This window comes from Lonchura striata, chromosome 2 (assembly GCF_050655825.1).
Source record: "Lonchura striata isolate lonStrDom1 chromosome 2, ASM5065582v1, whole genome shotgun sequence".
NCBI lineage: Eukaryota > Metazoa > Chordata > Aves > Passeriformes > Estrildidae > Lonchura > Lonchura striata.
The window spans coordinates 82452917-82668504 of NC_140704.1; the positions used below are offsets into that span (position 1 = coordinate 82452917).

The window sequence follows — 215588 nt, forward strand, 5'->3', positions numbered from 1 at the left end:
AAAATTTGAATCTTCAAAACCTTTGAATCTCAAAAAAAAATTCTTAATTGTTGCAAATATTCAGCAAATATTGGACCATGATTAATTTTTAATTTTTCTATTGATATAAATGGGATTGTTCATGTGTTCAACACTGAATCTATGTTTATTCTGAAAAATCAAAGATTAAAAATTAATATGGCTTTTTTGTATTGATTTATTTTGCCCTGACCAATTACACTTCAAAGAAACTAATAGACTGAAATTAGGTTGCATACTCCTGCCAGTTTATGTTCTTGCTTCTAAAAAATCATCTGCAGATAAGCTGGTGGTGAAGAAGGTGCACTATCAATCAGTATGGGGAAATTATCTAAGCTTTGTTAATACACTTTGACCAAGGTGATACATCCAACAAGCCATTTATTTTATTACTATTTATAGTCTCCATAAGTGCTTACTATGAAAGGTGAAAATTAGGTAGATGTAGCTTTCATTTTAAAATGGAAATCTGCAGGTTTTTAAAATACTTTTCCACATCAGACTTCAAAATGGGGTCCTTCTGGTCTGCAGGGACTTTCCCCACTGCCTAATTACTGCTAATGACACCAAAACATACCAGTGTCATGAGCATTATTTCACTCTGTGAAATCCTGGACTCACAAGCACAGACTTCGATAATGTGCAATGTCCCTGCACTAATTACAAGGGAATTTCAATAACAATCTCAATTCGGTCCTTAGCAACAATCACACAGAGCCATCATATTTCTGCACCTGTACAATCTGCTTTCTACTGCCAAATTCTGAAAGTCCTGGCTTTTTGCAGCTCTGAATTCTGGGTCTTATTTGCTAGCTAGTAGGTTTATTTAACCCTTGCTAGCAATTGGATTTATTTTACCTTTCCAATATCAGCTGATCTGCAACGTTTTCAGAAAGCTACAATACCTTAAACTGTGAGCACTAGGGTGTCGGAACTCAAAATGTCCCTCAGATATTTTTGGATGTTCCAGGTCCAGGTCAGAAGCATTTGAGATCCTGGCAGGCAGCTGGAAACAGCTGTGATTTTGGATTTGAGCCATGGAATGATTTACCAACCTTGTAGGAAGAAGAAGAAGTCACAAAAATTTAGATATTATAGTAGAAGCAGTCACAAAGTAATAAAGGGAAGAATTTTTGAGCACTGTATAAGGGTTTTAATGCTTGTACAGGGGGGTTTTGGTTTTGTACATGGGGGTCAGAAGTTTTAAGATGGAGGGATTTGGGCCTGTCCTGTCCTCCCTCTTTCTTCTTCCTTACCTCCATGTTATTGGTGGTGTTGGCACTCAAAGATTGGTTTAGAGTAGAAAAGCAGCATTTAATATAGGTAATAAGCATTGGGGAAAAACTGTAAACATTTAACATGTAATGTATCATATAAAAGATAGCAGCAGCCCTGGGCAGGGGGAGAGAAGAAGAAGACGGGAGTCAGAAAGGATGTCAGGGTGTGTGTGTGCCTTTGCCTGAGCTGCTAAGCAAACCACAGCAGCCTGAGAAGACAATCTTTTAGCTAGCTTGCAAAAAACTACCTTGAGACTGAACAACAGAAGACTTCTGAGCTTTTTTTTGAAAGCACGGGTTGGAAAAGAGATTTTCCCATCACACGGAGGCACCTAGGGTGAGCTCTGACATTAGGGAAGATAAGGAGAGATGTAGCTCATCCAGGTGTAAATTGTGTAAACCATATATTTTTATTTGTTGACATTTCAATAAAGTTTGGGCAGGCATTAGGTGACATGACTGAGTTCCAGTGACAAGGGTGCATTGCGCTTTGAAACCATTTGGGTGGCTGGCAATGTGGGTCATGGAGCCCTGGTGACTCGCTGACACCTGGCTGCACCTACCAGTGCACTGGCTGGGCAAATGGAAGAGGTACTTCCTCTGGTTGCCAGGTCCCCTGACTTTGCTGTTAAATATGTTTTCATTAGGTGTTAGAACTGGAATGAACCATAGGTCTGCATTTGTGAAACATAAGAGATTGAGTCCTGGACAGACTGGATGTGAATGTCACAGGCATATGTATCTGATATATCCTCACAGGAGAGGTAAAATTCCCTTCTGTACTGTGCCAGACAGTACAAACAGGGTAGGAAAACGCACAGTGGATCATCAAAAGAGCTACAATTAAAAATGCCTTGCTTTGCCTGCTCCTTTAAAGAAGGTGGAAATCCTTTCTCCCTGGGTTGTGGTGACCAAGGTGGTGGCACAGACTGACAGCGCATCCCAAGGATCTGCATCAGGACAGGGATTATACTACACCCCAGATACACCATTCTTCCACCAGGAGGTTAGGACAGACACTTTCATTGATGGATTACTGGCCTATAGACTTGTGTACATCATGTATTGTCCCGTATTTGCTTTTGCTGACTTTTCTGCAGAGGCAGTCCAGTGTTGATGCACAGTAGAACAAACAGACATTAGGACTCATGAGCCTTAAAATTGCAGCTGAGACAGTGACTGGATCTGTCACCCAAAGCAACATGCCCATGGATGTGAGGAGTCACATAAACGTGGGAAAGATGAAGAAGGAGGAGTTGAGGGAAGTAAATCTAGGTGAGGACGTGTATATGCATCAGTATTTCCTCACAAAGAGTTCATGTAAAATTGTAAATAAGATGAAGTTACAGATCTGTATTTCCATTGGAATTTTAGTGAATCAAGCTCCTCTCCCGTGGTTTATGACATTCCCTGATGCTTTTGGTTGAACTGCAGTCTAGTAATTCACAACTAGTTGTAATTCATGCATTGTATAAATCTGTCAAGGGCTTTCAATGATCCCATAAAAAATGATATTATAAATTTAAAATTTAAAGTAAAAATCTTTATACTGCTTATGATTGGACAAGGTGCTGGAATCCATTAATTTTAATAATATATGAGGAAGATGAAAACTTGTATTTAGGTGTTAACCATAACATATGCATTCCAGCAACTAGAATATTTATATACAACAAACATAAAGCTAGCTGTCATCTAGCAATAAGGAAAAGCAGTAAATATCTGATCTGGGAATAGGTCAATGGGTATTTCATTGTCCTCGAGACAGATCAATAATAGCTTGTTTGCTGTATCTCTTGTCATCTTCCCTGGACTCGATGGTGTGCTTTATTGACCTTAATAACTACTATAATACATCCAGAACAAATTAAAAAAACCTCTTCTCTGTAATGAAAATCTGATAGTTTATCTGCCAAGCTGTCCTATGCAAAGAGCTATGTCTATTCTACCCCATCCCCCAGGAAAATTGCCATTAGATATGTTACAAGATTGTGAACTACTGCATTTTATATGAGGTTCATTTTGCAGCTTCTCTGTACAGGGGTATTTCTCCCAATCTCAGTTTTATCTTCAATAAATTGAATCCTGTTTCCTTCTGTCTTTTATTTTTAAGAATTCTTTAACTGAAGGGATGTTTCATCAGGGAAAAGGAGAGTAAGTGAAAGAAAACTAGGCCCAAAATGTACCTCATCCCCATTCTGTTAAAAAAAAATTACATTATTATATGTATTCAAAATTCCCCATTCTCATTGCACAACTTTCAACCCAGGAAGCAGCTCTGAAGTTCAGAATTTCCATCGCTGTATAACTAAGTTTCCTAAAACTAGTGATTTTCTAAGATCTTTCAAAACACCGTTTACCTTCAAAATTACTTGGATTCCAAACCATTAGGTAAGAGTATGGTGGTACCAGATTTGAGATGTGAATGTTTAAAGGCTGTTTCAGAATTTCCATGTTGTGAGTATTTTCTTCATTTCACTCTACTTCTGCAGAAACAGAGACTGCTTGCTGGTTTTATATGAAGTCTTTACTTGCAGACTTTAAAGATCTGATATTATTTGACTGTCACTAATTGGGTGACCTATTCATACCTCACTTTCATTGCCATCTCTGTGGACTGTGATGTTCCTGACCAAGCACAGCTTTAGCACAGCTAAAGAGACACCAGCTGTTTCACAAGCTACCTATGTGTTTATGTGCTGCTATCAGGAATTTTCAGTACTGGTGCTTACCCTACGTGGCAGGCTTCCAGGCAAAAACAGGATTATATTTAGAAGCTGGATTGCACCCTGGTTAACTGAAAAAGCCTCAAAAATACTTCTATTTTAAAAGATTTCAAAAGCTGGAAACTGCCAGCAGTTGAGTCAAGAAAACATTTGCTGATTTTTATTTGTCCATTGCATAGCATCCAAGTTTGAGTGTGGGTAATTAGACATAATGTGTCCTTTTTGGCTGCTGTTTTATCATGGTGAGTGTAAAGACTGATCGCAAAAGATGTCATGAGATTACTCTACCAGGAGCACTGATGCTGTTCTGTCTATATTTCAAATTTTGCTACTGAGAAACATATAGATAAGTCTAAAGCTGAGGTCAAAGCAATTTGACAATAAACTTCTACAAAATGAAGACAATATTCTCTTTGTTGGCCTGTTTCTCTAGATGGGAATGCTTCAGTCTCCATTCTGTTTCCTGCAGGCATTATTTTTGGAATCTCAATTCTGCATTTGTGAATTGTTTAGGAATAGTGTAAGACTGGAAGAAGAAAACCTCATGAATGGATCTGATGTATTTTGGACAAAATATGTTGGGGGAGGACTACAGAGCAAGAAGTGGTCACTGTGACTGTCCTGATCATGCCACCCATTGTATAGTCTGGGTAAGTTAAGGTCACTCAGAAAAAAATCTTCCATTCCCCTATAGCCAAAAAGAAACCCATTTGACTGACAGTTTTAAAGCAGTAGAGACATTTTAATTAGAAACCATCTTGATGTGTATGGACTGGAAAGTCTCACATCAAATTTGTGCTCTTACAGACTGACCCAGTCGTTTGCTGTGCCAGCACTAATTCACGCTTTGCAGTAGCACTGCACTGCCAAATTGCATAGGTGAGGCACAGCTCTCAGAACCCAGACAAGTGCAGAAGAACATCAGAATACCCACAAGACCCCAAGGTGCAGCACAAAGCTTTCCTCTTCAGGGGTTATAGTTTCCAGCACAGAGTTCTGGCATGGCTTAGCCACAGGTGGGAGAAATACATATTTGTCCTGTTCATGCAGCAGCATGTGGTAATGGGCAGCTGCAGATTGAGGCCTGAGCAGCATTTACTCCACTGAAACTGGAGCTGCTTTCCCACTGCATCACTGTTCAAACTGCAGTCCAACTACTTGAATGCTATTTGTTGGTAAATCCCAGCGCATTTCCAATAGACCATAGGAGTAATTTACAATTAGATAAAAATAACGCTGGGCGTATTTCATAAACGTTGTTATCAAGTTTAAATGTTTAAATCAGAAGGATCTAAAAATTAACATTTAAAATATCTCACACAACTTAATGTTCTCGGGTTTTATTGCTGAGCAGTAGCTGTGTGTTTTAAGGACCCCTTTATGAAGAGTGCTGTCACTTGGTGCAGTTCAGTGACAGCTGAGGCACAAGCTCATCTTCAGGCAGCTGAGCTATCGTGGCAACCTTAACATGTAGTGTGAAGGGAGTCTGTGAACTGCTCACTGTTGCCACTCATGCACAGGACTCTGTGCCTCAGACAGAGCTCCAGGCAGTTCCAAAAGCCCATTCACATGGCAATAATGTGGAAACAAAAGGTACCTGATAGCAACAGAAAGCAACAGGCAGAGGTGAATAAGAGAGGAATGAGAAGTAAACTCTAGGAGTGCTTCAACAGGTTCCTAGCTTTGTGAGCATCCTGAGGGTATCTTTTCAGTGTGTGCATAACTAATTTGCACAACAGAATCCTGCCCAGACTTTTCAAACTGCATTAGCACTTTACATCTAAGTATGGAATCTTGTTGGTTTTAAAATTTCCCAAGCTTGGGTGCTTCTATAAAACACATAGACTACTAAAAATAATTAACTGTAAAATCAAAAATACATACATTTTCTGTAGGAATAGTTATGGATTGCTACCTTGCTGCAGTCAGGCCAAGTGTTAGGAAAACATACAATGACAATTCTGCAATTCTGACTGAAAGATACTGATAATGATAATTCTTTATCATCTTACCACTGGGAAGGTCCATTTCTTAAATGCCACATTTAGTACAGCATGAAGGCAAAACAGGCCTTACAATTGCTAGTCTCTTCAACAGTGCATCTTCAACATCACAGAATAGAGACACCACAATGATTATGACTGCTAGAAGGTCCTGGTAAACATCTAGTACAGTGGTAAAAGAAGGTGACTTCCAGTATGATGTTTGATGTCTTTTCCCTAAAATCAGATGTTTTCCACAGTAGTAATCTCGATACCTGAGTAATAGGAAGAGTTGAATTTCTAATCAGGCTAAAACACCTAAGTATAAACACAGTGCTGAGTCAGACATGTGCAGCCCTTTAATCTATCACTTCCTAGGAACAATAGGAAAACAACTGAAAGTGTGTTAGAGTTGTGCAAACAGAAGACACAGGAATTTTCATCCGGGAGAGGCTCTGAAGGCAGCCAAAATGGATGAGAACAAATCAACCCAGCTGGCTCCTTTAACTCTCCTCCTCTGACCACAGTTGTGGTCTGTCTGTGTCAATAGATGGCAAAGCCCTCCTTGCTGGGAGAGGGTGAATGGGTGACTTGCAAAACCAATCATTGGTCTGACTGAGTGGAAAAAGAACAGTACTTAAAGGCTGATGAAATCCTGATCGTTCCCTGTTAGAAAACCTCACCAGTAGCTGGATAACCTCACAAGATAACTTGTTCCATTTTAGAGAGCTCTACTTAAGTGCTTTGCTGCTCCTATTTCTTAGTATTGAAGCACATTGTTATAAATTGTGACACGGCAATTTGAAGTGTCTTAATTCAATAAAGCAATTTTATTTAAAATTAGCAAGCAAGTAAGGCAGGCAAAATCCAGCGCTGGGCGGCCGGGGAGTCTCCTGCTCCACCAACGGCGCGCAAAAATGTTCTGTCCCAACCTTCCTTTTATCCCCCCCTTTCTCCTTGCAGACGTGACTCTCTAAATGTAGTCTGAGTCTGGTCGTTGTGATAGTTTTTAAGTCTCTTCTTTTGAGATACAGCAAGCAGACCAGATACACACACACCCAGGACTGTAATCTCAACTTCCTTATCACCTTGTAAGCAAATAAGCATTTTAAAGACACACCAGTACATTCTTAGCTACTATCTTATGCAAAACAAATTAGGTTAATATACTACAGTATATTCTTATGCAAACTAAAGTAAGCAAGCATACTACAGTGAACAAATTATTTTTTACTTATCTCAATTTCCCCCTTTTCTTGTTTATCTTTATTTTGTTCACTGAATTTTTGTAACTCTTGGTGACTTAGTATTAGGGTCTCATCTACATTGTGTATGGGTTTATATTTTGCTCTAATGAGCATTAAATGTGCTGCCTCTAATCGTCTTTTTACTATTTTTATTGCCTTATTGAAGATGCATGGCCTAAAGGTTAGTCTCAATATTATCAGTATCAGAGGTCTTGCAAGGGTGGATAGCAAGGTAGTTAACCAAGGAGATTGATTGAACCATGATTCATATTAACTTTGCTGTGCCTTTCTTTCCCTCTTTCTCTGCTCTAATCTTCTTTTTAATTCTGCTATGGTGTTTGTAACAATTCTAGTATGATCAGCGTATGCACAGCATTCCTCTTTTAGGGCTACACACAATCTCTCTTGTTGTAATAATAGCAAGTCTAAACCCCTTCTGTTCTGTAACACTACCTCAGATAGGGACTTTAATGATTTTACCAATCCATCGATGGCCTGCTCAATTTTACTCAGATTTTCATTTACTGAAATTCTTAATGCTTTAAATTCCTTTTGTTGATTTACTAGGGATGCCACCCCAATTCCAGCTCCTATTCCCCCGATGGTAAGGAGAGTTGCAATAGTTAAGGCAGTGAGGGGTTCCCTTTTCATTAGATGGTGTTCTGGCACAGTTTGTTGTTCATATATGTAGTCACTTGTATGGTAGGTAATTCTGGGCATAATCGTTACCTGGATGCAGTAGTCTTGGCTTGGATTAAACAGTTTCAGTGAGATGCACGGTGTGACACCCAGAGTGTTACATACCCACTTAGTGTTAGCTGCTGGCAATAGCCAGTCAGCCGGTTTCTTTCTGCCTGTTTTTATTACTCTACAAAGGTATTATCTTTGTGTTGGGATTTTTCTTATGCATCTCCCTTTCCCTGTTACCTGAGCCAAGGTAAGCCCCGGTGTTGTCTCTTTACCCTTTTTCTACAAACACTGATTCGGATTAGTTCCATTCACTCTTCTGGGCTTTGCAGTGACCCCTATGGCTTCATAAAATGGGGGTCTTAAATTATAGCACAGCCAACAGTCTTCTGTTAGTTTTGGGTTGGTTTTATTTAGGACACTATAACTTGCTTTCATAACCTTCCAGAGTATATTACCCTCCTGGGTTTTTTCCTGTTCGTCTCCTGAAGTGTTTTCATTCTGAATTTTATTCTGGGTCTGATCCTTTTCTTTTGTTTGGTTGGCTAAAACAACCTTCTTTTTTTAATAACATTGGGTTTGGCCCTACAGGTTTAGGATCAGGGGGCACAAGTTCTTTCTTTATAAATATTAAGCTACCAAAATTGCCAAAATCAGCCGAATATAAGCGAACGCCCTAAGTTTTTCCAATTAACCATATACTATCCTCTGGCCTTAATGCAGTAATTTGTATATTTCTGTAAATATTTTCTGGGGGTTTATGACCTGTCTAGTAGCCGGGAGGAATATAACCATCTGGCTTCTAGACTATTTTAATGTATGGATCAGGAGTGGGGGGTCCCATGTACTAGCTATTGTTTTACAACTCTAATATGCACAGTAATATTGTCTAGGACTATTGCAATACCTTTTACTAGGATTTGAAGCAGGACATATATAAAACGATGAAACTCAATGGGAACCCTAACCAGTACTTAAGGATGCCACAGGTAACTGGAAAGTGGGAGCTCTAGCTGTAGTATTGCTCCTTATAACTCGTGAATCTTCTTATTTTCTTAAAGTTTACTTGAAAGGTTCATGAGTTGTTACTTCTGCAGTATTACAATATATACAAAGGAAAATCACAAGCAGTAAGCAAATGGCATGTGGGGTCTGGTTTCTCACACTGCAACAATTATACTCTTGAGCCCAAAAACTATTTCTGCCTTTGTTACTCCTAGTCCTGGGGTAGTTCCGCAAATATTGTTTGCGTATTCCATTCTGAGGGCTCCTTCCTCCACAGCTGTTTACTCCTCTGCCTCGCCTGTCAACTCGGGTGCTTTGAGCCACAGGGGTACCATCTTCTTGGCAGCAAGAGTATTCTTCAGGAGGGGATTTATGCCCTCTAGTGCCTTGCCGCGTGCAATAAGAACGCCAATTTTGATCTTTTACCTCTGATGCGGTACAACTGACCCCTTTTAGGTCTTTCTTACAAAGGCCTTCTATGATCTCTGCCACAAATGGGCTCGGCTCGTTTGTATGGTAGCAGTAATTTGAGAAAATTTCCTACCACTCTTTAGATTCTAATTGGATTTCCCTTCTAGTCACTTTACAGGTCAGTACCCAAGCTGTAATCTCTCTTTGTACGTTCTAACAGGAATTGCAAGTTCCTCGTGGAGGATACCCTCTGTTGCAATGTGACCACCACCGTTCTCCACACACCTTACAGATATAGCATACAAAAGGATAGCAATTACAATTTTGATTTTTACACTTTAACACTTGAATTACTAATTAGTCCACTATCTAAGTAATATAAGTCTGATGTGTATTCAATCTGATAAGAGTCCATTAGTTTCTCTGTAACTTCAATTTCAGGTTCCCGGGAGGACTGGTTACTTCCCACACAGTGTTGTTAACTGGTCCTTTTACTCGACTGGCATGTGTCCATCTTCTTTCTGCAGTCCGAATTGCAGTTTCTGTAGTGTGTAACACAAGATAAGGACCTTCCCATTGTGGGGTTAGAGTAGATTCTTTCCAGGATTTTATTAACACATAGTCTCCTGGGTATATTTTATGTATTTTTAAATCTAAAGGGGTTCTTTGCGTAATGATTCTTTTTTCCTAAAGTTCATTGCGGCGTTTCATTAAGGCAATAATATATGAGGTTATTTTATAGTCTTTTAACCGGGGGTGGTCTCGGGGTTCCTCTAAATTATATGGCATCCCGTATAGCATTTCAAAAGAGGAAATCTCAACATCTGCTCTGGGTCTTGTTCTTATGTACAATAGGGCTAAAGGGAGACACTTGACCCATGTCAATTTTGTTTCTATTATTAATTTGGTTAATTGCTTTTTTAGTTCCCCATTCATTCTTTCCACTCTTCCCGAACTCTGGGGATGCCATGGGGTATGGTATTCCCACTTAATTCCCAGAGCATGTGAGATATCTTCAGTTATTTTGGACACAAAGTGAGGTCCCCTATCAGAATCTATTGTTTCTACTATCTCATATGCATATTTAGAGTCTGTGTATATTGTTCCAATTTTTCTTTTTAATAACCTTAAAGCCCTGAGTACTGCATATAATTCACAAGCTTGTGCAGACCAGGAGTTACTTAGTGGTCTGGATTCAATTATCTTTAAATCTTTTTATGGATTTGCAACTACTGGAAACCGGGCCAAAGTCCTCTTATTTATTTCTCTTAAATCGTGCACCAAACTGTAGGACCCATCTGACTTCTTTACAGGCAGGATGGGAGTATTGAAGGGAGACATACAGGGCTCTAAAAAGCCCTTTTTCCAATAACCTATCTATTTCAGGTTTTAGTCATAATTTTTCCTCCCTAGGGATAGGGTATTGTTTTATTCTTACGGGTTTGCCAGGATTACTTATTTCTACTGAGAAAGGCTTAATCTGCAATTTCTTCACCGTTTCTGGGGTATACCAGACCTCAGGATTAATTTTCTTTTCATCCTCCACCTTTAAAGGGCAGAGCTTTATCTGTAATTCTTTATTTACAACTTCTAAATTAATACCCAATTCTATTATCAGATCTCTCCCTAATAAATTGTAATCTGCTTCAGGTACCAGTAGTAAAGAACCTATACCACATTTGGAATCAGTTTCTACCATCACATCCTTGATAACAGATACCTCAAAGGGGTCTCCTTTTGCCCCAATTACATGTACAGTGTCAGATGACTTTTTACATCTAAGCGGCAAGGCTTGCACTGTGGATCTTTCAGCCCTGGTATCCACTAAAAATTCCATCTCTTGTTGTTGGGGTCCTACTTTTAAGCTTTACCAAGGGCTCCTTATGATGTTTCTTTACATACGTAAATAACTCACTTATTTTAAAATATCATAGCTTAAATAATATTGTGTACACAATGATTTCAAATTACTTCTACAGAAATGCAAGGGGGAAGAATAGTTTTTGTAGTAGACATTTCATAAAATGACTGCACACCAAGCTGAATTTGTATAAGCTGAGGCAGGAATTCACTCTTCTGAGTTTAGATTGTCCTGGCATTATTCCAGCTTAGGGGGAGAGGATGGAGTCCACAACATCATTGATGTGGCTGCTGTCATTTTTAAATGCACGAGGTTTCACAGCATACAGCAGGAAAGCAGAGACTGCATTTGAAGATCATACAAAGGATCAACCAGTTTCTGATTAAGAACACTTTTTTTTTTTTTTTTTTTTTTAGTGTCTTCCCTTAAATGTAGAAAATAAGTATCAAACGAATGAACAGCCTTACTAAGAAATTGTTACAAGCTCATTAACTGTGTTTACATCTAAAATGCATTGAAAGGAAAGGGCTTTTTGCCTTTTAGAAGCAAATGAGCTGAAATACTCAGGTCATGTTTTGCACTCCGGCTGATTTTACTAGTGCAGGCACTAAGGCTTCAACACATGCAGTTCTGACAATGTCTGCAATTACTTGTGAAAACTATTCTTGCACACATTGTTTCCCTGAATCTCAGACCTACTTAAAATAGACATAATGCTCTGGCTGATAGCAATTTCAGTATTTTGAAAGTAATAAGGAAGAACTGCTTAGAAGAAGTTATTTGTGCTGTAACTAACAGTTGTTTACAATGTCTCTAGGCACAAAACCCCATCATCTGTCATTAGCAGACAGTGATTTCCAGTGATGATATTAAAGTACTGGTTATTGAAAGGGAGCTCTTTCTATAGTACACTTCCCTGGACTATGCTCCCTGCTAGGGAGACTTACCTCAATACTTACTTCACTGTGTACCTAAGAAAACAAGTTAAGCAGAGCTCAGAATGAATTGACTAATCTAAGAACTTTAAAAAGCGGCTTCCCAACCTCAATTTCTGTTCCCCCAGACAGTAGCAGCAGCAGTGTGGGAAGTGTCCTGAAAGGGTGGAGGTAGGACCATGTTTGAACAGTAAGTTATGTGACAACTGTACAATTAAATGACAATAACAATATATTAATACTTTTGCATTTAAGAATTGAAGCTGCAGAAGCAAAAGGCTTCTTAAGGAGGGCAAGATAATGTGGTCCATTATAAAAAGTAAGTAAAAGCACTGCCAGCATCTCACCCCATACAGGCTCCACAGCATGTCCCAAAATCTTGAAAAGGCTGAGCAGCTACACTGCAGTGTGGGTGGAAGCAGAAATTTTGGCACTGGAGAGTAATGCAAGAGTGCAGCTGTCCAAACAAGGGTGGTTTACACTATAAGCTCCATCAGGTTGACATTTCTAACCCCACTGCCACCTCTGGGGCTGGCAGTGAAGGGACTTTGCTTCTTCTCTGCTGGCCTGGGGCTTCACACCCTTAATCTTCCTTAAAGGCATTCTCATCCACTATCTGTTGTCTGCATCCCCTCTTCATATGTCCTTTCTTTCCACAGTAGAAGCAGACAATTTCACGACCTCTTCCTTTTCTTTCCCTAGAAATATAACTCTGCTCCCGATTCTCCCTTTGTTCTACATTCCTTGCATGGGAATTAGGGTTAGGCCCTTCCCGCACACTTCCATACAATAATGTATCATTTTAACTTTGTCTTTCCCTTTTCTAGATGGGAAAGCATCCCAATTAATTATCATTAAACCCAAGGGGCTATCTCTGGGAATCTGGGGAAGCTTAGCATGGGTCCCCTCTCCCATGGGACTAGAGGGCTTGCTTTTCCTCTGTCCCATCTTCCGGAGTGCACTCAATTTCTCACACACGTGCTCCCCTGGTTCGTGGCCCAGCCCCTCGCGGGGAATGGAAAACGCACTAATACAGAGTCCGCACTCACTTGGTCTCCACGAGACCTCTCACACACAGCACTCCGGGAAAACCACCCCAAACCGAGCGGGAAACTGGCCTATACTCACGCGTCCTGCGTCTTCGCTGGTTCTTCGTGCACAAAGATTACAGGGGTAACCGGTTCTCCTTTGCCTGTTACTCAATTTAGGTTCGTCGGTGGAGAGTGATCAGAAAGCCTGGGGCAGCCGGGCCGCCATAAGGGCGGGGCGCCTCCCGATCGTCCCGTAGCGACTGATCTACTTCTCCATCCGAGTCACAGCACCAAATTGTTATAAATTGTGACACGGCAATTTGAAGTGTCTTAATTCAATAAAGCAATTTTATTTAAAATTAGCAAGCGAGTAAGGCAGGCAAAATCCAGCGCTGGGCGGCCGGGGAGTCTCCTGCTCCACCAACGGCGCACAAAAATGTTCTGTCCCAACCTTCCTTTTATCCCCCCCTTTCTCCTTGCAGACGTGACTCTCCAAATGTAGTCTGAGTCTGGTCGTTGTGATAGTTTCTAAGTCTCTTCTTTTGAGATACAGCAAGCAGACCAGATACACACACACCCAGGACTGTAATCTCAACCTCCTTATCACCTTGTAAGCAAATAAGCATTTTAAAGACACACCAGTACATTCTTAGCTACTATCTTATGCAAAACAAATTAGGTTAACATACTACAGTATATTCTTATGCAAACTAAAGTAAGCAAGCATACTACAGTGAACAAATTATCTTTTACTTATCTCACACATGACAATTGAATTTGGAAGCTTCCTTATATTAAGAGAAGAGCTTCCCTAGTTCTAGGATGAGTGACTCAGGATGGGTCCCAAACCACAAGCACTTCCATCATCCAGTGAGTCAGTATCCTCTGAGGATGCCATTAATAAAAAGCAAAACATACAACCTTAATTTAGCACACATTTGGTTCTTAACAAAACTCACTCAATCTCTTGATGTTTGTTTTTTAATGTTGACTTTTTCCCTGAGAAGAGATTCACCTATTTTTCTGAAGATAAGAGGAAATCTTCTCCCAGTGATTCTAGGCAAAAGTTGATTCACTGAATGTATACCTACAAAGTTGATCTATTTGTCTCTTTCAACTAGTAAAGCTTATTCAATTCAGTCAGTAGCAAAGGCTGCCTTGAATTCAGCCAGGCATTCTTATTTTTAGTCAGTACAAAATGTCCTTCAGATTTGTTCCCACCAAGAAAATTAGTCTAGATTAGAATTTAAAGATTCTCTCTCCAGCCTAGGCATAGTCCTTCTGCCAGATTAGTCTTCAGTAGATGAACATTGGCTGCACAGTTTTACCTGTGCACAGAGCAAGGGCTTGATCTGCACTTTTTACACTGTGATTGGGAGGAATAGCACCATCTGCTCACCCTCCAGACAATTTCCCTCCATCTGAGTTGATTCTGCTGGGATTGCCCCACAAATACATTGGTCTTGGCTTCCTCTCTGAAAATATTTATGTTTGCTTTTGAAGTCTTTACACTTGAAGGAGAATTTGTGTGAGATGCAGAAGAGGTTAGCTGTGTTGCAGGGCTTCCAAAAGGGTTTAGAATGCTTTTGAGCAAAAAAACTCTCTAGCGAATATCCAGTAGCTTTCCAACGGAAAAAATTATCATTATAACTGAAGGGCAGATCCCACATACACCACACTCTTGTACTCAAACTTCTGCCCACAAATACAAAGAAAAGAAATATTTCTGGTTGTGGAGTTCTGAACCAGTTGGTGGGGGGGGGGGGGGGGGGATAGTGGGGAAAAGCGTTCACTGCTCAATATATTCCAGTGTATCCTATTTGTAGCAACTGTGCAGAAAAGGCAAAAAGAACAAATTTCTGGTAGTGCAAACACACAGGTGTTTGCTGTTTCAAGAAAGAATATGCAAAGATCCAAAGACAAGTTATTTCCCAGTTTCTGTTTGAAAGCCCATTGGAATTAGAAGGTTTGATACTGTCATGTTATTGAAAAATACCACATTTGCTACCATGTTTGTTACTCAAATGTTAACAACTGTATTTATGGAATTGTTTTCTACTTCATTTTTTTGTTTACAGCTTGCTGCTGCATCCTGTGCAAATCCTGTAAATCATTGACTAAGAAAAGAATTGCATTGCTACAGTTTTATGGGTGTTAGGGGACTGGTAAATGGTAAAACAGTTGGGATAAGAATCAAGGGAAACAGAAGATGAAATCTCACATATCCTTTAACCAGCCTTGTACTAAAGGCTGACTACCATGTCTTTTCAGTCTACTAATTCTCATATGAGGCAAGTAAATAGAAACACCAAATACTGCTACAGGCAGACTGCATGCGAAGAATACAGCACTGGGCTTGCTAACCCCCATCTTCCCCTAACATCTCGCACTGGAGTGCTCAGTGTCTGTGTACACAAAACAAAGGTTTTCCTATCTCTAAATAGGGACCTAAGCTACCTCAGCAGCCTTTGATTCTGTTCTGGGACAAAATACTGATGTAAGCCAGGAACTTTGCTTTTGTTTATAACAAAGAAATGGCATGTTTATTTACTTGAATGCTTTCAGTAAATAGGCAAACCTACATAGTTATAGTTTGACTGAGACCTAAACACATCCTAAAATTATGCACAATAACATACTAAAGAAAAACAATTGTATTTGGGCAACAATATAGCTATCAAAATTGAACATACCACATTAGTCCAAAACCAGAGAAGGTTTTAAGATAGTTTCAGACAAGATTCATTAAGTTGTTAATGTGATTATGAAAGATGCAATCATTACATTTCATTTTCATGTTACAAAATACTATTTTCAAAAAACTTCTGAATAACATTCTCCTCTAAAATGTGTAAATTCCCAGTATTCTGAGTGTCTCACTGAGACTGTGTGGTTGTCATTTAAGCCCTCACAGACTCTGTGGGAAACTCTGTCTCCTTTGAAATGAATATGTAGCTCTCCTGGGCTATGATGGTATTTCTTGATTTCAAACACAGGAAGGAATCTAGGGGCAAAGGGAAAGAATATTCCTTACCATAGCAGACACATGGAAAGAAACTTTTTAACAGAAGAGGACTGATGGAAAATATCAATTACCCCTCAGGTTGATAAAGCCTTATATATGCGAAACAGATAAACTTTCTCTGAAGTACAATAGAGTGTGAAGGTTGTTCCTCCTGGCTCTTTGAAACTGTGACCTGCTTCAAGGAACAAATGCTAGCAGCAGTGCAGAGTACTCTTGTTCCGGTACTTTTCCATGTTGCAACAGTATTTGTTTGAGAGGTATTTCTATGAACCTGCTCAGGTAATTGATCAGAATCAAAACTTTTTCTGACGAGTTTTTGTTTTAAGAAAACAAACATAAAACCAGAACCCAAACCAAAATAAAAGTTTAGATCGGTTGTTACAGCCCCCATTTGCTGCATCAACCCACAGAGATAAAACAGCTATGCTATACAAGTAAGGAGTACAAGAAAATAAGAGCACCTCTGTGGAGTGAAATATCACACTGGGGGCCCGTTGTTCATCCTAGGTGCACTTCAGAAGCTGCATTTCAGACAAGCATTAATCTGGTCCTATATCCCGATGCTTATTTACCAAGACTGTTTCTGGAGCATATCTTTTAGCTTAATTTTCACAGAGGGCATTCAATTTGCATATTCTGGAACTGCTCCCCAACAGGAATCCAAGCACGAGAAGTGGGAGATATCTGGAAAATAATTTGTAAGGTGCCAAGCTACAGGACTCAGGTAGGTTTACCCTTCACACATCACAGCTGACGAAGTAATAAATGGCGGGGAGAGAGCATGGGCATGGTTTAAACTGGCCTGACAACACAAGTGAGAAGGTAGCCTTTGATTTATATTTGCTGGCTGAACAGTGCCAATTACTTAAGATATGATTGGCCCTTGCTGGGTTTTGATGCCCTTTTACTGAAGATTTTTCCTTCCGTAGCACTGACAGTGGCAAGGAAATTGTGGGTGTTGCTTTTTTTCTTCAGCAGAACAAGGATGACCTAGTTTAAACTGCTAGGAGAAGTGTTTTGAACTAACCTGGCAGCAAAAGGTGCCCTCATGGGCTCCCCTCTGGGCCCTGCTCCATGGGTGGTGACCTTCAGAGAGGTGCTGAGATGTTTTGCACAGGTCTGACTACCTGATAAATGAATATGTCATAAACTGTGACTTCAGGGTTTGCAACTACAAGTTGCCTTCACACCCTTGTCTTCATACAGGCTTCCTGGGTGAAAGCAAGGAAAATGTGTTCACAGACTGATTCAGAAGAAGAGAAAAGCTTTAATTTATTTTTATGTTTTTTTTCTATGTTTTACTATTGTCTTTATCCCTTAAATGATTCTAAGCTTTTTGATAGCTTTTGTCTGTCACTTCACTGTTTTTCTTCCAGTGAGTATCTTTATGTGATAAACCAATACTCTTGTAAAATACAACTCTCTCTCAGTTGGCATCTTCTGTAAAAACTATATTCCAAGTTGATAAAGAGAATTTAAATTAATAGGTTGCAAGTAAAATTATAGAGAAGACCAACTGGATTAAATTATGTTAGTGACAACTAAGTGCAGCATCAATCTTAAGTGAGATTGAAGGGTCAGTGAAGCTCAGAACACCAGGACTGAGCTGCACACAGGGAATAAGCTGACACCATGAACAGTAGTTCTGCCTGAGGGGCACAGAAGGAAGCAGGTCACTTCATGATATAAAGCATGGAGGGAAGAGGCAGACAAAGGATTGTAAGCACTGAAGAGAAAGGCTCTGCAGGGCTGAGTAGAATTCAGGAAATGGGTAAAAACATACAGAGTCAGACAGACAGCCATATGTGCTGCCAGATGTTGAATGAGGAGGTGGCTCTGTGACATTGGGAAAAAAGCCTGGAGTCTGCAAAAATATATATTGAAATCTTGTAATAGAGAATATTTTCTTATGTGGAAATTAAAATTAGATCTCCCAGGTAGAGGTTCTGCTCAGAAACTGAGTATAACCACACATACTTAATGTCCTTCATCACACCCTAACCTGGTAGTGCTAAATGTGCTGTCATATGGCAATCCACCTCTATGGTAACAGCTTTGTATCTGTGCATTCCAAATAAGATATGGTCATTCCTCAAAACTGGTGTGGTAGAAAACTGTGGTCTGTGCCAGCAGTCTGCCTGTACATTGTCACCCACTGCTCAAACTTTTGTCAATGCCCAACATCTTTTCTACAAAGAGTTGGTTAGCTAACACCTGACAGGAGCTGACAAGTGCAACAGCAACCCCAGAGTGGGGGCAAAACTCTTCTTTTGGAGTAAGTTTAAAGAAACAGAAATTTGCATCAGAAATATAGACCATAAGCAAGCCTGCTCAAAAATTATGTGTGCTGTGAACAAAGAAACCAAGGGGAACAGTCTGAGAGCAGATTTTACAGATATTACTGGATGAAATGAGGCCTTGAGCCATGAACAAAGAAACACACTGCCTCATTTTGGTGAGTAGACAATGTTAATTTAGGCTTCTTTTAGTCAATAAGATTAAATTAACTGAATGTATCATTTAATTCTTTGACTGAAATTAATCCACATGCCTTAGAGAAGGGACAGTAGTGCTGTTGCTAAGGCAGATAACCTACTTCAGTGCCACCAGTAGGGAAAAGAAAACTCCTCCAGATGGTGAAAAAAGCTTTTGTGCAATAAACCTGTAAGGCATGCAAAAGCTAAAATCACTCACTTCAATTATACCACTGTGGAAAAAATGGCAACTAAAAATAAGGTAATCTAAGGAAGAGCAAGACATCATATGCATGCAATGAAAATTCATCAGCCTTTCTAAAAAAATCATTCAATATAAAGCCTTTAGCATAAAGATGCCCCCCACAGATCTTCTGTTAAGGTTTGGGCAACAAATCTTTTTTTATTGAAAGAGAGCAGGATTTGTGAAATGTATAGAAACCATCACCATGGATAATCAGATGCAGTGAAGACAGCCCAATCTGTTTGGTTTCAAACATATTCACTTTTACAACCCTGAGGGCACTTCCAGCCTACTCCTAAGGGCTCCCCCTACCTCCCCATGGCCCAGTGCCCTTGGCTGGGGGTGTGGGATGGGTCCTGAATGCCAGGCTCTGCCATAACCTACCCAGAGTGCCTCCAACTCTCCCAGCCCTGGGACCCACTAAGCCTCATACAGCCCTGATAGGTTTTGTAGATGAAAATTAGGGGGAAAGTTACTTTTAAAACGGGGCGTCTAGAATTTGACCAAGTGTCCTCCAAGTACCGAATGAGTTAATGGTTTGTTGGGATGTAATCATGTCTACAAACTTTGTAATATATGCAATAAATCTTTAAAAGGGATCCTACAAATCTGGTCTGTGGAAATTTCCTGTGAAGAAACACAGCTCAGGTGAAACATATGATTTACAGATAACTGGGCTGTAGTCAGTAAGTTGGTTTTGCCTCTGGAGCAGAAATGGAAATCTGCATGCAATGGGATAGAGTTGTTAATAGAGACAGGAGTAATTTAAATCTGTTTTAAAAGTCCAGGGTCTTACAAAGGCCCCAGCTGCTAAGAATTCTTTGAGATCCAAGGAAGGAAGGGGTGTCTGTTTTTGTCAGACACTTTGGTCAGATACAGACTTTAGCAACTACTGGGGGAGGGGGAAAAGGATCAGAAAGACTGGATGAAGATGAGTCCTGGCCCATGTAATGCAGCAAATGTAACTGAGGGATACTGAAATAACCTAACAGACCAGCTGAGAGCAAAGCCAACCTAGCAAATGCCAAAGCTCTGCTTCATGGAGCAAGAGAGAGGCTGGAGCAAGAAAAGGTGATCAAGGACCAGACACCTCACCACCAACCACCCACACAAGGGGGTAGGATCTTCACAGCCTGGGAGGTGTCTCATCAGAGAAGTGGAATGGAGCATTTGGTCCACTCCTGGTCCTCACCCGAGCTGAAAGCTGAGTAAGCATGCATGTGAGCAGCTTCAAAAGGAAGTAATTTACCTTAGGCACACAATCAGTGAAGGAATTTCTACCGATTAAAAGAAAATTGGAGCTGTGCAGAACTGGCCAAGTCTCCAGATGTTCATGGAGCTTTGTAACTGTGTCTGTGGGGGGTTTTCCAAATTCCAGAACAATTGCATGAAATGAGTAAGAGAGTAGCTTGGGGTCATTTTCAGAGCAGGGAAAAGGAAACATCACGTTTCAAACCCCTTTTCCTATGAAACACAGATGCTGGTGCTTACAAACTGTGAGCTGAACTGACACAAAGAGACATAGAAGGAGAAGAGGAAGAAGCTTGGAGTGACTCTTCTCCTCTACCCCTGCAATCTTGTTCTACTCTACTTCTGCAATCCTTCCTGCAACTTTTCAGTCATTCTAAGTCTAACAAAGTCCTAGAAGTTTAACAACTCTTTTGAAATGCCTCCACACCACAAGAGAATACTCATTCTTTCTGCAGTGTATTTTTAGACTGCATAAAACTGTTCTATTGGTAATGCTTTCTTTTAATTTACCGAAATTCTCATTTACAAAAACACAGGCCGCTTTTATTGGTTGTCTGGTTCAAGATTTTAATGAATTCCTATGCCAGTTGTGTTTCACAGACCTGAGTACAATGCAGTCAATGCAGTAGCCACACATGCACGCTACATTCCAAGAACATGGTGTTAAGCAAAGTTTTCAATTAGAAGTCAAAATAATTTAACAAACACCTCTAATCTGACTCAGGCCTTGCCAAACTAGGGCTTGTACGAGAGGGGAAGCTTTCTGGCAGAGTGATTCCCTGGAGTAACTTTGGAAGTGCAGTAGTTTTGGAATAGAGTTACAGAGCTCCCACACTGGAGTTTATACCTTAGAATCTACAGAAGCATAATGATTTAGGCTAACATTTGTGTGAGCTGGTACTATGCAGACAGGTGAATTCAGGTGAAATCCTTTGCAAATCTTGAGTTTCAGAGCAACTGTAGGAAGGTACAACATGTTTACCTGGGAGTAGATGTTAGGAGCGGCGACAAGAGGAGTGATCCTCCAACAGTCCCCAGGATGCTGCAGGGTGTCTGGCAGGATATCTCCCAGCTGGGTTTGGCAAGCTGCAACAGGGATGCTGCCCAAGGGACTCTGCTGTGCTACAAGCAAACTGGGAAGTGTTTCTGCTTTTTCTGCTCCAAGTCACTGTCACTGGCCATGGGAAGGTGAGCTGGGGAGAGCTGCTGGTCTCTAGGAGCTAGCTATGTCCAAGGCAATTGCTCTCTGTGTGAAAACTTCCCCCCACCTTGTTTCTGTGTGATGGGACAGGAAGCCACAGCCTCCATGTAGGCTCTACCAGGTACTTGTTTGGCAGAAAGTCCCTCTTCTGTTGGGGAAGTCCAGTGCTTCTCAGTGCTGGAAGTTCCAGTGCTAACCTTGACAGCACATCAGTTTCCATAAATGCCACTGTGTGAATCTCCAAGACCAGCACAACCCCATTTTGAACATGACCTATCTCAAAGCCAAACATCTTTTACCTGCTCTCTTCCTTATTCAGATAAAAACGGTTTTTTGACACAAAGGTGAAACTAGAACGTTTTTCCTTGTGTTGTGTATCTAATCTTAAACTTGCCTTTTTTTTTTTTTTTTTTTTTTTCATGGTACTTGTGCTTTATGTGTTGGCCATGACACCTTAAAAAATGAGAGTTGCAGACTCATGATTATTTCTACTATTAAGGGCTGGTCTCCCATATCTCTGCCCACACGCTTAAGCTCCCAAACCATTATTAGTGACATAAAAGCAGAATACTGCATTTGCTTTCTTTATGGCTGTGACTTATTTTTTGGCACATTTCTTTCTGCAGTGTGAAAGAAATAGGACAGTATCCACAAGATTTGATTCTCCTTTACTGTGTTTCTTGGGCTGTTAGTTACTACAGGGTCAGCATAAAATTATTAACAAGATATGTATCTAAAACCTGAACACTTTAAATGTGCTTTGCAGAAATATAAAGGACTAGAAAACTTTATAAAGGAGGGATATTTTCATTTGCAGTGATGTCTCAGTGAGTGGCTGCTGCGAGATGTGTTTAGCAAAGGAACACAGATAAGGCTGAGGAGAGCTCCTACACAAGTTTGCTACACATTTACCTATGGGCTGCCTGTCCGCAGCAGAACCCTGCAGGTACGTATTCTTTAACCATCTCGGGCAGCACCTCTCTCCGGATGGCGGAGCTTTGCACTGCTGTGCGCTGTCGGGCACGGGAGTGGAGCCGCCCCCAGGCCGGAGCGAGCCTCCGCTCCCCTTCCAGCCGCCGCGCTCCTTTCATTCCGCATTCCAAAGCGTGTTTTCGCGCCCCGAGCAGACGGGCACGCGGCCCCAGGGCCGACGTACCGGGGGCAGCAGTGGGACGGGAGGGGAAGGCAGGGGACGGGACGAGCGCGGAGCCCGGGGGGCGCTGCCCTCACTTTGGCGAGGGCGGGGCGGGGCGGGGGCGCGGCTGAGTGCGGCGCAGGGAGCGGCGCGGCCCCGGCTCCGCCTCTGCTCCTGCCCCGCCTGGACGGGACGGGGGTGGCCCCGGGCAGGAGCGTGAGGCGGCGGGAGGTTTCCTTGTCCTCTTCCTCCGCGTCACCCCCGCTGCCGGCTGCCCGCGGCTGCTATGCGCTGCCGGGACCGCCCGGCCGAGCGGCACTGAGGGGGCGGGCGGACAAAGGCTGCGGGCTGGTGCCGGCGCTGGGGCGCGATGGAGCGGCGCGGCGGCTGAGGCGGCTCGGTGGGGCGAGCCGAGCCGAGCCGGGCCGGGCCGGGCCGGGCCGGGCCGGACCGGACGAGAGCGGCACATGGTGCGCGGCTGGTGCCCGGCGCTGCGCACCCGCGGGCGGTTCGAGGGGCCACCATGGACAGCTTCTTGGCGGAGGTGAGCGCGGGCCGGTGGGATTCTCCTCCTATTCCTCCAATGTCGGGTCGCTTTGTGGGGCAGGATACCAGCAAAGCGGCGGGAGGCTCACGCAAAGTGTTCGTTCCCTCGAGCAGTTCGGTTTACAGGGTGTTCCCAGGAGCAGCGCCCGGAGAGCGGGAGGCAGGCGGAGAGGGAGGGAGGGAAGGAGCTGCGCCCCCTAAATTCCCGGCCTCTGTGGCTGTGGCCGAGGCGGAACTCGGAGCCGCCGAACTGCAGCGGTGCTGCCGCGGGCTGTCCGCAGCCGGGCAGGCTTTCGGCGCTAACTGGGGCTCATCAGAGCGGCGGGGATGGAGGCTTCGGTGCCGCGGCGCTGCCCCCAGCCCCGCGCCCACCGGCGGCACCTCCCCCGCGGCCGGGACCCCGCGGGACGCGCGCAGCGGGGCGCCGGTGCGGACCCTGCCCCGCTGCCTGGTGCCTGCGGTGGTGCAGCCTCTGAAGCCGTGCCGAGGTGGGAGTGGGGAGTTCCTCCTTGGGGGTTTCCTGTGTGAAAGCCGGGGAGCGCTCTTTGTCCGCCTTGCACGGGCACCAGAGGCTTCAAACGGCGAAGGTTTCAGAGGCAGGGCTGCTGCTGGGCACCCTTTTTTAAAGGTTTGTTTATTGAGTGTGTGTCATTAAGTACCGACGAAACCTTTTATACAAAATGAAAAGGAGGCAGGCTGAATTTCTGAAAGTCGTTTGAGCTTTACCGTGGACTTGTGAATCTTGACAACTTCAGTGTGTCGGGTGAGGAAATCAAATCAAAGGTGCTTTGCTGCTGACTCAGGATATTTGATAAAACTCAGAACCTGGGTCCTCTTCTGGTCCAAGCTAGCTGAATTTTGTGCAACAATGTTTTTTACTGGATTGGTTTATCCCGCCTGGTATAGAGACAGCCTTAGGAACATAAAGTGTGCAAGATCAATGTCTTCTGTGTGTGTGTGTGTTGTGTCTGTGTTTTGCTGGCAAAGCCCGTGACTGGGTTGTGACTTCTGGTGACTGCCTGCGCACTTGCTTTAATTGCACCTCTCGCCAAAGCAGTTGCACTGTCAGGGTTGTAAATACAGGCCAGGCATCTGTTTTACAGGGTTGTGATTAATCTGCAAAACTGTCCTTTGCCCTCATGAAACAACATCCCTCGTGTTCTTGGTGCTGCTGTTTATGCTTTCACAAGAAAAATAGGTGATCTGTTTACCGAAATAGTAATTAGTCAAATAAAAGAAGGTCATACACTTTTATTGCTTGTTGGCTTTTCATTTGTCAGAGAACAAAAGTTCTGTCAACTGCAATAAAAAGGAAGCAATGCAGGATTAGCTTTGATGAAGTCTGAGTTAAATAGTAATACTGCCCTTTTTTTCCTTTTTTTTTTTTTTTTTTTATGTTTAGAGGATGTAGCCCTCACCTTTCAAAAGCTTGTAAGCCATGAGCAATATAGTAGTATTAACCTAACCTTGCAAAATTAGTCTGAAGAGTCATTCGCCCCAACACAAAGTACTGCAGTGTGCCCTACATAAAGAGTTTTCATGGTTTTGACTCCCCTATTAGGCAAAATTACGTGCTCGAGGGAAAATACAAGTAAATTTTGCCAGTGTGTATTAGCATTTCAGCATATATTTATGTTAATCTATGGTTGCTTCATGTGGACTTTGATCTTTCTTAAGAACTTTGACTTCCTTTCAACATGCAGATATTACTTTAAAAGATCAGTAAATATAGCACCTTGACTTTAATCTGCATCCAAAGTCCCACCCACAAGTATAAATATTTTCCTTCCCTTACTTGGGAGTGGAGCATATGTAAATGGAAAATAGAGAGGATGAGGCACAATAGCAGAAATGCACTGAGTCTGACCCAGCTACCACAGAAGAATATCTGTTGAAGGCACTGGATTGAGACACTAGGTAATTTAATTTGTGCAAGGCAGACATCCTGCAGCTGCTCTTTAAAAAAATATTTGCTGACTTATCTAAGGGAATGACTGTTCTTATTAAAATAAGTTATAGTGTGAGGAAGAAGGAGGAGGCACAGGTGAAAAGCCCAATGTGCTCAGATCTTCTTCGTCAGTGATGTAAGCTTGCTGATATGATTATATTTTCGGAGAAAAGCTGATAGTGGGACGGCTAAATACTGGCACTTCAGAGGGCTTGTTATTCAGCATTACCAAGGAGCTCCTGTTTGCCACACTGGATGCAGAAGTGTCTTCAGTGTGGGTTTTGCAGAAAATATTGTACAGCTTAAAGATTAATAGGAAAAAAACCAAAACACTGCATTTTTATATCTCCCTAGCTACATGCTAAATATAACATGCCTTAGTATAGGATGATACTTACTGGAACAAAATGAGGCAACTGAGTGAGACACCTCTGGAGAGCAGGAGGTGCATCACAAGGGATGTACTCCTGTTGGGACTTGCTGCCTTAAGTGAGGTGTGGGTTAACACCAGGCTTATGCCAATCATCTCACACTGCCTTCATTTGTGACTTAGCAGCTCTTTGACTTCTCCCTCTTGCTGCTCAATTTCCTTTCTTTACTCTTTCTTAGTATACATAGCTTTTATTGTTAAAGGACAAGTGGTTACACTTGTCTCCTGGGAAGCCTTGATTTCCATCCCTGTCCCAATTTTCTAGCTCCACCAAAAAAACCAACAAAACAAAAGATGGCTCTAAGAATTAGGCTAAAAAAGTTTGTCCTGTAACTTACTACCCAACATGCTCTAATTACTGGAAGATAATAACAATGTTGCATTCTAAATACAGAGCAAAAGTATTTTCTGATGCTTTTTTAAAGGCTGTTGTTTGGTCTATGCTACCTTACAGTCTTTGAAAGAAAGTTGGAGGTAGAATTTTAAATTTTTTTGGTTTGTTTTTGTAGTCACATTTGCTTATCTAAAATATTAAAACTGTAAAGTATTAATCTTGTATGGGTATGTGCCATAAAGCCATTTGGCTGTGTTGCTTAAAACGGCGTGAAAAAATTGTTCCCATATGTTTTACCAACAGCCAGAGTGCTTTCAGGGGAACAGGCTCCTGTGGTAGCTGAGGTCAGATTTTTTTCCACTGAGAATGCACCCGTGCTGAGAAGGGATGTGTACCATGAGGGAAGGAAGAAAGAAATTTCCAGATGAGGCAGAAGACAAGGAGAGTGTTGCAGTATTTCTGAGAGAGAGAGAGCATGATTTATGTTTGGAATGAGATTTGAGCTACTCCAGTCTAGGCCTCAGATTTGGGCCTTGTGAGGCCTTCCAGCCTCTGACGCAGTTAGAAATTAAGAGTTTGTGGCGCAATTAGAAATTGTATTAAGGTGTGATGGGAAGCACTGGGCTGTCTGGGTGTGAAGTAGTATAGGTTTATAGTGTAAGGTTTAGGCCACCTTAAGACAAAGCTAAACAATGTTAGCTTGCCAATCAGAGTGCCTTTGTAAGCTGTAAACTATATAGAAGTGTATATAAACTGCCATCTTCTCTCGAATAAATGGAGAACGTTGCATTAATCATATTGGTTGGATGTGCGTTCTGTCCTGTCCAGCTTTCCCATTTTATGAGGTCCCTGGCTTTGGGAGAGGGGAGCTCAAACTGCCCCTTCAGCATCTAAAGTTCCCAAGCAGTGGTTATCAAAGGCAACAGGGGAAGAGGATGCAGAAGCCAGGTTTATCTTCTTCCTCTTACATGGCAGTCACTTTGGCCAGTATGTATGGCACGTTGCACTGAACTGTGGTTGCTGTCCTTGTCACAGAACTGTGGCATTTGCTGACCCAGCAGAGGTCAGAAAGGGCTTGAGGTTGGGAGAAACTTCCTTAGTACATCTTGTCCAAACCTGTCTTCCAAGCTGGTGCTCAGCTTCTGGGGAACTAACTTGTAGCATGGTAATAGTGGTGGCTGTAGGGATTGTTTGGATTTAGCTGTTGCCAACCTTAAAGGAATCTCCCCACCCTTGCAACTGTGAAAATTGAATAAAAGGGAGGAAGGAGAGCAACTGTGTGTCATGTAGCCTGTCTGGGTAGATGATGCTGAAGGAGATCACTATAGAGGCATCACTGTCATAGAAGTCCTGCTGATGTTTATCCAACACTGCATAGAAATTTCTTTGGAACTGCGAGGTACCCTCCCTGTGTCCTTTGAGGCACAGCAGATACTCTATGCCTGCCATGCTTTTATTTTTAGCATTACCATTGGTACCTGGAGTTCAGAATGGTTTCCTTAACTTCTGCTCTCCACAGTTGCCCATACTTGCCTGTGTACCCTATTTTAAGGAGAGGGCTCCCAGCATGTATTCTGAGGGAGCAAGTGTTGAACCTCCCTGTGTGGGAAGGATATGGGACAAAAATTTAGCTTCAGGAAGCTGTCAGAGGAGGTATCTGCTTGAACCTAGAAGCTCTTAATTCAGCAGCTTGTAGCAAGCTCTTTCTTGATGCTCTCTTGTTGCAACATTTGGCAGATCACAGCCTCAGCACTGAGTCCCTTGAGGGATTCATCATCTCCTGTGGACAGGTGGCCTTGGCACCACCAAGGTTATTCACCTAATGAGAAAACCTGGTGATGCATATAAATACTTGCATTGATACATGGATTCTGGCTGTGCTGTGCAGCACAGTATATGTGTTTTGGATGACCTTTGAAGTCTCCCCTGTTTTCATTTACAAGTGTTTTGATGGTAACATAAAGCATAGGTCTGATGTTCCAGCTTTTAGTATTGCTGTAAGGTGTGTAGCTTACATCAGCAAAGTTGTCCTTTAGTCTGGTGGGGCAAAACCCGTGAGTGATGACATAAAGGTGTTTCAGGAGACCTTCTGCGTGCCAAAGCCATGCCAAGCAGAAACGGTGTCTCCTTTGGCAGTTGACACTGGCTGTGTTCTCTGAATTTTCTGAGCTCTGACTTCTCATATTTAGGTTTTTTTGAAAGCTGATGGTTGTTTTGTCTACAGTTATTTTTAGGTTAATTAGAGAGCACTGTGTTTTGAATAGATATTTCAAGGGGGCTTAGTTCTACCTTATCAAGTCAGAAAGATGAAGTTTTTTTCTGGTTTATTGCTCCAAGTTGGAAATCACATTCAGCTCATCTGTATCATGTAATGGTTATTGACCACCACTGATATTCATATGTGCCTTTCATAAGACAAATTAGTGCAACTGAAACATTGTCATGGCTGGGCTGGACCTAGCAACCCTGTTGGCACTGCACATATTGTAAAATGACACAAACATTCTCTTAAAGCTGCAAAATACGTAAGTTTTGAAGTTGGCAATAGAGGCACTACATTCTGCGGGGTCTGCTTTTGTTTCTTTTGGTATGTTCAGTCAGTCTCCAACCAAATAAAAGCTGTGAAACCCACTATTACAGGAGACTTGGCTGTTTCTGAGTCTGGGATTTTTTTTTACATTCTGGTGACACCTCACTGAAATGTTAACTTTTTTTTTGGTCTTTTCCCAAATTGTATACTTGTGTTAGCATTTTGTCTGTAAGCTCTTTTACTCTAAGAAGATGTTCTTTATACATGTTTTCATTTGGTGAGTATGGGTTTGTGTATAGGTGATATTGACCATTGTGACCTCTTCAGTGGGTTTTTTTTTTAGGGTTTGGGTTTTTTTTGTTTGTTTGTTTTTGTTTTTGTTTCAGGGCTGTGACACAGTTTGCTGGTTGGTAAAAGGGAATAGTGCTTGAAAGCATGGCTAGTCTCAACTTACTTTTGAGGCCAAATGGAACGGGCTTTTATCAGAAATGTTCCACATTTTTTCCATTATTTTGTAATGGCAGGAGAGGACCACTTTGGAGGAGAGAGGGAAGCAAAAAGGAAGGTAGCTTGAGCTTTTGGTGTCATGTGGGGAGTTTAGTGCACTGGTCCAATGACTAACCTGAGATACCTTACAACCTTTCAGTGCTCTTTTTGCCCCAGTGTGCCTCAAAAGATAAAAGGAAAAGTTTGGGGTCCCTTAACAATAATTATGTATGGTGATACCACAATAGGCTTCAGCTCTGGTAATTTCAGCTGAATCTTTGTTTTCAGCGTGATAAGACCAATATAGTCTCATGAACCTGTTTTTTGACTTTAGAAAATAGTTGGTAGAAGGAAAACTGGTAGGTCCATGGCTCTGTGTGCTTGAGCGTATGTGGGAATATCTATATACATTGTCACTGTGCTAATCAACCCATAACAAGTGAATAATGTGCCTCCTTCTTTTTTTCTTTCAATATGGATTGTTAATATTGGTGGCACTTCTGAAAAAATTTCTAGCAAGACAAATGCCTTTTTGTGTCTCTTGGACGGGTGCAGACCCTGTGGGAGGTACAGCAGCCTCCAGCCAAGAGCAGGAGAAGCAGCTCCGCCCCCGGAACATGCAGCAGGTTGACTCCAGTGCAATGGCAGCTCTGAAGGGAAGTGTGTCCTCTGGGCAGTTTGATCTCACCAACCTTTTTGGCTGCAGGGCCAGTATTTTTCCTTCGTGAATCACTGTCTCCAGATGTGGTCAGAGCCAGGAACATAGTTTTGGGTGGAGTATGGGTAGAAGGGCAGGAGGTAAAAGTCACTCTGAATTCAGACTTTTGCTGAGGGGGCAAAAAAAAAGAATTATCAGCCTTAAATCACTAATTGTGACAACTTTACAAGTTTTGGGATGTGACCTCAAAACTTGCTTGATTAATTATGACTTCAGGCTTGTATCAGAGGGTCATGGCTTAGGCGTTCCTGTTTCTTTTGGTTTTTCCTGACATTTATCATTATGTGACATTTTAAACCATTAGTGAGACATAAATGAGGATGATTTGGTGTTGGGACCATAGCTAGTAGTAAATTACTGGATTTAGATATTATTGGTTCAAATTTTGCATGGTGGCTTTTTTTTTTGTCTCCAATTATTTAGGATTTTCTAAGATGTCCTGTGTCTGAAATATGACCATATCCACTGGCCATATTTACTGTAATGCAACTTTGTTCTGGACAGCACCCTGATTAAGAAAGGTTAAGTGGATTATCCTTTCCTTAAGAAGTCTCTTAAGTAGCTCAAACCCTCCATTCTTATAAAGGCAGAACTTTTCAGGTTTGGATTCAGAATGGGAACCGATATTGACTATACTCCAGATCTGCCTTGTGAAGTAAACTGTAGCTATGCTGAAGAAGAAATTACACCTTTGCTATGTGGAAAATAAGAGCATTATATTAGGAAAATATACTGGGAAAGATTCATTAGGAGAGAAGGAATGAGTAAAGATTGTTTGTATTTCTAAATGTTCCTGTAAGAAAAAGGGGGATGTCTGGGGAGAATATACTGTCCAGTTCTAGGCTCATTTCTGCAAAACTGGTGATTAATATTGTAATATCAGGTAGGTTCAAATATAATTTATGCTTGTTCCTGATATCATGAGCCAGGACAGCCAATGTAGGGATGTCTGGCAGCTTTTCTGCAAGGTCTTGTTCTGTAGGCATTGTGACTGGATGGACACTTTACTGTTGCAGACCAGTGACTGACTGGGGAAGGCTGCCGAGTTGATTCAGCTGTAAATGCTCATACCTATGCATGTTTTATTCATAAATGTAAATACTTGCTCTCTATTTAGCTGCTGTTTTCCTTTGGGCCAAGTGACTTTTTTTCAGTCCAGCCTGTTAAAGCCTTCTTATTTTTCTTACTTGGTATTAAGTTCAGGGAGTTGGGTTTGTTTTTTTTTTTTTTTTCCTTTCACTGAAATTGTAAGCATGAGTGATGTTGGAGTAACTTAATAATACATAGGGTTTTCTGTTGAATAGCTTACTAGGAACAGACACAGTTTTGGTTAACATTGAAAGCATGGCAGAAATTGGGGTGTGTTCAATTTTGCTGGCCAAAGTTAACATTTCTGTTTTCTCTAGGCTCTTCTGTAGAAGGGTTTAAAATTTCTATATGAGATCTTGTAGTTTTTCCTAATGTGCAGTTGTGCTTAGGTACTTTTTCCACCAAGGGGTATCAGTCAGTAACTGGGAAAAAAAAACCAAGGCACACTTCAGCCCTTTTAATGCTTTGAGGAAAACTGCAGTTTACCATGGTGTGTGGAAGGAAGTCTTCAAAAGTGAAAGGTACTGGTAACTTGTATGGTTTGCTAAGCTTGCATGGAAAATTCAGATGAAATATACCTTAAGCTGGATTTCTTGTGTGTTCCAATGATGCTGTCCCCAGTAAGTAAATGTAAGCATATTGGAGCAGAGCCTAAATATGGGAGTCAGTTTAAAACCTTTTACTCCTTCTAGGATTAGTGGCAAACTGCAGGAAAACTTCGTAGAGGATAGACTTTACTCATGTACAATCCAGTGTCCTGCCAGACTTTAGAGTTGAATAGGCTTCCCGTATTTGTATTTTAATACCTTATAGCAGATACATACATACATTGTTTCATTGTGGCATGTTGTCTGGTTTATGGTATCAGACTTCCTTTTCTTTGAGCATATGTTGTCTTCATCTTGCAGCAAGCCTCGCTAGGCTTTTGGCTTAATACTAAGCTAAGGTGAATGTTCAAGAAATCAATGCTTGTTTTAATCCAGCTCTTGGATTAAATGTGTCTATGACATTTTTGGTGGGTTTTGTTCTGGTTTGTTCCAAATGAGGGAAGGAGGAAGAAAGAGAGGGTAGCTCAGCAGCAGATTTCAGGGACCAAGCTGTGCCTTCACACGGGGTTGTGGCTGGTGGCATGCACAGGGTGAAGGGCTGTATTGGAGGACTCAGGAAATAAAAGATAAACTGCTCTTTGATGTATTAGTGTTGCCTTTTCCTATATATTTATTAATATTTTATTATAGGTCAGTAATAAAAGAGTGTGTTAATACAAGTCTCTTTTGTTTTGGAGAATTCCCTAAAGGGTGTTGCTGTAAGGACACCTTAGCAGAGGAAAATATTTGTTGTTTTTTCCCCTGGGGTACAAAACTATATTTCCACTCTGAGCAGGTTTACCTGAGGGCATTTTATCATGGCATATCTTGCTCCATATTGGGGTTGTCATTAAAAGTATTGAGGGTCTTCTGGGTTGTGTTCTCTGCTCTTAATTTCTTGGCATGGTAATGCTGATAGACTGGCACCCAGCTTCCCGAGTCTGCAATCATGGTTTCAAAGTCAGAATTGATTGTGATGCCTGTAGCACAACCTCAGGTAGAGACCTGAGGCCCAAGGTTTAAGTACCAGCTGTCAGCTGGAATTACAAAGCAGAGTATTACTGAAAGTTGTCATCGGAGTTAACACCCCAAATCCCTTGGCCCTCTTTCTCTTACAGACTTTCAGAAGGCTTTAGAAAACTACTTTTGATGAACTTTCCAGCATCTGGAGAAAACATTTCTGTAGTTCTTGAAATTACTGTGAACTGTGAAAGTGGTGCTACTGGCAAAGCCTTGTGTGGTTTTGGTGTTGTACGCTGCATGTGCCTGTTGATCTTGCCAAGAGAAGTGCAGGATTTCTCTGAAAGGTTCTCAGACTTTCTCTTTTGCATTCAGCCAAACTGGCCCTGGGTTTGGGGACAGGAGATAAGAGAAGTTTATCCGTTGTTTTAAAAAAGTATTGATGTTTATTATGTTATCGGAAATGGAATATTTGTTCTTATTTTAGTTGCTGTTGTTTAGAATGACATTGAAATGTTTTCTCAGATTAAGTTAAATATATTTGTTAAGAGAATGGGATTGTTTTTCTTATGAAGTTGTTTATCTTGAGAAGAAGTCAAATCCTTTTGTTTAATGTATGCATCTGATTACAGAGCCAATGGACATCATTTCTATTTGGCCATTTCAGTGGGTCTTCAGCTTTGTGTCTTGGTTAGATTATATTTTTATTTGCTTCAGAAAGGAAACAACTTGGCTGACACGAGTCACATCAGGAGTCACACTGGAGTTCATGTCAGGACAAGGAGTAGATGCTCATTCTGTAGGTCAGACTTCTTTGTTGGTCATCTTCTTGGACTTCTTCCCCTTATTAAATATGGACTGGGTTTGTGATTAGAGTTTATCCCCCCCTCATTACAGCTTTCTGGTGATGGGTACGATGAATATATTTGTTTGGTGTGTCCAATCAATTAGTATATTCCCCACAAGAAAATAAGAGCAGTGTTTACAGCAGGGCTTTGAAGGGTGGCATTTCCTGCTGCCTTTCAGACCGTGTACCAGGAGGAGTGTCCCATGAAGTGAGCTCTTTGTTCTTGAAACTCCACTCACATTCTGCCATGTGATACTTGATAAGCTCTTTCAAGGAATAAACATACCCAGCAAATCTATGCTAGAAAATGTAATTTGTGCAGCGCACCCTTTTTTTCCTCCTTGCAATAACATTTCTAGTAACTTGCACACTAAATATGAGAAGTTTTAACAGATGATAAATAGGACTTTGGCATTTTCACAGCACTTAAGGCAAAAGGCTGATTCTCTGTTTTGTGTTAGTTTTAAGAGTCTTCCAATTTCTGTTTCTATCACACCATCATTTTGCCTTGGTGATCCAGTACCTTAAATGACTGGGACTCCGGTGATACCCCAGATTTTTTTTGTACATAGGCCCATGAATAAACTTAATTGCAATGTAATGCAATACTTGTATTAAACTTTTACTGTGTAATTACACCTTGTTGCATGCCTTTGTGCCATACAGTTAAGGTGGAGATGGCATCATAGCTGGTGGAAGACAGAAAGTGGTACAGAAATCTGTGCATTTTCTTATGAGCATCCAGTGATCCTTTGCTGGTGGCTTGTTCTCAGCAGTCCTTACTGAATGAAAAAGGAAAACACTGAGTCATGGAATCCTTTTACTTCAGATAGGGAATCAGCAGTTGCTGTGTTCCAGGTGCTTCTGGACTCAGGCAAATAAAAGCTGTCATTCTGAATTTTGATTTCTTGAACTTGTGTGTCATTTGCAGAAACACTTTATATTGCTTGGAAACATTTGATCTGAAAAATGCACAGTTGCTTTATGCAGTCAGAGAGGCCACAAAAGCGTTGCTGTTTTCCTGGGAAGTTTTTTTTTCTTTTCCTGCTGGAAGGCATCAGAGGTTTTGGTAGGCAATACAAGCTGTGACTGTCCAAGAGCACAGGCATGTGCCTCCCACTCTGCATGTAGGCATTAGGCAAGAAGAGTGGCTGCACATAAATTAGTGGCTAAATTGAAGGGAGAAGAAAGGCTTAAGGCAGCCAAGGCCCAGACACCAGCAGCAATAATGGGTCTGCTGGGATGGCTCGAGGTGCTCCTGGGGAGGTAAAGGAGATGAGCTAGCATCAGGCTCTAAACCATCTGAGCAGGAGCAGATGGTTTAGCAGGATGGCTCCTCAAAGGGGGCTCCTTGTTGGATACAGTGTCTGATAGCAACTGCTTTAAAATGCATTAATTAAGCTTTTTTTTTTTTTTTTTCCTTTGTAGTTTCTTTCAACTTTGTAGAATAATCTTCTGTTGATGTCCTCTAACCAGCTGGAGTTTTCCTAGCTGTAGGTTCTGAGTGTGTATTTGCTGGTTGGGTCTTTGGTATTACAGAATATCCTAAGTTGGAAAAGACCCACAAGAATCATTGAAGTCCAACTCGTAGCCATGCACAAGACACCCCAAGAATCACACACCACATGCCTGAAAGCATTGTCCAGTGCTTCTTGATCAGTGTCAGGCTTGGTGCTGTGACCATTTCCCTGGGGAGCCTGTTCCAGTGCCCAGTAATCCTCTGGGTGAAGAACCTCTTCCTGGTATCCAGCCTAAACTCCCCTGACACAGTTCCACGTCATTCCCTTGGGTCCTGTAACTGGGCACCAGAGAAAAGAGTCTGCCCCTCTGTCTTCCCTCAGAAGGAAGTTGTAGACAGTGATGACAGCTCCCCTTACTCTTCTCTTCTCTAGGCTGAACCTCAGCTGCTTCTTGTATGGCTTCCCCTCCAGATTCTTCACCATCTTTGTAGCCTTCCTTTGGATGCTCCTTAATGGCTTTATGCCTTTCTTACATTGTGGCACTCAAAACTGCACACAGGACTCAAGACTGAGGCTGCCCCAGTGCAGAGCAGACCAGGACAATCCCTTCCCTTGCCTGGCTGGTGATGATCCCCCCCCCAGGACATGGCTGGCCCTCCTGGCTGCCAGAGCACTGCAGACTCATATCCAACTTTCCATGAACCAGGGAACCCAGCCCCAGTCTCTCCATCCCCAGCCTGCACATAAATTCTGGGCTGCCCCATCCCAGGTGCAGAATCCGGCACTTTTCCCTTTTCGAACTTCGTATGGTTGGTGATTGCCCAGCCCTCTTATTTGTCTAGGTCTCTCTGCAGGGCCTCTCTTCCTGTGAAGGAGTCAACAGCTCCTTTCCATTATAAATGCCAAAATTTTGGAAATTCTTGCATTTTATAGTAGTCTTTTTAAATATCTTTTTTTAGTGGCATTGAGCAATGATGTGCTTCTAGATAGTTTGGTATAGGCATATTGGAGAAACCTGTGGTTTTTCTCAAGAAAGCTGCTGTAATATATGTCGCAAAAAATGGAACTTTGGCATTTGTTTGTAGTGCTTCATTGGTGGCAAAAGTTATTGTAATAAAATCTTCCCTTTTGTGGTTTCCCTACTTTTTGTTACTGTGTGATCATCTTTTCCACTCATTTTGTTCCATACACTCTACCAGAGGAACAAATAGTCAGCAAGTGGGTCTTTCTCTCCAGAAGTCCAGCTGTGGTATTACCACTTGTTTTTCAGGAAAGAGCTGGATTTTTATCAGATCTTTGTAACTGTTAGAAAAGGGAAGAATTTCAAGAGTTCTGTACTTGGCAAATGTTTTGTTGCTGGAGGTAGTCTGTACCTGCGGCCATTAGGATGTTTGCGCTTTACATCTTCACTTGTGGAAGGGTCTCAGACCACTGGGAAGTAAGGATGTTTCTTGTGTGTGCTTTGCAAAAGAAAAGGTTGCGTCCGTGAGCTCAAAAGAATGACTCTATAAGGTGCTTGTTCCTTTGTGGGTGTGCATATTTATTTAGTGTGTTGATATTTTATTGTAGTCCAGCTGCAATCCTGTGCTGTTCCTTCCTTTCCTTATGTACGAATGAAGAGGAAAGGCATGGGGGAAGAGAATACCTTGTATTGTTTGCTGGTGTAGATCTAAACAGGATATTTGTGCCTTCTGTTAACTTGTTGTTCCTTGCTAATATTGATGTTACCTATGATTCTTGTATATTGCATGTATTTTTTTTTCCATTTCTTAAATTTAAATAAATTATTAGGTACAGCTGCTGTGTCTTCAGAGGAGAAAATTTAAGGCAAGGAATTGTTTCAAGGTTATTTAGAAATCAAAAAGTTTGGTTAGTTAGTGTACCTTCTCCCTCTTTCTTTGTAGTTTGAATTAACTGAAGCAGAAAAAAAAAATAATGTGTTTATTTGTTTATTTTTAACAGTGACCTGGGAAGCTTGTTCACAGCTCAAAAGCCATACTGAGAAAGAATAACATAAATGTCTGAATTGCTGAAAGCTTAAATTCCCTGATTTAAAGGTGGCAGAATAACATAAATGTCTGAATTGCTGAAAGTTTAAATTCCCTGATTTAAAGGTGGCTTGTTGAGGAGAAAAAATAAGGTCAGAACTAGTAGCCATTAGTGGCTATAAATAAAGTTACTCATTTAGGCCCTCAGATGGATAAAAGACAGAAGTTGTTCCAGTTTTTCATCTTTACCATGTGGTAAAAAATAAGGTATGTCATGCCTTGCTGTTTTTTAGGTGGTTTTAAAAATAGCTCCACTTGTGCTGTTTTCTGCTCAAAGGAAGGTTTTCAAGCGTACTTGGATAAGTGATGAAAGCTGTTTGGCCTTAATCTGAAATAAATACATGAGCTTATGAATCATTTCACTTCTAGTAAGTTGTGTTCCCTGCAGGGCAGTGTCTATTCTGTCAGTATGTTTACAGTTTTGATAAAACTCTGAAATTTGTTTTAAACCTGTATCTGGGATCATGTGAGCAATATGGAAATAGTGCAGGGAATAGCTAATGTGTACCCATGGGTCAATTGGCCTCCTCTTTTATAAAATAAAACATGGTTTGTGACCTCATAAAGGAACAGACTGATTTTCTTCCTGGGGACAGCAGCCATGGAAGTGAGGAGGATGCAACAAACCAGCCTTAAGTGGCAATGCACTGTGACTGCCTTGGGAACCCTGGCAGAGTTTTGAAGACTCCAGGGGCTCCCTGCTGAGTTTAGGAACCACTTCAGACAGACAGCTGGTTTTCTTAGCCTCCAGGTGTTGGGATTAACTTTATTCAGAAGGGCATCGAGTGCAGGCTGGATCTTTCTATGTCTTTATTGCACTGTGTACAGTGCTGAACCCACAAATTACACTTTCAGTTTAAAAGACTTTGTTTAAGAAGCAACTTTCTTCTATGCTTAGCTGTGTTTTCACCCAATTAAGAGAAGGATTTTGGGGCTTGCCTGAATAGCTGAATAATAATTAACCTCTCTTTGACTTAGTGGTGCAGAACTGGAATGTTCATCTTCATAGCTAGATTTCTTCTGCCTTGGTGTTGACTGACTGAGCAGTGACACGTGTCATGTCCTCTTTCCCCTTCAAAGCCAAGTGTATGTATTTGTGGACATGTTACATTTGTCAGGCTTCTTTGGAAAGTAATAATAAGCTTGCAGTGCTCTTGGGCTTATCCTGAGTACTTTATTAGGACACTGAGTGTCCTACTCATTGTGGCTCCCAGCTCCCTGTGTGCATTTTGCCCAGCAGCTCTTCTGAGGCTGAGTGGGCTGCTATAAATGTCTCTCCTGATCCTTGGGGGATGCAGGTGAACAGACTGTTCCCAGTCTGTGAGTTTTGCTTCTCTTATCAGCAGATGTTGGCAGTTCCCAATTAGTGGCTGCAATTGTGGTTTCTGACTGGGCAGGAGCGGGAAGTTGCTGGGTAAGCAAAGGCTTGTGGGTGGGTAGGTTTAAAGGCCCAGAAGAGTTTTAAGGTTTTGGTGATCTATAGCTAAGCTATGTGATCATGTCTAAAGATAATGAACCCAAAACAAGCAGTGGGAGTGAGTTTCTAAAATTTGGTGCCTTGACCTGCATAGTACTGGGCTGTGTAATACTTTCCATGGAAATTTAGCTCCTCATGTTGCTCTACTTAAAATAAGTAAAGACATGGTAATCCCGAGACGAATATGGGACACAACTCCACCAGAGTCATAATGTGTTAAAGCATTTTCTGAAATACCTCCTATTTTCCATTTCTAGCTGCGTGCATGTCACTTTGGCTTCTTACATGTCACAATCCAAGCTTGCTGTGGGAGAATTAATGAACATTTAGGGAAAGATGTCCCTTACTCTGACAGGAAAGGTCGAACTAGATGATCTTTAAAGATCTCTTCCAACATTAACCAGTCTATGCATCTACTGGGACTCAGGAAACTCACAAAAATCCACTTAACACTAACCAGGTAAAAATGATTGAAATCCAGAAGATAACTACTGCTGGTCTTGGTACAAGTTACATTCAAGTAGCAGCGATCAAGCACAGCTTCTGCAGATCTGCTGTCACATTCACTGCAGTGCACACTGCAGGGCCCCACTGGATTGCTACCATAGCTCCCAGGTGGGCAGCAGTGGGTGGCACATCATGGCATGGCCTCTGCAGCCATGTCAGTCCTGTCAGCGACAAGGGCAGGAAGCCTCAGCCACAATCATGTCTCTGTGCTCTTCACACAGACATGGCTTTGTTAGCAGGTGACTTGTCTAACTTACCACTGCTTTTTAACCCATCTCAGGATCATTGTTGCATTGATTTGTACATTGGCTGTAGAGCTGCATTTATTGCAGACGTGTCCTTGGAAAGGTAGAAAACAGTTTTTTATTTCTACTTAATTTCTTTTAATGAAGCCACCAAGCTGTCTCCTTACCTATACAGGGCATGGAATGTATTGAGGAAAGAACATTTACCCCAGTGCCTTTTGTAGGGAAGATGTTCAAATCTGATCCACAAGATCCATAGGATTTTTTTTTTGTTTTTTTTTAGGAAACTGTCCTTAAGGGACTACTGTCTTTGAAAGACTACAAATACTGCTGCCACATTGGCACACCAAAGGTCAAGTTCAATTTGAACTTAAATTAAAGTTTCCTTTAAATTATCAGAAAGGATAAGCAGTTATCAGCAGGATAAGCATCAAAGCAGTGTATGAAGTTGAGAGGAAAAAGCAGGTGCCCTTTTTACCTCTGCCAGTGCAACAGAATTGCCTCAGGGCTGGATAGCGGTAATTACACATTAGCCTTTGTCTTTCAGGCACCAGATGGTGCCATGAGAGCTGCTGTTAGGAGCTCAAAGTCCCAAGCTGGAAAAATGGTGAAGCAAATAGACTGAAAGAAGAATTGGACATTACTTTTTCCTCCAAATGAACAGGAAGAAGTTGCATGTGACATTATACGTTATTGCGTAAAGGAATAATTGTGTTTGACGGGGCAGGCAGTGCTCCACACCTGTGGCGCAGCATGGTTCATGTTACTCATGTGGCTGCCTCGGGAACAGCAGGTGTGGATGTGTGTGCACTCGGGGTGATCCATCAGCAGCCCATGCTCAGTCTTGAGTATTCAAGAATCAACTTGCTGGGGAAAATTTCTGCTGAAAGTTTTGGGGTTTTTTTGCAAGAGAAGAACACCTGAATGATTCACATCCTTTATTTCTGTAAACATGTCCATAAATCATTTTTAGACAAAAAATAAATGGATACAGTTTTATCTGAGGGAAAGCCTTGTACAGCATATTAGGCTGAAAAACCCCAAACAAGCTTCTTGCAAGTTGGCTGAAGTTGTGATATACCTCAGGAAATTGTGTATGTTTGAGATGGGTCTTAATGTGATCTGGAGGAATGAAAATGGAGTAAGTGTCTCTTCATTCTAGCTATGGACCTATATTCTGTAGTTCTCCTGTACAAATGGGATCTTCCTTATGTGAACATGAGGTGTGGATGTAACTCCTACAAGAAGAGACTATCATGGAATCATGTGTATATCTGAAAATATACACAGAAGTTCTGAAGGTCACATTGTGTCTCTCTGGAGATGAAAGGGAGCTGAAAATGTGACCAAAACAATGCCATGCTGGTGCTCTCTTAACAAGATCTATGTTCAGAGATAAACACGTTGCCAGAATTGAGCTGTGCTCATTTTATAAGTAAGCAGCTAGAATTATGACGAAATTACAGTAATGTCTTCAAAATAAAGACAAGTTGGTATGTGAAACAACAATGAAATTGTAGGAAGAGTGGTTCATGAGCAATGGGAGAAAAGTGACGTCATGTGAATGCTGTCCTGGGATTTGAATGGTTTTAACTGCATTGCTGCATGTGCCAAAGTGCTGCAGCCCTCAATAAGCGCTTTTGTCATGGTCATCCAGTTACTACAGCATTTTCCCTTTCTAATATGTTTTTCCCTGGGTGAAGAGATGTAGTGTATAAATAAGAGTCTTGCCCTCCCTTAGAGTTTACACCCATACAAATAAAACCAGATCTACTGCCTGTGCTAAGCAGGGGGGCAAGTTCTGGGTAACTTGCTTGGAGGAGGAGCAGAAGCACATAGCTCCTGCAGCTTGCAATATTTTCCACTGCACACATGAAAATGATATGGAGCTCTGAGGACTCAAAATTAATTTCCTTAGAGGTGTAGAAATCTTTGTTCCTGCCTGCAGAATGAAGTATTTGCTGCATCGTGGGTTAGAGGTAGTATGTGTGGCAAGCAGAAAGTGCTGCAGCCCTCAACGAGATGGTGATTTATGACTTCTTTGAAGAGAAATTTGCTTATTTTTAAGGCCAAGTCTTTTTGACCAGCCAAGTAAAAGCTTGGAGGAAGCTAATACAGAGCTGCCAGTGTAGGAAGGCATTTCTACTGCAACATTTATTTGGAGTAAAGCCTAAGTAACTTTTTGTGTTTTCTACTTCCTAGTGTTCAGGAGTGTTGAAGAGCCACCAGCTTCAGCAAAACTGTCTTGTAAGGCTGGGTGTTTTGGTAGTCATGAACGAGATGCTTCTCAGTTGTTTTGCCACTGAGATTAGTGATAATGGACTGTTGTGTTTGTTTTTTGGAGAGTAAAAATACAATTTTGGCTAAAGCAGTATGAATAATTAGTAACATGCTTGAAAACATTCACCTTTTTTGAAATGACATTTCTGAGAGTAATTCAGTAGGGATGAGCACCCCTCCAGGTGGCCATGTTGGAGCATTTTTCCTAGAGGAGGTCTGTGCTGAAGAAGCAATCATTCATTCTTGTGTTTTTGTCACATTCATATCAGCTGAAATATAGCACGTGCTCTTTCTTACTGATGAGGCTTTCCCAAATTCTCTTCTAATTGTTCTACACTAAGTAGCCAAAAATGCTTCTTCTTGCACAATTCCATACTTCAGCCTTTGTGGGAAAGGGGTTTTTTTTCCAGTCAGTTTATTTTACCTAAGAGTTCTTAAAAAATCCCAAGAAAGCAAGACAAAAACCACCACCCAAACAGAACAAATAGCTGGTTTGTTTGTTTGTTGTTTATTGCCAGCATAATAATATGAGGAGTGACTTTATTACTAGTGTGAAAAGTAGTAAAAGATACTGTGTGGGTATAGGCAGTGGAAGGTATTTATATTTCTTTTATACCTGCATTCTTTTGTGCCATAAAAATCTGATTATGAGCATGTGCAATTAAATCTGTTTTAAAAGAACTGTGTGAAGCAGTCATGGAAAATTCCCAGTTTGAGCTTCTGCAGGCCTGCTATGAAGCCCATTTGCTTTGAGTTTTGTTTGGCTTATTACTTCTGCTTTTAGGGATTTGGGTTTTTGTTTATTTGAGGTGTTTTGGTTTTGTTTTGTTTTTAATTTAAGAATAAGCACGGTTCTGGGCAGGGAAGAATCAGTAATACTGCATTTTGAGTACTTACTTACTTTTTAATTTAGGCACTTTTTAACTTAGGCACACTGACAATTTGACTTGAAATTATTGCACAGTCAGCTTCTTTATAGATAATTTAAAGCATCATCCTTGTGATGGAAAGCTTGCAAAGCCCTCCGAGGTCTCACAGACTGGGGAACTGCACTGCACTGTGGGAAGCAGGTGTTGATGGAATTGTCTGGGCTGACGATTACATAGTAGTTGCTGATCTAATTCAAAAGTTTATAGAGTAGTTGGTTGGTGTAATTCATTGCAAAGTAAAATGAATTTCCATGTAAACATTCATGCTGCTGAGTAGACACACTTTTAGAGGTAACTGAAGAGAAAAGTCATGTTTCCCTGGGCTTTAGGGTCAATGAAGGTTGCTTGTGAGGACCTTCTGTCCGGTGTGTTGTTGGCTCATAGCTTCCAGCATACCTTTTGGGTGGCAGGGTGAGGGAGGAAGCTGGGACATGCAGAGCAGGGATGCATAAATCTACTTGAGCAGTTACCTTGTAGGAGAAAATAGTGGTTTTTTCAAGCTTAAAGTTGCTTCATGATCTATGTGTGTTGTCTATCTGTTGCCTGATAGCAGTGTCTCTCTACAAATATCTGTAAGGAGGAAGGCCTAGACTGGATATGAGCAAAAATTTTTCCACCAAGAGTGTTGTCAAGCTTTGGATCAGGATGCCAAGGGAGGTGATGGAATCACCATACCTGGAGGTATTTGAAATATGTGCAGACATTGATAAGAATGGGCCAGGAGACCAGCTCCTTTTAAACGCCTTTATTTAAGTGACCAGCTCTGGGTGGGGGCTGGAGGGGTCGCGCACACCGCCTCTGCTCCCTTTGGCGACGCAGAGGAGGAGGTAGTCAGTTTTGCTGTGCAGCAGAACTGGGTCTTCCGTCCTCATGGGCGTGCCTGGGAAGACACCTCTTGGCTCGTTGGCTAGGGTTTTTGCTCTCAGTTGGTTCTACTTAAGTTATGTTGACGTTTTAAATGTTGCTTGTAGGGCTGGTAGGATAGAGGGACTCCTCGTTGATCATTAGAGTCGATTAGTTGTTCAAATTTTAGGTTGGCTCGTCGTCTTCAGGGCTTTTCTCAGAGTTTTTGAGCACTGTTCTTAATTTGCATATTCCCGGAGGTGCCCTGGTCACCATTTTGTGGAGCAGCGGAGGCAATACCCGGTGGTCACAACAGGGAGGGCAGGTACAGTGAAGGGGCACAACATGGAGAGATATAAGGGAGACATCAGTGGGGTTTAACAAGTAATAACAGTTTGATTAACATATTTAACTTTAAATTCCTTAACTTCCTTAAGTTAATGAACTTACTCATAACAGACATGACACTTAGGGATGTGCTTGAGTGATCAATGATCTTAGACATCTTTCCCAACCTAAATGATTCTGTGATTTTATGTTGGTCTGTGGGTAGTCTGAGGTATTGGATGATGTGTACTGAAATATGACTACTTCATGAAGACAAGATGTGTAGAATGGAAAAAGGAGCTTGCTCTTGGCTATGGTCTTTCCAAGTCTGGCTAGCAGCTCGATCCCCCTGCCTGTTTGGTTCATGCTGAGCTCACCACAAAGATACTTCTGTTTCATATGCAAATAGTGTGTCACACCTACATCTCTGCTGTCATTTCATTACTTTCACCAGTCTAAAACTCTACTGAATTTCAGTTTTGAATATCATAGATTCATAGAATATTTTGGTCTGGAATGCACCTTTAAAAACCATTTAGTTCCAATCCTCCTCTGTATGGGCCCTCTCATTCCCTGGGCAGAGAGACCTTCCCCTAGACCAGGTTGTTCAAAGTTCCATCCAGGCTGTACTTTGAACACTTCCAGGCGGGGAGTGTCCACAGGTTCTCTGGGCAACCTCACAGTAAAGAGCTTTTTCTGTATATTTAATGTAAACTTACCCTCTCTCAGTTTAGAGCCGTTTTTCCTTGTGCTTATGCTACATGCTCTTCCAAAAAGTCTTCCTCCAGCTTTCTTCTAGGCCTGCTTTAGGTACTGAAAAAACATAATAAGGTCTCCCTGGAGCCTTCTCCTCTCTAGCCTAACAACCCCAACTCTGTCTTTGTAGGAGAGGTGCTCCACATCCCCAGGCATCCTCATGGCCTTTCTTTGTCTCACATATCTCTGTCTCAAACCAGCTGTGTTCTTGCCAGCTTGTTCCTCTGGTCTCATATCAGTTTTTCTAATATTGGGAAGCACAGCTTTCCACAGCTTGCACTTGCAGGCTCTTCCAGGCTGGGAAAAATGTGACTGTCAGTGACAGCAAGCAGGTATTTGTGTAAAGGAAATGGGATCTCCTTCCTGGTTGAGTTTGGCATCTCAACCCAAGTAGGTCACATCAGTTAGTAAAGAGTGTGATCTTTTTCAGACCTGATCCTGGAGAAAGGGGGTGGGGGGGAAAATTCTGTCTCTCTGCTGCAACAATGCTTCACTGCTTGCTTGAGCTAATGCCCTTGGCTAATGGGAAGGGTTTAGTTGTAAGGGGTTCCCACTTTGATAGATGATTGGTGTGTCGCTGGGAGATTACAGTGTATAGTCAAAATTACTTGACTGAGGAGGTACTTTGCTAACTGACAAGCATGTAGCTGTTCAACCCTGGTTTAATAATGCTTTTGCACACTGGATGTAGTAAACTAGAAGAGAGTCTGAACCCAGATGTATTTCCTTACTCCTGGTTATCTCTGAGATGAATGCCTATTTTGTCAGGGGATAATGCTTTAAATCACTTCTCTTTGGTTAAGCTCTTCTAATGCTTTGTGTTTTAGTTTTGGATTAAATCTTCAACAACCTGTTGTACAGTAAAACATGCATGTGTGCAAAAAGATAATTACAGAAGCAACTTCTTTGTGTTTCTGCTTCTCCTGCTCCTGCTATAAGTACTAGGTTGAGGTAGTAATTTTTCCTTTTGACAATTACCAGCTCTTTTAAACATGCATTGAAGAAAGAAAAAAAAAAACACCAGAGTCATACAGTAGGTGTCTGTGCTTGTCATGGAAACAAGGATGCAGAATGGGAATGCATCAAATCTCTAGGTGTGCCTGCAAATGAGGAAACGTGACACACCTTTCTGCTGAAAGGTGGAATGCAGATTTTAAGCTTCTTTGGAAAAGATACTACAAGCCATGAGGAAGGGTGTGTCACTGCACATCCAAGGAAGCTGTGAGCTGCCTTGGGGGTTTGTCCATAGATGTGAGATGGAACAACATGCAATTACATGTTCTGTCCAGTGTATGATGTACAAGTGTCTATGACAGGAGGAGAGAAGGTTTGCTCATATAAAATACATAAAATACTCTATTTCTAGGTTTCCTGCTAAAGGTGTTCCCTTCTGACAATTCAGTAGTGAATGAACTGCAAAGGATTTTTTTTTTAATGTAATATGTAGGAAAAATGCCAGTGAAAGCAATAATGACTTGCCATAATGACTCCTCTGACTTGCCCTGTAGATGTTTCATTTTCTAGTTGCACAAGTGCAGAAGAATCTAAACAGATACCCTAATAAGGGTAGCAGTACTGCAGGGAAATGTATCTGGTCAGGGAGAAGTGGAGTAAGCAAAAAAAAAAATATTGCTTTTCAGAGGGTTGTGACCCTGGGCAGCTGAATATAATGAAAGCAGTGTTTCAGGCTGCCTTTTTACCTTGCAACTGCTGCATACCATTGGTATTCATCAGCAGTGGCTAGGCTCTGCAGTGGGGAGCATTGCAAAGCATCACCTTGTTTCTGAGAAGTTTAAAGTTGATAAAATGCAAAAGTGTTCAAAGTACATGCAGGAAATGCTGTCTTTTATTTGAACTTCATGGATTTCTAACTTTACCCACTATATATACATTATTGCTAAATGTTCCTTCAACATGGATCCCAAACTCTTTTATACACCTTCTGCCTGTGTTACAGTGGTGTGAAATGCCACCTGTGCAGCCTGCTTTGGTGTCAGGTGTCCTCTGGGAAAGCAGAGATTAGCCCTGATTGACAGTCTTCTGCTTATACTGTGCAACAGCTGAGGAGACTGGGCTAGGAATAAATTTCTCTTCCACTGTTGCCAACTAATTTTCCTTGTGCTGTGTGTTGGCAAAGTGAATTAGGTGTTTTCAACTCCCTGCTGCAATTTATTTTTCTTTAAAAACATATCAATATAGGTTTGAGAAGTAACTCATAATCAGTTATTTCATATTTACTGACACCTTTGTGTTTGTTTTATGGTTGGTAGGTTAGATCCTGTTTATAAACTATTTACAAACAATGAGTTTTGAATAGAATAACAAGTTATTTAAGTTTTAGACTTCTATCCTTTGCAGTTTGTCACATTGTCTTCATATTTCATGAGAAAATTGAAAAACATCAAAAGACAACAGTGATCAAATCTTATGTTTTACATCTTTGTTCATGGCTGAGTTCTAAAATTTGTTGGGAGTCTTTTCTGAGTTCCTGACCTGGGAAACAGGAGAAGAAGGTAATCATTGGAGAAGGAGGTAATGGGAAGAGCTAGCAGTTCTCGTGTCTACTCCAGGCCCAAGAGAAGTGTCCACCAAAGTCTCAGGGAGTGTTTTCTCCTAGGCATCTCAAAATACTTATCAAGGTACACAGGACAAAAAAAAAAAAAAAGATTATATAGGAAAGTGAAAGTAAGGACACTCTTCAGGATTGTAGACAGGTGCAATAATTTCAGAGAGTCCTCTTAGTATCCTTTTTTTCAGATGCTGGGAATGTGAATTAATTCTTAAATAACTGGAAAGTGGAATAAACTTTTTCTTTTTAATGTGTGTGTAGACTTGTGTGTCTCTTCACAGGTGTGCTGGGGAGTCTAGCCGAGGGTCACCCTCCAGCTCTTTTCCACCACTCCCTCTCTTCTGAAAATAGAGAAAACCTAATTAAACAGTGTTACCCAGACTACTCTTTTGCTTAGGTACTTAGTTCTGTTCTGTTGACTAAAGTTCCCATAACTCTCCAGCAAAGAGTCGTTTCCTTTTCTGTGTAGAAGTACAATACCCATTAGTTAGTGTGTTGTGAATGCTTTCGTATACTACTGGGATTTAATTAAAGCACTGTTGCCTGCTTGCTTTTTTTTTTTTAAGATGTGCATTCATTGCTACATGCAAGGCAGTGAGCTTCAGAAAATCAGAGGGCAAAAGGCATCAGATACTATGCACCATAAGAAGTGCACATGTCCTGAGCTGCAAAATCTTTCCCCCAGTGAGACTGGTCATGTTCTGTGTGAGGAGCCAGGCTGAGCTCGGGCAGTGCTCAGCAAGCCAAGCAATGTACCTCTGCATCCCCCAGGCTCCCAGTAAGCATACAGTGTGCTTGCCAGCCCTTCTGCCTCGGGTGCGTGGGAACCAGCCAGTGCTCTGCCCTCTAATGATGAAGTGTGCCATTACGTTTTGCTTAATTGGTTATGTTTTCATCAGGTGATCTCCAAACAAGCAATCTGGAATTGCTCAGTGATTATTGTGGTTGGCAGTGTAGAAATTAGTGTGGGAAGTTGCTAATATTAGCCTTCCAACTTATTAGGACTTTAGTGGTGGTGTTGTCTCTTTCAGTGTTTATCCAAATTGCAAAGGCAAGGAGGGAGAGCATGGAAGGACACCATGTTGCCTGCCATTCACTGGGACACCCATGCTCTGGCAAAGGTGTCATACCATTTTCCAAATCTGCTTCTAGAAGCAAGGTATCACAGGTGGGCTTCAGGCATAGAGGAGTATGATTCCTTTCCTCCTTACTACCTGGATTTTTAGTATTTTTTAGATTTAATTTTTAAGGATTATTAGGTCCTGGGAATGTAGTACTGGCTCCCCAGCACCTCAAGTTGTTTAATAACGCATGTTGGACCCATTCTGTATGATGCTGAAAGCTTGATAACGTCTGCCCAAGCTTCCCAAATGCGCCTCAGTGCTGCTGCTACCCACTTGCTGCAGGCCAGAAATCCATGTTTTTCCAGCTAGATGTAGCCATGATGTGTTTAATCTTCAGCAGGCTTCCCTGGGCTCCAGTTCCAGCCTTTGAGCTGTGGTGTGCTGCCTTGTGCCCACCCTGAGGGACCGCACATGTATGGGGCAGGCTGCTGGGCTGCCCAAGTGTCTCATCTGTTGAAGCTGGTGTTGTGAAGACGTGCTTGTCCTGAATCCAGGATAGTGGCCCTGAGTTCTAACAGAGCATATATACAGCATGGAGCAGGGGCTGCTGGTGAAAACTGCTCTGTGAGTCACTATGGCTTGTAGCAATGGAGGACCTGAGCTCCAACTAAGGGCTGAGCAGCCCAAACCTCTCAACTGCTTGTGGTCAAAGTGTAGCTGGGATTTGTTCCTCAGTGAGGGGTCAGACAGGCTTGAGAAAAGCAAGGCTGGAATGCTTGTTGAAAAGGCTATTGTACTGGTGCAACAATACATCCTAATTTACCTACTGTTTTTCATCTGTTTCTCCTTATTCTATAGATGTTTACCAATATACAGGATCCTATGGACATCTGAAGGACATCATAGGTGGGCAAAATTAGCAAAGAGCTCTGGAGTTTGTGAGGCAAACCCCATATAGCTTGCCAAAATTTGATTTAAAAAACAGAAAAAAGCCCCAAAAAACAAACACCCCCCCCAAAAAAAAACCCCAAAAACAAAAACAAAAACCCCAAAAACCCCACCAAACAACAACAAAAAACACTCCCAAAAAAACCAAACAAAATAACATAAACAATTAAAAATCAATATAAAACCCACCCAGAAAATCTCCAAACTGAAGCATGAGCTAGCCAAGTAAAAAAATAATTAAGTATAAAATACCTACTTCTAATACTTGTGATGTAGCAATCATATTGTGAGAGCAAAGTTGCCAAGTGAAATGCAGCATACTAAATCATCAATTGTAATTGATTCCCTCAATGTGAGGGGATCAATGCAACTTAGCAAAAGAACTTATGACCTGACATTTAAAATTCTCCAATTTTCAGTAATCAGTGTTTCTATTAATAAAAGAATGAAAGAACTGTGGTCCATTATTCTCTTTTCTCACTCCTTTTCACACTTACTTTCTTAGCCTTGGAATGAAGTCTTGCTAAGTCTTATGGCACCAAAGTGTGATCTCTGTCTCTACAAAATCCTGAGTTTTAATTTCAAGCAAATATGGACCTTTGAAGAAGAAAGGGGGGAAAGTACCCCAAACTACTTACAAAGAATGTGGGCTGGGTGGGTCAGTTTCTTTTTGTCTTATGGCTCTGATCTTACAGGCTTTTTTTTTACAACAGTTAAGTCTGGAAATACTTTCCTTGCTAGCCCATCCCTCCTGGAATGCATAAAAATTGTTCACGTGTAAACTGATATTTTTGACTTTCAGAGAGACATAAACAAAATATAAAAAAATTACGTTAATGTTTTCAGACCTCTAAAAGGATAATGAAAACTGACAATATGGAATATAAAACTAAATTGTAACCTTTTGTACTTTGATGATAGTAAATTGAAAAGTGAAAGTGGTAGTGTTAGTCTTGGGAATAATTTGTAAGTATGCTTGTTACCTTGCACAGTCTGCTGTTTAGTATGGATTCATTTTTTCACACCAGAATCCCACTTGATTCTTTGATAAACGTATGCTTTCCTGGAATTGCCTGCTTCTTTGGCATGAGAAGAGAAAAAAAGAAAAAGGCAACACTGAGCTTCCTAGAAGCCAGGAATAATCCTTACCTTGCTAAATGCAATTCCTCCTGCTTGCTTTTAGGTGCAACACTGGCATTGTATCAGTGATGCTTCTTGATGTAAGAAGACTTTGACTAATACTACCAGAATAAAAAGAGATAGCTGACAAAGACTATTCAAAGGTAGGAGATGTATATAGATCAGAAATTTCATCTGCTTTGCCAATTCAAATCAGGCTGAATCGTTATAATGCCCTTCTAGACAAGGCATATCCATGCTTGTGTAGCACAACTAGCATCTGTAGAAAAGCTAGTACTACTGTGGAGTTGTTTTGTACTGGATTATCTTCAAAAATTTCCATATCTAGGTACACAGAAATCAGTGTTAAGAACTGAACAGTGCTTGATTAATGAACCATAGGAAAAGTCTAATGTCTAATGAAAATAAATGGTAAGTGCTTCTCTTTGGAACAAATGTGCCAAAATGAATGTTTTTTCTTTTCCAACTTAATAATTTTTGAAGTACTCAATTAAGATGTTCCTCCTCAACAGGATGTTTTGAAATAAGACTGAACATGTATATTTGCAAGCAGAAGTTTGCATTTTGGAAACAAGAGTCTCCTTGGGCTTTATAGACAGTCAATGAGAAGCATTTCTCAAGTTCACTCTAGAACTAAACCTTGATTCAGAATGGTTGGTCCCTCCCATGACCTGTGGCTGGTGCTCATGAGTTGGCTTGCCTGGCCTTTGCTTTGTGTCCAGACAGGAGAGGCAAGAGGAAGGTGAAAAAATTGCTTGGTGTTTTGCAAAACTTAAGAAAAGTGGTTTTGAGACCACCTGTGCAGATGACTTTTGTGTTTTTAAGGGCAAAGTTTCTGAAGAAGAGCAAAGCTGTGTGACTGAGCCCCAGCAAAGAAGGCAAAGAAGAAATTTCTACTATTGCTTTGCCATTGGTTTTTGAAACCCCAGTCCCAAGAGAGCAAGCTTAAGCAAGGAATGAGAAGAGAGTGCTAGCATGACTTCTTACATGTGTGGATTTAAAAATCCTCCCCCTTGATGTGCATTTATAAGCATGTCATGTAGCATAAGCAAAACTTATTCCAAGCTGGCAGCTTTTTGACTGGAGACTGCCAGGCCCAAGCAGGCATGGTGGATTAGCTACAGGCATTTTGGCAGGCTGTTCTCCTTTTCCCTGAGTCACTGGTAGAGCTGCACAGAAGTGTAAGAGCTGACTAGATGATGTGGCAAAGAGTATGTAAGCAGAAGCTAGTGGTGATTGAAATTGTGTTGTTTGGGCAGTCATGCCGGGACAACTACTCCTTCTGGATGCATTGCTGTAGGCTTGGGTGAATGATTCTTAGTGGAGTCTCTCTTCCCCTGATGCTTTCTTGTGCACTGCCCTTCCTTGGTTCTGCATTCCTGAAAATACCTGTTGGAATTTTTGTGTTTGTCTTTGTTGTTAGTTGTTTTGTTCATGTTTTCACATTTGTGGTCATGACTGCAATTAATTTAAAAAATGAGTTTCTGAAAAAAAATATGAATGTTTGACAAAACTGTGCCATCATCAAAGACAGAACCGTAACTTATATTGAATTTTTTTGACAGAGTTAGGTCTTGTTTGGTTCTCAGGATAAATTTTAAGGGGGTTTTTAAGTGTATTGTATATTCCTCTTCAAGAACTCAAATCAGGGGAGAGAATACATGCTACTTCTAAGATGACCATGAATATACCAGGATGTCTGTCACTTGCCTGGCCATTGCTACCCCCTGCCCCCATGTAGACCTGGAGAGAAAGATGTGCAGTCACCCTGAGCTCCTTTGCCCATGTGTGCCCTACATCTCATTGCTGTCATCAGTAGCTGTCTCCTCTTCCTTCTCCGCACCCACGTGCTTTCTTTTTGGATTACTTATCTTCCTTACTGAGTTTTAACAGATCAAAATCCTGTATCCTCATTCCAAGCTAAGGTAGAGGGGTGAGAGTGGTGGAGGCAGTGCCATAAGCCAGGCAAGTCTGTGATACATGATCCTGATGATGTAAAGTGGGACTTGAAATTGTAGATCCAGTAGGTAGAGAAAAGTTGCTGTATGTGTTTCCCTGTTTCATTTTTGCAGTTCTGTTCATGGTCAGTTGCCAGGTAGTACTTAGAGCAATGATTTTTAATTTCAGAATTAACCAATTATGCCATTGTCTTGACTGCCCAGAAACTGTTATTTCTTTACTTTACATTTGCAGGCATGAGAACAAGCTGTTGCCTGCTAGCAGCCAGTCTAACTTGACCAAAATCGATAATGGCAGTAGGCTTTCCAAACTCCTGCAATGTCATGTTTTTGCAGCCGTGATGCTGGGGTGTCAGTTAGGCAGTCTTAAAAGTGAAAAACTTGTCAAAGCAAGTTTGCTGAATCTCTCATGAAAGTCATAACTCAGACTGTACCAATGCCAGTAACTCTTCCAAAGAGACTTGATAGTGTCTTCCTGCTGGATTTGCTTTTGATAAAGTTGCTGCTTCCTAGCCATGCAGAAATCTGTTGTCCTTAAGAGCTGACAACCTTGAGCTTCAGAAGCTCTAGCATAGAAGTTCAATTGCTTTTTGATGGAGTTGTCTTTTGGCTTTTGAGTGAGGTCTATTAGTGATGGGTGTCTTCACACTCAGCAGCAGAAGATGAGGAGGAACATGTTTGTCCACTTGTATATATTGAGAGTAATGTCTGTGTGCTGTTTGTGTTGGGCATAATTGAAAGATAAAATTTTTTTTGCAGTTATTTTTTGGGATTTTTAAATGTATATAGAAAATACTATCTTATATGAAGCGGTGGGCTTTTAAGAAGTGCTGGTGCCTTCAAAGGACTGAGGAAGGTACAAATTTATTCTGGTTTCCTTTCAAGTCAGTAATAATATATGTTTTAATCCAGTTTCTTGTTTTTAAAGTAGTATACCATCACTAGCTCTGTGCTATCTCCAGTTACTGAAACAGGAGGAGATGGAGCCTTTTCAAGGTTAGTCAGCAGCTGTTGCACAGACCTCAGGAGCAGGAGAGTTGGTGCTTTGATCTGATGTGGGGGACTGACAGGCAACAGAAACATTTCATTTTCAAGGATGTTTTGCTCTGCAGGAAACTAACCCTCCTGAACTGGCCTTATATCCCATAGAAACATCTTCATGGCTTTGTTCTGCTTTAAAACAGGAAAGAAAATAGTATTGTATAAGAGACAGAACAAAATTTGTTGAGGGGAAGGTGTTAGTATTTTACCCTGTAGTGTTTTCTGAGGAAATTGTGAATACTACTGTAAGGATTTAAAAGTAATTTTACCCTATTAAGCTGGATTAAGTATATGCCTGGATTTATGTAAATAATCAGTTCATGAAGTTGAGTTTAAAGAACTGCATTTTAGATTGCCTTTTCAAATAAATTTAAAAAGTTGTACTTTCTCTCACTATGTACAGGGTTCAACTAGTCCTGCTCTGTAACTCTGTCCATCCCTTTCCACCCTGTCATCCTTGAATAAATACTGATGATTCCTTACTGTTGGCAGAGAGGGGTAGCTTGGCTGTTGATTGGTGGCACTGTCCTGGAGCAATTTCTGGAGTGTTCATTTATTTCCCTTTTGTACATTGTGTGACAGTAGTAGCCACAGACCTTTATAGTAGGTCCCACATCCAGATACCACTGATGACCAGCTCTTTTGGAAGCCTTTTGTTGATGGAAAGCAGCACCAGGGAAGCCAGGCAGTGCAAAGGAGGGCATCTAGACCAACATTCTGAATTAAAGAGCAATACATCAGACAAATGGCCATTACTACTTGTTTCCCTGACTTAGATACGGAAGAACAGGTCCGGTTTTCTACTCAAGAAGCTGAATGGTTCATATGTGAATTGAAGTCAGTGAAGGATATTCAGCTTCCAGTGAACTTTCCACTGAGTAATCTGGCCAGGCACTTCATGTGTTTTTGGGTACCTAAATGTAACTGTTTTCAGTAGCCAAAACCAACAGGGAAGGGTGAGTTTTCAGCACAATAACTGACTATTTATTTGAAATTAGGAAAGTTGTGGTCTTTTTCTTGATGACTTCTTTATTTTTGTGTTCACTCCTTAATTGTCACCAGTTTGTGATTTAGGAAAGAAAGGAATTAAGATAAATGTGGTTGTGGTTATCTTTTGCATTAAAAAGCTATGAGCTGATTGACCCAGTTAATAACATCTCTTCCTGTCTCTCAGACTTTGTATTTGGAGCCAAGCTACTGAGGTGAATAAACAAAAAGTTCTCTAAATACATATTGACTATTGTTCCTTTCATTTTGCCAAGCCTCAATAGTGACATGCTTTTTGAATGCAGATGCAGCATTACCTACATTCATAGCTTTTAATTTAAAGCAATTTTAATGGTTTTGAATCTACTGCCTTGATGTATTGACTGGATTTCACATTATAAGGTATGAATGAGTAGCATTTTGAGATGAGAACACAGTTGTTATACAGTATCTGCTTTTTCATATGTAGACATATATATTATATATATGCATATAAAATGTAATTAAGGTGCAGTAATTGTATTCAGCAGACAGCATGGATGCATATAAAATCTAACTTGTTAATTAGAGTCTTGCAATGAATGCTCCACCATTTTACTTGATTGAGATAAAGTACTTTATTAATTTTGTTATTTTAACCATATATATCCAACAGAAAGTAAAAAAAAGAGTGTATTTTTGTCATCTCCAAGTACAGAATACTGAGAAAGACAAGAAGTAGTGTTTGCATTTTCACCATCAAAATCTGTGAGGTTGAAGGACCCAGGGCTTCTCCAGGTGGTCTTGCAGCTGTGAGATTTGCAAAGCTGTTTCCTTTCAGTTTTGCCGTCAGGAGAAATTTATTTGCTATGGAAATGATGGCATATGGCTGTTCTTGTACAAACACTATTCCAAGTATTTTTGCAACCTTACTTCATTGAAATAAAAACCACTGGGCTGTAGTTAGTGTGCCATGGCTTTCTTTGCCCTCTTACCACAGAAGGCTGGCTGTCAGGGAGCTCTGGAATAACCCAAGACACCCTGCGAAAGAGGCTGAGGTCAATGTAGTCATGATGTGCATTGAGAGGATTCCTTCCTCAGATGGGTCCTGTCTGCCAAATCTTGTCCATAAATTAAGCACTGGTGATGATTTTGTCACCAGTGCATGGGTAATGCACTGCAGAGGGATGGCAGCTGGATCATTGTCTGTAGTTTTCATAGTTAGTGAGGTATCTCTTGCCAAGATCTTTTTGTTTTGCCCCCACCCAGAGGGGAAGGCCCATGGACAGACACTCCATTGTAGAGCTACCTTGCCAGGGAACACATTTTATTTGCATTCCAGATGTCTGGCTTTGTGAACTGCATTGCTCCAGCCTCCTTTGAATAGCAGCTTGTCATGGTCTGACACTGGCACTAATGCCAACGCCCCCATGAAAATGCAATCTCTCAATTGAATGCTGTGAAATGCGATTGAGAACAGAGCAAAGCAAGCCCAAGCTTAATAACAGGGGAAAAAAACTTTATTAAGCTACTACTACTAGACTACTATAAAAGGAAAAAGAAGGAAAAGAAAACCCACACAAAATTCAAAATGAAAACCTTCCAAAGCATTCTTCCTCCCTCCCACCACCCAACTGCAACAAACAGTGAGACACAACCTGGATCCCAATATGGTTTCCACCCTCCAGACAATTGATACTCAGTCCATTGAGGGAGAGAGGAGCCCCTCCTGTGCCACAGACCCCCAAGAAACACAGCTGTCACATTCTGTGTTTCCATGTCACACATGGCACCGCCCGGAGAAGAAAGTTTGCCATGGTGACCCTCTCCTTTCCATGCACAGTGCTCTCACCACCAATGCATGGATGGACAGACTGCTTTTAGGATTTTTCCTTTCAAGGATGCCTTGCCAAGAGGGGAAAAAAACAACAGTTTTTCATTGTTTGGGACCACAGTCCCCCCCATTTTCCCCTGGGGCCGAGGGTCCAAGAACAGAGATCTTCTCTTCTTCTTCTCTGAAGACGGGGGGCACCACCACAAACCTCCCTAACTTTTGTCTGTTTGCTCCACTTCTGTCTTTTCCCAGCTGAAGCATGGGCTCTTTGGCTCACCGGCATCCTCCTAAAATACAGTCTCTCTTGGAGGAAAAGATCAGTTCAGTCTGTGCCTACCAAGAAAAAAAAAAAGCCACTTCATCATCTCCTCCCACCTAGAATTTATTCTTCCAGCATCCCAGGGTCCAAGCTGTCTCTTCCTCTCTTTCAAACCAAAGAGGAGAAAAATTTCACAAAGCTTTAATTTCTCAAGGAAGGGTTAAAAGTCCCGTCTCCCAAGGATGGCTTTCTGCCCGGATTTCTCCGGCTCTCAGGGGCAGCTGGGTACCTTGCAGCACCCCCTGCCCCCCGCTCTTCTCCTTCTCCATGGTGAAACTGCTGACAAAACTGCTGCTGTCTCTTTCTCTTTCTCTTTCTCTTTCTCTTTCTCTGTCTCTGTCTCTGTCTCTGTCTCTTTCTCTGTCTCTGTCTCTGTTTCTCTCTCTCTCTCTCTCTCTCTCTCTCTCTCTCTCTCTCTCTAAATAGACTCGGGGGTGGGGGGGTGCAGGGGGGGGAGACGGAGACATCCCAGATTTTCTCCACCCTTCCATCTGCAGGGGGGTTCCAGTCCCCTCCACCCTTGGGCCTACCTCAGTCAGGCCATGGGCCTTCCCCTCCCCCACCCAGCCACGGGCCGGGCAGGGGAGAGGCTGCACTGCACGCTGACCGGAACCAAAGAGAGTGAGTTCTCCTGGAAATTCTGCTTTTAACCCCTTTGTGTTCTCAGAGGCGTGTCCACCTTCAATTGGTCAATATCCAAATTGACCTCTTCCTTCCGAGAAAAATTCTTTTTCTGTGTCAAACCACGACACAACTATTCACCCCTAACAATGTACATATGTTTAAATCAACCCCTTTCCCTGCTTTAAAAAGCTGTAGCCCAACAAAGTGCAGGTCCCTTCTTTTCCCCTTCATAGCCAGAAAAAAAAAATTGTAGCATTAGCTATTTAATTTCAACGTGGAAAACATTCTCCTCCTTCTGCGAGGCTATTTTGAATGCTGAGGTTTTTGCAAATTTTGTTGTGGCTTAATGTTTACAAGCTTTGCATTGCTCTTGAAAGCATGAACTTCACATTATTTGAGCTTCTGAGATGCTGGTAAATAATAAACCAGTGGAATAACAGGGTTTTGATTGAAGAACATTTGAAGAACTTGACTGCATTTTGGCATATAGGTTTTTTTGCTCTTTATGTGTGCATTTTGGTGGATTGAGTTTACGTAGAAGGTGATGGTGGAGACTGACCAGGACAGACCTTTAGTGCCCAGCAGCAGGCTGGCAAAAGTATTTCTGGGATGGGAGGTTAGGCTGGGACCAAATTCTCTTTGCTGCTTGGAATGACAGTAGTACATGCATCTGCTTCTCAAGCCATCAAGCCTCTTGAGCCTGATGGTGACACCATCATTAAATCCCTTGAAATCTGTGAACCAAACTGTGACTGTTTGCTGTGGGCAAAAGCTTTGCTGTGCCTTGCTCCTGTGGAGTTACTAGGTCAAGGCAGAAAAGACCAGTGAAGTAAAAATTTTCTAAGTGCTGGACAACTTTTAGCCCTTTCATTTTATGCCACAGTAATCCCACTAATAATAAAAAATCATCCAAATGTGGAACAGTGGTTGTTTGATTGAGTGGGATAGTTTAAAGAGTTGAGGATTCTTTCTTCTGGTGCCCTGTGTTAAGTGAGGAGTATATAATCTCATGAGGTTTCTATAGACATTTCTGTTGAACATTTCAGTAAAGTTGCCTGCAAGTTGGTGGAGGTGATCCTACCTCTCTTCCCAGCCCTGGTGAGTTGTGAGCTGGTGTAGAAAATTGCTGCCTCTCCAGGACAGTTTGGGTGAATGTAGACAGAGATCTCTCAAGGCTGCTCTTGGATAATGAGGTTTATTGGGGATGCAGGAAGGTCCTGCTTCGTGCTCCCAGACGCAGCACGTGGCAGGGCTTGAGAGGGTGGGGGAGGGGAGAGACAAAAGGATGCTCAAGGAGAGGGGAAGTTCCAAGAGAAGGGAGGGAATTCCAAGAGACCGTGTGGCCCCTCGAAGCCCCTTTTTCAAAGAGCTTCAAGGTGGGCTGGAACAAGGCTCGGGCCAATGGGGTTACAGGCACTTGATGTTTTAGGGGAGGGACAGAGGTGTGGGGTGAACCATACATTTTTGGGGGGTGAGATGGAACAGTCCACTTGACCCCAGGACCCATCCGTAGGCAGGGGCGTTGTCTGGCTAGCTGGGAGAACTGTTCTCATCCTAGCTGTATTATTTATGGATAATAATATTTATCTATCTTCCGCCACAAGCTGGAGTGCTGTGTCCAGCTGTGTTCTTCCCAGTGCTGGAGGAACATGGATATAGTGGATGGGGTCCAACAAAGGACCAGAAAGATCATGAAGGGTCTCTCTCCTAGGACTACAGGCTGAGAGAGCTGGGATTCTTAAGTCTGGATAAGGTTCAGGGGGAGTTTCACCAGTGTATGTAAATACCTGGAGGGAAGATAAAAGAGGAGGGGCCTCTTCTTGGTGATGCTCAGTGACAGGCTCAGAGGCAGTGGGCACAGGCTGAAACACAGGAGGCTCACACTGAACTTCAGAAAACACTTTGTTCTGTGGGAGTGACTGAATGGTTTCACAGCCAGTTCTGTGTGAGCCTACTTGAGCCCTTGGGCTAGAGGCTCACCAGGGGTCCCTGTCAGTTTCAGCCTTCCCTGATGCAGGAATGAAGTGAAGTGGCTGAGGACATGCAGGAATCCCAGTGAAAGCTCAGCTCACCTTGCTTTCATTGTATGGCATGGTGTAGCATTGGGTGCATCATGACATCATCTGTCTTGCTGTGCACTCATGCTTACGGCTTTTAGACCTATTTCATGGTGAATTAAGTGGGCTCTGCATCACCCAGCCCCACAGGGCAGCTGCAAGCCTCAGGTTTTCACTCTCAGGCATTCCTGGGGACAGTGAGCTGATGGCAGCACCTGCATTAATGTGAAAAAAACCTCTTTGTCTCTACATGGTGGTTATGGTCCTAGTACCAAATATGTGGCCTTCAAGTTATTATCGCTCCTGTGTCTGTACCTGAGGGACACAGGACATTTCTGTTTGCTGGCTCTGGTGCAGAGGTAGCAGAGGAAGTGCAGGAGCAAAGCCCTCACATCAGCCTTCCTTCCTCTGGGAAGTGCAGGGTGAGAGGTACCCTTGAACCAGTCAGCATTGGGATGTTTGTGGTGTTCAAGAGAATAAAAACAGAGCAGTGCCCTCAGTTTTCTGAAGACCAGAGTCTGATGCAGACTGAGAAAAGTGGGTGGAAGTGTTCCAACTGCTGTTGCTGGATTTTGAATTTAATGTTGAAGTCTTATCTGTTGCTTTTACCACTTCTGGGGAGGTGTCTCCCCACTGTTTCCCTGTGTCCTGCTCCCCCCCTACCCACCCCAGGAACTGGTGCTCTCCTTTCTGCTTCCATCTGCCTTAACCCTGCACTTCAGAGTTTATGAACATTGCATTTGAACTGATTCAGAATTGCTGTGTATCTAGAAACCATCTGACTTGAGGTTTTGGAAATAAAAGGGCAAATGCCCCACAAGCATTAGCAGCACTGAAAATGAAAAGCAGTTTGTGAAAAGATGCAGTGATAAAAAATAAAGAGGGATGCTCTTGCCTCGTCCTCTGTGTCCAGGTGAGCTCTTCCCATTTAGGGAAACCAAGCAGCAAGAGTTTTTAAATTCTCCATTTTGTCTCAGTGCTGCCATTGTCCCATCATAGAAAGAAGAATAACATTGATTCAACATTGTCTAAAAGCATATGTAACATATGTAATGTGGCTGAAGTCCATGGTAAGCTCATGGGCCACTCATCTTAAATAGGCAGCAGAATAAAAATCTGTATTTGTCTTGATTATTAGTCAGGGCTGCACCCCCTCCACCTTAAAAAGACTTTATGTCTGGTGTCTCTATGAAAACTCAGGAAAGCCTTTGGATGCTAGCAGGCAAAATTATATTAATTGGTTTTTTCTATGATTGTACACACAAACCTTATGATTATTAGTGTATATCCCAGCACTTTCCTATCACTCCTTTACTTTTTCTTTAGGAGGATATTTGATTGTTCTGGTGAAAAAAAAATCTCTGTTCTCTGAAAGCTACTAAAATACTGTTGCCCTGATATGGAGCCAGATGTTTGAAGAGAACAGGAGTGTAGTTTTGGTTGGAAGTCAGGCCATGGGTCACTGCTGCTAAGTGTTTTAATGCCAGCTAAAGTCTTCTATGCAGGAGCAACTTGAGTGGCTATTGCTTATGGGATAGCTTTTACTTCAGCTGCAGCATCAGCTGTGGTCCTCCTCCCTTGTTTTCAGTGTTAGATATTTCTGTTTTCTAAATGATGAACCTGCACTACCAGACAGGTGGTAGATGGAGCATTAAGCTCTACCTGCTCTACTAGACTGGCTTAGGTGTCTTGCTCATAGCATCTCCAATGCCTCCATAGCAAATATCAGTTCTTTGTAACCTTGCTTGCTACTAGTTGGTCTTTTTTTTTTTTAATTCTTGCATTGTTGTGCAGCCAAAGAGGAGAACCATATAAAGGGAAGTAGTTTAGAAAAAGGTGAAATATGGAAGTGCTGGGAGTGTCTGAGTGAGGTTGAAAATAAACAGGTGGGGAACCAGCTGGCTTTGGGGCGGATCTTCTAAACTGTGTGTAAATTCAAACACTGTTCTGTAATTTTACATGTGCTAGCATGAGGCACATGACTCAGAGAATCAGAGGATTGGCTCCAGCTGCTCTTGCCGGCATTTAGGAACTTGTGAAATAAAAAAAGCACTTCAGTGCAGTTCTCCCATGATTACTGATCAAGTAGAAACCAACATATAATTGCTAAGAGATTATTTTACTTTCTTTCACTTGCTTATTTGGATTTTTCTTTCTTTTTCTCTCCTATTCCTTGAGAAGTATTTCCAGAGAAAAATAGTGAGTAGAATTAGTTTTTCAGTTTTTCTGTTATGTCATCTATAACTCTGTTTGTTTGGTTTTTTTTTTTTTGTTGCAGGGGTCTCGGGTCTGGCTGCGAGAAAATAATCAGCATTATCCCAGCACTGTTCATTCCTGTGCAGAAGGAGTTGTTGTATTCAAGACAGACTATGGTCAGGTATGGACATTGCTCCTCTGTGTTTTATCTTTCTCACAACTCTGTAAAAAATAAGCTTTCACAGAATCACAGAGTGGGTCAGGTTGGAAGGGACCACAGTGGGTTGTCTTGTTCAACCTCCCTGCTCAAGCAGGGTCATCCTAGAGCATGTGGCACAGGATTGTCTCCAGGTGGTTCTTGAATATCTCCAGTGAGGGAGACTCTACAACCTCTCTGGGCAGTCTGTTCCAGTGCTTAGTCACTCTTTACCTGCAGTAAAACGTTTTAACTTCTGTTTAGGTGGAACTTCCTGTGCATCAGTTTCTGCTGGTGACTTATATTCCTGTTGTTTAGCACTATCAAGCAGAGCCTAGCTCCATCCTCCTGACATCCTCCCTTCAGATATTTATACATATTAATGAGGTCATTTCATAGTTACCTCTTCTTGAGGTTGAATAGGCCCAACTTCCTCAGCCTTTCTTAAGACTGTGAATAAAAGAGATTGTCCAGACTCTTTACCAAGAAGTCTCAGCTGGATCTGCTCCAGAAGCTCCTTATCTCTTGTACTCTGAACTCCAGAACTGTACACAATACTCCAGATGTGGCCTCACAAGGGCCTCACCAGGGCAGGATCACCTCCCTTGACCTGCTGGCAATGTTCTTCTTAATATATCCCAAGATACCATTGGCCTTCTTAGCCATAAGGATGCACTGTTGGCCACTAGGATCCACAGGTTCTTCTATGCAGCACCCTGCAGTTGCCTTTGTTGAATTTCAGAAGGTTCTTCTCTGCCCAGCTCTCCAGTGTGTCCAGGTTCCTCTGAAAAGCTGCACAACCTGAAGTATCGACCTCTCCTCTCAGCTTTGTGTCAGGAGTGAACTTGATGAGAAGGGACTCTATTCCCTCATCCAATCCACCAATGAACAAATTATATAACACTGGGCACAGTATAGAACCCTCGGGGACACCATGAGTGACAGACAGACCTCCAACCTGACTATGTACCACTGATCACAATCTTCTGGGATCTGCCACTCAACCAGTTCCAAACCCATTCTGCTGTCCACTCAACCAACATAACACTTCTTGAGTTTGCCTATGAGGATTTAGTGAGAGACAGTGTCAGAAGCCTTTCTCATGTCAAGGCAGAAAATATCCACTGCCCTCCCTTCATCCAGCCAGGTAGTTGTTTCAGCACAGAAGGCAATCAGTCTGGTCAAGCATGAGTTACTTTTAGTGAACCCATGCTGACTACTCCTGATCATCTTCCTGTCTCCTTTGTGGGTCAAGATGGCCTACAGAATGAGGCTCTCCATCACCTATCCAGGGACTGAGGTGAGTCTGCCTGGCTGGTAGTTTCCTGTGTCCTCCTTCTTGCTCGTTTTGAAGACTGGGGTGATGTTTGCTTTCTTCCAGCCCTCAGGCAGCTCTCCTGATCTCCATAAACTTCCAAAGGTGGTTGTGAGCAGCCTTGCTGTGGTGTTGACCAGCTCTCTCAGCAGTCCACGGATGCATCCTGTTGGGGCCCATGGACTTGTGAATGTCAAGTTTGCTTAGGTGTTCTCTGACCAAATCCTCCTTGGCTAAGGGTAGGTCTTCCTCCTGATGTTCATTTACCCTTGTCTCCAGAGGTCCCTGAGGGCTGATCTTGTCAGTGAAGATTGATGCAAAGAAGGCATTCAGCAACTCTGGCTTCTCTGTGTCCTCTGTTACAAGGGTCCCCCCTCCATTTATTAATGGGCCCACATTATCTTTTGGTTTCTTCTAGTTACTGATGTTTTTGAATAAGTTCTTTTTATTATCTTTTACATGCTTGGCTACATTTAATTCTAGGTGGTCTTGGCCTTTCTAGTCTCATTTCTGCTTATCCTGATCACTTTTCTAAATTTGCTCTAAGGGGCTTGACCTTACTTTCATATCCTGTGAACTTTTTTTGCTTACACTTGAGCAATGACAGTTCTTTATTTGTTCACAGAGGTTTCTTGTGCCCTTGGCCTGACCTGTTTTTCACTGGTTTGTATTTTTCTTGAGCCTGAAGGAAGTGAGCCTTGATTATTGATGAACTACCCTGGATCCCTCTTCCCTGCAAGGCCTGCTCTCATGGAATTCTTCCAAGAATATCCCTAAAGAGGCCAAAGTTAGCTATCTGAAGTCCGTGGTGATAATCTTGCTCACGGCACTGCCATCTCTTTGTTCAATACTGAGCCCTTCAATTTCAAGGCCACTCTAGCCAAGACTGCACCCAACCTTCATCTCCAGTAAGGCCTTCCTTGTTGGTTACTGTGAGGTCAAGCAGCACAACATTTCTTGTAGGATCCTCCAGTATCTCTGGCAGGAAGTTGTCATTAGTGATTTCCAGGAACCTTCTGGCTTGTTTGCTGTATAGCTTTCCAGCAGATGTCAGGGTAGTTAAAGCTCCTGCCATGTGACTTTGAGGCTGCTGTAATGGCTCACCCACCTCCTCCTCCCAGTCAAGCAGCCTGGAGCAAACACTTGGTGTGTCACTTGCCCTTTTATCCTGAACCATAAGCTCCTGACTTGTTCATCATCCACCCCGAGACAGAGCTCAATACATTCCAACTATTGCATCACTGAGAGGGCAACCCCACTACCATGCCTTCCTGGTCTGTCTCTCCTTAACATTCTCTGAACATTCCTTCGTAGGAATGTTCTGCTGTTGGAACTATCCCACCACATCTCCATAATCACAATAAGATTTGAAGTCTTGCTGACAAAGGTGAGTCACATCTTTGCCAGCTGTGCATTTTCTCCTTGTGTGGAGGGCATAGTGGAAAGCTAAAAGGTTTGTGAATAAAATATTTGTTTTGTATGACCTGAATGTGCAACTTTCGGAAAGAACTTAATAGTTCTTTCTGTTACCTCTCCAGTAAGTTGCTATGATTGTATCTGACAAAGCTGAAGTAATGCTGCTGAGTGTGAGAGCCTTGTTCCACATAGGTTGGTGATTATGTAGTTTACTGGAGAAAGGTTATATTCCCTTACGGTAACAGAAAGTTGGGGCTGGCACATGGCCAAAAATTAAAAGCATGTCTTTCAGAGACAGAGAACCCTTGCTTTTATACATGCCTTTTTCCAGGCAGGAAAGGAACCAGACAGAATTGCAGAGTGGCTTTTGATGGGCAAAATGTAATTACTGATGATTAAATTGCTGCTGTGCTGGCACTGTGGGATGAAAATGATGGAGAAACCACATCAGTGAAGAATGGAAGAGCTGTGCATGTCATCTGTCTGGATTTTTGTAAAGCCTTTGACACAGAACCCTGCAACATCCTTCCCTCTAAACTGGAGAGATAGGGATTGGATGGAGGAACTGTTTGGTGGATGAGGAATTGGTTGGATGTTTGCATCCAGACAGTGGTGGTCAAGAGCTGAATTGGTGACAAGGGTGTCCCTTGGAGTTCTGGACTGGGACCAGAACTGTTTAATGCCTTTGTTAACAGCATTGGCAGTTTGATAGAGCACAGCCTCAGCAAGTTTGCAGATGACACCAATCTGAGTGCTGCAGCTGACAAGCCTGAAGGATGGAATGCCATCCAGAGGGACCTGGACAAGCTTGAGAAGTGGGCACATGCACATACTTCATGAAGTTCTATGAGGCCAAGTAGAAGGTCTATGCATTTGGGTTAGGGCATTCCCTGGTATCCATACCAGGGGGAGATTGAGAACAGCCCTGTCAAGAGGGATTTCAGGGTACTGGTGCATGAAAAGCTAGACAGAAGCTGGCAGTATGTTGACAGCCCAGGAGACAAACTGTATCTTGGGTTGTATCAAAAACAGTGTTGCCAGTAGGTCAAGGGAGGGAATTCTGCCCCTCCACTCTCGTGAAACCTCACCTGAAGTGCCATATCCAACTCTGAGACCCCTAGCAATGTAAGGTCATCGACCTGTTAGAGCCACGGAGGAAGGCCACGGACATGATCATAGGGGTGGAACACCTCTCTTATGAGGTCAGGCTGAGAAACTTGAGGTTGTTCAGCATGGAGAAGAGAAGGCTCCAGGGGGACCTTATAGCACCTTCCAGTACCAGAAGGGGGCCTATGAGAAAGCTGGGGACAAACCTTGTAGCAGGGCCTTTTGCAGCAGGACAAGGGGTAGTTGTTTTAAATTAAAAGAGGGTAGATTTAGATAAGATTACAAAATTTTTTGTTTTAAGGGTTGTGAGACTCTAGAACATATTGCCCAGAGAAGCTGTGGATACCTAGAAGTCTTAAAGGTCAGGTTGAATGGGGTTTTGAGCAACATGGTCTAGCGGAAGGTATTCTCCCTTGCAGCAGGGACGTTGGATTAGATGACCTTTACAGATCTCTTCCAATCCAAGACATTCTATGATTCTGTCATCCTTTTCTCTTGTACCAAGTTATTGGTGACCCAGACACCAGGTGGGGGAAGACATGCACAAAATTAGACTGAGAAGAACAACTACCTCTGGGTACAAAGCCTCCTCTCAGAGAAAGAAGAAAGCCACCTATGTGCTGGTGTGTTCCCTGTGGGCTGCATGTAAAACCTTTAAGGTTCTCAGATTTGGGACGTTTCATATTTTGACTTCTTATTGAAATTTGAAGTCCAGTTAAGTGGAAAGACTGAAACTGTCTCCTCTGTTGGCTTTCTCAAGCTAAAATAAGAAGGCACCATCACATTAAAGCATCACCATTACAATTAAGCTGCAGTGTAGAAAGGCTGCTGTGTGTGTTGTTATGCTAACATCCTCCAGGAAATGCCATCTTAAACACAAGCCCTCTCCAGCTGCCAGTATGAGTGACCCACATGTTTACATGGGAGACTACCTGTAATTTTCACAGGATTTTGTAATTGGTTGTGTAGCCATAAAGAGCCTGACTTTTAAGAAGTCTTTTGAGCTGCAAAATCTTTATACTTAAGGGAGCCACAGATGTCACTGTAAAAGGGACAGCTTGCTTTGGTGCCCTAGAAAAGAAAGGCAGAGCTACTCCTGACATCCGCTGGCAGATATATTGCTTGTTAATGGTGTTCTATGTGCGTGTTGTGTGTGATGTTACTGCCTTTCCATGGTGTCCATAACGTGAGCTGAAACTTAAGGTAATATGGAAAAAGTCTCAAGTCTTAACCATGATGTCATCCAATTGACTAAGTTTGCTTAGAAAACCCTGGTGTTATAAACATCACTGGGCAAAAAATGCCTCTTTTGTTTGGGTTTGCCTGTGTTAAAATCAGGTGGTGCAAAATGGGAAGGACATAGGGATCGGCCTTCAGACCTGTAATGTGGCATTCCACCTCCTCAGCAGGTCTGAGCTGGCTGCTGCACAGCCAAAGACATAGTAACAATTCACTGCATTTGATAACTTCAGTCATTTTCAGGGCTCATGGTTTCAGGAGTGACTTCGTGTGTAACAGGACTGTGCCAGCTGACATTGGTCAATTATTATCTTTTCTCCCATTGCTTTTCCTGATGTACTTTTAGACAATCCCGCCCTTGCTGTTTGGTTACCTATGGGATGCAGAAGGTTGCAAGCAGGTGAAATGGAACTGAGATAATGCTTGACTATTACTTCTGACTGTTTGGCAATTCCTGCAATGCTTAGTATCACTTTGAAGAACCAGAGAGGGAAAGCAAGGGGTGAGGCTGCAGAAATATTGGGTGATGATGCTTTTTGAAGCATGTCTGGTGTATTGATTCCCAGATCATTTTGACAGCTGAAGCTCATGTTCAAGTCTAATGAAAAACGGATGAAAACACTGGGACCTTATCAAAGCACAGCATTGTTATTCATCTTCTCTGATTCAGTAGCTTCTACTAGATTTTGCGCTTCTCACCTTTCCACTGAGCATTATGCATGTCTTAAAATGACATGATTGGTGGGGCAGTGGGAATGGGAAGGTCTGTTGCTGGAGTTGGCTTTGGATTTTACTTTTGAGTCTGGACTTCAAGTCTTTGCCAATGTCAGTTTGCAGAATTATTAAATTTTCATATCACAGTACATTACTTCTTAGTTTCTTCTTTTTGTTCTGTTGTGAATTGGGGAAATTAATTTGCCACGAAAACCTGTAGTGGCATACAGTTGTATGCTGAAGGGGTAGCTGTAGGGAATTCTACCCAGTGTAAAGGTAGGATTATATAATACTATTTTAACAAGCCGCATCGCAATTTCTTGATTATTACATGGTGATATAATTCCTCCTCAAGTGTTCTTATATGTATTACCTGAGTGTTACAGTTAAACAGTTCATTTGCTAATTATCATTTTAGACAGCTGTGATACTTCTTCCTGCTGTTGTCATCCTTTGTGTGAGATGACTGTAAAACTAACTGATTTGATGGTCTATGGGAAATATCGAATACATGAGATATGGTGTACTAAAATGGGAATATCACATTGTAAGTTTGGATTTCCCTGAGCAAATAGCAATGAAAAATTCATAGCTCTTTATGAAAAGAAGAAAAATGTGGCACTGTATGGGTGTAGATGAAAGCCTCATTAAACACAAGGAGGGGAAGAGTATGTCAGGCCTGTGTTTCAGCACCCTGGCCCAAGATAAGGGAATGGGAGATGAAAGGTGTGATCTCCCTCTTAGCACACGTTCATGATGCTGGGCTGCAGCTGGCTCTAGAGTAGCTCTCCAAAGCTTCCTGCAGGTTGGCCTTGAAAACAGAGAGTCTGCAGTGGCTGGAAAGCCTACCATGTGTGGACAATTTATATTGTAAATATGTGTCCCTTTAAAAGCACAAATCTCATGCTTTCCAGAAGAAAAGATGCTGTACTCATTTGCTAGCTGGTGGGTGGGTCAGTTGTTATTTTTTTATGTTCCATTAGTGCAGAGAGCTGGTGAAGGGCTCTGTCCTGGATGTTTTGAAAACATCAAGTCTACAACTCTACTGTATTAATACAGTAAATTAATACTTAGTAGGAATATATTAAGTATGTCAATGAAGTCTATGAACATTTAGAATTTAAAAAGTAGGTCCTAATCTTTCATTCTATGTTTAAATACACATTTATATATAAGATGACATTACAGTTTCTGAATTTTTTTTTCATGTTTGAGGGTTATTTTTTGCTGCATTTAGTTTTGGCGTTAAAATTATTTGTTCCTTGAAGGTTTTATTTACAGTAAAGCAGACATTTCCTCATGGTCTTACTGTATTTTTAATGAAGTTGTGTGAACTTACAAAGTAGTCAAGTGAATGTTTAAATTAAATGCTAAAGGCCCTGCTGTCATTCTATGCCTTGTTTGAAATTACTTTTGTGTATTCAGTAATCAATGGTTCCATTAAGGAAAAAACCTCTTTCCAGTTTCTATCCTTTTTCTTTTCTTTTCTTTTCTTTTCTTTTCTTTTCTTTTCTTTTCTTTTCTTTTCTTTTCTTTTCTTTTCTTTTCTTTTCTTTTCTTTTCTTTTCTTTTCTTTTCTTCTCTTCTCTTCTCTTCTCTTCTCTTCTCTTCTCTTCTCTTCTCTTCTCTTCTCTTCTCTTCTCTTCTCTTCTCTTCTCTTCTCTTCTCTTCTCTTCTCTTCTCTTCTCTTCTCTTCTCTTCTCTTCTCTTTTCCCTTCCCTTTCCTTTCCTTCCCTTTCCTTTCCTTTCCTTTCCTTTCCTTTCCTTTCCTTTCCTTTCCTTTCCTTTCCTTTCCTTTCCTTTCCTTTCCTTTCCTTTCCTTTCCTTTCCTTTCCTTTCCTTTCCTTTCCTTTCCTTTCCTTTCCTTTCCTTTCCTTTCCTTTCCTTTCCTTTCCTTCCCTTCCCTTCCCTTCCCTTCCCTTCCCTTCCCTTCCCTTCCCTTCCCTTCCCTTCCCTTCCCTTCCCTTCCCTTCCCTTCCCTTCCCTTCCCTTCCCTTCCCTTCCCTTCCCTTCCCTTCCCTTCCCTTCCCTTCCCTTCCCTTCCCTTCCCTTCCCTTCCCTTCCCTTCCCTTCCCTTCCCTTCCCTTCCCTTCCCTTCCCTTCCCTTCCCTTCCCTTCCCTTCCCTTCCCTTCCCTTCCCTTCCCTTCCCTTCCCTTCCCTTCCCTTCCCTTCCCTTCCCTTCCCTTCCCTTCCCTTCTCTCCTTTTTTTTTCTGAATACTGTGAACTTTATTTCAGATCAAAGAGGACTGCATTGTGCTTCTGACTTGTACAGACACATGTGAAGCTGTCTGCAGTAAAGGCATAGATAGCAAATACAAAAATCTTGGCAGGGGAGTAAAGTCTTTCAGAAGAGCTGTGTTGTTTTGCATGGCATTGATTTCAGGAACATTTTTCTAGTCACCGAAATAGGACTCTCTACTTTTTCTTCCATTTATACACCCAAGTATGCATAGAAGTAATACCAATAACGATGTAGTCAGCCCTTGTCTTGGTTTGACAAGACAGGAGTCTGTGAAGCCTCCTGTGCAATGGAGAAGGTAAACCCCCTCCCTCCGAATTACCAGGATTTTTAAATTAAAAGGCTCTCAGGCAAAGATATGGGAATGGGAGTAACAATTCTTTACTAGGAGAAAACTAGATAACAATTTAAAAAGGCAAATGCAATCTGTTATAAATTGTGACACGACAATTTGAAGTGTCTTAATTCAATAAAGCAATTTTATTTAAAATAGCAAGCGAGTAAGGCAGGCAAAGCACAGCGCTGGGCGGCCGGGAGTCTCCTGCTCCACCAACGGCGCGCAAAAATGTTCTGTCCCAACCTTCCTTTTATCCCCCCCCTTCTCCTTGCAGGCGTGACTCTCCAGATGTAGTCTGAGTCTGGTCGTTGTGATAGCTTCTAAGTCTCTTCTTTTGAGATACAGCAAGCAGACCAGATACACACACCCAGGACTCTAATCTCAACCTCCTTATCACCTTGTAAGCAAATAAGCATTTCAAAGACACACCAGTACATTCTTATGCAAACCAAGGTAAGCGAGTATATCACAGTGAACAAATGATTTTCCACTTATCTCACAATCGGTACAAACAAAACTAGTGTTAAAGTCCACAACCTGAGGATTCGGGGTGTTGGTAGCAGTCCGTTGAAATGATAGCTGCTCCTCTTGCGGTGGCTGATGAATTGCAGCTGCAGTGGTGATCTTTAGAAAGGTATAGTTTTCTCTGAAGATCTGGTGGCAGTGGGGCCGGTCTTCCTCTGCGCCGGGGCTGCCTCTGAGCTCCGCCGCCGCTGCCTCACCGCGCTCCAGCCGCTTCTCTGGGAATCCTGCCGAAGGAGCTGCTTCTCTGGGAAATCCCGCCGAATGAGCTGCTTCTCTGGGAAATCCCGCAAAGAGAGAGCTGCTGTGTCCCCCAAAAGGTACCCCTTTATCCCATAAAAGAGTGCTTGGCTTCCCCGTCTGGGTGGAGCATCTCACAATGGGATGGTGTTACATTACCAGCCCTGCATTGAGTCAGTCAATGGCCCATTAACAAACCATTACCTCTTTGGAGCAAACCATTGTTCTTGGAAGAGATAACAAACCTGCCCAACCTCCAACAGATGTCAAATAGAATACAAGCTTATCTTACAACCCAGGACAGCCCTATAAATATAGTCTGCAGACTAAGGACTCTTTTTTTTTTTTTTAATGCAAATATTGATGTTGGTGTAAGTAGCACTGTGTTTAAACCTTTGAGAATTGAGGACTTCCAGAACAGCACCTGAGAACACACATTTTTAATAACATCCATTATCTTGCAAGGGAAGAATTGTTTATATGTAAAACATAACTAATATATATCTTTGTAGGGGAAATCTTATCTGAACAAACTTATCCAAGAAGAAGTCAAAGTTGAATCAATTGCTGCAACTGCCCTCAGTCTGATACTAAAATGTCAGGATACTTAATTGCATACTGTTTTAGCTGACTGAGAGAAACTTTTCCATCAAATATTATAAATAGAAGCAGCTGAGTGATAATATGCAAAAAATGTAGGCTCTTTAAAAACAGATGTCATATTTCACCAGTAAAGACTTCGTCAGTTAAACCAGCTTTCAGTGAGTTTTCTTCACAAAGAACTCCTTCACAGCATGGTGTTATGTCAGCAAACAGAGTAGAGCTTGGTATCCTTAGTTTCAAATCAGAGGCACCTGTAAATGGTTTGGGCAGCAAAAAAAGTATTTTTTCCTGCGTGTTTAACTTATTGTGGCTCTTCTGCGGTATTTCTGAATCTCAGGAATTGGAAAGCTACAGATGTTCCTTGTTAAACACAGCTCAAATATATTTTCTGTGGAGGTTTTCACTTTTTTTTTCTTTCTGGTTTGAAGGCTGGGAGAGTTTCTCATTGTGACCTCATTCAGAAGTTGTAGACCTGGGCTTTGTTTGAGGTTTGGGGTTTGTTCTGTCTGTTTAGGTTAGTTTGGGGAGGGGAGGGGGGTCCTTTTGTTTGACTTTTGAGTTAGCAATAGGATTATGTTGATGTTACTGTGTGGTTATACCAGCAGAGCTCATGTTTTCCTCACTTTTAGTTTAAAAATAAAGTCTCAATTGCAGGTAATGGCTAAGCATTTCTCATAAGGACTCCTTTCTTTGCCTTGTGTCCTTTCTCACCCTCACTTGGGGCTCTCTTGTGCTAGCCTTTGCTGTTGTGAGGAGCCCTTTTAAACAAGAGTTTTCCATTCATATTCACAGGGCATGAATAACGCCACTGAAGTTACTTGGCTTAAGTTACTGAAGTCAGTAAGACTGTTTATCAGTAAATGCTGTATTTGGCTGCATCCACAGCTCATAGGATCAGGCATCAGAGAAGTAAATCCTTCTGGACAAGGATTTTCTTAGCTAGCATTGAAAAGCATCATGATTGTTTCTAGCTGTTCCACATGAAGGCCTAAAAATATTTCCAAACAGTAATTTTTTTTTTTACATTTCCCTGAATTCAATATCTATTACCCTTCAAATGCATATTTACAAGGGAGGATTTTAAAGAAGCCCTTTGTGTGATCCCTTGTACACACACCCTCTTAAGAAAATACACAAATATATGCAATGGGCTTTGGTCTTGGCTGCTCTTTGAGTTGAATGAATCAATTTCTTTTTACAAACATTATTTATGAAGACTTTCATGCTTTTTAATTTAATGGTGCATATGAAGGGTAAGTGACTACTGATTCCAGACATTGGGTAGCTCGTGTGTGTTTTGGGCAGCAGATCCCCTGCCTTTGGGGATCAGTGTCAATGCCAAATTCAGCAGCTTTACAGCAGTAAATCAGATTCTATCTGTCTAAACACTGTAAAGTTCATTTTATTCTCTTGTTAGTTATATTTGGCTTCCTATTTGGCTTACTTGTAATAATTCTACTGATTAGCATACTTTAAAAACCTTGGTGCTGTGGCTATTAGTATGTTAATTTCTTGGGATTTTTTTTTTTTTTGTGCTTTGCGCCTTTCTTACTGTTGTTGTTTTTAAGGGATATGTGTGGGAGTTTTGGGTTTGGCGGATGGTGTGGGGTCAAGGAGGGCCAGAAGTCAGCCAGCGCGCCTTATAGTATCTTCTACGGAGAAGTGTTTACATCTTTATGTTGGATGTCAAAGTTCAGCGACTCTCGCTGCAATAATCTGTTGGTGTGCCTGTAAACAGAGTTCATGACAGGTGTGAGCCGGCAGCTTCCTCCAAGAGAATCCGCAGGGAGTCTGGCCTCCCTGCCTTGCACAATTGCACTTGGCTGTCCCAGGGGCCCTTTGGTGCCCCAGCCTGTGGGGCATCTCCTAGAAGGAGCTGCGAGGAGGTATGGCTGTGCCCTGCTCACCCGTGCTTGCTCCATCCCGCACTCTTTGCAGAAAGGTGCAAAGCGATGTGGTGAAGCAAGCGACGCGGCAGAAGCTGCACGTGCCCTGCAAGCCCATGTGTCCCACGGGCCCACCAAGCCATGCCACCCCAGCCCTCCTGTGAAGGTTTTAATGGAGGGAAACTACAATGCACAAAAGCCTCCTTGTGCCTGGTAAGGATTTAATGCAACTGCTGCAAACGTTTTCCTTAATGGAAATGCTGCTTCTAAACCTGAAGTGTTACTTATCAGTACCGTGTTTGAACACTGGTTCAAATGGAAGCACTCAGAGATTGGACAAGCGTTTTGGATTTTTTCCATGTGTCCCATCTTCTTTTACTTCTTAAATACTTGCTTATTGGAAAAATCATTAATTTGGGTCTTTTAAATTCTCCAACATGGAAATATTAAAAAGTTATTTAATTATGCTGAAAGAAGCAGTATCTGTATCAGAGAACATTTTTCTGCCTGTAATTCACGATCTAATCAACTTGTCTTTTTATCCCTTTATATCAAGGGTGACATTTTTACATGACTGCCATTCTCTGAATATTTGTTAAAGGGCAATAGGGAAAGCCTCTTTTTGTGTGTACTTTTCCCTGAACTTTGTATCTATTACATAAAAAATACAGAGCAAGTTATGAATTACTTCTTGGATATGTTGCACATGTTCTGTCCGTACTTTTTTCCTGTTACTTCCCTTTCTGCCAAAACCACTATCAGCTTGATTGATTTAAGGAAGGGGAAGGTTTTAAACCTGAAGTGAGATATTTTAAAAGAAAGTCAGAATTGTAAGAAAAAAAAAAAACCACCAATGCAAAACAAAACAAAAACCTAAATAAACAAACCCCAAAACCTAACCAAGTGCCAGACCAGGGTGCTTGTATTATCCCTGCAAAATGAAATTTCAGTCTATCAGTGTGTGGCCAATATTGGTCAGAAGTCACGGAGTTTGCAAGTGATCAGTCAGGAGATTTCTGATGCACAAATGATGGGGGCAGGAGGGCTGAGCAATAACCATAAATAACTCGTTTAATGTTGGATTTTCAAGGGTTTTGTTCTGTGCTGCCTAAACAGAATGGTAGTGTTTGCTCTAGCTTTACTGAAATTAATTGGTTTGGCATTAGTGTGGCCGTTGTTAAGTGTTTTCCTACCCATATAAATTAAATCTTTATGAACAAAAGGATTTATCTGTGAGCAGAGTTGTTTTATGCTTTTTATAAGACCTGACTGAAACAGTCGGCATCTAAGATGCTGACAAAGAGGTACATTCTGCATCCCACCCTGGTTTGCTGTGGCCACATAATGGGTTGTGGCTACGTAAACAGTTAAGATGTCAGTCTTCTCTCTTGCTTTCTGTAAAGAAAATCCAAACCATCTGTCTTTTTTTGGTGCCTTTATTATGCTTGTACTAAAGATAGCAAAACTGCTTTGTTTTAAGATTAAAGCAGATGTACACAGGCTGCCATATTAATTTCTTTTGTAAGGGAACACAGTTCAGCTGTTCGTAAAACATGGGAAGGAATTCAGGCAGCATCATGCCAAAAAACTGCGACAACAATGAATCTGTAGCTCCATGATGAACAAGCTTGTAATTTCAGCTGTTCCTAAATTCCCTTGGATGTGAGGTTGGTCTCATTGTTCAGCACTGTTGGTGTTTTCAGGAACATGTGGTTTAATTGTGCTTAACCTAAATACTTCACTCTGCAACAGGGCATTGCTAAGTTTTGCTCTGGCAAGGCTTTGTACCTTACAGTGCAGACAAATGGTGGATGGCCCCTGAGATTTTTACTCGGAGAGGATGAGTTGAGCAAAACACAAGTGGCCTAGAGCACCCTATTTTTTTGTTATATGGATTTTTTAATTTAATATTTTTTTTTATTCTTTTAAATTAAAAAGTCAAATGACTGGATAATTCTGGACAGGATTTTACACAATGATGGCTTCTGAGAAATTGCTAATGCATGTGAAAGAACAATTTTAAAAAGTTGGTAGTGGTGATCAGAGGCCACTGTCTCCCCTTTACAGTCAGCCCCCTGGGAACCACTGTTTGGAAGAACCATGTCTCATCCCTACCCCACTTCTCCATCAGGGACTGAAGACTGCACTTATGGGTGTGAACTATGAAAAATCTTTTTTTTTTTTTTTAATTGCTATTTCAAAACATTAGAATAATTTTAAGACTGTAACCATTGGACAGGTGTGTGGGGTACTGCATTAGGTGTGCTGGTGATCCCAGCCCATGGGCTGGACAGCAGATATGGCGAGGTGGAGTGATGAATCTGTAGGAGAGGAGACTGTGTCTACTGGCAGCTCCTCTGGGGAAGGCTGCATGGTGCTGGTTCTGTAGATGGAAAACTCATTTGATCTTTCCCCTATCCTGTGGTCACTCAAGTAGTTCCTGAAATCTGTTACCTCTGTGTACCAGAGAAATAAAGAAACAAAGGGGAATCTTCTGCAGCTCCGGGTACCCTTCACTGTACAAGCTAACTTTAAACAAATTAAATCTGAGCAGCCAGACTGGTGTTTCAATGCCAGATCACTTTCAAAGCTTGGTGTTTGAAATACTGTTTGAAAGATAAGGTACTTCTTGCAGAGCTTCAGGTTCTTTAAACAAGCAACACAGGAGCTTCCCTTTGTGATGTGTCATTGCACCTTTGGGAGCTTCAAGACATTTGTATTCTTGAACATTTCAAAGTGACTTCTTTGAAAACGTCAAGTGTCCTCATGAGAACACTATCAGAGCAAGACTTCGCCTAAAGCATTTCTGCAGTGTTATAATAAACTCTTTCAATGTTAGCTGCGAAAGGAACTTCAAGTGCTCTTTCATAGTGGAGCTTTTATTTATGCTAAACCAGGGGAAGAAATTGTTAGTGTAGGTCATGTGCCTCCTTCTCATCCAGCACTCTTTATTTTGTAAAACAAGCCAGGTCCTGTTTAGCATACACATGGTGAAGCTGAGAGGTAATTTAAGGAGATTTATCTTCCCAAGCTGACTTTACCAAGAACAGTCACAAAATGTACATGGAAAAAGCTCCTCTGTCTTGCAAAGTCATATCCTGGAGGGTTCAGAAATGCTGCAGGGCCCCTTTTTGCACTGTAGCAAAAACAGCATGCTGCCCCTTTGCAGTTAGGTGGTGGCACACACACGGGAGAGAAGAGGGATCTGTATCACGGGAAGCAGTATCAGTCATCTCTATGCAGCTTCTGGATGTTCTGAAGTTACAAGGGTGTGTACAGATGGGGGTAGAAGTAAGGGGTACTTCCTCAAAGCACCCTAGTAGTCTTCCTTGTTAATTTTTTTTTGTTTGTTTGAAGGGTTTTTTTTTTTTTGTACCTCCTACCTGCCCATTGTTCTGTCTTCCATGCATGGACTCCTGTGCTTTTATTTGTTTGGTCTCTCCAAGTTTCTGCTTCAGATTCAGTTCTCATTCATCATTCATCCTGCTCCTTTATCCCTGCAGCCTTACTCCCTGCTTTTCTCTCTGACACCTGAGTACACATGCGCACACATCAGGGCATGGGGCAGGCTGGCAGTCCTGGGGCTGGGAGCACAGGATCTGCCTGGGTGGGTGATGGCCGTGCCGACTGTGCTCCCCAGGCAGCAGCAGGGCAGTGGAGAAGGAAAGGCAGCAAACCGTAAAGGCAGCAAACCGCAACAAAGCAGCAAGACTCATGTAGCCTCCTTTGGCTCACGAGGAGCACGAGGGTCAGAATACCTTCTCATCCTCCATTCCAGGCTTTGGCCAAGGACAGCATGAACAGCAAGCGACATGTTGGACCTGCCAAGGGAACCTTCAGGAGCTCCTGCTCAGCAGTATGTAGAGTGTGCCATGGGCAGGAGGCCTTTCCCAAGGTGTTTGGCTGCTAAATGTTTGGGTCTCTACTGAAGGCTTGCTGCAGGATTTTTCTCCAGTGATTTGTAACTTTGTAGAGCTGATGACTTTTACAGGAAAGATAAAATCTTGCCTCTCGGAAACAATTGTTCCATTTTTAAATTAAATGTGCCTCTCCAAAGAACTGCCTCGGAGAATGTTCATGTATCAAATCACCAGAGTTATTGTAGGCCTGAATGACGCAAAAGTATTGTTTCGTCTATGATAATAAAATAATCTACTTTGAAAAACCATGCATTTCTAGTAAGATATGTACCTGCCAATGAATACTTTGTCCAAAGCTTACCATATATAGCAGAATTGGGAAACAGATTTGGGACAGGAGCAATCTTAATAGGTAGAAGTGACACAAGCCTATAATGAAAATAATTACATGTATTTTATGGCTGATTATTTATCTCTTGAAAGTGTGGTTTTTTCACTAGCATCAGCAAGGAGTTCTAATTAGAAAAAAATACTAAATCCATTCCATTATTAATGCTGCTTTCAGGCAGGCATTCAATATACATTGAAATCTGATGGTCAGACTTTATTGGTATTATCAGTGCATCATTAATGGCTTAAATGCAATTACAGAGAGCTCCTGTCACCACAAGATTTGCCCAGGAAGTGTGAAGTTCTCACAAGGATACTTCAGGGTCTGCTAGGTATTTGAGATATGTTAATGTTTTTCACATTCCCCTCAGTGGTGGGGGAAGAGAGGGCAGTATTGCTGCTTGGTCAGGAAAGCAAAGAGCGTGACAAAGGCTCGGTAAGTCCAGCACAGGGGCATGTATTTCTAAGAAGAATGGGTTTACTCACTGAGTTTGTACATGAACAAAACCCTTGATGTGGGTATGGGCTGCAGCCAGCAAAGACTGTGCGGAAGGTGAACAGGAGGCCAAGAAGTATAAGGCTGCTGGGGGTCTGTTTTTTCTTAACCAGTACCCTTGGTTTTCTTCTGGGTTGATTTTCTGGGCATTTTTAAAAATGCTTGGCCTACATTGACTTTGTGTGACTGTGTTAATAGATGAGACCAGACGCTGCTGTGAATATTCAATTACTCCAAATTGGTTGCTGATCTATGTTAATCCCAAGCATGCTGGCAATGATATCAAATGCATTTGTCCACATTTCAGAAATGAGCAGAGCTATTGCAATGCAGTGCAGTGTCTTAATGCCCATAATATGCAGATAGAGCTCTCCTGGAAAGTATTGTCATGTGTACGTATGATGAAATGGGGAAATGTGTGTGTAGGTGCTCACACAGATATATATATATGTGTACTGTTTCTTAAAATCAATGGACTTAGATTGTGTTTACTCTGCCTTGCATGCAGGTCCATATCTGTAGAAGAAATGGCAGACAACAGTAGCCTACAGAAGTTTTCTAAGTGAAGGCTTAGATTTTTCAGATATAGCTTCACGCTGATGCTAAATTAAAGCAAAATCCGAGGTCTTGGCTAAAGAAAACACAGTCAGGTAGAGTAGTATTCAACTTGTGGTATTGATAAGCTCCACAGATGCACTTTGAAAAGTCCTTGAACATTGCTACTTGAGTCAGTGCTGTTTGAGTCAGTGCTGTTTGAATATGGACTCCTTAAATCTGACTGTCTGCAAGCTGAACAAACAGCATACTGTACATTATGTCCTTAGAGCAGATTAGGCAGCTTGAAGTTGACAAAGATTCAGACACTACCGAGATTCAGAGCCACGGCAGCTGCTCTCGAGTCATTTTTTTATATAACTTCTAACTTGTGTACAGTGTAATGCACTTATCAGTTTTAGTGTAGATGCTATGTAAATATTAAGCACCTTATCACATGTGGTTCAAGGTTGCAGTTACAAGCAGTGCTTCCTCTGTTTAGGTATGAAAATGGAAACAAATGTCTTATTAGAAGAGTGCAATTGAATAGCAAACCAGGGACAAGTATTGCACACTGACACTTGTAAAGCAAACTCATCTTTGAAGGGATAGCAGTGGAAAACAGTAGCCAATTGTCTTTTGTTGAGAAATTTCTAAAGGGACAGACTAATTTTAATAATGGCAGATGAAATTAACTGATAAGGAAGCTGTTGGAACCTGGTTTCAGGTTTTTTCAACTCTGATAAGTGGTATCTTGAGCTGTTAAGACTCATGAATTAATGGTGCCAGACTTGGCCATGTGAAAGGGAATCCAGTCAGCCTCTTTCCCTTCCAGGTTTTACCTCTGTTTTTAGTTTCCATTTGGAAGTGTGTGTCAGTAACAAAATACACTAGTAGAAGTGTTACTGTGAAGACAGTGTCCTGTCACTTCCATAGAAGCTCAAGTATGGAGGGATGTAAAGTAGCAGGTCCTGCATTTGCAGGAGGACACAACAGAAGCAGCTGAGTTACTGGCTGATGTGACCCTCTCCCAGTCTTAGCATTAACTTTTCATGGCAGACATAAGGAGCAATTGAGCACAAGTTGCATAAGGAGAAATAGCTGTCCTCTGTATTTCCAGACTTACTTGCCAGTCCAAAATATTCTTGCCTTTTGGAAGAGTTTGTGAGATGATGGACAAGTGCAACAAAACTCTGGATGCTAAGATAGTAGTTTAATTTACTCCTATAATTAAGCTCTGAGCACTTGTAGCTTTGTTGAATCTCTGTTTTATTTGAAGCGAATGTGATTTCCAATCTGGCAGGAACTGTCTCCTTAATGTCAGTTTTTTCCTTACGCTCCTTGGCACAGTGCATGCTTTCGAGAGACCAGTGTGTTATTTCTGTCTGATGAAGGCACCCCCACTATGCTGATCTAGCTCTTGAATCATACATCTACCAGCATGCACATCCCTAGAATGAGTAACAGCTCTTTGCAGTACATGTGTAAATATTTACATCCATTTCCCCCCACACTTGGTAAAGCACTCAATTTTTCTACAGTATAAAGTGCTTTGTATACAGAAAAAAGCACATTGTTTAGTTGGTCGGGTTTGTTTTGAGGGGGCATTATGTTTATTTAACAGAAGGCCAAACGAGTTGCAGCATGCATTTTGAAGGGAAATCCTGCTTTCATCCAGTTTCACAGCTGGCCTGGAAGATCTATGATGAGGTGAGGGACTTCTTTAAGGTCAGACAGTGAATCAGTGGTTGAGTAGAACCTCTGGTCCTGCTGACTCCAGCACTTTGTTTAAAAGTTCCAGCACCCAGCTCTGGCTTTGCAAATTAATGCAGAAAATAAACCAAACATCCTCAGCCCCACAGTAAATTTCAATAAACAAATTTTGTGGGGGCTGTTATGCTTGTTTAAAATGAGCTTGATTGGTACTGGAAAGCTCAGACCTGTCCTTGCAGTAGCAAGGAATTCTTTAAATTATTGTAGTTCTTCTTTTTCACTCTTTGAAAAGGTTTGAGTGCTTAAAGCCACAAATTCAATACAAGTAGATTTGTGCATCAGCTACTGCTGTTTTATCTTTGTTGCAGAGCAGTAACATATGAAGACCCTTACCCACTTGTTACACCACTGTACCAAGTAGGAAATAAAAGCAAAAGTGACAAACTTGTAGTGCCAAAATCATTGGGAAACTCATGGACGGTTTAGGTTGGCATCTCGCTTTGTTGCAGTCACATGTGGGGTGAGCTGCAGCTGTGAGGATGGCTGGGGCTCCTGCAGCTAGCCCTGGCAGCTTCTGTACTTGTAAAGAGCAAGTGCATCCCTGGTATTTTCATTTACAGGATCATGCAGTATGGCCATTCATGTCATCAGAGGGACCAGCTCTTGCTGCCCTGGACTTGAAATAGAGAGGTTCCTTAGGTTGAGAGCTCTCTCCAGCATGTTTTTTGTGCTTGTGATTTTAATCTTTATGCAGAATTTATATAGATGGCAGGTTCTGGCTGTTGCCTTCAGCCAAGGGGACCACAGGATGGCTGGTGACTGAGGTGAGTTTATGAATGCTATTTGCTAATTTTATGAAACTTAAGAAGTGATCTGCATTTCTGTTAGACAAAAAAATTATGAAACTACCGCTGGAAAAACAATTAGTGTCTGTTTCAGCATGGGTTTGCCAACAGCAGAGCATCTTGCTACGTTGTCCTGACATGTCTGCTGAGTTTGGACTCACCCAGAGTGGTGGGACTTACATGATTTGTCAGCAATAATTCCAACTTCCCTTCCTTTATGCTGCTTCATCTGAATTCACACTCGCCTATCCATATTTGAATGTGCAAAGCCTTGTGAATAAAGTCTGGAAAATGTAGCAATTAAATTATTTCTTTAACCATCTTGGTTTAGATTATTTTATTTGCTTTCTCAGTAAGCTGTATTTTGAACATATTTAAACCATTAAATATGGTTTAATTTAATTTTCTCATCAAATTGTGCTGTTGCCAAGTTCAGATCTTAAAACTTTCTTTTGTTTTGTACTGACTGCACTATTCCTGAGGCACTTCTTTGTGCTTTTATTTTTTGTCTTCTACATATGGATGCAAATGGATATATTAAATTCAGTTCTTTTATGATAACTGAGTTCTGGCCTTGATTTTAATTCCTCTTATCATTTGTGATTGCATGCAAAAGTTAGAGCATGTCAGAGAAGTAAGGTATACTCTCACTATCTGTCAGATGCAAGGCAAAAATAAAATCTCCAGCTTTATGCATTTAATAGTAAATTAATAGAGATCTTATAATTTGTTAGAGATGTATGTTACTAACCTCAGCTGATATCTCTCCACTGGTTCAAAACATATTTTAGGATCAGTGAGTTGTTAAGGCTTTGCATGCTAACTCACATTTTGCACCACTGTTTAGAAATGCGTTGTCTTTCACCCCTCCTTTTCTTCACACCACTTTTTCTTTCTAGGAAGTCTATTGTGCAAAGTCAAAATAAAAATCTCTGTGTGGGCACTGCTACCACTGTAATTTCAGCTGATGTAGCAGAGTGGTTTCACTGTAGTGGCGTAGAGTGGTGCAGTAGTATGAGAGGAAGGAGGGACATGCTTGCAGTTAGGTGCTGATTTTCTGAGAGCAGAGCTGTTAGTTTCTTCTCAGCTGGGCAAAAGAATTTCCTTTATTTCCAAGGACCCCAGGCCACTCAGCATGGTTGTTGTCTCAAATGGTCATGGAAAAGGGTCAAGTGATTTCAGAAATGGCTGATACAACTCTGTTGGAAGGGGTTTGACTTCAAGTTGGCTCTGTAGTAGAGGGAAGGACCTTTGGACTGCTGTAGCCCACAGCACCAAGGGAATAATTTTTGAGCTTTATTGCTTTTTGTGTGTGTTTTAATTGGATTGAGCTGTGCCCCAAGAGGCCTGGAAAAACATTTTGGCAGATGTGCTATCACTTCCCCAACTGTGTGGACAGCCTGCTAACCCTCAAACAAGCAACCTCAGTAGCCCCATGAGCAAAAGAAAATCCACTGAAAAAGTACCATCACTGTAATCATGGTGAGGTCAAGGGCCTCTGCTGGGAAAACCTTATATCTGTGATTCATAGGATGCATCAGCAAGCTCTGGTGTAGACCTGTCTTAGCGGGAGAAGCCTCTGGTGATGAGAAGTGAATTTGTGTGGAGACCAGCGGTTGCTTTCTCTCTGTTGGCAGCCCTGCGTATCTGGGTGCTTGAGTTACCTTGCAGGAGCAGACAGAGGGGATCAAAAAGAGTGCTGCTTAAATTTCATTATTGACTTAATTACTTTGATGAGTTCTGTGCCTGTCATGTACTCTCTCTGGCTCGTCCTCTCCAGAAGTGCATCCTGATCGTCCAGGTTAAACCTTCCCTTCACCAGCAGCCTTCCTCTGCCAGTAGCTGGGCTGCAAGTACTGCTTCCCTGCCTGGGAACATGAAGCTGTGTTTATGGACAGTCTTGTGGTAGGGTGGAGGTTCTGTCTTTTTGTGCAACATCTGATAAGGGGACGTATTTTGGTCTTGATCAGATCAGTTAAGTCAAACCCTATAAATAATGATAATTGAAATCAGGTGCTCTAATTTAGATGGTAGTAGGAACCTGTATAGCTTGCTTTTAGTGTTGCTAAGTTTCTTCCCAGCAGTTGTTGAATATTAGATATTAAGATTCTGTGCTCAACTTCCAGCACCTGAGTTGCAGCCTTTTTGAGCCATTTCCTTATCTGAAAATCTCAGCTACAAAGAAACTTAATTTGGTGCTTTGGAAACTTGCATTTATCCCTATGCTTTTGCAAGTTGTCATTCTCTAGGTTTGCTCCTGTGGCATGTTTTGTTCTTCCCACAGCATAGTAGTATTTTTGCAGAGATGCACAAGATTGTATATTTTCTGTTGAATCTGCAAAGCATGTAAAGCCTTGTAAGGGTAGTATCAGCAAATTTGTTGGTTTGATTGAACTTTTTTCAGATGAGTCAAGCCCAGAATTGAGAACATCCAATATAGCAGTAGTTTTATATTCTTTGCAACAGAGGGATCTCATAAGAATAATTTAATTTTAAAACTTTAATTTAAGACTAATTTTAAAGCCATACTCATTTTTTTTCTTTTACCTACCTGTCTTGAACTAAATGAAGTGTTGGGTAATTCCTCACTGGTGCCTCTGGGTATAACTCATTGTTGGAGGTCTTTGCGGGCTTTGCCTTGTTAGTTGTGTCTTGTTTCTCAAAGCATATGCTAACAGAAAGTGTATGAAGATACCAGTATAAAGATTTCTACTTGAAGTTGTACTAATGGCATGCACTTTTTTTTCCCTCCCTCTGTGTTCTAACTGTGGCAAGTGTAAACAGTTACTCAAAAGCCCAAGTCTGACCTTCAGTCCAGAGCACTTGACTTTCAACTAGACATAGTGTCTTTTTTAGAATCCAGCTGTGCTGCACATGGTGGTGCAGTGGGGATCAGTCTTGCCCCTTAGTGCAATTTGCTCTTTCGTTGCTTCATGAAACATCTTTCTTTATTGCTGAGGCTGTGTTCCCATGATTGCCTTGATATTAACCAGAACTACAGCCACACTTGAACTTGGATATTAGGTAATGCCTCTGTCCCACCTTTATGTAACTGCCCAGATGTGTCCTTCCTATGGTCTTTACTTTCCACACCACTGAGAGTAGTTTTGCCTGCATGATGTAAAATGTGATGGTACATGATTGGAGCCATGGGCATCATGGCTCTTGGATGAGGACAAGCGAAGATTGGTAACACACAGAACATCACTAAACTCTGGCTTTAAAAATCAGATGAGCAAGAGTTGGGAGCTATTAATCTTTCACAAGAAGTGCCCATAGAGAAGTTTCCTCTAATAGTTTAAGTTAATGTTATGAATAGCAAAAACCAATATCCAAATGGATGGTAGTGAATGCAAGATACTTTGGGGGGAAGGAAAGAGATTTGCAGTATTTCAGAGCTCAGACTTTGCTAAACAGAATTTAGGTATTTCTGGGTTTTCCTGTGTTACCCAGCTGCTCACATCAAAGGATCATAATGGTTTCTTTAGTGTCGTGGTTTGACACGGAAAGAGAATTTTTTCCGGAAGGAAGAGGTCAATTTGGATATTGACCAATTGAAGGTGGACACACCTCTGAGAACACAGAGGGGTTAAAAGCAGAATTCCCAGGGGAACTCACTCTCTTTGGTTCTGGTCAGCGTGCAGTGCAGCCTCTCCCCTGCCCAGTGACAAGCTGGGTGGGGGAGGGGAAGGCCCATGGCCTGATAAAGGTAGGCCCAAGGGTGGAGGGACTGGAACCGGGCTGGCCCCTGCAGATGGAAGGGTGGAAGAAATCTGGGATGTCTCCATATCCCCCCCCCCAGAGTTTCTCTCCCGAGAGGGAGAGAGAAAGAGACATCGGCAGTTTTGTCAGCAATTCCACCGCGAGGAAGGAGGAGCGGGGGGAACTGCAAGGTGCCCAGTGCGTGGGAGTTGCTGGATGTCCGGGCATCGAGCCAGCCCTGGGAGTTCGGACTTTTAACCCTTCCTTGAGAAAATGAAAGCTTTGTGAATTTTCCTTTCCCCTCCTTGGTTTGAAAGAGAGGAAGAGTGACACCTTGGACCCTGGGATGTTAGAAGGAGGAATTCTAGATGGGAGGGGGACAAGGAGTGGCTTTTGGCTGGACTTTTCCGTGTTAGCCACAACCTGAACCAATCTTCTCCTCCAAGAGAGACTGTGTTTTGGGAGGATGCCAGTGAGTCAAGAGACCTGCTTCAGCTGGGAAAAAGACAAAAATGGAGTGAACGGAGAAAAGGTTAGGGGGTTTGTGGTGGCGTCCCCCTGTCCTGGAAAGGAAAGAGAAGAGAAGAAGATCTCTGTTCTTGAACCCTCGGCCCCAGGGGAAATGGAAAAATGGGGGGGACTGTGGTCCCAAACAATGAAAAACTGAACTGTTGTTTTCTCCCCTCTTGGCAGGGCATCTTTGAAAGGAAAAATCCTAAAAGCAGTCTGTCCATCTATGCATTGGTGGTGAGAGCACTGTGCATGGAAAGGAGAAGGGTCACCATGGCAAACTTTTCTCTGGGCAGTGCCATGTGTGACATGGAAACACATGATGTGGAGCTGTGTTTTCTTGGAGGGTCTGTGGCATAGGAGAGACTCTGTTCCCTCGATGAACTGAGTATCGATTGTCTGGAGGGTGCAAACCTGATTGGTGTCCAGATTGTGTCTCACTGTGGTTTGTTGGAGTTGGGTGGTGGGGGGAGGAATGCTTTGCAAGGTTTTCATTTGATCTCTGTGTGGGTTTTTTTTCTTTTTTCCTTTCTTTTTCCTTTTTGTAGTAGTAGCTTAATAAAGTTTTTTTTCCCTGTTATTAAGCTTGGGCCTGCTTTGCTCTGTTCTAGATTCCACTTCACAGCATTCAAGGGAGGGATCACATTTTCATGGGGGCACTGGCATTGTGCCAGTGTCAAACCATGACATTTAGCTTCATAATCTTGGGCTGTAGGATTGAAACATGCTCTTGTTTCTAGAAACTTCTGATTTAATCTGCCAGGCTGAAGCTATTTGCAAAAAAATCATGGCACTGTCAGAGCAGGAGAGAGCTTATGTGTGGAACTAAGTCACTGGATTTAATCAGAGAACATAAGCCTAGGATTCAGTTCATAAGTATACACAGGTAAGATGGAACAGGTGAGAAAAAGAATAAAATAATAGAATATTATTTGTGGTTAGAAAAGACCACAAAGGTCGTTGAGTGCAACTGTTAATCCAGCACTGCCATTGCTTGAATCACATTAGGTCCCAGAGAGAAGTGGCATTTAGCTCAGGCTTTGGGTAGCTAAATTAAATGATTCTTTAATGCATCACTTATCTCCTAATCTGATGCTGTTTGTTCTGCAGGAAAATTTTTTTTCAGTGTTATAGCTTGTATGCTGTACTGCAGTAGGTTCAGGCAAGTATACCCATCGGCCTGTATGTTACATAGAAAAATACACTCAGACCAACTTCTACATACCTTGCATTAGAACCTGCCCTCTTTCTAATGAGAAGGAGAAAAAAAAGAGAAAATGGGAAAAATTAAAGGCCTTGCTCATCTTGCATTCCACAGAAATCATAACAACATAAGGAACTTTGTAGACTATTGGAAATTTATGGTGAATAATTCCTGCATTTAGAGGGAAAGGGACTGGGATTTAAAAAGCCAGACAACCCATACAATTCCCAGTGTCCTTCGGTGCGGGGCATTAGGACTCACACCTGCCTGGGCTTATCTGCCATCAGGTCAGCTCTGTCCTGGGTGTACATGCAGCTTCATTCCCTGTTCTCCAAGCCTGTTTCATGTTCAGCCTTATGCACTGAAAGTGTCTGTTACAAAAAGAGCAACTGGTTGGTGTCATAACAGCAAGATTGTACCCTCAACGAGATTGTGTATTTATAAGCTGAACCTGTCTTGGGAGGTGAGGAGTTACATCTTTAGGGGAAGAGAACATTGAAAAGTCAGGCTTTTGTTGCTAGCAGGGTTCTCTAAAGCTGAATTCTAAGATGTATATTTATCAGAAAACACAGTAAAATAAACTTCTTTGAGTAGTGAGAGTAGCCTGGGAAGGTAAGTAGAGAGCAACACTATTCACTAATCTATAAGATTGCCATGTCCGTATATCTCTCGCACAACCTTTCCTCCAATGCAAGACATCAGAAAAGGTGATCCAATTTTAATCTGTCTGTTCTAATCGGTTTTTAGTAACTTGTTAAGGTAATCTCACAGTATTTCATGTCAGACTTCTGGCTAACCCTCATTTTAAAGAATATAAACTGGAACTTTTACAGCTTCATGTGCTTGGGGTTTGTAGAAATAAATTCAAAAACAAACAACAGTATCCTTACAAAGACAGAAAAGTACTGGTGTACTTTTCTTTGCAGCAATAGTTTGGGTTTTTCTTTCCAGAGCTATAAACATTATGGTTATGTATAAATCTACCAAGTAATTCTTTGAATATAAGACATCTTTGTTGTCTGTCTCCATAATTTTGACACAATTACTGAAGTAGGACTGTCCTTATTTGGGGTGGAAAAAGTAGTGCTGTGAATTACTCTTTGCTGGTATCAAGGGAACAGTTGTAATTGAGCTTCTCCAGCATACACATACATGCTATCTGGTATGTGACTCAATGGTGGTTTTCAAATGTAAGTACAGGCAAGCTGTGGAAAATAAAATTGCACACATACCTTTTAATACGGAGAGCCACCTTCATGTGTGTTCAGTTTGCCCTTTTGCTTCTTGCAGGGCAGGAGTTTTATAGTTCAAATGCAAACCAGCCAGTTGATATGCAGATTTTACGGGAGTAACATATAGAACAGTCTCTCAAACTTTTACAGCCAAGAGCAGCTTCTTTCCCTTACCTGTATATAGTGCACATTCTCACACATAAAGCAATATCTGTGCTGTGCAGTAAGACTTATGACATGGCTTTGAAAAGTGTTGCATCTCTCCACCACCCCATCTGCCCATATCTATGGATTCATGCCCTGCAGTGCTCCTGTCTCCACACCAAGTTCTAGCAGTGCCACATGTCCTTTTCTACAAGGAAGCCTACCACAGGAATATGACCAAGACAATTGATAGTCAAACCTTCTATCATTGCTTTTTTTAAAAAAAAAAAAGATTTTGTATTTAACAACCACAAGCTTTTCCCAAGTGCAATGAAAGGAAATTCTTACTTGCATGATAACATAAAATGAACAGTATTATATGCAATATTTTCTCTAAGGATGTAAGAAAGGGGAACTTGTAGAGACTCTTAAGACAGAAAGAAGAAAAGGTCTTTTAAGATGTTCTGTGAATTTTTGGGCTCCTAAGCCTGGTATATTTGTTCATGCTACTTGTAATATTAAAAAGCAGAAGAATGTAATATTGTTTTTCCCAAACTAGACATATTAAAATTAGAAGTGTTTTCATATTTGTACTTTAAAAATCTCAAAGATGTCTTTGTACTAGACACTGTAAAATTTTATAGCAAAGAGGTAGGGTTTTTTCCTAAAAAGGTTTCAGTCAAAGAAAGAGCGCATTCTGGCATTCCTAACAATGTGTTCTTTATTTCAGTAATAATCAAATTTACTAGTATGCATTTGATAGAGCCTAAGGAATTGGTACCTGATTGTGCAGTCTGAGTAATGTTCCGGCTGCAGCCCAGGAGTGCACTGTACAACTTCAGTGCAAGTTAGAAGGTGACTGTGCTGCTTGTAAATGAGCAATTTCTCATTTCCACATCTTTTTTTTTAAATAAAGACTTTGAACTAGACGATAAATATGCATTTATGCCCTTTCCCTTATTTCTGCACATTTTTAAAACAAGATACGATAGAGTTTGTTTATTATTATTTACAAATACGTCGCCTTGTTTGTTTTTTTTTTTGTCTTTTATTTACTCCACTGCTTCCATCTCTCTCCACTATAGTATCATGACTGAACCATTGGGCAATATTCAGCTGGTTTTATTGATCTTTAATCAGAGAAGTTGTTGCGCAGGGGAGGCCTGGAAAACTTAGTCAGGTGGTGTTCCCCAATAAATGTAAATGAAAATATCATAAACGACCTGCCAGGGGCATTCTGACCCCTCTGACTCCATGAGGGCTGGCATGGCTGCAGAAACCCTCCAACTCCAGCTGCACGTGGCTCTGAGGGACCTCAGCTGACAGGGCCCAGTTGGGCTCTTGGGGTGTGGATCTCGGTTTCACGTTTATAATGAAAAAGGCTTAATCACCTTGGCTGCTATCTTGAGATACGTGCAGCTTGGTTTTATGCTTGTCCAAACCTGTTTTGTTCTTCCTGGCAGCAGACTCTCCACTTTCTGCAGCTAACAGCGCTGGGAAGGGTGGGGGGATGGAGAGCCAGTCCCCATTATGTGGGCTTGGGAGGTTTCAGATTTCCTTGCTGAACACTCTTGGGGCTCTCTAGGACAGTTCAGCCTCATGTTGGTGGGCACCTTGTTGTGAGAGTAACATGTAAATAAGAGAGCTCTGAGAGTCTTGAAGCTTTAAGCTTTGCTGTGTGACACAGCTAGCAAAGGGCCTGGGTAACTTTTTAGGAAGAATTCATGGTTGAAGAGAGTGAAACACAGCCCTACTGCAACATGCTGGCTGACCAGTAGCAAATGCTCACTGACCCACAGTGCTTCTCCAGGAGCTGTCAGTGGTCATCTGCTGGAGACTGCCACTCTTGTCTAAGCACACTGGTCCTGGAGAAAAGTAAGATTCCAGCTGCAGAATATACTCCGTAGAACTGTAAATAAAGATGGCTTCACGCTTTTTGAAAATAATGTTTGTGATAATTTTTGTTGCTGAAATCTCCTTGATTAGGTAACCTATCAGAATATATTATTAGGAAGAGCCCAGGTTTTTGCATACTGTATGGAAATTCATAATTATTACAGCTTTTTCCTCCTTTCTCCCACCTTTCACCTGTCACTTACTATTTTTGCCAAGTCACCTTAGCAGCAGTAGGAGCAGAGGGATGCCCTGCCCTCTGCAGTGACCTGTGGTTGTCTGCTGGTAGGGAGGCAAGATCCCTTGCTCCTTCCCTCTGCAGACACTGAGTCTTTTGTCACAGTCCTGCTAGCAGGTCATGTGAGAGCAGTGCCTCTCAGGAGGGATTATTATATATTATTATTGCACACTTGTGCAGCCAACCCTGCAGTAATCAGACACTGACTAGCAGGTTGCTAGCCACAGAAACAGCACTGTGGACCTGTCTATTGAGGTTCAGTGTTTGAGCTTCCGAGAAGAGGGGTTCACTGGGGTGCAGAGCAGAAGCTCATCTTCTCTTTATGTCTGGCAAAGCCAGTAAATCCATGCCCACTGCATGAAGCTTTCTGCCATGGCCTGTTGCCCCTTTTGGCACTGCCATGCTTACTATGGGGCCCAGGGAGATCAGCAGAAAAGCTGAGTGAATGATCAGTCTTTTCCTAGACCCAGGCTAGTTCTATACCATGGACTTTCATGTGCCTCTGAACCACATGTGCTGGGATCCTGGTTAACACACATGGGTAGGAGGAAGCTGTACTCATGCTGTATGAAGCCAGCTGAGATTCAGTTCTAGCCTAGACTGTGAAATAGGGCCAAAGCCTTTTCTGTCCCAACATGGTGCTGCCCCTGGCAATGTTTATGAATGGCACTGGCTGATTCTGAGTGTGGATAAACTACCTGCACTTATTTTTTTTATTTGACAATGCTTCCATGCTAACAAAAAATAATTTGTTGATATTTAGGATACCTTCTCAGGCAGGAGAAACCATGCTGTTGTGAGACCCAGTGCTAACTTGGGTAGATTAAAAGGCAGCTTTGGACACCTACTGAGAGCTGGTCTGTTGCCACCTACAGTATAATTACAATTACTTCTGCATGGTCAGAACCATGCACATAAGTAAGAAGTCACATCTATCTGCACTTGTTTAAGGGCACCTTCTATTATCTTAGGTCAGAACTGGAAAAAAAATCCCAGTTGCTGTTCAGCTGATTGAGTGGCTGTAGTGACAGAGGCATTTGCCTTCTGTTCCTCCTCAGACAGCATTTTCCTGAAAGCCTGATGAATTGTTTTCAGATCAGCACACATGGTAAAAGTCAACTTAGAAACAGCAGAGCCTTGTTGACTAGACTGCTATAGAAGCTGTACTATGTGCTTAGATTTGGGGAAAACACCCGATGTTTCAAGTTCACCTGCCCATAATTCTGCTTTGAGTATTCTCCTTTGTGTGTTATGGCTCATCATGTCCATATTTGTTTTCCTGGATGGACGTTCTTGGGAGCTTACTGTATTTAAGGCTTCAGTTCCTCCCTTTTCCGCTTCTTGCCCTCTCTCTCCTCCCTTACCATTGTATACCTGCAAGTTTTGGGGGAAGGGAAGTTGAGTACACTGTTACCTTGTTTAATGGACTGCTTTGAGCTGTAGATAAAATATGCCCTTGGTTGTCTTCGTAGCAGCATAGCTGTGTCAAAACCTCTCACCGCAGGCAAACTGCAGGAACAGCAGGTAGTAAATGCTGGCTTAATGAAAAGCCCCTCTGATCCTTTAAAGATGAGAAAAGAGTGAGTGAGGGGCTGATGTTCATGCCAGGGTTGTACCCAGTTCTATTTTCTGGGCTTGAGCAACAGTGTGTAGTGCCAGGGTGTGGGTGGGAGTGTGGCATGCTGGTAAAGGGAAGAGGTTGGTTTGTCTTTACAAGGCAATTACGGATGCTGTAGAAGTGCCATTTTGTAATATAGTAAAAAAAAAAAGATTAAAAGTTAACTTTAACAAGAAATATAAAAGGGCTTTTTCTTCATGGTTCAATTTGGACTTAAGCTTTCACAAGTGGGAATTACATGAAATGTGTGTGTGAGGTTAGGTCAGATATTAGGGGCAGAATCTTCACCCAGAGGGTGGTTGGGCACTTGAACAGGCTTCCTAGGGAAATGGTCATGACACCAAGCCTGACAGAGTTCAAGGAGCATCTGGACAATGCTGTTAGTCACATGGTTTAGTTTTAGGTAGTTCTGCAAGGATCAGGGAGCTGGACTCCATGAACCTTAAGGCTCCCTCTCAACTTGAGATAGTCTATGATCTGTGATCTCTGCAAACTCATACAGAGCTTTGTACTGTCTGTAATTTAGATTTTTTAATTCTTGTAACATAAAGGCAAAAAAGCCCTAAAACTATATATTTTTAACAAGCAAATATGAGAGTAGACCCTTATCTAAATTTCACTGGAGTGGGTTCAAAAGAACTTGAAAAGGAATCCAATCCCTCAAAGATAATATCAAGCTCCACCAGTTTACTCTGATGTCAATCTTTTGCCTATTCTGCTTCTCTGGAAACATGTCAATACATAAAGATCTAAAAGGTGTTTTCTTTAAATTAAGGCAGTAAGGTCCTATAGGAATAGGCACATTGCTGTTGTGAGCAAAAGGTTGTTTGATTAAAAAGCTGAGTACAATAAAATATTGTTGCTGTGAAGCATACAGTACTTACACTAGCAAAAATCAAGCCAAGCTTTGGAGAAATTAAAAAAAAATAACTGAGGAAAAATTAAGAGTTTTATAGTTAAAGCTTGTCATGAGATCTGAAGGCTGAGATTATGTGTTTATAGACTTCCTCTAGACATATGCAAGTTGTCATGTTTTTAATTCACAAACAGCTTTAAAAATAGTCAGTGCAGAGGGTTTTTTTGGCCTCAGCACTGGATTCCTGATTAATGCCTGCCAATATACTATTCTTGCTCTATATTATTTTATTGTCCCAATGTATTTAGGGCATCTCACATAACATTTACACTCCTGTTTCAAGTAGAGTATTAATTTGATGTCTGACAACCCTTTTGTGTTTCCTGTGACATTTAGGTCCTCCCTTGGGTGTGGGTAGAACAGACAGGGAACCAGTTGACTGACAGTTGGTCTGAGGTGCACCTCTGCCAGATTTCAGGGACTGGACACTTTAAATTCAAAATGAAATGAACATGTGGGTTGGAAAGTAAGTTTTTGCCTTGACAGCTGGACAGGGTGGTTCCAAAGGGACAGATCTCCCTGTGGGGAGGTGATGGGCAGGAGAGGGCACCAGGAGGGAAACTGGGACCACAATGGCAAGGGGCAGAGGTGTGTGGTGGGGAGGAGAGATGACTGGAAATAGGGGAGGTTTTACAAGAGGAACACAGAGGTGGAGTTGGTGGTGGAAAGCCCTGGAGGAGAAGCATGCTTTGCTCTGTTGCCAGTGGTATAAGACCTGCAGGAGAAGATGGGGCGAGCAAATTGGGTCTGGGGGGTTACTGCTCGAGCCTTTGTGGGTGGTGCCTTTCAGTATGGAGGTAGTTGAGGGTTGTAAGACCTTGCAGTTCTCCCTGACTGGTGCATTGCTGTGGGAGTTCACTGGATCATGCTGCCAGCAGCCAAGTGCAGTCTGTGCTGGCTCTTCTCCAGCCTGGCTCCTGGCTATGTTGGTTGTTTCATGGATGGCATGAGGGTGGTCCTGGCACTGGAGCCTGTTGGGGTGCTCCTGCAGGTCTGCTTGCTCCTGACAGCCAGCCAGTACCTGGTGAATGAACCATGAGCTGCAGCAGAACTTTTGGTGTCTGGCTGCATCTGACCAGAGCTGAGGGATTGGTTGCTGCCTGGTAGGAGGGCTGAAGGAAACCTAAGACATAAATTGTGTCAGCACATGGAAATTTGCCATGAAGACCATCCATTTCTATGCAAAAACCTTTCTTCTGGGTCTTTTTTCTTTTTATTCCCTCCCAGCCCTCTGCAGCAGCAACCTTGCTGCTTTAATCCCAGCCCAGTGGCTGTGGTCCTCCTGTTCAGGGGGACCAGCTTGCACTGGGTTGATGGAAGGACCTTTCATCTATTACAGCTGGTGTTGTGGCACAGCCTCCTTGGTTTTGGCAATAATACAGAAGTGATAAGGGCCAGAAACCTTCCTGGTGGGAAATTCCTACCAGGCAGCTGTGCCTGGCAGCAGCTTCCCAGGTAGCTCCTGGTCCCCCTGTGCATGACTTCATGCAGGTGGGACAATTCCTCCAGGGTTTGGGCACCATCAGCACCCACAGGCCCTGGGGGCTGCACCAGCAACCCAGGCAGGGTCAGTTCAATGTGAAGTGTTGGGCTGAGAAGGATGTAGAGGGATGAGGCCAAAAGGCTCACAGTGACATTGCTTGGGTTTTATTTGGAATCCTGGAGAGCCCCGCTGGAGTATCACCTTCTCTGGCAAGCTTTCATATAGGCTTGCTCTATAGGGATGCTTCTTTAGAGCTCCAGCTCCCACAGAAACATTGCCTCTGGTTTCACTGCTGTGGAGTTGCACAGAGGCTGCTCCTATTCTAGTATTGGAGACAGTCGAGTCAACTATCTGTCAGCTATCTATTTTACCTTTTTTATTTTGTTTTTAGAAAAAAGACCTATTGAAAGTAATTGCTGTGTGTCTCAAAAAAAGCTGGTATAATCTGTAGGCTGCTTATTGACCATAGTTGTTCCACTTCTTGATAGTGAGGCATATTATTCAAATGCAGCTTTGTTCATTCAATTGCAGATAGTCATTGTTTATTTCTGTGAATCACAGAATAAAAATTTGAAACTGAAATTTTCACTTGAGCAGTAAGTAACATTGAGAGGAAAGCTAATGCTTTCAGTGCCTGGCATTGTATGTAGATGCACTTTTCAATTGTGTGGAAAATGATGAATAAAGGGTGATTTTAGTGTTCTGGTCTTCCTCCTGCAGAGACCAAGAGTTTTCACCTCCTTATCCTTTGAGCCAGTTAAGGTGATGTGCACTGAAAGCAAAAGGCATGATTGTCATTACAACTGTTTGATAGTTGCTCCTTACAGTAGCACTGATTTGGGAGTGCCTATGGTGGGGTGTCCCAAGACAGATGGAGATTGAACCCATGGGGAACATGGGCCCAGACCTTCTGTTTCTCTGCTACAAGACGGGGTCTGCTCTCTGTCTCATCTCTCAGGGACGTGCCTCAGAGACCCCTCCCTGGGTTTCTGACAGATGGAGATTGAACCCATGGGGAACATGGGCCCAGACCTTCTGTTTCTCTGCTACAAGACGGGGTCTGCTCTCTGTCTCATCTCTCAGGGACGTGCCTCAGAGACCCCTCCCTGGGTTTCTGCATGGCCAGAGCTGGTCCGACCTTGCTGCTGCCTGGCTGCCTATCAGGGAGCTGGAGATATGTGATGGGGTACATGTCCTGTGTCCTGCCCTTGGACTGCTCCACTTGTTCCAGCATTATGGGAAAGCTTTGGCAGCTGCAATTCTCTCACTTCTTTGTTCACAAACAGAAAGGAGCACTTTTGCATTATGAAGAAGGTGCAGGTGACATGCGAGGGGCATTGCACATTTTCTGTAGTACTGCAGTTACAGTATTCATAGGTGGCTTCTTAAATTTTGAGCTTTGTGGTGTCTGCAGGTGCTGTAAGTTATACAAGATAACTTGGAAAGGAGGTGAAAGATGCACTTCTGTTTATTCCTTGTAAGAATTATATGGACTGCCTTGAGGTTTAGCTTACAGTAGTGCAATCTAGGTAAAATCTATGCGTTTAGTTCCAATTAAATTTCTTAATTGTCTGTGTAGGGAAGCCCAATTGAAGGGTCATAAGTTCTGAACCTGTAATTAGAAACTTGTTCATACTTGATGGCAGAGCTTGTCTATGAATGAAAATGGTCCAGAGGGTGAAGTAAACTTTAAAACCTCTTGTGGAATGGGTGTTAGGTGGGAAGTGTTGATCAGACAAGATTGTTGACAGTGGTCAGCATGTAAAGGAACAGCAAAGAGACACAATTTAGTGGGTTGATGAGCTCTGCTGCGGCACTGACCAGGGCTATCATCCTGACAGCATACTTCCTGTCACTGTGGAGCTTGGGAGCAGAAAGGGATATTCTGTGTGGGTGTGAGAACCTGAAAGTTGTAGTAGGAAAGCCATTTGGGGAGGTGCTGCAAGTCACTGCTGGTGATGTCACTGCTGGAAGCTGGGGAGAAGATGAGGAAGGCTTCAGGGCAGGCTCCCAGCACTTGAACCTGGGAGCAGGTACTGACACAGGTGTCTGAAGTCCCAACGAGTGTGAGAAGAGATATGAAACGGGGACTGAGAGGAAGGGTTTGGAAGGGGGCTGATTGATAGGACAAAGAACAAAGACTGAAAATGGCAGGAACCAAAGTGAGCAGAGGGTAAGCATAAAGTGTAGGATTGCCACAACTTACACGCTGTGTATTACTCAACTGATGGGGTAAGTACAGTTATGTGCAAAGTGGTCATTTAGACATTTTCCATTAGAGATCAAGATTAACATCTAACAGGTAAGGGAGGCCAGAGACTGCAGTGGTTCCCAGCACACAAGGGGGAGAATTTTAAAAAACAGATGGAAAATAGGCTGATTCTCAGTAGATGTGTGTATGGGATAGCTGCTTGAAGACAGGACCAGAAGGTCACAGATAGCAGATTGGTGGTTATTTTTTCCTGATATCAATAAATGTTTTACATAATTTTTTTCATTTTCCTTCATAGTGTCAAGGGTAAGAAACTTCATTGTGGAATTTTCTGGTTACTTTGATAGAGATTAAGTTACTTTACATCAAAGCAAACCTTAGGCCCTAGTACATCTTGTTATCTGAAAGATTATTTTGGAACAACACAGTGGGTGTCTAAGATCAACTGATACAGAAAAATAGTATTACTGAACAAAAACATAACTTAGGTTGCACTCTTGTCACAATTAACTGTAGAATTTTACAATGTCAATAGTTCTTCTGCTTTACATTTGATCTTAAATTACTTTAGATTTATAAGGGAACATCCTTGTCCTGTATTTTAAGTTTCTAATTAGACAGTAGATCACTCCAGGAAAAAAGGGTAAAATACTATATTTTTGTTTTTGTTACGAATTTCTGGGTCCTTGGACTTGTCATGATTTTTTTTTTCCCCTGGAATGCTGCATTCCACAGCTTGTAATGACCTCCTTTTTCTGCTTGGACTAATCCATAAAGACATTTTTTAAGATTTATTGCCTTCTTTTAACTTCTAAACATGAGGGAAACACAAATGATGATCCTCCGTTCAGACCAACAGCAGAGAATGAAAAAAGAATTAATATTTTTAACTGGATATTTCTCTGTACAGTCCTGTGTGTTTTGTTGGGCTGTGCTCATCTCTGTTCTGGGGTCAGTGACAATAGGCAAAAAGATGCCTCAGATAACAGAGGGCACTGATGTTGTGGATGTATGAGCCAAGTCCTCTGGAGCTGCTCTTGAGTCATGCATTTTTATGGACATCACAGTAGCCATTGGGATTAACCCTGTGAAGAGTTCACATAGGGCAGTCCATGGGAAAGCAACAGGAAGGCTGTAGGGTTTACTTTTTGGGTCAGTTAGTTTTGCTTTCTGGTGCTTGTGGGTTGCCCAGATGCTGTAGCAGCTGGTTTTCTAATATCACAGGAATTACTGAAAAAATTGTGGTTGTTTGCTTGTATATTTTTACTTTGTAAACCTGTCTCTCAGGTGACTTCTATACAGTAGCTCTTTGTTTTCACTTTTACCTGTCCTATTAAATTTTATGTTTACCATATTTTACCTTCTACTTCTGGTTATATGGATTTGAGCAACTTAATTTAAATTGAGTGTGTGACAAAACTTTAGTATTTCTGATTTATGTGTTTGGGTATCAGGATTATTTTCCGTAAAGCTCTGCAGTTTACAGAGTACACCTAGGGTTGGTAAAAAACATTCTTGTGCAGGAAAGAGCAGCCTACAGAGATTGGTTGCTCCATGTCTGTTACCCCTACCAATAGACCCTCTTGATTTATTGGAACAAGACTAACAACAGGGACATATTAAGCTGCATAACCATAACCAAGCAGGCAGTACTTGGCACCAGTCAGGCAGTAGCATGTGTTATTAATGGCGAGGCTATGGCAGGTGACCAACTGATGCAGTTGCTGCCCACGTGGTGGATAATGGGTCAGTGTGTAGAAGGGGTTGTTCTAAAATGCTTGCAGTATGTGAACTCTTCAGTAGGTGACTGCACATTTTCAGGGAACAGTTTTAATAATGATCCAGCTTGTGTCAGGGCTTCCATGGTGCATATGAGGCTACTTCTGCCTTTAAATAAGAATCTCACAGAAACCTCACTAAAACAATGTAGGTTATAATTCAAATACCAACTTGTTAACCAGGAAACTTTTGGAGTACCTTCTGCCTCCCTCCCATCCAATGTGGATCATCAGCACCAAACCAAGACCTCATCTACTTGTGAAAACTTTCTGAATGGTTCAGTTGTGTATTGGCTCCATGTAGGCTGGAAATCCCGAGTGTGACTTGTAGCTTTTGCAAAATGTGAGGATTGTGGGGTTTTTGATGTACATAAGCACTTAATTCAGCATTCTCTTAAACTCATTTGACTCAGCTGTTGTGAAATCTCTTGATGCCATTTCATGATCATTTTAAAATTTGACATCATGTCACAAAATGGTGCCATAAGAGAGAAAAAATGTGTACTTCTGTCACTGAGAGCCTATTTTGATGTACTTTGCTCATTTTAATAAATTGTATTACAAATTACATCTTTTGTTAAAACACAATTTCCAATAAATCTTGAGTTTAGGGATATTTTTTCAATGCAGAAAATTAATTTTACATTGTTTGTGGAATTTCCCTTAAATGGAAGGCTTGAAAGACAACTTTTTTTTTCCTTAACATGCCAGATTAATTGTGCAGGGTAGCTTTTGTCCTCAGGCTTTTTAGGCCACTTCTTCACTTCAGTCACATTTTGGCATGTTCATCACAGCACTAGTAAGCTGTGGTAAGGACAGCAGGGCGGTTTTGAAGGGTTCTCCTTTCTCAGTAAAATGTACTTGACTGTTGTTAGGCTGAGTTTGCTGTTTTGTTTTACATTTCTTAAGCTTGTTCTTTTTGTTGTTGCTCTTTGCATTGGTCCATCCTATCTCAACCTCTAATTTTCATTTCCAGAATAACACTGAGAGTTCTTATTTTGCATGCTGCCTCTTTAAGGTTTATTTTAGAGTTTTCCATGTATTCAGCATGTTTGTTATCTTGAACCATTTATATCTAAAAAGGAAAGAAGTTTTTGCTGAATTCTCATTTAGGCTTGTCTTAAATCTTATTCTAGTTTCCTGCATGTCGCACTTGACCTTCCAGAAATGCTGGGAGGGTCCTTGAGGATGGATGTTCCTGCACTCTGCCAACTGGGTCCTCTTGAAGTTCGGGAGCCAACTTGGTCATCTTCTGTTCTTTGGGCTGACCCTGCAGAGTCACTCTGGGTTCCTATTTCCTGAGGATTTCAAGTGCTGTAATATTTCATAACATGATCTTCTAGTTAGTAATGATAAAATTCAAGGTAGTTTTTCCAAGTCCTTATCCTAATAAAGGCCTGATTCAAGATGAAATAAAACAAAGCAGGCTTTTCAGAGTTTGAGCAGCAGGACTACAAAAAGCTTGTTTTAAGGGGGTGAGGTCTGTACATGTGAACCTGCAGTCGTCTCTCAAGACTTTGGTCTTGTTAGATGATTTTGATAAAGTGTTAATGGTGGTTTTAAGAAATATGAGGGATGCATGGTTCCGGCAAAAATTAAAAATAAAGGAAAAGTAGCTACTCAGTTTTCAAGAAGAGTTCCTCCTTCTTTCTTATTTGTGTGGCAGCTTTCTATTAGAAGTTGGTGTGTTTTCTAGCTGAGTGATGCTAGAGTACTATCTCTGAATCAGCTCACAGAACAATTTCTTCACCCAAACAAGGAAGCAGTGTGTGACAGAGATGGAAGTATTAGAACAACTGGACTGAAGAAGAGAAAATAGTGAGTTTGAGTGGGAAAGGATGAATCTGCAGAAACCAAATTCTGTAGTGCTGCCACATGCAACTCATTTGGCATGTTGTTTTTCTTGGTGTTTGTGAATTCTTTACATTGATAAATGTGCTAAGTAATGTATGGTGTGCTCTGCCTATCCTACTAACCTGTGCCTCACTCATTGAAGACTAGAAATCACAAATATGAGGGCTGTCCTCCTAGAAGTGATATTTTGTTTCCTTTCCATGTTCACATGAGATGCACTCACAGGATATGTGTCGTCTCCTTTTGATTTCCTAATTCTTTCACTGAGTCTGTTTTTCTGTATCCAGGATGATACGTAGACTCTATTAAGTTGCTTTCCTTCTACTATTTACTCTCCTTATATCCCTTTTATTTCCAAATCTTTCAGCTTGTGGTATTTTTGTTCTACAGTATGACCTTTGAGTTTTACTTTATGGTTCTTATGACTAGGAAGTGCAGTTAATAACTTTTGAGATGTAATTATCTCTAATTCCATTTACAGTTTGTATGGTTAGTCTTAGGACAGCTAACACATTTTTCAGCCCCAAAAGTCTTGCAATCAGTTGATGCTCTTCACATTCGTTCTGTCTATTAGATGTTCTAGACCATGTGCTCCTACAAGTGGCTGCTTTTTCCGTCTTGGCAGGGTCCCACTGCCCTGTACAAGTCTTGGTCCTGTCATCTTTATGGGTCTTACAGCAAAATAAGGCTCTGATCTCTCCATATTTGTCTTTTTCCCTCAGCCAGGGATTATACCTAGGATGTTCTGAACCTTTTGTAACTTTCTGATGGTTTACTCACATAGCCTGTTGATGTCTGTGATACCTCCCAGCTCCTGTCAGAAATGTCTTTCCCACATCTCCTTTATTTCCCCAGCTTTCCTTTGGTATGCTTTTTGCTGGTGCAAGTGACATCTGTAACAGTGTGATGGCCTATGCCAGCATTTGCTATGTTTAGGATACTATTTTAATGAAGAAATATCTTCAGGCTATACTCCTCTGTCAGCTGTTAGGATATCCAAGTATAGAGCTTTGGTGTTTCATCTAATCTGCCTTCAGCCTCCGGCTTCTTCAGCCTCTCTTTTCTCACTTGTCTCAGCAGGACAGATAACATCACTGTTTGTCTGGATGGCCTCCTACAATGTCACTTGTTCAGTCTTTCATTGCCAGGAACATACATAAGGTTTTATGGTAAAAAACCTCTGAGGGGTTTCTTCCTCCTGTGCAGAGGTGGCCCCTCAGGCGCAGCATGACCCCCAGCCCGCAGCAACATTCCCACAGTGCTTGCCGGTGCTTGGCTGACAGTTATGGCTCTGCTTCTGTTGGCTTCATAAATATTATTTTAAAGGTTTCTGGAAGGGTTTGGGTTTTTTCCTAATGTTCTAATGTGGAAGTACATTAGTATTGCCACAAAGTAGCTGCATTAGTTCCATGCTTTGACTTTCCAACACCAAAATGGCAGCATTAGCAGAGACAGGTACTGGCTGAGGAGCATTGGCTATGCGAATGTGGGCATATGTCTATAAGGATGAGGTGCCAAGAAGGAAATTTGCAGGAAATGGGGTGCTGAATTCGAAATCAATTGTTTTGTAGTCTTTATTGATTATTACTAGTATTCATAAAAGTTTAACTATATTGAGACTGTGTACATCTTCTTGCATATTTGTGATAGTTTTACAGAAGATATATGGAAGTATTTTCTAACAAAGTATTTAAATTCTTTTTTAGAGCTTTTACTGTTTGTTAAGAACTGGCTTCAGAAACTAGTTGCAAAAAACAATTAAGAAACCTGTTGGCTTATTAATTTCTAAATATCTGCTGCACACAGAATGTAAAATGCTACTTGCATTAGGTATAATGACTGTTTCCTGACTGGAGAGTTGAATGGAAACATTTAAGTGGATTTCAGATCAAACATATGAACACTTGCAGACTATTAGAGCATTCATTTTAATTTGCTGTTTTGCACAGTCAAACGTTTCCTCCCAGAGCAATTTGAGTGTACATGGGTTTTATTGTAAGAGGGGGTTTATTACTTGGTTTGTTTTGTATTTTTGGGAATGGTTATTGCTTGGTTTATTATTCTCTTGGTAAAGTCTAGCACTAATACAGTGTGAAAAAATATTGCATTTGCCCTTTAACAGGAAAAGCCCTTACAGTCCTCAGTGCACTGTCAGTGTGTTCTTATGTCAGTGTTTCTTATGACCCATGTAGTTATTTGGGGCTTCAACCAGTGTCAGAGAAGCTTTAGAGAAAGGTATACCCTGCCAGGCTATTATATTTTCCAAGTCTGCACACTGATAAGCTGGATAGGGGATAGGAATGGGTATGAAAGCTCCATTCTCAGACAGGAGTTTTTGAATGTGTGCTCTGACTAATATTGTTTTTGTTTCCGCTCTTTCAGGTATTCACTTATAAACAGAGCACGATCACTCACCAAAAAGTAACGTCTATGCATCAAACAAGCACAGAGAGTGTGGAAGACATGGCAGCACTTGTAGATCTTCATGAAGGCTCCATTATGCACAACTTATTCCAGCGATATCAGCAAGATAAAATCTATGTAAGTTTTTTCTAAAATTAATAAAACTATCCAGTGGGAATGTTCTTGAAGTTAAGTCCTGTGTGTGTTTTGCTGTTCTGTGCTATCTCCTCTACTAATGCTTTCCAGTTTCTTGTGTATCCACATAGAGCTGAAGCATGCCTTATATAGTAAGGTAACTTCTCACCTACAGGGATGGAAGAAGAAGGTAGCTCAGACTGGACACGCAATCCCTTGGAAATCTTGAAAAACTGGCATGCTACGTACACTTCTACACTTTTCAGTGACAGGGTTGTGTAAAGGATGCTCATTTTCCTCTTCTCCTTTAGACTCTCTGCCCCAACAACATGTGCTGTGTATGTCACCAAAGAGGATGTGGTGGAACTTTGTCACTGCCATTTGAGATCCTGTTAGGAGGCCAAGATCCAATTCTGATCAGCTTCTCCTCTTGCATTGTAGTAGAAAGGTTATTATGAAAGAAGCATACAATTGTCAAGCTGAGCATTTGTGTCATAAAATAAAGATAGTTGGAGTTTGGGGTCTATGGGAACAGACAGCTTTTTATCAGTTTCCAAAACTAGGAATTAGTCCAGACAAAATTTTTTTCCTTAACTCTGTAAGGAAGATTTTTATTATTAAATTTACCTGGTCCTTCAATATTTTCATTAATCTTAAGCTAGATACAAATCTTTCCTGAGTCTGGAACTTCACTAAACATGAGAAAGATACAAGAAATATTAGCAGATACTACAGGTTGCAAAATTGCACTTCTCAGTGCTTCAGTGGTTGGCAATTTTGGTTTGGATTTTTTTACTAATAATTACAGAACACAGTTTTTGTTTCATCATATGTCTGGGCCCTTGATTTGACCATATACATGCTTTATTTCAAGCTTCATATTCTGAGTTTGGCTTCTGATTTTTAAATATTAACATATCTAAGTGAAAAAATAATCTTTCTCTGTATTTAAGATTTGATAAAAAGCAAAAAAGGGCACAATTAAATGATATTCCTTTACACATTACCCTAAAAGTGGCTAGCATGGAGAATCCTTAATATTGAGGTGGTTCTCGTTACATAAGTCTTTATGTATATTTTTTTCTTCTCAAACCAAATGAACTGTTTTACCATTCAGAAAAATCAGCAAACAAAAGATGAATAGCATAAATGAACAGCCCTGCATGTGCGAGTAAAAAACATATATTTGATAGAAGTTTAGTTTTCCATCAGTGTTTTTAGATGAGCTTATGGTACTCAGTGTGAGTCAAAGTTTTAAAAAATTGTTTTGTGATCTGTACTCACATAGAGAACACACCCCTTTTTAAAAAACCATGAGAGTATGAGTGTGATTTTTTTTGATGAGGCATAGAACAGTTGTTCTGAAGAGACATGTACTAGCTTCTTTCTTAGCTTGTCAAGGCAAGTTTAGGGTGTTCTGATCCTTGGTGCTTAGTGTGGTGCACTTTTCTGGACAAACAGGTTTGTGTGCTGTTAATGATGACAGATCTACAGTTGCTACTGACTATGCATTGTGCCTTCAATTTTGCTAATTTAACTGCTTACTCTTGTGAATCCACCTGAAAGATTACTGAAAAGGTAGTTGGAAAAAATGTGTGTTTTGAAACGGATATGAAAGCCTTTCTCTTGTCCTGTATATGTAACCAGGACCAGACCATAGAAGCATCTTCTTTTTCCAACCTCATTGGTACCTACAGTTGCTACTGACTATGCATTGTGCCTTCAATTTTGCTAATTTAACTGCTTACTCTTGTGAATCCACCTGAAAGATTACTGAAAAGGTAGTTGGAAAAAATGTGTGTTTTGAAACGGATATGAAAGCCTTTCTCTTGCCCTGTATATGTAACCAGGACCAGACCATAGAAGCATCTTCTTTTTCCAACCTCATTGGTACCTCACTCCTACTGCAGCAATAGTATTGTTTTAGCAGGAAAGGGCTTCAGGAACAAAAATATCCCAAAAAAATGATTGAATGTCTTGAATAATTTCATGAAAGTTTATAAATATACGAGCATGAATTTTAGAAAGGGGTGTTGTCATTGCAAAAAGAGGTCTGTCATTTTGAGCCAAAATTGCTTCACTTATATATTGAGCATATTATATATTGAGAAATTCAATCATATTTTAATGTTAAAAAAAAAAAAACCTGAAGATGCATTAAGCTTACCTTTGTTGAAGGTTACTTTGCAGTTGATCATTCAAACTTGCTTGATGATTCTGCTTTGGGACCAAACCAGCTCTAGTACAGGACAGTAAAAGCCATTGGAATTTATGCCAGGAGCAATAAAAACTTTACAGATTATACATTTGCCTTCTCCCTTGACCAGGAAAGGCTTCATCATTGTAGTTCACACATTGTCTCTTGGATCTGCCTCATCACCTTGGCTGTATCTGCCCCTGGAGCATTAGGGATAAATTGGGAAGGCATGTACCACTCTCCGCTGTGGGCGTAGGGGCTGATCATCCCATTGAAAGACTTCTTGCCATCGCAAGATACAAACCACCTTATAATTGCCATGTTCTGTCTTTTAGCTTACAGATCCCTTTTATCTTGGTTCTGTGCACCTTCTTATTCGCATCCTGTGTAAGAGGAAGAGATATGCAAATGTATATGCTGTCACTTTTTGAGTTCTATGCTTGTAATATTACAAATATATTTGTGTGGTTGTTGAGCATGGCAGCTTTTTGTTCCTTTTCTCAATGGCATTGAGACCAGGAAGCGCCTTTTTACCTGAACAAGGTACACTTAGTTGAGATTTAAGTTTTGGAGCTTGCTTGTTCACACACATAAAAATTATATCAAGTGCAATATACATAATTGTAATGTAAAGTGTATGTAATTTCAAATGTACAGAAGAAACAATTACATGGAAATTTAAACAGTTTCTCAGCAAGACAAATATTTATGCAGCTCTTCCACTGTTAAGTTAATACAGAACAAGTGTATGTTGTTCTGTATTGGAAGAGCTGTTTCTCTGGCAATGAGAATATAAACTAATATCTTCAGATGTTTGAGTTCAGTTTAATCTTTTGTTACTTATTAACATTTTTGTCTCACATACTCATACCTGTGTTCCTAAACTTTTCACTACTTCCTAATTCATACTACGGATTTATTTGCTGTTGATGCCAAGTTTTGTCAAACATGTCAGTAACTTTATTTGCTGTGGCCAACAACTGCAGCTTTAAAGGGTCAGCAGAGGATTTTCTATATTTCCTGATATCTCCTGGGGAGGGAAGAATATTGACTTAGATTACAGATTATGTTCATAGTGTGAATGATGCCTGGCTCTGAACATAATTGAGGCTCTCAGCTGAATCTTGGCTGTTTGCAAAAAGGTGAACGACAAAACGTTCATGTCTATGTGCAACCATCTTTTTGTATCAGTGTCAAGTCTGTTAATTTTTTGTGATACCTTTTGTGTGAATTTCCATTAAAGAGTGTGTGCTTTCCCTTTTTGGCCTGTGAGAAGCATAGGACATACAAGTCCTTTCTTAATTTTTCCCGGCAGGCTGGTACTGTCTGGTATTTTTTTCAGGCTTTGTGATTAATACTGCATTTATTTGAAAGCTTCGTTCCATGCTGTCACCACATTTGTTGTTCAGGAAAGGACAAAATTTAGGATGGCAGTGATCATACAGTGCACAAGCTTTCATTGCTACTTCATCTCCCATTTTGTTTCTACTAGGAACAACAGTGGGTTATCCAGCTGTGGACATCAGCATAAAAGATTTAATGCTCATCTTTGAATGCTCAGATTAGCTTGCATGCTAGACTGGTATGTGGCAAAATATGGAAAGATAAACACTAGTGCTAAAAATGAAGGATGCCCACATTTGAAAACTGAGCCTTTTGTGAAGCATTTGGGGGATGTGGTCACCTCTGAAATGAGGCCATCACAGAGCAGGTGGTATGGAGAAGGCAAGTGCTGTGGCAGCCACTCTTGTCAACATTCAAAGACAAATTGTTCCCTAGCTGTTGATTCTGGTTTACTTTTAGTTAAGTACACACTGCAGAGCAGACTGGCTCAGCCTTGGAGAGAATGCCATAAGCCACACAGCGTGGATTGTGCTGTGAGTCGCACAAATTATGGTGTTTGGGCTGGCTCTGGGATGAGTTGCAGTTGTCTTGTCTCTGCCAGTGGTTGGTTATTGATGCAGGTGAGCATATTTTGGAAAAGCAGAGCGCAGGATAAGAGAGCAGCTTTTGCTGAGGTGAGAGGCTGGAAATAACTGCAGTATATATTGTGCAGGTCAGTGCAGAGCCTTTCAGTGTCATGTCCACCATCATTTGCATGAGCTCAAGCAATAAACAAATTTCAAACCCCTTTTGACTAGCTTTTTCTTTTTGAATTAAGTTAAGAAATGCTAGGTGGGCACATCCGCACATCCACCTTTGAAGTGGTGATGATGATTTGACACGTGCCTGTCTTGTTTAGATGGAGGATGTGCACCATGCCCAGATTAGTGTTCTGCTTGGGCTGCAGTGTGGCGGTCCCTCAGTCACCCTCCCCTGATGGGGGGAAAAAGTGACTTCCAGGTTGTCCAACAGTTGGGTGTGGTGTTCAGGAAGGGTGACGGACAACACAACCTATTTTTGCTCACTCTCAAATTAGGACTACAGCTTGCTCGCCAATAATTATAACCACCTGTTATGTTTGCATGCATATGTATGAAAAGTTCTGTACCAGCCACGTTGACATGTAATGCTGTACCAGCCACATCCACATCAGAGGGAAGATGATGGTAATTAGGAGCTCAGTTTTCATGGCTAGCTTCCCTTCTCTCTTCAGCTGAAGCAACAAACATTTAATAACTTGGATGAAAAAGCAACATTTATCCAATTTTTGAATAAGGTGTTAAACTTGAGACAACTGGGAAAAGTTGTCTCTTCCCTGACAAGGTTGTTGCACAGCTCCTAGCCACTTCATTGTACAGAATGCTCATTCCTATCTGTTCTTAAAAGGGATTTTCAGTTATTTATGCATTGATTTTTAAATATATTAGTGTTTATTTACTTAAGCAGCATGTTCAGTTGTAATTTGTTAAGCTTGCAGTAATTAGATAATTTATCTCCCTTGAAGTCATGAGGGCTCCCAGAGGCAACTAGCTGATGTTTGTGCAGTATTAATCAATAGTCACTACAGGGTTTTTTTCAAATTCTGTTTGCAGACACAGACACTTTAGTATCTAGGTCAGTTGCTCTATGTGACTTGTTTTTCTGGGGTTTTGTATATTTATTTTTTTCTGAGTACAGTAAAACTCCTTTTGGATCCAGTGCTGTTGCTCTGTACTGTGCTGTGATGGTCAGCAGGAAGTAAATACTGCGGCATGTTACAGTGAGAAAATAGCGGGGCACACTAAAGTCATATTTGATGTAATGCAGACAGACATAATTCAGACACTTCAATAGCATTACTGCTCAGGTGTCCTCTAACATGGACACAAGTTGTAGGTGAAGGCAGAGAAACAAAGAAGATCAGCAGAAGCTACTAGAATCATAGAATCACTGCGGTTGGAAAAGACCTCCAATGCCTTCAAGGCCAACCTTTGACCATAAATACCACTAAACTATAGCCTTAAAGTGTTTACTAATAAAGACAAAACCTCATGTCTGGTTTCTTAAATGTTGGACACACTTTGTGCAGAAACTGAACCTAAAAAGAAAGTATGCCATGTACCCCTACAATGTTCTGGACAGCTCAACAGCTTTGGTCTTTGGCCTGTTGTGTGTCTTGTTATAAATATTGTGGGGCATGGACTAAAAAATCCACAGACAATGGTACCCAGAAACCGTGTCATTAATTAGTACCATATAACATGTATATAAATACAGTACATGCCCCTAGAACAATTACACTAGCCCCTAGAACTGCATTTATCCTGGTCTTGTCTGCAATCCAGCTGTGGTTACATAGTTCCTCTCCAGAGGCATCCAGTGCAGTAGAGCAGTCCCAGGTAACTGGTTTGCAGGATCTGCTCTGTGGTCACTGGGGAAGGTGCTGTTTATTTAATTGCTCTGGTTTTACGGTAAAGAAATTTTAAAAGTGTGCTGATGAATCACAGTGTGTTGTAAATGCAGGTGAACCCAATGGGAAGAAATGATGATGTCTGGCTCAATTCAGAAGGCTAAATGATTTCTTTATTATAATTATGCTAAAATACATTAATATACTATATAAAGGAAGATACTAAAACTACATCCTACTTTCTCTAACTCTATATCTCTAACACAACTCAAGACCGTCTCTTGAGAGTCCAGACACAGGTGGATTGGACTGGCCATCAGGCTCAAACAATCCTCACCAGTATCCAATCAAGCAATTACTCCATGTAAACAATTCTCCAAACACATTCCACATAGGAAAAACAAGGAGCAGAAATAGAAATTGTTTTCTCTTTCTTTCTCTCTGTGCACCTCTATGAAAAATCATGAGAGAGGGAGAAATGTGCTGCCACAACAGTGTTTTTCACACCTTCCTGAGCTAATGAGAAGACGGGGAAAATTCTTGCCACCAGCTCTTTCCAAAGAAGTGTGGAAGCAGAGAACGCTGTTGCTAAGAATGCATGACAAATGTCTATACATAGCTGCTTACCTCCCTAATTAGAATGTTATGCTTGCACACATGAGATAATGTTTTCAAAATGCAGTTCAAAGCAAGTTCCTGTCTCCAAGCATTAATTACAGCTTCCATTTCACATCTGTTACTAGAGAGCAGCAGACAAAGATCTATAAAAACACAGCAGGGTTTTAATTAGGACTCTAGTGAAATTTATTACTGGTGATTGTTATTTCTAAAGGCTGGTCAGTTTTATAGATCAACAATTGTCTACAACAGGCAAATTATCATTATTTTTTATTTGTGTTTTTTTAAAATATCTGTTAATGGAAAAAACATAGCTGTAATGATATGAGAAGTAAACAAATGCTATCAGTTGGTTAACCAACCTTGCTTCTGACTTCCTCCATTCTGCATGACTTGTGGAACTGCTAATAGTTATATTAAGAACAACAATAAAGAGTGTTTGTCTGAACTTTGTCCTCACAAAGTCCTCAACTGAAAATACCAGGGATTTTAAAGGTGCCTACTTTCAGATCCAAGGAAGTATTTCAGCCTGAGGTGTTGTGATCAATGTGATACCATTAAAAGAAAGGCAAGGTGTGTGTCGCTGTGTACACTGCCATGTATGCCACAGCTCCACAAACACTTTGCAGCGTGTGCAGTGGCTACATGTGCACAACATATACATTTATATTGTGGTTTGCAGTGCATTACGTGGTGTTGGTAACCTGCTGGGTGCACACATGGCAGTAAGGACTTTGCCTGCTAGCATCGGTAGGCTGCTTTAGTGAGGTGGAGAGGGTGAAGAGGTCAAAGTTTTATTAAAACATGAAAGCTTGCTCTTTCTATTCTGCTCTGTAGCAGTATTTTTTTCCTCGGTTAGTTGGTTGGTTGGGGAATAAATAATAGATGGACTGGCAACAGGGTCAGTTTCTGTTTACTTCCACGAGTTTTCTATTTGTAATACAAAAGCTCTATGCTATCTTTGATGGTAACTTCATGTAGAAAACTGTCATCATGTGCAGATTTTGTCATTGGTGATGGTATTGCTAAATCTTCCCAGATTTGAAGGTTAGTATTCATTTATTGCATGTCACTGCTAACTCTGTGAGCCAACAGAAAGCAGACCAACATGCAGAATCAAAAGAAAAATTATAAGGCATTTGCACAAATGCCAACAGTAGCTTAGTGCTGTTCAGTCAAAGCTTTTGCAAACAATGTCATTGCCTCACTTGGAGGTAAGCTTTGGCTCCTTTCTGTAATGTCTATTGTTCCCAGTCCAGCAAAGTCACTGAAAGGAGGGCAGGAATTTGGGCTCCAAAACTTAGGGTGCTTACCTATCGACAGCACGTTTTACATGAGTTAGGCTTTTACTGTAAAGTGAGCTGTGCAAAATTTCCTGCCTGTGCTGCACCACCCAACTGTCTTATATGCATATTCCAGCAGTTTAATACTAGAAAGGCTGCAAACAACCCATTTAATGTGGGAATGAATTAATTTTTATAGCTATTGTTTATCTGTGTAAATGTATTATTGATTCATAGCCAGCCTGTTATTTTTATTTGAAAATAGGTGGTCCCTTTCTCACAGGCAGTTTCAGCTTTTTCTCTTTGATGTTTATCAGTCTCTCCTTTTAAAAGCAAACGGAATCCAAAACTTCCATTTAGCAGATTTTTGACAGTTAATTCCATTTTCCATCTCAGTCCTGATTTCTTGACTGATGGCTATTTGGCTGCAGTTCAGTCCCATCCAGCTAACTACCTGGCATGGAGATAGATTTCAGTTATGCTGGCTTTTGATTTCTCTTTTTGTTATTTTAAAGAGTAATTCCTGCTCTTCCTGCTTTCCTCCTTAAAAATCCATTTTTATAGAAGAGGTATTCAAATATTAAAGAGCCATGGAAGTTATGGAAATCTGCATATCAGTATGTAAAATACTTTCAGGAAGAATTAAACAGATCTGTGAAGCTTTATATAAAAATATTTCACCAGTGTTATAGAGACACTGTTCTTTGGTTCATTGTCTTACCAGCATTTTGGTTTTCCTTTGGGTGTATTTTCTCTGAAAAGCCCCTTCATCTCTCCAGTATGAATGTATAGGAAGGAAGAAGACCATTTTTTTCTTTTCCTTGCTGGAGGGTAAATTAGACCTTCAGACAGTTTTGAAAGGCTCATTTGATCATTGTGCAATAACAGAGCAGGAGGAAGAACTAGTTTGTGCCATAGGCCATTTGAAATGAAGTGATAAGCCATGGGGTCTCTGCTTTTTGTGAGGCCTTTTTTGATTTGAGGCCTTTTTTGATTTGAGTCTGGTTAAAACTGCTCCCAGATTGCTACAGTCTCATGTGGAAACTTAACTTTCACATGCTCTATTGCAGTACATGAAAATAACAAAAATCAATGTCTTGTTCTAATCAATTGTATTTGTGTTCAGGAGGTCACTGCCTGTATCCCCTTGGCAATGGTGAAGAGAGAAATTCTTCAGTAATTGTTTATATGAAAACTGTACAAAAGATCATTATTCTGACCCAGTAGATAGAACTGCTGCATTGCATTGTATTAGTCAGCAAAAAAGTACAGTAAAAACAAGGAGACTTGGTGCTTTTTATACAGGAGAAAAACTGCCAGAGACCTATGAATATCTTAAAGAAGAAATAATGTCTGTCTGACATCTGTATTATATTATTTGCTAGTTTGGTTTTTACCTTTGGCTGTAACAGTGCTCTGTTATCAACCTTTTTTTAAATTGGTTTCATGCTTCCTAAACTGGATTGCTTTTTGTGTGGATTCAGGATAACACTTGTAGTGTTTCCTTGAGTAATCCCCATCGACATGATACAACCTGTCCAGAAGGAGAAAATGAAGAGAAAAAGAAGATGAGATTAAGCTGTGAGCATATCTCTTAACCAGGTGGAGAGGTTTTACCATCTCTGAGCCTTCTGTGGAAGCAGAAAGGTATCTGCCTCCATGCAGTTTTGGGTATTTACATTGGCAAGTAAGGAGACCAAATCACAGTCTTTTACCCTTAAGAAACAGACCTAGACAGTTTAATTTAACTTCCTAGGACAAGGACTTAATAAATATGCAAGATTGAAGCTGTAGGGAGTGGAAGGATTTTCTTAGTGTAGAAATTAAGGTAGCTGGGTTACAAAGTACAACTTTTTTCCTGAAGAGATAGCTCAGCCTCTGCCCTCAGGAGAGTTTCAGAACAAGGAGGGTGTTGCTTAATACTGTTGGACCTAGGGAAGCTTAAGGTCACATTAGCTGAATTGAAGGGTCAACATAAGAGACAAGGCTGCATCTAGGAGAGTGTCCTGTTGCCCAACAGTTGCCTGTGATCATCTGAAATCACGTTTTAAAATAGTCCAAAACTGTTCCAAAATCTTCTTGTGAACTGTGCTGGTGGAATCAAGCATAAAGCCTGGCTTTGAAGAGACCTCGGTCTGTTATTCCTTGGATCTATTCTGTGCTCCACAGGAGAAAAGGCCAGCAGGGAAAGGAGGTGATTGGTTGAAGAAGCTGCTGCAGTTTCCATCAGGAACTGAAGAACATGGTTTGAAAGTACAGCTGAGCAGTGTGAGAAGACACTTTTCAAAAACAGTGACAGGGAGAAATGTAGAAGGTGGGTCTTGGCTGTAGGTAGCTGATCTTTCTAGTGACATTCCCTATCATGTTCTGGTTCCCTTCTAAAGGTCCTCTCCTGTGGGTGGTAACTGCTGTATTTGTAGTGTGGCCTGTGTATTTACAAGCAGCTTATTTTACAATCAATCCTACAGCTGACCTTAAGAAGAAAAAAAGGACAGTTTAGGGTTCATAATGTCGAGTGCAATGACAAGGAACACAGATACAGAGAAAAGCAAAGCTGATGTAAATTTGGGTGGTTGGAAGTTCACTGTGAGTCGCCAGACATGGTGAGGCCTGCAGTAGCCCAAGTATGTAAAGATGATTATAGAGTATGCCATTTCCATCTTAGAAATGGCTTGATTGGTTGAAAACATTTAAAACATGTACTTTTAAAAAACATTGAATTGCAGCTTCACTTTGATTATATACTTCACTTCTAAGAAAGAAGCTTTGCTTCAGACATGAGACAACTGGATTCTGTCCCACTGAAATTAGCATGGGACTAGCTGAAAGACAGGGTATACTTACCACAGTGAGGATAAATCAAAGTCCTACCATGAATGAGGGCATTAATTAACATCCTCTTTATGGCATACCATTGCCCCTTCTTCTGTGTCCCCTAAAAGGCACACCAAAATGTGGCCCAGCCATCTTTCTCCTTTTTCTGCTGATGTGTAAGTGGTAGACATTTGGTTGTCTTTGCTGCAGAATAAACTCAACACTGATAACCATCAATCCTTTCACCTGAGAGAACTCTGAACCACAAAAGCCATAGCTGCAGTGTGGAGCAAACTCTTATATTCCCAGGTTTTTCATCCTGATACCCTAAAATTTGGTGTTGAAAACGTAATGAAGTGTGATGGCTATTTTGTGGTCTTTTAAAAGTTGCCTGCCACTGCATGTTCTGTGAAAACAATGGTTTTGTTCTTTGGTAATGTTCCTGTAGCTGTGATGATTTAAAGGTATGTGAGATGCCAAGGTTGTGTGGAATGGTGATAAAAATCTTTTCCCATGCCTTTTGCAAAACTAACATAGAAGTAGCTTTGAGATGAGCCTGCAGTTTAATTTGAAGTTTCCCATATGTTAAGGATAAGCCCAGAAGGTAATGTTTGTGGAATAAATTGGCAGGTTAATACCAATACCCAATTAAAAAAAAAAAAAAAAAAAAAAAAAAAAAAAAAGCAAAACAAAACAAAACTTTTACTTTTCAGACAAGGAATCAGTTCCTTAAGAGACTCCAGGAAATTCTGAAGTTGTTAAAAAATGGTCTAGAAACATATTTTTTGAGGCATCAGTAAGCATGCTTTTCTTTTTGTAATAACGTAGAGTTTTCATGCTCTAAAGAAGAAAGGCTTGAAAGTGCTCTTAAGAGAGTAGAACAAAGTCCTGTTTCTTGATATTAGTGCCGCGCTCCCACCCCAGATCCCTGTTCTCAGCCCTGGCTAGCTCTCGTCCTGGGGCGAGGGCGGGCGATTGAGGCACCCTCCGCTGGTCCCAGCTGGGGTTTGGAGAGTGTCTTTGTGGGTTCCGGGCAGCGCTGGCAAGCCTCGTGGTGGTAAATGAAGAGCGGATCCTGTTGGAGGCTAAGTCCAAGTTTATTGTAGCCCAACGGGGCCAAATATTCCAGAACGGTGCCTGCCAACAGGAACGAGCACAAGGTGCTTGCACCGGCTTATAAACTGTAAGGGAGGGGAAGACCGGTAACCAATGGGGATAGAGGTAGGGAGTGGCCCCGGGATGGGGTGATACAACGTGGTCTAATGGGGGAAGGATATGAGAGGGGCCCCAGGCCCTCGCCCAATCACCCGGTGCCCAAGGTGGAAGCTTCTGGATGGATGGGAAGGGACACCGAGTGACAGACAAGGCACCCGGGGGGGGTAAAGTGCCTCTTCCAGGGTGATGGATAGATACTGGAAAGGCGGGAAGGGAGGACAAGGCGGGAAAACTGGGGATAAACCAAGTTGTACATGGGGGTACAAAGGAATAAACCAATACATAATACAGGGATAATAAAACATACAAATAACGCAACTCCACATATTAGTATATGTATCTATAACAAAACATGTTAATTTCTGTATTTGATCTATTCCAGCAGCTCTAGTTCCAAGCTGTGAAGAATATTTTGATTTTTGGTGGTAGTAAAGAAACAAAATTATAGAAAGAAATAGAGTAATTCAGTCTTCTTATGCCTGTTTTAATAATGCAAGCAGTTTTAGTTTGTGTTGAGATTGTTGATCAAAGATTTAGTTCAGGAGCAGCACACAATGTGCTTCAACAGAGTCCTCCAGTCTGCTTCTGCCTTCTCTCTCCCACTCTCCCTGTAGCATGGGATATGGAAAGCCTAAGTGTGTGTCCTTCCCTTTTTATTTATTTATTTGTGAAAGCAGGAAGACTGGGATGTCTCAGATGCTAGAGGTCTGTGAAGTACAGAGGGACACCTAGATGTAGAGAGTGAAAGGTCATGAGAAAAGCTGTGTAGAATAAATTTAATGACCTTACATGGGAAAAGCGAGCTTGGGTAGAACACAGATATCATAAAGGATACTCAGAAACAGAAAGTTATTATTAAGAAGTTTTGATATAACAGGGAAGAAGTGCAAGGTGTATGGTTGCTGGATATGGAACAAACCTGAAAATATATAACCCAGAATTCTAAAAAGCATCTGTGAAGGGGAAATGATGAAAAGCAGAGTGGCTCTGGTGTATTCGGTATGTTTGATTTACAGGAATAATGAAGTGAGCTTCCATCAGGGCAATTTTCTTTTTCATTGCTTTTTCATTATAGAGAATCTGAAAAAAAAAAAGAGGGGGAAATTTCTTACTCTACTTTTTTGTCTTTTAATCTGAAAGCCTTTTCTACATGGGAAAGTAAGATATTTCAAGCTGTATTTTGTTGCTACATTGCAAACTTTTTTTCTTGCAGTTTTAAGTGTAAAATACACTAAAGTGTATTTAGATCAATAAAACCTTGTACATAATTCAGATTTGTTTGGCATCAAACTAAAATAAATTTATTGTGTCTTTATTAAAAAATCCCCACCCTCCCATGTTAGACAGGAGTACTCTGACTATGTTAAGTTTTGCTAGATTACTTCTGCCGGTATCAGCAGACTTTGTCAGCTCTTCTTAAAAAACAAATTGTTTTTCAGTGTTTGAAGAGCTGTGGGATGATTTCAAGACAGAAGCTCAAACCTAATTGCTATCAGAAGTCAACAAACAAAACAAAAAGCATTCAAAGAACTGATAAAAATAAATTATTTTCTCATGTACATCTTTCATTTTGTCTTGCCTTACTCAATGTCTAGCTGAAAAGATAGGATTGGAACTTCTAATGTTGAAAGTCCTTGTAGAGGATCAGCAAACAATCTTGTTTTTCCTTTTTGCTGAAAGAGGGGAGCAGGAGTGTGTGGTTTGTGAGTAAAAGCATTTTAGGAGATGAATTAACAATGTAAAATTCCAGTAAAAAGTTTGAAAGTGCAAAAGGAACCCAACCTTTAATACAGAAATTAAAGTGCTGCATTGGGAGTAACTCAACTTCCATTTATTCTTTGGTTTAAATAAATATATTAGCCCTGATCTGATAACAAGTTGTTGCTGGTTTAGTCTGTACCAAACTAGTTCAAGAGTTTGTGTTTGGTTCTGTGTGAAACCTTGAATCAGTCATATATCAGGGAATAGTAAACTGCCCTGTTTTTTGCCATGGATTTAAGAGGTCAGGCTTCTAACAGGAGTTCTCACAATATATCACTGAAAAAACTCTCAAACTATTTAAACTGTAAGTCTTCAGAACTCTCCTGTCTGTTTGCTAGTGCTCTAGCAGCATTTCTCCCATTCATAATTGCTTTGGAATGCTTTCATTAAAATAAGTAGTTATTGGCTTTCAGAATCAGATTAGAAAATGCAAAGAACAAAAAGAAAATTTAGATTACTATCTTACAAGTGAAGTGGAAGTGTCATTCTGTGTGAAAATACCTTTTCTAAAATTTCACCTGCTTTGTGATGTTGTCATAACACATAATTTAGAGATCCTGCTTCTTGTTGCTAACCCATTTAATTTGCCATGTGCTGATGTTTGGTGCAGAAATAGTGCTCAGGATATAACACACATCCACTGAGCAGTCCTGCAATTTTTGTGTATTTTTACACCATTTTGACCTGCTGCTAAGATCTTGAATTTGCCAAACCAGAAGGTCTGCCCTGCAAGAAAGGGGCTGTGTGGTGTGGCTGCTCAGGGTCTCCAAGGGAGGGAAAGTGGAGGAGCCTAAAAGAAATATTGAGAGGGAGTTTTTACAGGGGCATGTAATGACAGGACAAGGGGGAATGACTTCAAAATGAAAGAGAGAATGTTAGCTATTAGGAAGAAATTCTTCACTGTGAGAGTGGGGACACTGGAACTGTTTGCCCAGAGAAGCTGTGGATGTTCCATCTCTGGAAGTGTTAAAAGCCACATTGGATGGGGCATTGAGCAATCTCTCTAGTTGAAGGTGTCCCTGCCCATGACAGGGGTGTTGGAACTACATGATCTTGGCTCTCCTTCCAGCACAGGCCATTCTGTGATTCTATAAAACTGGGAGATGGTAGCATTCTTCATGGGAGTACATGTATCCTTTCCTCCTCCAGGTTCCTAACTTTGGGGCTCTTAGAGCTGCCAGTCTAGGATCTACTGCTTATAAAATACTGCCACTAGTAATACCTTGTGATAGGTACTGGATGGGATAAGTAGTAAGCCTGGAAGTGATGTAGGAAATTATTCTTGCAGCAGCAGATCTTGCTGCATTGGAGTATCCCAGAGGCAATTTACAAAGATTTCTGGAAGATTTGTCTTTTAATGTGACCTGTTAAAATAATTGGAACAGTTTTTAATAACAGTGCTGCTTCAGCCCAGTGATACTTTGCTGAACTACCTTGGGTGAAGGCAAAACTTTTGCTTGGGCCAGCTAACTCCTTAGTCCATGCAAACTAAGATGATGGTGGCTACCGCTGGGTCGGACTGTGACACGTGGTAGGTGATAAATGTGATACACTGCATCTGTGAAGAATATACTTTTTTCATAATCTTGCCTTGGGATGAGGAAGTTGTTTTTTGAAGTCCTGAGTTTGTTCTGTCATGTGCTGTTATAATTTGGTGGCAGTCTGTGCATGCATTTAACTTGTCCTGCAAAGAGGTAGTACATACTTAAAGCACCAGAAGACTAGAAGCACAAAACTGCACCTTTGTCAGTAGAGACTATGGTTCTTCACATTTTTGCTGAAAGAAAAATATAGAGAGAAGGGATTTTTAAAATAGTGACATGTCCTAAGCATTACTCAATGAGGTGGTTTTTTTCACCAGTATGATTTGTGCTGTTCACTGGGTTTCTTTTATTGCCATAATACACCACCCATTTCTCTATTATACCTTATTGAATTACAAGGCAATGAAGCCAGTTCATTCTATTTAATAAACTTTTATAATTCACAGTAATAACTAGTATTCTGGAAGTCTTTCTGTCACTTTAAAAAAAATGTGCTTAAGTCATGTGGAAGACTGTCCCATTTTAGATGAGTGTATGCAGAAGTGGACGGCTGTCACCTCTTCTGATATTCACTGTTTTGAAGAGAAGCAAGAAATGTCACAACATGTAGCCAGTGGTGATGCAGTTTTGCCAGTGCTTTATCATGGAGGTATTGTTCTGTTGGCTATTTACTCTTGCAGAAGCTATAGAGTGATTATTTACTTATGAAGCTAGATGATACCATGTTTCATCAAGATTTTTTTATTTATGTGTGGCTTTCGGGGGTCACTTGCTGCTGTCCCCCGGCCCCCTGGAACCCCTCCGGCTAGCTGTCCCCTCCGGAGGCTGGGGTTTTCCGCGGTCCCACTGCCCTGGGCTTACCAGGCAGCGGCTGGGTTAGCACGGTCCGAGCTGCGGCGTTGCCTTGGTCACCGCTAGGAGTCGAGATTAAGAGACCAAGAGAGACCAATGGTATGCTTGTCCAGAGAGATTGTATTGCCTGAACCATTGCAGGGACCAAAGGCCCTGGGCTACTGCCCAAATACAGTTTTATACAGCAAAATTAAGAGATAAGGTCTAAACAATGGGGAGATACTGTCCAGCTAAGGCACATCAGAACCGCCCCAGGGGCCGGGTCCAATGGGAATTGCTGAGGGGTGGGGAGAAGGGGGTTTACAGGGGAATGCCAAAGCAGAACTTTCCCAAAACAATGGAGCATACATAAATGTATCTTTTCCCTCAGTTTCTCATTCCCAAGGCCTTTCTAAAACCCTTCCTCCACACTACCATGCCAGCATGATAGCAACATTTATGTCTTTGCCATGGCATCTGTTGTGATAATGTGCCTCAAGTTACTCTTTTCCAAAGACTTCAGCCAGGCTTTAATAAGGGAAAGAGGAAGATCTGTAGCAGTCTCTTTTATTGGTCATTCTTGTACTACAGTCATGTAATTAAAAAAAGAAGCCTCTTAAAATTTTGCCCTGTGCAATCTGTGCTAAAATATGTATCAAACAGAGGGAAGTTTGTTTTCAGATCCTTCCTTGTTACTTATTACTTATTTAAGAATTCAAGAGGGGATGATCCCAGGAAATCAAGCTGATGTCTCAGTGCTGTAATTGCCCTGTGATGCAATCTCATGTTGAAATGGTATCTCTAGATGAAATCTTCTGAGCTGTTGCACAGCATGGGAGGGTGGGGGATGGTGTTATAAAATACACAGATTGCAAATTCACCACTCTGTAAAAGGTGCTAGAGTTACAGTGAGGAGGGATATTCCCCTTACTGCTAATAAAACTGTCATGATTTCAAGGACACTGCTGCAGTCCCCTTAGCAAAAGCTCAAAGCTGCAATTTGACTCAGGCCTGATGGAGGGTGAACAGGTGGATAATGGGGACTGTAACAGCAGGGTAACAGTGAGAAAGGAGAGCCTATACACAGTGATAATTGCATGTTAATTAAGGAGAAAAAGAGGGAGGCAGGTAGATGTGGGCTGTAAATGCTGCAAGAGACTGATAGAGGGGAAAGGAGAGTATGGGGGAACTGATGGTCCCTTTGTCTTAGTGAATGCCCTGTGGTGGCTTAGAAGAGGCTGCAGGGGGAGCACATGGGGCTGCCTTTCAGTGGTTTTCAAGATGCTGCTCCCTTTATCCAGCCGTCTCTGGTTAGGGTGCTGTGGAGATGAAGAAAGCCCTAGTCCTCCTGTCAGCTTCACAGCTGGTTCCTGTCAGCGAGGAGACTGGTGAGGCATCTGTCTGTACATGGGGGCTGTGCTGCAGGGCTGGAGGCTGTCCAGCCTGGCTCTTCACCAGTCCAACAGGGCTGTTGAAGCCAGGTATCAGTTTCCTGCCTGTAACCGCAAGAAAGGGTGTTTAACAAAATGAAACTGGTACCACAGAAGTAGCACTGCACATGTCACACAGTATATCAATTAATTTCACATGCTCCAGAAGCTCTGGAGATAGTATACTTAATGTTATCTCCTACCTCACTTAATGGGATTTTATTAGAAAAATATATTGAAGTGGATAGAGGGTGAGGGAGAAATTGAACAGCATTGTGAACAGACTGTTCCAAATGATCAGGTTACCACAGCCTAATAAGATAAGGCAATGGGAATGGGCATAAGCTGCTACCTGGGTGGTTTTGACTGATGTGGTCTCTAATTGCAGTGGGATAGAAATTAATTGACTTGCCAGCTGCTGTTCTGCATCCAACTAATATTAAAAATGTTGTGGAAACCCAGTGGTTGTGGAGCATCTGCCACTTCACATACTTTTCTTAGAGCCTCCTATTCTAAATATAATGGTCCTAGTGTCTACCATAATGCCTGATACTTCTGTTTTAAAAGTGAGTAGCAGAGAAGGACTTGGATACTCTACATGGAAATACAGACTTTTCCACCATTACTTTGGGCTCAGTCAGGTATTTAGTAAGTTCAGCAAATCCCTAAGGACACATGAGAAGCAGTTGTAGGCCAGTGCTGGTAGGCACTACCATGCAGCTGTAAGCAGCATTAAGGCAAGGATTTGTAGAGTCAATAAGCTCAGTGTTATAGGTGGGGTAAGCCTGAGAGCATGACAGAGGTGGGAGCAACTTTTGCCCTTTTGTTGCTCTTCTTGAAAGAAAGAAACCAGGGAAAATTGCTGTCCACCTTTATCCAAAGGGTTATTACAGTTTTGCAATGTGTATTTCTTGTCTGTCATTAGAGACCAGTGTTTATCTGTTCCGCCACGTGTGTGCTAACAGCTCTGGGGGTGCTGTGTGCTTGCAGACCTACATTGGTTCAATAGTCATCTCTGTGAACCCCTACAAGAGCATCCCAGGGCTGTACGACTGCGCCGCCGTGGAGTGGTATAGCAAGCACCACATGGGAGAGATCTCGCCTCACATCTTCGCTGTGGCCAACGAGTGCTACCGCTGCCTCTGGAAGTGCCGTGACAACCAGTGTATCCTCATCAGGTGAGTGGTGGCTGCTGCTGCTCTGGGTATCCCTGATGGTGAGCCTGGCTGTGGGCTACGTGGGGAGAACTCCCAAAAATAAATGCAGGCTATTAAAGCAGCACTGTTTCAAGAGAGTTCTGAACTTGTTTTTTGTCATTCTGTGCACCTCTATCAAAATGTTAATTTTATTTACACATCTTACATCTAGTGAAAAAATCTATTGTAGTTTTGTGCATTTTTTTGTCTTCACAACATCAAATGTTACCCTAAGTGTTTTCCCTCCCGTTTAAAGACCTCTGTGCAGCTCAGTACTTTGTTACCACTAGATCCTGATTCCTGTATGGAGAGGAAAAGAAAAAATTAACCTACCAGTTCTTGAGATATGCAAATAAGTAAATAAGAACAGCAAAAGAGAAACCCCTCCATATTTCAGCCACTTAATTCTGCCTGATTAATCTTCCTTGCTTAATCTTGTTGTGCTTTAATTTAATGGTGCTTTAATAGCTTCCCGTTTGGGCCACTGTGTAGCTAGTATTCAGAATCTGGCTGGGGCCGAGTGTGCGTTAAGGAGCAGTTGGCAATTCAATACCTTTTCTCTGCTTTCAGCTCCTTCCTTCTGGCTCCAGAAGAGCTGAAAATGCAGCCAGCTCTTTTCCTGTTCCCTAGCCTGCCAGCTCAGCTGTGTTGGCTCACACACAGGCAGGGAGACGAAAGTCGGGCCTGCTGGATAGGGAGGAGCAGGTCACTGCAGCATGGCCTTGGCCACCCAGCTCTGGACAGGGGGTGATGCTCAGCAGGGTAGGAGACCTTGTGTTTCCCCTCCCTTTCCTCTCTTGCCTTCACAGCATTTTTGTGATTAGGCCTACTTGCTGTCGTCTTCCTGCACCGCAAAGTTACACATGTAGAGCTCTTCAGGCACAAGTTGACATGATTTTGGCTTGTCTCCTGACCTCCCCAGGAATCCTTGTGGTGGCTGTAGGACTGACTGCAGCATGGGGCAGATGGTGGGACAGAGGGGGGGATGAGGCAAAGTGAGAGCAGCACCTTTGGCAATAGCCAGTTTCTACTGACATTTCAGATTGTGGGGCAGGTTGCAAGGCTTCATGGATAAGAGGGGGATTTAGTGGATGTAGATCAGCACCCAAGCTGTTAGAAATGTGGATTAGCTGCAACACAGCCAGGCCTGCGTGCAACTTTCTGCAGGCTCACAGGTCACTGTGCCCACCTGCCCTCACCTCTAGGCAGGTTCTGCTTTACATTTACACAACTCTGAAGAGTGTCATGCGTTCTTTAACTGTTTTTCTCCTTCCTATTACTTAATACCTAGTTCTGTACATATAAAGATGAGCTCAGGTAAGGGTCCAAGCAAAAATAAAGTTCACAGAGATCTTTGTCATGTGACAATAGCTAGCTTGGAGTCATGATTTTGTCTTTTATTGCCAGGCAGTTACTTGTGAACAGCCTGTGTACACAAATTTAGGGACCAAACCAATTTCTGGTGGCCATTGGTATTTTTGCCATTCTGTACTAGTCTAGTATTTTACCTTTCATTGCAGTTTCTTACGAGCTGCCAAGAGGAAAGGACATTATGCACTAAAATGGACATAAGCAGAAGTTTGTGATGTTCCGGGGGAGTTTTCAGCACTTTCTGCTCTGTAAACCATGTACTTTGGTTTACATAAAGCTTTACATGTGCTTTGATTTACATAAGCTATAATATGGAGAAGTTTTGTATTAAGAATCTCTTTTAAAATTGTTTACTGTGGTCATAGTTTGAAACAGTGATTTGTGTAAGTTCTGTGTTTCAGATAAGTGCCACAATACAACCATATAAGGGTATCTTGCTACTGCAGAAATTGAGGTAACATGCAATTCAAATTAAAAAAAAATGAATGCCAAATCTTCTTTCCTAAAAGAGCATTATCTGCTCTGTCTGTGAAGGACTCAGAATAGGATTTTTAAAAATCTCTTCAGGTTTCCATGGCCCTCCTACAGCTTAGGAAAGTCCCTGTTGTCACATGCCTAGTTTAGGGCATAGAAAGTGGAGGTATAACAGTGTGTTTGGCAAATTCAGCATCCTGGTATTCCTGCATCTTTTACTTGTTTAGAATTAGACATTGAAACAAGTCACTGTACTTTCACTGTAACCTTCTTGGTTATTCCTGGCATTTGGAAAAGAAAGTAACCAAGTGGAGCTCTTTAGTGTTTGAACTCAGACAAATATTCTGGTCTTATATTTAATGTAAGAGATGATGAAGAGAAAAATTCTGTTGCATCTCGAAAACACGGTAGTTGAAATAAGGGAAATATTCACATTCTGGCAGGCAGTTTGAGCTACTCCTGACCTTGGGATCTCAGCACTCAGTAGCAAATTATAACAGCCCCACAAAGGAAGGTGCTTGGAATGTTTTCTGATGATCCTCTGGACTTGAAGTGCCCCCTGCTGGCCCCCAGAGTTAACTCAGCTTTGGTTTGGAGCTTTGGGTTTAAAAACCTGTGAAAAAACTTATAGTGTTTTGAAATATTAATATTGGGATATTTTTCTGGCTGGGGTAGGGTGAGAGGGTGAATTGCAGAACACGAATTAGAAAAACTCAGAATATCATTAAAACGTGTGACCATTTTTCCAGTCTAACAATCCAGATCAGAGGTGAAAAGGAAGGAAATACAGAAGAGATGATAAATTGAATGACCCAAAGATGTTTATTTATTGTTGTGTGTAACAGGCATTAATTCATGATAATGCTGTCAACATTTAGCAGCCTAAAATGTCAACAAAACAGCACACTGAAGAAGCTGTACACAACTAATGTATTACAATATATACATAGTTATGAAATTATGTTTTAACTCTCCCAGGCTAAAAAAATAGTTTTTCTGTAGACAAAAACATCTACATCAATGAATTTTCAGTTTCATGTTGGTCTGAACCATTACTGTAGAGTTCAGTTTAACTTAAAACAAGGGGGGGAAAACCCACCATGTTAAAAACATCTTCTGATTTTTCAGCTGCGTACCTCAGGAACCTGAAAAAAGTCCAGAAGTCCATCTAATTTGAGCAATAGCCAAACAGGAAAGGGGCTGAGCTCCCCTATGATTAGCTGAAGTTCACAAGTTGAGACCAAATTCAAACCTCCACACCTTTATTACAAGAATAGGAAAATGTCTTTTGGTTTGGGCTTTTTTTTCTGCTCTGTTTAAGGTGATCTAGTCTGTGCAGAAGAAAACACGTGCTCTTCTTTCAGATAAAATTGCAATTGATCCACGTCAGAGCACTCCCAAAGAAGTGTAAAGGGAGCCACAACCATTGCTCTCTGTGATATTCAAGTCAGTGTTATGAGTGGGAAATTGCTGTCTGATACCAATTAGTTCTCTCTCTTATTATTATCTCATGGCCTGAAAGTTTTTGTTACTGTTTTTCAGCTTGAAAATCAATATGAACCAAATCTTTTATATGGGACCCAGACCTGTGATGGGTGTCATGTCCTTGTCAGACTGATGCACCAAAGTTCAGATATGCATTTGATGAAGTATATTTGCTGAAGGGGCCTCTTTTATTTGTATGTATCATCTGTCTTGGGGTTTTAAAGGAAGCAGACTGTTAAGGCCCCAAAAACCTCACTTGACAAGGCTCTTAGAAGGATTTCTGGTTGTTCATGTACTCAGATGCATGGGAGAAATACTGAGAAGATATTCTCAAGGGGTCAAAACAACAAAAAACTTTACTGACAGCTTTGGAAAATCAGAAGACTTTTGCAAGGGTTTAGAGCAGCATTCCATTAACATGAAACACTTCTCAAAGCATTAACTTAGCCCTTTAACTTTGCAAACTTTAAGCTCATCCAGTTTTAGGTTACACAAAACTCTGAGAAGAGGTAATTGGAGGGAGAAAGAGAGAAAGGCAGAAAAGATACAAAAAAGAACAAGTGTAGCTATCACTCCTGGTTCCAGCAGTGTTCAGCTCATAGAAATTCCAAGAGGAGGTAGGGTCAAGACATGTGTTGGCCTCCTGTCTCAGTCAAGAACCCTTTGGCCTTCCTGGGCCCTTCCTTAATTTGGGGTGTCTGGTCATATGGCTCTCAGGAGCTGGGTTAGGGGTTCCAAAGGTGCTCATGGAGCAGTGCCTTTGATGTGTCAGTGATTAGCAGCCACTATGGACTGTTCTTCTGTCTCTTACAGACAGAACAGGGAAGTGATTTAGTGTTATGTCCTTCAGAAGGAGGAGTCTCTCTCAGTCACCCCTTTTTATGCTGTGGCAGTCATGAGTCCACGCTGCTGTGCCCTTAGCTCTGCATAGAACAAGTAATGGAGAAAGTCTAAAGATCTACGTGGGGGCCTTCTGGCCTGCTGTCAGACTTAATATGTTCGCAGTCCTGAATGTAGTGATGTGGAACAAGCTGGGCACTTAAACTCATGGGCTGGAAAGGTTATTGGAAAGGTTGCACTAAAAAATTCATCCTTTTACTGACCTTGTAGGCAAAAGCTTTCTAAGGACTCTGAAAGATTGATCCCATGTAACTGTAAAAATGAATAGAATGGAGTGGTTACTAAATGAGTAGAGAACATTGCATAAATCCATCCTTTGGACTTCATGGAACTGAAGGTGGTTCAGAGGAAAATTTTAAAAGTAATAAAAAGTATGACATGGGAAATGGCTAATGGAGATAGGTACCTTCAATTTGAGGCAATAACCATCAAGTCATGCACAGCAGAAAGAGTGCCAGGATGAATTGTTGGTTTCTCCTTCCACCATGAGAGCTGAGAGGTATTAAATGAAGCTAATAGGAAGTGGATCTGGAAAAACAAGACTATTTGCTTTTCAAGGGAGTATGGCTAGAAACTCATAGATGATAAATATATTGAGGTTTACAGGACATGTAAAAACCAGATTTATATCAGGAAGCCTCTGAACAGCGAATAACTGGAAGCTGGAATAACACACAAGGGAAATAATCTCCAACTGGCAACTGTCAAAACAGGACACTGGTCAGGTTCAGAATCTAACCAGTTCTGAGTCTCTCCTGTTCTAAGAAAAAAACAAGAACATGTCATTGTGCATAATGCCAGCTGTACCAGTGAGAGGTGCAGGAGATATATTTCCATCAGCTTTGAATAACTCACTTGCAGAATGGCTCTCAATTATAGTGGGGTGACTTTCAGCTTCCATAGAACTACAGATTCTCCTGATCAGGGGACAGTGGGTGGGGGAAGAGGAAGGACAGTATCAATGAAAGGGGTGATGTCCTCAATGTCACCCTGTGCCTGCTGTTGAGCTATAAGCATGGCTCAGAGGGAGAGAATTAGGCAGGAAGAGGTGTGTATCACCTGATGCTTTATTGCACTAAACAAGAATAATGCAAGGGTTTGTGAAGCTCTCTCAAAACTACTAGTAAAAATGAGGGGTTTTATGGCAAGTATTAAATGCAGGAATATTAATTATTTCTTCTTGGGCAGAAGAGGCGAGTGAGTGAGGACCTGCAAAGAAAAAGGGAAGGAATACTGGAAAGGCCAGACATCAAGGGTGAAATTACATAAAAAACATCACAGAATTTGTTTGATGTGATACAAATATAACGGATGAATCACATTTGCTGGAACATATTTGCAGTTATGAAGATGTCTTATTATGTTTCGTGAATGTCTCTTCCCTAATTTTATTGTTGACATTCATTTGCAGGAAAATGTCATGCTGTATTTATGGGTGGTAGCTTTCTTCCTTGCATTTTACTACAAAACATCATTTATACTTTGCTGTAATCTAAAATCAGTGGGGTCATTACTCAGCAATGGCACAACAAAAGACTTTCAAATTATCTAGGCTTGCTCCACATGCCCAGTTGTGCTCCATCAAAGTCAAAATTCCCACTTGCTACAATGGAAAAGGTGAAGTAAGACCAAAATGTACCCTCTTTCTTTGGGAATAAACTGGAATTAGCTACAGCTTAATTAGGGCCTAGGTCATAGCTTAGGATACAATGCTATTATTGTCGATGAAGAGTGAGAAAACTAGACAAACTTTCCCTACAAGTTATATTTCTTAATGTCTCACTAGGGAGGGAAAGGTTATTGGGGAAATGAGCCAAATCTAAACTTTCCCTTTTTAGAGTGCTGGTTTTGAAGAGAAACTGAGTATATTGCTTTCTCTTTCTAATAAGCAGGGTTGCTTATTAACAATTTGGTTTTAAAATGTCAATTTAGCGTTATCAAATACCTTTGTTCTCCTGTGGGTGGTGATGAGAGGTTTTATATCTCTGATGGTAATAAGAGGCAGAAATTGGATGTTTTGAACTCGCAAAAATCTGGTTTCTTTCAAAAGGTATATAAAAAGTTTATTTGAACAGTATGTAGCTCACTAAAAATTTCAGTATTAATTATATGAGTAGTCTTTATGTGTTAGAATGTTCAACTGGTGTCTCTAACTTCCTCCTCCTCCCAGCAGGGCTCCTTCATTAGCTAGATTGCTGCAATGTATCCCAGACTTTCCATATCCTAATTCTTAGTTTGGTCTTTATCCCTGACCATTGTCATGTCTTTGTTGTGAGTTTGTTTTAACGTGATGGTGGGAAGTGCTGGATAATTGTTTGCATTCAGAGAGCTCTTTGTTGCCTCCTAGGTGTGTGTACATACACAGTCAGTGCCTTGAAATTCTGTCTGGGCACTTATAAAACTTAAAGACAGCTTGTGTTTTTCCCTGGATATCATATTCAAGAAGTTTAATGGGGTTTTCTAGCTTCATTTGACCATCACTTCTAATCACCCCAGTCTTCCTGACCTCCAGTAATGTAGAGATTGGGTGGCTAGCCAGAAGGCTTCTTTGCTGACCACTGGGACTGTGCAAACTATTTCCTCCTCTTCTTTCAGTGGTGAAAGTGGTGCTGGTAAGACGGAGAGCACTAAGCTGATTCTCAAGTTCTTGTCTGCAATGAGCCAACATTCACTGGAGCTGTCCTCCAGAGAGAAGACCTCCTCTGTGGAGCAAGCTATTCTTGAGAGCAGGTACAGGATCTTTCAATACATTGGTGTTTTCTTCAGAAGACACAAGCCTTGACATTGAAATGAGAGCTTGCAGTGTAATCAAATATGTGTGTGTGTTTACTGAACAGTAAAATGTATACTGGAGAAAGGGAAATACTCCATAAAACAAAATTACCTGGCTGCCTTAGAGAATTGTGAGCACGATTGTATCTCTTAGTGAAGCAAAATGGATGAAGCTTTAATGGTGGCTTTCATTTTTGTTTGGGGCTGAATTCAGATAATCTGGGTAAGTAAAATGGGTGATGGGAGAGGGAAATCTTTGGTTCAGTTTGTGTAGCCTGAGGATAGGGTAGAACAAGATACAACATGGTGAGGATAAAGTGCTCAAGCAGTAAAAGCATGCTGAGGAAAGGGAGGATAAGGAGAACTGATAAGACAGATGAGTAAATGCATCAGATAAATTTGACACAATCTATGCAAGCAAAAAAGAAGTCTTGGTGTTGACGTGAAATGACACGGTTCTAAACTAGTTAAAAACAAAGGCAATTTGAGATGCTATTACTTTAGTTTATCTTGCTTCATCTCTGCTGTACATGCTGTATCTTGATGTGGTTATTTTGTTTAATTTCCCTAGGACAAGGACTCTTTGCATCCATCTAGCAATTTGCATGTGCTGAGATTTTTTATTTCTATGTTTTAAGTACTGGGGTGAGAATTGTGTGCATCTTTTTGAGTGATTATAAAAGAAATAGCAAGTAGCAGTTACTACTCTGAAGCTGCAGAGTAGTTCAGTATGATTTATCTTCCTGTTGCATGAATACTTGCATCTTCTGCTAGGAAACTGAGATGCCCATTGCTAAATGGAGGGTAATGCTAGGATGTAGGCTGCTGCTAAGGAGAGTGTCAGAGGGGAGCTTGTCAGAGTGCTGTTCCTTTCATCAGCCCCGTGTGAAGTTGTTGGCATGCTGGTCACATGTTAACACTCCTGTCGTTCTCTATCTTCACAGTCCAATTATGGAAGCTTTTGGCAATGCAAAGACTGTTTACAACAACAACTCAAGTCGCTTTGGGAAGTTTATTCAGCTGAACATCTGTCAGAAAGGAAACATTCAGGGAGGAAGAATTATGGATTGTATCCTTGTTTGGTGTTTCTTTCCCCTGTTTGTGGGAAACGCCCAGGTACCTCCTTGATGGAGAACTGAGGGAGAACTGGCTTCCTTTTGTCTGTCCTTTCACCCCATCCTGAAATATGTGCAGTTAAATTGAGCTGGTGTAGGTGGGAAGGGGAAGCAGCAACACCAAATTCACACATGCACTCATGTTTTTGTGGCGGCATGGGGGGGTCTGTACTCTTGGAGGAACAGCACTTTGGATTGCTGCTGCTAGCATGACAGAACTTGTGTGCATTTCCCATGTAATGAGCTAAAACAGGCTAAGTCCTTGGGAATAACTTGAGTTGTTGGCCATTTCCCTCATTACTGTATCCTAAGATAAGCTGCTTAGTTCTCTAGAAAATTACTTGAAAGAACAGAGCTGCTCAATTTCTGCAGTGTGAGTCTGGGTGGGTTAAATCCTCAGATTTATCCTGCATTTGGCAAAATCAGTCTATGAGCCAGCTCCACCAGAGCAACAGAGGTGTGGGGATAAGGAATATTCCAAAGAGATCCTATTTGCTGTTTTAAACATAAACTGCATTTTCAGTGGGAAAAATTTAACTCTTAAGGTTGTTTCCAAGCTTTAGGGAAAAAGGCAAAAGAAAAGAGATGTCATTTAAAATGCAGACTCTGCCAAGTCCAGTTTTGATGAGATGGAAGAGAAGGTGTTGATATACTGGTTTTAGAAGTACTACAATATTATTATTCTTGCTCCTTTATTTATCTTGTTGGAAGTATGAAACGGGCTTAGCATTTTTTAAGAGAAAACCATGATAGTCTTCCTATTGTCTTAAATGAAAGAAGGAAAATTATAAAAAGCTTCTGCATTAATTGATTATTACTTTATTCCTTGACTGAAGCTTTTCTTGTTGGCTCCAGATTTATTGGAAAAAGTAAGTGGATGTTTTCTTTTGCTTAGCAAATTGTGTTTGATCAAATTTTTGTCTGAGACTGTAGGTAAAAAATTTGTCTTCATAAATGATCACCTAAGTGGAAACTATTTTTTACTTCAACAGAATCGTGTAGTAAGACAAAACCCTGGGGAAAGAAATTATCATATATTCTATGCTCTGCTGGCAGGGATAGAAGAGAGAGAGAAAGGTGAGTAGCAAAGCGCAAGTCATACAGCTGTAGTGGTTTTCTGCTAGCAGTCAGCAGTGGTGACAGCAGTGGAGAATTTAACTGCAGAAACCCAGTAACTCAAGCTGAGAAATAGGTTATTTATTCAGTGAGTGTGAATTTGAGCTCAACTTGAGAAAGGAAGCCGCTTAGCTGAAGAATGTCACTGAGCTGACAGTAGTTTTCCTCCCAGCTTCTGCTGTGGCCTTGGGAAAATTACTTGGGGACAAACATGCCTCATTGTGTTCAAACTGAATATTTTTGCTGGTACTAAATAACTCCAGTGCAACAAAGATAAATAATTATGTTTTTTCTAATCCTTTCTCATAAAGAGTAAATCCACTGAACAAAAGAAATGACATTTTTATATGTGCAAAATTGCCTAAAGCTGTTTCAGCATCTCCTTGTGGGCCTGCTGTCTTTGTATACTAAAATAATAATAGAGTTAACTCTATTATGCAGCTAAAGCAAAATAACACCCCATCTGATTTTAATACAAAACCTTGTCTTGTGCATTGTCATAATTTCTGAGCAAATGAATTTTGAACTGTTTAAGTCTGACATAGTAACTTGTGGAGTACTTCTGTTTTGGTATTCCTTTTCACTCCCCCTGTTTTCTCTCATTTAGATGCTTTTTACTTATCTGTACCCGAGAACTACCACTACCTGAACCAGTCTGGATGTATAGTGGATAAGACAATCAGTGATAAAGATTCTTTCAAGGAAGTCATTGTGAGTTACTTTCCTAGCTGTTTTGCTTTAAAAGTGCTGGAAGTTCAGTTGTGTGCTGCCCATTGACAGAGCAGTGTAGAAAGCCTTCCTGTGCTTTCCTCTGTGTGCAACTCTCTCATTAAGGCATTTATCTTACAGGGACTTATATTTTCTCAAAATGCTTCACTGTCATTTTGACTATGTCTTTATCTTTCCTGCAGTATGTCATTTTTACTCTGTTGTTTCAAAACATTAGCAAAATGCTTATGTTTTGAAATGAAAACAATATCTGTTGGGAAGTCAGTAAGACTTTTACATGCCATTGTCTTTCCCTGCATTGTTTTGTATTACAGATATGTATGCATATATGTGTATATATATATATTTAACCATTTTTTAATCTGAAAGCTTTGCCCAAATCATGTGGCATCTACTGCGTGGAGTCTGCAGTACAGCACACCGGGAGCAAAGCGCCTGTGACTCTTCAAGTTGCAGCTGGGAAATCCAGTTGTGTGGAGTAACTTATACAATAGAGTTTGAAAACAGAAGCACAGATTAAAAATCCAGGTCCTGATGGAATCTCTCTGAATGGCTTTTTGTCTAACCTCCACAGCAATTAGTCCATACTAAACACACTAATTGGGTATTGTAGTACTGAGGTGATGTGTGTTAGATTTTAAAAATCATATAAAACATTTGGTTTTATGCCCTTCACGAAACTTTTGTTGTTTAGCTATGTTAATCTTTTTGCCAAACTGATGAATTAATGTCTCGTGGATGCAGCAGTTTCTCAGTGTGAAAATCTCTAACCTTGTATGGCAGAAGGAAATGTTGGAAACATTGGTAACTTACCTATATTGTAGTCACATGCTGAAGTTATCATGACATTTACAGGCTAGGCAGACCATGAAGTCGGTTGGGCAGGTCATATTTACCTGCTGCCTGCAGCATGGGCAGGCTGGGAGCAGGGCTGCCAGGCTGCACTCCTAGAGCAGGATGTGGGCAGAAACCCCCACAGCTCATCCTCACCTGTCTTTTCCTGTTACAGTTATCTCCTTTAGCTGCTTTTATTGCAGTGTAAGTCTTGGAAATGTTACTGAAGGGAAATGTTTTTATAGGAGACAGGAAGGAACAGCAAAGTGTGCAGGGAGATGAACTTGTAATGCTGCCTTCCTTTTGTTGTGAGAGGTCTTCTTTACAAAATAAACCTTCAACCATTATCTCTGCTTTGAATTGTGGGATGAGTCTGAGGCTTTTCCATTTGTAATGGATGATCTATGAAAGACAAAGTGTGTCATCTGTCAAACACCTGCAGTGATTATAACATGATGAGTCTGATTGTAAGGGTACAAAACAATGATCTGGTCTCAAACAGGCTCATATTACACCAAAATTTGGAAGATTTGGTCATTTCAAGAGGCATACAATTACCCCTTCTGTGTCAAAGGAACGTATGTGTTCCTCTTGTTTTAGCATTTTACTATTTGCTTTTCTCCTCATTTATGTAGTTGAGCCTTGATTGTTACCATGCCGTTAATTCATAAATTCAGCGCTTTTTATATAGATACCTTTCTTCCTCAGTTTGACTGGAAGTTGTCAGACCACATTGGGTAAGGTGCATGTTTGGGCACAAAAATGATCAAATCTTAAATGCTGCTGTGTTTTCTCCCCCATGCCTTGTTACCTACAGGCCAATAAGCAAATTTTGATAAAAACATGCAGAAGGTAATCACTTAATAATTGAAATTTTAGTAATTGCATTTGATGCACAACTCAGTGGGTCACTCCAATATTTATACAATTTTAATGATGAATTTGAAAGCAAATTACAACATCATTACGGCATCAAAATGAAATTTCTTAAAAGCAGAGTGATACTTACATGTTCCAAGATGTCCCAGTGATGCCTTAGAGTGTATTCAGTTTGGGATGAAACCAAAGGAATGAACTCAAGCCATTTTAGTCCTGACTTGCTCTCCTAAGGCCTCCCATTTTTGAGTCTGTGCATGTTATTGAAGAAGCTCACATGTCATTCCAGACTGCAATGGAAGTGATGGAGTTCAGCAGGGAGGAAGTACGAGAAATTCTGAGGCTTTTGGCTGGCATTTTGCATCTGGGAAATGTTGAGTTCATCACTGCTGGTGGGGCTCAAGTGTCCTTTAAAACAGGTGAGAAGGCTGTGCATACAAATCTAAATATTTCTTGGGGTTCTGAAAGCCTTATTTGTTGCTAGTGTATCTGAACATAGCACAGACAAGGAGTGAAGGGGTTTTACTGTTTTTTAACATCTGTAAATATTGATTAAAATGTTACTTTGGGAGGATGGAGTTTTGACAGATAAGGCAAAGTAGTCTGCTGCTGGATGCTAGGTCTTAACTTGGGAAGACCTTGGGCACATACTTATTCCATTAACAGTAATGAAATTCTAATTGAATCTAATTCCTTTTGAAATATTCTCAAGCTGATAAAACATAAGTGCTCAAGTACATTCTCTAACCAAGATCTCCACTGAAAGTATCTTTTTTTAGAGCTTTCAGTATTTCAAGTACATATCTGAAAGAATGTGTTGGTATGTATAAAGATTGAGCTGATGGGCATTTAAAATGTTTGTTTAAGTATGGCATTAGAGAGTAGCATTATGCTTTATATGCCACATTATAGCAAAACTGAAGATTAAAGTAAGCATGGAAGAAAAATTTCATTGGTTTATCCTCATCATCCCAAGCAAAACAGAAACACATTCATGTGGACAAAGAGTCAATTACTGTTTGTGTCTGGAAAAATGTGTTAGTAGATTGTTTTGAGTTCTTGACATGTAGCTTTAAGAGGAAAATAAATATTTGTGACTTTCTTGTGATGTACTTCTGCTACTAATTTCTTTCAGTTGTGCATATTTATGCCTTTTCATGAGCATCAAAACAGTATCCTGGAATTTCTCATTGTGTTTCTATCTCTAATCCCTGTCATTTCAGGAGTGTCTTAAATGGTTGTGGTGGTTGTAGTACTACTAATAATAATAGTAGTAAAAAACCAAATTGGTTTCATAGCTTTGTATATTTAGGGACATATTTTTATTTGTCTTTCTCTTCTACCAGCCTTGGGTCGATCTGCTGAGTTACTGGGATTGGACTCCACACAGCTAACAGAAGCATTGACTCAGAGGTCGATGATTCTCAGGGGAGAAGAAATCCTAACACCTCTTAGTATACAACAGGTAAAGGCATCTCAATTTTGACATGTTTTTAGGGTCTTTGAAAGATGTCTTAATCTTCAAGTCCAGAGAAATCATTGATCACTCAAGAACAGAAGCTTAGCTCATACATCAGAATTTTAATCAAAAGTACTACATCATTTTTTTGGGAAGAATCTAATCTCTTTAGATCCCATCCTATTATTCTGGCCAGGGCTTATAGGTTGTCCCTTGTTATTCCTATGAAGACCGATTACTTCCCATTTTTTTCAAATTCTAAGCATGTAGGCTGCTGGTTTTTTCACTGTGGACACCTGTGTCAGGGGAGTGTTTTTTCAAAAATTTCAGGATAAATATTTTTGTAATTTACAATAAAAGAATTAGAAATAGGTACACATAACATTTCCCTCTCAAAAAGGGTGAATTAAGGTATTGTTTCCTACACTTCTCTTTCCTTCCTACACACCTGAAGTTTATAATTTCCTATTGTTTGAATGCTTTAGCTCTGAAATGTAATTTTAAAGCCATATTTTAAAGTCAGCTGTTTTAAGTTAGACTGTTAAAGCTCAAATTTTGATGCTTTGTAAATACTACTACAATTGCTGCCAAGCTACATAGGAATAGGAAGCTGCTGGCATTATGCATTGTTTTGTGCTGTGCTAAGGACACTGACCAGCAGAATATTGTCAGTTCTCAGTCATGGGGTGATTGATGTGTTGTGTATTCCCTCTTTACTGCAGGCAATAGACAGCAGAGATTCTGTGGCTATGGCACTTTATTCTCAGTGTTTTGCATGGGTCATTAAGAAAATCAATAGCAGAATCAGGAGCAAGGAAGACTTCAAGACTATTGGAATTTTGGACATATTTGGGTTTGAAAACTTTGAGGTAAGTTTCAAAAGCTTATTCAAATGGATTGTCTGATATTTATGCTTTGTTGCTTTACATATTTTTGTCATCTTCTCTGGAACTTGATTTTTAAACATGTTATTATCTAACCCATTCCCGTTTGCAAAGTAAAATACCTAAAGTGTATGCATTTTTGAAAATTTCTTGTCTCATTAGATAAACCGTTTTGAGCAGTTCAATATTAACTATGCAAATGAGAAGCTTCAGGAGTATTTCAACAAGCACATTTTTTCCTTGGAGCAACTGGAATACAGCAGGTAAGAGAGAGAGGACAAATTGGAAAGAATTTTGACAATATCATGTTCACCTGAAGTCTTAGTTCACAGCTACCTTAGCTTCCTTTGAAAGTCTCTGTCTGGAGCTGTGTATTTTATAAAAGCAAGCTGATTTTGCTGCAATTTACAAGATAAATACACCAACCTCTCCTATTTCCACAAGTAAAATAATTTCAATGGAAAGGCCTGCTTTATTTTCCTTAGGGAAGGACTAATTTGGGAAGATATTGACTGGACAGACAATGGAGAGTGCTTGGATCTTATTGAAAAGGTAAGAAGGAATTTGATACTGTTACCTATTTTTAGTTTTTTGTTCTGAGGTAATATGTCTTTAAAACATTTGTCAATGCAAAGAACAAGTGAAGAAAATGGTGGATCTTGCATGTTTAAATATAAACCTTTAATCAGATCATTTTTGTGTAAGGCTATGTTAAGGATTATATTGTGAGCGCTTTTCCTTGCAGCAAATTTTCTCTATCTGTGATTACATGCAAAAGCAATATTTGGAGGTGATTAAAAAGAACCATTTGATCCATGCTCTCTCTTGCCATCAGTACAAGGTGGGCTGTGTGAGTTTATCTCAGTGGCAGGTGTGTGACTGCAAGAGTTCAGAAGGGCACAGAAGCGAGTGGCAGCAGGCAGGGCATCCAGCACGCAAGACGTGACTGCAGTCAGGGCAGTGCTGTTTTTCAGGAGCTGCTCTGAGCCCTTGAGAAGTGGCTTATTAAAATGTGCACCTGGACAACTGTGTTTTCCTGAGAGGCTGTTATCAACCTGGAGCTTGCTGGATACATTAATTAAGTGTGGGGTAGCTTGCTTTGTTTACCACCTTTTCTAGCATGAGAAGTGGAGAACATCAAAGGAAATCACACAGAGGTATATGTAAAGCAAAGGGAGGTTATACTTCACACAGGGTGAAGTTAAACTGTGTATTTTTTGCTCTGCCCCTGGACACTGTGGGTGCTAAAAGTTTACATTGTACAGTTCAACAACTGAGTGAATATTTATATGAAGGAAACGTTTTTGAAAGGCTGCTTTTGCACAAACTCCTCAGACCTCAGATCACTGGAGATCTTGGAGGCTGGGGATATATTCTGGGGCAATGTCACTGTATGCATCTAAAAACTTCCTACGTCAGGAGTACTGATTCTTCCAGTAGCTTTTATTTTATTTTAGTAGTTTTTATTTATTTTACCCACAGATCATATGCTCTATATTTCAAAAGGAGCGTTGCCAGAAAAACAGGATTACAGTCACCTTCAATAGTGGGATTTTAGTTGTGTATGAGTGGTTTTGTGCCTCTCTGCACACAGCAACTTCAAGGACTGTGATTTTTCCAAACTGGGGGCAACAGCTGTGTCCATCTGTGCACTAATTCATCTTCTGCCTCTTCTTGCTGTTCTAGAAACTGGGACTACTAGCACTCATCAATGAGGAGAGCCATTTTCCTCAAGCTACTGACTGCACCTTACTGGAGAAGTTGAATGCCCAGCATGCTGTATGTGATGTTTCGTTGATATTTGCTGTGCAAATTATGTAGGATCTCTTTTCTTTGGTAGAATTTCATGGTTCAAACATATGGGTGCATAGTTCTAGAGGCTTTTTTGGATGTGATCATACTTCCATGGCAAGCCATATATTTTGTTGTCAAGGCTGAGTTGGTTACTAGAAGAACATATCCTTGTTGCTGATCACATAAAGGTGTCTACTGTGGTAAATAAGTTAAATTCTTCTCTTAATGAGAGCTCTGTCAACCTGCAGTAGCTCAGATTATTTAGATCTTCAATTTCCTTTGATATAATAAAGCATTTACCTTCATTTACTGAAAGTTTGCAGTTTCTTTTGTCCAGATTAATGTTACCTTTATTTGTGATACTGAAATTATTTTTCATATTTTCTGGGAGGCAAGCATATCCACCAATCTTCCTAACTGCCAGTTTAAGACAGAGCCTTCTATTTCAAAGTGCTTTTTATAGATGGTTTTCCAGGTGGGGTTCAGGTTTATTATAATGCCTTTTTATGTGCTATAAATCTGTTATTACTGCATTTGAAGCAGCCCAGACTAACAAATTCTATTATCATGAGTTGCTTGTTTGCTTTTGGAGCACTAATCTTGCAGAGAGTTTACTGGAAGATAATGGTCTGTTTAGGTATGGGTTGAGAGGATTATGTGACAACCCCCTCCAAATATTTTTCTCTTTTTTTCCCCCCTCCAATTAGAACAATCCTTTTTATGTAAAACCAAGGGTTGCTGTTCACAACTTTGGAGTGATGCACTACGCTGGGGAGGTAATTTCTTTATTTGCTGAAATTATTCCAAGCAGAATTTTCATTACCTTAATTTTCCCCCAAGGCTGCTCAAAATTAACTAAAGCACTCTGTTCCCTCAGCACTTTTTACAGCGCCACTCTTGTGAGAGGTGCCTGACTTTGTGGCTTGTTTTTTGAACCAGCTCTGTTTCCTTCTAGGTCCAATATGATGTCAGGGGCATCTTGGAGAAGAACAGGGATACTTTTAGAGATGATCTCCTGAACTTGTTACGTGAAAGCAGGTAAGTTTCTGCGATTTTTGTTAAGGACATATGCTAAAGGGTGTTCTATCAACTAATTCTGGCAGGATTAAACACCTAATTCTTCTGGGGTTTGAGTACATCAGATGTTGCATAGCAGCAGACCTTGATAGACCTGAAAAGAGCACAGAATGAAATAGAGATGAGCATATCATATCACAGAAATGAGCATATCAGAGTTGCCTGTAAGCAGGTCTGACTGTAATCGGTTCTCACAAAGTTTGGTTTGCCTACATTGTACTATTGTTGCTGTTCAGTCCAGGGGCTTCCTAGAGAACTAATGTGCTGCTCTGTAATGAATAAGGATGCTGGAAGGTGGTTGTGGTTTTTAACTGTTTGAGTGCCTCATAGGCAGCGTGCATGTGTGGGTTTTTACTTCATGTTTGCGTTTCTGGCATTCCCTAATTGGTTAAACATTGGAAACTACCACAGTGCAAACTGCCATATAGCAGTTGCTTTAAGGGGAGAGCTTCTATTAAGATTTATCTGACTGAAAGTCTGTGCTTGGATGCCTGTGGTACCTGCATGTCTCATGTCAGTCTGCTGTGTAAGGTCTTAGGGTCCTTATGGTGGTACCCTGTGAGCTGTGGTGGTACCACATCCCTTTCTGTAGGTGTTTGGTTGAAACTTAAGGACACACAGAGGATTGGCAGAAAAAGAGGGAGCTGAGCCTGAATGTTGCTGACTCATCGGGTGCTCTCCCCTATCCCCTCCAGTCATCCTGCCTTGCTGTACAAGTTGCTTGTTTGTAAATTCTTGAAGCCCTTCTGTGCTGGGGAAACTGTTAATAAGCAATTCCCTTTCTGTTGCTTGTTCTGGATTTAGGACATTTCTGATATAACATCAGCTGAAGTATCTAGGTAAAAATATTAAATGAGTTAAACTGTGCTGGGCCTGGTTTTGCTTTTACACCAAAATCTCTGTGGAGTTTGAGTTAAAATGTCTGAGTTGCTGTAGAAATGCTAAGAGGAGAGTATCCAGCCAATAGGGTAGAAAACAGCTGTTATCTGAAAGTGAGGCTTGCATGGATGGCTGTTTTGTGTTATGTCCCTAACCAAGCTGGAAGTCTTGTTTTTTGGTCTGTCAGGTACAATTCTGGTTGCAGTCAGCTGCGGTTTTGGTTGAGTGAAATGCAGTAAAGCCTCTAAGACTTAACACTTCATTTCCCTAATGAGGTGTTTGGAATTGAGAAGAAAGAAACCTTGTTTTGTTGGATTTTTTGTTTTGTTTTGTTTTTTCTCACCTGGATATATTCTGCAAAGGCAAAATCTAGTGTTTATTAAAGATTGTGGAGAAAATCAATGAGCATGTTTTTGATGGTGGAGCTTCTTGCTAAGGGACAGTGCTTTCTTTGCATTCCACAGGGGTGAACCTCATAGTCTGTTAAGATACACTTTAGAAATACTATTTTTCTTTTCCATTTCAGTATTGATTTCATCTATGATCTGTTTGAACATGTTTCAAGTCGTAACAATCAGGACACTCTTAAATGTGGAAGCAAGCACCGAAAGCCTACTGTCAGTCTCCAGTTCAAGGTTAGTTAATATCTCGTCTCTGCTCTGTAGCTAATCAGTGACAGAAAGACCCTGGTCAGTAAGGAACAAAGGCGCAAAACTTGAGCATGAAAATGCTGCTGTGTCTTCTATGACACTGCCCTTGCTGTGCCTTGCTGCCCTTGATTGACTGTCCTAACTAGCTTCAAGTAGACACTAACCTTTCCATCACACCATCCCCACAAAACTCCTGTTGCATTCTCCCCTTGCCTATTCATTCTTATTTTTAAAACTCAACTGTGAAGTTGGTTTCTCTTGTCCTGATTTGTCTTTAAATCCAGCCACAAAATCCCACAAAGCCTTACAGCAGTACCTGTATGCTGAGAAAAATAAATGCTGAATAAATACCTCATTAAGGTGTTGCCTTGCTTTAACTTAAAGTTTGGAAGGCATTTTTGTTAAACACCTTTTTATGAGGCTTTATAGCCTCTCATCAAAAATGGCACCAAATTGAAATCTAGCATAAAGTCTAAACTGCAAATTATTTAAAAGGGAAAGATTGGTATGAAACATCTCCTAAATTGCATGAGTACAAGTCTGGATTAGTTGCCTTTCATTTTGTTTGAATTAATATACATTTACAGAGTTCATTCACTTTTTTTAAAGAAGAGCAGACTCAAACCCCTTAAGGGCAGATTTTATCCTAATAGACTATTGTTAAGTGTTGGACAAGGAGTGTATGCTGGGGCACACACAATGTCTTTTATTAAACAATACTGACGTATTTTCGAGACAGCTTGCTTTGTGCTATCATAACTCATCTCAGAAGTATCATTTTTGTGTCATGAGATGGTGTTATTTGCTGGTTTTCTGGGATAGCTGGAGGTACTATTTCCACTTGGTTATTTCTATATGTGCAAAGTAGACCTTTAAAATGTTAACCTTACAAAAATAGACCACATTTTTTCACTAATTTTGTGAGGTAGAACAAAGTGTAGTAGTCCTTCTGTTCTCTGTCAAGGACCCTGGAAAACATAAGGATGATAAAACATGAAATCAAAACAATATTGCATCTTATCTAATGCTGCAGTAACTGACCATTAACCAGCTGGACTGCTTTACAAAATGTTGACCTTCACCCTTCCCCAGAGAATTAGGCTGGGTATTTTTTACATGTTTTAAAGACTTACAGGGATTAGTCCATTTTATTTCAACTGAAGATAAGAACTTTGCCTTCACAGTTTTATTCTCATGATAAATTGGTTGACTCTTCTTTTCATTTGATGACCTGCCTAATGCAGGCCTGGGGGTGCACACAGAATAGCAGAGTTTAGATACTATCTGTTTCAGCCTATTGATTAACCAGGGCAAGCTCCAGATTAGCTCATCGCCTGACAGTGACTTAGAGGCTTGCAGCACTGTGGAGAATCTGGCTGTACTGCAGGTGAAAGTGAAAATAGTTTGAATCATTTTTGTTTAGACTAACCAACTTTTCCAATCTGCAAGTGGGAGCCTGGGATGAGAGAATTGTGCACAGATGTAATGTTCACACAGGTTTAATATGAATGAAAACTTTATTTTTCAAAGCTGTAAATATTTGTCTTTACACAAAGACTTTTGTCTTTGTATGTTCTTTTTAATATTTGCTGCCCAGCTCCCTGGTCCATAGGCTGACAAAGGCAAGCAAACCAAGAATACAATTCATGTTCCCAGTTATTTTGCTGTTTCCTCACTTTGCCCTGCACCAGTGTGTGCACAACCATAACTCTGCCTGCTGCCTTTTCCACTGCATTTCAATCGCCAAGTAAGTGCTTGGTCTGCAGATTAAAGCAAGAATTTGTTATAACAGACTGCCACTGACAGTTTTGCTCCAAGACATATGGCAGGACACACAGTGTTGCTCCTTTAAAATGTGCACTTTTCTGCCTCATTGGCAGCCTTCTCTATATTCTCTCTGCTGCCTGGCACAAAGTGCCACCTTTGAGGGGTGTAATTTTATCATTGCTAACTTTCTGGGCTCTTCAGAGCCTGAGCTCCTCTCCTGTAGAATCATTTGTATCTCTGCAAAGTACATGGAAGAATTCAGTTTAAAAAGGTTCATCATACATAATGATATGGAATGAGGCAAGTTGGAATAAGATACGGAATGATGGCTCAGGCGGGAAAGGGGTGGATGTGTAATTAAAGTAATAATCATAAAAGGACTGAGGGATTTTGTGATTTTTATCTCCAGGCTGAGGTTCCGACAACTGATAATCTAATGTGTATTGGATCATTCAGAGTTCTAAAGCTAGGAAAAAACCTCTTGTCTTCAGGGAAGATTGAAAATGAGTGGGTCTGGGGTGGTTGAAATGAAAAGAGGAAATCTGAGTTGGTGGATTTTGCCATAGACCCCTTATCCTTCCTTTTCACTTACTCTAGCTGTTTGGGAATGTGGATCCAAAGTTTTAAGCAGTCATTTGAAAGATGCCTGAAACAAAAATTTTGTGTTTACTTATGAACAGATTTCTTTATATACATCTGCGAGTCTTGTTCATTGTTAAATGATGATGCCAGTTTTGATCAGAAGAGCCAGTGGAAGAAGGAACACACATATATTGACCCCATCTGTTTGGAAGCGAGAGCTTCCACAGTGCAGAAATTTCTGGTGTGCACCACTAGGTGCTGCAGTTAGATGCTATCTGCAGTGCTGAGCTGCAGGAGCCCTTGTCTGGGGTTATGTTGCTTGTACAAAAATCCAGCTTGTGAACTACTGTCTTCTCTCTACCTGTGTTTCAGGAATCACTTCATTCCTTAATGGCAACACTGAGTTCTTCAAACCCTTTCTTTGTTCGGTGCATCAAACCCAACGTGCAGAAGGTAAGATTTTAAATGGTATCCATCTTTTCTGTGCATCTCAGGGCTAAACTTTTGCTGCCTGCCTGGTCATTTACCATTGTGTGAAGCAGAGGGTAGCATTCTTCACTGATTTTGTAGAAGGCTTTCAAGGGGAAGGCACTGGGAAGGGCTTTTGAAATGTTTTTTTTTTTTGCACATGGCCTATGCACCTCTTTAATAGTCATTGCTCACAAGTCTGATAAATGACTGTCTCTAAGGAAGGTTATAAACAGAAGGTAGAAGGCTGCACTTCTTGTGTGACAGCTCTGTGAGAGCCTTTTTAGAGAGAAAATTTCAAAATCGCAAAGTTTGTTTTAAGTCACTAGAGACAGTGATTCAGATGTGTATAGAAAAACTGGTGTGAATTACTCTGTTGTCAGACTCTTGGTCTTTCAATTTATGAAAATACCTAGAATTGTACATGCTGGATGTTTTGTTCAGTTTCAGATTTATGTTCTTAAAACAGGCTTGGAGACTAAGGCTTAAAATATCAATTTGTCTTTTGAGTTACAGATAATGAAAAGCAGTGTCAAGATTTGCCTAAATATGTTGGAGGACTCTCTAGAAATGAAGTTGTAGTGGTACAGTACTGGTTCTGGTATCCTGAGATTTTTCACATCTGTTTTGGGCATAATAGACTATTATTCAGGCATGGTCTACTTTTGTCAAAAATACAACAGCCAGAGATGCTGGTGAATCTGATTTATGGCTTTCACATGGCAAGTCAGAGATTGGTGACTTTACTATAAATCCATTTGTAGGTGTTCCATTTTCTGGGCTGCCTAGTTAATCAGGATACCAACAAAAAACAGATGTATGGGTTTAATTGTAGGTTTTAGTGCCACCTGGACAGTGGGCATCCTTTACTTTATATGTTTTCATTTGCCACCTGTTCTGCTATTTGTGATGTACCAAATAAAATGCAGATTTTGGGCACATTAGCAAGAGGAAGCAGCCTGGAAGCAAATAAAAACAACTTTCTGTGTCTTGTGGTGTTTGGTGCTCAGAGGTATGAAGCCACGCAGGTGGCTGAACCCACATGGATGACAGAGCCCTGGCAAGTAGCTGGGATTTGTGAGTTTGCTTGTTTAGCAGAATCAAAAGGCAATTTTGAAAAGCTTGTTGGCTTCCCTGCTCCTGTTTCTGTCTGGAAGCCCCATGACCCTTAAATAGAAGGATTTTGGTAACAAACTCACAGGTTTTCCTTATCTGTCCTTAACTGACTTATAAGGCATATCTCCACAGTAGCAAAGGTACAAGGATTTGCTGTGATTGATGCAAGGATCAGGCATTTCTTGCATTTCCATAGCAAGGAAAACACTGAGTTCCTGTTCCTATGTTCCTTGTTCTTCCAGTCTTTTCCTACTAAAATGCTTCATCTCTGACAGTTTTGGCGTGTGTTACTGTATTTGCACATATATTTTACTACCACTAAAACACAGTTCTTACAGAATTACCAGCTGTGTAAGGAGAAGAAGCTTGAGACAGTCTCTGGGGACCACCTCTAACTCCAGGAGTGCATGCAGGAACAGATTGTGAAAATTCTGTAGACAATCCATTTCAATGTGTAAAATCTCACTGAAATCTTATGCAAAAAATGGTTGTACTTGTTTTCCATTTGCCTTTATTTGATTGCAAATTTAACTTAAATGAATGACTTTACTAAAATAAGAAATACTGTTTGAAGAACAAGAGTCAGGTGTCACAGGGCTTCCCTTTAGTAGCTGACTCAGTAGAAGACTTGACTGAAAATGAGAAGGAAAGCCATATATAATGCTTGTCAATGGCATTCTTCATTCAGAGAAGTGTTACCAAAATGCACCTTTGGGACTCACTGTTGGAATTTTTGCCTTCTATATGCTGCTCTCTATCTCCCACTCCCCGTTGAACAGACGCAGTAATTTTCAGTGCTGACCTTGTGACATCAGTGGTGTCTCTCCTGCAGTAGTGGAGGTATTGGAGCAGGCACAAAACCGGTGTTTTGGCTGCTTTGTATCCTCCTCTAGGTGCACATCCCATTGAGTGGTTTGCAGTTTATCCTCTCATGCAACATGTCACTTCTTTCCAATTAGACAAAAGAAAATAAGGTGACTCAGTTTGCTGTGAGCCAGTATGGCTCAGAGACACAGGAGCTTTGCATGGACTACCAGGGATCACCACATACATGACTCACTCTGCAGGGATGGTTAGAAAAAAACAAACTGCTTGAAAGATTTGGATGAGCTACTGAAGTGGAGTAAACTTGGATCAAAAGAATGCAAAGATCTTCACTGAGTATTTTCCTCTGTGTTTTCCATTTACAGTCATGGTGATAAGGAATGATAAATGTTACTCGGAAGGTACTTAACAGTGCTTGTCAAATACCTAAGTATGTGGAAGAAAGGGGTGTTTTACTGCTTTTTTGAAATCCACAGCATTAAAGGAGTGCTGGATGAGAGAGATTTGTCAAGGAGAGAGCTGAAGTTGTGTTATTGGGAGCAAAGCCTTTCCATCTACTTGTTCCTCTCTGGATTGGATACAAATAGGGGATACACCTGTTGGTAAACATCCTTTGTAACTGGAGGGGAGGAGTTGGGGGAACTCAAAAAGTATGTTTGAATTCTGTAGGTGAATGAAGTTAAGCAAATAGAAGTCAAATTCAAGCCTTTGAAAAGCAGAATGTATAGCAAGATACTTTCTCTGATGTTCTAGATATTGAAGCATATTCATGTTGGTAGCAGATGTGATAATTTACAGTAATTATTTCATTGTTTTAATTTTTCTAGAGTTCAATTTCTAAATATGTTGCAGTGGCAAGCAAAAACAATTCAGCTTAAGCAGTAAACCACTGAACATTTACATATGAAAGCAGGTTCTACACTCATTAGTGCAATTTCCTAAAGGGAGCACATGGAGTGTGACCTTTTGTCACAAGACATTTCGGCAGGCAGGCCCCAGACAGAAGGACAGAGGACCGATTAATCTTTGGGAGACCCCAGAGCAATTAGGGTATCTGTTTTCACAATTTCCAATCTGTTCTGAACTATCCATAACATGGAAACTTTTCCACTTGGTATGCTTAATGAGTGTTTTCTGCTAATGAAGTGTCTTTCTCCTCAGCTCCCCTTATCTTCACTGCAGCTGGCCGAATTTCGTATCATTTCATCCCTTTGAACTTTAGCACATCTTTCTCTGTTTCTTGGTTTCATGGGTTTTTTTCTGTCTCCTGTTTTATTTTATATTGATTCCTCCCTGCAACCTTCCGTTTTCTGATCTCTGTCTTCTTTCTTTGTGTACCTTAAATTAAAAAACAAATACCACAAAAAAACCCCAACAACAAAGCCAAACCAACAACAAAAAATAATGTCTTTTTAAAAGAAGGTGCAGCTATTGCTAAAATCATCAGCTGAATCTTCTTCCAGCTTGCTGCTATTAATAAAGTTGCTAAGCTTTGGTGCTATTCAGGAGACAGATCTGAGTAGATTTAAGATCGAAACATCCTATTCAAGCTGTTTCAGAGGCGGAAGTTTTCCTGTTGCCCAGAAGCAGCCAGCCTTTGGCAGCTTGGCTCAAGTGCTTTCTCAGGTTCCTGTTTCCATTTAGGCTATTTCTTGAAAATACATTGGCATAATCTCCAGTGGCACAATACTGGTATAATCATAGTGAGTGGCCCCACCTCCAGCATCTGCAGGGCCTCAGCTGTTCTGGTCTCTCAAAACCTCAGTTAATACGGCTTGGTTTTATAATCCCCTGTTCTCAAGACCAAGAGATTCAGATATGGCCATTCTCTACTGCACATAAATAGATGCATGCGCATCTCTTTGGTTACAGATCTAAAGCCAGTTTGGTCCTGATAGACAGAATTCTGGCTCAATTATAGTTCACGTGAAATATTTGATGTAGACAAAAATTTAACTTTTTAAATTGTTTTTATAGGAAATTTGTATAAATAACACCAGGCAACAGGATTCCAGGGACCCCACTCACATCTGTCTGGTCATTTATTGTCTGTCTCATTCTTCTGTTGTAATGATGACCCTGTCACTGTCAAGATAAAAGCTGCCTCGTCTCAGACTTTGTGATCTCTAAAGGAACAATTCTGTTTCTCTTCAGGTTTTTACATTACTTCTTTTTAAATCTTGAAGTTTAATTAGGTTTGGTAAATAAGTGAGACAAAATTAAACTGTATTGTAAAGCTACTGCAGGATAGGGGCTACAGGGAGCAACAGGAAAAATGAAAGTGGTAATACCATAGCAGTTCAAAGGAAGATGGTAGAAAAAAGTCTGTAATAAATCCTATGAAGTCTACTGCTCCTAGAGTGCTATCATCCTCCATATTCATTCTGGGAAAATTAGTATCATGGCAATATGATTGTTAACATCGCTTCTGGGGACAGAGCCATTTGAAGGGATCAAGGTATGGCTATTGGCAGCTGCAGTGTACTTTGAGGCATAGGTCATTAATGACCATGAGACACCCTGGAATAGCAAGAAGTTTGTCCTCTAATATGAAATAAGATACAAACCTATTTTGCTTGGCGCCTGAATTAAAGTTGTGTTCTTAAAATAGCTCTGAATCATTACAAATGTAAGTTTAGCATGATACCAGCGTAAACACCAGGTAGAAGTACACCTCAGGAATGCAGTGTAAAGGAGCAGTGATAGCAGAGCTTGACCCCATCTGCAAGGGTGATTGTGTCCAGGGTGTGGAGCAGGTACAAGTGCAGGGAAGGCAGTAGGCGAGGTGGTTGTCAAGCTGGAATTGCAGTATTGTCATATTGAGATACAGTATGAATTACTGAGTTTGCCTTCTAGGGAGATTTTTTTTTTTTTTTTTGCACAAATATGGATGAGAAGAGTGCAAGTCTAATGGTATTGTGTTGGAAGAGCACTAACACATAACCTTGAAAGATTCAGGCAGAGAAATTCTGAACTTCAAGGGTATTCTACTGTACCTGAAGCACAGTGTTGCTAAGCATCTGGATAACTCTACTTTCAGAAGTCCTTTTTAAAAAAAATTACCCTTAATAAGGTGGTCTAGTTCCAAACTTCTATGGCCACCCTGTTGGAGTTATATATCAAGCATTTACTTTATACAGTAAAATTCATCAGATTCTGGGTCTCCTTAGAGGGGAGCAGATACCTTTGTGGGTTTTTGAAAATGCTGAGCCCAGCAGTTAAAAGCTAAAAAGTGTTAGGCCCTCAATGGAGGTGTCTCTATGGTTTAGTCAGTTGCCAAGCCCTGGGGTATCTCTGCAGCAAAGCTGCAGTGGTGTCTGGTACTGGGAGCTAGCAGATCACAGGGTAAATTTGACTTGTTGTCCATAAGGGAAAGGTAATAGATAGTCTGACATGTTAATAGTTATTCTGTCATACTTTGAAAGTAGAGAAAATAGATAATATAGCCCAGGTGGAGCTGCTGGGTGTGTGTCTGGCTGTCTGTAGAAAGTTAAGGTCTAGCAGTATTCATTTACAGCTGTATAAGCAGCTCATATATTAAGAGATCCTTATTGCCTTTTTTAAAAATCTCTCTTTAATCTCAGTTGTTCTCAATAAATACTTGGTTTAAGAAAGCTTTCTGGCTGCCAATTGCTGCTATCATTGCTTCTGGAGACAGCAGAGCCACAGTCTGTGAGCACAGATTGTTCTTGCTTGGGCAGCTTGGGTCAGACTCAGGGAGCTGCTGCTCAGACTCATCATTTGAGAAAAAAACAATTGTTTCCCAAAAACACAGCATGTTGGCCTGATCTCGCAGGTCAACAGTTGCAAACGATTTATCCTCCTTACCCTTTAACTACCTAAGAAGGCTTTATTATTCATAACCAGGAAGGTGCAGTCAGAAGGTGTGGTGTTGTGCCTAGCCAACACCACTTAATTCAGCTACCTGGATCTTGTCGCCTTGGGTTTTGCAGAATTGCATAGCTTCAAATCAAGACCTGTAGAGTATGTCCCAGCTGCATCATTTTCTGACACGTCACTGGAGTAATTAGGTCAGGCACTAAAGGACTCATTCCTTAGGTAAAAGTGGTAAGGAGAGTGGGTGAGGAAAGCAATTGCTTCTGCTCACAGAGTGCTGGCAGTAATATTATGTGTGAACCTGAATCCTTGTCTGAAAGAACAAGGTGTTTCGTGCTATATGTAAGCCACACTTCAGTGCCCTCTCTGAAAGATCACCCCCATCACTGCCGTGGTGCAGTGGTGCAGCCTCTTGGTTATGCTGCCTGAGAGCCACTGGGTTGTCCCTTTGTCCCCATCTCAGAGTATCCCCTCTTGCCGGTCTGAAGTAGGTCATTCCACTCTCCGGGCAGTCACCCAGACAAGGCATGTTCTTCTTCTTCATCAAGGTTTGTTGTTTGCTAAGCAGGGCTGACAAGGCATTCCTTTGCTAAGTGTATTAGGGTTTGTCTTTCAGTGACCGTGGTAAAGGGGTTTAAAATTGAGCTGTTTAAGGCTAGGGACATAGAGCTGAGATGGGATGCTGCAGGCGAGGCAGAAGACACTCTGCTGTAAAGGTTGCATTCAACTCCAGGCAGAGCAGGCCAACAAGAGTTTTGCATGTTTTGCAACACGTACCATTTGGTAGGACTCTGTCCACAAGTGGTAGGAGCAATTTCTGGATCTTGGATAGTAACTGTGGCAGTATGTAAGCAGGATGGAGGGACACATGAGGAACAATTAATTGCTGCCAAAGTATCAGAACAATTCTGTGGAAAAATCAAATGCCCGGGGATGGAATATTTTTAATGTGCAATGTTTGCTGTGCAGTTCAGTGTAATATTTAGGAGTGAGAAAGACTTTGACTGCTTCAGCAATTGATCTACCAGCAGCAGAGGATCTTACTGCCTACAGCTGTCTTCAGGCACTACAATAATTCTTGCATGTTGTGCCACCTGATTGATTTTTTTTTGTGGCTTATGAATTCCTTTATATGTGGCTATGTGGCATAGATAGGCAATTGAGGAACTGCAACTACTGATCCCAAGTCTGAAGTATTTGCTTTTTATAAATACCAGCAAAGAACTTGGCTTTTCTTCCTTCTTCTGCACTCTACCAAGCTTTTGAATTGCAAAAATTGTCATGCAAATGTATGCATTGAAAAACTGTGTACTTCATCAAGCTCTGAAAGTTTTCTTTTTTACCTACTACTACAAAAAAAAAAAAAAAATCCCCCCATCTCTACATGGCAATTTACATTCAAATCCTGTTTGCTGTGTTCTCATGGTAATTACTCCAACGGAACATGCACAGTCCATGACAAATAGATATCTCTAGAGCTCCAAAAGCATCACTGGGGTACAGAGCATTGTTCTTTAGCAAATACTTTAAAGTTTACAGATCTCTTCCTTGCTAAGCTATGTCATGGGGCATTTTGTGCATTTTATCTCTTAATGTTTAGGAATTTGTTGGCTGTGAAACATATTTACATTCTTGCTGCTTATAAGGTGAGATTAGCCCTCATGTCCTGTTAGTCAGGAATATCTTCAGTGATTGCTGTAGAGCCAGCCCTCGCTAGGCTTGACTTCCTTTGAGTAGCAGCAGGAATGAATTAAGCAAGTACAGCCAAGATATCACATGAAAGACTTGAAATACCAGAGCTGAAGAAAGCTCTGTTCTGTGTATGTCTGTGTGTGTGTGTGTGTGTGTGTGTGTGTGTGTGTGTGTGTGTGTGTGCATAGCTGCAAGAAAAAAAAAAACCTGCTGAAGATTCGGTTTTTCACAATGGATGAACGCTGAAGAGGGAAAACGTCTTGAAGGGTAAGGGGTTTAATTCATGCAGGTTTTTAAATTATTTTAATTTTGCGTACTTGAAGCTGCAGTGGACTTGTAGAAAAAGTATAGAAAGTACCTGGAATTTGTCTGAGCAAGCTGTACTGGAAATGTTTTTGCACTTGTATTTTCTTTTAAAGGGGGTAAATGCATGCAGATCAAGTTTATGAAAAAAGAACTAAATTTACTGGTCTAATCATATTTTAGAACTGCTGAAGAGCTTTGTTGCCAAGCAGTCTGCTTTAATAAATCACACTTTGTTTGAAAGTAAAAGGGGTGATTGTTTGCAGAGCTGGGAAAAAGTCGAGAGAAGTAGAGCTATGTGTGCAGATGACTTTCTTTGCTGTGTCAACTGTGCCTTCTGCCCCCAGTGAAATAGCCCTCTAACACAGCAGGTAAAATACTGCTGTTCACCACTAATTGCCTTTGTTTCTGGAATCTGCACTTTGTGCCTTGCTTTCCCACTTAAAGTGCTTGTCTCTGCAAACATTAGAATTCAGCCACAGGGTAGAAAATTAGGATAAAATTGCTTGAGAGAACCTGTTATGAAGGGAATGGGTTTGATCCTGTATCATTGAAGTCTATGGGAATTTTATTCTGGTCTCAAGAAGTGCAGCCCTAGATTTGCCTTGCAAATCTAGACGGAGGGTACATGATCTGATAAAGTGCCTATGGGACCAGGAAACAGTGTTGCCATAACTTGTAGTTGTTCTTCTTTCACTGATGTTAAAATATGTTCTTTTAAACCCCAAGTGGTAGCAGAAGTGGTATGTCAAAATGCATCTGCTTTTGTTGTATGCACATTGATGATCTGTATCCAGTATTTCTGTTGTTAAATCTGCTTCATTTTAAAAAAGATAAAATGTATTATGTTTCTCATTTGTTGGCTTATTAAAAAAAGAAACATATTTACAACTGTAGCCTAAATGAAAGCTTAACAACAGAGGTTATAACATAAAAATCATATTACTGAAAGTTAGAGTGCTGTCACAGCTATTGACAGATCTTTGTCAAAGCTACCCTCAGAAGACAAAATCTGTGTGAAGAGCAGAAATTAATGTTAAGAGTAGAATTTGGATCAGTTACTAAACCTCTGTCTCTTTGACTGTGTCTATCTGTTTATATACATACATGTATATGAGTTTTTTTAGTTTATTCTTAACAGGATGCAGCAAAGACTTGGGGGTGAACATCACTATGATCCATTTGTAAGGATTCAGTACACTTCAGAACATCTGGTGCCCTCTCATCAGATGAAATATTAAACACAAAATGCTTACTTAAAGCACATCAAAGTGTTTTGTCTTTGTTGTTTTATACTAAGAATTTACTGTTTCCGGTAGGTTTAGGCAGTTTATAAACTTCAGTAGCAAGACAGGTCCATTCCTATCACTGTCCATAGCAGTCAGGTTGTGGTTGCAGTCTTATGAAGTGGAATGTAGTAGCTGTAAAGTCTGTGTTTGAGGACATCATCAGAGCTGGAAGGGTGGTCAGTCTAACCTACAGGAAGTTTTTGGCTGATGAATAATGAGGTTTGAGGTTGCACTCATTGGTTTGTCTCCTCTCCACATTCCTAATGTGTATTTCCCCTTTAGGAAACAGGGAGCTGGGCAGCTGGTGCTGCTTACAGGAGTTTTGCTGGGGAGGTGATAGCAGCACAATTCCTCAGGCTTTGTGGGCAGTATTTGCTTTGTTGCTTGCTCCCAAGCACCAGGTAAGGGCACACAGTTCAGGTCTGTGAAGTTGCTGGTTGCCAAGAAGCCCATTGCACCATGTAAATAATCTGGGACACTGGCAAGTTTTTGTTTTGGCAGGCACCTTGGATTGTGGCACACACCCATGAGTATTGTACAATGTCTAATGTAGAGAAGGCAAGTTTGTCACCAAACTCATAGTGCTATGTTCTATTTCCACTGTTTACATCATGTAATCAGTCATGGCATTTTTGAAGTTCACTCTTAGTAGATCTAGAAATCTCCTAAGTATGTGGCAAGTAGGTGCTTCGGAGGGGTCTCCAAACCTTTATTAGTGAAGCAGAGATAATGCATATGGGTTGAGAGAAGACATCCACTTTCAGAAAGCCAGATAAATGCCAGATCATCTGTGACACTGGCTTTCTCAAACGAATGGCTGCCCCAGTTTCAGCATGATGAAGATGATTATGTCCATCTGCAGCTCGCCAAACACATCATTTTTGCATGCTTCAAACTTAGCCAAAAAGAAACAGTGACCAGCCTCATCAATTAAAAGTAGTATTTCAAAGGGAGAAATTATGATTTTTGTTAGAAGTGGTGCAACACTTAAATTAGCTTCAAGGAAGTTTTTAATGTGGGCATATAATTCACATGTCAAACAAAATTGCTTTTAGGAAAGCTGATTTTATCTCAAGTGTTCCCTTCTGAGTCAAACATTAAGGGTTATGTTGGGTTGTATACTTAAGCCAGCCTAGGAATTTTTCAGGGAAGAAATGGCTGTTCAGCCATCTAAAATTGCATTTCCTTGTGACCCCTGGCATGCACAACATGGCGCATCTTAAATCAGCCTGGTTCTTACAAGACATGTACATCTCATTGGCCTCAATGAGCTCCAAGCACATATGTAAAAGCTTTGCTTAAGTTATTACTGGTTTGATGCTGCTTTGGCCAGCATGTAACAGAGCACCTGGAGCCACAATACCTCTTGTCACACAGCTGTGAATGGGAGAGACATTTGTGCACCTCCCTTATAGTGCATGCCCAGGCTAAAGGCACAATCATCTGCGCAGAGAAGACAAGACTTGTTACATCCATTGCTTCCGGTTGTGTGTGTTCCATGCAGCTGGCCAGTTCCCCGGGAAAGAATGCTGGTAAAGCAGCAGTGAAAATACACTTAACCACTCACAGAGTCTTAACACTGTTTTCACCATTACCAGAAAATATGGAAGAGGGATAGTAAAAAAATCCACTTCTAGGACAAGAAGAGGCATATTCTTATTTGAATATGACACAGCAGATTATAAGGCCATAAATAAGGGCAGGAGTTTTCTCCACAATAGCAGGAGTTTTCTCCACAATATCATCTTAAAAATTGATAGAGTCAACCAAATGTGTGGTCATATAACTAAGTGAAGATGGAGCTAAACCTTACTGAAACAAAGGGCTGTTGACCAGCATCCATGGCTGTGAATTCTCAAGGCTTGGAGGAGATGAGCAGTGGCATCACAATTAAGTCACTCAGAAGGCAGTTGAATGGTAAATTAGTTAGATCCTGATGTACTGTTACCATTTATTATAATTCATTCTTTCTCTCGCTCTTTAGATATGGATGTGTAGATAAATCAGTTAATAGTTACTTAGATGACCATATTGATGTTAAGGGGGTTTATTGCTGCTCATTTTGGATAAACCTGCACCATGCTAGTAAAGCAAAGTGAATTTACAGTTAACTCTTACTTCACAGTTGTATAGGAATTGGAACAAAAAAGTCATATTAATGTTAGTCAATGCAGAACCTGTTACAGTGATGTGACAGTGGTGGGATTTTTTTTCTCTACTGAATGCAATTAGTATCAATGCAAAAGACAGAGGAGGTTCCTGCTGTTCTGGCCCAAGGTGATGTTGACTAACCTGTGTGTGGCCTCTGTGGCAGCACAGAGAGCTGCGATCCACAGCTTTTCCATCTCATGTTTATATAAAGTATGAAGAAATCAGTAAAGGGGCTTGTCTTTGACTTACACTGGAAATTTCAGAATTACCAGAAATAGCTATTTTGATGCAGTTCTCAGAAACATTAAAGAACTGAAGGAGGAGATTCTCCAACTCTCAGTGGGAGGATGGGCTAGGACTGTTGTGTCATAACAAAACTGTCCAAGGAAAACATATTTATTGCCTTTTTCTGTGAAATTAATGTACACAATAACTAACAGCTCCCTTCTTTTTCTGCCCCTGCCCTGCAAACACACAGATACACACATTTCACTGGTCTTGTCTCTGGTCTAGTCGGTTGCAGATCTGCAAAGCAAGTCCTGAGTATATAATTTAAAAATGTATAGGAATACGAGAACAGCAGCTCAGAGGACCAAATTCTAAGAAAAATGCCAAAATTAGACTGATACTTTCTGAGATGTACTAAGATATAAGATGCAGTAGTAATTAACACACCAATTACATGGGATTGAGCTGGGCCATTCATGTGGACCATCACACTGTTCTTGCTCTCAGCTAGGTAGACATCTGTGCTGGTCACAGGGATCTCCATCATATCTTTAAACATGAATTTCCCCTCTCTAGACTTAAAAATACTCTTAAATGCCATGTTACAGGGTCCCTGATACTTAAAGCAGATCTCCAGACCACACACTGCAAGTCTGCTGGATCCCCACTCTGGAACACCACCCTGGTACTCTGGGCTCCCTCAAGTTGAAGAGAGCCTTTGGAAATGATCCAAATCAGCCAGAGCCAAGTGCAGCCCACTGGGGCACTTTTGGTGCAGAGGGGCTTGTGTGCTGGGCACTGTGACAAGGGCCAGCGCAGGGAGTTGGAGGCAGGGATGCTTCGGGAGGGCTGGGTAGCAAAGCCCAGAGGCAGCTGTGAATGGAGCCCTGTGCTGGGGTGGGAATAATCTGCCCTTTCAGTGCTGCCCGACCTCGGGTGTCCTAGCAACACAAAGCTGCTCGGCTGAATATTTCGTGGCGTTCATTTGCACATAGCAGATATTGGCTGTGATTTAAGCCTGGCTGATTTCCCATTATGGCTTTCGAACAACAGGCTCAGTACAGGAAGGAGAGGAGAAAGGGCTGCTTACAAGAAAATTTTATAAAACCACATACTTTTTCTTGGCAGAGGAATGGCTCTGAAACATTTCCTTGCTTGAGAAGGCACAGAGTAGCAGGTTTGATCATTACGTCAGCCATTTGCTTTGTAGGCATCTTACATGGAAAGAATGAACTGTGTGCAGGGGCAAAATGTATTGCAGAAACTGCTAGCGGCCTCTGTATTGAAAAGGGAGTGTGATCAAGTGCTGACTTTTTAACGTTTCTTGAATTTGATTTTAATTTTTTTAGCTATGAAGTTGCAGGCCTTTGGGGCCTTGCAACAAGCAGGAACACTCCACATTTAAATCAACTAAAGCCAACCAACACTTCTGTTATTCTAAATCTTGTCGTTTGCAGAGCTGCGATTCATGATTGTTGTGTCTGACAGCTGTGCAGCACAAGTTTGCTCACAAATCACTGAACTGACTTCTGAAATGGAAGCAAATTTTAAGTATTCTCTTTAAAGCAATCCATCAAAATAGAAGAATATCAAGAAGTAAATGACATTTGGGCATGGGATCCTAAAAGTGTGTGCCCAAGACTGAAGATGGGAATAAAGACAGATTTGGATTCAGAATCCTCTTCTATTCTTCTTGTGCTCTAGGAATTGATGTCTCTTGTCCCTCTGTGGAATGCAATGTTAGGGCCCTCCACCCATGAGCTGGAAGTGATGCTCTTCCACCTCAGCCTTTTCACTTAACCTGCAGTAAAGGAGGCAATAACCCTGTACCCTCTTTTCCCTTGAAAGCAGATGTAGTCTGAAAAGAGGTTGCTCACTTTTGTGTCACCAGGGAGAGCAAAGAAAATTATGACAATGTGGATCAAAGTTATTTGCAACACCATTTGAGTATGTACTGCTGAAGTGATCCTGTGTTAGCATATCAGTGAGAACTGGCTTCTTGGAGGGTTTCAAAGGTGAGATTACTTGTCGTAACAGTGCACCAGGTACTAGAAATGCACAGGATTATGCACAGGTTCGTACATAGATTGCTACAAGATTTTACAGTCATGTCAGGCTTTGGCTGTGCAAGAGGAAATTCATCTTAAACATGTTCTCTCAAGTATTTCCATCTTAGTTTTCTATTCTCTGATGACACTTTGTATCTTCTAGGAATAAATGCTTGATACCAAGTACCATTATCTGAAGAAATCATGTTAGAGGGACCATGGTAAAACATGTTTTACTGCTTTTAAGCATCTAGTCATGTATTTATGTGCCCAGCCTGCCAGTAAATTGTCAAATAACAAAATGTCTTGTAAGCTATTGATAAAAAGTCTGTCATGGAGGAGTGGTGGTACAGTGGAAAAATTTAAAAAACCCCACAAAGCCCCTGCCCCCCCCCCCCAAAAAAAAAAAAAAAGCCACAACCAAAAGAAAAGGGTGAGGTCTCAGTCTGTATAAGTTATTAGATAACATGGAGGGTCAGGGTTTTTCCTTGCAGCTAGTCTGTGTGCAGCCTCAGCAGATGTGGAGCAGTGTGTGCACAAATCTTCTTAACCCACAATGAACAATGGACATTTTGGTGTTGGTTGTTTTGACATGGGATTGGTAAGGAAGGATAGCTCTGCCTGCAGTTAGTACCTCACAGCATGTTTCTTCATGTTAGGTCTGGGGCTCAGGCAGCCTGATTACTTTTCTTCAGAAGCCTGCTGATTACTCACAGTGTGAGGAGAACGAGGCCAGATTGGGGTTTAGTCTGCAGGGACCAGAGGCTTTAGTAAGGATGACTTCAGATTAAATGGCAGCAGATTACACACAGGTGGAAAGGAGGGTCCATGAAAAGTTCCATCTGGGGTCTGTGCTGTGAGTCACACTTTCTGTCATTGTGATGAGACCCTGCCAGCAAGGCTTCAAGCCTTAAATCCCTGTTTCCCAAATGCTTTTAATTGCCTGTCTCACATGGATAGTCCTGCAGTTCTGGGACAGCCTTGAGACTTGCTGTGCATTTCAATGGGGTTCCCATATAATGTATTCAAGTAAGAAGGGTTCACTTCAGCTGAAAGTTTAGGCAATTACTTACTGAGCTCTAAATATGCCCTTAGAAAAGTTTGGTATCTCGGGCATTTAAGCTTGTGCCTTTAACAATCCATTCCTATTCCATGAAATTCCATGAAACCAGGGTGTAAGAAATAAGTCATTCTGAGTAGCTAGCATTCCTCTGGGCCCATATGAGAGAGGTAGCAAATCCTGGCTTCCTTTAGAAGACATTATGGATCCCTTTAAAAAGGAAGGTTTGCAAAGAGGATGTTGTATATTTACTCAGGAGTAGTTTTGGTCCATACAAACCAAACAGAAAGATTGAAATGCAAGTGTACAGGGACAACGACGAATAAAAAGTATATTAAATAGCTCTGCAATTGTGATTTTACTGTTGTTGATGAAAGCACTGAAATCTCAGCAAGCCAGTCAGAATCATTTGAGCATCTTTTCCCCAACAAAGCAGCTACTTCCAGCTCTTCTCTTGCTGAATATAGTCAGGCAGGACCTAAAAAACAACCACAGCATTTTTGTGGATGGATCTTTTTCAACAGTGAGTTGAAATCTTTAAACACTAGAGCAAATAGTCAGTGTAGCAATGCACTGCCTCATATCTCTTAAATGGGTTGCAGTCTTAAAAACGTCCTTGGGATGCCCTTACTTGTAAAGTAAGCTGGGTGACAGGCTGAATATAAATACAAAAGCATTTTCACATTCATTTATTGAGGCTACTGCTTTGACTTTTTTGGTAGAGTAGAAGACCTCTAAAATTACAGTGTTCCTTCCATGCAATACTATTTTTAGCACAGGAAACTCTAACCTGTGGCATGAGAGTGGCTAATTTTGCAGTCTGTCTCTTATCTGAAATACTCAGGGCTGCAAGATGAGTGATGCAGGTCAGATGCAGTAGTAGGAGTTGAAATGATCAGCTAATGGTGTAAATGATTGCTGCTGATAATTGCAGTGCTTTCAGGTTCAGACCTGTAGAGACTGTAAAATGTGCCAGAATGTCATTACTGAGCTTGCTGTGAAATCTGGCATGGAGTTTGCAGTGGAACTTTCTTGAGGCACCAGAATTGTTGCAATATACCCATGTTCTTTTTCTAGCAAGTTACACCACCAGCAGTGTTAGTCACTTTTAAAGGGTGTTCATGGATTTTTGGGGTGGGTGTATGGAAAAAGGCCAGGAGAACTTTAGACATGTGAAACACTTACTGTTATTTCAGGTTTATTCAAATATTCCTTGACTTGCCAGTGCTATACAATAGAAGCCCCAAATAAATAATAGCTGTGGCATGTTCTTTGGTTTTATTGTCCTGCATTTTTATGGTGTTTATCTGGACACAAGTACTCTAGGACAGTAAGGGAATGCCTTCCAAAAAACTAACTGTGTTTCAACCCAAACTCTTCTAGTTAGAGCTGGCTGCATGCTAGAGAAAAATGTAGATAGAGGGTAAGATAAGTGGAAAATAATTTGTTCACTGTGATATACTCGCTTACCTTGGTTTGCATAAGAATGTACTAGTGTGTCTTTGAAATGCTTATTTGCTTACAAGGTGATAAGGAGGTTGAGATTAGAGCCCTGGGTGTGTGTATCTGGTCTGCTCGCTGTATCTCAAAAGAAGAGACTTAGAAGCTATCACAACGACCAGACTCAGACTACATCTGGAGAGTCACGCCTGCAAGGAGAAGGGGGGGGATAAAAGGAAGGTTGGGACAGAACATTTTTGCGCGCCGTTGGTGGAGCAGGAGACTCCCCGGCCGCCCAGCGCTGTGCTTTGCCTGCCTTACTCGCTTGCTATTTTAAATAAAATTGCTTTATTGGATTAAGACACTTCAAATTGCCGTGTCACAATTTATAACAATTTGGTGCCATGACTCGGATGGAGAAGTAGATCAGTCGCTACGGGACGATCGGGAGGCGCCCCGCCCTTATGGTGGCCCGGCTGCCCCAGGCTTTCTGATCACTCTCCACCGACGAACCTAAATTGAGTAACGGGCAAAGGAGAACCGGTTACCCCTGTAATCTTTGTGCACGAAGAACCAGCGAAGACGCAGGACGCGTGAGTATAGGCCGGTTTCCCGCTCGGTTTGGGGTGGTTTTCCCGGAGTGCTGTGTGTGAGAGGTCTCGTGGAGACCAAGTGAGTGCGGACTCTGTATTAGTGCGTTTTCCATTCCCCGCAAGGGGCTGGGCCACGAACCAGGGGAGCACGTGTGTGAGAAATTGAGTGCACTCCGGAAGATGGGACAGAGGAAAAGCAAGCCCTCTGGTCCCATGGGAGAGGGGACCCATGCTAAACTTCCCCAGATTCCCAAGCCCCTTGGGTTTGATGATAATTAATTGGGATGCTTTCCCATCTAGAAAAGGGAAAGACAAAGTTAAAATGATACATTATTGTATGGAAGTGTGCGGGAAGGGCCTAACCCTAATTCCCATGCAAGGAATGTAGAACAAAGGGAGAATCGGGAGCAGAGTTATATTTCTAGGGAAGGAAAAGGAAGAGGTCGTGAAATTGTCTGCTTCTACTGTGGAAAGAAAGGACATATGAAGAGGGGATGCAGACAACAGATAGCGGATGAGAAGGCCTTTAAGGAAGATTAGGGGTGTCAAGGGCTTTATTTGTTGGGGAAGAAACATCATAAGGAGCCCTTGGTAAAGCTTAAAGTGGGACCCCAACAACAAGAGATGGAATTTTTAGTGGATACCGGGGCTGAAAGATCCACGGTGCAAGCCTTGCCGCTTGGATGTAAAAAGTCATCTGACACTGTACATGTAATTGGGGCAAAAGGAGAGCCCTTTGAGGTATCTGTTATCAAGGATGTGATGGTAGAAACTGATTCCAAATGTGGTATAGGTTCTTTACTACTGGTACCTGAAGCAGATTACAATTTATTAGGGAGAGATCTGATAATAGAATTGGGTATTAATTTAGAAGTTGTAAATAAAGAATTACAGATAAAGCTCTGCCCTTTAAGGGTGGAGGATGAAAAGAAAATTAATCCTGAGGTGTGGTATACCCCAGAAACGGTGGGGAAATTGCAGATTAAGCCTTTCTCAGTGGAAATGAGTGATCCTGGCAAACCCGTAAGAATAAAACAATACCCTATCCATAGGGAGGGAAAAATTAAGACTAAAACCTGAAATAGATAGGTTATTGGAAAAAGGGCTTTTAGAGACCTGTATGTCTCCCTTCAATACTCCCATCCTGCCTGTAAAGAAGTCAGATGGGTCCTACAGATTGGTGCACGATTTAAGAGAAATAAATAAGAGGACTTTGGCCCGGTTTCCAGTAGTTGCAAATCCATAAAAAGATTTAAAGATAATTGAATCCGGACCACTAAGTAACTCCTGGTCTGCACAAGCTTGTGAATTATATGCAGTACTCAGGGCTTTAAGGTTATTAAAAGGAAAAATTGGAACAATATACACAGACTCTAAATATGCATATGGGATAGTGCACACATTTGGAAAATTTGGGAAGAGAGGGGACTTATAAACTCACAGGGAAAAGATCTAATTCATCAAGAGCTAATTGTCCAAGTTTTAAATGCCTTAAGGGGCCCGGCTCAAATTGCTGTGGTCCACTTAAGGGGACACCAGAGAGGATTGGACTTTAGAAACAGGGGAAATAATTTAGCTGACCAAGAAGCCAAGAAAGCAGCCCTACGAACTCGGGGGGACATGGGGCAGAGCGACACTGTATCTGTGGACTCCCCCAAAGAAAAATGGCAAATATATAGTTTTACCACTCAAGAAAAGGAAAAATTACAAAAGATGGGAATTGAGGAGGGGTCTGAAGGGCAATGGAAGCTCCCAGATGGGAGAACTGTTTTACCTAAAAGCAAGGCCTCAGAAATTTTGCAAAGATTGCATGACCAGACTCATTAGGGAACTCAGGCATTAGTAGATCAATTTGCCACTAAATATATGAGTATTGGAATCTATGATTTGGCTAAAAGAGTAGTGGGAGATTGTCTGATCTGTCAAAAAGTAAACAGAAAACATCTTAGGGAAAGGCCCATGGGAGGAAGGGAATTAGCTCACAGGCCTTTTGCCAAAATACAAATAGACTTCACTGAATTGCCTAAAGTGGGTAGATATAAATATTAATAGACTTCACTGAATTGCCTAAAGTGGGTAGATATAAATATTTGTTAGTAATAGTAGATCATCTCACCCATTTTGTAGAAGCTTACCCCACTACTCGGACTACTGCTCAGACAGTGGTCAGAATATTATTAGAAGAAATAATCCCTAGATATGGGATAGTAAAAACAATAGATTCTGATAGGGGACCACACATGCCATATGATTTGGAGGAACCCCGAGACCACCCCCAGTTGAAGGACTATAAAATAACCTCATATATTATTGCCTTAATGAAACGCCGCAATGAACTTTGGGAAAAAGGAATCATTACGCAAAGACCCCCTTTAGATTTAAAAATACATAAAATATACCCAGGAGACTATGTGTTAATAAAATCCTGGAAAGAATCTACACTAACCCCACAATGGGAAGGTCCTTATCTTGTGTTACACACTACAGAAACTGCAATTCGGACTGCAGAAAGAGGATGGACACATGCCAGTCGAGTAAAAGGACCAGTTAACAACACTGTGTGGCAAGTAACCAGTCCTCCCGGGAACCTGAAATTGAAGTTACAGAGAAACTAATGGACTCTTATCAGATTGAATACACATCAGACTTATATTACTTAGATAGTGGACTAATTAGTAATTCAACTGTTAGAGTAAAGTGTAAAAATCAAAATTGTAATTGCTATCCTTTTGTATGCTATATCTGTAAGGTGTGTGGGGAACGGTGGTGGTCACATTGCAACAGAGGGTATCCTCCACGAGGAACTTGCAATTCCTGTTGGAACGTACAAAGAGAGATTACAGCTTGGGTACTGACCTGTAAAGTGACTAGAGGGGAAATCCGATTGAAATCTAAAGAGTGGTGGGAAATTTTCTCAAAGGGCATTCACCCAGACTATTACTGCTACCATACAAACGAGCCGAGCCCATTTGTGGCAGAGATCATAGAAGGCCTTTGTAGGAAAGACCTAAAACGGGTCAGTTGTACCGCACCAGAGGTAAAAGATCAGAATTGGCGTTCTTATTGCATGCGGCAAGGCACCAGAGGGCATAAATCCCCTCCTGAAGAATACTCTTGCTGCCGAGAAGATGGTACACCCTGTGGCTCGAAGCACCCGAGTCGACAGGCGAGGCAGAGGAGTAAACAGCTGTGGAGGAAGGAGCCCTCAGGATGGAATACGCAAGCAATATTTTGCAGAACTACCCCGAGACTGGGAGTAACAAAGGCAAAAATAGTGTTTGGGCTCAAGGGTATTTTGGTGATAACCAGCTAATAGAGGGAAAGAAGTCACAAGGGTATAATTGTTGCAGTGTGAGAAACCAGACCCCACATGCCATTTGCTTACTGCTTGTGATTTTCCTTTGTATATCTTGTAATACTGCGGAAATAACAACTCATGAACCTTTCAAGTGGACTTTAGGAAGATGGGAGGATTCACGAGTTATAAGGAGCAATACTACAGCTGGAGCTCCCATTTTCCAGTTACCTGTGGCATCCTTAGGTACTCGTTGGGGTTCCCATTGGGTTTCATCGTTTTATATGTGTCCTGCTTCAAATCCTGGTAAAGGATATTGCAATAGTCCTGGACAATATTACTGTGCATATTGGGGTTGTGAAACAATAGCTGGTACATGGGACCCCCCCACTCCTGATCCATATATTAAGGTGGTCTGGAAGCCAGATGGTTGTATTCCTCCCGGCTACTGGACAGGTAATAAACCCCCAGAAAATATTTGCAGGAATATACAAAATTACTGCATTAAGGCCAGAGGATAGTATATGGTTAATTGGAAAAACTTGGGGCGTTCGTTTATATTCGGCTGATTTTGGCAATTTTGGTAGCTTAATATTTATAAAGAAGGAAATTGTGCCCCCTGATCCTGAACCTGTAGGGCCAAACCCAGTGTTATTAGAAAAGGAGGTTGTTTTAGCCAACCAAACAAAAGAAAGGGATCAGACCCAGAATAAAATTCAGAATGAAAACACTTCAGGAGACAAACAGGAAAAAACCCAGGAGGGTAATATACTCTGGAAGGTTATGAAAGCGAGTTATGGTGTCCTAAATAGAACCAACCCAAGACTGACGGAAGACTGTTGGCTGTGCTATAATTTAAGACCCCCATTTTATGAAGCCATAGGGGTCACTGCAAAGCCCAGAAGAGTGAATGGAACTAATCCGAATCAGTGTTTGTGGAAAAAGGGTAAAGAGACAACACCGGGGCTTACCTTGGCTCAGGTAACAGGGAAAGGGAGATGCATAGGAAAAATCCCAACACAAAGAGAATACCTTTGTGGAGTAATAGAAACAGGTGGAAAGAAACCGGCTGACTGGCTATTGCCAGCAGCTAACACTAAGTGGGTATGTAACACTCTGGGTGTCACACCGTGCATCTCACTGAAACTGTTTAATCCAAGCCAAGACTACTGCTTCCAGGTAACGATTATGCCCAGAATTACCTACCATACAAGTGACTACATATATGAACAACAAACTGTGCCAGAACACCATCTAATGAAAAGGGAACCCCTCACTGCCTTAACTATTGCAACTCTCCTTACCATCGGGGGAATAGGAGCTGGAACTGGGGTGGCATCCCTAGTAAATCAACAAAAGGAATTTAAAGCATTAAGAATTTCAGTAGATGAAGATCTGAGTAAAATTGAGCAGGCCATCGATGGATTGGTAAAATCATTAAGGTCCCTATCTGAGGTGGTGTTGCAGAACAGAAGGGGTTTAGACTTGCTATTATTACAACAAGGGGGATTGTGTGTAGCCCTGAAGGAGGAATGCTGTGCATACACTGATCATACTGGAGTTGTTACAGACACCATGGCAGAATTAAGGAGAAGATTAGAGCAGAGAAAGAGGGAAAGAGAGGCACAGCAAAGTTAATATGAATCATGGTTCAATCAATCTCCTTGGTTAACTACCTTGTTATCCACCCTTGCAGGACCTCTGATACTGATAATATTGGGACTGACCTTCGGGCCATGCATCTTCAATAAGGCAATAAAAATAGTGAAGGGACGATTAGAGGCAGCACATTTAATGCTCATTAGGGCAAAATATGAACCCATACACAATGTAGATGAGACCCTAATACTAAGTCACCAAGAGTTACAAAGATTCAGTGAACAAAATAAAGATGAACAAGAAAAAGGGGGGAATTAAGATAAGTGGAAAATAATTTGTTCACTGTGATATACTCGCTTACCTTGGTTTGCATAAGAATGTACTAGTGTGTCTTTGAAATGCTTATTTGTTTACAAGGTGATAAGGAGGTTGAGATTAGAGCCCTGGGTGTGTGTATCTGGTCTGCTCGCTGTATCTCAAAAGAAGATACTTAGAAGCTATCACAACGACCAGACTCAGACTACATCTGGAGAGTCACGCCTGCAAGGAGAAGGGGGGGGATAAAAGGAAGGTTGGGACAGAACATTTTTGCGCGCCGTTGGTGGAGCAGGAGACTCCCCGGCCGCCCAGCGCTGTGCTTTGCCTGCCTTACTCGCTTGCTATTTTAAATAAAATTGCTTTATTGGATTAAGACACTTCAAATTGCCGTGTCACAATTTATAACAGAGGGTTTCTTCCTTGGAAATAGGCGTTTAAGTGAGTGGGGTCAGATGCTCCAGGTCCTTGGGCAGGACATGCACAGGTTTTAATGCTCCTTACTTTATGTGCTGAAAGCACATAAATTCTGAGGTTTTCATCAAAGCTGATGATGTAAATGACTGAAGAAATGATGGCCAGAAAAGCAGAGGGTGAAATGATTTGTTGGAGGTAGGGGGATGACACACACAGCTGTGCAGCTGCAGTCTCCAGGTTTGACAGGCCTTATCCCTGCCTGTCCTGGTGTCCTAGAGCATTTTCCTATTGCAGGTGAGGGCATTTGCCTTTCATTTCTTTCAGATTACTGGCTTCAATCTTTGACACCAGTAAAGGCTGCCAAGCAGTACATTCGGATAAGAATCACTGAACGTAATTTGGTTTAAAAAAGGCAAGCCATAGGCATGCAGAATTCTTCATATCAGTTCAGCTAGATTATAAATATTAGAAATTAAATTAGTCACATTTTTCAAATTTGTCTGTGAGGAAAGCTTGGCATTTGTTTTGACTCATGGAGCTGCTGACTGAAATCAGGAGACCCTGACGACCATTTCAGAAACATCTAGCTTAGTAAGTCTTGCTATTTCTGACAAAATATACATATTTGTATGTGAAAACTAGTTCCAAAATTGCTATAAAGCAGAGAAAGACTGACCTCTTCTTAATTTCTGGGGTTTTCTCCAGAGTAAAACTGCCAGGATTTCATTTTAGGAGGGAAAGAGCAGATTTAAAGAAAGTAAGACATTGAAAAAAAAAAAAAAAAAAGGTTACTAATGTTTAAATTTAGAAAATTAGTTTTTTACATCTTATTTGTTTCATCTTTTCTTTCTCTGCATGTATCTTCCATGGAAGATTTTTCTAAGCTGGAAAATCAACATTTTAAAGACGCAGTAGCAAAGCTGACATAGTTCTGTTTAAGTTCTTACAGAGAAATCCAGAAAAAAGGGAGTGGGATTTTTTCCTTCTCTCCTCTCACCCCTATCCCTCTTGCCAGTCTCTTTGTTAACTCCCTCCTGCCTACCTAAAATCTGTGAGGGTGCTGTAATTTGTCATTATTGTGCCTGTACTCTGGTGAGGCAGCCAGAAGTTCAGGGAGGAAGGATTTCTACAGTGTGAAGTCAGGTATCCTCCGTGTTTCAGCAGATGATTGATTCCTGTGCAAATGATGCACAGAATGAAAAAATGTTGTGTTCTCTGTGTTATTCAGACCTTGGGGTCTTCACTGAAGGTACTATCCAAGGAAGGGGGAAGAAAAAGAAAAGTTTTTTCATTAAGCTCAGTCAAACTGTAATCTGAAGAACTATTTTATTATTAAAATTATGCATAGATGTTAAATGTCGTTCCTAATGGCTGCTTCTAATTGTGATTTCAGGCAGAAGCTTTGCCCTTTGGGAGACTCACTGTAGATCAGAGCAAGCATTTACCAGCTTAAGGAACCACAGTCTCACCAGTTGAGACTCCAGGTCATGCTAAAGTCTTGGCTTTGGTGCTGTCTGGGGCAAATTCGGTGGAGACTTTTGGATACAGGAAATAATAAATTACAAGTTATGTCTGCAACACAAAAAAAAAAAAAAAAAAAAACAAAACAAACAAAACAAAAAAAAACCAACAACACCCTTATCATGTGGAACAGACCTAGCTTGTAGTTATTAATTTCACATTGATATTGCTTAGTCCCTTAACATGACTTGACTGATGTGATTCTAGCTGTTGTCCAGTGATTTTTGTGTTCTGGAGTGGTTCAGCACTGTCATTCCATTATAAAAGTGAAATATCTATTGAAAATTTAGTTGGTTGCATCTCAGAGACAATTTTGAAAACTTTCTGTTGCTTTCTCTTTTGTAAATTTGATCTTACTTTGCAGGAGTCTTAGTTTTAAGAATGACTTCAAATTTTTACTATAAATATGTACTGTTTTAAAATCAGTTATGGTTCTGTTGTCTATCTGAAGTTTTCCTAGAGAATACAATTGCTTCTCTAGTGTTCATTTGTGAGCCCAGTCAAGCTTTAACAGCAATACTGGTAGAAATTCAGCAGACCCCAGAGCTGAGTCCTGTCCTGTATTACTTTGGTATCAATCAGAAGGTTAGCTTGCTTACCACAGAAGTCCAAAGGAGCACCAGTAAAGAGGGAAAGGTGATCACCAGCTGCACAGGTAACCCTTTGCATGGAGATTTGATACTATTGCAAGTTGAACTCATTGCTGCACCAAGCAGTGTTCAAATGGCGATGGTTGTCACTCTGTCTGAGAAGTGTCTGCAATACAGCAGTGGGATATGTGCAGTTCCTGCACTCTAGTTCAATAAAGGCACATGCAATTGATTTCTTTAATTGTGAAGAGTTCTGCTAGAAGTTTTGCTTAAGGTTATCCCCTGCTACGGGGGTGGGGAATCTTTTTAGTATTTCATATTGAAAAGCATAAGAGATAAGTCCAGCATATCTCTTATCACCAGCCCTCTTTTTTCTCAAAGCAGCCATACTTGTTGCAGGTATAATTCCAATTATATGCCAGGAGGATTGGACTCTTCAATTTAATGTCTCATGTGTCTGTGAGTTATTAAAAATAGCGAGTAATGTAAAGTGATGGAGTAGGCATTTAAAGTGGTTGATTAAAGTTGCAATAGTCTCCATGTTACCCTGTGTTGATAGTATGCTAACATCTCTTGCAATGTTTAATGCTTTTTTTAAAAACTGCAGGTGTTTTTGAAGTTAGGTATCTGTGCGACATTTCCACCTTCTGGTGATAGAGCAGGGCTTTTTCAAACTTGTGTAGTTGTAGGGAAAATGTTACCAAAATGTTTCTTCTTCCTTTGTGACTGAAGATTTTTTAAAACAGTAACATGAGCTTTCAAGCCAGGTGTGGTGTCTGACTTTTGTCAAGTGCCTGGAGGTGGCAATAAAAGGGTTAGGTGATACATCAGCCATCTGTCTCTCAAAGCAGGAGCTGCTCCCTTGCCTAGTGAGAGACATCTGTTATGTTACCAGCATTTCCAGCATTTTGCCTGGCTGTGGTGTATCCCCACCCCCATCCATGCATCTTCCTCCCCACCTCAGCACACCGAAAATACTGTTGTGTTTGCAAGTCTTGAGAAAAATATCACCTTTTGAGCCAGCAAGTTTGGGGGGGGGGGGGGGGTGGAGAGAGGGTAAAAGGACTAGAAGTAGTTTTAATGTTAAAGGAAAAAAAAGAGCTGAGTCTGCTTGTGGAAGCATCAGCCTTGAGTTACACAAGGTGAAAAGTGAAAGCTTTTCCTTACAATTTCTGGGTGTACATCTGTGCCCATTCCCTGCCTTTCCCATCTGGCATCATCAGCCACCTGCACAGCAAGAGGCAGGCATGGACATGCAAAAGGCAGCTGTGCCAGGCTCGTTCCCTGACACTGGGATGCCGTACAGTGGGCACATACAGGAGACCCTGCTAGCAATACCAGCCATGACAGTATCGATACCCTCATTGGAAGCATTCATGCTGCATGTTCACTGAAATACAGAGATTTTATTCACCATGGCAAAATCCAGATGAAACATATTTTTGAGGAAGATGGGTTTGTTCCCATCTTTCATTGAGAATTTTTCTCCCTCTGGTGTCGCCACCAGCACACAGCATTTTGTTTCATGAATAAAGGCACTGATGGAAAAGGTTATACTGGATAGTTAAAATGAACTTTTGAGACTGCTTTCCTGAAGGTACATTTCATAAAAAGTTAAAATTTCAGAGTGTAATTTATTTTTTTAAGTTGAATTTATTTGTCACATTAAAATTTGCTTGCTAAATTGAACAAAAGGCATGATAAAAGCCAGTTAATAAATACCAAGACAGTCCTCTGGTTGATGGTTTCCCAGGGCTTAATCTTGCTGTCACTTTTGTCAGCTGAAGAACTTCAGATCTTTATGTGAACCATTGACTGTATCTGTGAGACCTCACCTCCTGAATTTGCAAAATACTGAACACTGTGCTCCAGCTCTGCAAGTGGCTGTGGAGAAGGGTCAGCTGATGGGTTAAAGTGGATGATGGTAATTCGTGCTGATGAATTAAATGGCGTGTTTACTGTGATGGCATTTCCACATGGGGGTTGCCTGTGTTTTGCCAGGCAGCAATTAGCACTGTCTTGAGCAGCTTTGCGGGGCTCTGTCTGGGTTACCTCAAACCATGGTGAAAACACAGGTGACTCAGATGGGATGAGAGTGTTCCTGGGGCTCCCAGTGGCAGAACCATACTGACCAGTATTCGCAGGATTGCATAACTGAATGGATATAGGGTTTTCTGTCTTCTGAGTGGAAAACTGCTGACAGAACTGCAGGAAAACCAAAGGAAAATTACTTCAGATGAGCAGGGTTCAGACACCCATTTACACAAGAGAGTATTTCTACTGTTCAGAATAGCAATAAATAGAAACTCTTTTAAATACAGCTTATTTAATATTTGAGATACCACTGGCAAACTTTCCTTCCTATCCATAGCAGATAATTGTCAGTACACCAAAATTTAAATATTTTCTGTACTTCTGATTTTGTTTTTTATTAAATCCATATGGCTTGTATTTGTGTATCTTCAACATTTGTAATCCTCTACAGGGACTTTAAATTGCTGTATAAGCAAAATAATCAAGCTTATAGCTGTTGACCTGTTAACTGCCTATGCTTCTTTCTGTTGTTTCTGCCTGCACAGCAATAGCCTACAAATACCCGTGAAATGGAAAGAGACAGTTGATGAGATTAAATGGCTGTAAATGCCCTTTCTATGGAAATTATATTCTGTAATTACCCCATGATTTCCATTATGTAGATATTTTTATATGCTCAGGACTGCTAATATCCTTAAAGACATTATGTAGCCAGTTATTAGGCTTTGTGAGTTTCAGATTCATACAATTTTCCCTTCTTTATTTCCCCTGACATCTCTTAACCATTGCTATTAAAACTGTTGTTTTGAACCTGCTTGTTTCAGATGCCAGACCAGTTTGATCAGACAGTGGTGCTTAACCAGCTGCGCTATTCTGGGATGTTGGAGACAGTCAGGATTCGGAGGGCTGGGTTCCCGGTCCGGAGGCCCTTTCAAGACTTTTATAAAAGGTAAACACACTGACATGTGGACTTCAAGTGTAAGTCAATATTCCCATGTTGAGGAATAAAAGTAAAAAGAATCATATGGCAAAAATATAACTTAATCACTTAAATGAAGCAATAAAAACTTTTTGGTTGCCAGGTATAAAGTCCTCATGAGAAACTTAAATCTCCCTGAAGATTTAAATGAGAAATGTGCCGTCCTACTTCATCTGTATGACAACACAAGCACTGAATGGCAGCTTGGAAAAAATAAGGTAAAATAAGCTGACTGTGCATATTATGGTGCTGCTGCATATACAAAACCAAGGGGACAGGGTTTAGACTGCACAGCTGCAGAGATGTAGTTCTAATGGTAATTACTTCTGGCCTTTAAAGAAGCTGTGCATGCCTGTTGGTGCTCTTGAAACTCTTAAAGCAATAATTGATGGTTGTGCTGAGGAATTTGCCGTCTAAGGCACTTAGAAACTGACTGGTGATTCCAGTCACAGAGAAAGAGTCCACCTGAATTTTCTGTCACTGCTCACAAATGACCTCACAAGCTCTGGTGAGGATCAGAACTTAAAATGTGGAATTTGGATTTTTGATTTTTAGAAGTATGGAACATGTGGAGAAACACTTTCATTCTGCAGGGAGCTCTATTCATACTAGTAAACTGACCTAACCAATACCAATTCAGTGGCAGAAATCAGGGGGAAGAACTTTAGCCAGTCTTCACATGGCAGAATTGAGCTCCAAGTGTGTTTGCCATCCAAGTCTGAGAGTCTTTTCCAGAGGTACATTAGACCTTGATATGTTTTACCAGACAACCTGACCATTGCCCATTTATTTTTCTTTAAAGAAAAAGAAATTAAATTGTTTTAGAATAAATTAAACAATGAAATTTTAATTTGAGAAATAAAACAATCCATGTGTTTTTACATGCTCATTTTGCAACTTGGATTGTAGACAACAGCTTGACTTGTGCTCCTGGATTTCAGCAAATTATATTAAAGCATTGCAGACTCAGGAGAATATTCCCTATTTCAGGATTTGAGATCTAAATATTAAAAACTTTTAAAAAACACTTTTTAGTGACATAAGGTAGCAAATATATTTTGTAAAATCTGATTTATTTCTGTAGGAAATGCTCTTCCCCCTCTTCTCTGCACAGTTGGATGGTTTGGAAAGGTTTCCTCTCTTCCTCTGTATGCTTAAGATTGTATGCTTAAGGACTCTTAGACTTGCACTGAGAAAGTTGTTTTAATCATCTTACAGTTGCTGTAAGAAAGAAGAAAGAGTCTGAAATATTCTGATAGCAATTAATGTAATCTTCCATCCCATTTTTGTAGCCAATGGCTCTCAAATAGCACAGTGGTAGCATTGGGCTGCAGAGCCAGGCTGTGCATCCCATTCTCTTTCAGATGTTGCATATTAACAGTATTTATGCATGGACCCTGGAGAATGCTTTGACATCTTAGGGAAACATGTTTATCAGAAATTGGTTTTTATCAACTGCTCATAAGGACCTTGGCAGGAGCCAGAGCTCTGTTGTAACTTCCCTTACTGTGGCCTGGGCTCATCCTCCCCCAGGAACTGCCTGCCCATTTCTAAGACTGCATAAACAGGAGAAGAGCACATAAGAACACTGTTTTCAGACTGAACATGGGATGAGGCACTGTCCTGCCCCTATATTATTTTAGAGGGATAATAATGACATTGCAATGATTTAGCTTCAGTGTGATTTTTTTTTTCCTTGTCTTTTATATCTCAAGCTGCAATGCACCTGGTCAGGAAAAGGCATTAGTCTGGGGTTAACATCTGCTTGTCATCCATTTTTGTTCCAGAAATAGCCAAATGCTTTTCTGAAGAGTTTTGTTGTGTTTTTGAAAGCCTGTGTGTAGAGCAAAGAAAGATTGCCTATTGAGTGAAAGAAAAGGCTTTTTCCATGAGGGAAAGCTTCATATAGAAAGAGCTGACCAGTGCAGCTCTGACACTGGGACATTGGGACTTCAAGACTTTCTGTGGAACTTTTTCTGTTCTTGTTTCTTGGGTAACTTGTGCTAGAAAGTCCCTTCCTAGCTTTGTTCAAAACTCACAACTATGCATCTCCTCAAGAGTGCTGCTTTGGCTTTGATGATGGGCTTTTTTTCATGTAATCACAGAGGGAAAACCAGCTTATTTTTCATGTGAACACCCCCAAAAGTCCATTGGGTTTGTTGTTTCAGGTTGTTTTTTTTTTTTGGGGGGGGAGCGGGGGGGATGTTGTGGGGGAGTATGAGATTTTTTTGCTTGGATTTTTAGGGGTGTTTTTACATCAAGAGTAAACACCCACCACTTCAAAGATGCATTCCTCCTTTTAGATGTCTTTGCAGCCCTCCTCCCATAGCAGAGCCCACCCTGTCCATGAGCTTTCCTCATCCCCACACTGTGTTGTGCAGCCTGGCTCTCATCCCGCATTATCAAAGGGTCATGAACCTGGCTATTTCCAGCTGCCCATGTGTGAGGCAGCAGCATGCCAGGCTGTTGTCACCCATAGCTGATACCAGCATACCTGGCCTTTAAAAAATAAAAGTTGAGAAGAGCTGGAAAAAGCGCTGACAGCAGATAGCTCACCACTATGTGAGTGTGTGGTAAAGAGCAGATGTTAAGGCAGGTGGAAGAGGGAAGCTGCCTCCCCCATGCCCCTGCTTGATTGGAGAAGCAGTTTTACTCATTTAAGGAGAAACAGGCTGTGTTAGCTCAGTTTGTGTCAATGCCATGTGTTAAAGCTCCTCTGAGAGGCACTAGGCAGTGCAGGTGAATGGTCCAGGTTAGTGCTTGGAAGAGAGCCTAGGAAGCATTCTGTCTGTGGGAGGGCGGCTGGCTCTGCTGGGGTGTCTGGCCCTTGCAGCTCTCTCCATGTAATGTCAGGAAAACATAGTCGAGTCCACATGAACACAAAGGCACTCTCATTTCTGCCTACTTCTGCAGTTCTGTAGTAATGTCTTTGGAAGCAGCAAGCCTTGTAAGGGGTTGTGGGGCTTGATGTGCCTGTGAAAAAAGTAAATTATCAGGGTGGTATTTCTGCCCCTCTGATTAGAAAGTTCATGCTAAGCCCTGCAACTTCTTTGGCTTGTGTTACTCTGGTGGGAAAGACTGTTTAATGAAGCCAGTAATTATGTTACATTTGGAAAAACCCTGCTACTAATTAAAACTACAGTAGAGTAATCTGACCCTTCCCATTGAAATCCAAAGTTACAGGATCGTCTGTAGCTGCTTTCTTTTAAGAGGACTTCCTTTTTTTTTTCTTTTTTCTTCTGAGAAAATATTACATTTTTCTCTGAATTCAAAGCTGAGGCTTGCTGCTTAGACTGATCTGGCTCTCCCTTAAATATGACACTCACCAAAATTTCTTAAGTCAGAAGTTTTCTTATGTAGGTGTTTCTCCGGGAGTCGTTAGAACACAAGTTGGAGAAGCAGAGAGAAGTGGAAGTCACCAAGGCAGCAATGATCATCCATGCACACATCTTAGGTTATGCAGCCCGGTAAGTGACTACATGAGAATATTAATAGTAAGGATTTGAAATAAATAGGTGAGTTGTCAAGAAGTTAAATCTTTCTGACACTGTTCTCAACTTTTGTAGGGGCCAGGCATTCAAATTCTGTAAGTGGCTTTTGAAAATTGCAGCTGAAAATACTCTTGAATAATGCAAAGTTTGAATTGTTTTAATGTAATGAATAGGACAATACAGAAATTTGGAAAGCAGCCAGTATCTATCTGATTGTATCATGTCATGCCATGGTAGGAACTCTAGTTGGATGGCACTTAGTGGGGCTGCCCCAAGTCACCAGCTGAGATCCTGATTTATCTTTGCTTCTTCATGGTAAGAAAACAGAAGAAAATAAAACTAATCCATTTGGTTCTTGGAGATGAAGAGTGTACGTTACGATTAATGTTTGACTTGATTACCTGGCTTCGTGCATTATGTGTTAAGTGGAGTTGTTCATCGCATCTGTTTATTTCTATGCTTTTTCTGTAAGTCAGTTGAGGATAGTTTAAGGAAGCTTGTTTGCATAATAAGGTAATTTCATGTGTTTATTAGTCCTGTTCTTATATTCTGACCAGTATGTTACTTAAAAACAATAGCCCTTTTTTAATGCCAGCTATCCTGCTATGCATGGGCTTTCTTTTCAGAGATGTGGGATGACTGTATATGTTCTTTTTCTGCCTGTGTGCATACACACAGAGCTGTCTTTTTAGCAGCTCCTTGGCAGGGGCATAAGAACATGTAAGACGTGCATTTCTGTAATGAAGACACACTCGGTGCTGTCAAGAGATGAGAGAATCTTGCTTCTCAAAGGGAGAAGAATGTGAACAGTGGGGGAGCTATCACAGAGCTAGAACTATCATGGGCTCACTATTGCAGGTCACCGTGGCAAGATCCCTCACAACTGTTTCATTACAAATTTGCTTTTTTTTCTCCCCACAGAAAGCAGTATAGAAAGGTTCTCTACTATGTGGTTGTGATACAGAAGAACTACAGGGCATTCAGTGGTAGGAAGAAGTTCCTGTGCCTGAAGAAAGCAGCCACTGTCCTTCAGAAGCAGCGGCGAGGCCAGCTTGCTCGGCGTCTTTACAGGGAGCGACTGGAGGAGAAGCGGAGACAAGAGGAGGAAAGAAGAAAAGAGGAGGAAGAAAGGTGCAGTCTCTGGCTCACATCACTCTCCTGCCTGTGCCGTATTAGGTGTTGGTCTGAAAGCCTTTATTTCAGTCTATTCTTGAGCAAGTGATTGTGAAAACCTTTGCTACTTTTGCTAAAAGACCTATATAGCTATCATTGTGGTTTTGTAGTCACAGACATATTCCTTCTGATCTTATTTTTGGCTGTCTTTTCCAGGTGGCAGATGATCTCTGTAAGCTGAGCTATTGCCATAGCAAAGGAATGCAATGAGCTTATGTTGAACTTGATTGACTGACTTTTTCTTCACTCACTTTTAGGGAAAGACAAAGGCAAGAAGCAGAACGTCTTGCCCAGCAGGTGAATTACATTCTTAATGCTTTCAGCCACCCTGTTTATTTGAGTATCTCAACCCAGCAATTAAAAATAGAAAAGGTACCTGTAGCATTAAAACTAAACTAATTACAGGAGCTGTCAGATAAAGCCAAAGGAAAGTCAATATAGTTTGCATGGAAATTTCTTTCACCTAATGCTTCATTTAATTTCTGGCAAAGACTGAATTTTCTGCACATACTTGGACTTCCTCTGCTCAGCTATCTCTGAGCAAATGTAATCACGCTTTAGTTTGTTTCTTTTTCTTTCCTTGTCATTTCTTGCTGATATGAAGATAGAGCTCCTTTTAAATGAATGAGCATGGTGGAGCATAGAGCTTTAGAAATAAATTTTTAAAAAGAAGCTTGCATTTAGGGGTCGAACTTGATTTTATTTTGTTTAATTTTATTTTTATGCAGGCTGAAGAAGAGAGAAAGAAGCAGGAACTGGCTGCCATTCAGAAAGCTCAGAAGGAGGCAGAACTGAAGCAGGAAGTGGAGAAGCAGAAAGAAAGCAGGCAGGTGGAAGAAATCCTGCGTCTGGAAAAAGAAATCGAAGACCTGCAGCGTGTGAAGAAGCAGCAGGAGCTGTCCTTGACAGAGGCTTCATTACAGAGGCTGCAGCAGCGTAGAGATGAGGAGCTCCAGCGGCTTGAGGATGAAGCATGTCGAGCAGCCCAGGAATTCCTGGAATCTCTGAACTTTGATGAGATTGATGAATGTGTCCGAAACATTGACAGGTCTCTCTCTGTGGGCAGTGGATATCCTGCTGAGCTGGCTGAAGAGACTGGAAATGCCTGCAGTGAAAAGCCCAATTTTAACTTCAGCCAGCCATATCCTGAGGAGGAGGTAGATGAGGGCTTTGAAGCTGATGATGATGCATTTAAGGATTCACCCAACCTGAGTGAGCATGGCCATTCTGATCAAAGGACCAGTGGCATCAGAACAAGTGATGATTCCTCAGAAGAGGATCCTTACATGAATGATACCATGGTGCCAACAATTCCTGCTGCCAGCGACGCCATGGTCATACCTCCTGCCCATGACACAGTGAGTCTCCACAACTCTTCAAGTGGCGAATCCATGTACTGCATGCCAGAAAATGTATCCTGCAGACCCCCAGATTCTGTGGAGCTTATTTCTCCCGATGGAGACTATGATTACGACCAGGACGATTACGAAGATGGTGCTATCACTTCTGGCAGCAGTGTGACCTTCTCTAACTCGCACAGTAGCCAGTGGTCACCAGACTACCGGTGTTCTGTGGGGACGTACAATAGCTCTGGAGCATACCAGTTCAGCTCAGAGGGAGCTCAGTCTTCTGTAAGTAGCAATGTTTATATTATCTAATAATTGATTGGTGCTTTCTGAGTTGTTTTTTTTTTCCCACTGTGCAGCTGTAGATTCACTGTAGCTGTTCTTAGAAAACATTGTGTAGCTTGATTTGCTCTGAGCACCTGTGGAAATAGTGGTCTATTGCCATTTAGATGCCACTGGAGTTGAGTGCATTAGAGTCAGAGGCTGCTCAGATGCTGTTTGCAGTCCTGAGCTTTTGCACAGATATGGTTTTAACTGCTTTAATTCAGCTCTCTGTGTTACTTGGTGGGGAGCTCAGTGCACAGCGAAGTTCTCTGTGCATGTGTTTGGAACTGGGGTACAAGGTAGCATGTTGGAGAATTAATTTCAGGAAAATTAAATTTAGTTATGTGTGCAAGTTGCAAGAGTATTGAAGAATAAGATGCTTGCAGAAGTTCCTGACTTGCCAGGTATATTTTGATATTGTTTGGAGAGTAAAGTTCATGAAATTGAAAATGTTTAAATTGCTGAGGCAGACACACATTCTGCAGAGAAATTTTTTCAGTGCTGTTTACTGAGTATACTGTGTGGTTTCCTTCTGCAAATAAGTTTGAAAGAATATGATGCTGTTTACTGAGTATACTGTGTGGTTTCCTTCTGCAAATAAGTTTGAAAGAATATGATTTCCTCTACCACTCACCCAGTGTTTCTGTGAGACAGTCTGGTTGGGAAAGTGAAAGAGCATTTCAGGAACACTGACTTGTTTAGTAGGAAAACTTTAATGATACAATATCTACTACATTTGAGGCAGTGATAAGTAGTCTAAGAGCCATTGTGGGTGTTGGGATAAGCTGACAAATTCTTGCCTGAGAAAAAAACACTTTTGTTGTCTCTGTTGAGGATGCCTTCCTGCTGCATGACTCTGGTCAGATTCAAAACAGAAATTCTGACTCTCTGGGGTGAGGGAAAGCTAGTAGCACAGTTTATGCGAGATTTCCTTTTCAATACATTTTTAATCTGCTTCCCATAGCACTTCAGTGATGGGGCAAGTAGCACAGGACAGCTTACCCTGACCATACTCTTGCAAAGGGATAACTTTCCTGAGCATTTACAAAGCTTTTACACAAATTTGTTGTGTAATCAAACAGTTCAAGCTGAAACTTACTTCAGTGTACTCCTTCCTTTGTTAGCTGGGTGAAAACCAATCAGGAACCTTCCAATACATAATAAGCTACATAGCTAGATTTTTCTAACCAACTTGATCTAAACTCTTTCATGAGAAATTATGACCTTTATTTCCTTTCTTGTGTAGTTTGAAGACAGTGAAGAAGATTTTGACTCCAGGTTTGATACAGATGATGAACTTTCCTACCGGAGGGATTCAGTCTATAGCTGTGTCAGCCTGCCCTACTTTCACAGTTTTCTGTACATGAAAGGTACTGGATGAATCAGAATTTGCTAAATAGATAAAATAACCAGAAATATTTATTGTGTATTACACTCCCAATTTCTGTAGATTTAAGCTATTTCCTCATTTTTCAAAGGGTGATGGAAAAGTGACTTTATTTAATTTGAGCTGTTCTCAAGTTATTTGCAGTGGCTTGTATCTAGCAATGTTTTTCCCCTCTGCAAAAAAAGATCAATATTTTGGGCTGCCTCTGTTTCATCTTACATCTTTGCTGACTCGCAAACAATGAAATATTCAGTATACATAGAGAAAAATAACTCACAAATCCAATTGTACCAAATTTTGAAGAAAGCTGATTCCTGCTGTGAAAACCTCATGACATAGGCAGCATTCTGCATTGCAGAACAATTTTATTGACCTTAGTCAAGTTTCACTTTGGATCTGGAAGACATGAAGAAGGCTACATTTAACAAAGAGGTGTGAGAGACTGTGAAGGGATTTACACAGGAGTTCTCTGCTTAAAATTCTTGGGTTTATCTTCTGATGATTGATAGTGAATCGTAATCTAGCTGAATGCTTGTATGATTTCATCACTATAGTATACCTTGTTTCGGAATGGGAACACTGATGAGTATACACACCACAATGTTCATGTGAAAAATAATACAGTTGGAAGTAGCATGGCTTTTACTTTCTGACATAGCTAGCAGTCAGTTTTTGTGAGATGACAGGATCAGTTCAGACTGAGATCAAACAGGATCAGTTTGGTTAAGGTTTTTATGATTTTGCTGTAACTCCAGTGCAAAAGGTGCATTGCCTACTGCATGGCCACACTTTGGAATGACTGAGCTCACACTGGTGTATTTCCTGCTCTAAAGATAGCTTTGCCAGGTTTTGTGGTTTTGAGTTAAACATTGTTACCTCATAATAACCTGAAGAGAGGAAAGAGCTTAACACTAAATTTTTTTAGATCATCACTGAAATACATTGAAAACAGTCTTAAAGATCAGATTCTCATGTGCAGCAAGACTTTTCAGTAATTTATTGTATGTATATGTACATGTAATTCATGTATGTTTCATATATTTTTTGTAATACAGAGACCGACTACAATTTATAATTTAAAGGTGTTTAGATGGACAACAATATTGGTGGCCATAAGAATATGCAAAATTGAGGGTTTGTGGCTTACAGCAGACACTCAGTTTAACTGCAGTTTTGATGTTCACAGCATCTGTTTTATGATACAGCTGTTTGTTTTAACTGCATATAAACCCACATTTCTCTTTCTTGCCAGGTGGCTTAATCAACACATGGAAGAGACGCTGGTGTGTCCTGAAAGATGAGACCTTCCTGTGGTTTCGTTCTAAGCAGGAAGCACTTAAGCAGGGTTGGCTTCACAAAAAAGGGGGTGGATCATCTACACTTTCCAGAAGGAACTGGAAGAAAAGATGGTTTGTTCTCAGACAGTCCAGGTTGATGTACTTTGAAAATGACAGTGAAGAAAAGCTAAAGGGTGCCATGGATGTCCGAACTGCCAAGTATGTTTACATAGTTTTATGTTAGCCATGGTTCCTTCTAAGTAGTACCTGGGGCTCAGTCTGGGAAGACACTGAGTGCCCTGACTACAAATTGTGTGAATGCAAGCAAGAGTGTGGTGAAGTGAGTGAAAGCAAGTGTTGTCCTTAGTTGGCTCTCTCTTATGTCTAGAGAGTGCTCCAGAGCTAAGCCAGTGCCAAATACTTCAGAAAAATGCTGCTGTAACAAACCCATCTATGCTTTCTCCCAGACTAGAGGCCCTACTTAGTCTGTAATGATTCCCAAGGCAATCTGGGGCATGTTGCCAAGTCTGTAGCTGCAGGCAAACCCAGAATGAAGAGGGTGGAATTAATAAGCCCTGAGTATATTGAAGTTTGCATGGGTCAAAGCTGAATCTTCTGTATTTATTTAAATTTTTTTCATGCTTTAAATAATTGTGGTAGTCTAGAAAAGTCTTTAATATGCATATATTCATTAAAAAAACAAGATTACTAAATCTTATAACTTATGCCTTGTTAACTGAAGTACCTTAAGCCTAAGAATTTTATGCTTCCTGAAGCACACAGAAAAAAAAAGTTTTCTACTGGATGGTATTTCTCTTTCTAAACAATTTAGGATTATCTACCTAATTTAAAAAATTAGTGTGCTAACATTAGTTATCTGTTTACCTAAGCTTTCATCCAAAGTAGACAGAAACAGAAATGGCTAGTAACACTCAGTTCCCCTCTGTGCCTTGTAATCAACTATCCAATTTGTTTGTTACTTTAACAGAGAGCTTAAACTAAATTTAAATATTTGATTAATCTTTTCTTTGGCAGTCCTGGCTTGAGCCTGATTTCAAGTAGGACAGAAAAGAGTTTCAGTGAGAATTTTGACTTGCTCCTGAAATCCAGTGGGCTGTTGGCAGTCAAGTAAATCTCTGAATAGAAGCTGAAGATCCTACATTTTTTAAAATATTAAAACTAGATTTAACTCTATCCCATTAGCATTTATTTAGCATATTTTTCTAATATGTTCAATCAGTCATTCTTTGTTGTTGTTGTTACCTCATTGCTTCATTGGCTGTGCCCTATAGATGTTCTTTAAAATTATCAAAGGTTACTGAACCTAGTTTGAGCTAGGTTCAATCAATGACTATTTGTTTATAAATTAGCTAAAAAGAAAGGGTACATGTATTAAAGAACTGTGTTTCAAAAGAAATAAGCAATAGCTTTTCTAGATAGTGTTAATCTTTACTGAGTGCATTCCTAACCTATAATGCAACTCACGTATTTCAGCACTCTCTACTAGGGACCCTGTTCAGTTTAAAAAATCTCAGGCTGATTCACATAAAACACAGAACAGGGAGGTATTCCATTGGACACTGCTACTGAGAGGGAAGGAATCAAACAGTAAAAAATTACAGGTTTTTGTACTGATAGCAGATAGATCGTCCTCATGAGTCTGATTTGCAGAGATTGCATGTATTGTTTATAGGACTGAGATTTATGAGAATAGGATAGCTGATAGGGAAATATAGGCAGTTAAGGAAATAGTAAGCTTCAGGCAAATACAGCAAAACAGCAAAAATGAAATTAGGTGTATTTCTTAATCTGCAGGGAATTCTAATGTCATACTTCAGTTATTGCTAAAATCTTCACAGTTGTTTTTGTATCAATATTTAGAAATATGTAATTTAGAAATACATAATTTTTGAACAGATGAGTGCTCAGTTTTTTCTGTAAGTCATGTTTGGAATTGTCCTTTTGCTGACTCACAGCCACACAGAATCACTGATCCAGGTTTTGTTTGCTTTCAGTTTTCAATCTTCAACAGCTTTCCTTTAGCACTCCAGAAATCACATGATTATGCATTCAGTTCTGAAATATATCCATTTAACTCAATTATCTTTGCCTCTCTTGGTTTGATAATGTTTTGCTTTTTCTTTAGGTCTTGGTAAAATGGTAACAGAATGGTCACTTTGGTATAGTGACATTCATAGTAGTTTGAATATTTGTACTGTGTGGGCAGAAAACACAGCTGTAGTTTGTCAAACTAATACTGGGTCTGATAAACCACGTTGTGGGTCTTACAAATGAACCTGATGAAGACTGCTGTTATTTTAAGTATCAATAGTTTGTGAGCTTCTCAGAAGAACAGAATTTTCAAAATGTTAATAATCTGTAATGCTCAATATTGGTGTTTTCCTTTTTTTCAGAGAGATTGTTGATAATACAGGCAAAGAAAATGGTATTGATCTAATAATGAGTGATAGGACCTACCACTTAATTGCTGAATCTCCTGAGGATGCAAGGTAGGAAAATTATCAGGCCTATTTTCTTTTTCTTTTCTTTTCATTTTTAACCTCTATGCCATTCTGACTTTGGCTTTCACTAATTTGTTTGACCACTGTCACAAAATATTCAGGCTGTGTTAAACACATTGCATTTAACACACTTTTTGAAAGGCTTGCTGAGGAGAAAACCTTGTGGCAGACAATTACAGGGAAGACTCAGATTGCCAATGAAAATTTGCCTACCCATGTGTTACTAGCAGCTTTCTGAAATACAGTTTGTCTGTAGAGACACATTCATTAGCCACTGATGCTTTCCTTGCAGATTACCCTGCTGTGTTTAGCTGCATTGATCAAATCAATATTTGAGACCTGTAGTCTGCCTGAAATGAAGCATTTTGTTCTTAGGGGTGGGGTCTGTTTGTTCAAGTGGAACCTAAATTTTTTCGGATAGAAGTTGTAATGCAGTTGCTTCAGTTTAGAGCAAAAGCATATTAGTGTAAGAGTGTGTAACAGAGTGCTTCCCTTTCTGCATATTTGAAAAGGGTCTTGCTCGTGTTGCTAAAGGATCTATATTTAACCATGGAGGAGGCAGTTGGGTGGGGTGTTGCCTTCAGGGGAAGGCAAGGCGACCTGGTTGCAAGGAACAGCATGGCAGCCTGGTCTTGCACAGGCCACTCGGGCCACCAACACGCGCTGACACCCATGTGGTGGATGGTCAAATGGCCTTTATTATCTCATGGGGTTATATAGCCTAGGGGGACTTTGCTACGTCATGGGGAGTTGGTAGGGTCTCTAGGGTTAGTAAGGAGTGGAAAACTACTGGGTTAGGTGTGGTTACATGTTCTGGGGGTAATAGATAACATGTTGCAGGGTGAGGGAGAATGGTTTTTGCTTTCCGTCACATCCCAAAATCTTCCATTCGCCTGTCCCTATCTACCACATCTCCCCCCTCCTTTTCATAAACAAAATGAGGTAGTCGTAGATATAGGCACTGGAGTGAGGTACAAACTTGTAACTTGGTAAGGAAAAAGGGGTTTGGTAAACCTGAGTAACTCTCGCAAGGCGAGTTTTGAAGGCTTCTGTGACTGGCCGTGTTCACAGTTTTTGGTTTACAGCATTTGTTGCTGGCCTACAAACAGAATGTTCGCCCATTCTAGACGGGCCTGAACAAACGAGACTAGCTTATTCAGCAGGCATGGTCCTAAGGTAACAGCTAAAAGCAGTATTGCCAGTGGACCTACCAGGGCGGAAATTAAAGTGGTGAGCCAAGGCGATTGATTGAACCAGGATTCGAACCAGCTCTGCTGGGTTTCCCTGTCTTTCTTTCTCTGAGCTAGTCTATCTCGGAGTTCTGCCATGGAGTCTTTAACGACTCCCGTGTGGTCTGCATAAAAGCAGCATTCCTCTTTCAAGGCTGTACACAGTCCTCCTTGTTGCATGAACAAGAGGTCCAGTCCTTGCCTATTCTGCAAGACTACTTCTGAAAGCAAAGAGACTGATTTCTCTAGATAGGAGATGGATTTCTCGATCCTCTGCAGGTGTTCATTGATGGTCATTTGCAGCTGAGCGAGTCCTTGTTGTTGGGTCGCGAGGGTTGAGACACCCGTGGCTGTGCCAGCTGCTCCCAGGCCGAGCAGCATTGCGATAGTTATACCTGTGATTATTTCTCTTTTGTGGAGTCTGTCCGGTTCTTCGAAAAGGTGGTACACTTCTTCATCTGAGTGGTACAGGACCCTAGGAACAATCAGAACTTGGACACAGAAGTCGATAGAGTCATTAAATTTGGCAAGGAACACACAAGGGCTTACTCCGGATCGCTGACAAACCCACAACCCAGATGCGGATGGGACCACCCACTGACTGATCTTTCTGTTGGGCTTGACAACTGCAGTGCAGAAGTTGCTTTTCTGCTTTGCTAAAGCTGCATTGCCAAAACATTTGCCCTGGCCTGTGATTTGACTCAGGGTGATTCCTCTGCGGGGAGTGTCCCACCTGCACTGGTGGGGGGCGCTGGCTGTGGAGTAACTGAAGGGGGTGTCTAAAGCAATGCCTTCGTAGAAAGGGGGTTTAACATCATAGCAAAGCCAACAGGAATTAGTTAGGTTCGGTTTGGATTCGTTTAGGGTTAGAAAGGTAGCTTCTAGCATGCGAAAGATTGGGTTTGGATCTGACTCGGCTATGCGGCCTATCTGGAAGGCATCCACATGGCCAGTCGGGGTATTGGTGACCTTTGAGGGCAAGGTTTTGGGGTGGGTTGTGTTTTTCCCTTTTAGCACATTCTTGATAACTTTATTGGGTCCTACTGGTCGAGGTGCTGGTGGTTGGAGCCTGATAATTCATACATTCACCCACCTTCTCGGTCCTCTGAGGACCACTGTCCACATTCTGCCTGTGGCCCAACTAGGGTGATCTGGCTGTAAAATGGTCATGTTATAACTTGTGCATCCCCGGTATCTAGGCTGTGCATTGTGGTCTCCACAGCCGATGGGTACCCAGGTGAACTGCAAAAATTTGTCGGGCTCCTGCGGTTGCCACCCATCTCCCCATGGTCTGGCATCTGTAACAATGATTTTGCAGCCCCAATATCCGCAATGTCCCCACCCTGGGTAGTCGCAGTACCTTTTCCCTGGGTTGGACGCTGGGCACCAGTAGGATATGTACATGAGTACGATACGTGGGTTAATGGGCTGTAGTTTTGGTTGTCCTGGAAACAGGTCAGCTATGTGGAACACGAAGGATGGGGTGTTCGCTGTGGTGATTTCTTTGAACACCTTGTTGCTTGAAAGATGTTGCATGACCCACCTGAATGGCTGATGAGGGTAGTGGCCTGGGTCGGCTTGCTCTCCGGCCACAAGCCCCAACAGCAAAATTGCACAAAGACACTGTGCATGTCTGGGTCTCACCGGTGTGGGACTCTTGGGTTTTGTCTGGCGGCTTGGTGGTTCGTCATCTCCCTCTGGAACAGGGGTGTACGTGTCACGGGGACGATCCACGAGCATGTCCTGCAAACAGAAACTCACAGTTTTTCATTAGTTTCATTCTGAAGGTCAAGTTTGATTGACCTGAGCGGACACCACTGATTCTGTCCTCTTTTTTGACTGCCGCATACCCTCGTCCCGTAAGCACCTGTCTCCAGCCCCGTTCCCATTCACCTAGCCCGTTTTTGATCATGACCTGCGGGCCCTCCTCTAGTGTCCGGGTGGCCCAGTGCTTTCGAATGGGACTGTTTGTCTCATCTCCCCTAGGGAATTGGTTCAGTGCTAGCAATGCGGTTGCCAGCATACGCACTTGGTCTCCTGGGGGAATGGAATTGGCAAAGCCCTCTCCCTTTGCCAGTACTTCTAACTTGGCTTTTAGGGTCTGATTTGCTTGCTCAACAATGGCCTGTCCAGTGCTGTTATATGGGATCCCCTGTGCTAAGGTGATGCCCCATACCGAGGCGAATTCCTGCACTGATTTGGAGATTAAATAGGAAGCATTGTCGGTTTAAATTTGTTTGGGGATACCAAGCCATGCCATAACTGTCAGCCAGTGCTGAATTGTGGCCTTAGAATTGGATTTGAGGTGCTGTGTTGCCACGATCACTCCACTGTAAGTGTCCACTGTCACTGCAAGCCATGCTCGTGGCCTCAGCAGTTCGCAGAAAGTGAAGCCAGATTTCTGAGGCCTTGAGACCTCTCGGGTTGACCCCACCGGTCCATAGGGGTGACTTCTGGCAGTGAGGGCAAGTGGCCACTACTTGTCTTGCGTCTGCTGTCGAGATCCCGCATCTTTTCGCCAGTGCTTTGGCTCCAATGTGGAATGACTTGTGCAGTTGACGAGCTTCCTGCAATGTCCACACTCCCTTCGCCGCGGCGTCTGCTTTGTCATTGCCAGTCTGGAAGAAACCCTTGACTGGGTTGTGGCTGTTGACGTGAATGACAGACACGGTGCCCTGTCATGAGGAGAGCGCCTCTTCAAGCATTGAGGCTGCTGTAGATGTTGAACACCTGGTCTCGACATGGCTAGGCAGAGTTTTGCCACGAATATAGAGTCTGTCACGATGTTGAGGTGTTCATCTTGGAAGAATCCACATGCCAAGACCACTGCTGCTGCTTCCAGCTGTTGCATGGACAGTGTGGAGTCACATGTTTTGACGCAATGCCATGTTTCTCCTGCCTGCCACACCGCTGCTGCAGTAGAAGTCGTGGAGGAGGCGTCTGTGAAGACCGTCAGTCCTGGCTGCGGTCGATCCATGACCTTTGGTGGCATGTCTATGTCAACAATGGTCAGTAGCTGAGTCCAAGGTGGTTTGGTGGGATAGGAGATTTCTCCTCCGAAACCAGTGAGAGAAAGGACCAAGTGCTCCGATATCACGGTTGACTCCATGGTCAGTCGCTTGTGGAAGGGGAGGTGGATTCTTGCTGGCTCAGTTCCCAGGTGTCTCAGGGCGAGTTTCCTGCCTTTCATGATGAGGTTAGCAACGCATTCAACTCCTGGGGAAAATGCACGAGTTGGTCTTCCGAGGACCACCAATTGGATCGGCTGGGATTTTTCGGAAGGTCCTTGGGCCAGTGCTCCCACCCCTCCCTTCTGCGTTAAGTGGACATATAAATCCAGTGGTATGCTTGGGTTCCACCTGGCAAGCGTGCCAGTGGATATCTGATGTTCGATGAAGTCGAGCGAGTTCGCTGCTTGCGTGGGGTCCCAGGGGTGTTTTCCTTTCAGGAGGTCATATAAGGGGTCCATGACCTCTGGAGGAACTAGGATGACGTTTTGGAGCCACTGCAGAGATCCCACAAGGCGCTGCATGTCATGGAGCATCTTGATGTCTCGGCGGACCTTCACCCTGGTGGGGGGTCACGTAGGAATTTGTGATCCCCACTCCCAGGAAGGTCACGCACAGTCCTCTCTTGATCTTCGTGTTTGCAATCTCAAAGCTGTTGGCCTGGAGAGTTTCCATGATTGTGGACACCAAGTGATCCACTTGGCTTGCTGATGGTGTGGCGATGAGGATGTCGTTCATGTACTGAATGATGGTTGCAGCAGGGTGGGAGTGCCGGACTGGCATCAGTGCCCTGTCCATGGTGATCTGGCATATGGTTGCGCTGTCCACAAGACCTTGTGGTAGCACCTTCCATTGGAAGCGGAGGTTAGGTCGCTCGCTGTTTGGGAACACGATGGAAAAGGAGACTCGTTCTTTGTCCTCAGTGTGCAGGGGTATCGAAAAGAAGCAATCTTTGATGTCCAGCACCGCGCATGTCTGCCCTTCGGGGATGGCTGAGTTCGCGGGCAGCAGTGTCTGAACTGGATCCATGGGCTGGATTGTCTTGTTCACCTCCCTCAGGTCGTGGATGAGACGATAACCTTCTCCAGATCTCTTGGGGATTACGAATACGGGGGTGTTCCACGGGCTGGTGGAGGGTTCTATGTGACCCTTTTGCAGCTCACGGTCGACCAGTTCCAGCAAGGCTGCCCTTCGAGGCTTTGACAGGGGCCACTGCTCGACCCATATGGGGTCTGGTGATTTCCAAGTCAGTTTGATTGGCAGCAGTGGGTGTACGGCAGTGGCCCTCATTATAAATTTGTAATCCTGACTCCTAACATAGCAAGGATGTCTCTTCCTATCAGGGGTGGAGAATTTTGCAAAATGTAGGGCTAGATTGCCACTGTTTGTTCTGGTCCTTTTTTTGTATGAAGTGTTATAGCTACTAATTGGGTGCTTTTCCATGCCCGGGATGGCCCTCCCACTCCGTTCACTGGGAGGACTTCTTTGCATTGCCAGTGTCGGGGCCACAGTGCTTGGGGAAAAATTGAGCAGTCTGCTCCTGTGTCTGCCCAAAACTGAAGCCCTATTACGTGGGGGTCCTGACTGCCATAAAGATGGCATGTCCCCCACACCTTTGGGGGCTCCTTCCCTATTAGATGGCCAGGGCCACCCAGGGGTCCCGCTCTGGGGCGCCCCCTGCTGGCCCTGCGGCACAGGTGCTGCTTGCGGTGGTAGTGGGTACAAAGGTACCGCAGGCTGTGTTGTGAAATTCTGCAATTGTGTCGCTGGCGGGGGTACGAAGCTGGCTGCCTCCTGTGGGGGTATGGGGTATAAGGGTGCCCCACCCCACTGGGGGTTGTCATAGATGGGCCATCTTGCATTCGCGGCGGGAAGAGGCTGAGTGCGGCCCACGCACCCCCTCCCTTTCCCGTTTCCCTGGGGCTGGGACCTGCAGTCCTTGGTGAGGTGCCCCTTCCTGCAGCCCCAGCAGGGCCCTCTCGAGCATGCTTGGGGTGGGGGTGCCACCGCAGACTGCTGTGCTGGCTGGGGGCAGTTCACCACGATGTGACCTGCCTCACCACACTTGAAACATGCCATGGTACTGGTCAGGGTGTGGACGGCTGCCTGAATGGGTGTCAGGTGCTCTTCCCTTACTACATGTCTGATCATGTCAGCCAGGCTGGCTCTGGCTGGCAGGGAGCGTAAGATATCCTTGGTGACAGGGTTGCACTGCTGGCGCAAGCAGTCAGATACCATGGGGTCCTTTGCCTCTGCCGGCAGGGTAGAGGAGTCTATTGCTGCCTGCAGGCGATCTACAAACTGCGTGAAGCTTTCGCTCTCTGCCTGCCTCACAGTGGACCACAGCAACGGCTTTACCACGACCCGAGAGGCGGCACGAATAGCCTCCCTAGCAGCCTGAGTGGTCGCCCTGACCTCCTCAGCCCACATCTGCGTGGCTTGTTGCTGAGGCGTGGTCATATCATCATGTTTTCCCATCAGCCTGGATAAGCTCGAGCCGTTCAGTGGTTGCCCCATGCCAGATGCTTGGGCTAGTAACTTTGTACAATTATCCTCTCATTCCTGCACATCAAGTAACTTTGCACAATTATCCTCCCATTCCTGTTTAAACACAATCATTCCTGCACCATCAAGTATCATGTGACCTATTCGTTTAATATCAAAGGGGAGTAAGTCGTCATTACCAAAGAGACCATCGACTAAAGTGGAGACCGTGGCCGAATTGATTCCTTTTTCTGCAATGGCTTTGACAATTGACTGTACATCTTTTGGGTTCACCGGAGTATATACCCTCTGCTGGTTCCCTTCCGGGCCAGTGATCCTCACCGGGAAGGCTTGGATGGTAGCCGCTGGGGCCCATTCAGCACAGGCTATTTTTATTTTTCCCCAGTCGGTAAACTGGGCTGGTTCATATTGTGATTGCTTTTTGGTGCGGCTTAAAGATTTACTCGGTTTTGTTTTAAATTGCATTGGCTCTGTTCCCTCTGTTTGAGAGTCCCAGCCGGCTTCCATCAGCTCTTCCAAGCTGGTGCTGCTGGACTCCAAGTCGGAAGTCGAATGCCAGCGAACTTCGGGGGCTTGGTGCCCTTTTGTCCGGCTCCGAGCCTGCTCCTCCCCGCGGGGGTGGCACCGCTCCCGCCCCCCGGGCTTGCCCTGCCACCTGCAGGGGGAGGTCTCTCCCTTAAATGGTAGCAGTGTCCGGCATGGCTGCCGATTGGCTCCGTGCCTTCTGCCGCTCTCCTCCTCTTTGTCCTGCATATGCGCGTTAGTAAAACCCTGCGCCTCCGGGCTTTTCCCGCCGAGTGCACCCACGCCCCGCCCATCTTCTTGGTCTCTGGAGCCATTTTCAGCAGGGTACGGGGGTGGTGGCGCAGCTTGGATCTCTTCCTGAGCCGCGGTTTCTGCGTTTCTGGCCTCCTTCGCCAGTCCCTGCCAAAAGGATTGCGCGTGCTGCTGCACCTCCAGCGCTGAATTGCTGACCAGCAGCGGAGGGAGCGATGGGGAAACCATGGATTTTCGGGAAGTTTTCGAGGGGGGGTTTGGGTTCTAGCCCGGGGAGGGGGGGTGATGCGTCGGGCCCCCCCGGATCCCCGCTCCAGGGCGGATCGCCCTCAGGGGCAGTTTGCATTCCCGTTCCTACCCCTAGCTTGGGTGTAACCAATAAACATGTGCGCGCCACGCTCCATGTGTCCTGTTCTTCCAGCGCTCCGCGCAGGGCTTTTTCTACTTTGCCCCATGCCTTAAGGCTTCTGCCACTGCCTGAGGATTTCGTGTCCTCGGCCAGCGTGGCTGTGCATTTTTCCCATATCTCCAAATGTAATACATCCACAGGGCGTTCAATCACCCCAAGCTCAAGGAGCCTTGCTATAGCAAGATAAAAGTCTTTGAGTCTGCACTTAGTACCCTACTGCTTATGAATCACACTTACGACCCTTGCCACGGTGTCCATGATGATCACGGGTCCTGGGACGTCTCCCTCGCCGAGGATACGGTCTCACCGCTCTGGCTGCTGCCCCCTCTCCAGGTGACACCTGCTACCCGAGTGAATCTTCCCGGGTTTCAGCACCACATATATTGCCTTCAGGGGAAGGCAAGGCGACCTGATTGCAAGGAACAGCACGGCAGCCTGGTCTTGCACAGGCCACTTGGGCCACCAACACGCGCTGACACCCATGTGGTGGATGGTCAAATGGCCTTTATTATCTCATGGGGTTATATAGCCTAGGGGGACTTCGCTACATCAGGGGGAGTTAGTAGGGTCTCTAGGGTTAGTAAGGAGTGGAAAACTACTGGGTTAGGTGTGGTTACATGTTCTGGGGGTAATAGATAACATGTTGCAGGGTGAGGGGGAATGGTTTTTGCTTTCCGTCACATCCCAAAATCTTCCATTCGCCTGTCCCTATCTACCACAGTGGGGAGCAAGTCTGACTTGTCCTATCAGTTGTAGAGCGTCTTTAAAAGAAAATCGCCATGCCACAGCTCATGCAAGATAATAATATTCTTGCCTGTAAAAATCAAGCATTTAAATAAAGTTAGCTTAGTAATCAGAGCTTCTTATTCATTGCCTTGCTGCCCCAAGGCCAGAATACAGCATGCCTTTGTCAATATCACTTGAGGCTCAGAAGCCTCAAAAGTTCTTTCATAATCTGTTCTTTGCAAAGGTAGAATGCCTTCCCTATATCACAGGACCCTGAGTACAGATGTAGATGTAGCAATGCAAAATCCGTCAACATTTTTTTAGGTATCCTTAAAATTATCCTTAAAATAACTAAGGAGCTTTCTAGCAGTTACTGTTAAGATTCCTGTGGGATGTAAGCATATTTTAAAATGAAGGCTTAGCTAAATTCTCTTCTACCAGACTTGTGTACGTGCCCTAGGGACCAATAAGCAATTATCAGCACACAGATTTGTCTGTTGCCATGTATCTCCTTCATTTCTTTCTTAAAGATACAGGAGGAAACACTATACAGTCTTGTTGTATATAGTGTGAATAACAAAACATCCAGATTAAATTACCTTTTACCTGTGTATTTCCTGTTTCTTTTTTCTCACTCATCCCAGAAGACTTAATGACGAAGATGTGTAAGGATTTGCAGACAGGCTTAAATCAAAGCCTTTTTAACAAAGCATTTGAAAAATGAACTATGAATAATTGGGCTGTGTTTGGTCCACATCTGCTATTGCAAAAATATTTTGTACCTGGGCTTATATTAGGATCTGAGGCTGCTTTTTGTTCAAATTAAGGGAAAAAAAACAAGAAAAACATGGCACAGGCCCCCAGAAGAGGAGTTACTATTACTGAAGAAGTAATACTTCAGTGGGCAGCCATTGCTGAGGGTTTGTTCCTTTCAAATCCCTAGCCTTTTTCCCTATTTCTGTGTTCTCGGACTCAGCTGAAAAACAAAGGAGGTCCTGAGCAGGGAAAAAAGCAAAAATAAAGTCTGCCTTTGTTTTTTGCAATGTGCCATGATTCGTTTTGTTTTTATTGTTTACACAAAGATTAAATGAAGTCAGGAAAACTCTGAATTGTTCTTTAAAATCCATCCATAAATTATCACTAGATGCGCATACAGTGCTAGGAAGTAGTTTTTCTTTTTTTTTAATTGAAATAGAAAGTTTCACTTTAAATACTTTTGCAATTCCTGAGCCCAGAAAGGAAAGATTAATTTATTTTGTGGTAATCTTTTGGTTGGTGAGGCTTAGTTTTCTTCAGTTTCTTTACTTCATTTTCAGTTTTAATTCAGCTGGTCATTCCTCCTCTCTAGATGACAGCTTCTCTCCTTTTTTTGTGGTATTGCCTTACATCCAGTAAAGTGTTAAGTACGGCCTCTCTGTGGGTGTCTCTGAGACTTAAAAAAAAGAATCAGAACTAAATATGTTCTCATCTGCTTTATGATCTGACACTCTCAATCTTCATTTTGCTTCATTGCACTGTTCATTTTGTTCATTGCACTGTTTCTAATAAAAGTGCAAGCCAATAAAAAGAATTTAGGATATGGCAGTGATGGTACTGTTTAACAGCCTACACAGTTTTTCTCAAGCTATTTTAGCAGTTCCATAAATGTACATTTTGGGGGAGCAGTTGGCTTTGAATGCTGGAGTTAAGGAGGTAGCTCTTCAGTGTCCTACACAAAAATTCCATGTCTAAAAGCAATTGCAAAAAAGATAACTTCATATTTGAGTCCAGTAGTTTTGCAGTAGGTTGAGTTTTTCCTCAACCCTGTGATGGCAGAGGAGCTTCTGCAGCAAAGTGAGGAATCTGTATTAAAGGCTGGGCTTTTGAGCCCTTTGAAAACTTGACCCCAGGTGGTTTTCATTAGAATGGCAAATTCATATCTCAAAGAATGGCATTTAGGAACCTGTTGAACAGGCCAAGCTCTGCCCTTAGATTTCACTGGGATTCCTTAGAGCAGTTGAGCTTTATCACGTACAAGTGATAAAGGATGGAGGTTTCCCAGAAGCAGAAGTTGTGGTTGGAATTAAATCCATCTGCAATTGCTGCTTAGGACTAGGGGCTGAAGCACTGGAAACCTCTCTGCCATTTTTCCTATTGTGGATATGTACAGTGCCACTGGAGTGGCACAAATTTGCTCATCCTTCCAGCAGCTGGATTTTTCAGTGCTCCATAGAGAACAAAATCTGTAGAGGTATTTGCTTGGGCGTTTTATTTTTTTTTTCCCTCTCATTTGTGCTTCTGTGAGAGAACTCAATGTACTTGGGTGGTCTTTGCAGAAGTATCACTGTAAGAAATTACCACCAGTTACACTATCGGTGCAGCACAATTTATAATCGGAAGGTTGGGATTCCCATTAACAGCTTTGTGTGTAGCTAGCAATATATTTTATTCCAGATGAAACGTGTGGAATGTGTTACAAAGACTCTCCAAGCACTCAGATGTTTCAGTGTGCTTACAGCACAGTTTTTCAGAGATGTCACTTAGTGTACAAGGTACTTTTTGTCAGGAAGAAAGGGTATGACACAAGCTTGGATGGAAGACCTGGAGCAGCTTGCTTGCACCCAGTGTTACTTGAACTGACATAAAGCCTTGCTGCTTTTATGCCTGTTGACAAAAGGAATCTTAAGCAATTTCAAAAACTTGCAGAACCTGCTACATCTCTGCAGAACAAAGGTGACAGAAGGCTTGTGCAGAGCCAAAATTTTACTTACATTGCTGCCTTTCTCTCCCCAGCCAGTGGTTCAGTGTACTGAGTCAAGTCCATGCGTCCACAGAGCAGGAGATCCGGGAGATGCATGATGAGCAGGCAAATCCACAGAATGCTGTGGTAAGTGTACATCTGAAGAACTTTTAAAAACAAGTATTTTTAGAAAACAGGGCTACTGTGGTGTTGCAGCCTCTGAGAGTCACAACCTGCTTTGTTTAAATGTGGTGGTAGCTGTGACACTGGCTAGAGCTCCCATGTCTTTGGTCCCGTACCTGTACGAGGAGAGAGGGTGACTTCTGAGTCTTCTCCCATCATTCACCTTGATGAAAAATGGCTGTTGGTTTTGGGGGTGGTTTTTCTGGTCCACTTCCCTATCACATCACAGTGTATGCTTGATTTTGAAATTTTGCGAAGATACTGTTAATGAGTAAATTAAAAACCCAAGAGTCAAAAAGTCAATATTTCTCTGATCCTTCATTTACCATTCTGTACAACATCCATTGGTAATTAATAGAATACATCTGGAACCTAATATCAAGCAAAGGAAAACAAAAACTTCTGCTTAATGGCTTTAGAAGTTTGTTTTGAGAGAATGCTTTTTCTATTGGGATGGCAATTTTCAGTGAAAAATTCAAGCATGTTTGGAAGCATAGAAAAGAGCAGTTTTTGAGCTGTGTCCATCCTAACTACAAATTATCTTTTACTGGATGTATTTGTCCAAGTCTCTTAGTTTTGCCTTCAGCAGTTTTAATGGTTAAGAGAAACTGATGCACAAACCTGCAGTTCATTTTGCTTGATCAAAGCTGCTGCTTCTTTCTCCTGTCTCTCAGAGGAATACTGTGAGTAATGTAACAGTGAATGTCTTCCTCATTTTCTGGTTGGATATTTGTTTATAGGGTACACTTGATGTAGGACTAATTGATTCCGTCTGTGCTGCTGACAATCCAGATAGGTAAGTCAGAACCATGCCTGGTGACTTTCTTTTTCTCTTGTCTCTAGCCAAAATCAGACACTTTATGCTTTAGTCTCTGTATTCTACTGGCCAAACATGTATTAAAATGATTCATTATTGCTTTCCTTTTCATAGCACTAAACACCACATGTTAAAACATGGAGTAGGAATGATGGTGCATTTTGGGGAGGCTTCACTAACTTCCATGACACTGCTTCATATCCAAATTCTTCAGCTCCTGAAGTGATCCAAAACTGGAAGATTACGTATTTCTTTCATTTATACCAGTAATGATCCTGACAAAAAAGAACAGCTGATTTTTGAGTTCCTTAGTAATGTAGTAGGCAGAAAATTTAATTTTAATGTTTTTTTTTCTGTTCAGCTTCTCCTTCATGAATATTGTATTCTTCAGAGATGAAAACTACTTCCCCAGAATAAAAATGTCTTATAACAAAGACACTGCAGAATAAGAACAACAAAAATGTCAGGTTTTTCTTAGTTCTTGAACTACTATTGGTGTTTAGGGAAATAAAAAGTAATCTGGGTTCAGACTACAACTGGTTTATAAGGTTACTGGATGTGAGGTGTTATTTGAACTGCAGGGGCTTGCTCCATTTTCTCCTCATTGTGCATATGCAGCTGGTTTTAAGTTAGTGCTTTGTCCTTGGCCTGCCAAAACACTGATACTAGAAGTAACAGTGAATTTACAAGCCCGGGTTTCCTAAACAATACAACACAAATATCCAGAGCTTTCACAATTTTAAATTAGCATTTCTCCTGCATTAAGTTAATGCAATAAGTCAAGCATTTTTCTTGTAAGCATTTTTCACATTGAGTTTTTTTAGTCTCATGGGGGGATTTTATGTTATGTTTTGAGGGATTGCTCCAGATGAAAACATTAGTGGTAAAGGGTAAAGGGTTAAAGCAAGCACTGTAGTCCAAGGAACCTGCCTGTCTGATTCAGAGAGCCATCAGCACACTTCTCTTGGGCTAGTCCTTCATGCTTCAGTGAATCCTGGTGTAGGTTTGGGTAAAAGCCATACTCTCATTAAAAATAGATTGTATTCTCTGTGAATTGGGTTGCACTGCATTAAAAAATAAAAGAATCCATGTTCACATGCTGCTTTACTATAGACCTTTGTACACTGTAGTTTGTTTTAGCTAATGTAGCTGCTGAAGCAGATACTCTAAATAGATCTGACCCTAAAACAGTTCTGATTCACATGCAAAAGTGAATAATTAAAGTTTGGACATTTTTCTCACCACAGACTTTTTTTGAGATATGACAAGTTGCAGTTTAATGTGAATTTTCCCACCATTCATAGCCCCTGCATTTTGGTGTGAATGTAACATAACTAAATCTTTTTAAATACTTAATTTTTCTTTAGGTGATAACTAAGTAATACCTTAGAGGTAGACAGTCTTTTTCTGGATAGAAAATGCAAACTATTAATAGTTTTTATGATTATTGGGAGTGATATAAACAATATGTATGCTGATTATAAAGGCTGTTTCAATTGTCATTTATTTTCATAGACCAAATTCATTTGTGATCATCACTGCTAATCGTGTTCTTCACTGTAATGCTGACACTCCTGAAGAGATGCATCATTGGATAACCCTGCTTCAGAGGTCAAAGGGGGACACTAGAGTGGAGGGACAAGAATTCATTGTGAGGGGTAAGAACTGAGTGGGGCAGTAAAATGTAAATAACATCTGTTATGCTTTGAAGAGATTGTTCCCACAATACAGTGTGGGTAATATGCCAGCACGATTAGTGTTGCAGCCTCTTCTTTGTGTGGGGGACTTTACTCACAAATTAATACAGCTGAAATTTTTTTTAGAGGATGCCATTTCTATTGGGATGGCAGTTTTCAGTGATAGTTCTTCTAGTGAAAAATCAAAATAGAAAGATTTTAATATTAATTTTATAATTTCTTGTTTGATAATTCTGCTTGATGTTGTTTCATATGTGAGCGTATCAATTCACATAATGTCTTTGTTGTTGTTGAAAGTATACAACTTACTTTTAGCAACCTACTTTTGTCCAACTCTGTTCAAGAGAAAGAAGTGTGATTCAAATTGTGTCCTAAACAGGGTGGCTACACAAGGAAGTAAAGAACAATCCAAAAATGTGCTCATTAAAACTAAAGAAGCGTTGGTTTGTTTTGACACACAATTCTTTGGACTACTACAAGAGTTCAGAGAAAAATTCTTTGAAATTGGGTACACTGGTCCTGAACAGCCTCTGCTCAGTGGTCCCACCTGATGAAAAAATCTTCAAAGAGACAGGTAATAGTTTGCTCTTGTTCAATTATGCCTTCTAGCATGCCTTCAAGTATGTCCTTCTAGCTAGTAGTGCAAGAAACAATGCATGAGAATATTTTAAGTGGATTATTATGGGTGCAGTTCCATTAATAAATCCAGTTCCCAAGTCACTGAGGTATTCTACAGGGATTACTGGGTGAAAAACAAAGGTAGAGGAGTAAAATTTCTTCTCAACAACATTCAAATTATCACAGACTGACACTGCTGCCAAGTTAGTCTGAACACTTATGCTTACACATCAAAGACCTGGGGAAAGACATGGGTAGCATGCTCTTCATACATTATTTTATGTGGAACTATGAGGGCCAACATTGAAGCAGATATAAGGAAAATGCAGAGTAGAAACCAGTTTGTGGTAACCTACATCCTACACCTGAGTCAGCTCCACTGTGCATTTTCAGAACAGGTTTTCAACTCAGAAGCATCTGTTTCTAAATGAGAAACGACTGTTGACAGTCCTGTATTATCTCACTGGGGTCACTGACACTTCAGAGAGGCTTTCACTAGTGAAAGATGAAACACATTTCCTTTTACTGAATCTGTTTCATAAAAAGTCCATACAGTGATGCAGCAAGAGAATTTGAACTGAAATGCTCTTCCTGTTACAGTTTCCACTTCATTGGTGTAAAATTAAAGACAGAGGAGGTAGTCTGTGCTTTATGCATGTTTTGACATGTGCCATGGACTATGAAAGACTCTCGCATACAAAGCAAGTCTGTCTCAGATTTTCCTGTTACAGACAGGACTGGAGAAGTAGGGCCCACAAGCTACAAGGACCTAAGAGTATTCCACAGTATTAACAGTGTTGTCTTACAGTGACTTTTACTAAGATTGCTGGGTAAAACAGGGAGCTTCATGATGCATGGTTGTAGTATGAGGCTACTCCCAGGCTTCTTTAAAGGAGAAAATCTCCTTTAATACCACAGTATCTGTATTGTGATACTTAATAACTCACACAACTTTAGTTCCTGAAAGACTGCCAGCCTGATCTGGGATGCAACACTGGGTGTCTGCTGGGCTGCAGCTTGTAATGATGACCAATTTTGCTGTTGTGCCAGGTTACTGGAATGTGACCGTGTATGGACGCAAACACTGTTACCGTCTCCATACAAAATTGCTTAATGAGGCAACCCGCTGGTCAAGTGCCATCCAGAATGTGATTGACACAAAGGCACCCATTGATACTCCAACTCAGCAGCTTATTCAGGATATTAAGGTAGGCACAGGCAGGATGGCGCGGGCTGAGAAAGAATGGTTCCTTAAATCTTTGTTTTGGAATTGCTATATTGGGTAATAAAACAGAAAATTTCGTTTTAATTATACAGTGACATGGACTAAAATTGTGAAACCTAAATGTATTCTCTGACCTGATAAAGGAATTTCTGTCTAAACAGTAGAAGAGCAAACTTTGAAGTGCAGCTTGGAGGGTAAGAGGGATAACTTTTTTCCATTAAACTAGTAACAAGTTTTACTGGTTTGTGTAACTTAACAGGCTGTACCTGGCAGTAGAGCACATTGTTTAGGTTCATGAGTTAGCAGATGTGTTTGCTCTGTCCACAGTGAGCAGCACACCATGATGTGGACTAAACAGCTCTTCTGACTTTTTTTTTGTCATTATGGTTCTTTTCTTTTCTTACTATAGCATGGGCTAAGCATCTCATATATGTGTGATGAGAAAAACATTCAATTAATGCTTACTGTTTTACAATCTCATTGGAGACAGTGCACACATAGGCAGAGAATGTCCTACTGTAGCTTTTTTCTAATGTGCATTTATGAGAGGATAAGGATTCTCACAAGAAACCAAAGAAATAGGCAAGAGGGGAGAACTGCTACTGACCTTTTCCCTTAGAGAGAGTGCCACCTCTTCTCTCATGGAAAAGAAGCATTAAGTTCTCAGTTCTAAGATTATGAATGCTATTCTTAAGAGCAGGAGAAATATATGGAATTCAGGTCTGATAGAAGACAGTGGTCACATATCTGTCAAACCTGGTCCGAGAAGAACAGTAAGAGCAATATTTGGAAGTGTAGAGTGGGTGCACAAGGTTTACAGCAGCACTTTGGACTATTCTGTTTGATAGCTTGTGTAGTTTCTAACTGAAAGGCCAATTAGTTATGCTGGAGAAATACTTTTAAATGGAACTTTAATACAGGTATCATATTTGCCATTTTGAATTACTAGAATAAAAATTAATATAAAATGAAAATACACTTCAGAAATTGTTATGACACTTCATTTTGGTGTCCTGCAGCTTTGCTATATGGTTTTTTTACTGCACAGATAAAGCAAGCCTGTCCAAGGCCTGAGGTTGGCAGGTACTGAGCAGTCATAGCCCACAGCATGCCATGGCAGCCACAGCATCCACAACTGGATTTTGCACCAAATAGTGTTGGTAACACTGATTGCTCAGTTTTTTACAACCAACCTAAGGGCACAACACATTGCATTATTCTTAAAGCTGGACCCCAAAACATCTTTTTTTTTTTCTTACCCCAATAGGAAAACTGCCTGAATGCTGATGTGGTTGAACAGATTTATAAGAGGAATCCAATTCTCCGTTACACTCATCATCCACTGCACTCACCATTACTGCCACTGCCATATGGGGACATCAATCTAAACTGTAAGTTTTCCAATAATAGAACCACTTTTCCTTATGAAAGACTAAACCAGAGGATAGAATTTTTAAGTCTACAGAGAAGTAATGGTGGCAAAATACATGTTTATAATACAAATATACAAGATTCCCTGTTCTCTTGAGAATAGCAGTTTGCTAGCATAGAGCCATGGGCTTGTGGTATTCCTTCAAGAGTGTTACAGAAGGGAAGGTTTCTCTTGCTTTCAGCAATACAGCTAAGAAGACTGAGTTTGAAAAGTCTTGCACTGAAATAAGCAACTAAACCTGATTCATTCAGTCCCCTTGAATCATATTCTTCTTCTCAAGTGATTGTTGATTCTTACCCTCTGCAGGAAGCTGCAGCAGCCACAGCTTCCAATTAATAGGTGTACATTTTATAAAATGGGATAGGAAGCCTTATTTATAGGAAATAGGATTTAAGAGTGTACATGGTTTTAAAAAGTAATGCTTTGTTTAGTCCTGAAATAAGTGTAATCCTCTCTTTTAATATTCTTGATTCAAACACTAATTTAGAAGTCTCTTTTGAATGAATGGTTCAGACTACTGATGACTGTGAACTTGGTATCCTTAAAAAGGATTTGGTTATCTTAGATTACAATGGCATATTAAACAAGATATTACTCAGACCACAGGTTTCATCCTTGGGAGGAGGGTGAGAGGTTAATATGGAATGTGATAAGGCACTTCTGCACTGTGACTCACTCTGAAAGAAAAGCTCTCTGTCACAAAAAAGAAATCAATCAAGATACACCTTTTCACAAATTTCAATAGCAAATAAGATCATAAAATTAGTTTGCATCATACATTTGAAATGGAAAATACAGATTCTAATATCCTGCATAACAAGGGTCATAGAGTAGCATTAAGCAATTTCCACATTAAGCCTGAGTGCTTTTTCTTTCATATCTCATCTAAGCATATTTCTTCCAATATTTCTTTTGAAGTGCTGAAAGACAAAGGCTACACAACTCTGCAGGATGAAGCCATCAAGATATTTAATTCTTTACAGCAGCTGGAGTCTATGTCTGATCCCATCCCTATAATCCAAGGTATCCTCCAAACAGGACATGACTTAAGACCTCTCCGAGATGAGCTCTACTGTCAGCTCATCAAGCAAACCAATAAAGTGCCTAACCCTGGGAGCGTGGGGAACCTCTATAGTTGGCAAATACTCACCTGCATGAGTTGCACCTTTCTGCCCAGTCGCGGCATCCTCAAATATCTCAAGTTTCATCTCAAAAGGTGAGAACCTTTGATCTACTAAAGCACCACAACTTCTAACAGTATTTAGATATCTAGAAGTAAGACTTGAAGTGGTATTCACTTAGCAAGCTGGCTATGCCAAACAGTGACTCTAAAAACAAAATGTTATAGGAAAAGTATGTGTGAGTTGGTCTGGATGGAATTACACACATTTGAAGAATCAAGCAAAATGCCACAAAGTTGAATGCACAGTTCCTTAATGTTGGCAAAAGAACTTCCTGTAACTGTATAAACTTAAATTACTTTCAGCCCATCTCAGGTCCCATTTTAAACTGTCCAAACTGTTAAAAATTCTTCATCCCACTTACCTGAATTTTATGAGATATGCAACATGCACATAAAAGAACAGTATCACATTTAAAGATGTATTTGAGGTACAAACCTATGATTGTAAATCTGATTTTAAAATATTAGTGAACATTAAATAATAATAATAAAAAATCATTGTTAGTTCAGCATTAACCAGAATGTGGAGTTCCTCTTGCTATGATGCAATGGAGGAATGCAAAATGTGTCATTAGGAATGTTAGTCCACCAACAAACTCAATAATTGAAAAGCTTTGTCTGTACTTGGAGCATGCCTTGGAGCATGCCAGTAAACAGTGTACGGGATACAGAAATACTCTCAGGGAAAATAATTCTCAAATAAGCAAACTTCACAGACTGGCAGCTTGAAGTAATAAGCTTTGTCTCACAGGGTTCGTGACCAGTTTCCAGGAACTGAAATGGAGAAATACGCACTTTTCACTTATGAATCTCTGAAGAAAACCAAGTGCAGAGAGTTTGTGCCATCGCGAGATGAAATAGAAGCACTGATTGGCAGGCAGGAGATGACATCCACAGTTTATTGCCATGGTGGGGGCTCCTGCAAGATTGCAATCAACTCACACACTACAGCTGGAGAGGTGAGAAGTGGTGACAGAATGTCTTTGTAACAAAATCAGCATGTCCCTTCACTTGCCAGTCCCAGGCAGCAGTAGTGCTGTTACACTTTGGAAGCTCTGGTGCTTTCTCTGCCAGTCTCTCCTTTTTGGGAAGGAAAGGCTTACAGTGCTGTCTCCCCAGGACAGCTGTCCCTCGCCACAATAAGTTCTGGAGAAATCCCTGCTATAAAAACTTTAGTAGACATTGGTGCGTATGAGAGCCAAGCTGCTTCCTAAAACTGGAATACTCTTGCTGAGTTGGTGAAATACAGGGGGTTATGTCTGGCCAGGAGATAGCACATACATATTCTGAAAGAATAAAAATTACAGTGGAATTTGATAACAATTAATAATGCTGATGAGACAAGTTAATCACATTTTTAGCCTAATGTAAAACCTAGCTCTAATTTTTTTCAAAGTGTCGTACTCGGTGGTACTGTTTTTCCATGCTATGGCTTTTTGATGTATTAGGTGGTTGAAAAATTAATTCGTGGCTTGGCCATGGAGGATAGCAGAAATATGTTTGCTTTGTTTGAATACAACGGAACTACTGATAAAGCAATTGAAAGCAGAACCATTGTAGCTGATGTCTTGTCAAAGTTTGAAAAGTAAGTGTACCTCTCCTTCTCTCTTCACTCTAATAAGTAGCAATTAAATAAATTTCCAGTGTCAGTAATGCTGAATTTCCTCTTTGACTTGCTTGTTTGTGATGATGCAGCTGAATTGTACACATGGCCATTTCTGGAACAAAAGGATCTCTTTTTTAGTTTCTTTAAAAGACATAATAGTCACTTGTGTTGGTTTTCTTCTGTCCTGACACCAGTAGAGTAATATATCTCATCGCTATTTTTACATTTTCTTCTCCACTACTACAAATTTTTCCACCGTTACTGGTGATGTGACTGTGAGAACTGACTCCAGGCAGTCACTGCCATCCTGACTGTCTAACTTCATGTGGAAGTTACCACAGTACAGGTCACAACATTTCTGTTACTAGTAAAATTGAAACCACCTATAGCAAGCACTGTATTAAGAAGATGTAATACAAGCCTAAATACCTGTTTGTCATCCTTACGTTTTATGCATGGCAATCGACCGCCATTATCCACATAAAAATGGGGAAAAAAGGCATGTTTTAAGTGTTGTGCAGTTTTATAACAGGACTTAATAATGTTGCTTTTATTAACACCTGACTTATCTAAAATCAACATTTATTAAGTGAATATGGGTTAGAAACCTTTGACTTGATAACTGAGCTAGCATTTGTCCTTGATTTTGCTGTAGGCTCTAAATACATAGACACACATAAAACAAAGTTCAGCTGATGCCTTGCTTAGATTCTGCAGGTGGTAGTTTAGAAAAGAGTTTGATTTCACAGATCTGATCTCTCTCCATCTTAACACAATGATCCAGGCTTGCTGCCACTGCTGAAGTTGGGGAGATGCCCTGGAAGTTCTACTTCAAGCTCTACTGCTTCCTGGACACAGAAAACGTCCCGAAAGATAGCGTGGAATTTGCCTTTATGTTTGAGCAGGTAAAGAACAAAGATTCTGTTTTGATGCACTTTAAAGAGGAGGGGGAAGAAGGTTCTAGGCAGCAAAGAGAGTGTTATTATTTTGCTTCTGTTCAACTGAATGCACTACTACTACTCAAGCATCAAGAGCAAAGGAAGCAGTTCAGTAGTCAATATAGGCCCATCTTGACATAAGTGAAGCACGTATGATTTTTTTAGTGTTGTTTCTTACTTCTGCATTATTTACCAATTGCTTTCTGTACAGTGGTAGAAAAATTAATAACTGGATCTAAGCTGCATAAAAAAGAATAATACTTGCTTTTAATTTTCCTCTCTTAAACTATTTTCTGAAGAAATTGTAAGAAATAAAGTGAAAAAAGTGACTGGCAGCAAATTAATAAGAGATTCCTGCTGGCAACTGTACAGATCTAATAGAGCAATAGCCTTTTATCTTTTCAAAAACTGATTGTTTCATAAGTACCATAGTATAATAGTCCAGTCTCAGCAGTAAGACAGCTGTGATGAACAGAAATCCACTAAATGAACATGCTGAGCCCAGAATGAGGCTACACTGAAAAACATAAGTTAAATTGATTTCTAATGAAAATTAAATGCATAAGCAGATGGATTTCTATTATATCAATCCCTATAGTTACTCAGAAACTCACTGATGGCTTTTATTATTGTTGATTGATCTTCTCCTGTTCTACTGTATTGCAAATGATTAAAAATTCTTCCAGTAGTCAACTTCTTTCAGTGGACACTAGACACAGATAAAGATTTCTGTATAGGGTTAAGATTTCTGTCTCTTTGCAATACCAAGACACTGACATTCTGTTGGTGAGCAAGATTGATGTGATCAAGAACTGACGTACCTCAATTTTCATACATATGAAGGGTTTTCCCCTTCTACATCTTCTCTGTAATAGAGTATTTCTTCCTTGTTCAGTTTAAGACACAAGTCTACCGAAAGTCTTCTTCCACAGCCTATTGCTGTAGCTCAGTGCAGAACTGTTTATTGTTGGCTGAAGGATCTGGGCAACAGGTTGCCCTGGCTGGGCTTAGAATCATGGCAAATCTGTCTGTCTGTTGTGACCTCTAGAGGAGTCCTCCATTTCCTTTATTTGGGAAGAAGTTCAAACAGCAAGAATAAAATATCTGGGAACTCTGCATCCAGTCTGCTATGTTACATTAATGGCTTAAGAAGCAGATTCAAGCAGTTTTCTGTATGAACAGCAAAAACAAGCACATTTGCTGAAGCAGATTGTTTTCATGTGGCATTCTGTGCTGACTAGTGTTTAGCCAAATACTTTATGTCATGTCTTGCCAAAACCAGTAGTATTTGTTATAAAGCAGGACATTCAATCCCTACCAGCAATATTACAGCAATACCTTGAAGAGGTAACATTACATTATAACATCAATTCTGTTCTATATTTTCTAATTATCTGCTTTTGATGTCTGTTATCAACTTTTTTCAGACAATTATTAAAATTCCCTTTTTTCATCAGTTTTAACTCTGCAATCTCCATTATTTTAAAGTCTGAATCCTTTAATGATCATAAGTCACTGAAGAAAATATTTTAGTTCTTCCTCATTAAAATACTGTCCATCCATTTCTAAAAGACAGCTCTTTCTTCTGCATGTGTACAAATCTCAGGTAAACCATTTTGCATGTTTAAAGGCACATTTTGTACACCTAAACAAACTGGTTGTTACTTAGCTGTGAGTTATCTCTGTGTGTTTACTGAACTTGAAATTCCTGGATCTCCAGACATGATGGATGTTTGTTTCTTCTACTGCTGTCATATGAAAGAAAACACCTAGGTGCTGCACATTTTCACAGGTTTGAATGAGTGTGCAGAGAGCAGAGATTTTGAAAGAGTCTTCTTGGTTCAGAATCTCATCCCTGATGCTACAGAACACTGCAATATATAGATGTTGTACTATCTTGATTTGGGATCTATTGAAGATGTATTATTTCCCCTCAGTAAAATTACAAAGCTGTACTAAGAGCTTGGCTTGTTTGGCTTGGCTGGAAACATCAGTTTTCACAGCCAGATTATTAATAGCTGTAAACAAATCAGGAGACCTGTTTCTTCCTAATGCCCTTGAACATAGATGGCTTCTCCGCAATCAGATGTTTCAATCCTGTTTTCTCCTCTTTACATTTTATTTTCCTTTTTCATAGTTCAGTTACTCTTAGATATGGGAGTTCACTAAAAGCTGTCCTAGTAAAAGTAATTCCCATTTAGCAGGTTCCTCAGTTGCCTTGCAGTTTTTCTGATAAACCCAGTTTTATCCAGCTTAAATTTGCCAAGAGATTTACCCCATTTGATTTATTTAATGAATCATTTATTTCAGGTCCTGGGTTGGCCTGGAAGTAGATTTACTTCCCTTGTTTCTCATATGTCTTTCAAAGGCTGCTTTATAAAAAGCTATATTTTTTCCCCCCTTGATAGGCTCATGAAGCAGTGATTAAAGGACATTATCCTGCTCCAGAGGAAACCCTCCAGGTCCTTGCAGCTTTGCGTCTTCAGTACCTTCAGGGAGATTACACTGTGCACACCACCATACCAGAACTGGAAGAAGTCTATCCCTTGCAAAAGCTGAAGTCTAGGATTACACAGTCAACCAAAACATTTACTGCATCAGAGAAGGCCGAGAAGAAACGAGCCAGCTTTCTTGAAGGAACACTGCGGAGGAGTTTCCGAAGTGGCTCTGTCAGCAAACAGAAGGTTGAGGAGGATCAGATGTTAGACATGTGGGTCAAAGAGGAAATCTCAGCTTCCACGACTAGTATTATGGACAAATGGAAAAAACTCCAGAGGATTAATCAGGAGCAAGCCATGGCAAAGTACATGGCTTTGATTAAGGAATGGCCTGGCTATGGTTCAACACTCTTTGATGTAGAGGTAAGACCATATGAACATTCAAACTACAGCTTACACTGTACAGGTGATGATTTCATTCCAGAGCAGTGAAACCATAAATACAGTATCACAATGCTCAGACAGCTGATGTAATAAACACTGATCTATTAAAAGCCTGCTTTTAGCAAGAACTTAGCTATTTAAATCCACTGGTTAACCATAAAACAGAGGGACAGAATGCTATTCTGACAGGTTGCAAACAAGTATAAGAAGTATAAAAGGCTACACTTAAAGAGTGACAAGCAATATGCACTTTTTAACAAATGGCTACAGACAAAAACATCAACAGTAAGTGTTGTGTGGCTCCCACTGTTCCCCTGCTGTTAATTTACATTTTTTTCTCTAGTGTAAAGAAGGGGGATTCCCACAGGAGTTGTGGCTTGGAGTCAGTGCTGATGCAGTTTCTGTCTACAAGCGTGGGGAAGGAAGGCCTCTGGAGGTGTTCCAGTATGAACATATCTTGTCATTTGGTGCTCCGCTTGCCAATACATACAAGATCATGGTGGATGAAAGAGAACTGCTTTTTGAAACTAGTGAGGTAAGAGCAAGGTAGTTTTGTTATTGTGGTCTTCCTGTTTTCATAGCCAGGCCACTTAGTAATTCAAGTAATGGCTGCAAATGTTAGAGATTTGTTCAAGATCCCTGTAAATCTAAAGGGCTGACAGAATGACATGGAGAGAAGTGCTGAGTATTTTTATTTGTTTAGCTGCAAAACGGTTTTGTTGAAAGCTTGACAGTTTTACAATGTTAGTGTCCAAATAAATTAATTCATTTACTGTTACCTTATTAAGAACTGTGGTCTTCATACTCTTGGCAGGTGGTTGACATTGCAAAGCTGATGAAAGCTTACATCAGTATGATTGTGAAAAAACGCTACAGCACCTCTAGATCCGTGAGTAGTCATGGAAGTCGGGGCAGCTCCAGGTGAAAACAAAACCAGTTCTACTGCACCCTAAATAGAATATATCATTCTTTGGGCTTCAGAACGACCTGGGGACATTGATCACCTTTGTTGACAAGCTAACCAAGAACTAGAGTTTCAATGGAAAATATCTTCAAACATTTTAGAAAGACCACAGGGGGGTTAGGGGAAAATCAGCTGAAATAGTCACATACTAGAACTGCTGGCTCATTCAAAACTTTCCAAAGCATTATTACCTTCTGTTGATGTAACAAATGCCTTAAGACTTGATCCACTGCAATACAAGCAGTAATAAGTGCCTTACAATATTAAGCCTAACTTGTATTGAACTAAATTGCTGATAAAAGTCAAGAGGATTTCCTTTATCCTTTCAGAACACTGAAAACAAAGTTATCATCATCCATTCTGCACTAATCTACTGGCCTGTATACAGGTGGGAAGGGGAAGGGAAGAAGAGCAAGGTATATTTTTTTGGAGTGCTGCTGGCAGCTTTTCTGATGGATGCCAACACTTTGTTTCCCCTTGCTTCCATGGATGTGCACACTGTGCATATGTATTTGAGTTGTCAGTAAAATTTGACAAATTTTATTCTGTGTTTCACAAGTCTTTTGAAGCAAAGGAAATAAGTATGTGCAATGGTGTAAACAGTCTTTCTGTACATTTTAATAGTTCAGAGTTATAGTTGTTACAATTGTATGGTTACTTTATAAGCGGTTTTATTAACAAGTAAATTCAAAATTTTCATACACTGATTTTACTTTTGCAAATATGTATTACCATAAAACTAGCAGAAGTCTGCATTCTGTATCTGCTGTATGATAAAGAGAGATGTAGCTGAGAATATTTATAGACTACCCTAATATGGAAATACAGTTATCAGTTCAATTCTCCATAATGTCAGCTTAAGTTTTTAATATTAATTTTTACTCTGAAAGACATCACTGTTTTATACTTCTGGCTGGACTCCTCAACCCAGACTGACTGCCTAAGGCCAGAGCCCTTCAGAGTTGACTAGAAAAGGCAACATTATACAATGCAACTGCTTTAATATTTTACCTGGTTGCCTGATGAGGGTTCTTGACAGTACCCTGTAAATAAATTGGGGAATATCAGCTAATAATAATTTGATTTTAGACCTTTATTTTTGTACAGAAATACTGTAATATACGGCAAAACTTTGTTCAAAGGTATCTTTTTGTCCACAGGAAAAAAAAAAGAGACCTGAAAAACCTTACTGTTGTTAAAAATGTCTAAAAACCTCAGCCTTTAAGGAATCATGCCTACTTACTGGGAGAAAAAAAAAGTCCAGCAATAAAGAAAATATATGTTGTGTGCTCTGTTTCTATTTCCTACTAAGTCAGACTTGCAGCAAAACTTTAATTTCCTGTCTTCTCAAGAGCCAAGCCTACTGCACAGGCTACATGTGTGTGGGTGTCGGTGTGTGGGTGTGGGTGTGCATGCTTTTGCTTGGAAAGGTGCATGTGCTGTGTATTGTTACTGGGGCAGGTGCTCTTGTCCATGCTATGTGTCTTTACAACACAGAGGGAAGTGCTGCTGAGCAATTCCATGCCACAGTGAATGTGTAAGTGTAGCTTTTGCTGTTTATGTAGCCCTGATGAAAGATGGCTTATTTTTATTAGGCAGCCACATCATGGCAGGGCAGCATGCAATGCCTTCATAGTGTACATAGCCTTTGTACACTACAAGGCTTCCTCTGAGAAATACTCTGCCCTCCTCCCACTGCCAGATACTTCTAGTCACTTCATCTGTGACACCACCCCTCAGTCCCTAAAGGCTTCTAAATAACATTACTAATTTCATATTTGCACCCTCCCAGAAAAGGTGAACTTAAGAACATAACTATAACTTCAATATGTATAGTCACACACACACACACACACAGAGTATCTGAGACTGTCCTTTTTTTTTTTTTTTAATGTTTCCCATATGCTAGTTGTTTAGAAAGAATTTAGCTTCTCCTAGAAAGGCATCCTTGGAATGGCACAATTGATACATTTCAGCCAGCATAGCAAAAAAGCTCAATTTTGCCTGTGTGTAAAGAAGCTCAGGTAAGTCCCTGCACATCATCATGATCAGTAAATGGTTAACCACCCAGGAATACACAAGATGACAGTCTCGTACAGGGTCACAGTCCTGAGAAGCAGACACCACTACCTGATTAATTTGCCTCCTGACTGACTTCTGGCTGCTGTCAACCATTGGGAGGGATGTTTGCTCTTGGTCAGTACACAGAAGTGCTTGTCACTACATCACTAAATAAAAGCTTCTCTTCATTCATGCCAAGCCTATCAACCTGCCATGCAAATCTTAGTCCAATGACTGTTACTGAGGCAAAGAGAAAAAATCCATAATTGTCTATACTCAACAGAACAAATGCACAGATTATCAAAATAAATGCAGCATAATAGACAGATATGTGTTTGGAAGTGGAATACCTGTCCATGTGCTTGGAACTGACCCCAGTTGTAGAACTGCCACTCGTTCCCCCTCTGGAAGATGGTGGTTGCCCCACATGGTTACACCAACTCTGTCAAAATACAGCTACACTGAGGAGAGCCCAGGAGCTCACGAGCCAGGCACCCTGCAAGAGCACAGGGTAAGAAACCACGCAGTCAGGCCTAGGAACAGTGTCAGCTGCAGTAGAAATAAAATTGTATAGCTTCATCTTAGTATGCCCTTAAATCATAAAATTGCAGAATGGTTTGGGTTGGAAGGGACTTTAAAGATCATTCAAAGTTCCAATCCCCTTGATATGGGTAGGGACACCTTCTACTGGACCAGGTTGCTCAGGACTCCGATCTAGTCTGGCCTTGAACACTTCCAGAGATGGGACATCCACAACTTCTCTGGGCACCCTGTGCCAGTGCCTCATCACTCTCACAGTAAAGAATTTCTAATATTCAATCTAAACCTGCCCTCTCTCAGTTAAGCAATTTCCCCTTGCTCTATCATTACACGCCCTTATATAAACTCCTGCTCCAGCTCTCTTGTAGTCCCCTTTAGGTACTAGAAGGCTGCTCCAAAGCCTCCCTGGAGCCTTTACCAGGTAGAACGACCCCAACTTTTCCCAGCCTGTCTTCATAAAAGAGGTGTTCCATCCCTCTAATCATCTTTGTGGCTCTTCTCTGGACCTAGCTGGCCATGCTTCAATTCCTCCTACATCGTCAGGCTTCTGTATAGCACTTTCCCCGTGCATCATAATATAATACAACCATTTGTCAGGATGCCAGAATTCTTAATAAACTTAATTACAGAAGCTATGCAGAGGAAATTGCTTTACCCCAGAAGTGTTGCATCAGAAAGCTAGGTTTCAAGCCCCACATTTCTGAGGCATTACACATACTCACAGGTCTGCACCAGCTCAAATGCTCAACAGAGGCACATTACAGCACTGCCAGTCATGCTTGCCCATGGCCATTTTGCAGAAACCTGACCAGAACAGTGTCTGCTTTTTCAATGCTGACGGACTCTTTCTCACAGCATCATTTATGACTCCGTGAAGTAAGTACAAAAGGGTACCAACCACATATGACAGCACTGTCCTGAATCAAACTAATCCACTTTGTGGAGCCCAGCCCTATAAAGTCACTACATTTCATTCCACAGCCTCCCCTAATATCACAACAGACACAAGGCCTTTGGTGCAATACAAAAACTCCCCATGCCTCAACAGCCTTGGGAAGCCAGCAGAAGAGGGCAGCAGCAATACAAGGAAGTGAACTATACACCGAGTGGTTCCACCTGTAGTATGCATTTACCTGGTCTTTCTCAGGAAGTTGGGGTAGGAGAGAGAACAGGGAGGGAACCTTCTCATTATTCTTGCTTTCCATGTGTCACAAACAGCTGTCTCAGGCAGCTCGAAGAATCACCAGCTAAAAGGTACCAGCAAATGTAGGTTTAAAAGTGAAAGTGTGACAAAATTTGTTTAAAGGTTTGCCCTACTGCTTACTAGATGGTTAAAGGACACAGAGAATAATTAGACCAAAATCTAAAATCAATCAATCTAAATCTAAAATCTACCAAAAGTAACTTACATGGAGGCTGGGGATGGAAAAAGGATAAGAATGGGAAATGATAAGGATAAAAAGGAATGAGGGAGACCCACCTATTGAGTCACAAGGTTCAGAGTGGACCCCTTTGCCAAACTTAGTTGCAGAAGTGACCAATGGTTTAGGCCTAAAGGTTTAAACCACACTTAATAGTGCTTAATTGATAGCCTAATTCAAACGATTTTAAGAAAGATTCTACAGAATTTACTACAAGTATAACAGTAACTCACAGGCCTCACTTATTAATCTTATATATTTAAGAATCTAAGAGAGCAATATTAATGGTAAATTTTCTATGGCATATTCAGACTTGCATGCAAACAGACCTAAAGGAGTATGTACCTGTGAAAAATTCCGCTTGAGTTCAGCTCATGTTGGATGCCATTGCACCTTTTCAAGGGGTGAAGGGTTGAACCTCAAGTAGTGGGTGTATCATCCAAAGTCTGTCAGTGGTTCCAAGTATAGCAAATTTGAGAGATCACTGGCCCTGAGAGGCCCTACTCAGAAGGAGGCTGCTGATTGCAGCCTGCTGTGGTCCTCGAGAGTTCACAGGGTCTCAGTTAGGACTGATGTTTCTGGGGTTACAAGAGAGCTGCCTTAAGTCATAGTGATTTTCCATCCTGGCAGCAATTCAGGTCAGTAATTTCTTTGAAAGTTTGATAACAAAAACATTGTTCCACTCGGGTTGTTATTATTTTCTAAGGGTGTTTGTTAAAAAGCAGGAGCTCATCAGACAGCCCAAGTTCCTGGGAACAGTGTTTCTGATGAGCTGAAGAGGAGTTTAGCCCAAGTGTTATTTCCTTTTTCTTGCATAAAAAGTCATTTTTCCTTTACTCTCTGACACCCACACACATCTCCTTAGGCAGACAGGAATCACACTCCTGATATTTACCAGCTGACCAATAATAAGGGGGACAGGAACGGGGACAGGAACAGGGACAGGGCCAGACCTGCTAGAGGTTTAAGAAAGGGGAGAACTATAGTAACCAATCTAACAGCAAAAGGAGGCTTAAGAGGGGATACTTCAATTAAGCACAAGCAGACAAAAGGACAGCCACTAGACAGGACCCCCCACTGGGATATGAAACACTTCTGTTAAACGCCTGTTCCCCAACACACAGTGAGGGAAACAAGCAGGGGAAGCGAGAGCTCTGTGTGCAGTCACAAGGCTTTGACCTCACTGCAATTACAGAGATGTAGTGGGATAATTCCCACAGTGGAATGTTGCCATGAAGGGCTACGCTGTTTAGGAGACACAGACCAGGAAGGCACGATGGTGGAGCTGCCCTCTCAGTGAGGCAACACTTAGAACTCTGTCTTGGGGTGGATGTTGAGCAAGTCAGGAGCTTATAGGTCAGGATAAAAGGGCAGATGAGTAAGGCTGACACTTTGGGTATTTGCTCCAGGCTGCATGACTGGGAGGACAAAGTGGGTTATCCCTTCTACAGGCATTACAGTGGCCTCAAAGTCATGGCCTTGTTCATGTGGGGGACTTCAACCACAATCATATTTATCTATCATCTGCAACAACCACATACACCATACTTTGTCCAGTTGAGGCCAACTCAAGACAAGACAGATGCTGACATGTGGGAACTCAAAATGTCTCTCAGACATTTTTAGAGGTTCCAAGCCTTAGTCAGAAACATTCTAGACCCTAGCAGACAACTGAAAAACAGCTGTGATTTTGAGTTTAAGTCATAGAATGAATTACCAACTTTAGAAGTAGAACAAGCAATCACAAAAGGTTAGATAATATAGTAAAAATAATTACAAAGTAAAGGGGAAATTTTTTTAGTACTATACAGAAAGGTTTTAACACATGTACAGGGGGGTTTTCACTTTGTACATAAGGGTCAAAAGTTCTAAGATAGAAGAAAGTGAGCTAATCCTGTTCTTCCTCCTTCTTCTTCCTTACCTCCATATTCTTAATAATATTAGCACTCACAAATTAATTTAGAGTAGAAAAACACTTAGCAACGTAAATAATAAGTATTGAGGAATAATTATAAACATATTATACATAATATATCTTATAAAAGATAGCAACAACCCTAAACAAAAAGAAAGACAAAGAAGACAGCAAATAGAGAAGATGTCAGAGTGTGTGTGTGCCTCTACCCAGGCCACTAATCAAATAGCCGCAGTCCAAAAACATAATCTATTAAATAACTAGCAATAAACTACCTTGAGACCAAACAACTAAGCCTACAGAATTTTTCTTTAGAAGCACAAGTTAGAAGAGGAATTTCACCACCACATAAGGCCCCTAAACAAAACTAAAGATCTCACACTGACATAGTGGAAGAAGTCTGGAGGGCCCCTGGAATGTCAGTAGCACACAGCTCATGACAAAGAAGAAAGGCTGGGAGAGTTGGGTTCTCTCACTCTGGAGGACAGGGGTTAACAGGGATCTACTGTTGCGGAAGATAGATAAATATGATTGTTCATAAATAATACAGCTAGGATGAAAACAGTTCTCCCAGCTAGCTGGATGACACCCCTGCCTTTGGATGGGTCCTGGGGTGAAATGGACTGTTCCATCTCACCCCCCAAAAGATATATGGTTCACCCCACACCTCTATCCCTCCCCTAAAACATCAAGTGCCTGTAACCCCATTGGCCATGGCTTGTTCCAACCCACCTTGAAGCCCTTTTATAAGGAGGCTTTGAGGGGCCACGCAGTCTCTTGGAACTTCCTCCCCTCTTGGAACCTCCTCCCTCCCTTTGGAGCTTCCCCTCTCCCAGACCCTCCTTTTGTCTCTCCCCTCTCCCACCCTCTCAGGTCTGGCCACGTGCTGCATCTGGGAGCATGAGGCAGTACCTTCTGCACCCCCAATAAACCTCTTTCCCCCAGAGCAAACTTCAGAGATCTCTGCCTCCATTCATCCACACCGTGCTGGAGCCTGCTATTTTCTACAATCTACCTACAGAGTATACCTGGTGTGTGGTTATAGAATGGATGGGGACAGAGCCCTTCCCTGCGAGGCACAGAACCAAATTAGAGAAAATGGGTGGAATAAGAAATTTTTAATAGATTATAAGAAAATATTCTTTGCAATGAACGTGGACAAATGTCCAAACAGGTTGCCCAGTGTTGTCGCGATCTCCTCTCATGACACCCCGAGCAGTGGCATTCTGGGCGGCGAGGGAAGAGAGGTGCGGCCGTCCCCCTGTGGGCTCTGCGATCCCAGTTATTGGCACAGGGACAGATGGAGGCGACACAGGACTTGGGGTCAGCGAGCCCCAAGACCAGCTTGGGAGGGCAAAAAAAGGTTTTATACAGGAACTCAGGAGGAGGGGAGTAGGAACAATAAACAACGAGGGTAGAGCTGGGGAGCGGGCTAAGGCAGGACTGACATATCATAAACCTATTAGGAGAAATAAGGGAGTGGAATAACACAAAGTAACCAATAGGGTGTTGAGTGTAACTAAATGGACAGGGAACACTCTGGAAGAAGGGGAGGGGACTAGGAGGAGTGACAGGGAATGTTCCAGGGAAAAGGGGCAGGGAAAGGGAGGATTGACAACTTGAAAGGGAGGGGGTTAGGGAAGAGCTTGGGAAGATTGACAACTGGGGAGGAGGGGAGATCAGGGAGGAGGGAAATGAACAAACATTGAACAAACATCAATTTAAAAAAAAAACACACCACAACAGCCCAGAGTGCATTGCAGAATCTCTAGTCCTCAGAGATGATCAGAGCTAATATGGTCATGACACACAGCAACGTGTCCCAGCCAAGTAACAGGGGTGCTGAGTGTGTCTGTGGGGAGAAAGGTCAGATCAAATGTCTTACAAGTATTCCTTCCAAACTAACCTAGTATGTGATGCTGTGAGGAAATGAAGCTAATAGAAAGCAAGCTTAAACAAAAAAGAAAATGAGGGAAATTAATTCAATTTCAGTTGGAATTCTCAGCTGAATTCAATACTTTATGATGACATCAGCATTTTCAAACATATTTCAGAAGTATTAGAATGCTTCCATATTTGTAAACTCCTTTGAAACAACCACTTACAAAGCTTTCTTCTTGATTTTCATCCCTCATTTACACTGTAGTCCCTAGCACCAGACCCACAGTTCCTAACCTAATTCTGTGCATTACAGCTCATCCATGCAACTACTCACTGGTTGCTAGTCCTAGTTTTTCCCATCCCAAACTCAAACTGCACACAAACCTTTTAAACCCTGGCAGGCAAAACATCCAAGTACATGAAGATTAAAGCCAGACAACCTAATTACTATTATTTTTGTTCTGAAAAAGACATCTAAACTTTCAATGGCTGGGAATGAAGCATCCATTTCTTCTCTCACACTAATGTTTATACCAGAGTGCTTTCAGTAACATCATTCATATAAACCAAGCCCAAGAAAAATCAACAGTGAAAAAAAGAGAACTGGCATCTATCAAGCATTCTTTTTTTCCATTAGCTAAATTACAAAACCTATTCTGGAAGAGCTTTTCACTACTTTCTGTTCATGTCATTCATGTTATATGTCAGGAAAGCTGAGGCTAGTATTCTAGAATGGATGCAGCCTTAATCAAAATCCAAGAGTTCCCTTATTTATAGTCTACCTTTTCCACAGAAACCTCCTCTCATCCTCCCCGCTCCCAGATTCCATCCTCCTTTTTCTGTAGAGAGGGGGGAATTTTTGAACACCAGTGACTGAAGGGAGTGTCACAGAAAGTAAAAATTTGGGGCAGGGGGAACATACAATCATCCTCAAATATTTAAAAAAAAAGAAGTGGGATTATTGGTAAGGGAGGATTGCCTGAAGTCTGCCATAGTTTTGATCCTTAGGGCAGTGGGATTACATTGCCATTATCCTATAGTTGGTTAAACCCAAATTTTAAGATTTTAACCCTAATGTCTAATTATCCCATGGTCACTTTAAAAGTGCATGAGGAACATCTGACTCCTTCCCAGGCTTACTTATTAACTGTTTGGAGTTAGCTAAGTTTGGGTGCTGGGTAGGACTGTCCACATTACTGAAATAACTGAATGCTAGCAAGGGAAAGCAAATTGCCACTGGCTAAGCAGGGGATGGTTTTTGCAAGTTATGGGCAGAATTCACTAGAGCAGCAGCTTGGCATCCTGCAATGACCTGAAGAAAAGGTGAGTATAGGAGAAACTCTCTCATTTGTGCCCATCTATCTATCTCATTTTCCTTGCAAAAAGGCTGGCTTTATTCCTGTGTACTGTTAAGATTTTCAGTTAGGATTCCCTCTGCTCCCTATTTCAAAACCAGGGAAGCAAAACCTACTACTCAGCCTAGGAAAGCATGAGATGCCCAAGTGACAAGAAGGAGGAGTACTCAGTAACTGTGAGCAGCTGCTTGCACACACAGGAGACAGCTGCCTGCTTTCCAGCACACAGAGAACACCCTGTCTTTTTAGGACAAATTTTTATTAATCAGCACAAAACTGAAGCAGGAGAACAAAGTATTTCTCCAGCCTTCCTGCAACTACTTCCCTTTGTTTTTCACGTGTGTTTCAGGTTACTAGAGGAGCCTGTCTCTTTCCTTTTGCTCTCTCAGGCTTTCAGGGACAACACTTAACCACATTTTAGCTGGGCTTATTATTCAGGCAGGTCTGCCTGGCTCTGGGTTTTTAGACACAAGAGCATATAAGCATAACTAATTAGCATACAACTAAAATGTCCTTTAGAAAAATGTTTATTGCCTATTTAGAATAACATTCTGCATGTTTCCTCTTAGGTGCTAGAGAGAGCATGTGGAATAAGAAAAATAAAGTAACTCCTTCCCAAGGCTATTAAGGGAAAACACACAGTGGACTTGCAATCCACAGCCAATGTTACAACTTAATGCTGCAATTTTAATTTGTCTTCTTTTACCTCAGAGAAAAAAAAAAAAAGACACATTGACCTTCAAGTGAATGTGACTTCTTTTCTTATTTAAAAAACATTCTAATAGGGTAGCTCAATTTTAAAACAGATGTCAATTCCCAATCCAAAATTATTATTCTTTATCTTGCAGTAAAAAATATTTTATTTTACATACTTTATCCTGTGAAACACCTTCAACAATTCCAATTTTTGGCTCTTCTTATTCAGCAACAGATGCTCAAGTGACAATTCTCACCAGGCATGCTCCCCAGAATTTAGATTCCCAGCAGTCACGTCAGCTATTACACACATCACCAGCTTGAACATAGTGCCACGCTTCCATCTGGAGCCTGGGGCTGGACAGATAGGTAGCAGTGCAGCAGACAGGACAGAACAGTATCGATTTTAGGTATGTTTCTTGGATATTTAAGATGCAGATGTAAGCCATCAAATTCCCATAGGCTCCTTTGTGTTAAGGAGTATTAAGACAATAACAACTTACAGTA

At 41.3% G+C, this 215588-nt stretch overlaps 2 protein-coding genes across 5 annotated transcripts; both read left to right on the plus strand.

The window, feature by feature from the left end:
* The first annotated feature begins 22694 nt into the window (after positions 1-22694).
* On the plus strand, positions 22695-128281 carry LOC146768315 (uncharacterized). The gene is made up of 8 exons (XM_085571672.1): positions 22695-23054; positions 60656-60754; positions 63399-63471; positions 101394-101552; positions 111589-111733; positions 120005-120192; positions 127036-127170; positions 128157-128281. Exons 1-6 carry the CDS (start codon positions 22978-22980, stop codon positions 120088-120090), a joined length of 639 nt encoding a protein of 212 aa, XP_085427798.1. The 5' UTR covers positions 22695-22977; the 3' UTR covers positions 120091-120192; positions 127036-127170; positions 128157-128281.
* A 1038-nt stretch (positions 128282-129319) lies between these two features.
* On the plus strand, positions 129320-206504 carry LOC110479411 (unconventional myosin-X). 4 transcript variants are annotated; one of them, XM_085571668.1, is made up of 34 exons: positions 129320-129404; positions 130051-130154; positions 132172-132301; positions 133229-133347; positions 134064-134210; positions 134388-134488; positions 134711-134777; positions 135912-136004; positions 136727-136795; positions 136975-137057; positions 138502-138610; positions 141347-141427; positions 168620-168744; positions 168878-168992; positions 172135-172241; positions 173187-173396; positions 173696-173810; positions 174167-175069; positions 176355-176478; positions 177748-177991; positions 180187-180282; positions 191721-191814; positions 192591-192646; positions 194183-194325; positions 194744-194938; positions 196033-196190; positions 197475-197598; positions 198558-198855; positions 199574-199781; positions 200271-200407; positions 201213-201333; positions 203775-204227; positions 204592-204783; positions 205063-206504. In XM_085571668.1, the coding sequence occupies exons 3-34, from the start codon at positions 132178-132180 to the stop codon at positions 205171-205173; spliced, it is 5322 nt and encodes a 1773-aa protein (XP_085427794.1). In that variant the 5' UTR covers positions 129320-129404; positions 130051-130154; positions 132172-132177; the 3' UTR covers positions 205174-206504. The 4 variants fall into 4 exon arrangements, with proteins under 4 accessions (XP_085427794.1, XP_021402400.2, XP_085427795.1 ...); XM_021546725.4 differs by having other exon boundaries at positions 173696-173735; XM_085571669.1 differs by lacking the exons at positions 129320-129404; positions 130051-130154; positions 132172-132301; ... (7 more) ...; positions 138502-138610; positions 141347-141427 and adding an exon at positions 141448-149179.
* Positions 206505-215588: the final 9084 nt, after the last annotated feature.

Excerpts from the sequence above, each read along its gene's own strand:
- LOC146768315 (XM_085571672.1), top strand. The coding sequence starts at position 22,978 with ATGGTGCGCGGCTGGTGCCCGGCGCTGCGCACCCGCGGGCGGTTCGAG. Across the intron at positions 60,755-63,398 it reads TCAAGACAGACTATGGTCAG|GAATGTTCTGCTGTTGGAAC; the intron begins GTATGGACATTG and ends ATTCCTTCGTAG. Across the intron at positions 63,472-101,393 it reads TTGAAGTCTTGCTGACAAAG|GTATTCACTTATAAACAGAG; the intron begins GTGAGTCACATC and ends CCGCTCTTTCAG.
- LOC110479411 (XM_085571668.1), top strand. The coding sequence starts at position 132,178 with ATGGAAGTGATGGAGTTCAGCAGGGAGGAAGTACGAGAAATTCTGAGG. Across the intron at positions 172,242-173,186 it reads ATCTTAGGTTATGCAGCCCG|AAAGCAGTATAGAAAGGTTC; the intron begins GTAAGTGACTAC and ends TTCTCCCCACAG. Across the intron at positions 204,784-205,062 it reads TGCTTTTTGAAACTAGTGAG|GTGGTTGACATTGCAAAGCT; the intron begins GTAAGAGCAAGG and ends TACTCTTGGCAG.